The 288,358-nt window shown below is 35.4% G+C and overlaps 1 protein-coding gene across 3 annotated transcripts; it reads left to right on the forward strand.

The window, feature by feature from the left end:
• The first annotated feature begins 61,293 nt into the window (after positions 1–61,293).
• UBP5 (ubiquitin-specific protease 5) lies at positions 61,294–207,917 on the forward strand. Of its 3 annotated transcripts, none has more exons than XR_016358102.1 (14): positions 61,294–61,651; positions 73,850–74,104; positions 105,089–105,233; positions 105,831–105,890; positions 105,994–106,089; positions 129,534–129,935; positions 130,136–130,276; positions 130,485–130,655; positions 145,161–145,418; positions 145,547–145,695; positions 205,244–205,864; positions 206,035–206,308; positions 206,671–206,982; positions 207,125–207,917. XR_016358102.1 is itself a non-coding variant. In XM_089807590.1 (13 exons), exons 1-13 carry the CDS (start codon positions 61,503–61,505, stop codon positions 206,851–206,853), a joined length of 2,904 nt encoding a protein of 967 aa, XP_089663716.1. In that variant the 5' UTR covers positions 61,294–61,502; the 3' UTR covers positions 206,854–207,917. The 3 variants fall into 3 exon arrangements, 1 of the variants encoding a protein (XP_089663716.1); XR_016358103.1 differs by having other exon boundaries at positions 207,147–207,917; XM_089807590.1 differs by having other exon boundaries at positions 206,671–207,917.
• Positions 207,918–288,358: the final 80,441 nt, after the last annotated feature.

Below are 288,358 nucleotides of genomic sequence, written 5' to 3' on the forward strand. Positions count from 1 at the left end.
GAGGTAGATGTAACTCTGGAAATTGAAGAGGATGAGCCTGTTGAAGCATCATGGGTTACTAAAGGTAACAAAAGGAAAAAGATAGTCCACATACCTAAAAAGGTGAAACAAGGGACATTGCAAATCCTACCTAGAAGAAACCAATATTTTTTTGATCTAAGGCAGAGCTACACACAAGATAGGGTAAATGGAGCAGAGAACTCTATAACTGGCCTAGAATTGGCAACAATAGGATTAGATGACACGATCATCTAAGCTCAAAAATGTATAGAGGATGATAAATTCATCAAATCCTCTTTGTTTAAAAGCTTCCTATACAAAATAAAATGGAGTAAAATGGTATTGAAAATGAACCAGGAGAATCAGATGAAGAGAAGAAAGAACTAGTTGACAAGCTTTATGCCTATGATCCAAAGAGTGAGATGATGACTACTGAAGAGGCTAGAGATCTAGTACAAAGAAGTGGTATGCATCTAGTGTCTGATCTAGAATAAGCTTTCATTCTTGACCAAATAAGAAGACAAGAGAATGTTATCTCTTATGAAGCATTTGGAGCTGATGGACTTCGGAGGGGATCAAGATTTAACATTGATTCCAAGTCTCTAGCAATATGGGGCATGGCTCTTGCAACTAATAAGCCTAAGTTAATGGATGTTTAGAGCATAGATCAAGGAAATATGATAGTTTAGACCATGTAGGGTTCCTTAGATACGGAGATCTCCAAGGCAATGAAACACTTCTAATTCATGAATGAAGCCAAAGCGAAGGAAATAGAGACATGACTTGCTAGATCATTCCATGACTATATAGATGTTAGGAAACTTAATGAGAGAGAGCTCAGGAAGAGCCATTTCTATAAACATAGAATAGATGAATTGGAATTAAAAGCTCAAGGGTTAGAAGTATAAGTTGCATCTTTGAAAGAGCAACTAACTAATGCAAAGCAAAATAGGGTACAAGGCATCCAAGAACAACAAGTAGGGGTCACAGTAGAAATGTGCACTCAAACTACAAAGGTGGAGGTAGAGGAAACAAAGCCAAGAAGGATGAGCATTGATGCTCCATTTCTATAGCAAGGTGTTGAGATTTGGACAATTGTCCTAAAAAATATGATAGGCCATAGAGTAGAAACTTCAAAAACACATTTCTCAACATATTCATGCTATCTATATTTCTTCACAAGGTGTTGAGCATTTTTGTAATGAATAACTTGCATGGATATCACCCATTTTTAATCTATGGTGGATATACTCTTGATTTTTGAAAAGGTTGATCATGTTAATGGAAAAGAATCTAGATTTACTAGATAAGATTGTCACAGTAAAGGAAGGCCTGGAGATAGTGAAAGAATTAATAGGTTTCTTTATTGGTAAGTTGTGGAAAATACAAGGAAAAATAAAAATCATGTCACAAGGGATTGAGCATTGCATCCCACCAATTTTGGATGTTGATGGAAAATTGAAATACTAGCAGGAGTGGTTAGATTCTTTTGATTCAATGCTAACTCAAGCAAGCACAACATCAGTTTTTGAAGATGATAATGACATCCCTTTTAATAGTTTGATTAATTCATTATTCAAAATTGAAATAAACTTGAATAAATTTTCATTATAATCAAGGGCCATAACAGATGCTAGGTGGACTAAAGTAGCAAAAGACTTAGATGAAGTTGAAGCAACTAAATAGCCCACAAAAAGGGAGATATATGTCTAAGAGGCAGTTGGAGAGCTCAAGGCTCTACTGGTAGGAAGTAGCTAATTTTTTACACGATTAATGGTAGTAGAAGACAAAACAAATTAATTTAAAGACTCTTGCAATAAGTGTCACCTACCGATTTCACAACTACTTTCCTATTTTTGTTTGAATGTAGAGAATGTTTTAACTGTAACCTTTCAGACATATCTAGCCACTCATTTTTTTGGTAAGATTTTGAAGTGTGTCCTCCCATCTAAAGCTTGATGCAATCCTTCTCTATAAAAGGATTTCCAAGATGTGAAGTAATGCTTCCAATTTTATTATTGTGATACTATTTGGTTGGTTCGATTTTATTGGAAGGTTTTCCAGAGCTATGTTTCTACCATTCCTCTGTATTTTTCTCTATTATGAACAACATTGTAATTTCTTTTAAGCATTTAGATGATATAGTCATCTATTGTGTATTTTCTAATTTTTTTCATACATTTGATGTATTGGTTTCAAAGAAATGAATACAAAGCTTTGTTGAAAGTTTCAATCTAAACTTTGTCTCCTCATTATGGGTTTGTAATTTTCTGTGATATATGTATGAGGTGTTAGAAATAGATAATACTGAGAGGGTAGGGTGGATCAGTACTCTATAAACTTTTGCCCACAACTAAATAGTGTTAATTACTTTATAATTTACATATGAAAGTAAACCAATAATGTTGAACACTAAACATAACCATAAACATAGAGAACTGATAACACCATAATTTGTTAGCTAGGGAAACCTTGGTAGAGGGAAAACCCTGGGGGCGATGATATCCACTAAATGATTCAATAAAAAATAGGATCTAGTTAAGGATATTGACCCTATTAGGAGTCTCTATAGTACATATAGTGTCTTCAGTCCTTAATAGAGGACTAGACCTTGTTAGAAGCCTCAACCCTATTAGGAGTTGCTTCTATTGAAAATAATTGTGTAATGTGTATTGTCTTTGATGTTACACAAAATGTCATATTATTGCCAGTCAGTGTATGTCGAGCTCACGTAGGCAATGAAGACAATTTCCTATGTCTATCGAGCATTCAAGAGTTTGCTTAGTTCAAAACACAATGTCTACCGAGCTTAGTTGGTCATCAAAGGAAAGTTTGCAAAAGTTGAGTGTTGCTCACTCAATTAATGAAGAAAATGTTGGACGGACCCAGTGTTAATCAAGCTCACTTGGTTACCAAAGGAACTTTATGAATATGCAATGTTAACTAAGTTCACTTGGTTAACATAGGAAAACAATTTCTAAGTTAGTATCTACCGAGTAGGTTCGGCTAACAAAGAATTTTCTTGTTTTGGGATATTGAGTTAAATTTATTTAATTTGTTGGTTCAAGCCAACTAGGAAGATGAATATTAAGTATTCTAAGTTGTATTCAAGCTGACTTGACAATGTGTAAGATATAAATATAAGACTAAGTTGAGGATTGAATGTGTGCAAGTGAATAGAAGATTTGATGATTCTTAGAGGAAGTGAATTAGAAGGATAAGTAAAATATCCTCGATGAGCTACAAAGATGCATTTGATTAGAAAGGATCAAGTATATAAGCCAGAATTGAGATTTGCAATCAGCAATTCAGTTGCATCAAAAACTAGGTCATCTCATTGTTACTTTCTAACCATTGTAGAAATAATCTAAATCTCTTAACCAAGTTGGCTTAATAGTTATTTGTAAATCCTCTAACAAGGTGGCATTTCTAGATTGAAGTGTCTAAAGACCTCTAACAAGGCCACTCCTAATAGGGTGATTAAATCCTCTAACAGGGTCACACCTAAAAAAAAAATTGTAATCTTTAATAGGGTTGGCTCCTAACAAGGCTCACTTTAGAAGAGTGAAAATTAGTAACTAGTTGCAATTGGTGGTTTTTCCCAAAATGGGTTTCCATGTTAAATCTTGATGTCACTTGTGTTATGCTATTTCTATTATGTGTACACAACTAATTTAATCTTAAGGCTAATTATATAATCCATCTTCTGATTTTCATTTTTTGATTTATTGATGTTATTTCAGTTACTATTGAGTTATAGTATTTGCTAGAGTAAACTGAGTGCATGTGTGTTTGCCGAGTTACAATAGAATATAGCTTAATCAGAGTTTTGATTTGTTTTGAAATCTAAGGGATCATGAATTTATTTTTATAGTGATTGATTCACCCCTCCCCTCTTAGTTACTCCTCTTATATTTCCAACAATTGGTATCAGAGCCTTTGGTGCTTGCAAAAAAGGTTTCAAGGACCTAAGCTAAAGATCAAGATGTCTTACAAAAGGCAGATTCCAAATTTGAACAAAGATAACTTCAAGGTATGGCAAGAACTCATGATGATACACTTGGAAACCATTGGAGAAACAAGGATAAAGAATCTAGATGCCAAATACAAAGCTCCTACTAGAACTATGAACCTAGAAGAAATTGCAAAGAAGAAGAGTCATAATATCATGATGATTTATATTGCTCCATCTCTCAACTATGCCAAATTTGATGAGGTCAAAGATTGTGGAACTTCTTATGGAATATGGATCAAGATAAAATCCATCTATGGAGGAGATGACAATGTAAGGAGAGCCAAAGCTGAAAGTCTAAGAGAACAGTTTGATTAGATGAAAATGAGAGAGGATGAAAACATTGCAAAATATGTTGATAGAATCAAAGCCAGTGCTAGTGCTATTAAAGCCTCTGGAGGAACAATTGATTATGTAACAGTGGTAAGAAAGGTACTCAGAACCCTCCTTCCTATCTATGCAATTAGAATATTGACTATTCAAGAGATGAGATGTGATCCAAATTGCACTATAACTTTGGATGCTCTAGTTGGAAGATTGACAATATTTGAACTAGATAACTATGATAATTGTATTCCTAGTTCTAGCAATCTTGAGTATCCATTTGAAGCTAAGGTATCACTCAAGAAGAAAGCTAAAAGCTCTAAAAGAAAACAATCTAAAAGTGAAGAGGAAGACAGTTCTAATGGTGATCTTGAAGCCATTGAAACATTACTTGTAAGAAGGTATCCCAAAGGCAAAGAAAAGTATAAGGTAAGATCCCTCTAATATGTTTCTCTTGTGAAGAAGTTGGACACATTACTACAAGGTGCCCAAACAAAGAGGACAAAGATGAAAAGAAGCATAGCAAGTTCAAAGGCAAGAAGGATTTCAAAAACTCTAAGACTACAAGCAAAAAGGTAAGAATTCCTATTTTATGGCTAAAGATTCAGATAGTAGTGTTAGATGATGAAATGGTTTATATTTTTGTAAAAGATGAATCTAATGATGAAGGAGATAAAATGGAATTTATTTCTCATGTTAGCAAAAATGATACATGGATTATTGATAGTGGCTACTCACATCATATGACTGGTGATAAAATAAAATTTGAACACATGGAACATTATGATGGTAGTAATGTGAGATTTGGAAATAATGAACCTTGTTGAATAAAGGGAAAAGGTTGTACCTCACTAACCAATGAACTTAGATGTGACAATGCTTATTGGATTGAATGACTAAAGCATAATCTATTGAGTGTTGCATAGTTGAATAACATTGGATTCAAAGTAGAATTCATGAATGGGAAGGCCAAACTATTGGATGGAAAAGGAAATTTGGTTGGGTCTGGCAAACAAACAAAAGGTAACCTATTCTACCTACATCTCAGTGAAAGTTCATGTTTTATTTATCGAGTAGAAGAAACTTGATTATGGCATAAAAGGTTGTGTCATGTGAACTTTGATAATTTTTTCAAGATAAGAAAAAATAGAAGAGTAAGAGGTATTCCTAGTCTGAGGAAACCTGATATTGGTTTATGCAAAAATTGTCAAACTGGTAAGATGGGCAAGAAAAATCTCAAAAGAAAAAACTATAATGAAGAAGAAGTCTTGGAGCTAGTTCATATAGACTTATGTGGACCTATTGGAATAGAGAGTTACAGTGGAGATAAGTATTTTATTCTATTTGTTGATGATTATTCTAGAATGATGATTGTAATGTATCTAAAAGAAAAATTTGAAGTCTTTCAAAAATTTAAGTGGTATCTAGCAAGAGTAGAGAAAGAAATTAGAAGGAAGCAATCAATACTACAATGCATACCTTGAATAGAGTACAGTTGAAGAAAGACTCAAATCAAACTCCTTATGAAATGTGGTATGGCTACAAACCCAATGTATGTTACTTGAAAGTATTTGGTAGTAAATGTTATATCTTGAAGGAATCTAGGAAAGGTAAATTTGATGTCAAAGGTGATGAAGGCATATTCCTAGGATACTCTTGCAGAAGTAAAGCATATAAGTGTTTGAATCTAACTACTCATACAATCGTAGAAAGTGCATATGTGAGAATTGATGAATTTGTAGAAAAGAGTGAAGAGGAAAGTAGCAAAGAACCTGAGGATTATAGAAAGTTTGTTTACTATGAACCTGATACATTGCCAAATCTATTTTTAAGTTAGGAGGTCTCACCTCCCGAGTCCCCAAAATCTCCAAAAGCTACCGAGTTACAACCAGTGCAACCTGAGTCATAGTCTAAAGGACCCAAGTCATAATCAGAATCTACCGAGCTAGTACCTAAACAAATTGAGTTAGATGGACTCAAGTCATAGACAGTGGGACTCGAGCTTGATATAAAAGATCAAGAAGAGGCTAATGGAACATGTTATAAATCCAAAGTACCTATGTTAGCAAGATATGTTAGAAAGCACCATGCACCTAATCAGATCATTGGAGACAAATCAAATGGAACAATGATAAGAAACAAATTGAAAGGTACATGTTTGCTTGTTGAATTTGAACCTAGAAATGTTAAAGATGTTTTGGCTAATGAAAGTTGGATTGAAGCTATGAATGAAGAAATAGAATAGATAGAGAAGAATAAGACTTGGACACTTGTTCCTAGACCCAAGGATAAAAATATAATTAGCACAAAGTGGGTATCAGAAATAAGCTAAATGAAGATGGAAAAGTTTCAAGAAACAAAGCAAGGTTAATTTGTAAAGGTTATTCTAAAGAAGAAGGTATTTATTATGGTGAAACTTTTGCTCCTATTGCAAGATTAGAAGGTGTTAGAACTTTACTAGCATATGCAGCACATAAAGGATTTAAAGTTTATCAAATGGATGTAAATTATGCATTCTTGAATAAAATTCTTGATGAGGAAGTCTACATAGAACAACCTGAAGGTTTTGTAGTTCCTAGCAAAAGAGATATGGTTTTCAAATTACACAAAGCATTGTATGGTCTCAAGAAAGCTCCCATAGCTTACTATGAAAGACTTCATAACTACTTGATAAAGATTGGTTTTCAAAGAACAAATGATAACATTAGTCTGTACATCAAAGAAGGACCAGACAAAAAGATTGTGCTAGTAGAAATATTTGTGGATGACACTTTATTTATAGGAAATGATGAATACAAAACATTTTCAAAAGAGATGAGTAAAGAATTTGAGATGTCCATGTTTGGAGAGATAAAATTCTTTGTTGGATTGCAGATCCAACAAAAGAAAGATGGCATCTACATTACTCAATCCAAATATATCAAGGAGATACTAAAGAATTTTGGAATGGAAGATTCAAAACCTATTTGAACACGTATGTCTATTGGACATAAGCTTTCGAAAAATGATGATTCCAAAGAGGTAGGTCAAACTATTCAAATTTACAAGTGGAAAGTATACTTCTGAGAGGGGGGTGAATCAGAAGTACTAAACTCTAACCAATAAAACTTTTAACTTTAAAACATTGCATGCATAAACATATGAAAATAGCATGTAAAGCAAATGCATGCACATAAACACTTGACACCAAATATGATTACCCAGAAACCCTCAAATGAGAAGGTAAAACTAGGGTGGGGATGACACCCACAACTCTTCACTACTATAGCAATAAAGTTCACCTGTTAAGGTTAAATATTTTGACCATTCTCATGATCTACCCTGTGAAAGGCTTGCCCTGTTAAAAGCTTACAAGGATTGTTGGATCCTATCTTGTCAAAGGATTTTAACACTCTATCAAAAGTGTACCTGGCTAAAGGATTTACAAAACATTCACTTGGAATGTCACCTTGTTAAAGGCTTTATACAATGGTTGTTAAACTAACCTATCTCAATAGGATTTCATTATGCTAATACAATTATTAGAAAGTATAGTAGAATGTTTGACCTGATTACTTGCAATCTGCTATTTCTAATTTCATATCCTTGTTCTATCCAATCTGATCCTCACTGATCTAGTATGAAAATATTGTAACCTTGATAACTTTGTTCTAATAATTGAATCTACAATTCTATCCTTCTTCTAAGTCATTTCACCCCTTTTTTCTCAAAACTTCACTAGCATTATCTCCTAGCATGCATTCTTTCTCTCACACTCTATAAATTATGGGGTTTTGTCTCCTTAAAAAGATTTCATGAGTTAGGGTTAGGTATGAATCTACAATTGAGATTCATCTAAGTTTCCCGCTCAAATCTTTCCATTTTTCTGATTGGTTGCATGTTGATTGCATAGGGAATCCAAATAGATTCATTCTTATCTTTTAATCCTTCGAGATTTATTCATATGTCAGCTCAAAAATGGTTTACATCTTATTTTGTGAAGGCACAAACTCTTATGTTGATTTTGTGTTACTCGGCACTTGCTAATTACTAATGCTTAGCACATACTAAAATCTATCTTGCTCAGCACTTAAACTTTTCTCGGCATCTATTGTTCACTTGGCACATATACTTGCTCGGCACTTTCTGTTTGCTCGACATCTGAATGACTCAGCACTTGTTGATTTCTTGCTTAGCACATATTGCAACTTGGCATCTATATTATACTTGGCATGAACTTAGAAAATTTCTTAAGTGTGTTGACACTCAATTGTCAAAACCAATCTGAGATCAACAATATCCCCCTTTGACATGAGTGTAAAAAACACTTAATTATACATGATGAAACTAATCTCCTTGAGTATAATATACATTCTATTCAGCATATATACAAAACTTCAAAATTGTTTAAAATTTCGTAAAGGACTATATGCCTCAAAATTTTATGTCTCCCCCTGAGTAGATGTGCCTTTTTCTTGTAACCAAAATTCTCTCTTATTAGAGTGATTTGCCTTTGTTGATACTCCTTATCTTTATTCTGAATAATGATACTCTTTATCTAATGCATCCTGTTATGCCCTATTTCCTATTTTTCTCTTCTTCTTTCTTTGCTCTATTTATTTTATCACTCCCCCTTTCATTTTAGCTCCCCCTTTCACATGTTTCCCCTTGCAAATTAAGTGTCCTTCTAGCTTTACAATTTCTCCCCCTTTTCTTGTAATTTCTCCCCCTTTTTGACACTTATTTCAAATTCTCTATACACTAACTAAATATCTGGCTAAGGAAGTCTTGTTCACTTCCATTACAATTCTCAAAGCAGCATTCTAGTTTTGAATTGTAACTTCTGGGGATTTGATTTGTATAGTTGTCTCTGCTGCAAGGTGAACTAAGCCATCTAATGTAGAAAGATTTGGATCTTTCTTTATCATATTTTTTGCATAGGCTAGTTCTTTCTATAGAATCTCCATGTGAGGGGTTAGGGCGGATTGAATATGAACTAATTTGGCTCTTGTATTAGCCACTTCTGCTATCAATATAGCTAGTTCCTTTTGTGTGTGAAGTGTTGTGTTAAAGTGTTTCTCACTTTGAGCTAGATCTTTAGGCAGTTGCATGCTTGATATCTTTAAGTTCCTCTCCAAGCTCATGATTCTCTAGCTAGTTTCCTGTGTGAAAATTGATGGATCACACAATTTTGAGTACAATGAGAAGATATTCTCAAGTATTTTCTTCACCTTTTCAATTTTCTTAGCTAGCTCTACCTGTGAAAGTGCTATCTCACTAGATATTCTTTCATTCACCTTTTCTTGAAACTTCTTTTCTGACCATTCCATCAGTTTTGTATTGGTATCATGGTCTTCACTTTGCACCTAGTCCACTATTTCTGAAAGTTGCTTCATAATGGGCTTTGTTTCATTAGGTGCCTACAAGCTAAATGCATCTAAAAAGATGTCCTTTATTTCAATTAGTGCTTGCCTTTGTTTATACTCATTTATTAGTATCTCTTGCTTCTTCTTGCTTCTAATGCCTCTTGCACTTCATTTATCTGAATAATGTTCATGGTTGCATAGTTATACTTAGGAATGACTATTTCTTCATCTAGTGTAGGGTCTCCATAGTGAAGTACCCTTGTAACCTTTGTAGAGCTCGAGCCTGGTGCTGAAATTTGAAGTGGTATTGCTTTAGTGCTCAGCTTTTGAGGTATTCTTGTAGGAGTCCCAATGGTTGGAAAATTTACCAAAGTTTTAATTGCTTCTTGCTCCTTTTCTTTTGGGGTCTCTTTCTCCTCCTTTGATCTTCCTTGGTCAATTGCTATTATCTGTGGTGGTGCACCTTGTACTTGTGTAGTAGGAACAGAAGTATCCATCTATCGTGTTTGGTCTTTTGCTAGCTCCTTGGTAGTTATAGTGACTTTATCTGTGGTATCAACCTTAGCTGATGTATCTTGTGTAGCTTGCTCTTTAGGTTATCCACTTGTAGCTTTAGGGATGACAGAAGATGTTTCTTGTGTTGTCATCTTATCCCTAGTCAAGTCAGCTACTACTTTTTGCAACTCATCTACATTGACCAAAACTAGATTACTACATAATTGGGCTTGTAGAGTTGATTAGTCAAGGATATTTTTTACATCCTCTGCAGTCAATGGGTTTATGTTCTAACCAGAGTTGTCAGGGACATCCTTCACTTTTATTATTTCCATAGGTGTAGAAGTGTCATGTGGAGGACTTGGAGGTGGCAATTATGTGTCTTGCACACTTTGTTCTGTTTGTTGCTCTTTAGTAGTCGCCATATCATCCTTTTGAGTTTCCTTCTCCATTGTATCATCTACCTTTTATTTTTTACCTTCACCTACCTTTTCATTGTCATCCTCTTCTCCATTGTTTCTCCCCTCAAAGGGATCTTCTTCTCCTTCTTCAACAATTGTTAGGCCATAAATTAATTTTCACATTTGAATGGACTTCTTCACAACATCTTCAATCTTATTCTAAAGAATACTAAAGGCTCTATATTTGGGTGCAAATTTGCTCCCATGCTTCTTATTGGCCTTGTTTATTTTCCCTTTTGTAAGGTCAAGCATTGATTGAGCCAATGTTGACTCTCTTATTTCTTTTTCCATGTTGAGGCAATAATGCCATTTATTTTTAATAATAGAATACAAATCTTTGGGCATTGAATTGTTAAATTCAAGTGGGGTGGTCTTGAACTTGGCCATCATGGTATAAACTAATTCTTCAACCATGTTATGCTCATTCCTACTTACCTTACTAAAATCAATGCTCTTTAAGCTAGTTAAGTCTACATTATCTCTAATATTATCACATATATTTTCTAAATCAGACTTGGTGGTGTGACTTACCACTCTAAATTGGCTTGTGTCTTCTAACTCTATTCTCTCTTCATATGAGTCAAGTTGAGCAACATATTTTCTTCTCAGCTTCTTCTTGGCTAGACCTTGCTACTTAGTAGAGTTCTTTTCTTGCTCCTTAACCTTCTTTGTTCTAACTCTTGTACTTTCCCTTATAGTATGCTTAGCTGGGCTTGGCTTGGTAGTATTTTTGCCCTTGGGCTGAGCTATAGGTTGTTTCTGAGCTTTTCTTTTCTTTGGCTCTAGCTTGGTAGGTGCTTCCTTAGCTTTCTCTTCCTCCTCGACACCTTCTTCCTCTTCAGCATCTTCACCCATACCTTTTGTCAAGGCAAGTGGCTCTTGGCCCTATTCTTCTTCTTCACCTTCTTCTTTTGCTTTTATTGTCCCTTCACCAAATTTGGCCTTAAGTTTTTTGACCAATTTTTCCTTTTTCTTTATGGTTGAAGTAGTTTTCAACTCCATTTCTACCTTGGACTTCACAACATCATAAGTGCCAAAAGGTTTTGCATTTTTATCAATGTCTTCTACAAGCAATGTTGTGATTGCTATTGAGGCCTCATCTATGTTTATCTCATACCCAAGTTGTCTTAGCCATCTCACCCTTGAAACTGCTACTTGGATATAAGTGTAATCAATGTCAACTAAGAAAAAAATGTCATTAATATGTTGATCCACTAGAGAAACTAGTATTTTGAGCCTCTGCTTCATAAACTTTTTGAAGTCTTCAAAATAGCTTGTCATTAAGGTTTCAAAATTGACTCCCATCTGCTCTATGTACTCATTCACTTGTACTGCCATACACCTATTGGTCTTCCAACTTACCTTACCAAAAGAGGGAAATTCATTCTGAACATAGAAAATTATGCATATCAAAATTGATCCAAACTTACACTGAATACTCTTGGATCTCCTTACTGCTCCCAAATTCTCCATAATCTATTGCAGTTGCAGTTTTGCTAGATCATATGTGTGATCCTTCTTGACAAGTTTGTATCCCACATCAACTACAATGCAAGGTACAATGTTCAACCAACTTGACTGGCAGAATTTATGAGATATAACCCTAACAGTAAATTCTACAAGTGGATCTCTGATTGTGTCAATAGTCATGCCTCTTTTATTCCACTTTGCCCCAATATTCTTCTCTATGGCTTCTTTTGAATCACTCCTCAAGGTATTTGGCCATTCTAGGTTGGTTATCCTATTACCCTATGTATGATTCTTTTTTATAGTTTAATAGGTCCATCTTCCAACCATAAGCATCCATCATGAATTCTACTTAGCACAATTCTTATCCACTCCATTTTGAAAAATGCAAGAAAATCTAGGGCATGAGTTAAGCCCTTTCAACAATCTAAAATTCTTCCTTTAATACCCCATTCTCACAAATGTTATCATAGGCTTGTTGAATCTCCATGTCACCAATTGCTCCAACTTTACAATTATAACACTTTTTGACATCTTGCACCATTACGACTTTAGGTGGAATTATGGATAATGCACTAGCAAGGTCATTTTTGTAAGCCACTTTAGGAATTGGCCTAAAATTTGGTTGTTTAACTTCATTACTAACCAATTGAACCTCAAATGGTTCCTTTTCCTTGAGATCCCTAGAGCTAGATGCCATTTCTGAAAACTAGGGTTTCAAGATGTAAAAATTGTGTAACTGCATAGCTCAGCACTTGAGTAAATACCTTGAATCAATGTTATCACTCTAAATCACTATAGGAATTTGCTTGAATTATTTGTCCTTTCTTAAAATCACTTCTATGCTCTTCTTGCTCTTGCTCTATGTTCTCAATGTTGAAAAATGATCAAAAACTTGAACTTATACCCTTCATTACATAGCCTTTAATGCTTAGTACATATCCAACTGTCCACTCAGCTCCTTATGCAATTTTTGTTTCACTCAGCTTCCATTGATTTTCCAACACTTAGAATCCACTGAAGTTTCCCTTACTCAGCTTTAATAAGAATTTAATTTTACTCAGCAACCACTACTAACTCAGCTCCAATTGACTTTGGTAGACAACTCAGCATATACTAGGATTTTACTCAGCATCTTAAGGAAACTTTCCTTACTCAACAACAATGTGAAAACTTTGAAGATTTAACCTTGCATCTGTATTCATGTTGATCTATTCTTTTCAATACTTTCTTATTCTAGGAACTAATGTATGATAAAGCATTTGAATATTAGTCCCACATACCTTCTTTTGCTTAGTTTGATGAAGTATGACCACTTGACCCTTTAGGTGAAGTGATCCCTCCATTTGATGTGTTGCATCCATCTTTCTTTTTCCATGTTTTATTCATCTCTCCTCTAATGTGCTCAACATCCACCTTGCCTTTTCCCTTGTTTGACTCTAAGTTAGGTGCCTTTGATCTTGTTGGGTAGTGCTTACTGATATGACTAGTCTTCAAACAACTAAAGCATGTAGTTTGGCTTAACCATTTGATGTAGCTTCCACTAAAATGTGTTCTTATGCAATTTTCAAAGATGTGTTCATACTCTTGATAGTGGTGATAGCTATGTCTAGTATTGTAGTCCCAATTGTAGGAATTGTCATGGCTTCTTCCTTTGTTTGATGACCATGTGGGCTTGGATCTGAATTCAAAGGCTTTATGTCCATAATTCTGACAATTGTAGTAGCATCCTTCAAATCTTGGTGCATGCATGGTCTTGGTTCTACATTCATGCGCCTGATGACCTTGTTTGTTGCACTTGTAACAATGTGTCATATTCTTTAGCTTGGTATTCTGACTACCATTTTTGTTCCTATAAATATTAGTTGTATGTCCTTTCTTACCACAAAAATGACAAGTAGGTTTAGAATTCTTACCTTTATCATTCCTTTGTTCAACATTCTTGGATGACTCTCCTTCTTTAGTGCTTATGTAACCCAAACCTGATGTGTCTTTACTAGATCTAGGGGATTTTAGTAGTTGCTCAAAGTACTTGATGGCTTCATTTGGCTTGTTGAAGCTTTCAAAAAATTCCTTCTCTCTTTTTAGGTAATTTTATAGTTTCTCATTTTGTAACTTCAATGCAGTTATCTCAATGTCCTTAACATTCAACTCATGATGGGCATTCATCATTTGGCTTAGGGTATCCAACTACATGTTTGAGATCCTAGACAACTCTATTGATTTTTCTTCTAATCTATTTGACAATATTCTTTTGTCTTTTTCAATCATGGCCTTATCCTTAATGGCTTTCTTCTTTTGTTTAGTCACTTCACATAGCAATATTGCTTGTGATTCTTGCTCCAACTTGAGAATTTTGATCTCTTCAATATGTGCTCTATTCTTGTCCATGAGATCTATAATTACTACATCAAATCACATGAGTTACCATCTATAAATAACTTTGTGGTGTCAATCTCCTTGTATTGGGTGTCATTCTCAACTATGGCAATCTCTTTCCTTCTCATTAGCGAACTCCTCAATGCATTTCTAGCTTCATCCAATTGTTGCAATAAGAGGTGTATCTCAATCTCCTAATTCTCAATGGTCTTTCCCAACATGTAGACTTCCATCTCAAGATCTTTTCTCCAAGTTGTAATGGTTCTCCTGATGAGAACTTAGCTCTAATACCAATTGTTGGGATTTACAAGTGGGGAGTATACTGATGAGTGGGGGGGCTAAATCAAAAGTACTAAACTCTAACTAATAAAACTTTTAACTTTAAAATATTGCATGCATAAACATATGAAAATAGCATGTAAAGAAAATGCATCCACATAAAAACTTGACACCAGATATGATTAGCGAGAAACCCTCCTATGAGAAGGTAAAACTAGGGTGGGGATGACACCCATATCTCTTCACTATTGCAGTAATAAAGTTCACTGTTAAGGTTATAGATTTTGACCATTCTCATGATCTACCCTGTGAAAGGCCTACCCTGTTAAAAGCTTACAAGGATTGTTAGATCCTACCCTATTAAATGATTTCAACACTCTATCAAAAGTGTACCTAGCTAAAAGATTTACAAAACATTCACTTGGAATGTCACCCTATTAAAGGCTTTATACAATGGCTATTAAATCAACCTATCTCCATAGGATTTCATTCTACCAATACAATTATTAGAAAGTATAGTAGAATGTTTGACCTAATTACTTGCAATTTGTTATTGCTGATTTCAAATTATTTTATCCAATCTTATCCTCATTAATCTGGTATGAAAATATTGTAACCTTGATAACTTTGTTCTGATAACTGATTATGCAATTCTATCCTTCTTCTAAGTCATTTCACCCCTTTTTTTCAAAACTTCACTAGCATTGTCTCCTTGCATGCATTCTTTCTCTCACACTCTGTAAATTATGGGGTTTCATCTCCTTAAAAAGATTTTGTGAGGTAGGGTTAGGTATGAATCTACAATTGAGATTCATCTAAGGTTCCCACTCAAATATTTTCATTTTTTTGATTGGTTGCATGTTGATTGCATAGGGAATCCAAATAGATTTGTTCTTATCTTTTAATCCTTCGAGATTTATCCATATGTTGGCTCAAAAATAGCTTACATCTTAGTTTGTGAAGGCACAAACTCTTATGTTGATTCTATGTTACTCAGCACTTGTTGATTAGTAATGCTCGACACATACTAAAATTTGTCTTGCTCGGCACTTGAACTTTGCTTGGCATCTATTGTTCACTTGACACGTATACTTGTTGAGCACTGTCTATTTTCTCGGCATCTGAATGACTCGGCACTTGTTGAATTTCTTGCTCGGCACATATTGCAACTTGGCATCTATATTGTACTTGGCATGAACTTAGAAAATTTCTTAAGTGTGTTGACACTCAATTGTCAAAACCAATCTGAGATCAACACAAACCACATAAAAATCAATGATTAGAAAATTGTAGTATGTAGTGCACACAAGGCCTGATATTGCATTAGCAGTTGGTATGGTGGAAAGATTCTCAACAAATCCCAAAGAAAACCACATGATAGAAATCAAGAGAATCATGAGATGTCTAAAAGGTACTAAATACTATGGATTATGGTACAAAAAAGGAGGCAATTTAGATTTGAATGAATTCATAGATGTTGATTGGGAAAGTAGTGTTGATGACAGAAAAAGCACAAGTGGTGGAGCATTCTTTCTTGGTAAAATACTAGTATCTTGGACAAGAAAGAAGTAGAATTGTATTTCTCAATCCAGAGCAAAGATAGAGTATGTGGTAGTAGTAGTTAATTGTTCTAATGTTGTCTGGTCCAAGCAACTATTGGCGGCTATGAAGATAGAGATCAAGGATCTAGTGGTTATCTTTTGTGATAACACCAGTGTAATTAATATATCCAAGAATCCTATGATGCATACCAAAACTAAGAATATTGCTATTAAATATCATTTTTTGAGAGAATTGGTAAAAGATAAAGAGGTAATATTGGAATATGTGAATACAAAAGATAAAATTGTAGATATATTCACTAAGTCATTACCCAAGGATGCATTTTTGTATCTAAGAGGTTAATTAGGGGTCATTCCCCTATTTGAAGCTCACTAAATGAAGTTTAGTGATGCATCAACTAGAGCATGTTGAAGATCAATCAATTGATGCAGTATTAAGAAGGGCACATTGCAAATGAATTAGTACATGAGGTACATTGATATTCATTGAATATTGTCTTTGAAATGAGATGTCAAAGAGGGAGAAGTTTGTTGTCATATCTCATATAAATTTTTTAGAGATGTCAAAAAGGAGAACTCGGTCTAATATCAAAGAAGGAAATTTTCTATCAAAAGAAGATGTTGAAGATAGAGTTTTTCTGATAGAGAGAGAAACTGAAGGTAGAGGGAGTTCACAATGATAGAGGGAGTTCTCATGGATGAGAATTAGAATGAAACTAAGGATATGTTCCTTACTTTATTCTTGTTCTAAAAATTTCATTGTGTTATGACATGTTGTGTTGTCATCAATGCCAAAGAGGAGATTGTTGAAAATAAATTATGTATTATGTATTATCTTTGATGTTATGCAAAATATCATATCATTGCCAATCAGTGTATGTCGAGCTCACTCAAGCAATGAAGATAGTTTCATATGTCTGCTGAGCATTCCAAAGTTCACCTAGTTCAAAAGACGGTGTCTACCAAGTTCACTCAGATGTCAAAGGAAAGTTTGCAGAAGTTGAGTGTTAACCAAGCTCACTCGGTTAATGAAGAAAATTTTGGATAGAACCAATGTTAACCAAGTTCACTTGGTCACCAAAGGAACTTTGTGAATATGTATTGTTAACCAAGTTCACTTGGTTAGCATAGAAAAATATTTCTAAGTTAGTGGCTATCGAGCAAGGTCAGCTAACAAAGGATTTTCTTTTTTTCACATATTGAGTTCAATTGATTTAGTTTGTTGGTTCTAGTCAACTGGGAAGATTAATATTAAGTATTCTAAGTTGTATTCAAGATGACTTAACAATGTGTAAGATATAAATATAAGGTCAAGTTGAGGATTGAATGTGTGTAAGTGAATAGACAATTCGATGATGCTTAGAAGAAGTGAATTAGAAGGATAAGCAGATTATCCTTGTTGAGTTGCAAAGATGCATTCAATCAAGAAGGATCAAGCATACAAGCCATAATTGAGATCTATAATCAGCAATTCAGTTGCATCAAAAATCAATTCATCTCATTGTTACTTTCTAACCATTGTAGCAGTGATCTAAATCTCTTAACTGAGTTGGCTTAACAACTATTTGTAAATCCTCTAACAAGGTGGCATTTCTAGATTGAAGTGTCTAAAGATATCTAACAAGGCCACTCCAAATAGGGTAATTAAATCCTCTAATAAGGTCATAGCTAACAATGTGTTTTTTAATCTTTAATAGGATTGGCTCCTAATAGGGCTCACTTCAAAAGAGTAAAAATCAATAACTAGTTGCAATTGGTGGTTTTTCCCAAATTGGGTTTTCACGTTAAATCTTTGTGTCACTTCTATTCATGCTATTTCTTTTATGGGTATACAACTAAGTTAATCTTAAGGATAATCACAGAAACCATCTTATGATTTGCATTTGCTAAGTTACTATTGTTATTTCAGTTATTGTCGAGTTGCAGTATTTGCTAGAGTAAACTAAGTGCATGTGTGTTTGCCAAGTTATAGCATAATATAGTTTAATCAGAGTTTTGATTTGTTTTGACATCTAAGGGATTAGAGATTTATTTTTATAGTAACTGATTCACCCCTCCCCTTTCAATTACTCCTCTTATATTTCCAACATCTTCAACCTTGTTAGGAGTTGGTAGATAAATTACAATGTATGCAAGAAGAGCCCACTGCCCTAACATGCAATTATACAATTCTGTTCCTTCACAAAATAGATATATATATATATATATATATAATATTGGCTTGCTACTATAACTCACACTTGCTTTGATCTAACATCATATTTTGCATCACATAAGTCTCGCAGGTAGTTCTCACAATATTTTGCGTATTGCATCTAATCATGCAACTTCCACAATATTTGTGCATCACATTCATTCACTACGCAACTCACTTCCACTAATCTGCATAACATAAGATCTTTACTTATATCTTGTGTGTTCACAAATTATTGCTTAGTTGGCTTCCATGTCTTCACACACTTGACATACAATAAAATAATATCCACATAGTCAGCTTAACATGAATTAGTAATTATTTTGAAACCAAAATAATTCCTAAAGCTATACAGCTTTTTTTTCTAATATGCTTTGTTCTCCACTGTTAAACACCAGCACAGTTAAAATTATTCTAACTTGCAACGTACTAACCATACACACATACACTCTGGTACATGTTATCATGATAATGTCACAAACCTTTCCTCAACTATGCATAAGCTAATTCTTTGTGCATCATCCATACTATAAAGATATGTTCATTGTACTACTGCAAACTGTCTAATACTTAGACAATTATCTGTCTATGAATGCATAAATGAAATGCTAAGTATATCTTGCCATAAATCACAACGATCGAGACATCTAACTGACCATATTGCGAATAATCTCCCCCTTTGGTATTAATGGAAACATTTGGGAAAATTGGTTAAGTCCCAAAATGATATCATACAAAATAGAAACAAATAAAATAATTATACAAAAGTTGCCTTTAAAACATAACAATTTTATTCATGTCTTGATGGATCATTACATTCCTTATCACTCCTTTACATTGTTACATATATAATCTCCCCCTTATATATACATTCACATCTATACAATTTTTCTCTACATAATAATACAATACTCCCCCTTTGACATCAATGGCAAAGGTGTCAAAATTTATATCACAAAACTTGTTTCCTATTGTTGATCAGCTTGTTGTTCTGAATATGCAATCTGCAAAATCAATCTTCAATCTATCAAAGTCCTTCTTCTATTTTCCTTTGACTATATCTAATACACTGATGAGTGCGTAAAGTGCATAGGATGTCACTTCAACTATGCTCAAATCAGTATAGGTGAATTTGTCATAGGAATTCTTTACTAAAAGACATTCCTCCAATTGCCTCTACAAAATTACAACCTTGGATGCCATATATTCTCTAAGAATAGAGAATCTTCTTATTACCTTCTCCTTGTCACATTCAATACTTCTGACAGCATTGTGAATCTTTTCAATCTCATTCTCAAAATCTTTAATTCTGATCTTTGGTTACAACAATCTTGTAGTGAGTGACTGAAGCTCACTCATATGGCCTTTGATCTTTGCATCAAAACTAGATAAGTAAGTGTAAGACATTATGCACTATCCATACAACTTCTTACCTTTAGCAATACACTGTCGCAATTCCTTGATGCTTCCATCAAGTGCCTTCAAATTATTGTGCAAATTAGTGCACACTATGTTGGATAGGGTTGCATCATGATTTTTTTCTACTTGTGATGTTGCTACTTCAGCTAAAGTTGTTAATTCCCGATCAAAGGTCTTCACCAACTCTTTTTCCTTCGCTTGCAAGTTTGGATTTGCTACAGTTTTGGAAATTATCTTCTACATGCACTCCAAGACTTCAACAAGGGTCTTCTCCAAAGACTTTACAGATTATTTTTCCTCAAATAATTTTCACAAAGTGCCCATTAGTTCTTTCTAATCTTCATCATCAGATGGAATAGGTACTAGTTTTCTAGTTGCTAATACTACTAAAGATACAGTAGTCTTTTTCATCTATTCCTCTACACTATTATTGTCCTTAGCCTCTTTCTTCTTCTTCTCTTCTTCTTCTATCATTTTCTTTTCCTCTTCTTCTTTCTGCTTCTTCTCCTATTCTTCTTCCTTCTTCTTTTTCTCTTCCTCTTCATCATCAGAAATATTATAGAAAGTGATATTGCCAATAATATTTGCCCCATACACTACAAATGAATTCTCTTTTGTACCCATAGTTATGTGTGTACTATCCACTTACATGGATTCAATACCCATAACAATGTGAGGTGGAGATAGTGCTTGGTGTGTCCCTTTTGTCTCTTCCTCTTCACTAGAAGGTGTATCTTCCTATACATATACTAGACTATTAGCCTTTTCTTGTGCACTCTCCTTAGGTACTGAGGACAAATATTTCACTATAGCCTACTCTATTTCTTGCCTTACCTCCTCATAATTGCCTCCCATTAGAAGAATTTCTCTTCTTTTGTTCCTAAACAAGGGCTCAATACCCTTCAAAATTTTGTCAAATTCCTCTTTTGATCCAACATCACATAACTTATTTATGGATGTGATCCTCGTATTCAAATATTCTTCTACTACTCTTCTCTTCCTATTAATAAACCTATTGTATAGGTCTTCAAGAATCTATTTTGAATGCTATCAAATCTCTTATTCCTCATAATCATATTTCTTATTGTAGAATTTTCTAATTGCCTCTTATCCATACTACTATGCATGCTATAAAATTTATTCAACTAAACAAAATTGTCATCATTTATAATTTGCATGTTTAGATTATCTACCTTTAGTTTCCATGCCTTCTTACATGTGGTTGTCTTGGCTTCCTACACATCTATATCAATAGGTTTATCTTCATCATCATCATCTCAACTTTTAGAACTGCTCACTTGAATGGTTTTCCTCCTTTTGCCAGGCCCATTGTTGATTTGCTTTACTATTTTCTTTGCTTGAGGTGTAGGTTCTTGCTTAATCTTCCCTAGCCTCCCTAACTTCCCCTATGCAATAGGTGCTTCCTCCTCTAACTGCCTTCTTTCTTGCTTATGGCTTACTCTTACAAGTTGCACTTGTGAAACTATTGCATATGTTGCAATGGGAGCTTACACACATGGTTTTGCCACTGTTACTCCTTCTGAAGGTCCTACTATTGCAATAGGTGTTGCTGGTAATGATTCAGACTGCCCACTGGCCTTCATCTCCAATGTAATTCCCTTTAGCTCATTGAATTCTTGTCTTGACATTCCAAATTCGTTGAGTATGGAATCTATCTCTTTCTCTACTTTCTTCTTGCTCTCCTTGTTGTGGAGCTTAGACTCTACAATCCTTAACCTTTCATCATATGTCCCCCATCTAAGACATTTTGTGTCATGCTCAGACTTAAGTATGGTTTGTGCATACCCATCAATTAGTTCTACACTCATCTAATAGCCCATAGGCTCAATGAATTTCACTATAGGTATCATTGCTTCCATGCATGATTTATCAGTTTCCACCATGAAGCATAAATTATCCTTATACTTCTCTACCATAGAGGGAGGTATCATATTCCTCAATTTCATCTCAGACTAAAAATTCATCATCATCATGTTAATATCAATTTCTTTGACATTCTTAGGTTTAGATTTGTAGCTTTGAGTTACAATTTCTATTATGCACTCACTGCTATCCAAATTAATTACTCTAGAAAACTTCTTTGTAACATAAAAGAACAAATGAGTCAATAGGGACTCAAATCTAAATATTGTGCTCTCGGTTTTCTTTAGCTTTGCAATATTGTCCAATAGTTGCACTCTGACAATGTCACACAAATTTACTTTTCTCCTTTCAACGGCCATCACATATGTTGTATGAAGGAATCTAGCTAGTACAGACTTTACCCTTGATCCATGGTTCAACTTGTACCCTAAGATTCTAGTTAACAATTTGACTCCTTTATCATAAATAGGATCAACCCTCATATTCCTTCCGTCAAACTTGGTTTTTTAGGTTTGTCTCCACTATTTTCCTGACACGTTTCTCATTAATAAGATTACAACCTTCATTCCTAAATCTTGTAACCTTGTGAATTAGTTCATTGCCAATGACAATTTGCACATCACCTAACCAAAACATATCATCATGTACTCTACTCAATATAATTCAAGTCCACTCATGATTTTCAAGTTCTATGTAAAACTTAGACTTCACCAAATTCAAATCTTCAAGGTGCGCATACTCAAACTTTAGGGATAAGTCATTATTACGCATGACTCCTATGTCCTTGTGAATTTCCTCATCACCTATACTCTTAGTTTTTCAATGCATATAAGTTCTTATATCTTCTACATGTAACACATTTTCTCAAACTTACAAAAATGTGCCTATAGGATCATCTAATAAAGAAACAAATGGGTATTTCTTGAACTCATACCTTAGTTTGTTGCTAACATCATATACTCTTTGACTAACCATTCCTAAATAACTATAAATACTCTAAGAAATTGGATTTAATACTCTATAAAATACCTCAAATTCATGATTTTAGGGCTTCCACAATTTCATCTTCACAAACTTGCTTCGCACTATAATTTCTATCAAATAGCTCTTCAATTCACTTAAGACATTTTGCATGAAAAAATGATACATCAAATCTTGTTTGTGATCCTTAAATCATTTCAAATCGCATTGTGCAATAAATGTGTATCTACCACAAACTCATAATATTGTCTCTATTTACCAGTAACCTTGATCTTACAATTCCCACTTACTATGATCACATCAAGACTTGCACACTAAACCATAGCTTTCTCTCTATGTCTTCTACCTTCTGTTAATTGCACAATCTCTAACTCACTCTCTAACATCAGTTCTAACCAATAATGCTTTGTTGCTTCTATAATGGATTAATTCAAACAAGTTGAGCCACAAACAATTTAAGACTTTAGCTTTCCATCACATGCATCAAAGAATTGTTCTTCCAATACTACATGTGAACTCTCTAGATTACAAGCCTTCATAAATGCTTCTTTGAATTCCTCAACATGTTCCTCAACTGCTTCTTTTTTACTCTTGTTTCCTTCATTTTTGTTCCTTCTATCATTCCTAATGTTGTTCCTTCTATAATTAGCATTCCCATTAAATTTCCCTTTGTCCATTCTCTAGAATCTTGTTGTGTGTCCAAAGTTATTGCATAACTGACATACAAGTGCATTTCTCCTCTAATTGTTCCCATTCCAAATTTTAGGTGCTCTATAGTTCCTTGCAATATGTCCAGGATTGTTACATTTGTAACAAACAAACTACTTTTTCTCACCATTAGGTTTCTCTCCATCATTAGATGTGCTCTATGATATACTTCCTCCATTACCTGTAGGGTTAGTATTCCTTAACATTCTACTATTCTTATTATCATCAAAAAACTTAGGCTTCTTACATTCTACTACCTTATGTCCATGACCATGATAGTTATAACAATAGAAATTAGTAATGGGTTTAAAATACTTACCTATATAATCTCTCTTCATATGTCCAACTTCTTTACATATATAACATCTACCTTTGAATTCATGTCTTACCTCTTTGGATGAATCATCTTGCTTAGGTTCTTCAACTTGCTCTGTTGTTTTAAGTTCATCAATTTCTCTATCAATTCAGTTTTCTCAACTTCATTAGACCACTTGAATTTTTCTTTAGAGATTTCTGCTACAGAGACTGATTCTTTTCTAATTTAATCTTTCTTTACTAACTTCTCTCCAAGAAGATATCCAAGGCTTTCCTTTTCATAAGAAGGTCTTTGATGAAATATTTGTTCATCCATTTTCTCAAAACTTGTGTAAATTTTCTCTAACTATTGTCTTACTTGTTTTTTTTTCTCCTTTCACAATGATGTATTATTTTTCCAATTCCACATGCTCTATCTTAATAGAATCTAATTTAGATTTCACTTGACTCAACTAGGATCTAAGCTCTACATTCTCATATTTTAGATCAAGTTCACTCTTATTATCACTAGTTTGAAGAATGAACTTCAATTCAACAATTTTCAACACATGTTTCAAGTTCTCATTTTCTTTCTTGAGATTTTTTGTATCATCATTGTCACTGGTCTACACAAATGGTTCCTTGCCATATTTTAGATCATCAATTTCATCTTTCAATTTTCCAATGTAAACTTTTGCATCTTTGTATCTATTTTTCAATTTATCTCTCTCTTCAGTAAGAGGATCAATCTGTTCAAGAGCTTCTTCAAGATTCTTCTTCACTTGTTTCATATTCACTAGGATCTTACTTAAAGTTTTTAAGCCTCTTCAAATTAGATGTGCTCTAATACCAATTGTTAGAAATAGATAATACTAAGAGTGGGGTGGTGAATTAGTATTCTACAAACTTTTTCCCACAACCGAATATTGTTAATTAGTTTATGACAAGCATATGAAAGTAAACCAATAATGTTGAATTGTAAATATAACTATACACACAAAGAACTCATAACCAAATTATTTTTTAAACTAGGGAAACCCTGGCCAAGGGAAATCCTAGGTGGTGATGATACCCACTAGTTAATTCACTAAACAATAGGATTCATTTAAGGATATTGACCTTGTTAGGAGCCTATGAAATACATATAGTGTCTTGAGTCCTTGTTACAGGACTAGGCCTTGTTAGAATCCTCAACCCTATTAGGATTTTCTTCAACCCTATTAGGAGTTGGTATATCAATTATAATGTGTGCAAGAAGAGCCCACTACACTAACATGTAATTATACAATTCAGTTCCTTCACAAAATAGATATACATACAATACTGGCTTGTTGTTATAACTTGCACTTCCTCTAATCTAACATTAGATTTCATGTCACATAAGTCTCGTAGATGGTTCTCAAAATAGTTCACATGTCACATCTAATCATGAAACTTTCACAATATTTGTGCATCGCATTCATTCACTACACAACTCACTTCCACTAATCTATGCAACATAAGGTCTTTAGTTATATCTTGTGCATTCATATTAGTTGGCTTCCATGTCTTCATATGCTTGACATAAAATAAAATAATATCTACATAGTCAGCTTAACATTACTTAGTAATTATTTTGAAACCAAAATAGTTTCTAAAGTCATACAGCTCTATTTTCTGTTATGCTCTATTTTGTGTCGTTAAACACTAGCACAGTTAAACTTACTGTAACTTGTGGCATACTAACCATACACACCTATGCACTATTACACATCATCATGACAATGTCACAAACCTTTCCTCAACTATGTATAAGCTAATTCTTTGTACATCATCTATACTATTAAGATATGTTCACTGTATTGTTGCAAATTGTCTAATACTTAGACAATTATCTGTCTCTGAATGCATAAATCAAATGTAGAATATATGTTTTCATAAATGACAACCATCAAGAAATCTAACCAACCATATTTCCAACACAAGGTGCATATTGTCCAGTTGTATGTTGGCTTTGAAGTTGTATGCCATTGTGTTTTTTTTTTGTTGGGTCAAGGACTTGAGTAAATTGCTTGATATGCATTGACAGAATTGCAGGGATCATGGGATGATTTGATAAGTATGAGTTTCATTTTGAAGATAGATGTTTGTTTGCAAGGTGAATGGATAGATCCAATATCTAGGTATATGAGTATATCTTGGGTATCCTTTTGTATGTTCTAACTTATTTAATGCCCAATTGATAAGAGACTGATCATCTTGGAGATTACATGTTTATTATTGTTGCATATATGGGTTATAATGATTCAAATCTTTAGTCAATCATTCTTTTCCTTTTTATTTTGAAGAGTTGAAAGGATTTACCCTCACTTAACTTATCAAGTTCATAGGTCATGTTATTAGCTAGCTCATGTCTATGTTGTTTGCATGAGTAATAGAAGAATTGGGGTTTCAATCTGCTTTAGCTAGATTCAAATATATGTTTTAGGAACTAGTGCCATATGAAAGAATTTGAGGTTCACTCACCTAGGTTTTGTAGAGACTAAAATAGAAGGAGTATAGCCTTATAATTGGCCCTGGTATCTAAATGGGTATGTTGAATATGAGAATTAGTTTCCCCTAGATTTATTATGTTTGCATCATTGGGTTTTTGAAACTTGGCATTTTAAAATACCAACAAAATGGTGACTCTATTGGGAAAGTATTGAATCTATATGATAGACAAACCTTGAGAATTTGAAAAAAGATTCAATACAATAGAAAGAAGTGCATGAAATAAGTAGCAGCAATGAGTCTATGATGTGATTTATAGTTTCTTACTCAAAAAATCTTGCATCCCAGTGGTTACCTTATTCAGGACAGCAATAGTTTTGAAAGTTGAATGTAAATTGCATTGTTACTACTGGATTCATTATCAATCAGTTCAGCTAGTTAATTTTTCAAAGTGTTGTTGTAAAATTTTAGAGTCAAGAACGAACAAAAGTGTTTGTTCTCTTTTTCAAGTTTATAAATCTCCAAAAGTGGTTTGATGATTTGCATGTTTTTCCTACAAATGAAAAGTTTGGTTTAGATTTTTCAAGTGTAAATTTATGTAATATTTCTCACAAGTGTGAGTGGCGACTCTATATCTCTATAGCAGTTTTCCTAGTTGATTTCATATTAAAAAAATTTGAAGGACTTTTAGCTTGTACAGGTAGATCTGAAGCTTTTGATAGTGGTTCTTGGAAAAGAAGATATCATTTCTTGATTGATATTTTAAGTGTTGTATGTATTTTTTGTTTTAAGAATTTGAATGTTAAAAAGTGATTCACAACATTGATTGATTTGTCCTCTTCAAGGAGGTGGCAGCTCTACATGTTTTTGATAAATGGTGTGAAGAAGTTTAGGTTTACACTCATGCCAGATTAGCAGATTGAAGTTCAACATCAACACTTAAGGTATTTTTATTTTCATGTGTTCTCTTTTCATGAAAGTCAAGTTTTAGAAATCAGTACATCTATTTAGTGATTATCAGCACTTGGAGAAAGAGGAAGAAGTTTTTGTTTCAAGATGGAATCAGATCTTCGATCTAAAGTTAGTTTACCAATTTATGAAAGTGTGTTTGAAGATATTGCAAAGATAAAAAAAAAGAACTCTACAATCAGATTGTCAGATTCCTATGAAATACGGTAGGAAGTATTCAAAGTCTAAGAGATGATTAAGTTTATATAAGTTCAAACTAGCATTCATGGAGTTGCATATTTCTTTAAGACCTAAGGAATCTTTATGGCCTATCATTTTTGTAGATGTGTTTATGCCTGATTCAGTCAATTGGCTAGCACAATTGAGATTACAAAATATTTTGAATGTTGAAGATCTTTTCAAGAAATTTGAGATTGATTTATGTAGCAATGAATTATGTATTGGATCCCTCAATAATAGAAGTGAATGTGCTGAAGATAATAGTGAATGTAGTAAATTTGTAGATAATGATAATTTGTCTTATGATCATGAAGAGATGCATTCTAGATCTAGTGAATAAGATGATTGTAGTTAGCATGAAGAAGATGGATACATAACTAAAAATGAATCATGTGACAGTGTGTATGGGAGTGAAGAAATGTATAATAGTAGTAGAGGTAATTCTTATTATGATGAAAATGAGTGTAGTGAGGCTAATGTTTCTATTGTTGTAAGTTTTTCATGTCATCTAGATAATAATCATAGCCAAGAGGAGAAGATTTGTGAGGAATGTTTTTTGAACCCCAATGAAATTTCATCTTTGTTAGCTTGTGATTTTGAAAGGTATGTAAGTATTTCTAAGGATGCTCATATTTTCCCTTATGATGTTTCTTCATTTAATGAAGTCACTTCCCTAAAGTTTGATGTGGAAAGACATATAGAATCATAACCATTTTTGTCAAGATTTGGAGGTGTATATGATAGTACCTCAAATTTTTGTGCACAGAATGACTTGTTAGATGTGGGGATGTTATTGAAGGGAAATTTGGTGTTATTTTAGATTCATTTCATACTGATGATGCTACATTTGGTTTTGATTATTCATATGATGATGAAAGCAATGTTGATATACCTTATAATGGATATGACATATCTAAGGTTTCTATCGAAGTTTTGATAATAAATGATACAAATTAGTTCAATATGAGTGAACACTTTTAGAGTAGTTTTTCAAACTTGGTAACTAATCCAAGGTTTCAATGTGAAGAGGTTTTAGCACATGATAAATATGATTGGATGAGTAATGAGACTGCAAGTGAGTAGGGATCATATTTCACATAATCTTCACATCTAGGTACATAAGGTGAGTTGCAAATTTATGATGAATATGACCCTTTAAATGAAGAAGAGTATGAATACTTTATGTTTCTAGTCGATAGCATGCATGATTCTTTTGATAATGGTGACTCTCAGTTTGATTTTGGAATTCAAGGGTATGTTGATATGAATTTTCATAGTGAGAAAGATGAAGAGAGTGTTTCAAGTTCTTATATGCACTATGAAAGTGATTTTGTTTTATCTAATTTTCTAATGAAGAATTTTGATGTGTTTCGTGAAACAATTGAGAATGACACTTATAGCTTATCTTAGGGAGATGATGTTGGAAATAGTCAAGACTGGCTAGGTTACTGAGAGGGGAGGATTAAATTAGTAACCTCAAAAACTTTAAATTTATTCAACACTTAACCATATAAATTATTCGCCAGTCATTCATCTAATCTACTGCATGCATGAGAAGAGATAAACATTCATAACACATGAACACAGTATTTTGCTGACCCAAAACCTTCCAAATAGAAATTAAAATTGGGGTGGGGATGATACCCACAAAACTTCACTACTATAGTATAAAGTTGGCCTGTTAGGGCTTACATTGACCACTTCTGATGATCTACCCTATTAAGAGCAATTTGGACTTCTAGGTTCACCTTGTTAGAGGTTTTACAAACATACAATGAAGTATGCACTATGTTAAGAGATTTATACAAAGACTATTAAGTCTACATTGTTAAAGGATTTAGAAAACTAATTCACCTATTAGGATGAAACAGTAGATCTGACTTCCAGCCTAATTGTTGAATAGATCTTGAAGTACAGATCACCTCGTGTGACTGATATGTCTTTGCTACTCCTTAATGACCTTGCTAAAAACTTTGCTCTGCTACTGATTTGCATTCACTCTTCTCAAAACATTGCATGTCCATTCCTTAACATACTCATGATGATATTGCAAATGATTCCATACATTACATATATACCATTTCAATAATTAAAATTGAAAGGTCGGCTAAAACACAAGTAAACAAAATATTACTGAGTTAGCCAAACAATAGAAAACTTGAGCTCTTCAAGCTAACTCGGTGACCTTTTGATACTCAGTGTCCATTGCATTACTTGGCATTGTCATGCACTTGGTTGAAGTAGAAGCTCAATCCATACTAATCACACAATGTAACTTGGAACTCGATAACCATTGGAGACTCAGTAGATATAGTGTCACTCAATAGATACTGAATCCTTTGTTTACCTTGTTGTCACTCGGTAAACACTACATATCCATCACTCAGTAGAAACTAACTTCACATCACACAAGCTAATAACTCAGTAGACACTATGAAGCTCGATGACCAATGCCTAGTCGGTGAACACTGTAAGTTCGGAAAATATTGCTGAACTGCACATTCACTTGGTAGCTTAAGGAATGCTTAGTGTGAATTGCTTAACTATTGAACTTACAAGGTAATAATTGAATGCTTAGTATAAACTATAGACTGAGTGATGAGCTTGGTAAGCATTTATAGTCAAATAAGTGTTGTCACTAATGACAAATACAACATAATGCTAACAATCTCCCCCTTTGGCATTAGTGACAAAAACACTTATGAGCCAAAACTTATGTACACTAATATTTTGATTTTTTATTTTTCAAAATTGATCTTTGTAAAGCTGTTCTATATACGTATCTTACATATCAGTCTATTTTCTCCCTTGATTTCTCGACAAGTCTCTTACTATCTTTTTACTCCCCCTGTTCTTATTATCTCATACTCCCCCTTTTTGACAATAATGCCAAAGAGATATGCAAAATATTCAAATAGAAAAATAAAAATGTGAGAGAAATTTAGAGTGTACCTTGAGAATAAGAGCCAATGTTTTATCCCAATTATCTTGAAAAATTTTGCCGATGGAGAGGGCCACTTGAACTTCTACAGAAAGTTCAATCATATGATCTGCTATTGAAAAATTGCTATCTTGGACCAATGTTTTTGAATATGCAATGTGTTTCTACATTGGGTCCATAACTGGAAGGATCATATTTTGGATATCAATCAGTGTAGACCTGATCCTAGCTTCCTCTCTAAGTAACTATGTCTACATTTCTAACAAAAATTTCACCTTCATGTGATGTGATGAGCTTGAACTAGGGTCAAGTTGTAACCTTTGAGCACTAGCCTTCATGTCCACATCAATCTTATTTAATTTCTCCTTTCTCTCCTTGGTATACTTGGTAACATCACAAAGCTTGCCAAAAAGTGATGTTACATTTGTGAAGGATTGTTCAAGGTTGCTCAAAATTGTGGATAACTCTACCTGATTTATTGCAATGTGCTGAGCAATGTGCTCAAGCACCTTATTATTAAATTTCTTCTCTACCTTCTTAATGAGCTTCTCTTGGCCAAAAGTGTCCTCATTGAACTTATTCACAACCTCTTCTAATTGTAACAAAATGTGTTGAGATGAGTCAACATCAACACCTATGGCCTCAATGATTATGTTTTTAGCGTTCTCAAGTATTGTAAATTCTCTGTCTCTCTCATCTCTAAGTTGTTTCTACCTTGCTTTTTGCTCTAAAAGTTGACTAACCAATATCATTTCATTAGCTATGGAAGTATCCAGATATATCTTAGGAATAACAATTTATTTTTCCAAGTCTATATCTTCATCAATTGCTTTCCCAGTAAGCAGAAGTTTTAAAGGAGTCTTTGGTTTTACTTCTATGCTTACTCCCTTGGACTTAGAAATGGAAACAATAGTAGAAGTAGCTGGACTAGTAGAAAAAACTTGAATTGGTCCAACTAAAGGAAAACTGAGAGAAGTACTAGCTATATCCAAAACCGATGTGCTTCCCAAAAATGAAGTACCAATAGGTAATGCACAAACTGGAACATTTACAACTGAAGAGCTAACTGGAACAAAAATTGGTGCAGTTAAAGCTGTAGTTGAAAAAATTGTAAAGAAAATTGGCAAACTTACTGAACAAGCTATAGTAGAAGTTGACACAATTGGAGAACTGGCAGCTATGCATACTACTGAAGTAGATTGCTCAGGAGCTAATGAAGAGGATTGCAGCTCAGTAGATGAAGTGTTAGAGACTTCTATTGTAGATACCTGGAGTTGTGAGGTAGCAGGTGCAGATGATATTTTTGATGTGGTTGCAATCATTCCTACTGAAGCTAACTCCAATCCTAATGATTTTGTTGGCTTATGTGGAGAGTGAGGAAGGGAAGCAATGACTTCTGCTGCAATTTTCATTGGATCATCTTCTTCATTTTCTTCCTTGTCTTCCTCTTCAGCTTCTTCCTCTTTCTCTTCATCATCAGCCCTTAATGCCTAATAGTCTTATGGAGTGTTATCCTCTTCATCATCATCACTGTCACCATCATCATCTTTGATCTCTACTAATCATCACTAGGCTTATGCAGATGAAAGATGGTCTTCCACATGTTTGTTCAATCTCTTACAACATGCACAATATCTTTGATTAAAATCAAACATGTGTGGAATCTAATCATCATTTTACCTTCATTGTTTTTCATGGCTGCCTTCACTTCTGCATCTGTAAGATTAGGCAATAATTTCCTCAAAGATTGTTCATAAATATCTTTGGCTATCTATGCAGTTGACTCCCACTTTCACTGCAATCTTACCAATAATTCCTTTGAAATTTGTGGAGCAATCTAGTCTGGGGAATACTTCCACTTTCCTATTTTGGTGAGTACCAATTCCTCAATTTGCATCTTCTCAGCATCAATCCTTGTTTCAAACTTTAAAGCCTTGAAGTTTGTGATGCCAACTTCTTCTTCCATCTATTTCAACCTTTACTGGAAGGTAAGTGGGGGCTTGCTAGGCATAGCTTAACCTTTACCTTTGCCTTTTGATCTCTTAGGGAAAATAGTTGTGGAGGCCTTTGGAGGTTTAGTAATGATTACCATCCCTTTCTTCTTGGATGGCTCTGCCTCCTTCTCTAATTCTTGCTCTTCTCCTTCTTCTTCTTCTTCTTCTTCTTCTTCATCCTCTCCCTTTCCCTCGATAAGCATTAGAGGGCTAGTGGTAGTTTTCATTTTTGCTATTTTCCTTTTGCCTTTGTTAATAGCTTGAGGTAGCTTGATTTCCAGTTCAATTATAGCTTTTGCCTCATCATATGTGCCAAAAATTGGTTTCTTAGGGTCTACAGGCTCATTTACCAATGCTTCAATAATGTCCCTAGTTTCATCAATATTGACCTCATAAGGGAGAGGTTTTGCCCATACAACTCAAGGCATGACTGTCTGAATGTATACTCTATCACAATCAACCATGAAACACACATCATCTTTATAATCCTCAACAAGCTTAGGAGGAATCCTGAACTTGTTATTCATCCTTTCCTTGAAATCTTCAAAATAATTGTCCATAATACTGTCAAAATTTACACCCATTTATGTAGTAAACTCATTTATCTGATATAAAATGGGAACATCCTTTCTCCACACAACATAACCTTTATATGGAAAGAATTTTTACACATAAAAGAAAAGATAGGTCAACAAAGAACCAAATTTACAAGGGTTGTTCTTTGATGTTCGGATGTTGTCCATATTCTTGTTTAATTGCTTCAGTAGTAACTCTGACAAGTTAAATTCCATGCTTTTCTTCACAACTTTAAATGTTAAGTCCATTGCCTCACATGGAACATTGTTTAAATGACTAGAGCTATAACTCTTGTGGGAAATTACATGAATACCAAATCTTAACTCCACATCAAAAACAATGCTAATTTTCAAACCTCTACCGTCCCACTTGGCTAGGGTTTTCTTCTGGAGTTCATCCCGACCTAGGGTTTTGGTAGATTTTGCTTTGCTCAACATGGGAAGGCCAGTAATCTTGTGAATCATCTTCTTGGTTATTAACAAAGGCTTCTCTAACCATAATTGACCATTGTGCACATGACTAAGAATATACTTAATCCGTTTTATCTGAAAACTCCTTGGCAGGTGTATGATATGGGTCAACCCTTTTGTTTCAAGATGCTTATGTTTGGGTTTCAATGAGCCATCAACACACATTTCCTCTAAAGCACTATCCATTTCTAGGGTTCCTATCTCCTTAATAGAACACTTAAAATGAGGCAAATGTCATTACTTAGGAGTACCTTTGGTGGAATTTGAGATTGCACACCATTAGGGTCAAGTGCCTCCACAACTGCTAGAACTAGCTTGAAATTTGGCACTTTCCACTCCACACCCTTAACTAACATTTTTGAAACTCTTTTCGCTTTGCTGCTACTTGTATACTTAGATGCCATTGCTACTCGATAAGTGAAAGAAATTTTCAAACAAATTCTTCGCTAGGAATTCACTCAAAATTGCTTGGAATTATTTATGTGCACTTGAAAATCTCTTAGCTTTGTGAATACTGAAGACACAGTGAAAATATGGAGTCAAATTCTACCCTTTTGATGAAAATTTGCCATTAATGCTAGGTACCATACTGACGTAGTGTGTGACAAACTATCATCCACTCACTAGCTCGGCAGAAACTTGTGACTCGACGATCAAACAAAACTTTACTTCTCCCGACCTAGCTTAGTTGAGTCTGTGACTAACCTTGCTCGGTATAAACTAATCTCATGTGATCCTTTTGTATCTAAAATACTAATTTGGATCTTCTACTTTCTTCCATTTAGAACTGCTTGAGATATAGCTTGAAGATATAGTTCTAGTTGCTCCTTCGAAGAATCTAATTGGAAATGGTAGAGTCACCCACTTCTTGAGTGACATTGCCATCATTTGAATTGTTCAACTCGGTAGATTTAGGAATCCACGGTTGTCTCATTTGCTTCCTGATGTTATCAACTTTAGCTTTCTTCTCATCTTCAACTCTTCTGATATTCATGCATTTTTTAGCTATATGACCAATTTCAGTGCATGTATAGCATCTTACTGTTGAATCTATCTTTCTCAAGTGATGCCTTGTGTAGTCTATGCCAATGTGTCCATATTCTCCACAATAGTGACATCTACACCAAATATTGTAATCCAAACCAAATATTGCTTTGACAATTTGTTCAACTAGATTGACTGGTTTGGATCTGCATTCAGATGCCTTGTGACCTTGTTTCTTGCATTTGTGACATTTGCCTTCAAATTTTGGTTTTTCCTTACATTCATTAGCTTTATGACCATGTTTACTGCAATTGTAGCATTTTTCATTGAATTTTACTTTTCCATTGCTCCAACATTTGTTTGATGTATGACCTAACTTACCATAGTGACTGCAAGTAGGTCTTTGATTCCTTTGGGCACCTTGTTTGAAAGATTCACCTTCTTCTTTATAACCAAGTCCTACTTTACCTTTTTGCCTATGAAGATTTTGCTCACTTTGTTGAGTCAATTGATACATGTATGCTTGGGATTTCATCATCCTTTAATTGAGTTGCTTTTCAGAGATTAGATCAGCTTTCAATTTTTCATTAATCTGTCTTTCAGTGATTAGATCATTCCTTAAGCTTTCATTTTCAGATCTCAAATTCATGATTTCCTCATTTGCATTGGAGAGTTGATTGATAAGACTTTCTTGCTGAAGGGATTGGTTTTGATTTGCATTGTTCCTTGCATCCAAGTCTTTACTTGCCTTATTCCTTTGTTCCAAAGATCTCACACATTCTTATTGACTAAACTTCTTGTTCTCTTTTCAATTTTCTTACCTCTTCTTGCAAAGAGCCATTCTTTGCTAGGAGTTTTTTGATTGCCTCATTAGCATCATCTGAACTGCTTGATGGGAAAAAGTCTTCAATCTTTTCTTCAACATACTAATGGTCATTTATTTGTCTTGCAAGTTCCTTCCTTCTTTTCAAGGATTGGGAAAGATGCTCTTTTACTTCCTTGAGTTGAGTTATGGCCATTTCCAGATCTAGCTTCTCATTCTCAATAGCTTTGTCAAGTTTGAATATCTCCATTGTCCTTGATCTTTGCTCAAGTTGTCAAACTTTATCTTGAGAATCACAAAGCTTTGATAGCAATTGTTGGAAATAGTCAAGACTAGCTAGGTTACTAAGAGGGGAGGGGTGAATTAGTAACCTCAAAAATTTTAAATTTATTTAGCACTTAACCATATAAATCATTCACCATTCATTCATCTAATCTACTACATGCATGAGAAGAGATAAACATTCATAACACATGTGTAGACAACTAAAAATCCTTTAGAAAATAAAGTATTTTTATTTTCTGAAAAAGTCCCTGATGACATCATCATTAATTAATTAATTAATTATTTTATTTATTTATTTATTTTTATGCCATTAAATTCCTTTATCTTAATTAAAAATATTTAATTAAGGAATCCCTCCCAAAAATGTTTAAATCTTATTTAAACATTATTTCCTTCAAAATAAATAAATTTTTTTTTTTTTGCCCAAAACTTGGCCAGTTTCCTTAAGACCACTAACCTCTTCCAAAATCTTCTAATCCTTCTTTAATTTTGATTAAAGGCTAATCCCATCATTTCCTACCCCTAATCCCAACTCAAAATATTTAATTAAGATTAAATATTAATCCTCATGTTTATTAAAAATATTTTAATAAATATCTCCTCAACCCAAACCCTTGAAATAAATAAAACTTTATTTATTTCCTAAAAACCTTATTTATCCTCATCCTAGGAAGTTCTAGACTCTTTTAAAAAGTCTTCATCCTCATCCAAAGCCTAGACTCTTCTAGAAGATGTCAATCCTTATCTTTGACCCTAATCCTAATCTCCCCCCTAACCTTGTCACATTCCTTAAACATGGGTTAAGACTTGCTAACCCAAGCCAAAGCCAACAAATATCTCCTCCTTCACCCACCCTCATTAAATGTCATCCACTTGCCCATCTCTAACAAGCCTAATCTAATCTTAACCCAAGCCTAATCCAAGCCTTAATCATTTGCACATTCCTAAGTCAAGCTTAAGACTTTCTTAATCCAACCCAAGTCAAAATATCTCAACTCTCTCACAAATATCCCAACCATAAAATTTTATGAAGCCCATAAAGCCATAAATGACTCTTACAAGCTCATTCATTGCTCTTACAAAGCCATTATGAGGGTCTTTATGAGCTTTGAGCCTCCTTTGTTGACCCCTCAACCCCTCTTGCTCTAACCAATGACCTTGTGACATGTGTCACTCTCTGATTGGTTGTAAGAAAGCACAATCCATGTGCTCTCCTCTCATTCAATCTAAACCTTCCATAAGCTTTCTCCCATCCTTGCATCCTAGCCCTTGATCCATCAAGCCCTTTGCCTATTTAAGGAATCCCCTCCCAAGCCATTTTAACACAATCAACCATAGTAATAAAGTAATGCCATTTTGATCATGAAGTAAAGCCATAATGCCATTTTTGAGAAGCCATTTTACATCAAATCCATTCACCCAAGTCAAAATCCATCAAGAACACCATTGAAGCCTTTGGAGAATCGAGCATACATCTTATCTAATTAGACAAAGCTACTCAACAAGAGAGCTTCTCATTGAGAGAGCCCATTAATGGCTCATATTCTCAATTGAGAGCTCATCTTAGTCTATCTTGAAGTTACGTTTATTTAGTTTTGTGAATACTTTTGATTTGATATTTAGTGTTCTTTGCATTACTAATCCTCGTATACAACATGAACACAATATTTTGGTGACCTAGAAACCTTTCGAATAAAAAGTAAAACTGGGGTGGGGATGATACCCACAAAACTTCACTACTATAGTATAAAGTTGGCTTGTCAGGGCTTATATTGACCACTTTTGATGATCTACCCCGTTAAGAGCAATTTAGACTTCTAGGTCCACCTTGTTAGAGGTTTTACTAACATACAATGAAGTATGCACTCTGTTAAGAGATTTATACAAGGACTGTTAAGTCTACCATGTTAAAGGATTTAGAAAATTGATTCACTCATTAGAATGAAATAGTAGATATGACTTACAACCTAATTGTTGAATAGATCTTGAAGTACAAATCACCTCTTGTGACTGATATGTCTTTGTTGCTCCTTAATGACCTTGTTGAATACGTTGCTCTGTTGTTGATTCGCATTCACTCTTCTCAAAACATTACATAACCATTCCTTAACATACTCGTGATGATATTGCAAATGATAGAATACATTACATATATACCATTTCAATAAATACAATTGAAAGGTTGGCTAAAACACAAGTAAACAAAATATTACTGAGTTGGCCAAATAGTAGAAAAATCGAGCTCTTCAAGCTGACTCGATGACCTTCTGATACTCTGTGTCCACTGCATTACTGGCATCGCCATGCACTCAGTAGAAGTAGAAGCTCAGTCTATAATAATCACACAATGTAGCTTAGAACTCGGTAACCATTGGAGACTCAATAGATATAGTGTCACTCGGTAGATACTAAATCCTTTGTTTACCTTGTTGTCACTTGGTAAACACTACATATCCATCACTCGGTAGAAACTAAATTCACATCACACAAGCTAATAACTCGATAGACACTATGAAGCTCAGTGACCACTGCCTGTTCGGTGAACACTGTAAGTTCGATAAATACTATTGAACTGCACATTTACTTGGTAGCTTCAGGAATGTTCGGTGTGAACTACTTAATTGTTGAACTTACAAGGTAACCATTGAATGCTCGGTATAAGTTGTAGACTAAGTGATGAACTCAGTAAGAATTCAGAATCGAATAAGTGTTGTCACTAATGACAAATACAACATAATGCCAACAGATGCAAATAAAAATCATGTGTTTAATAGAGGTAAGAAGTTTTGAGAAGTTTTGGTGGTCTGGCGCCATCATCTTGTATAGTTAGAGTAGATTTCTTATTTTCAATAAAGTTGCTCGAGAGAAGTGTTGTATGTGATCTACTTAACCCAAAAATTCTAAATTCTTGCATGGATATAGGTTATCCATAATCCCCAAATAAAGCCACTAATAGCCCTTATTTTCACTATACCAAAATTTTGAAATTTGATTGTGAAAATATTTTGAAATATGTTGTATTGTTAGGGTTTTTTCTTTATTTATATCAATTTACCAGAAAACAACCCTAACCTAATCATTTTTCCCTAACCTAGTTCAATTTTTTTCCCTAGTATAGGATATTTTAATGTCTTAAGGATATTACCCTTTACCTTTCTATTTAATTTTCCTCAATTCGTGATTAAGTGTGGCTTTTACTTTAGGTTTTTTGTTTAAGTAGGAGATCACATGTGATTTTCATTCTTTCCATCAAGTGATACGATCTTATGATTGGGGTTTTAAATTTCTAGTCATAAGCTTAATTTATCCCTCTCCCAATGTTATGAAGCGAAGGCTAGCAAAGGATCATAAAGGTGAATTGTGGGTCTCCCGATGTTACAATAGGCAATGTAATCATAACATCGTGAAGGTTTGTTGTGAAGGTTCTAATCTTACGATCATCCCATATCATGTCATTGTAAGTGTCTTATGATAAAAGGTGAGTGTTATGATGTTATGATAAATTGAAAAGCATATGAGCATAAAGGCTTATAAGGAGACTTTTGAAGCTATGAAAGTAAGGATGTTGTAAGATCGTAAGAAAGGAAATGTTGAAGTGAAGTGATAAGATGTTACTATAAACTAGTAATCGTGAGATCTTAAAGGATAAAAAGGAGACTCTTGACCATACAAAGTAAGGAGGATCATGAGATCATAAGAACATTAGATGTCAAGGTTTTGAAGGGTTGAAATCTTACGATAAATGGAAGATCATGTAAGCATAAGTATTCCTAGAGAGACTTTTTGAAGCTATGAAAGTAAGGGTATTGTAAGATCATAAGAAAGAAAATTTGTTAGAATAGGGTCAAAATGGCATATTTTATTGGTTATAAATGCAATTTATAATGAAGGACCATCATTTTCTTTATGCCATCAAATATTGAGGGATCAATGGTTGTCACTTTTTTGCATTCTAGAGTTGTGTGGTGTTTAACCAAAGCAGGAAAGTGATGTGATAATACATGGATAAAGTGAGGCCAGGCACATGAGCATAAAGAATTTGAGACTTGTCAGATTTTGAGTCTTCCAAAGATACGACAAGCAATAGATCATGAGATCGTAGGAGCAAATGGTGAAGGTTTCCAAAGCCAAGAAATATAGGTGAGTGTATGGTCATAAGGGGTAACATAAAGTGAATCCAAGGGTCTCTAAAATTATGACAAAGGGGAGATAACAAGGAAACATATGGTCGAGATTCAGAGACAAAAATTAAAGGAAAGGTTATGAAGTTATGAGAAAAGCTAGTTGACTGTGATCAAGAGATCGTAAGGAAAGAAAAGACAAAGCCTGCTACTACGCAAAGTTGTGGTTGTATGGTCATAAGACTTAAAGAAAGATAAATATTAGGGTTTCCAATGCTATAGTGAAGAAAGGCTACAACTAGCCATGTGATTGGTAGGTAAAAGTAGTAGTTAAGAGATAATTTCCAAAGTTATGAAGAGGCTCAGTCAACCATGATCGAGAGATCGTAAAGCAAGAGAAGGTGAGATTCAATTTACGTAAGGCTATGATCGTAACATTGTATGGGCTAAGATACATGTTGGTGATACTGTGAAAGGGTTTGTAAACTATTTAATGTAAGATCATAGCTAAGGAGAAGACATTGTAGATGATGTGTCGATCTTAAGATAAAGTGTTAATCATAAGATTGTAAGAGACTCAAAAGAAACCCTCGATCATGTGATAAGGAAGTAATCATAAGATCATAAAGGCCAAATTCCTTTCTTGAGATGATATGAAGGGTTTGAATTTTATAGTAAGTCATAAGATCATAAGATCCCTAAAATAAAACATGAAAGCATTTTTTGCCCATTTCTAAGCTAGAAAAGCGACAAAGGATTTTCAACCAATAAAATTTCAAGAAAGTATAGAGTGCAAAGTTAGATAGTTATGTTGACACTCCATTGAGGTGACCAAAAACATTGAGTTTAAAGCATGTGCATGCAAGAATTCAATGCATAGCATTGTTTGATGAAGTACACATAGCATAAAAACATTCTCTAGGTCAGTAAAAGGTTACAGTTTGTAGAAAGAAAAGATTTCTAGCAGTTGTAGAGTTTTTAGTGCAAAGGATTAACATAGTTTTTGGTGTTAATTGCAAATTTATAGGATTTAACTTATAGCCAAGATGTCTAATAAATAAGTTGAGGAGGTTCAAGCCATAGAAATGGAAATTACAGAGACTTCTACTTTCAAAGGAGGGAAAACTACTAGGCAAAGAAAACCAAATAGGTTTGCTGACAAATGGATCAAGTTGTTTCCAAAATTCTCAAATGTCATCTCTATAAATGACCATGATTTTTTAGACCCTTATGCATTTTGTAGGGATGTTATTTTCCTTGGTGTTAATGGTTATGAGTTGTTTAGGTATTTCTATCACAATAGAATGGATAAAATCCTTGTCTGCAATCAATGGAGGAAGAATCTAGCAAAGCTCATCTTTCCAGGAGTATTTGTGGACATTGATTTGGTAAAATCCCCTATTAGGTCATATAATCTAGCTACCAAATAATTCCATAAACATAATAGCACCATTATATGTACATTGGACTGTGCTTCTTTCATAGAAGCTTTTAGACTAGATGGTGCAATGAGTGAACCAGGAGACTTGATTGAGTGTCAAAGGAAGTTTGCAAGAAATACTAAGGATTACATTGGGAAACATATGTTGCAACACATCCCCATGGACCTCAAGAAGGTGAGAGATTTTCCAAATAAAGTGGACAAGAAGATGCCCCTAGACAAGTTCAAAAATTATTTTGTGAAGGCAGTGTATGGTGTCCACAAAGTGGTTGGAAAAGATAACTCTAATATGGTGTATGGGGTAAATTACATTGTGGCCAGAGATGTATAGGACTCATATCATGGTGGGGAATATGATTATGTATATTATATTCTGGAGAATATGAAAGAAAACATTGGGCTGGCATAGACTGGAGAGATGGGGAATTTCAAATTCCACCACTATTTGTTGCTGATAAATTTGATTTTATGCAATAATGTGGGATATATTAGCCCATATTTCATTCATCACACCTCTAATGCTAATGGAGAGCTTCCAATTCAACTATGGACATGGGTATGGGATAGTTCTTATCACTACTATGATTCTGTTTCAATTTTTAATAATTTTAGCTCTATAATCATGAAAATGCTAGACCCTAGTTTCTTTAGGGCTCTAAAAATATTGAAAATTTTGTTAAGACTAGCCCTTCTACATGAGAATAAGAGGTTAGACCATAATTGGGGAGACATTTTCTTGTTCCCAACATTTTCCCTCATGAGAGTCTATGGTTTCCCTCAACCTCCCCATATATTGCCCAAATATATCCCTCCTAGACTAGCCATCATCGAATTCATATGGCAATTGATGATGGTAAATAAAGAATACTTAGGGTCTAAAGTACATAAAGGCACATTTTTGTGTAGATGCTTCAGAATAGGATTTTTTTTTAATTGGAAAAGAATCCTTGGATCAAATCCATTCTTTCCTCCATCATTTTAATTTGTCAACTACTTCCTATAGAATCTTTGACCTAGATAATTGGATAAAGAACACCTTGAAAGAAATTGTGAATTATGCGTTGCCAAGTACAAGAGAATTACCACATGAGGACCTGATTCCTAACATTGCAGCCAAAGGGGAAGATGTTGAAAAGTTGGCAAAGTTTGTTGATATTTTAATGGTAGAAAGGGAGCTAAAAATGGTAGACCCAAATTTCAAGGGTTCTTATATGGATATCCCTTATCCATAGAGAATAAGGAAAATGGTAAATTATCATGTTGAGATCATGGAAAAAATGCCTAAAGAGAAAATTGGAGAAGAGGAAAGGGTAATTCTTGATAGCCCAGAGTCATATGTAACTCTAGAAATTGAAGAGGATGAGCCTACCAAAGCATCATGGGTTACTAAAGGTAACAAAAGGAAAAAGATAGTCCACATACCTGAAAAGGTGAAACAAAGTACATTGTAGATCTTGCCTAGAAGAAACCAATTTTTTTTTTATCTTCTAATTGGGATAACACATAACAAACCCTCCAAACCATAATCACCTAGCTTTGGACTGATGCATTGCTCATATGATTTCCTACATTAGGTTGACTCCAAAAAATGATGAGAAGAAAGATCATCCTATAGGAAGTCTAGACTCAAACTCAAGACCTTGAGACCTGACTTGAATCAAGACCCTAAGGCAACACATAGCCATAGGGATTTGAGGTCAAAGGTAAGGAGAACTTAGTGTGCAAATTGAAGAACATATTATATGGCTTGAAGCAAGCACCTTAGCAATGGTATCTAAAATTCAATAGTTTTATGCATGAGCATGGATATAGTAGGTGTCATTCAAATCATTGCATTTACTTTAAGAGGTTGGATGATGACAGCTACATTATTTTATGTTTATATTTTGATGATATGCTTGTACCTAGGTCTGACATGGATCACATTAAGGGGTTAAGAGAATAGTTAGCATTTTCATTTGCTATGAAGAATTTGGGGGCATCAAAACAAATCCTTGTTATGAAGATTTGTAGAGATAGGAAGAACTTGAAATTGACCTTATCTCAAGTTGATTATATTGCGAAGGTGTTGCAATGTTTCTTTGTGGAGAATGCTAAAGCTATCAGCACACCTTTACTTGGTCACTTGAAGTTGACTAAGAAGATACATCCAAAGACAAAAGAAGAGGAGGATAAGATGCCCAAGGTACCTTATGCTTCAACTTTAAGAGGCTTGATGTATACTATGGTATGTACACGGCCAAATATTGCACATGTAATGAGAGTCATTAGCGAGTATATGAGTCATTCAGGAATTGAGCATTAGAATGCAATAAAATGGATTCTCGAATAGTTGGGATGAACATCAAGTAAGTGTCTATATTTTGGGGGCTCTAGTACTAATTTATAGGGATATGTTGACTTAGATTTTGGTAGGGGATATTAATACTAGGAGGAGTACTACAGGTTATGTATTTACTCTTGGTGGGGCAATAGTGAGCTAAGTTTCTCATTTGCAGAAGGTTAATGCTTTATCCACTATAGAGGTAGAGTATATTATTGCTACAAAGGCATCCAAGGAGATGATATAGTTCTTCCTAGAGGAATTAGGACACCCATAGAGGGATAATAATTTGTTTATAGATAGCTAGAGTGCCATTCATCTTGTGAAGAATTCAACTCTACATTCAAAGACAAAACACATACAGTTGTGGTACCATTTCATTCGATCAGTTTTGGATGATGGAAAGCTAAAGCTAGACAAGATACATACAGATGGAAATCTAGCGGATATGTTTACAAAGGTAGTGACAAGAGAGAAGTTGAACTCCTATTTAGCTTCGGTCGGTCTTCTAGAATGAACAGAATAAAAGAACAATAGAGTCCTAGGTGGTTTGATCTATTGGGAGCCCCATGTGGTAGCAGTATTGCTACAAGACCAGTCTCCAAGTGGGAGATTGTTGTCTAGTGTGGAGCTTGATCAGTCCCCAAGTGGGAGATTGCTAGTTTGTGGTGACTAATCAAGGAAGTACTATATATACTTCACAATTTTTTTGGGCCCTATTTTATTAGGATTTTGGGCTGATATTTAATAATTAATTATAACCCTAAAGTGGTAAAAATACTAGTATAAAAGAGCTTAGGGTTAGGGATATTCATAAGTTGTGATGTAAAAATTGATGCTTGTGATGATATTGAGTTATAAGGGAATACAAATTGTAATTAGGTTGTAATCATTGGATCATAATAACATTGAACTTGATATTTGGTGGACGTAGCCTAGGGTTTGGGTGAGCCACATTAAATCTTGGTGTCTTTTGTTCTCTTCTGTGCGATTTATTATTTTTTGATATTGTTTATATTTGCAAGTGATTGTTATTTATGTCTAAGGTTAATCCTAACACTTGTATAGTCTTATTGGTTACTTATGATATGATAGAACTAATTATTTTTTGTCTCCATTTTATTGTCCCAAGAAGACTCTTCTATGTAACTCTCCTGTGTCTTTTCCTCCATTGTGTCATAATTCTACCTCGTTTAGGGAATGATGATATTTTCATACTTGATATAATATTACATGTCATCATATGATCTTACTAACCCTAATGTTAGTATATCCCTTCATGCTCTCTCTTTTGTTATATGATCATTTCCCTTGATATGTTTCTCTTCTTGGGGGCATGTCATAGTAGATGCATGTACACTTCTGGTAAAGCTATTTCTCTTATTAAGGTGTTTGCAATTGCTTTAATGTGGGGGCATACACTTTGCTCATCCTTTGTCCATAGAATACAAATATGGATTTTGTGTGTGACTCAGAGTAATGTAGTCTTTAGTTCTTGGTATGATTCCTAAGGTATACCAAAATCTATGCATTTTTATTTCATGTTTATCTATCTCTCACTTTTTCCTTCTAGTTTCCAATAACTATTGATAGTTCTTGGGGGCTTGGTCTCTTTTTTTTGGATCTCTCTCTAAATTTTTTAATCCCTTCTTTTGACTACTAATAGCCTAGCAAGCCCGGTCTTGTTTTGATCCTTTAAGGACACACACATCCTTATGCTTGTGTTACCTTTTGATTCTTCTTTTTGGGACATGGATTTACCTTGAAGTTGAGTCCCTCAATGGATTGACTAGCATGCCACACACACTTGCTAGACAATTTGGCTCACCTTTGATGGGTTGACTAGTATGCCACACACACTTGCTAGAATATTCAATGATACCCCCTTTTCTTTTGCAGAGACTTTTCCCCCTTCTTTTTCTTGTGTGGTTCACAATAAGGCACACAAACCTTATTGGACAAGAAACTACACCCCTTTATGTAGCACATATTTATCTTATTATGATCCTAGATGTGAAAAAGACTCAAATCAGTTGGGGGCTTGATGATTTCTTTTCCTCCTAAGTCACGATAAGATTTTCTTTTTCGCTCTTGATCTACTTTACTATGAGTTTGAGGAAACTCATACTCCCGCTAAATTGGGGGCTAAATGTACCATCTTAAAATGGAAGAACTTTCCTTTAAAGACCTTTTAGCTTCCTCTTCAATATAATTCCTTCTTTGGACCATGGATATGCATATGTTTGATCTTTCTTTCTCTCCTCTTCTTCCTCTTTCCATCTTATTCCTCCTAATATCTACCCTCTCTTTCTGTGGCTTCCCAAACCTAATCTCCAAGACTAGGTCAACTTAGGTTAACCTAGTCCCCGAAGGTTTTGGGGCTTAGGGCCCGAAATGCCTCAAGGTTTTAATTTGTTTGATTTCTCTCTCCCATCTACTTGTATTGTTTTCCTACCTAAAAAATCATCTATAAGAAGACTTGGAGGCTTCATTTCTATATCTCATTCATTCATGCACTCAATTAGTCCAAGCTCTTACTCTCAAGTGAATATTTTTGTCTTTTTGCACTCAAGGAGTTCAAGTATGAAATATTTTCAAGCATTTAAGCAAGGAAATTTCAATCTAGCATTGAAGGATCCTTTGTGAGCATTTCTTCTTGAAGATCTAGCTTATTGTTGGTCATCAATGGAGGATATCCGCATTTAAGCATTCATCATCTTCTTTATTGATGCAATTCTATATACATGGCACCATGATGGAATTATGGTAGATTTGTTGCAAAGTGTGGAGATAGCCTACATTCCTACTTCAAGACCTATTACACATTTACATACAAAATCCTTACAAATAAGAGTTTTATGCAAGGTGAATCCTAACATTAATCTTGTCTTATTGTCATTTACATTTACATTTATATTTCTCAATTATAGTTAATTTCTTAACCTAGGGCTTGACTAAGGCAAGCCCTAATCAAACCCCAACCCTAAAACCCTTCTTTTATGTGTTGATTTGTAGGATATCAGTGAAAGATTTGCAAATCTAGAACCTACTTTTTGGGAGCTTTCTTGGAAAGTCAATTTTAGTTTGTTGGACTATGTCAACCTAGTTATAGGATGTCTTCCTAAGTCAACTTACTCCTTCAGTCTCCATGTTCAGGGAGATTTATTAATTGTGTTTCTTTTTTCATTTTATTTCAAGATTTGTTGACATATACTAAAAATTAGTTCAGATCTACAAGTTTTGGAGCTAAAATACATCTTCCTTTATGCATTTCAAGGTGAGTTTTTCATATTTTAGTTCCTTTCATATCATTACCCTAGATCTATATCTTAATTGGGCTAATTATATTCACATAGCTTCTAAATTTACATTATTTAAGCAATTAGTTCAATTTCATATTCACATTATCCTATTAAGTGCCAAAGAGTATATTTCCTTTTATCGTATTCCTCTTTATAATTTGAATTTAGTATTAGTAATCTTCTTCCTTTGGGTCCTAGCTAATATAATTTGGATCAAAAGTGGAATCATATTTGGAAATTCCCCACTTTCCCTCACATTCATATGCGAATGGCTTAGTGGACCCAGAAATAGGGAGACCTACAGTCCTATTAAAGTGTCTCCCTTTTGCCCCTAAATAATAGCTATAGAATCTTACACATATTTCACTCTCCATTATTCCTAGCTTCTAATATAGCTAGTACTACATAAGGACTAAATTTTTCTCAAGCTAAAACTTTTTGCAATAATTCTTGGACTTGTCTATTCAATTGCTCCTTCTCTACTAGTGTCAATTGGTGTGGTGCTTTGTTAGGAAAATCTAGCTCCTAATATCAAACCCATGTAATGATTGATACTTGTCACTGGAGGCAATCCATCAAGTATATTGTTAGAAATTATATCCTAAAATTATATTTCTAGTAGTCTTTCCTCCTCAGCTCTTTCATAGCTCTTCCTAGGAACCAATGAAAAATGCATATTATCCTTTTCCAACTATTTGATGAACTATTTTCCTTTAATCAAACAAACCCTAAGATTAGGACAATGTTCACTCTTGGAATATTCTACCAAAGGCAACAAGACTTGTCTTTTCTCGTCAGCCATAACAATATATTGATTCGGTCTTCCATCATGTAAAGCTTGTCTATCATATTGCTAGGGTCTAAAAAATAAGATGTGACTATAATCCATTGGCATAACATCAAAAAGGACTTTGATAATATGATACAATCTTAAACTCACAAGACATTATTCATGTACTAATAATGTATGTTCATCCTTGATCTAGGCAATCTAATAAGGCTTATAATGCTTCATCCTTGGTGACTACAATTTGGTACCTAACTCCTTTGATGCCAAATGGTTTGAGCTTCCATAGTAAATTATTAGCTTGCAATGTTTATCATCAACTTATATCTAGTCTTGAATAAACTATTCCTCACTAAAAGATTTTCACCAACCTTTTCATTCAAAAAAAGTTCCCCTAATCATTGGGTTTTCTCCATCTTCTAGTATGTTCATGGAATCAAGTGAGTCTTCCTATACTAGTGCATTTTGACTACCACTACCCACTTTCTTACCTAAATTTACATTTTGACTACTGTTACCCAGTTTCTTACCTAAATTTGTGCACTCAAATGCTCTATGACCTTGTTCTCCATATTTATAACAAGTACCCTTAAACCAATTTCTATCTTCTCTCATGATTTTTTTCTTTTGAAAATTTCCACAATTCCCTCTTAAATAACCTCCTTTGTCTTTGTACAAACCTCCTCTTTCTACTCAAATTTACCCTTGTCTTAATGAGTCTTTTCTCAATCAGAATAAAATCTACCACCTTTACTATAAGATCTGCTTCATCCTCAAGAAAATTTATCGCCTCTTCCTATCTGCCTTTGTCCATGCCTCTTGTTTAACTTTTCATTTGCCTTTAATGCAACTTCATATGATTCTTCAATGCTTTCCATCTTGAACAAGCTGATTTCATCATGTATGGATGTTCTTAATCCATTAAAATACCTAGTAACTATTCCAAATTCATCATTGACATGTCCAGGTTTGATTACTAGTTGGTAAAACTGCTTGATGTTGTCCTTTACATTCATGTTTTTCTATTTCAAATCGAAGCTTCTTCAACAAGCTAACTTGATAATCACCCAACAAGAATTTACCCTTCAACTTATTAATCATCTTAATCCAACTCTTAATCTTTTATTTTCCTCTTATTTGTCTACTAGTATGTAAATGTTCCCACTGTAAAGATGTGTTTCCTTTTATTTTTGTACTGTCAATCTTTGCCTTATTATCTACCAATGTACCTTCACACTCAAAGTATTTATCCATCTTAGATATCCAATCTAAAAATTCATATCAATCAACCTCATTATCATATTTAGGAGGATTGAAATGAGGTTTTTCATTCACTGTTCTTAAAGCTCTCAAGAATCTTTCTTCACCTTGTCCAAGATCATGAACTTGTTCATCAACTTCATGGACTTCATCTTCATCTTCACTAATGTCATCAATAGATCTTCCTCTTCATTAGGTTGTCTCAACAACTTCAAGTCTAGTGATAATTTGTATCAACATTTCTGTAACAATAAGATTTGCATCTCTCCTCCCTCAAAACTTCTTTATAACCATGTGCAAATTATAGGTTAGAACACAAGTTTTCACCACAACTAAATCAACTAGGGTTCTCATGTCATATTTCAATCCACTACCCTACAAAAAATTCAAACTATAGTTTACAACATGATCCAATCCATAAGGAAAACAACCTTGCTATGATACCACTTGATGCAACTCAAGGATGGAAAATTCCTAATGGAGATGTCCAAACCTTGCAACAAATAATAATACAACAAAAAGAAACAAGAATACAATTAAATAACAACAATATATTATTTGTTTATAACTCAATTACATCAAATTAGCTTTAAACATGCCAGTATACAAGGCCTTCCTAATTGTGACCAATACACGAGAAAAGAGTCCAATCTCCTATTGATGTCTAAATGATACCCTTTCAACCTCTCTATCCCTCAATCATGATACTTCTCTCACAACATCAAAATTACATTTAAAGGCATCATGATTCACATAACAAATCAAGAATCACATTACCCCATATTAGGAAAATGTGTTATAATAAATAAAACATGCCCCTAAAAGAAATATTAGTGGTTGATCCACTAAGCACATAGGGACGTGTGACTCAAGATAAGAGTCCATACATGATCCATGAATCTCCACTGCAAACCACAATCATCAGAAACAAACAAAAAAAATTGCATAATGCAATTCCATTCCTTACTCAAGTATCAATGAAGAGTGTGCTACCAATAGAAAGAAAATGTTAAATCATCAAGTAAGAGTCCAAATGATATGAAATAATAGGGAAATGATCCGTGATATATCCTAAAAAAATGTATCAATTATGCATGTTGAAATGCACAAATGATGAACTGCTCACACTATCTTCGCAAATTAAAAAATAAAACTAATTTGGTTGATGCGAGACCTCGAAGAACAAAAAGGCTAAAAGAAGGACCTTTTATGACTCCAATTCGATTGCTTTATGCAACACTATATATAAGATTATTGCGAAGGTGATGAAATATCAACTTAAAATTGTTCTAAATTCTTTTATTGCTTCACAACAGAGTAAATTTTCTCCTAATAGATCAATTTATGAGGGGGCTATTGTGGTTCATGAGATCATTCACTTAGTAAGGGAAACAAAGAGTGAGAGCATGGTGAGAAAATTAGATGTTAAAAAAGTGTACGACAATGTGAATCAACATTTCTTGTTGAAGGTTCTTGAAAGCTTTAGGTTTTGTGTCGATTGGATAAAGTGGATTGAAAAATCACCAAGGCTCTAAATTTTAGTGAATGAGAGCACTTAGGTTTTTTTTGAGACAAACAAAAGTATAAAACAAGGGGATCTGATCTCTCCCTTCTCGTTTATCACAATGTGGAAGAGCTAGGTAGGTTGATCTCAAGCAAGAGTATGGAAGGTAAATGGAAAGGAATTAGAGTGGTTGTGCATTGAATCAATGTCCCACTTATAATTTATTGATGATACTTATTTAATGGGGGAAGCCTTAATTTAGGAAGTTGGGACTAGTAATGCAATAATTGATAGATACACTACTACTTTAGGACAAAGTGTGAATTGACATAAATTTGAGGTTTTATTTTTCAATGCGAATGTTAAAAAACAAAGACATATTTGTAGGATTTTAGGAATGAGATTAAAGAAATTATTAGGAAAATATCTCACCATCCCTTTGTTTGAGGGGGCTTATAGATCAAAGATATAGAAAGATTTATTAACAATTGTGTTAAAAAGATAGAAGGGTGGAAGAGTAAATGGTTGACTTCATAGGAAGGATGATCATCTTGTAATCTATCATTTCTACCATTTTCATTTATTCTATGAGTTTTCTTAAGATCTGTAATAAGATAATTAGATTTGTGGTGTAAAGGATGCAATTTTTTATAGAATGGTGCTAATGAGGACAAGATTCCTTTACTGACATGAGATAAAATATACAAATCAAAGGTATGTGGGGGTGTTGATTTGAGAAATTGGCATATCTTAAATATGGCCTTGAGAGCCAAATTAGTTTGGAATATATAAAAAACCCATATATGTTATGGCTCATAATCCTTAAAGCAAAATATCTTGATTTTGAAGACCGAGACAACATCCTAATAATTAGAAAGCCACCAATAGGTTTTTCTATGTGGAATTTCACCATTGAGTGTCAAAAGATAATCATCAATCAGTTGACTTGGCAAGTTCATAATGGGAAGAAGGCGTCCTTTTGGATTGACTAATGGAATGGTTGTCCAATTATTAAAGACATGGAATAGTTTCATAATTTGAAGTATTTGTTTTTGGATACATGGACATGTAAAATTTATGATTACATGGAGTTGAAACAAACAAAGTTAAGTTAGCAATGACAATGAGGAGTGTTGAACACATGGGACTTTTGGATCACCAGGTAGCTTTAGTTCATGACCTTTTTCAAAGTAAGAATATTTTAGTAAAAACCAAGGAGGATAGTCTAATTTGATGTATTGCTAGAAGTGGAGAGTATTTGGAAAAGTTGGGAATCAAATTGTGAATAGTCCAAATGACCTATTGGGTTGGCCAATAAAACTATGTTGGGGTGGGGGGGAGTGCCTTCCTAGTGTTGGATACTTTTTTTGGCTAGTCATTCACAAGAGAATTTTAATAGGAAAACAAATGAAAATGTGTGGTTTCATAGGCCCTACTAAGTATGTGTTATGTCAGGGTGCAAAAGAGGATGTTAATCATTTGTTGCAATAGTGTGCCTTTTCTAAAGAATGTTGGGAGATGTTGAGATCCAAGTTGGGATGGTCAGGGCCAATGTAAAATATGTTAGAATATATAGTCCACTGATATAATTGAGAGCAGGGGGATGAATCAGTTATATAATTATCATCACAAACATTAACCTTAAATAAACTTAAACATGTGAGTAATATAAACTAAAACCACAATAGGATACTCATGCACAATTAACACCATATATGATAACTAGGGAAACCTTTGATCAGAGGGAAAACCTTGATGGGGATGGTACCCCCAAGATGATGTACTAATATAAATATTCCTTGTTAGAGGATAGACTTGTTAGGAGTCTGTTACAACATTCAGTACATATGAGTCCCTGTTAGGGGACTTTGAATCCCTATTAGGAGATTCCAACCTTGTTAAGAGTTATGGAAGACAGTTGGACCCACTACCCAAATAGCTTCAAGGTTAAGATCAAAGAACCCACTGTCCAAACAATCTCTGTATTATTCCTTGCAGAATAATAGAATTGAAATGTACTTCCTTCCTCCATCTTTGTCCTATCAACCAAACTTCTGCTTCTTCAGATCTTGTAACCAGATCTCATACTATGCATCCAATGATCCCTTGGATCGCTTACACACATTTAGTAAGCATTATGCTCCTTCTCGAGTTGTGCATCAATACTTCACATTCCACTTGATCCTCTAAATCCAAGTCTCTTTCCAAACAAGGAAAGCAACTTTCCTTTATATCATATCTTCAAAATAATTCCTTGAGTCGGCCTTGAGGCTTTCCCAATTAATTAAAACAAGATAATTTATTAATTCTCAACACTATCAACTCACAATCTATACAACAATCACACGTGTAAAACCACATCTTGCACACATGCTGGCATCATCACACAATTGTTCTCTATCACTATTATTAGCACATCACCTTCATTACATCTTGGCTAAAAGATATGATATAAACATCAAAAACTACCAAACAAATGCTCTGTTTCTACACAACTTCTAGTAAAACAAGTGTAACTTCCATACAACATTGAATCAGACTTAGTCCTTTAAACCACATCATTAGGACAACCTCAAGAACATGCCCTCCACTGCACATCATCTAAAACTTCCTTGGCTTCTGCAAATACTAAGATTACTGACTACTATTCTTCCAATCTTAATAGAATCACTGTTGTTTTGACATCAATGGCAAATACAATCATGAATGTAACATATTAATACTCTTCAATGCTTAGGATACTCCCCCAATGTAGTATCATCAACATTTATGCTAACAATATCCCCCTTTGACATTGATGGCAACATAGATGAAAAACATCTAAGTTCCAAGAATACCAAATTGTACTTTTTTGCTATCATCTTCTCAAATCCTCTTCATCAATCTGAAATCTTCTGGAACATTGTATTGTTCTTTTTCTTCTTTTAAGATCAAAAAGAGTTGTCCACAGTAAACAACTTCCAATACTCTTTGGCTGCATCTGCACACTTGCACTTCCTTTTGCGCAATTATATTTCTGACTGTGCACTTATAATCTTTCTAAATCTCCCTAAAGAAATAACTCTCCCCCATTGCCATCTCAAAAGGTGTTTTTGTTCTCATTGCTTAAGTACTTTCTCTCAATATGTTTTCCATGTACATTCTCTCCCCCGTTAACATCAATGTCAAAGATGTCAATCATAATACTAATTGTTACATAATAATTATTAATCAGCTACTCAAATCATCAACCAGCTCGAGTGTCCAGAGACACTATTCAATACCAATTACCATGACCAAGAGTCCTTCATGACTCAATACATATCATATACTCCCCCATTCATGAAGCATTAACATTCAATCCAATCTAACCATACTACTTTGTGCCACTAGACTAATGCACTTCTTGCATCAACTACTTTGAAGTAGGTAGGGGCATAACCTCTAGCATACCTCTTAGGAACTCAAAAGTATATTTAGGCAACAACTTCATAAAGATATCTACAATCCAATCTATAGTGCTTACATACTCCGAACTTATTTCTTTCTCTGTTGCCTTTTCTCTCAAAACATGATACTTTATGGATATGTGCTTAGTCTTAGAATGCAATATCATATTCTTAGACATACTTACTGTACTTGTGTTATCATAGTAAATGATAATAGGTTTTGTGAACTCAATACCAATATCTTTCAACATTTCTTTCATCCACATAACTTGATTATAGTTATTTGTTGTTGCAACATACTATACTCTGGCTCAGTTGTACTCTAAGATATGCAGTCTTGTTTCTTGCTCAACCAAGAAACCAATCTTCCTCCAAGAAAGAATGCTCCACCACTGGTGCTCTTTCTATCATCTATAATGTCTATCCAATCTTCATCAATATATGTGCACAAGGTGAAATCACTTGATCTATCATACCAAATCCCATAATTGGATGTACCTTTCAAATATATGAATATCCTCTTTACCATTGCATAATGATACGCTTTTGGATCAGATTGGAATATTGCCACAACTCCAACTACATTTTCTATATCCGATTTGGTGTGAGTCAGATATTGTAATCCCCCAATCATAGATCTGTATATCTTCTGCTCAACTGTAGGTGTCTCATCTTTACTAGATAACTTGCAACCAATTATCATGGGTGTACCAACAAGTTTGCAATTCTCCAAACCAAATATTTTCATCAAATCTTTCAAATACTTAGTTTGTGAAATTAATATCCCATCTTTGTTTTATGCAATCTACAATCCTAGGAAAAACTTCATTTCTCCTATCATGCTCACTTTAAATTCATATTTCATCTCTTTAGCAAACTTGTCACTTTCTTCATCATTTCCTCCAAATATTATTATGTCATCCACAAATATTACAATGATAAATAGGCCATCATCAATTTTCCTCAAATACAAATTACCATATGTTGTACCTTTGATAAATCCAAGCTTTGATAAATACCTATCCAACCTTGCATACCAGGTTCTAGGTGCTTGCTTTAGACCATACAATGCTTTCTTTAGTTTGCATAAAAAATATTTGTCTTCTATCAGAGGGAATCCATTAGGTTGCTCAATGTAGACTTCTTCTTCAAGTTCTCCATTCAAAAAAGTAGACTTGACGTCCATCTGATAAACCTTGAAATTCTTGGTTGTTGCATAAGCCAAGAACATCCTTACTGCTTCCATTCTTGCCACGAATGCATAGGTTTCTTCATAGTCTATGCCTTCTTGCTGTGAGTAACCTTTGCAAACAAGTCTAGCCTTGTCTCTCAAAACCTCTCCTTGCTCATTCATCTTATTTTTGAATACATATTTGGTTCCTATCACAATCTTGTCTTTAGGTCTAGGAACTAATTCTCATGTCTCATTCTTCTCAATCTAATCTAGTTCTTCTTTTCATAGTTTGTATCCAGTGATCATCCTTGCATGCTTCATCTATGCTCTTAGGTTCCACTTGATAAATTAGACACAATTCCTCATTAACTTTGTTCCTTATCATTAGACCTTTATCCTTGCTTCCAATTATCTACTCTCGAGGGTGATTCTTTGTCATGTTTCTGCTAGAAGTAGGAGTTGACATCTCAACTCTTATCTCTTCTCTAGGTTCAAATCTTTGTTCTTTTGTATGCTCAATAGATAAATCATTATTAGTCTCAAAAAGAACTTTAGCATTTTGTCTAACAATTCCAAAATTATCCTCTTCTTCATTAGAATTATAATCTACCATCTTCTCTTTAGTACCAAACTTTTTATCAATCCTTACATTTGCACACTCAACTATTGTCTTAGTTCTATAGTTGAAACATCTATATGCTTTGTTTTTCAACGAGTAACCAAGAAACATACCTTAATCACTTCTAGGATCAAACTTGCCAATATCATCATCTTTCTCTATGTAGCACTTACTTCCAAAAATTATGAAATACCTCACTCATGATGAGTGACCAAACAATGACTCATAAGGTGTCTTGCTCATACCTTTTTTGATCTATACTTTGTTCAGAACATATACTGTAGTGTTAACTACTTCTCTCCAAAATGTCTTTGAGACATCATTCTCAAATAACATCGCTCTTGTTGCTTTTGCTATTGACTTGTTCTTTCTTTTAGCAATCCCATTCTGTTTAGGTGTTCTAGGTGAAGATAATTGTCTTTTGATTCCATTCTCTTCATAGAACATGTTGAACTCTCTAAAGGCGAACTCTCCTCCTCTATATAATCTTAACATTAGATTCATTTTCAACTCTATTCTTGAATATCTTGAATTTCTCAAAGGCTTCATACTTCTCTTTAAGAAATCCTACCCACATCATCCTAGTGAAATCATCAACAAAAATCATAAAGTACCTTTCACCACAAAATCCTCTGGTTCTTACAAGACCACTTAGATCTATGTGAATGATCTCCAATTTCTCTGTAGTAGAGAACTTCTTACTGGGACAAGACACTTTCCTCTGCTTAGTCAAAATACATTCCTTGCAGACAACATTAGTGGGCTTAATAATCTTAGGCAAATCTCTCACTGCAAATATACTACTAACTTCCACAATATTATCAAAGTTTATATAACATAACCTTCTATGCCATAACCAACTGTTATCAACCTTTGCAACCAAACATATTATTTCAATATGATTCAACTAAAATACATTACCTCTGGATCTAGTTCCAATACCAATTAGCTTACCATCTGTGTCTTTGATAATGTAAGTATTCTTTGTGAACTGCAACATATATCCCTTGTCTACCAATTGTCCAACACTTAACAAATTATGTTTCAAACCATCAACAAAGTAAACATCATCAATGTTAGTTTTACTATCAAGATTAATAGATCCAAACCTTGTAATATGACAGGCTGCATTGTTACCAACGCTAACAATACCTTCATCATGATTTTTGAACTTAACAAATTTGTTCATATCGCTAGTCATGTGATGTGAACATCCACTATCAACTATCCAATCTAATTTCTTCTCATCTTGGGTAATTAGAGCTCTCTCTTCTCTAATTTCACTATCAAGGTTATCTTCCTTAATAGCCTTAAATCCTAATTCATCATCAATTTCACTTTGATCTTTTTCATTAGATTCTTCATCCTCATTAGCATATAAACAATTTCTATCCTTATCTCTTTTAGGCTTGAATTTTCCTCTAAACTTTTTCTCTCTTTTAGGACATTTAGATGCAAAATGATCATATTCATCACAAGTCCAACGCTTAAAGATTTTCTTGCCATCAATCTTCTTATCTTCTTTAGATCTGCTATTGCTAGCAAAGTTTCCTCTTGCACTTGTGTTTCTTGATAGATTCGCTTGAATGTGCATACTACTAAAAGTTGTCTCAACTTTCACTTATTCTCCAGACTGTCTCATTTTTGCTTCTATAGATTCTAATCTTCCAAGCAAAGTTTCCTTAGTGAAATATTTGGTGTAGGGCATTACTAGTTGATTCATCTGACCTATTTTCTTGAATGGTGGTGATAGACTTTTCAAGGTATTCCATATAACCTCATCATCATATTTAGTTCCACCAAGAAATCAAATACCTACAACAATTTTTGATATTCTTCCAACATAATTTCTGATGGATTCATCTTCCATTGGCTTAGCATCTTGAAATGCACAAATCCAACTTTGTAATTTCATTCTTTTATGCTTTCCAAATTTCATGAGAAGTTTGAAATGTCTTTATTTGATTGTATTCATTTTGTGGAAGAGATGATAGTAGGGCTTCTTTGGCTCTCATGTTACACATGACCTGATCTCTTTCTCCCTCATTGCATTCCTCTAGCTTAGATTCTTCAACAATTGCCTTCTTAGCTTTCGTTAAAAACCAATATCCTGGACCCATGCATAATAGATGAGTCTTCATCTTTTCCTTCCAACTATCATAGTTGACCCCATTGAATCTCAGACTATCTTTCTTGAACATATTTTTCATTGATCTCCCAAATTTGTTAAGCCTTATCTTTAAGGACTTGACACTTTGATACCAATTGTTAGAATATATAGTCCAATGATATAACTAGGAGGGGGTGAATTAGTTATATAATTATCATCGCAAACATTAACCTTAAATACACTTAACCATGTGAGTAATATAAATTGAAACCACAACAAGATACTCATTCACAATTAACACTAGATATGTTAACTAGGGAAACCCTTGATCAGAGGGAAAACCCTGATGGGGATGGTACCCATAAGATGATGTACTAATATAAATATTTCTTGTTAGAGGATACACCCTATTAGGAGTATGTTACAATATTCAGTACATATGAGTCCCTATTAGGGGACTTTGAATCCCTGTTAGGAGATTCCAACCCTGTTAAGAGTTGTGCCAACTCTGTTAGGAGTTGTGGAAGACAACTAGACCCACTGCCCAAACAACTTCAAGGTTAAGATCAAAGAACTCACCATCTAAATGATCTTTATATTATTCCTTATAGAATAATAGAACTAAAAAGTACTTTCTCCCTCCATATCTGTCCTGTCAACTAGACTTCTACTTCTTCAAATCTTGTAACCAGATCTCATATTGCACATCAAATGATCCCTTGGATCACTTACATGCATTTATTAAGCATTATCCTCCTTCTTGAGCTATGCACTAATACTTCACATTCCACTTGATCCTCTAAATCCAAGTCTCTTTCCAAATAAGGAAAACAACTTTCCTTTATACCATATCTTCATAATAATTCCTTGAGTTGGCCTCGAGGCTTTCCCAATTAATTAAAATAAGATAATTAATTAATTCACAACATTGTCGGCTCATAGTCTATACAAAACTTCACACTTGTGAAACCACATCTCATACACATGCTGGCATCATCACACGACTTTTCTTTATCACTATGATCCATGCATCACCTTTATTGCATCTTGGCTAAAAGATATAATGTAAACATTAGAAACTGCTGCACTGCTTTGAGTAAAACAAGTGTAACTTCTGTGCAACATCGAATTAGACTTGGTCCTTTAAACCACATCATCAGGACAATCAAGAACATGTCCTCCACTACACATCATCTAAAACTTCCTCAAATTTTGTGCATACTAAGATTACTGACTGCTATTCTTCCAGTCTTAACAAAATCACTACTATGTTGACATCAATGACAAATATAATCATGAATGCAACATATCAATACTCTTCAATGCTTAGGATACTCCCCTAATGTAGTATCATCAACATTCACACTAACAATATACAATTAAGGAGACTTTTGTAAGTTGATCTATTGATCAAATAAGATTAATGTTATCAAAATTTTGGCAAACGAACCTTTCAATTGTGATTTGTGAGCAATAGAAGGAAGGTAATAAAATGATTTACAAAATAAGATGGAGCCTTTAGAAAGAGTCAAGGTAAGAATTAATAATTCAATTGAGGAGGTACTAGCACTACAACAGATTTATATCCAAGTGCTTGCTATACTAAAAATAGTAAAACGTCCAAACAAAATGGTTGGGGATCAAGGTTAGATTTGGATATAATGAGAATTTAAATGCAATCCAAGGAAAAGGGAGGGATAAGGTTAAATGAAAGCTACTAGAGTTTGGTTGGATATAACTTGAACTTCACGGGGTTGTGAAAGGCAATCCTAGGCCCTTGTGAGAAGAGATTATTGTGTGTGATTGGTCAGGAAATACATTGACCTTTGCAACACTAAAATTGGAATAAGGAACAAATAATATGGTAGATGCAATTAAAAATAATCTTGAAAGTATTCTCAAATTATGGTGCAAGCTATTCAGAAAGATAATACACAAGCTTGACATTTACAAATTGCTATAAATGTTATAAGGGAGATGCTAACTTTTTTTGAGGAGTTCAAAATTAGCCATGTGAGGAGGACAAGTAATACGAAGGTTGCTACGTTATCAAAATGGGCTCTTACATTTGATATAGAGATGAAATAAGAATAAAGGACTTATGTTTATTGCATTTAGATTCTTATTAAGATGTTTAAACCTTATGTTTTTTTTGACATGGGTGTCTTGTTGCTTGAATGATTCCTTCCCTTGATCATATCTTGAAATGATTTAGAAATGGTAAGTGGTGTCATCATATATTACAAATTAAAGGATCTTTGGAAGGGATTTATGTTTATGTTAAGCTTTCAAGCCTGACATCAAGTGTGTGAAATGACAAGTAGTGTAATCAATATAATCTACAAAGATTGGGTGGGATTCACTTTTCTATATGAGCCTAATGTGGGTATTATTTAAAAATATGGAAAGATGAGCCATGTGTGGTTCTAAATAGACAAGAGAAGTGCGAACGATGCCATTATGGCTTGGTGAAGATAATAAAGTGTGTGTGGTTTCAAGTTGTAGAGAAGATTTATTGAGTGAGAAATGGAAGTGACTTTCTTGGTGGACACTAAAAAGTAACAAAAAGGTTTTAAAGACCCTGTATGAAGGGAAAGGTTGATGGGGCTACTTAAAGTCAAAGATGAAGTTGTTGTGGAAGTTGTGTTTGATGTTAGTAGGAAGCAATTCATGGAAAGGAAGCAAAAAATGGAGGGTCTATTTGGACATGATCTCCATGATTATAGCATGGGGGCTTGAGATCAATGTGACAACTATGATGATAAAATGGGTGGTGACTCCATTATGGAGTGAGCAATTCTAGGGATAAGACCATATATGTTTGAATTCTTTGAAGACAAGGATGAAGGCTAGGTTTTCAATTTAGTGTTGCTTATCAGATGATGGGAGAAAGTAGATAAAGGTGCTTATAGGGTCAAAATTGCCATTGCTTAGGGCAAACTAAAGCAATTGATAAATGATCATGATGCACCTGTTGTGACATGACAAATTTTCTAGGGAGGGCAAAGGTTGATGTTTGGACTCTTTTTTGGGGAGCATTTTTTGACTGATGATATGGGCTTATAATGATGGCAAGAGCTATGCACATGTAGTGAAACCTTGAGTTTTGATGCACCTAAGGATAGTTTGGAAGTGTAGTGAGGAAGTCGAGGAAGGGTTGAATACAAATACATGCTACGATCATTCAAGATGAATAAAATAGTCTTCATAATTTTGTGTTATGCTGCAATGTGAGTTTGTGAAGCCATAAAAGAGCTTTGTAAGAACTTTGGTCCTAGTCTTTTAGTTGATTACTATAGGTGGATGATAATGTCTATGTCTCCTTAGGTAGTAAATAATATATTAATGGTAGACTTATCCTAATCTATAGTTTCAGATGGTTCCCTTTGTTTAATATTTATTTAAATATTACAAATAAAATTCTCATAGTGAGCCATAAAAAAACAATTGTTAAATAATCATAAAATAAAACAACTCTTGATTAAGGACTCGCTATGAATGGGAATAAAAAGCAATATACGCGAGCATAAAGTTAGTACTCCTCAATATAGAAGGTTTTACTATAGAATGATTTTTCCTTTCTTCAAATATTGAGATACGACAAGTTAAAAACATTAACTTTGAAAAATCTCCCAAAAAGAAACGTATTACTATTTTATTTAATGAATATAAATTTATCGTTATTATACTTTCTTACGGAACAGAGTATTGCCAGAGTTAGATTCAACGAAATGGAGATCGCTCAATTTTTTTACAGAAATCAGACTAATGGCTACTGACTGGATTCAATAACAGAAACATTATTCTTTATATTCAGAACCCATTTGATTTGGTCAACAACTGTACCCAAAAATCTGATCGTTAGGGTTTGAAATTACAGGATTCATCCTGTATGTATGACAATTCCTCGTTTAAATTACCACAGGATGGAGACCATGAGCTCCGTATTGACCCCTGAGGAAGAAAAAGGAGTGATCAGAGACATTGTAGAAACTGCAGAAGCTCATGTAAGGGAGGGAGACACATACTATCTTTTAAATTTCAGGTATTTTTGAAAACTTCCACGACATCTTTTTAATCGATAAAAGAAAAAGAAAAACTGGGACTGAAAAGGCAGTATTAGCATATGTGAGATTCAAGAATTTCATACTGGAATTTGAGAGTACAGTTTTTTGAGGATTCAATTTTCTCTCTCGGAATGAATTTCTTTGTTAACTTTTATTTGTTTTTGCTTGGTAAACGTTTGGGGAGGTCATAGGCTGGATTTGGAGTTTGTTTGGGGTAGATATTTAATGATTTGTATATGCGGACCATATTTTTATAATTTGTAAAGATGAGCCACTCAAGAAAGCATGACATTATTGTTAGACTACAAGGGGCATTCCCGCTGGAGTGACAAGTCGTGTAACTAGAAGTAAATGCTGTCTTTGGCGATTAGAGTAATTTTACTTTCTCTGCGTTGATTGCTGAAATTGGCTTATCAATTTTGACCTTTTTCCTTTTGGCAACAGTGTCTGTACGTTTGACAGCCTTTTCAGCTACCCATTTTGTCATTCAGCTTCGTCTGGTGCATGCTTTGGAAAATTTTAATGTTGTAAACCACACTTTAGTACTTGAAACTATTAAAAAGCATAGAGCAGCGAAGAGTTGAACTTAGAACCTCTTAGCTGCATCTCGAGTTATTGAGTTTTGCTTAGTATCCTCTTTTGGACCTTCTTTTTGCTCTCTCATGTTATTTCTATTGGTTATTCTTCTAGATCCATTTCCCCATTTTGGTGTTTCTTTCTCTCTATCACTGACTTCCTGGCCCTTAAACACTGGCATTTTTTTTTGTGTATGGAAATTTCCAACAGAAATTGGCCTTTGACATTTCAGAAAGTCAATGAATCGATAAGGCATACAACAAATATCAAAGCAGCTTTCCAGAAAGACAAAACCTGATTGATTTGAAAGCTACATTCATTCTGATCACAGTCTACATAAGAAACCGACAATGACTGGTGAGTAAAGTTGTTGATCTTCTCAAGTTTATCTTTGGTTTAAGTGGACTGCCAAGACTATGATTGCTCTTACACCTGGTCATATGCTTAGGAGGTATACTGGCAAGATGGGATCTAAAATCACCTCAAACTTTTTCTCACGTGTTCTTGTTTACCTTGTTTATCTTAGCTGAGGTCACGGCTTGCTTTTATTGAGATGCAGGTTAATCTAGCACCATATTCGGATTGCATTTGAACTTTTCCCATTTTGTTATGCCACAATCTTGGCCCATTCTAGCTGAAGTCATAGGCCTTTCATTGTAGTTAGTGGGACTTGATAATTGGTCGCATTTATAGCAGTGTCAGCCATTGCCATTTGCATGCAATCATATTCTAATTTTTACCTGCTGGAAAGGCAGGCAAGCTAGCCAACCCTTCCTCCTTCCTTACGGATTGCACTAGGCGTGGGGGCTAGACATGTGACAATGGGTTGATTTTGTTAAGGGAGTGATCCACACGTCCTTGGCACTTGTGGCTACTTTATTTTCTGGTTTATTTGTGGATATACCATTAAGAATTCATCACATTTAACGTATAATAAGATCCTTATCATTTATGCCCTAACGTATTTTTTCAGGTGTTGGAAAAATGCACAAGGCCCCAAGGGCATTGGAACTTATGTTTCATACTGGAATTGGTGGCTTAAACTTGTCAATTTTGGTTACAAAATACTTGCCAGCACTCTTTAGATCAGTCTCTTCTCAAAACTATTGAATGGATGCATTACTTCGGGAGCTTCTGAATAATGTCTCAAAACATGCAGGGTTTTGATAGGTTTCATTGGTAATTGAATAGTCAGGTTTACAGTTTATATTACGAAGTAATTTGTAAAATACTTGCTTGATATTAACAGAGACCAGATGGTTAATATATACAAAAGAATGAGACGATGTTTCCTTAGGAAATGATCGTAAAGAATAGAAACATTCTATTCTGGAGAGAGCAAAAAACGAAAGCAAAGTAAAGCTTATTAGATATTTACAATAGATAACCATTAACTAATAATAGACGACTTATCTATTATTGTAATACCCTCCCTTAATGGTTAATCTACCTAACACACCAAGCTGTCCTCTGAATTTGACAAACTTATCAGGACCAAGAGGCTTGTTGAGAATGTCTTCAGTCTGATCTATGGTAGGAACATACTGCAAATCGATAGTCCCGTCTTCAACCAGCTGTCATATGTAATGATAGTGAACATCCACATGCTTGGTTCGTTCATGGAAGACTGGTGTTGGTACCCAGCATTTAAAATTTTTAATTTATGGTTTCGAACCTCTTTGAACCAAGGTTCAAAATAGTTCGAAGTGGTTCAAAGGAGTTTGTCTTGCAGGATCAGCATGGAAGTCTAGTGATTTGAAGGTCAAAGGTTCAGATTCCCTACATACAAATTCAAGTGTCATTTTAAGGTTCAACAGTGTTGTGGTTCGAACTCAGCATTTCAAAATGCAGATTTAATGGTCCAGACTTCAAATTCAGGACAACGTATGCCCATGCTCATGATCATATTAGTAATGCCAATTATGCTACTCGCGATAGGAATGTCAACCCATTAATGGTGCAATCGGGGATGATGCTTTTAGTTGGAGCAGAACTCATCAAAAGAGTGGCTTTTCTTCAAGAAACTTTCTCTTTCATGATTTGATGAGAAAGCCCCCCTAGCATGTGAAATAATAAATTAGGTGAATAGCATGTAGTGATCAGTTTTTGAATTCATAAGCACATCCATATTAGTGATGCTTGAAATGTCATAGAGGAATCGAATCAATGAAATGGGACTGTTCATTAACTAAAGTCCTTGAGAATACAATAAAGATCTAGAGGTAGCAGAGAGTTCATAAGAGGAGGTAGTTTGATAGAGATGCAAGTGCACATCTTGATCATGGGGTTATTGAGGCTGTCAATAAAACTCGGGCTACAAGTTCTATGAATGACATTTTCAATGAATCATATTACACACCATAATAGATATGGTACAGATTCATAAGAAGATTGATGAATGTGCACGGGCTTAGTGGAACCATTTTATTATAAATCAAAAGTAACTCCCCATCATTAGTTCCTCTCAATCATGATATGGCTCGAACATGGTCAGCAACACAAATAATTCATGACTCCACGTGGTCTTGAAATATTGCAAATAATTTGAGATAAATGAAGGTGCGTAAGAGAAATAAAGATGAAGATAGAGGACACCGAACATATTGCTCAAATGGGGAAATTGTGTGCCTCGGCTATGGCACTTAGTGTTGAAATTGGCTCAATTCGAGACTGATTGCAACCATAGCAGTTGCAAAAGAACGATGCATTCACATAGACGTGTGAATTTTAAAAAAATCGTTTAAACGTACAGTTGCCGTAAGCTATGTAAAGATTTGACTTCCAATTGAGGCTACCGCGCTTGCTAATAGTCATGCAATCTCTTATCCTCTACAAAAGAATGCAAAAGACCAACCTTTGAGGTGCTGAGAAGATACCGCCATCAACATTGATATTAGGAGAGGGTAGCTTCTAGTAAAATGTTTGAGATGCGAAGAACAAGATTCAGTTATACAGATTATTTTCTGATTGGCCTATGCAGGTTTCAAACTTGCGACCTAAATTATAATAAGAAAAATATTGAGTAGTATTTTTCTTGGAGGAATCTACTATATAAGTATTGTGTGTTTTCTTTGTTCACACCAACATATTTTCTCCATATTCTAAAATTTGGGTAAAGAGTTGTTATGGTTTTTGGGAAAACAAATGGCTATAAGTGCTGCTGCATTCCGTCATTCTTTCTATCTCCGACTTCATACCAATTATTGGAGGAAAATCAGTCTCAACCAATGGCCACAATTTGTGAGATTACTTCATATGATCATTTTATGAAGGAAAAGTAAAATATGGTCGATCATGGGAGGATACATGGTTATGTGCATATTGTTTGGCATGATCCCATTGCAGGCTTGAGAGAGTCATTAAATGCTCATTCCTGATACCAAGGCAGGTGACATGCAATATAAAGGCAATGGAAGCATGAAGGTGTGTCTAGTAGAGTTGACTTCTAAAGTCGAACATCAGAGAATTTGCCTGTTTATTAAGTAAAACAGAGAAGCCCGATCTCTATGTAGCAGTGGCAATGAATACCTGATTTGAGGGAATGGATCAAGGAAGTCTCAAACACATTTAGAAATTAATAAGACATAGAAAGCCAAGCCCACCCGCAGCGGGGAGTGTACAGAACCCGAGTTCAGAATGTGTCAACTCGGATTCAAATATCCAGTAATCAACAAAGTCACGACACCTTCCCATCACCTACGGTTTTATCATCAAGGAACCCAAAGATGATATATAATATAAGGCCGATTACTTGATTGCATGCCACATAGAAGCAAACTCTCAACCTCGAGTCTATGGAAAAAACTGAGAATTTACATGCTTTGTGTATTAAATACCAGTGACCGTATCGGCAAAAAGGAGCCTCGAATTCCATAAGAGGAGAAAAACGATGCTTAATGAAGAGTCAATTATCAATTTTCACCAAAGGAGATTCAAGGATCTCACCACAAAGTTGGTGAAAGGCACAATTGCGGAGATCATCATGAAACATCACCAAATTCATGAATGTCAACCCCAACCAAAACCATATCCAACACACTTCCACGTGGCGGGATTAAAACATCTAGCACATTGGCCTAAGTCGGTTAATCACTGAATCATGATTCCCACTCTGTCTTGGCCCCATATTGTGATTAATCTTGACTAGTATGCTGTGGGTCTACATAATTGGGGATATGCTTAATATGCTCAGAAAGATTCATTGCTCAAGAGGTGAATTGGATACTTTGTCAAGAAAATCAATCGGTGAAGTGGGGCTATTGGTAAAGATTGACATGTCACCTATTCAAAAGGGCATGAACTTAAACCCAATAGATATCTTTAACATTGTGAAACCCGATAGAGTGATGAAAGTGGATAGCTGTGAGAGGCAAATAAAGAATTAGTTATGTAACTGAAATGTTACGAGAAACAGGTGTTAAATAAACCAAAAACAAGACAAGCAGGGGGTTCTACTTTTTTTCTTTCCTGATTATAGACTTTGTGCTACAGCAGGAAGGGAGAGTTTTTCTAGATTTTTTAGTTCTTCTGAGGGAGAGAAAGCAGACTTTAGGGCTGTAGGAAAGTAGACCTTGTGTTTTTCTAAACTGTGTTAGGGAAAGGAAGAATTTTTGATTTCTATGTAATGTAAGGGAACAAATTTCTATTTTCTTCTAGATAGTGATTTAGATGCATATGTGTAATTAGGTCTGTGTTATCTTTTACACTTTAGAGAAGGGAGATTGGAAGATAGTTGCACATCAAAACTTCAAGTTTGGGGCAATATCTTTCCATTGATCGTGATCTTTGCTTAGCTCTCAATTTTCTCTAAAATGCATTTTAATGTCATTACTTTCTGATTATGTTATCATTTCAAGAGATCTTTAAAAGCTTTGATTCTTCACTTTCTCAAGGGGATGGAAGATTCATTCTTTGATTTCGTTCTCTTTTTATGCAGCATCCGGGCAAATGAACTTTGTGTCATTTGCTGTTCTTTTCTTTTCAGTTACTTAGTTTACACATCTATTTTGTGTTTTCGGGTAGATCTTTGTAAACCTTTTGTGCTTTCAGGTTAAAAGCATTCATATTAGTAGTGTAGTTGATTCATTGTATATCCTACACAGGGAGCTGTACCTGATAAAATTCGGAGGAAGGTTATCAATCCAATGATATCCTATCCAACTGTTAGTACTCATTTAGTCTTCTTATCTGAGAATTTAGAGTTAATTTGTACGTATTTTCTTGGAAGACAATCTGTTCACTAACAACTGGATTCCGTGCTAACTTGATAACACCTTCGTTATCAACAAACAGAGTAGTCGGTCTTGCGGGTGACATTGGTATGTCCCCAAGCATCCGATGAAGCCAAACAACTTCACATCCTGCCTTAACAGTCCCTTTGTATTCAGTCTCGGTAGAACAGAGAGAAACTGCCTGCTGCTTCTTGCTGGTCCATGTGACTGCATCGGATCCCAAATTGAACACATATCCAAATGTTGACTTTTTATCATCAACAGAGCCTGACCAATCTGAATCTGTGAACCCATTGAGTTTAGGATTAGAACTTCGAGAGTACAAAAGTCCATAATCTAAAGTGCCCTTCACATAACGAAGCACACACTTTGTTGCCATCCAATGATCAGCCTTAGGAGCTCTGATAAAGCATGAAATATAGCTGACTGCGAAGTTGATATCGGGCCTAGTAGTAGAGAGATAGATGAGGCTGCTTACTAGTTGCTTGTATGTAGTATCATCAATGGAAGGAGGATCAAACTTTGCTGATAAATTGAGACCTTTCTCCATAGGTGTAGATGCAAGTTTGCAATCCTACATATGAAATTTGTCTAACAGGGCCTTGGCATATTTGGACTGATAGATGAATATACTAGAAGACTGTTACCAAACTTCAACACCTAGGCAATAATGCATGAGCCCAAGGTCAGTCATATCAAAAGACTGGCATAAATTCTGTTTGATTCCCTGAATCAAAGATGTCGAATTGCCAGTGATGATCAGATCATCCACATAGATAACCAGAAGGATGATGTCACTGTCAGTAGTCTTGATGTACAGATTTGAGTTTGAAGAACTCCTCTTGAATCCTTGATCATTGAGGTACTTATCAATCTTTATGTACCATGCCCGAGGGGCCTGCTCCAAACCATAGAGAGCTTTTACCAATTTGAGAACCGGATGGTCTTTACCAGCAACCTTGAAACCAGGAGGTTGCGTCATGTAGACCTCTTTATGGAGATCACCATTCAGGAAAGCACTCTTGACGTCCATCTGATGGACCTTCTAGCCAAAGTGTGCTGCCATGGCTAGGACTAATCTGATGGTGCTCATCTTTGCAGTAGGAGCAAAGGTCTCCTCATAATCAATGCCCTGATGCTGAGAAAAGCCCTTCGCTACTAAACAAGCTTCGTACTTATCCAAAGTACCATCTAATTTGTATTTGATTTTGTAGACCCATTTGTAGCCAATGGGTTTCTTCCCCGGTGGAAGATTAGAAAGGACCTAGATGTTATTCTTCAGTAGGCTTTAGCGTTCAAATGTCATGGCCTGTTCCCACTCTGGAATTCCTTTAGCCTCGGAATATGTTTGAGGTTCAAACATACTGTAAATGTTGGCCATAAGAGCAAAGTTAACAGAATTTGCAGTTTTGCTCTTTTTCCAAGCAGTTCTCCCATTAATGAGCTCATCATCATGAAGATCAGCAAGTGTCTTAGCCCACCACTTAGGCCGGATAGGAGAATGACCAACAATAGTACTAGGAGATGCTTGATCAGCAGGACCCTCATCAGAAGAATCAGGATCAAATTCAAGTGAAGCATCTACAAAGTGAGGTGATCCTGTAGGAGAAGCCGGAGGTGTCTGTATAGGTATCACTGGTATAAGTGGAGCTGCAAGAGCTACTGGAGCCCTCCCAGTAGGTGAACCTAATGGAAGCGGAACTCTCAAATCATGAGCCATCATAGGCTGGTCTGCTGGATCAGGAACAAGAGAAACATGCATGAAAGGTCCTTGTTGCACATCAAAGACTACATCACGAGTGTAGATGAGACGGGATGTCTCAACATCGATCAGGCAATGGGCTTTGTGAAGATTTCTATATCCAGCAAGCATTAGTTTCTGACTCTTGGCATCCAACTTGGTGCATGATGCATCAGGATCCAAACAAAAGCAAGGGAGCCAAAAACCTTTAGGTGACTAATTCGGGGCTTGTGACCTGACCAGATCTCTTTCGAAGTTTTACCTTTGACTGCCACTGTGGGTGACCGGTCAACAGATAAACTGTAGTGTTAACTGCTTTTGCCCAAAATTGCTTTGGAACATTTTTGTGTTCGAGCATGGAACAAGCCATCTCGGTGATTGTCTTGTTCCGACGTTCAACTACACTATTTTGTTGTGGCGTGTGTGGTTGTGGTTAACTGGCGTTTGATGCCATGTGTATCCAAGAAGCTGGAGAAAGCATTAGAACAAAACCCCCCCCCCCCCCCCTTCCATTTCCAGACTGTTTTTCAACTAAAGGTTTAAACTTTTGAAATATAGGAAATGCATTTGATTTCTTTTTAAGGAAATGCACCCACATTTTTCTACTGAAATCATCAACAAACAATAGAAAATACTTGGACCCAAGAATAGGAGTGGCCATAGGACCGCAGATATCGGCATGAACAAGCTGAAGTACTTGAGAAGCTCGCCATGAATCGCTACTGGTGAAAGTTGTGCGATGTTGCTTCCCAGCTTGACGTTCGTCACAAACTCCAAGTTGTTGAGTCTGAATCTTTGGCAATCCAAGAACAAGCTCATCCTGAGCAAGCTGTGAGAGCTAATTCACATTCAAATGCCCATATCGCTGATGCCAAAGTGTGTTGACAGAAGATCGCCGAGCAGCCATAGCTAAGTCCTGAGAATCACCAGAATTAGTAAGTTTGAAAAGACCATGATTCTTAAGACCCACTGCAATAGTAGACTTAGTCGCCTGATCAGTGATGGCGCACTGATGTGAATTGAAGTTGACTGCCAATTGTGGAGTGTCACAACAATTGACTGACTGAGAGTAGATTTAGTTCCATCCCTGGAACGTAGTACACATCAAGGAATATGAGATTCCTCCCAACAGATTGAATCTGAATGTTGTCTTTATTGACAACCGTGTACTCTACTCCGCTACCAAAAATAACAGAGTTTGAATAAAGCTGGTAGTCAGTAAACCAGTCTCTATGGTGAGTGAAATGACGAGAGGCACCTGAATTAGTGTACCAGGCAGATGACTTCACATGATCTATAGGTCTTTTAGCCATGAAGGCATAAAAGGCAGATTCCACCTGCTTAGTGTGCTCTACATTGTTCGCTTATTGCGAACCTGATTGCTTAGACTGTGCAGCTAAGCACTTCCGACATTCAACCTTCACGTGTCCAAACTTGTGCAAGAGTTGAATTGAATGTTCTTCTTTTTGGAACCATTTGGGGCTGGAGTAGAAGACTTCTACTGAGATGGCTGTTGAAACTTGCCCTTATTCTTCTGAAAGGATATCGCAGCAAAGGCTTGCTCGGTGGAGGTGGAATTGGAGTTGCTACCGAACTGTTGTTTCCACCGATCTTGCTGAAGCAGTAGTGTGCAGAGATCAGTGAACTTCAAATCAACACCAAAAGATGTGATGTTGATAGTCTCGATAAAATGCTCATAGGATTTGGGTAAACTTCGAAGACTAATAACCACAATATCCTCTTCCTCCATCTTGCGATTGATGGCAAATAACTGATAACGGATTTCCTGAATTCGATTTAGGTGTGCTTGGAGTGAGGTGCGCTCATCCATGACAATAGAAAACAGTGTGTTTTTTAGAAAGAAGGCTTTGCTTTTGTCAGAAGTCTCATGAAGGCCTTTGAGATGTGTCCAGATCTTGACAGTTGGCTTGCCGGATGGAATTTGAGAAAGCTGATCATCAGCCATGAATAATTTGAGAAGCATCACTACCTCTTGGTTATTCAGATGCCGTGTATCTTGATCAGGACACGGAGAAGTCAGACATTTTGTAACACTCAGAACAAGTTGATCGGTGTTCTGATATTCAAAAATTGCGCATTATGCACTGCTTCCAGGTGCCATAATTGCAACCATTGAATTTGGAGTTATGCTCGAGTAGAATATTTGTGAGAGATGCCATGGCACATTTTTCAATGAAAAATTGTGAAAATCTGTGAAGGCATGTTCATTGAGGCAAAAATATTGAAGACCTAGAAGAATAAGAGAGTGACCTAGAAGAGAGCTCGAAAAACCTAGAACGAATATGCTATCAATTTCTGGATCCACTGGCTTGAAAATTGAGACACAAAAAACGAGGCATCCAGAAAAAACGGATGACAACCTAGTTGAGCTCTTGAAAAACCGATCAAGGATCTGCAATCAAAAATTTTTTTGACCCAAAAAATTAGGGTTTCAAGCAAAAAAACTAGTCAATGGCCATGGAGGTCGAAACTGCAAAAAAATGGAGGTTGGCAGCAAAAAACAGTCCGATTTTGTTTGGAATAGGAGTGTTTTTTATTGAGACAACATTGGCAATGAGTTTGTTGCAAAACAAACTCTTTTTTCTCCCTCAAACACGTTGGCATGACCTTAGGAAAATGTGAAAAGCGCCCAAGTTCGGCACACACTAATCATTAGTTCGGCATTACTAGTTTGCCACTCCTTGTTTACAGGCACGATTTGAAAAAAAATCGCACGAGATTTCTAGAAAATCACAAGAAATCAAGCAGTAGAAAAATGTGTTTTGAAGTTGTGGTTTTTAGGGCAGACCGGTCTTCAATTTTTCCAATATATGATTTGCGATTTTTTAAAAACCTAAGACAAAAACCCTAGTCAAAAATCTCAGTGTTTTGAGATTAGAAAGCAAGGATCATAGAATAATTTCAAAAATTAGCTCTGATAATTTCGGAAAAGAAATTATAATTTTCGAAAAAATTAAGAAATATGCTCCGATACCATATTATAGAGTAATTGGTAAAATACTTACTTGATATTAACAGAGACCAGACGGTCAATATATACAAAAGAATGAGACCATGTTTCCTTAGGAAACAATCGTAAAGAATAGAAACATTCTATTCTAGAGAAAGCAAAAAACAAAAACAAACTAAAGCTTATTAGATATTTACAATAGATAATCATTAACTAATAATAGATGACTTATCTATTATTGTAATAGTTTACTTGCTCCCTTAGAGTGTATGCTATTGTGTGCTTTTTGCAATTGTTATTGTTTGCTGGTTATTGTTATATGGTTTTGGGCTGTTGCCATGAGATAAAGAGGTCGATAAGATCATGTTGAGGACTAAGTTGATAAAACTCAAATAGCCATGACCATGATAAGGCTTAATAGATGTGGAACTAGAGTAAGTGGTTGATGCTTTGATTGTAGCCTTAGAAGCAGAAAATGGATTTGAACCTCGAAATGAAAATTTCAAACCCAAGTAGGGGAGGAGGTGGGTTCAGAGGGTTAATAGAAGGGAAAAGAAGACCCTTAGGACCTATAGAACTTCTTGATAGAAAATGCAAAGCCTCATCCATCTGTGTAAATTGTCACTCTTTTATTTAGCTAACCTATTTGGCAACACATAAATTATCCCATTAACAAGATTCAACTTAATAATTATTTGAAAAATATAGACTAAGAAGAGTTGTGATTTAGAGCTTTTAAATTTGCATTTGATTGTTGTAAAATTTGCTAATTTCAGAATCATAATGTGGAATGGAGATCCTTAAAAAGGCCTTGCACTGTACTGCAAATGTTATTTGTAGAAGACATTAATTTTATAAATTTCATTTTTATAAGCTTTATTTCTTAGAGTTTTCTGAAATACGCAAGTTTTCTTTCAGATTTATTTTTCAACACAATATTTGTCTACCTCTCTATCATAACCTCTCGCTGCAGCGATGTTTTCTTTGTTTGCTTTCTTTAATTCAGTTTGATGTCTTGTTTAATTCCAAGTTTCATTGTTAATTAGATTACCCCTTTATATAAGCTGTATATCATGTTCTCTTCTTGTCAGTGGACATACCATTTTGATTGATTTTGTTTCCTTCTCATGTCATTATTGTTTTCCTTGTATACATGTAAGTGTGTATATCTTTGCTTCATCCTTGAAAATGAAATAAAACTGTATGATATGCTTGTCTTCTCCTTGTATCTGGACATAGGTGGATTTTATTATCTTAACAGATCTGTTTGGTTTAGACGATCCTTCCTCTAATTTTGTTAATTTTTTTCTGTCAGTCCATGAGCGTAAATTGTCTCTTTAGTTCTTCAAAATTTCCATGGTCTTTTGTCATGTTTTTGTTATGCTCTAAGACATTTACTATGCTTTGACTCATTTTTTCGAAACTGCTCTGTTTAAAAGAGCCTTGTACACTCAAATATGATTACATTGTTCAAAATCTAGTTTTATAGTTAATTCATTAGCTTCACAACTTGCATCATCATTCAATTGTCTCATGTAAAATTCTTAACAATTTTATAAATTTCTTAGTAGCGTTGACTGGTAATCTGCTGTTTTTTAAATTTGGAATTTGCCATAATCCGTTGTATTATGTAAAACTTATGTTGTTTTGTCTCCAGATGGTGGAAGGATTGGGTAGATTACGTTGGCCAGGATGTGACCAGTACAAATAAAGACCTCATGCTGCACTGTTCTAAGTCATATGAACAACCTTCTAATGTATCAAAAAGGCCTCCCAGCATTGACAACTTAGATCTAGTTGCGAATGTTAAGAGTGAAGACCCTGATATGGAACCTGAGCTTCATGATGCACTTGTGGAAGGCCGCGATTATGTTTTGTTGCCGCAGAACATGTGGAAACAGTTTCTTAAATGGTGAGTCTGCGATCTTGTTTTTTAGAAATCTTTTTTATCATTTGAACATTATGTGGAATTTTTGATTGCAAGGAAAAGCAGATGTGAAAATGTTGAGTAGTATAACAAACTTGGGTTATAACTGTGGTCTTGTCATAAAGGTAACACACTTACATGTTGATAGTCTTCAATTGTGACAGTGATGGAAAGAACTTTATGGATACTTGAGAACCTAGAGGCCAGATCTACCATTTCATCAATATAGTATAAAGGAGAAATCATCATTCAAGGATCACTTATCAATCATCACCAACCAATAGGTTAAATAAGCTCTCATTCATTCACCACTCATGAATCCATCAAAAGCAATTATCAATTATCAAATCAAGCAAACTATCAATCAAAAAATTATCATAATAAATTATGAATTTATTCAAACAATCAAACATATTCACATCCATTATTTCAACATCAACTATTTAAGCATCAACGACACTAGCATCAAATTATTAAATATCAATAACTAAGACATCAGTCATTCAAAAGCATCTATCCCATTCAAACATTGACTTGTCAATCCATCAAGAAATATCAATTTTAATTCATGAAACAAGTTCATCAAACAATTAATTTGAATTTGAAGAAGTGTCTTGTAAGAGTTGGAGGGACGTAATCCTTTCATGCTCTAGATCAAGGACTTAGAAGAATGAAAGCCCTTTCCTGCTCTGGGGACAGGAGCTGGAAGATATGGGGACCCTTTCAAGCTCTGGGGTAAGGAGTTGGAAAAAACGGGGACCCTTTCATTCTCCGGACAAGTTGATTCCCAAAAGATTCACGATTTGATTGATTTTGAGGATTGCTCTATGATTGGTTGATCTGATGATTATCTTGAATTTTTTTCAAGGTAAAGAAATCAGGAGTATCCCAAAATGGGACATTACAGTCACTATTAGAGCTTTGATCCTGCCAGTCTGCAGGGTAAAAATAAAATATACTTTTATGCTAAGCATTTAATGCGATGAGGTCCAACTACAGAATTATTCATCAATATTCTCTCTTACAAGTTTGACTGCATGCAAGTAAGTCATATCTCTAGCTTCTCTTCACTAAGATCAACCAAGATCATCATTATTCTTTTTGAGTGTGAAACCATTTTTTTCACCCCTTAATAATCCAAATGGCTGTCATGAGATGAAGAACCACATAGTATACCCGTCTATAACTCATATCAAGATCAACATTGTCTCTATAGGCATCAAATATGAGAGCACATAAAGCAAGGAGTCACATTCTTGCATCTTAAATTGAACACTTACATGAACCTCATAGATGATAGGTATTTTTATCATCATAACAAATTAACCCAATAGGTTGCATTTAAGTGCTGAAATGATCATCACCCATTTGCACATCTATCACAAAGTGTGGATTATTGATGCAGCGAGAATCCGAGGGTACCCCTATTGGAGGTAATCTGGATCCCTGCAAATAACTATATGGCGGAAACACAACAACAAAGTAAGATTTGATACCAAATCACAATACTTTATTCATAGATATAACTGTTTACATGCAATATGCCCAGCTTTAAGGCCTTCCGGGTTAGGGCCAAATACAACAACAATTACAAAATAGTTGTGCAAGATCCCTCAAGATCCAACTCACAATCCTAATCCCAGCTAGTCCAGGTCCACACTTTGGTAGAAACCTCTAAGGAAATCTTAACTTGTGCTTGCAAGCCCACCAAGCAATTTCTTAGTTTTCCAAGCCACAGCTACTAGCTCTTCAAAGTTCGCATCCTCTTCTCCAAGACAGATCCATAATGACTAAAGACTCCACAAGACCCCCTACTTATACCCAACTAAGCCACAAGTCAGCCCAGTTCATCACAATAAAATTAAATCCCTTACATTAAATATATGTTGAGCCACAAGTCAGCTACAACACAAATTAAATACCCAAAGTTGGCTCATAGACAACTTGGCACTTTCAGGAATCAAGACTAGACCTAGCGTTAGAGAAAACAAGCCGAGCATCAGCCAAACCACAAGCATTGCTGAGCTCCCAGTGCATGCCGAGTTCCCAGTGCATGCCGAGCAACCAACACATGCTGAGCACTGCAGTAAATGCTGAACAATTTATATTTGCCAACCTCCAACAATGATCAAGCCCTCTTCAATGACCGACTACATCCTTTAACGACTGAGCACCACTGTTTGGTGACCGAGTCCACAACTCCTAGCTAAAATACCCCCAACATGGAGGATTGCTAAAAACCCTAGGATGATCCTGCATTAGACACCCCAAGTTCAAAAAGATGTTCTCAGTAGCTGGAAGAACATCTTTTGGGATTCAGCACACAAATCCCGAACTGGTTCTTCACACACATATCCTCCAAGTCCTCAACTTGTACACTCTTTCCCTTGTTCTTCTTCTACTTCTTCACATCCATCCTAGGTGTGCTATAGGTTTGCTTTCCATGCTGATCTCCAACCTTCTCAGAATCCCTCAACTCAACTCGGCTGCCAATACTTAGGTTCCTCCTACCGATCTCTTCATTCTGTACAGGAATCAGGGAATGCTTCCTGCCATTTTTCTCAACAGTAAACACATTCTTGACACAATCATGCACAACCCTGCAATCATACTGCCAAGGTCTACGGAGCAACACATGACAACTGTTCATTTCCACAATATCACACAACACTTGATCCTTATATTGCCAATCTGGAAATTGACAAGGCATTGCTCCCTCACTTCCAAAGCATGCTCACCTTGCAACCAACCAATCCTATAAGGATAAGGATGTCTCACTCTCTTCAAACCAAGTTTTTGAACTATCTCCTCAGCAACAAGGTTATCAGTACTACCACCATCCACAATCACATTGCAAACTTTACCACTAGACTTACGAGTCCTGAACAAACTAGTCCTCTAACAAGAATCCATTGTCCTCTGACCGATAAGCACTCACCGAGCCAACAAACTCTCTCCTTGCTTAGGTTGATTGTCTTGAACTTCAACCTCATTCACAACAACACTCTTCTGTCACCAGCCTTAGAACATTCATAAAATCTATGACTCACATCTCGACATTCGTAACAAGTACCCTTAAAATCACCTCTATCTGTCCTTCTCTTTTGATCAACAGGTTTTGGTTCATCTTCATCACTCCGTTTAGCCTTTGCCGAGTTATCTTGCTTCTCCTTCCCTCTAGCATTACTTTTCCTCTTCAACTTATCTTCTGCCTTCAGGGCATACTGATAAGCATCCTCAATCGAAGAAATATTCAGCATACCAACCTCATCCTGAATATTGAATCTCAAACCATTAATTTATCGAGCTACCTTTTTCTTTGACAATTCTCTATGCCGAGACTGAATTGTCAACTTGTAGAACTCCTCGATATAATCTTTCATAGTCATATTTTTCAATTTCAGATTCTGCAACCTTTTAAACAACTCAAGTTCATAATCAATAGGAATGAACTTAGCCTTCAATTTAGTCACCATCAACCTCCATCTAGTGATCTTCATTTCACCTTCCTCCTTTCTGTCTTTTTGCAGTTCTTTCCACCAAAGAGCAACGTAAGCTCAAAGTAGTCTTCTAATTCACCAATCCAATCAATCAAGTCTTTAGGAGTCAAAGTACTTGAGAAATTAGAAACCTCTGTCTTATGCTTCAGCCTCAACTGAGATCCAGTTCTAGCAAACTGCCCAACATTAGTTCCAATAGGTCTCTCCACACGATCAATTCTGTCCTTACCATTGGATCTAGCAATTTCAAAGTCTTCAGCAATTTCCTCATAACCATCTTCAGTACCGACGTACCTAGGTACACCACCTAAAACACTCACAATTTTAACAATCATGTCACTCTTCATCAATGCAATCTCAGATCTGAATTTTGCTTTAATCTTCTCTGAGATCCTTTCCTCCACAACATCACTAAGATCATTAATTGCGCTAGGGTCCAATCTTCTTGGAGGCATCTTCCAAGATTATCGCAAAACCCAAAGCAATAAATCCACAAATCTAGAAGATTAATCAACTCTGCTAGATCAACCTTCTCTTCCAGCCTTCACCCAAGTCTTGGTGCAAATTGTCTCAACTTAGACGATCTGTCTACACACTCAGGTACACTTTGCTCTGATACCACTTGATGCATCGAGAATCCGAGGGTACCGCTACTGGAGGTAATTTGGATCCCTGCAAATAACCACATAGTGGAAACACAACAAAAAAGCAAGATCTGATACCAAATCACAATACTTTATCCATAGATATAACTGCTTACATGCAATATGCCCAGTTGTAAGGCCTTCCAAGTTAGGGTCAAATACAACAACAATTACAAAATAGTTCTGCAAGATCCCTTAAGATCCAACTCTCAATCCTAATCCTAGCTAGTCCAGGTCCACACTTTGGTAGAAACCTCTAAGGAAATCTTAACCTGTGCTCGCGAGCCCACCAAGCAATCTCCTAGTTTTCCAAGCCACAGCTACTAGCTCTTCAGAGTTCACATCCTCTTCTCCAAGATGGATCCATAATGACTAAAGACTCTACAAGATCCCCTATTTATGCCCAACTAAGCCCCAAGTCGGCCCAGTTCATTACAATAAAATTAAATTCGTTACATTAAATATATGTTGAGCCACAAGTCAGCTACAACACAAATTAAATACCCAAAGTCGGTTCACAGACAACTTGACACCTACAGGAACCAAGACCAGACTGAGCGTCAGAGAAACCAAGTCGAGCATCAGCGAAACCACAAGCATCGTCGAGCTCCCAGCACATGCCGAGCAACCAAAAGATGCTGAGCACTGCAATGAATGTCGAGTAATCTGTATCTGCCGAGCTCCAACAATGACCGAACCCTCGTCAACGACCAAGCTCCTCGGCCACAACTACACCCTTCAATGACTGAGCACCACTGTTTGGTGACCGAGTGCACAACTCCTAGCCAAAATACCTCCAACATGCAAGATTGCTAAAAACCCTAGGATGCTCCTGCATCAATTATCCTTCTCATTTTCCGTGGACATATATGAGCAACATGGTCAATAGGATCAATACCCATACACAATAATCATGCATATCCTTTGAAAATGCAGACGTTGGAATTTAATTATGGTCTTAAAAGGTGTCAAAGAATCCTATTAAAGGTTATGGTACGGTGTTGCAGTTTTTGAGAGTTTTGAGTTAATGATGTTTGGAACATGTCATCTTGATGTCAAAAGAGAAATTGATTTCAGGTTGATCTCTTTTTGTCCTTCCTCTCCCAGGATGAGAGAAAATATATTTTAAATTATGAACCCTTCAAATTTCCAACTATGACTTATGTTATTAAGAGTTATCAAGACTATTCTAAATGAAAGGCAAAAACCTAGCCTAGTTCAAACTTGCTAAACAATATTAGAGTAGCACAAAGGAAGTTGAATTGTGAGATAGATATTCATGAAAAGAAAAGTTAAAAGTTGCGAAGTCCAAGCCTTTTCATATTAGAAATTTAGGAGTCATCTTGAACCACAGTTCCCAAACTTAGACTCAGCGAGGCCAAGGCCGACTCGACAAAATGAAAAAACCCTTGAAATTTAAAGATATTAATGATTTCAAACTTATTTCGTGCACCCATTATTGAATACAACTTATAACACTATAACATCATCAAATAGAAGCTAGCATACATAAACAAGAGACATAAAATGATAATCCATCACATCCATAAAATGTAAATTGTAGCTAAAGTAAATAGAAAACATAGGATCATATGACATAGATATATAGAATTATAAATGTTGTCAAATCAGAAATGTATGTAAGATCCATAAAACCAATGACATCAAATCATAAATGTATGTAAGATCCATGATTATGAAATAGTAAAATTGTAAACAAAAAACAAGTCTATCTGCTCAAGCTCTATCTCAAGCTTCATCCTCATCCTCATCCTCGATTGCAGCCTTAGCCTCTGAGTATCCTGTCTAGCTACTACAAAGGTGTCTAAGGTAGGTCCTAGAGGCCTCAATAGCCATAGCCCCTACATGTGAGGTGGACTCGTGAACAACATCAACAAGGCGTATGTTTGTGGTTGTGCGTGTGCATGTGCATCTGCCAGAATGTGCTCTATTGTCCTCTGCCATAGACACACTCTCTGCCTCTATATCAAAGTAACGAGAGTCATAATTGGAGTAAAATCGGCAAATGCCAAATCGAATCGCGAATCAGCCATGAATCGACAAATAAAAAAAAAACCCTTGAAATTTAGAGATTTTAACAATTTAAAACTTATTTTATTCACCCTTTATTGAATATAACTTAAATACATTATAACATCATCAAATAGAAGCTAACATACATAAACATGGAACATAAATGATAAACCTATCACCTACGTAACTATGTTACACGTGAAATGTAAATTGTAGCTGAAGTAAATAGAAATCATAGGATCATAATGACATAGAATGTATGTTAGACGAAGATCCATAAGACATCAAATCATAAATGTATGTAAGATGAAGATCCATGAAACGTATGTCTATCGGTATTTGTAAACAAAATGGAAAAACAAGGCTCTAGCTCAAGCCTCATCATCCTCCTCATCGTCATCCTCAAGCTTGGCCGTAGCCTCAGCCTCAGCCTCTGAGTATCCTGTTTGCCTTCTACAAAGGCGTCTAAGGTAGGTCCTAGATGACTGCTGAGCCACAACCCTCGCATGTAAGATGGTCACACGAACAATGTCACTAGAGCTTGTGTCTGTGCGTTCGCATGTGTGTCTACCAGTGCTTGAACGTGCTTTGGCTGCCTCTTCTGCCATGTTTATAGCCTTAGCCTCTCTATCTACTTGGTCAACCCACTCATGGTCTACCTGAGTGAAGACTGGATCCACAACCGTAGTGAGTCACTCTGATTTTGGATCAATCTCCTCCAAAATGATCGAAGAGGAGTTAGCGTTTAAAATTTGTTTGATACTACCTATGTGGCTGATTTTTTCGTGATTCACAAAGGTGATTGTGGTGATTTTTTTGCCTAAATCACATGAATTGGCGATCATGCAATAAAATCGCTGATTTGGTTCACCTATTCAAAGAACATCGGGTACCATGAATCGAATCACCTAATTGGTGATTCAAGTGATTTCATGGCGATTCTCGTTATTATGCTCTATATCTACTCGGTCAACCCGGTCAAGGTCCTCCTTAGTGAAGCCTGGATTGGTAACCTCAGTGAGCTACTCTGACTCTGGATCGATCTCCTCTAGAGTGATTGGAAAGGTGTTAGGGTCCAAAATCTATTTGGTCCTAAGATGGAGGTTGTAATGAACAAAGACAAGATCATTCAACCTTTGCACAAACAACCTATATTGCCTCTTCGAGTGGATATGCTCGAACATGGACCAATTGTGCTTACATCTAGAAGCGCTATCGGTTGACTCAAGATATGAATGGCAATTTTATGAAGATTTGGGGTTGAGGGCCCAAATATTTACCACCATCTATCCGAAATAAGGGAAAAGAAAAACAATTAATCTCATTTACAAATACAACTTTAATGCTAAATAAAAAATAAGAAATTAAAAACATTATATATTATTTTTACCTAGCTGTAATGATGTCCGAGCATTTCTAGAGAAAATGGCCCCTTCTTGATTATTAAATTTTTCTAGCTCAATGGTTGGAGCTGAGGCATTGTCATCACTACTCATCTTCTACATCACTGTATATAGGCTAGTAAGAACCTCCTCATCCGCCTTGAAGTGAGGATGGAAATGAAATGCTATATTCAGGTAATAAGTTGTTGCATGGATGGGCCTGTGAAGATGATTCTGCCATCTCCTATCCATGATCTCCCAAATGGGGCCATACTTCTCATGCAATATTGGGATCTAATGGCCTCCTTGGCTCTATCTATGCCCTCATATATGTAGCCCATAGAGGGCTTCTTCCCATTAACAACTCGTAGGAGATTTATGAGGGGCTTAGTGGCTTGCATATAATTAAAAAAAAATTGAAGTTGCAAAAATATAAAACTAAAAGAACTAAATAATTAAACAAGTAAATACTAAATGTTAAATTGTAATAAATTTACCCCCAATATTTCTTTAGAAGGTGTCCAAAAGCCAACCTCATCAAACATGCAATTTACCACATCTATCCCTCTAGTGGTCGTAGCAAAGGGAGAGGAAGTCCACTCCACCCCAACAAACATGCGCCTTAAATCTTCCCTTGCTTGCAACAAGGATTGCAGTGTGAGAACATTTGAAGCAAACCTCATGATATCGAGACGAGCTAACTCCTTTTGCCTCATGTATTTCCTCATTATGCTAAGGACCAATACATAATTGTAGATTAACTTGCAGATATTCTTGGCCCATTCAAAGCATGATTTGATCCGCTCAAGCTTACCTATATCCGCCAACATGAGGTCAAGGCAATGGGCCGCACAAGGAAACCAAAATATTTTGTGGTGCCTCTCCATCAAAAGTTTACCTGCAATAATTTTAAATTAATTAGAAATTCACACATGTTGAGAATTGTAGAATTAGAAAAGTTCAAATAAATTTATAGATGTGTTTCTATCAAATTTTCAAAACTTTAAAAGTTTACCTGCAACAACATAACTTGCTGCATTATTTGTCACCTCCTGCACCACATTTTCATTCCCCACCTCTACTATGACTTCCTCAATAACCTCACATAAGTATGTGGCGTTTTTAACATGAGAGGAAGTATTAATAGAATTCAGGAACATGGTGGATCTTACAAAATTCAAATAGAGCAAAATAATTAATTATCATGGATCATCATTAATCAACAATTAAAAATTTAAATTATTCAATCATGATTCATAATGCACGTAGGAAAGTAGAATGATCAATCACCTCCATACAAAATAAGAAAATTTGGGAGTGTTCTATTCCTCCTATCTATCCAACCATCAGTCATGATGGTGCAACCCTTTTGGGTCAATGCCTTTCGATGGTACTTTAGCTCAAGCTTCATATCCTCAACCATTTCATCTAAGAGGTAGCCACTCAACTCTCAACATTAGTAGGAGCTTTCAATCCGCACTACAAACAGTTACAGCATCTATCATGCCTTTGCTAATAAGGAGACCTATCACAAATAGATTATGATTAGATGATAAATTACTATGTAATATGAATCTATGATTACACAAGTAGAATTAGTAGAAATTTAACTTTAAACTTACAGAAAACAAATAAAAAGAATTAATTAGATGGCCAATGAATTGAATTTTGCAAAAGTACTAAAACTTGCAAATTTGTTTTTTGGCAGCATCATGAATGTCCTTGTTCCAACCCGTGCTCTCAAGCAAGGGTTGTGCACTAGGAGCAATGCGCATCACAAAATAATTATCCAATCTCGACTTACGCACTCTAGGTCAAAATGTAATAGGGCCATTGTCAGGAGCAAAAGCGCTAGCACTAGAACGAAAGGGAGGCCTAGAAGAACCCTCTGCAACACATCCTAGGAATGCAAGGAAGATGGGAGCCGATAGCACTTAACTCTTCAAGTTGCCTTTTCTTATTTAACTTCTTTTGTTCATATATCTCTAATTGCACATAACAAAACTGTTTTGCCTCGGTAGTTTGTTGAGTGCAAATGGTAACATCATGTTTAGGTATGCCAACAATATGGTATTTGAATCTATAGATGTTACCATAATTTATTTCTTTACAAAAAATACATTTTGTTTGATTTCTTTGTCTTCTAGAAAATTCCTTTGTAAATTTCCAAGCTCGATCCTTTGGAGGCATTGTCAAAAATGAGAGTTAGGGTTGCAGCAATAAGAAAAATCAAGTTATAACTCAAACTAATTAAAAAAAAAATCAGCAAACACCTACATTTTTTTTTGAGAAAATAGTAAATACATGTTTACGAATTTGTTCCAAAAACATTGTAGGGCTTGCAACTTTGCACTTTGCAATTTATTCGAAAACATTCAAGAATGAAAAATTATAACTAAAAAAAATTTAACAAACAATGAAGAATACATTAACATACAAAAAAAATCAACACCAATCTACAAAGTTTAACACTTACCTCTTGCAAATGAGTTGATGAGTGGTTCTTCTGACTCCTTAATGCTCGCAATGCAAACTTATGGCCTCCCCAAATTGATTTGTAATCTCCTCGATGCTCTTCTTTCTTGCTGGTTGGAAACCTATGGCTTCTCTTTTCTCTTCCTTTCTCTCACTTTTCCTTTCTTTTTGTCATACTAAATAATTAGAAGGCCTTTTAGGGAGCATAACTACAAGAAATGTAAAAAAATAAATTATTATTTTTTGTTTTGTTTTTTAAGTGGTTGAATTACTTAGCCACGCGACCGATTTATGCTACCGATTAATGGTGATTTTAGGGGATTGATGGCGAATCACTGAGTTGGGCGATTTATGGCAATTACTTGCCTAGTCGAGTCACCATTACTTGACAACCTTGAATCAAATCGTAAAATTGCTAGAATCATGATGAAGAATGGATCTTTGGCTTGAACACTCCATGATCATCGCTTGAGGACAAGCAAGCTTGGGAAGGGTGGACTTAAAGACCCCGACTTAAGATGGCAATTAAACCTAGGCGATAATAGTGATTTATTCATAGTTACACCGCCTTGGGAGATGGGGGGATGGGGGGATAGAGGGGTCTTGATTTGGGGACGGCAGGGGACGGGGTGGTGGTGGAGGGAGCAGGGATGTATATACTATACATATGGTACTTAAAATGCTAGTTATCAAAAGATGTACTACAATTATACAATATAAGATGCAAAGATTTGAAAAACTTAAACATTGAACATTGCATTGAAGCTTTCAACTAGAACATCATGATTTATGATCAAATGACAAACAAACAATGAACATTGAACATTGCATTGAAGCTTTCAACTAGAACATCATGATTCATGATCAAATGACAAACAAACAATGAACATCAGAAAATAATAAATATTAGTCTATATATCAGTCTTCAAATCAATAGTATGAGTATCTAGATTCTACTATCTAATAGTAATCAATGATCATATGAGTTATGACATAAAGATGATTACAATAAGTATCATGTGCCATGAATCATGATATCAAAATAAGTATATAAATTATATAATGCCGAAAAAAACTACAAGTCTCCAAGAGTCAAAATCAAAATGTCAAATCAATGATCAATGATTAGTCTCATTGCCACTGGAACTATCAGTCTCTCCAAGAGCAAGAGCCGAAAAGGGAACACCAACTAGCCCTGTGGCTGGACCTAAAGCATCCTCCTCCTCATCAATTTGCAATGGCTCCTCAGGCTCTACATCCCATCGTGATGCTGGGCTTTCCTTGTACACATTTGTCTTGCGGTCGTCGATATGCAACACACTGTGTACAACCACTAGCTTTTCTACTCTCTGAGAGGTAAGTCTATTCCTCTTAAGAGAGTGGATAAGGCTATATGTAGACCAATTCCTCTCAGAAGTTGAGGAACTAGAAACTTGAGATGAAAAATAATTGGGCAATGTAAGACTCGGGAATTAGAAGTTGAACAATGATCATTGAACAATGAACAATGAAAAGTTAAAAGTTGAGGAACTAAGTACTTGGGACAACAAACGAATAGCTAGTGTGGTGGTTGTAGATTTCGCTCCATAAGCTGACCACCACAAAATGGGATCCTCTTGTGCCATAGTCTTGATATCCACCTTTGCCGCTTGATTGTAACCCCTAAGAGTAGCAAATTTGGTCCACTCAATGCAAACCTTAGCTGCTGTCTCAAGGTCATACATCCTATTTATGCACTTGAAGAACCCTTCAATCACCTAAAAAAATTTAAAAAGTACAAATTATTAGCAAATAGAACAATCAAGATGCTAGTAATGTAAATGATTCTAATTTATAAAATGATAAGAATCGAAGTCTTAACTTTAAGACAAAGTCATAAAGTGTTATATAATATAAATCACCTCATCATCGTGAAGTGGTATAACTCTACCAGGCCTAGTCATGTATCACCTCAGATTCAATGCATATGCAGCCATGTGTAAGGGTGTGTTAAGTTTGTCCCATCTATGCTGATTGCTGAATAATAGGCCGAATGTGATCATTGTAGAAGGCTAATGTGGGGTTCTTCTCTCGCACAACTGCCCTCATCTGCCCAAGCATAAAATCAATGCACTCATACACCTCTCCAAGTGTAGGCGCATCCCCATCTCCATACTTGATCACCTCGAAGACTGGCCTCATAATAGAGGCAATGTATTTTGCATCGCTCCAAAATACATTGCTCTTAACTATATCCGTCTCCTTATCCCCTGCTCTGACCTGGAACCATCCCACCTATTCCATTCATTCGTCATAACCATTAGTTGCAGTGGCTCCTGCAACTCAAGCATTCTCTCCAAGAGAATGAAATAGGATGCATATTGTGTCTCAATTGGCTTCAGGAACTTCTTCTTGGTGAAGCTCTAAATAGTGCATGTGAGGTGTGGTGGTTGCAGATATGCATCTGCACATCTCTACCATCACTCACTACTCCCTTTATCCAGCTAATCTTCCTCATGTCCTTTAGAGCATTGTTCATAGCATGCACACAACAAGGAGTCCACCAAATATGCCGATACGTGGCCTCAATAAGCCTCCCTACAGCTCTGCACACATGAGCTGCATTTGTCACTACTTGGACCACATTTTGTGGCCCAATCTCCTCAATGGCTTCCCGAAGAATTTGAAATTAAAAATCAGCATCTTTTCGATGCCTTGAACAATCAACCGCTCTAAGAAAGAATGGGTCCTCTATACATGTGACTATGACATTGATGAGTGGATGGTGTCTAATCTCCGTCCACCCATCCATGATAATGCTACACACCAATTCCTCCCAAACAGCCCTCATGGTCTCCATGGACTCACTAATCTTGACATACTCATCATCCAAGATTTTAGTCCTCAATTTGTGCTCACCTGGTGGCACATATGATGGTAATCCCGCCTTAGCTACTTTTTGAAATGCCTCCTTAAAATAAGGAGACCAAACAATGTGAAGTGGAACACCATTGGAAAATAACATTCTCCCAATGCATGCATCTAACTTCTCTCTCGTCTGGGCTGCAAACAATTTTGTTATAGGGTTGTTGTCACTAGATTGTGCCTTGCATCTCCCCTTGCTTGTCTGGGTTGCTGCTCACCTATAGAGCTATGAGTGGAGGAAGGTGTGGAGGCTGCCCCTAGCAATGTAGTAGATGAAGCTCTATATTGCGATCTAGAAGAAGACATGCATCGGTGTTGTTGCCCCTGTATTTGTTGCTCATGCACCTCCTGTATAGTCTGAATTTGTTGCCTACCAACCAAGGTAGTAGGCACTGGAAGGCCCAAGTCCTCTGGAACTCCCCAAAGCTTGTTGAATTTAATTCTGATCTTCAAGTTTTTGGATTCAGTCAAAAACTTACATGGTAAGACACCTTTACCTATCCAAAAGAGGAAGTGTACATTCACTCTAGTGATGTTACAATACCATTCTTCATCACAAATATTGCATCTCCACTTTCTTGTGCCACCTGTTCTTGATCCGCTTGTTATTCTAGGGGCAAATTGTTTTAAAGGAGATTTTGGATCAAACTTACCCATAGCCCACTGTGCCAAAGATGAGGAGGGGCAATCAATAGATGGAGTACCAGATAGTGTAAAATCAGTACCCATGGAAGTGGAACTAGTTTGGGCCCCTTGCTGATTTGGCCCAACCCCAATGCACTCTCATGCTCACCCCTCTCAACGGTGTCATCATCATCCTCAGCCCCAACCTCAGGCTCAGGTTCATATTCTGATTCACTGACACTATCTAAATGAACTTCCATCTCATCATCACTATGAGTATCAATGTAGGAACTCATTTTGACACTGCATTTCACAAAATGAAAAACCAAATATTAATAAAGCTAAATAAAAAAACTGTAAAACTAAAACATCAAGAATCTTAATCTATTATAATATATTTAAATTTATAAATGATATTCATAACTATAACAAAATGAAATAAGTTAAAACCAAAGAACAAAAAATCGGAATAAGCAAGGCTTATTGTTTATTAAATTATTAATATTTAATTTTTTTTTTTAAAATAACTTTTTTTGTTATGTCTTACTGAAATCAACTCATAATAGCCCAAATCCTATAGAACCATTGGAAGTCGTCAGTTTAAACAAACGAAAATAGACAGTTGAAAGAGTTGAAAGATAATAGAAGTCGTTTAAACAAATAAAAATCTTACATTTAACATTCATAAATATGCATTTGAAAATCAGAAAAATAAGTTACAAACCTTACCTTTTGCTTGAAAAACTCCTTCAACAAGATTCAGTAAACCTGGAACCACCCTCATCTTCTTCTTGCTCCTAGGCTTTCCCTTTTCACTTGCAAACACTTTCTTCACTCTTGGACAAACCCTTATCTCAGCTCTTCACTCTTCTTTTGCTTGCTGTTGCAAACAATGAGAAATGCAAATGTGAATTAAAATGAAGAATAATAGTCCACCATACGACTGCCGTTATGGATGTCATCCTCTGTACTTGCTTCAGATTGGTGGATTTGACTGTACTCGGGTACCCCCATTGGTAGCGGTCCTTTTGGTGGTAGGAAGGTGACCTCCCCTGGCATGCCTTTCAAGTGACGTAGACGGATTTCAGCATCCCTTGAGTCTGAGGATTCTCCTCTTCCGAACACTCTTCTTCTTCCTCTTCCTCACTTGAGCTCTCATGCACAACCTATTTGGGTTTCTTCTGCTTTGACTCTTTGGCTCTGGAACCTATTCCAAAAGTGGCCATGTGCATCCAATAGGTCATGGCTGGTTTGTAGGGCTCTGCCTGGTTTGCTGGCACCAATGTGCCCCTGTGCTCAGCTTCCACCTGTGTTCTCACAACTTCTAGGAAAAGAGAAATGGCATGATAAGGCATATAAAATGCCTCGTGCTTCAATTCCATGAACTCCTGCAGTCTTTCCGTGAGGGTCCACGCCTAGTTATACAATCTACAATGCGTCACCACTCTTCGTTAGCTACGAAGGTTTTCTTTAAACCCTTACTATTCTCGTTGCTGATAATGCTCTCCCATTCCTGTGTTGTCAGACCATCCTTGCATATTAACCTCAACCACTTCTTTTCCTCCACTATCATTAGGGTTTTTGTAAGTTCTTGGCCTCGCTACGGAATCCCAAAGACCTTGTTTATCTCTTTAGCGACGTATGCAATTGTCATAGTTTGCCCTTCATAGTGAACCACAGATTTGTGATTTCCCTTATCATAACTAGCCACCATGGTTTGTAATATAGCTTCAAATTCTTTTAAATAAAAAAAGGCATAAATATTACTTTGTCTACCTTGGCTCTACGTAGGGCTTCCTTTAGTCTGTGACTATCTTTTACATCTTCCCACCAAGTGCAACATTTACTTCCTACCACACTTCTGAACGTTATGTTGGCAGCCGTCGTCTTCTCTGCAATCTTCCCCTTGTTCTAGTTACTTAACATTTTCATCACTCCCTTTAGCACTTGCAAGATTGGTTTGTTCTTTGAATCAACAATCTTTCCTTTGCTGGGATTGCCAACACTTATTTTTACCATTTTAAAATCGGGAACTGTTCCTCCGACTTTATTGATGTGTACTCCAACTGCCCCTTATACTACGTGTCGCGCTGCAAGTTGTCCTTGGAATGAAAGGATTTGGCCATATTCTTGTCCCAATGATCTGTAAGGCTGTTCCACTTGGCACCGAAGTGAGCCGTACGCCTCCCACACCAGACTCTTGATCTTGTATCTTTGCGACTTGAATGCCTGCTGCCCCATCCTCCTTACTGCTTTGTCCATCTTCCTCTGTTTTGATTCGAATGTTGGATGTCATCTGTACGTAGGATGCCGTCTATACACAGTGCTTGATGTTGGATGATATTGTCTATACGTAGGTTGTTGTTCGTGTGTTGTTGCCGGCCGTACGGATGATGCAAGTTGTACAGGAGATGCAGATTGTACATGCGATGCAAGACATACACAGTAGGATGTGGTCTGTATAGGTGAGGCAGTTCATACGCTAAATATCTTGTCTCCAGTCATTTGTACGCTACCAATTTCTTCCCTTAGTCTTGCGCGAGTTGTGCCTTGGATGCCGACTTCCCTTGTTGCAATCTCAACACTTTCTCTTTTGCATCCGTAGAATGCTATGTGCAGTGAGCCTTGTTAGACTTATAGCCACAGTTAGCATTAGGTCTTTCTTTGCTCATACTTATTATTTTGATGGGACCTCCTTTTATTTTCATTATCTCCTTTTCTATTCTTCATCTTATTTCATCTCCTTTTCTTTCCAAGGAATAGATAGAGACTAACTCCCCCCTTTTATTATAAGGTTTCAATTTAGACCCATTGACAAGGTCTTTTAAGGGACTGTTATCTAAAGTGGATAAGCATATTGCGCCATTGTTCTTCACTTCTGCCACTTTGTATGGTTCCAACCATTATATTTTGAACTTGCCTGGGTTTATCTCATTCTTGCCATTATATTTGAGGACTAACTGGTCTAGGTTTGAAATTCATTCTTTTCAAATTTCTATCGTGCTAAATTTTCCACCTCCTCTATGCCACTTTCGTTGCTCCATCAAGTTTCATTAAGGCGTCAAGTCTTTCCCTTAAACTATTACCATCTCCCAATCTCTGTTGAACTGCTATCCGTATACTGGGGTACTACGTATCCTATTGGCATTATGGCCTCTTGTCCATACATCAATTGAAAGGGGGTTTTTCTTGTTGTGGCCTTGTAGGTAGTCCTGTACGTCCATACAAATGCCGGGAGTCTTTCCTCCTAATCTCCTTTTTTGACTTGACAAGTCTCATACAAAATTGTTACCAATAATTTATTTTTGGATTCTATTTGACCATTTGCCCTTGCATAGTATGAACTTGAAAAAGAATGAAAAATTTTGTAGTCACTTTTCATTACCTTGATTGTGTGATTTACAAAATGCACCCCTCTATAACTTGTCAACTGGAGTGGGATACAAAATCTAGTTACTATTTGTTATCTAAAAATCTGGCCGTATTGAGAGTTGTGTTATCTGGGAGCACCCATACTTCTTCCTATTTTGTAAGATATTCCATTGACACTACTATGTATCTGCACCTATGGTTATGGCTTACAGGCAAGGGCCCCATGAAGTCTAGCCCCCAAAGTTCAAATAATTCTTGTGGTTGTGATGGGAACAATGGCATGAAATCTCTTTTTAGGGGCTTTTCGGTTCTCTGGCATGTGACACAACTCAAAACCCATTCCTGAGCATCTGCATACAGTGTAGGCCACCAGAGTCCAACCAACAACACTTTTCTAGCTGTCGAATTAGATCCCATGTGGCCTCTTGGAAACCCTTCATGGGATTCTCTCAAGACCCTAGAATTTCTTCCTCCATAACTGATGCAGGAGCATCCAGAGGTATAAGGGCAATCCTGTGTCACCCAAAAAAAAAGGTACTTAGACTTAGTTTCTGTTTCATGCGTTTTCATTTTTGGATACCCATTTGGGTCAAATAAAGGTTCCAACTCTCACAGTTCCACTATCAGTGTGCTAGAAAATCCCGAAAAATAGGAGCATGTAATTGGGCCATCATTTTGGTGAACTAGAAGGTGTGAATTGGCCAAATGAAAGTAATTGTGATTTAGAGCATTCCAGAAAAAGAATCAGGTCAAAAGGCCCCACGGTTTGAAAGTTATTGCAGTTTTTCGGGTTTTGGAGACCTCCTAAGAATGCTTCAAAGTCAGGTTAGGGGCATTAAATGACCTCGAAAAGGGCCGAAAAATCGGGGACTAGCGAAGCGTGTCCATAGGGCTATAGAGCGCTTCGAGAGCTTTTCGAAAATGTAAACGGTTCGTCAATCGGAGCTACGGTTCAAAAGTTATGCCTCCCGGAAGTTCGGTTACCGTTTCTGGATTCTTCTAGATTTGCGTCGACTTCCATCGCAGCTTCCGGAACCTTCTATTTGGTGGATGCCTACTAGCACTTTCTAGAATGTACTCCTAGTCCTTAACCCTCCGGGGTCTATTTGAGGAGATTTCGGGCATTGTAAAAGGCAGTTCAGAGTGGAGTTTGAGAGGAGGTACTGAAAGGAGAAATTATCTCCAGATTTATGCTATTGTAAGCCCTTAGGGCATGTTTTGAAGTTTATTTTCCTATACTGTTGTACTAGCTTATTTTCTCAGTTAATATAATTTTCCCTTTTCTGTTGTGTCCATTTTGTTCTTGGGTTGTGTCCCCATCAATAACATATCTCCTTAATACCTCATCCGGTCCCATCTTATACAACAATCCCTCAATTAACTAGAATGTCTTGCTTTTGAGTGTAATCTTTCTCCTCTTTGCTGCTGGCATCTCCCTTGGAAAGATAGCAGTTGATAGATACTATCCAATCTTGTCATAACACTGGCATAGTACAACAATTTGAAATAGGTGGGCGTAAGGAAAGTCTTTGTTCACTCCACTTCTAGAGATTTCTCTTGACTTGATTCTTGATAAATGATCTGCAATTACATGACTTCTTCCCGGCTTGACTATGATTTTAAAAGTGAATTTGTGCAAAAGGATCAACCACCTACTCACTCTTTCTTGAATCACATGCTTGTTCACTAGATACATAAGTGCTTGGTGATCAACAAAAAATGTAAAAGGAGTAGCGAATAAGTAATCTCTAAACTTTGTTACTACATAGACCATACGTAAAGCTTCCCTTTCAGTGGTGTTGTAGTTTCATTCTACCTTTGATAGCAACCTGCTTGCAAAGTAGATGAGATGGTCTAGTCCTTCTTTCCCAACTTGCACCAGAGTAGCGCCTATTGCATAGTTGGATGTGTACACATGGACGTGGAATTCTTTATTCCAGTCAGGGTATATGAGGATCAGGGCTCCTACTAGTCTCTTCTTTAATTCATGGAAAGCCCTCTCCTATTCTTCTTCCCAACAAAATTGTTCTCCTTTTCTCATTAGCTTTTCTAGGGGTAAAGATACTTCCGCAAATCCTTTTATAAATCTCCTATAGTGCCCTACATGCCCCAAGAAGGATTTGACACCTGTTACATTTGATGGATTCTCCATATCTAGAATGACCTTGATCTTGTCAGGATCTGTCTTCAACCCTTCCTTGCATGTTATATGGCCAAGCAGTCTGCCTCGTGGAACCATCAATCTGCATTTCTTTGGACTCAAGGCCAACCTTGCTCTTCGACATCGATCCATGCATTTGCCAATCATTTTGAGGTGGTGCTCCTTTCCACTATAGACAGACCAATCATCCAAGAAAGCTTTGAAATTTCCTATCGACATACCATTGAAGATATGTAGTGATTCTTTGGAACGTGGTTGGTGCATTGCACAGCCCAAACGACATCTTGCACACACCATCTTCAACAACAAATATAGTGTTTAGCTTATCTTTCTCCACAATACAGATCTAATTATATTCTGAAAATTTGTCCATGAAAGAGTACATTTCATGGGCGGCCACCTCTTCTAAGATGCTATCATTAAAGGGAATAAGGAAAGGATCTTTTGTAGTTACCGCATTCAAACATCTGAAGTTGACACATATCTGAATTTGGTTGCAGTCCTTCAATGAGATGAGTATAGGAGATACCCAGTCACTGGTTTGTACATTGATTATTATCCTACCTTTCAGCTTTTTTGTATTTTTTCCTGGACCTTGGTTGCGTAGTTTTTATTCATTTGGTAGGGTCATTTATGCACTGGTCTTGCTCCTGGTACCAGTGGTATCTGATGGACACACAACTCCGGGGGCTCTCCTTTCAAGTTCCTGTATGTCTAAGCAAAGATGTCCTTTTACTCCAGGAAAATTTTAAAAGATTTCGCCTTCAACATTGGATCCCAGTCGTCCCCTATAAGAATCTCCTTGGGTTGATCCTTTTCACCAAGGTTTATAGTTTGCAATTTGGCCTCCTTGTATTCTACCTCCTCAAATATTTGTGCCGATGTCTTTCTAAGTTTTGCCGTACCCTCTCTAGATTCCTTACAGCCCTCTGGATATCTTTCTTCAAATTCCACTTCTTGGATTTGCAACATATTATATTTTGGCTGGAAAACTTCACAGTTTCTCATTTGCCAGTGAAATAATCCATTAAGGGAGCTCGTTTTATCTTCCGAGCATTCCCCAAGTTTGAGCACCCCTTCCTCATCTGGTTCCACCCCTTCATGGTCATGTCTCTCTGCTTTTGAATCCGATGCCAGGTCCTGACTTACAAACTGGTTCCTTAAATCTGTGGTGTACTTCCTATCGTCTGCCTCCATGAACAGAGTGTTTCATTTCCAATTATGGGTAGCTTTTGCTATAACTAGCCATCCTCTTCCAAGTGGGGCATCATACCCCTTTTTCTCTAGAGTAATAAACACAAAATCCAAGAAGAATTGTTGCGTACCAATTACTACCTTTTATCCCATCAAGGTTCCTATTGGCTTGATTTCATGTTGGTTTGCTCCCACCCATTGAAATGTGGGTGGCCAGAGTGTTAGATAAGACATTTACGCTAGAACGCCCATCAACAATAGTATTCGAGAGTTTATACCCCAATATTTCTATTTCCACCACTGCTGGTGTCCTCCCCATTCCTATAGTGAAAAGGGTGTTTTTCTATTTCCCGCCTTTTGCTTCATCTTTCTTCTCCTTGTTGGAGGGTGTCCCTTTGATGCTTGCCCCTTGTGTTAATGCTACTTGCACCTAAGGTAGTGTTTCCATTAGATCAACAATTTTTACTGGAATAGTGGTCTCTAGTACTTGTTTCATAATATTCAGTACATGCTCGTTAGTAGGAAGTTTATTCGTCCTTGCCTTCCCTTTTGCTGTCATGTTATCTTGAATGTCTTTTCTGGCTTCATGAAATCTTACCTTTTCCGTAGTAGCATGCAAGTAAACAAGTTTCCTGGCTTGCATTCTTGTGATAGCAAGGACTTCACTTTCTGGTTCTTCTATATCCAATATGTTCACCCCTTTTTGCCTGGGGCGATTCGCATCCTTGTGATTGCCTAGTCCACACCATTTACACAACATTCCTCCATTTTGTCCTCGGTTTTGACGGTCTTGAGCAAAATGCCCCCATTCGTTGCACCACCTACATTGGATCATGGGTCTTCCCTTATAATCATATTGGATTGCTCTTCGGGGTGTGTTGTTATTGCTGTTATTATTACTCCCTCTATTATTTCTATAACCTCTAGGTGAGGCTTTTGTATTCCTATTTCATGGAGGAGTGGAGGGTAGTGTGGATTGTTCTCCCCAGGTGAAGAATACCTGTGCATTCCATGTTTCTAGATCATAGGGACAATCTTTGATTGTGTGTCCCAACACCTGAAAAATCTCAGAGAATGCTTTTCGTCGGCATGTCCCTTTTGCATGGCCCTCCTTTTCACAGTTTGTGCACCATAGTTCCCTCCCATCTCTGTTCTCTTCCTTACTTCCTGTTACCTCTTTCATTAATCGCCTCATATCCTTCCTTAGGGCTTGGATGGTCTTGGATTCATCCCCACTTTCTTTTGAGCTTTCACTCCCGCTTTCATGCCTTTTGCCCTAGAAGTTTTGTTTTCAGTTTCTATATCTATTGCACGAGTACATGCATCTACAAAGGTTGATGGTGGAACTATTTTCATCTTTTTCCTTAGGGACAACGTTAACCCTTAAATAAACTACCTTTTTTTCAGTCCATCTGCAGGCTTGTTGTCAAGCTTTCCTATAAGTTCCTTCAACCTCCTACTATACGCTTTGACTGATTCATTCTTCCCTTGCCTTGTATTGAAAATCTCTGTCACTATTTCATCATCGTCCCTAAGGAGTCTGAATTCTTCTTCAAAGGCTGTATGGAGATTATTCCATGTTTTCTTCTTGCCTGCCTGCCTGCCAATCTGTATACCGGTTAATGGCTATACCTCTTAGTGTGGCTAGAAATGCTTTTAGCCATTCATTCACATCATTCTCTCCGTTTGCTTGCCATATGGTTATGCGTGTTTTACAGTGACGTGCGTGGTCCTTTGAGCTGTCCCCTGTGAATTTAGGGAGTTTTTGTTTGCCTATTTCCATTCTTCTACTGTTTTTCTGCCGAGATGCTTCCTCTTGCCGAGAGGCTCCCTTCTGCCAGGACGCTCCCTCCTGACTGGAAACTACTTCCTCCTGGTTGGAAATTCCCTCCCAATGGGATAGACTCTTGGTTGCTAGTCCCAATAGGATGTGCAGTGGTTACAGGATTTCTACACCCTTCCTTCCTTCTTGGTGTCTCAGAGATGGCCGAATTGGCTATTCCTTCAATTGTATGTTCAATAAACCCTTCTTGGATTTGGAACTGGTCCCCTCATCCCCTTAGATTACGACGTCTTTCCTCCTCTTGTTGGAAATGTAACGTTCTTAGGGTGACTTCCTCCTCAGTTTCTTCCTCTGGCACCTGCCTCGGATATTTGTTTGGAATCAGGGGCATGAATTTTTTTAGTGTCTATTTACCTTCCTTGAATTATCCCGCTCCTCCAAATCCCATTCCCGCATCCTCCTTTCAACAAATTGCTGGAGCACTTGTTACCTTCTCCTTTCCCTTTTTGTTTTCACTTTTTCTTCCTCTATAGGTACCAAGTTTCTTGCCAACTAGCGAGGGATCTGTCCAAGTTGATAGTACACTGCTGGTGGTACCGAAAGTTCGTCCTGTACCGTGCTCTCTGGAACCTCTCTCTCTTGGGCTTCCCTTTGCATGTACTGGTGCACAAAAACTTCTTAGGCCGCCACTAGATTGCGTGTCACCTGATCTTCTCTCGTTATTTCCTCCTCTTCTCCATCACTATTTGTTACTTGTATACGTGGTAGGAAGGGTCTTCCCATTTCTCCATCCTGCCGAGTCAACAACCTCCAGGTTTGGACTTAGGCAACAACGCCAAATGTAGAATGGCTATTGGCATAAGTCACACATAGCAATATAACACATTCAATAATACCAATAGAACATTAATTACTCATACTAGAATATTAGAATGGCGAGGAAATATTATTACTTTATTGGTTACCAAGAACACAAGTACATCATCCATAGTTCAAAGTTCTTATATAATGGTTGGTTGGTTGGGAAAACCAACCGATGCATCCCCTCCCTTCCGAACTACCCACCACAACAAAACTTCCTTAATGTTTAACACTATGTTCCCTCGAGTTTCTGGGACGGGGATGGCAGGAGACAGTGAGACGGCAAATTTTTTTTGCCGATTTTTGGGACGGGTGGGGACGACAAAAGTGACATTTTTTTTTATTTTAAATTTTTTTTTTTTGTGTTAAAAAATAGGGGATGAATGCAAGTCCCCTATGAAGTCCTTGTCCCCGAAACACTGGCTTTTTTTTGGGGGGGGGGGCGGATGCGTCCCCGGGGACCATAGGTTTAACACGACATTACTTTATTAATACGACAATCGACTCACTTAGAGCAATCGATGGAATTCTAACATACCAACTTTGGAATAAGAACACAAGCTATGGGTGGTTAGTGGTTCACGACAAAGAGCAAAGAGTAAAAAATAAATTGAACTGTAGGCCAATGGGAGTAGCAAAAATAATAAACTAATTTTGAGAGTGAGTGTAGATATGCAAGAAGGCTCCTGCATGCGTGCTTAGTTACGCAAGAAAATTATGAGGTGGCAAGGTGCTCACAAGGCCATTGGATCAAATATGAGCATAATTAAATTATGATAGGCCATTTAATAATCGCAAGGTCCGATGGAAAAAGGATTATGAAAGGTGGCCGTGCATAAAAATAGTATTAATCTTTAGCCAAGGTGAAGAATAATAATGATTTCACCCTCTAATGTTTTAATATAAGGACATCGGTAATTACCTATACTCATATGTGTATGTGCACATACATGCATTTGTGTAAATAAACATAATTTTTTTATGCATATGTTCAAAATAGGCGTATACATCTTAATTGACTTATGCGTATACATCTTAATAGGCGTATGAGTATATATAGGTATCATGGTGTCATTAAATTAAAACATGCTTTACACGACAAAAGGTTTTCAATTATAAAGGTAACAAATTTGTTAATGTTTAGTGATTCTCCTTTATTATTTAATGTTTAAGATAACTGGTTAGCTCATGGTAGTCCCTTGGTATAACTTTGCTTGCCTAGCTGTTTTCCCTTAGCTATGGTGGTCAAGACTCATACTCGTTGGCTCAATGGTAGGTGGTGCCCATGTGCCCAATTCCTTTCTAGCAGTGTTTCTCCCTCTTGGATGTGCTCCTGCAGGGAAGAAATTCTCCATGATAATATCATATTCCTCAATATAATCACAACTACTATAACAAGTTATTATTCATATCCACCATAATGGCTAACCACCATTTCACTTCCCATTTATTCATGATGATTAACCAACTTTTCGAGATTTCAAGATAACATCAAAATAACATCATAATGATTAACTAACATGCCATCTTCATGTGAAATTATAATGATTAACCATCTTACCAATTCACATGATCATAATCAATTTTACATGTCAACTGACTTTACATGAACCCTTAACAGCTATATGAACATTTTTAAATTGAGCAAAAAATTAGGAGGTAACATACCCCCCCATGTTTCATCATCCTCAATGAACTCTGCCGTCTTAATCATTGCAAGAATATTTGAAAATACAAGAGATATATAGCATCATGATTTCATCTCATTACAATTTGAATCAAATCTAAGCCATGATCAAAATCAAGGTCTATCATTCCTTTATCTCAATGCTTCCAGAAAAATGCTTACATGATATGATAAAATCAAAAGTGAAACACACTCACCTGAGTTTATCTTACCATACCCATGTAAGCTTCAGCATCACTTTGAGTTGATCATGTTTTAGGATATTTTGTTCCATATTCCTGTCATACTCATGTAGAGACTGAAAATAATTTTTTTTAGTACAATCATCATACTGATATCTCATGTAAGAATTTTTAGTGTTCAATAATCAAGAGTAAGATAATCATTCAAAGATTTGTAATTCCTCAACTAACATGCTCTAGGTCATAACTTGATCACATAAATTAAATCACTCATACATACCATCTAGTATATGCTACTTATTAAATGAGTAGATCATCCTTGTGGGCTTGCAGATCACCTGAAATGGTTAGTGGATCCATGTTTCTATTCATGTAACCTAGGCCTTCATGCCCATCTTATCACAATAATATTTCATTAAAATAATCTTTTTAGGATAGAAATATATTTCATCTCAAAGACAATATAAAACAACTCAGTATGTGATATCTCATTACCTTATAAAATCAATACCACGTGTATTATATATTTATAACAATGTGTCAATAGGTAAAATCATGATATACTATGAAAGATCACCATTCATCCAATCAAGATCATAGAGGTTATGATAAATATGGTACCACACTATCTGTACCCCAATCTCCTAAGCTCTTGGATTACATGCCCAAACGCAATTCCTGAGATGGGGGTGTGGCCTAGATGCTTGTATGATCCATCCCCAAAACTTACATTTCCATGGGACTCCACCTATACAAATCCTGGCCATAGGGAGGTTAGCTCCCCTAAAATTAAGTTCTTAATAATGTGCTTTGGTAAAGAAAAGGTTTCATGCTATGTCTCATGTATAATCATCCATGAGTTAGTAATATAAAAAGGTTCATAGAAATGCATTTTCCACAAGTTCCCTCTTTCTATGAAGGTTCACAAAATGCTTCTCATAGCATCGACTCATATCATATATTGTGTTCAATTTTTGTTCATTTCATATAATGCAATTCAAGTCTATGCACCTATGTGTACACTAATTTAGTTTGGTCATTTTATCATGATTGAGACATAGTTCAAATATTCAGATGCAAATAAAATATTGTACGTTCTTCGTAATCTATTCAATCAAGTTCCATGCTGAATTTCATGACCTTTTAAGCTGAAAATTTCTTAGCTGAACCCATCCTTGGGTCATAAATTGATCATGAGCATCTGAAACAAATTTACATAGGGTTCTTGTTAGGTAGGTAGATCATCTGGGCTTGCTTGCCAATCACTTGTAAAGATTTGGGAATCGACTTTCCCCATTTATGTGACCTAGGCTCTCATGCTCATCTTGTCACCATAATGTTTCAAGAAAAGCTCAAGTCAAACAAAAGTTAGATCTATAAATAAGCATTGATAGTTTTAGTTATGCAAGTGTGCCTAGTACTTACTCCATAATGGAGCACAAAATGTGATGTATGACCTTCTCGTCATTTAATCATCATTAGAAAAGATCATCACTTTCAAGATATATAGAATTCTCAAAAGCATGGTTCACAATTTTTCAATTCATGTCAAAAAATGAATAACAAAATATTGACTATAATTTCATATGAACAAGAATGTAATTGCATAAAGTAAAAAGCTGAAAACATGCAACTGAAAGAAATAACTAGTTAAGATCAAGGTTTAGATGAGAACGCATTACGAGAAATAAAAATTGATTTGTATTGTGCAAGTCTAGGCATCTGGACTTGGTGTAATCCTCACTCATTCTTTATTGAGAATGACCCTCCTTACCTGGGATAGGGTACGTGTACACCATACTAGTCTTGCCACCTGAGCATCTTGGTGTTAGAGTGTCGGTTAGTCAGCTGACAAGGCTGTGGACACCTTTCATCAACCTGCCTTCTAATTACTATCATTCTCACCGTAAGTGATCACAAAACAATCTTGCCACTAAACCTACCCTAGCCAAGGATTTCCAATGGACACTATGTGCTTGATCACCCACCGCTCGACTTGCCAATTATGTTAATTTTTTTCTTAGTGCTGATTCATCTTTATGATTTTACAATTTATCCATTTGTCCACTTCATATAGACCACACCATCATCTCAGCCCTTCCTGGCTATTTTGAATGATCTATGTTGTAATTTTACAGCTTATATTATAAAATATAAATTATTCAGTTGTGCAAAGTAAATACTCATTTTGTCTCATTCAACATTACATTTTCAGCTTCCTTGAAACAGTAGTGTTGGGCCCAAGGTTCAGTGTTGAACTCAAAGCTCTGATACCATATGTAACATCCCCTTTTCCTGGCCTTAGCTAACCACTAGCATATCATCCAAATCCATTTTCATATGAAAGAGATAAATGGTAACATGTTCATATGAAAGAGATTAACAGTTACATTCAGTTTTAACAAAAAATCATAACTAACCATTGAAGGAGTATTCAATCAGTACGAGTGGTTAAACATTGAAAATCAATTTAAATAAACAAGATATTCCCATGTCTATGAACATATTGTTATTTAAAATTTAGTTCGATCCATATAACTAATTAATAATCTTGATTACATTTAAGGCATAATCAAATAAAACTAAATTGAGGGTTTTAAGTTTGCAATACCCTAATTTCGAAACCAGAATCCACCTAGGGCAGCATCTGCAAAACCCAGGTTAGTCCACATATACCACTTAGGACACAAAAAGAAATATAACACTATATCATAATGGCCAATACCATTTAGTGAAACAAAACCACTATAACACCCCCTTTTTTCCCATTGCTAATTATGACAATTAAATGTAAATAAAAGATATGTTCATATTTAAATTCACATGAATGAAGGACAATTATAACAACCATCAAGTAAGCCTATTCTTGCATGCAGTTACATTTACCAAAGGATATTTGAATGCAGATCGTATCTCTGTCTCGTGTAAGTCTTGGCATTTGGTGGAGAGGAGAAGCATTGCCAATGGCTTAACCTTCCAATTGTAGACCCTTAAGTATCCCCACACAATCTCAACCGGAAAAGGCCCTCTCTAACCTGCGATTAGGCATTGGACACCATTGTCCAGCCACTGAGCATCCTGGTGTCAGAGTATTAACCCACCACTCATTTAACAACAAGATATATACATTGAACTACCATGAGCTGACTCAGATTAAAACTCTTCTTATTACTTGCTTTCTTGCTATTGATTGTTCTTTTTCTTATCATGCAGGGATATGCCTATGGTTTATTGTATATCAATACATGCCCTTCATCTTGACCCTGCTGGTCTTCTTGGATGAATGTTTGGGGGTGATTGCCTCACATTATAAAGCCAATTCATCCTACCCAATCTTGCTCTATGGCTTCATAAAGGATTTATGATACTTGAGTTTCTTAAGGGTGCTGAAAAATTATATATTTACAGCCAAAGCATTCTGCCCTATGACTTATAGATGAGATTTATAGTTCCTTCTAAATTGATTCATTATCATATGGGTGTTGTACTCATCTTAGAGGTATATTGACAATACCTATATACGAGTTGGCACTCTTGATAGAGTCATCTAAAAATGCACAATCATACTCGATGTGCTTTCATGAAAAGATTCTTTCTATTTGCATAATGGTTCCTCCTTATGCCGATACAGGAGAAAACAAAAGAATAATACACAAACTTTGAATCATTCCAACTCTGGATTAATGAAAAATAAGATGCCTTCTTGGCAAGCCAATCAGATAGTTCTAATGTTTGATTCATAAAAACATAAAGATAATAAGGGTATAAGTCATGACATGAAGTGTAAGCTTGACTTGAACACTATATGTGTAACACTCAACGCTAAGTAAGGCCGACACTCTATGGAAAAATAATTTCAAGGCTTCATCCTGTAGCCGAACACTCTAGTTAAGCCAAATAATCGGCTCACTTAGAGCATTGATGGAATTGTAACACACCAATTTTGGAATAAGAACATAAGCTATGGGCGGTCAGTGGTTCATAACAAAGAGCAGAGAGTAAAAAATAAATTGAACTGCAGGCCGAATGGGAGAAGCAAAAATAATAAACCAATGTTGAGGGCGAGCGTAGATATGCAATAAGGCTCCTGCATGCATGCTCTGTTACGCAAGAAAATTATGAGGTGGCAAGGCGCTCACAAGGCCATTGGTTCAAATATGAGTATAATTAAATTATGATGGACCATTTAAAAATTCACAAGGCTCGATGGAAAAAGGATAATGAAAGGTTGTTGCGTATAAAAATAATATTAATCCTTAGCCAAAGTTAAGAATAATAATGACTTCACCCTCTAATGTATTAATATAAGGACATTGGTACTTACCTATACCCATATGTGTATGTGCATATACATGCATATATGCGTAAATCCCAAACATAAATATTTTATGTATATATTCAAAACAGGCGTATACATCTTAATTGACTTATGCACATACACATATATAGGTATGTTCATGTATGAATATATATAGGTATCATGATATTATTATATTAAAACATGCTTTACACGACTAGAGGTTCTCAATAATAAAGGTAACAAATTTGTTAATGTTTAGTGATTCTCCTTTATTATTTAATATTTAAGATAACTAGTTAGCTCATGGTAGTCCCTTGGTATACCCTTGCTTTCCTTGCCGTTTTCCCTTAGCCATGGTGGTCAAGACTCATACCTGTTGGCTCAATGGTAGGTGGTTCCCTCGTGCCCAATTCCTTTTTGGCAATGCTTCCTACCCTTTGACATGCTCCTATAGGGAAGAAATTCTCCATGATAATATCATATTCCTTGATATAATCACATTACTATAACAAGTTATTATTCATATCCACCATAAGGGCTAACCACCATTTCACTTCTCATGAATTCATAATTAATAACCAACTTTCTGAGATTTCAAGGTAACATTAAAATAACATCATAACGATTAACTAACATGCCATCTTCATGTGAAATTATAATGATTAACCATCTTACCATTTCACATGATCATAAATAACTTTACCTGTCAACTGACTTCACATGAACCCTCAACGACTATATGAACATTTTAAACTTGAGCCAAAAATTGTGATGTAACAGTAAGGAAACTAACTAACCTTTAAGATTTATTAAGTTACATAAATAGTGCATGCCTGCTGAAATTTGTCACACATTCACATGATATTCCAATTCATTTGAACGGGTGCTAGGAAAACATGTTAAAGCAACAATGGATTCACAAAAAAAATGGTAAACATCAACTCTTCTGGTATCCATTTTGCTATAAAAAATGCAGAAAGTAGGGCATGGATGATTATAAGCAGAAAACCCAGTTCTAATAATGAGGATTGAGGACTTGTTGATGAAAAGAAAATATGTAATCTGATGCTATCAGTGGTTGTAATAGTTATTTTGGATTCTTGGCTAGGAGACTTGTTCTCTCTTGAGGATAACTCAATGTTAAGACTACTTTGCTTCGGGCTATGGTTTGTTTTGATAGCACTCACCACACTCGGGTAGGGTGGCAACTGTGACTGCCCTTGAATCAAGAATGTTTATTTGATCAAATATTGCCTGGCTGGCGATGAAATACATCAAACCGTTAAAACTTTTTTTGGTTAAAAAATGTCTACAATGTGTCTGTGAGATTGGACAGAGTTAAATTCATCAACATCATAATTGCATTACTTTCTGACTGACATTTTATAGGCTTATGTTTATAGTTTAGTAGATAATATAAATATTCATTCTTTTCAAATTTCCATTTCACTGAGTTTTTCTAAGTTGTTTTAGATTTGTGTAAAATAATTCAACTACTGAATTTCAATCTATAATTTTAATAGCCACTCCACTGCCATCCCTGAAACCCACTCCCGGGTCCCTGAAACTTGGAGCAAACACTTGTATACTTTTTATTTGCTAATAGATGTTATACAGCCAACCAAGGGCAACCCCAATTAATGTACTAATTGGTTTATCTTTTTCTTACTTACAGTTTTTTCCATTTTCATATAGGGAAGGAATATGCATTTCCGTTTGTTGTATTTATGTTCTTGCACTCTCTTATTATTAATAAAAAGCACATCTTAGCAGTTGTTTTTTGTGTATTTGTTATGGTTCTGTTTTTGTATTGAGTACGATTCTCTGGATTTGTTGGCTGTTCACAAATTAGAGCTTCCATTGCAGGTATGGAGGGGGACCAACTATAGCAAGAAAAGTAATTACATCAGGTTCTTCCCAAGAGGATTTAATAGTAGAGGTTTATCCTTTACGTCTTCGATTGATTGTGATCCCAAAAGGAAACCAAGTAACTGTTAAAATAAGCAAAAAGGTTTTTCCTTTGCTCTTAATTTAAGTTAATTTTTTTTTTCATTGGTGATTTCGGATATTGATTTTTGGCCCTGATAAACTTATTAATCACTTTATGGCAGACCTGATATTATTGATCTGTTAGGACATTTCAATAAATCCATTAATTATAATGTTATTGTTCAAGTTATATCTACTAAGTAAATGCTCTTGGTTGTAAGATAATGCTATCACTAAATATTTTGGCAGCATTTTAGTGAACATTCAAGAATCTTCTTTGAACATGAAATGAAGATGCCACTTAGTCTTAGTATATACTTAGTATCTTTTGAAGTGAAAGGACATTGTAAAATGTTGTTTGGTTGGCAATTTGGATTTTGTAGATAACTTGATTGACAAAATGTTTATTGAATGTGAGCCCAATGATTCTGTCTTTGTGAATTTTAACAAGTTTTCTCTCTTTAAGAAATATGACTGTTGACTGTTTCTGTTTTTCCTTTTGCATATTTATTAATGATATATTGATATGTGACTGTATTGTATGAAACAAAATTTCTTAAAAAGAGTTGGATCTTTGCATCTGCAATTTTCCTCAATCAGCATCCCAAATTTCTTTCAGGATACCATAAGGGAGCTTTGTAGGAGGGCATGTGAGCTCTTCAACCTTGCTCCAGAGCAAGTAAACATTTTTACCGTTATATTTTCTTTTCAGTGTCAAATGAATTATCTATCTCAATATGATTTGTTGGGCTTATATCAACCTATATTTTATCGTAATACAGGTTAGCATTTGGGATTATTTTGGACAGACAAAACATGCTTTAATGAATGATCTGAATAAGACGCTTCAGGATTCTCAACTTCAGATGGACCAGGATGTGAGTTTATATTTTCTAGATCTTTTATTGGACATTTTACTGGACCTATCATGGATAAGATTCTCTCTTGTTTTTTTTTTCTGACGACAGTTCTTCACAGAAAATCATATTTAAAATAAGTCATAAACCAAAAAATCTATCCTGGAAATTCTATTATGAATGATCATGAAATTAATATAACTCTCAAGAAGTCATTAAGTTCTGCATGAGTAATCAATATAGCTAATAAGACAATTATAAGTGTTACATTAAGGCTTAGAAGATTCATAATTCATGAAAGAATGCCACATTAACCCCCATATGGGCTGTATAGTATATTGTTACTAGGTCTGAACCACTACACAATGTCTTGGAATCACACTATCCACCTTTGATAGTTTTGATGGCATTTAGATGACTGACAAGTGAATCTATCCATGTGTAAAATAAAACAATTGGCATAGTTGAATTAACGCAGGAAAATCTCAGGAAAGGCACTGACCAGAAATTTAGGAACATCAAAGAGATTTTGAGTTAAATGTTTTTATTCTTGTGATCTCATCATATTTGTCTTAGAAGATGTTGGTTTAACATCGTTGTAATCAACTGCTTAATTAGAGCTGTCTGATTTAGATGGATCAACAACATGAGGGGACTTTCAGACCTTTAAAATGATGTATCAAGCTTTGCCTATGTTGGAATATGAAGGGCTAGGAATGTTGGATTGGAATGGCAAAGGAAAGCTTTTGTGCCTTAATGATGAAGCAAACTTGGGATTCCTTTTGGCTTTGAAAAGGATTGAGAATTGTTCAGCTTAAAGCTAAAGCAGATTATTGTCTATTGGGTGCATGTTGGGCATTTTAATAGTGCATAAAATATTAGGTTTTGTTGAGCTGGAAGAAGCTTGAGAGTCATTCGATCAAACTTGATCAACAACATTTTGGGGACTCAAGGAATCTTTAAAGTATTAATAATGCTTAAGTTGCCGATTCAGGTGAGGGTTCGGGGATGGGAGTTGAAATTCACAACAACATCATGACAATATTTTTTCCCTTGGGTACAAGCATAGCTATATACTTGTGGGTGTTCAAATTTTTAAATTATAAGAACATGGTAATAAAAATTCATTATTGCCAACAAATAGAATATTTAAATACTTTATATTCATAATTTGAAAAAATGAAAATAGTATGTTCAAAATGCCAATAAACACAACATAGCCAAGAAAAGTTTAAAGAATTAATGTAGTTTCAAACTTATTGAGAATGCAGATACATATCATGTCTTGAATGGGAGGGTTACTAGAAAAACAGTACAGGTAATAGTATTTCACTCTTTTCAGCATTTAAATTGGAAAATTCTTAAAAGTTCGATTGACCTTTTTTTTAAAGGGGGTAAAAACTTATTGAATAACAAAGAGAATACAAGGAAGGCAAGCACAACATAACTTCCGGTACAATTCCAGACAGCAATCAATGATCACCTAATCCTCTCAAATAATCTCTCAGGTCCTCAATAACAAGATCTTCCAACAAACCTGAATGCTCACTGGACAACTGATTCCAATCCCTGACATCCACATTTACATTGTGCTTAGAAGCTCATTTAGCTAAACAATCTGCTACCTTGTTCCTTTCTTAAGGCATATGATAGAAGGTAACACAATCAAGAGATTTCCTCAATTAGGAAATCTTTTTGACCACCCCCACTATTTGCCAGTTCTTATGCTTTGTATCCCCACTATTAAACATGTCAACAACTACTTGAGAATTAGATTCACAGATTACCTTCTGCCAGCACAAGTCACAACACCTCTCTAGAGCATGAAGGATAGACACGGCTTCCATAAAGTTATTAGTATGATAGCCCTTATAAGAAGAAAAGAGGAATTGAATCACCTCAGAAGAGTCTCTACCAACTCCTCCAATACCAGCATGCCCAAGATTACCTCTAGAAGAGCCATCAGTATTAATGTTCAAAAACTTGAGCAGGGGGAGGTTCAACAGCCCTCTCGGAGAATCTTCTTCTTGCCATGATGAACCACACGAGATGAGGAGCTGAAGGACCTACAACCCTCCAAACTCAGCCTTTGAATAATAGGCAAGTCTCGAGGATCCATTCCACTAAATACATCACACTTTGCTTAGGAGGTTTCTTGCGACCTACTAATGATTTGCATCCCCAGCTGATAGCTCTTATCGTAAAAAATTCTTCTGTTCCTTTCTAGCCATATTTTTCATAGAATAAATGTGGGGCCAATGTTCAACCCAGTATGTAGGAAGGAGGCATGAGCAGGGGTTAACCCAACCAGTCCCAAAACTCCAACAAGGTAGAAACATGAAAGCAAGGCTTATTCCAAAGCCCCCACCAACAATTTCAAATTTCTCTTACATATGGGCAGATGAAGAATATGAGAGAGGATGTTTCTTCACTACTTCTACACTAAACACACATGGAAGGGCCTTGTGTTAGGATTAAACCACGAACAAAAATAACAATTACATGCAAATATAACCAATATCAGAAAATAATAGATCACACAGAAAAAACACAAGACACCAAGATTTAACGTGGTTCACCCAATCCTTGGGCTAAGTCCACCAAACAACAAGTCCGATATTATTACAATCTAGTGATTACAACCTGATTACAATCCGTAATCCCTTATAGCTCAATACCACCGCAAGAACCAATTTTCGCATCACTCACAATGAAACAATCCCTAACCCTAAACCCTTTTATGCAATTATTTTTATGCCGCTTTAGGGTTACAATGTGTTGGCCATATGTCGGCCACAACGTCAGCTACGACCCAATTTTTTATTTTTTATTTTAATGAAGTATGTACAGTACTTCCTTGATCAGTCACCATAAACTAACACCCTGGATTCCATGCTTGCACAAATTTTCTTGAGTGAGACATCTCATTTCGATCACCAACCACATAAAAAAATTACATTTAGGCCAATAAAAGTTATCACAAACCCCTTACCACAAAAAATATGTCAACATCCCCCAAGATCTGCCTTACTAGTTCACAATATCCAAATGCAACAAAGTACTTACCTTTCGGGTTGGAACTCCATGCAAGCTTGTTCTTTTCCATCGAAGAATTACAAACCTTGCCTGCAAGGATCCTCACAAGCTCTCGATGTTTCTCCTCATAGCCTTGAGGAGGCCATTCATGTGGTTCTTTCCAATTGAGCACAATCATATGCCCCAAATGTAGTGAGGCTTTATAGTCTTCCACCTTAATCTAGCTAGCCTTGAGAAAATATTACTCAAGGGTCAGAGATGTAGATGCTCAAAAACAAGAGGTGGAAACCCATCCCAGGAACTCGTCTATAATAATGTCTCAGAACCTATATGGCAAATCCAAGATAGTCTTTGTTTGATTAATTTGGCCCCTCTTTTGAGCGTACTTCAAATAATAGATCCTTTGCCTTCCAGGTCATACCAGGGAACTTCCCTATGCCTAAGACCAGGGCCCTCTCCTTGCTTAGTTCTGCATCACTTAACAAGACTCCACTTCCTTGAAAGCAACTTATTAGACCACAAGAATTGCCTAGGCAAGGAGTCAAATTCCTAAATGAAATTAGAAAGAGAAGCTTGAACAAAGCACTAATGTAGAGGGAGAGCCTAAATTGCTAACTTCAAAAGTATCACTCTCTTATGCTCAACCTTTGTTGTGATGTAGAATCTTATCAGACTCAGAGGTTAATTTATCCCTACTTCATTTGGCGCAGTTTCTCCCAAGATTATTCTACAAGGGTTTGGGGGCAATGCCCCTTGCGGCTCAACTAACTCTATTATTGCAAAAGGCATTGGCTGCTATTTTTCTATTGGAAGACTTATTCTAGCCCTAATTTTGTAAGCAACAAAAGCTTGTATGAAATGACTTAGGGTTAGGGATTTCATAATGTCTGATGAGATTGTAGTTTCTTGTGGTGGTCTTGAGTTGTAAGGGATTACAGATTTTAATCACTAGATGATAAGATTATTGGACTCGCTATTGGTGGGTGGACATAGCCTAGGGATTGGGTGAACCACGTTAAAACTGTCTTGTGTGCTTTCCTGTGTGATTTTTTTTTTTTTGATATTAGTTATATTCGTGTGTAATTGTTATTTTTGTCTCTTTAATCGTAACAAGTGGTATCAAAGTCTTGTTTTAGTTATCCTCTACAGGAAGGTCTCATGGTTGAGTGGGAGCGATGGCAGACAAAGGTAAGCTGAAGGTTGAGAAGTTTAATGGGCAAAACTTTCAGTTATGCAAAATGCAAATGGAGGACTATCTTTACCAGAAGGATTTATGGCGACCATTGCAATGAAAATCCAAGAAATCAACCGCTATGACAGACGAGGACTTGGATATTTTGGATCAAAAGACACTTGGAAGTATTCGTTCTACGTGGCGCAATCTGTGGCATTTAATATTAAGAAAGCTAAGATGATGGAAGAGTTTATGCAAACCCTAGCTAACCTGTATGAAAAGCCCTCACTTCAAATAAGGTATTTCTCATGAAGCGTTTATTTAATATAAAGATGGCAGAAGGTGGATCTATTGTAGATCATTTAAATGGGTTTAATATGGTTACCAGTCAATTATCTTCTGTAAATGTTAATTTTGATAAAGAAATCAGGGCTTTGTGATTTTGTTTTCTTTGCCTGAAGTTGGAATGGCTTGGTAATGCCTATGAGTATTTTTGTTTCTGGATCTAATACCCTAAAATTTGATGATGTGATTGGTGTTATTCTGAGTGAGGAAACTTGTAGGAAAAGCTCGAGTGGATCTACATCATACATCAGGAAGTGTTTTGAACACAGAAAGTAGAGGTAGAATGAATGAGAGAGGAAACAATTCTGAAAATTGTAGGAAATCAAGAGGAAAATCAAAGGGAAAGAGGTTTCAATCTAGAGAATCAAGAGATTGTTGGTACTGTGGGAAACCAGGGTATAAGAAAAAAGATTGTTGGACTCGAAAGAACAATGAAGGAGACAAACAATAAGGGAACAAGGAGGCAAATGTGGTAAGTGATAAATCCGAAGAGGATGCTTTGCTTCTTTCCTTAGAAAAAGTTGATGATTCATAGGTTTTAGATTCACGGGCTTCATTTCATGCTACTCCGCTTAGAGGTTACTTTCTTGATTATGTCTATGGGGATTTTGGGCTTGTTTATTTGGGAGATAATGAACCTTGTTAGATTGTGGGAAAGGGGAAAATTAAGATTAAGTTGCAGAATGGGAACCATTGGCTACTACAAGAGGTAAGATATGCTCCAAGATTGAGTATGACTTTAATTTCAGCAGGACAATTGGGTGATGAAGGTTGCACGGTTTCTTTTAATGATAAAAATTGGAAGGTTTAAAAAGATCGTTAGTAGTGGAAAAAGGTGTGAAAGTAGGCACCTTATATCTTTTATAGGTCATATTGTTCCTTATACTTTAATCATTTTAGAGAAAAATGAATGGTCAAGAACAATTGCTGCAGATGAGTAGGAAGAACAAACAGTTGTAGGTTCTAAAACATCACTACGACACAACAGACTTGGGTACATGAGTGAGAAAGGTATGAAATTACTTCATTGAAAGAAATATTTACTAGGTCTGAAATGTGTTAATATGGATTTCTGTAAAAGTTGTGTGTATGGAAAACAAAAAGATTTAGTTTTGTAAAGAGTGGGAATGAAAAGCAAAATGAGCAATTAGAGCTTGTGCATACAGATGTATGGAGACCAACTCCGGTATCTTCCCTTGGTGGATCTCATTATTATGTTATATTCTATTGATGATGCAACAAGAGAAGTACGGGTTTATTTCCTTAGACAAAAATTTGATGTATTTGTAACTTTTAAGAAATGGAAGGCTTGGTTGAAAATAAGGTTGGTAAAAGGCTAAAATGTCTCAAATCTTATAATGGTGGTGACTATTGTTGCAATGAAATTGAAGATTATTGTTCCACTAATGGTATTCATAGGCAGAAAATTGTTGCGAGGACTCTACAAGAAAATGGAGTGGTTTAATGCATGAACAAGACAATAATTGAGCATGCAAGGAGCAATGAGGTTGCATGTCGGGCTGTCCTTAAACATGTGGGCGGAGGCTGTCAATACTACTGTATATTTGATCAATAGAGGTCCCTCTACTCCTTTGGGTTGTGGTATTCCAGAGGAAGCATTGACTGGTAAGAAGGTGAGTTATTCTTTTCTTAGAACCTTCGGTTGTGAAGCATTTGCATAGATAGATTTTGAAAATAGAACCAAGCCGAAAGAGAAGTCAAAGAAATGTGTATTTGTTGGATATGACATTGATGAATTTGGTTACAGGCTTGGCATTTTGAAAATCATAAAATTATAAGTAGGAGTGTCATATTCTATGAGAAAGTGTTGTACAAAGATCTGTTCTAGTAGCATGTGAAGAAAGAAAATGATTATGTAGTGTTGGAAGATACTCAAAAGGATGATGTTTCAACAGTCCCTCATGCTCCGCAACAACCGCAACAACAAATACCACATACCCCAATGAATGTTAGATGGTCAACAAGGCTAAGTAGACCTCTTAAAATATTATCTTCCTCTTTGTATTCTATTTTATTAACAAATGCTAGTGAACCTAAATGTTATGATGAAGCTGTGTAGGTGGATATAAAGCTTCAGTGGGAGTCTATAGTGACAGAAGAAATGGACTCCTTGCTGAAAAATCACATTTGGGATTTATGTTACTTGCAGGTAAAAGGGCATAGCCACAAGGATTTGAGGTCAAAGGTAAGGAGAATTTAATGTGTAGATTGAAAAAAAGTTTATATGGCTTGAAGCAAGTACCTTGGCAATAGTATCTAAAATTTGATAGTTTTATGCATGAGCATGGATACACTAGGTGTAACTCAGATCATTGTGTTTATTTTAAGAGGTTGGATGATGACAACTATGTTATTTTATGTTTATATGTTGATGATATGCTTGTAGCTAGGTCTAATATGGATCACATTAAAGGGTTGAAACAATGGTTAACACATTCATTTTCTATGAAGGATTTGGGGGTAGAAAAACAAATCTTTAGTATGAAAATTTGTAGAGATAGGAAGAACAAAAAATTGATATTATCTCAGGCTAATTATATTAAAAAGGTGTTGCAACATTTCTCTGTGGAGAATGCCAAAGTTGTTAGCACAACTTTGTCTAGTCATTTAAAATTGACTAAGGAGATGGGTCCAAAGACACAAGAAGAGGATGTCCAAGGTACCTTATGCTTTAATTGTAAAAAACCTTAATGTATGCTATGGTATGCACTAGGCCAAATAGTGCACACGCAGTGGGAGTTGTTAGTAGGTATATGAGTCATCTTAGGATTGAGCATTGGAATGCAGTCAAATAGATTCTAAGATATTTGAGAGGAACCTCTAGTAATGTTTACATTTTGGGGACTCTACCATTGATTTGCAAGGATATGTTGACCCAAATTTGGCAGTAGATCTAGATACCAGGCGAAGTACTACAGGATATGTCTTTACTGTTGGTGGGACAACGGTGAGTTGGATTTCTCGATTGTAGAAGGTAAATGCATTATCCATTACAGAGGTAGAGTATGTTGCTGGTACAGAGGCAACTAAGGAGATGATATGGCTTCAATTCTTCATTGAAGAGTTATGGTACCTTTAGATGGACAATTATTTGATTACTGATAGCTAGAGTTCCATTCATCTTGCAAAGGCTTTTGCTCTACATTCAAAGACAAAACACAGATAGTTGTGGTACCATTTCATTCAGTTAGTTTTGGATGATGGACAGTTAAATCTGGAAAAAACACATACAAGTGATAATCCAACAAATATGTTTACAAAGGGATTGACAAGGGAGAAATTGAATTTCTCGTTAGCTTCAATTGGTGTCTTCTAGATTGAATAGAATAAAAGAACAATAGAGTCCAAGGTGGTTTTACATTCCAGTGGGAGCTACAGGTTTAGTGGTGCTATGATAAGTCTCCAAGTGGGAGGTTATTGTTGTGGAATCTAATCAGTCTCCAAGTGAGAGATTGTTGTGATGTGGAGTCTAATCAGCCTTAGAGGTTAATTTCTCCCTACTTCATTTGACGCAGTTTCCCCCTATATTATTCTATGGGGATTTTGGGGCAGCGCCCTTGAAAGCTCAACTGACTTTATTATTGTAAAAGACGTTGACTACTATTTTTCTATTGGACGACTTATTCTAGCTTTAATTTTTTAAGCGACAAAAAGCTTGTATAAAATGGCTCAGGGTTAGGGACTTCATAATTTATGATGAGATTGTAGGTTCTTGCGACGGTATTGAGCTATAAGGGATTACTGATTGTAATCTGGTATTGGGATCACTAGATAATAAGAATATTGGACTCGCTGTTGGTGGACGTAGCCCAGGGATTGGGTAAACCATGTTAAACATTTGTGTCTTGTGTTCTCTTCTTTGTGATTTATTATTTTCTAATATTGGTTATATTTGCGTGTAATTATTATTTTTGTCTCTTTAATCCTAATGACCTCCCTGAGATATTTTGCTGTGATAATCCTGACCTAGTCTTGATATTGAGCTCAACAACACCTCCAATGCAGCCTAGCAGCCGGGGCTTCACCAATTACCCAGGTTTTCCTAAGACCAAGGTGTTAGGATCAAGCAATATTGAGAAGGGGGAGGGACATGAATCAATATCATAGCACTTTTGCACCAATCAATAACTTTAAAACTTAACTATACAAATCCACAAATAACAATATAAGAAAGTAAATCATAAAGCAATAAGGAACTCATAATACCATGATTTCTTTTCGAGGAAACCCCAACCAAGGGAAAATCCCAGTGGGGATGGTACCCACAACTATGTACTAACTTGAAAATACTCTGCTAAGAGTTTTTGACCCTATTAGTAGTCATTACATAAATTTAGTACATTAGCCCTTGTTAGAGGACTTGACCTTCTTAGAGGCTTCAACCCCTCAACCTTGTTAGGAGATGTATTACAATATAGGGCTCCTTGCTTAATGAGGACTCACTCTCCAACTACATAGGGCAACATGACTGTATTGATATCACTATGCCTAATTAGTTTGCAGTGTAGCTTGCATCTGCATTGATCCACCATCAACATTCACATATAACCATCACAACATCATCACATAACATCAATGCTCATCATGTCATCCTCGCATGCGAGAAATCTAACTTTGCTTTATACCTTTTACAAATGTTTTCCCAGTCGGTTTACCAAAACTTAACAAAACGTGTGGCACAATATCCAAGAATAATTATTAAGAATTGCTATCACTGCCAGTTATAACCTTTTTGATCCAAAACCTGTGCCAACCATTATCTAACCATAGGCGAACATATCTGAAGCATATATGATTCTTATACTATCATTATCCAAAATTGTGGCTATTATTGATTAATTTATTGTGTTTGCCAATCAAAACAATCTGATTGTTCACTATTTTCTTGCATAATACTTAGGCATTTTTCATTTGTGAATATAACCAAAACTGGTTGTTGGATTCAGCGATAATACCAACATAGTTGCCATATATGTACCCCGGGGATGCGTCCTCGACCAAAACACCCATGTTTCCAAGACAGGGGGACGGATAGGCGATGTCCCCGAGCCGTCCCCAAAATTTGCAAATCAGGGACTTCTGGGAAAGAAAAGTGGGTTGGCTTGCCGTCCCCGGTATGGAAAGGGGACGTCTAGAAGTCCCCTAGCCATATCGGGGACAACCAACAACCCCCATTTTTTCTGAAGCTTAAAAAAAAATTAAAACAAAAAGCTTTATTTTGTCTGTCCCTACTTGGTCGTCTGGTGGGGCCTGCCTCTCCAAATGCCCTAAAAGGTCAAAAAAAGACTAGATTGTGGTTGTTTTGTCATTTGTTTGGTTTTTCTTGTGAAGTTGGAGTGTGTTGCAGTTGGCTAGGGTTTTCATTTTGCAAGAAGTGATTTTTTTTGGCTTCCAAGAGCTTGAGCAGCATTTTGATTTATTTTTTTATATTTTGTTTTCTATGTTGAACTTGAACATGATGATGAAATTTTATGACAGCCCTCTAGCCTTTGGGCATATTTAGATTTCTAGATTTTTATGATATTGTTCACTGCTAATCTTATATTTAAATATTTTTGTTCACATATCTATATGCATATTGACAATTAAGTACTGAAATCAGTTATTATTTCCTAGATGGCATTCAAATGGTGTATGTTAAGGTTCTATAATGTTTAAATGACATGCTTTGTGCTTAGTTTCATATGAATGACATGTATATTTGCAATTTTCAGTGTATATTTTAAAATTTCTCTATAAATATACCATCCCCGTTTGCCGTCCCCTCCCTTTCCCAAAATTGTCAAAAAAATTTGCTGTCCTGGAAACCCGTCCCGCTGTCCCCTGCTGTCCCCGTCCTGGAAACTCAGGGGAACATAGGTTGCCATCAATGACAACATCTGTGTCTTCACTACTGATCACATGCCAACAATCTCCCCCTTTGGCATTGATGGCAACACAGTGAAAAATGACATCAATGACAACATCTGTGTCTTCACTACTGATCACATGCCAACAATCTCCCCCTTTGGCATTTTTGGCAACACATAGTGAAAAATGTCTAAGTGACAATACCAAACCAAAACCTACTCAAAAGGATTTATTCATACAATACTCCCCCTTTATATCATACTAAGTGATTCCTCATTTTTCACTTCTGCTACTCCCTTTGAAATCAATGGTAAAGGTGGAAATCAAAGTGCTATGTACAAGTCAAAATTCCTCAACCAAAACACACTGTATACCATACAAACCTTAGTACATCAGCAAAATTCACCTTAAGAGCTGCAAAATCTGTATCTCAAGATTTCTTCATGTTCTCTGCTACCTGAATCTCTCCACATAGTGCATAGGCTGCTATCTCAGCTGCTCTCAAATCTGTAGGTCTAAACGATGCATATGGCAGTTTAGAGAACTCCAACAGATCTAGCTGTTTCTGCATTCTCTCTAACTTAGGTGTTTGCAAACTCTGCAAAATGGAGAATCTCTGAATGACTCTGTCCCTTTCTCGCTGCAAAATACTTATCTTATCCATTGCTTTACTTACAGCTTTATACAAATCTGTGACAGTTTGTTTAGACTTCAGAAATAGTTCTGCAATCTTTTATAAATTCTCTTCTTTCTCCTTAAAACATTTATCCATATCATATACTTTGTTTAGCAGATCTTACACAAATAATGTACGTCACTTTTCCTTCCTCTATACATGCCATTATATCCTTTATATGTTCATCAAACAACTTAACATCAATTGTAATTGAAGCACAAACCTTGCTAAACTGTTCTGCAATATAATCTTTCTCTGTTTTTGCCTTGGCTTATTGCTCCAATGAAGAAAGTATGCATCAAAATCATTAAGTACCATATCCAAATTGTCTATATTATCATTACCTTGGAAAGTTAACTGAATAGGCAATGCTTTGTTCAAGCTGTCCAAAGCTCTACTGAGAACTCTTGCTTTCTTTTCTGTTTTCTTCTTGGTATCCCTGTAATACATTCAGCTTTTCTTACTGTCACCCTTGAACTTGCAACGATGCTATCCTTATCAGTAGGATCAACATGGCTAACTGTCTCTTGTGGGGAATGGTGTTATGATGGAGTAATACAATGCCTAACAGGATCAGTTGGGATTATTGAAGGTTTATCTTCATTGATCACCCTCCTGATTCCTCTTCTGTCAAGATGTCTTCTTTCTCTCTCCTTTCCTCCTCTTTTTCTTGTTCCTCTTCTTCATCTTTGGCCTCAAGCATTATGTCTTGTATTACATCATTAGAGATGAAATTTCCCATGACGGATGCAAAATCTAACTTCGCTTTATACCTTTCACAAATATTTTTCCCAGTCAGCTTACCAAGAGGAAATTACAATGCATGGAAAAAATAAGACTAAGAAAATTGAATCAACTATGGACGAATCAACAATGTAGGGAAAAATAAGCCTAAACATTCCTCATGTCTAGTTCCCATACATCAAAGGAAAATCGTTTCTTGAAGAACAAGATATTGTTCGACTATTTCAAGAAGGGAGATATTGTTATGAATTGCACTCAGCGAGCCAAGGACCTCCTTGATGGAAAGTTAATTGAAAATAAGGCATTGGTTGTAGATGATGACGAAGAGCACATTCATGGGGTGGCTTGTGAGGACCCTCCACGTGAAGACTATAGAGGAGTATGTTCTGTAAATCCAATCAATCGGTGGATGGAGGCATAGGAGGTTGGAGAAAATTTAGTGACCTTGTATAAGTATCTAGTGACGGGGTTGTGAATCATTCTAGTGACAAATTGACTTGTTGCAAAATGACTAAAGCAAAGTTCGATTTCTTGGTGGCAGTAGAAACCCTCTCATATCATCTATATGATCAAAGTGGCAATGATCTATAATGTTGGCGGCAAACTTGAAAATGAGGGTTTGGTGTTCAAGCATTTTATGGAAGTATATGGTTATGTTTGTCCCCAATTTCTATTGTTGGTTGTCTATGAATGAATGAGCTTGTCCCCATTCACAAGATATAAGTGATTGGAAATGTTTGTCCCCAGTCACATGAGTTGGTGATTATGATTGGATGTGTGTCCCCAATCATAATTATTATGAGCAGATGTGTGTGTCCCTGTTCATAACCTTGATGTTGATAGATGTGGTTGTTCCTATTCTTGGATGAAGGTATACTAAGCATGAATGAATGAATAGGTATTTTAATAACGTCCACGAGACCAGCCAGCCTATGGGACCTTTTTCATGTTCTTTTTAATGTCAGCCCATTTTTTATGAATCTATTTCGAGAAACTAGCTGTTTTGAGTAGTCTTGTCTCGTCAAAAAGCTGATGTAATTCGCCCTCCTTCAAATCATCCTTGAATTGTTCCCGGATATCTTGGAAGGCAACACACTCAAAGATAACGTGCCATTCCATTTTGACATACTCTTTACTGCAGTAGATGGACTTTCTTTCTTCCCAATCTTCCTTGGGTATTGTCCTCCTACCCGTCTCACACCGTAAATGATGGGATCCTGTTTGTAATTGTGCCACTAGTAGCCTACTTGTAGGTGATCTTTAATCTCATGGCACCATGTGTGTTTGAACTCTTTCACATAGTGGGCCTTTTTCTTCCCCATTTGTTTAGTCCACATGACCGCTTTAAATTTTTCTAGCACGAGTCTTTTTATCGCTTTGTTGGTGTTGGGGCACTCTAGCATGTTAATATCCCACTGATTTAGCCATTTTTCATTTTGCTTCATCCACGTTTTCTTTTTTCGGACTAGCCCCTCTTCAACCACAGACTTGGGCCAGCATTGTGTGTCCATATTTTCCACCTTGTTTAAATAGCTTTAGAGACGAATGACTGCGGAGGCCTCCATTGCGAACATCCTTGCTTCAGCCAGGAGAGTCTTGTATGGTATTGTTGACTTGACTTTAAGGTTAGTAGTGATGAGGTTCTTCTATATTCTTTCTATCTGCTTCCATTTGTGGCTGGATAGGCTGCTCCCACAAACCTCACACCCATATAACACGACCGGGGTAACCAACAACCCAAAAATAATCTTTTTGGTTTTCCAATCCCAAAGTTCAGGGTGTCTACACTTGTTTTGCAGCAAAAAGGAAGCCCTGCAACCCCCTTGTATCATCTTGGTTCTACAACTTTCTCAATTGAGTTTTTTGTTTAAGTCTATGCGAAGTATTTATACTTATTCACAATCTCAAGAGTGTTTTCTTCAAAGTGGAAGTCACCTTGCTGCTGTTTCTTTCTTAAAGAGAAGACCATAACTTTAGTCTTTCTAGTGTTCATCTACATCCCAACTTTATGACAAAAACTCTCCAGAGTTTTCAAGTGTTCTCTTAGTCTTTGGCTGTTTGTGCAAATAAAATCAGACCATCCGCATAAAGAAGCAGCTTCACCACATATTTAGCAAGTTGGACTCCCGCCCCTAAAGTTTTATTTAAACATTCTTTAACTTATCAATATATAAGCCAAAAAGGGTGGGTGAGAGAGGGCAGCCCTGCTTAACCGCAATATCACTGCCAAAACATTCTGACATGCCATCTTTTGTTCTGATTCTAGCTCGAACATGTTCATAGAGTCTATGGATGAGCGCTCTAAGCTCATTTGGAATTTTAAGTTCCTCCATTTGTTTCCAAAGTTTGTCTCTAGGAACAGTTTTGAAAGCTTTTTTGAAATCCACAAAACAACAGAAAGCCGAAGAGTGATGCAATGGTCAATTGTAGAATATTTTGGTCTAAACCCAGCCTGCCCTTTTTCTCTCTTTTCTTCTCTCTCATTCCAGCTACTGATTCTATGCTCTATCAGGCCCCCAAATAATTTGCCAAGGAGTGGATTAACCATAATCATGCAGTAATTAGATGGATTGTTGATTCTCCACTCTTGTGAAGAGGTATGACCACTATTGCTTGTCATGAGTAGATGTGTTTGTCCCTACTCACACCTTACATGGTTTCCAAGTATTGTTTATCCACTATCCCCATTCGGAGAATAATGCAATATGGGGGGTTGTTGGAAATATTGCATTATAGGAGCATATAATAATTATTTGGTAGGCTTCGTAAATAGGTTATATAATGTGGTACAAATTGAATATTTAAAACAACTCAATATAATTGGGAAGGCTGTTTAAGAAGTTCCCTATGCAATAGGTTTATAGGTCCTATAAATACGTATGAGATTTTATTGAAAAAGAGGGAAAAATAACAACATTATCTTGTGTAATATTATTCTGCTTGTCCCTTCATTTCCTGAACTTCGAAATGCTAAAATGGAGACAAAATGAGTGTAGAGAAAAAGAGCAAACAAAATGGTTTGTTAGCAGGTTGAATGGTCTCATAAAGGGCTGTTTTAGAGTTTTTACCCAAAAAAGGAAAAAAAAAAAAAAACCACTCTTAATGTCACTTTTGTGACTTTAATGTGGGGATGCACACCACGTCCTGTGGATGCTCGGGTTTTGCACCCATAGTGCATGGGGTACACCCTGCATGCATCTGGCCACATCGATGCATGTGCATCCACTGCAGAGCACATCCACATTTGGTGCATAAGGGCAAGGTGCCTGTCCTGCAACATAGGTGAGATGTACAATTAAATGTACGAAGAATATAAGAACAATACTATGCTATTGAAATCATTGTGCTCCAAAATTCTGAAAATAGTATCCGAGCTAGACAAATGGGTATGTGCTGGACAAATTTTAGAGAGTTTTGTGCATCTTATTCAAAATAATCAGTCAGTCTAGAGAATGTTTTTGTAGTTCTGTTCGATAAAAAAATTGTAGGGAAGTGGTAGAGCTATTTTGCTCCTTGTGTATCGTAGGCTTCTCTTGCTGTGTTGTTCACCAAGTGATCTGAAACAGCTTCCAATGGTGCTAAGGATTGCCCCTGGAATAAGAAGTATCTAAATGGTTTGTGATTTCTAACCAAAACAGTTATAACATTGATAATCATCTTGTCAATATCAATGTTGCCATTGGGTTGAAGTAGCAGAGGAATTCTGAGGCCTATAAAGAGATTGATGAAATGGCGAAATTTGGTGAATGATAGTGTTGAAGAAGAGTGGAGGATGGGTGGGCAGAGCTTAGTGGTTGGGACAGTGAATGATGTTTTGGGTTGACACCCCTGTTGGCGTTCCTCTTGCTTGTGCTACAATTTATTTATAGCATTTTCTGTAGCTCAACCCATCATTGAACAACATTGTGCTTACTGTAGCTTTCTATATTTTGTACCCCAACTAGGGCAAGCTGCTATACTACATTATAGCTGGTGTAGAATGTAGCATGGTCATCTAGCCATTGCTCCTTTATGTGCAAATGACTGTGTGGGTAGAGTGCAGAAGTTGGGAAAGAGATGCACCAAATTACTGATGCTACTATTACCAAACTACCATTTATGTAGCCCTAGCTTCTATTTTAATTTTGAGCACTTCAGTTCTCAATAATTTGTGTTCCTTTGCTACTCAAATAATGTTTTTGTTTCAAGCCTTGCCTCTTATAAGGAATTCTTGGTTACAAGATCTTCAATATTTCCTACATGCAGATAGCAGTCCATGGCAAAGAGTGGCATTCTTGTTGAATATGACAGTGAAGGAAGGGCAGTTTAATCCGTCAGAGGTTATTTGCTCATGGCTTTTTGAGGGCTGCAGAGTCCATGAACTTAGAGGGATTCCAAGACTTGAAGTGGCAGAGACAAACCGCAAAGTTGGAGGTCTTGACCTTGGTTTCATGAAAAATCTTCTTTTGGTCCACATTACAAATGCTTGGTTTTGTAAATGTAGGGGCAGCTTCTATAATATATATGAATGACGATCTTTATTATCTTCTAGGGCCTAATAAGCACTGAAAAGATGCTACACAGTTTAGAGACACGCTTCCCATGGAACCTATGGAGCCTCTCAACATATTGTTTGCCTTTGTGAATGAGGATGATAATTTTTTGTATTTGTGACAGTGTCAATAAAAATACTGTATTTTGTCAAATCAAATCAAAGTCAAATTGTATTAATTTGTTTAGAACATAGTCCATTTTTATGGGTTGTTTGTTGTTGTGTGAAAATCCAAAAGTGTCAATAATTTATAAACATAAAAATTTGCCTCAGTTGTAACTGGATGCACTATTGCTTGTGCAAAGCTAAGCCCCAAAGCTAAATTTACTAAGCAGCAGACCTGTTGGAGGACAAAGGCACAGGAGGTTGGAGGACAAGCAGCACTTGTTAGTCATTAGTGATGTGACTACAAAATTGATTTAGTGCCAAAAATATTTGGAAAAAAGAGATTGATTCTGAGGGGGCAGTGGACATCTTCTCATTGTCTGTCATTAAAGTTGCTGTAGCCTGTGATCTATATGATTGCTACATACACAACAATGAGGACTCAGTTCTCAAGAATTTATATCTGTTATTGGATGTTTGTTTCCCCAATCATAATTGTTAGTTATTTGCGACTCCATGGGTTTGTCACCATAGACATTGTTGAGTGGTTATGATTGGATGTGTTTGTTCCCAATCATAATTGTTGTGAATAGATGTGTGTGGCATTGTCTTGATGCTGGATAGATTTGTTTGTTCTAATCCTTGGGAAAAAGTCTAGTGAGGTCAGTCCTTTCGAAGAAGCATAGTGAGTTGAGTTCCACTATTTTTTATCATGGGTAGATATGTATGGCCCTACTTGTAAGTTGTGATGAACTGCTGGACATGTTCATCATGTACTAGTAGTCCACCTATTCATGTTCGGAGAATGATGCAAGAAGGGGAGGTGTTAGGAATTGTCAGCTAACTGGATGGTTCCGGCGGTGTTTCTGTAGCCGACAGATTGACTGTTGTCGGTGTTTTGTATTTTTTAGCCCACGGGTAAATAGTTTGTAGTGGACATAATGTTTGTGGCCGACGGACTCCTCCGGAAAGGTTCTGCGGATAGTATTTATATCTCGTCTGGGATCATTGTAAATCATAATCATCTATCATCAATAATCTACGATTACGGATATTATGAAGCATAATGAATGTTTGGCATATGCAAATATAATTCTGCTATTCTGTTCCATTGTCTGTATGCGTTGATTTCTTTACCAGTACGGTAAACATTTGGCGTTGTTGCCCGATGGACCTGGTACGCAGGCAGGCAGATGGAAATTAAATGCGGAATCTGTTGAATAAAAATAATAACACGGTGAAGGATAAAGATGACATTCGCGGAGCTCAAGCTAATTTAATTCTGGCACAATAGGCAGAGCGCCGGAGGAGATTCCAGAAGATTGCCGATGGAAACTGAAACGCGAAGGAATTGCTGGAGGAGACTCGATAGCGGGTGGAGTTGGTGGAAGAAGCACAGGAGGCATTCTTGAAATTGTGTTCGCCGAGGGAAGAGAATTCAGACGAAAGAGCATCGACTCGCACAGCTCGGAGTGCCGAGGGAGCACGAGCGTGGAGTGACCTCTTCGTCCGGGATAGACTTCTGCGAGAACAACTTGAGAAGATTCGTCTTCTTCACCAAGGTTCGCAGCTGTCGACACCTCCGGTATGGGAGTGTAGACCGCCGGTGTGGGAGTTCAGACCGCTGGTGTGGGAGTGTAGACCGCCGGTGTGGGAGTGCAGACCGCTGGTGCGGGAGTGCAGACCTCCGGTGTTGGAGTAAACAGCGCCAGTGTTGCAGGACCCAGTAACGCCTCTCTAACAAATTTAGTTGTGATGGCGGGACCCAAGGAAAAGCTGCTGAAGTTTGAAGGCGATGGTACCGTCGACCCCATCCGACATTGTAAGACATGTGAGACGATCTGGCGGGCAAATGGAATCATAGATGCCAACGAATGGGTCAGGCAATTTCCGACAACCCTACGGGGTGTGGTGATTGATTGGTTTTCGGATACAGATCCACAAAAGCTAAATAGCTGGGATAACATTAAAAAGGAGTTCCTGGCAGAATTTAAACTCTTGCGGGATGATAATGAAATCGTAGCAGAGATTTTCAATACCAAACAGGGGAAGCATGAAACTGTCCGCGTCTATAAACAAAATGGAAAGCAAGCCGACGGATGGATTGTAGAAAAGATGGTTCGTGGACGGCCTACGCTCGAAAGTGCGGAGGAAAATGAAAATTGTGTCACCGTCGTCATTTATGGACGCGTATAACAGAGCACTGGACCTTGAAAGTGAGCAGAAGACAAAGAAGAAGAAAACTAGCTCCTCTGATTTTGATGACGACGAGCCTGCTGGAGATGATAGTGGCGACGACGAAGGCAGCAGCAAGAAGGTTCGTGCCCTACAGAAGGATATGGTTCACATGATGAAGGAGTTTAAAAACATGCAGAAGGAGCCAAAAGGTAGTGAACTGTGGTGCATGGAGTGTAAGACCGATGGTCATACTAAAGGATCGTGTCCAAAGAACCAATTTTGTGACATTTGTCAGATCATGGGCCATTCGACAAAAGAGTGCCCCTTTAACATGAAGACAAGGGGATCTCCGCAGGTGTTTCTTACACAGGAGGCTTCCCCATCGGGCAGTAGCGGAAATACGAATAGTGCAGGTGCCACATCTGAAAGATACAGGAATAATAGCAGAGGGCAAAATAACAATACAAATAATAACAATAATAATGGGAGTCGAAGTCGAACTCAGTATGATGCAAACGGACGGCCGATTGTTCAATGTCGAGCATGTAATTTGTGGGGTCATTTTGCACGGGATTGTACAGCGGCAAACACACCGAAATTATTATGTAGATGGTGCGGACCCGACGATCACGAAGATTCCAAGTGTCCAAAGTCTAGAGTAAACTTGATCACTGTCGGCATAGATGTAGAGGAGGTTCTAGCAATTACACGGAGGCAAGCGGAGGAAAATAGAAAATTGGGGGAAGTGCAGGTGGAAATTGCAAAGGCATCGTCGGCGGGGACATCTCAGTTGAAGGACATCACGACACCTTGGCAAGGAACTTCGTAGAACAAAACATTGTACGACAAATCTTACAAATGGAGATACCGGTCAAGATAAGTGACCTCCTCCTCACAATGCCCCAGTTACGGACGACCATTTTGAATCATACACCGTTTTCAAAAGCAACGGAGGACACAGGAAGGGACAATAGGGAAGTGATGACAACAGACCCAATGCTGCTGGCACTCACCTCCGGACGGCATCTGGCGGTCGTCGAGATGGGGATTTTGGGAAATGTTTTGATAGACACAATTGTCGACGGAGGGTCCGGCGTGAATGTGTTGCCGGAGGATACTTGGAAGAAGTTGGGAAAGCCGACATCGTGGCCACTTGCATTTCAGTTGCTCACGGCAGACCAACATGGAATCAAACCGTTGGGAATCTTGAAAGCGCAATCGGTAACAATTGGTACGCAACCATTTTTATTGCATTTTGTGGTCATTCCATTAAAAAGAAAAGGATATGATGCTATTCTGGGATGGGATTGGTTGGTGCAAGCAAAAGTAAAACATGATTGGAAACGAAATACCCTATCAATGGAGCGCCGAGGCAAAAGATTCACAATTGACCTGCATGCACAAATGGTCGGTGAGGAGGCAGCATCGTCAGATTCAGAAAGTGATGGCGAAAGTGACGACGAAGCAAAGAGGAGAATGGAACCAGACGAAGGAGTATTGAGACTTGACGAATGATCGAATGATGACAACCTGGACTCGGTGAATGGCTTGTTCCACTGGCAGATAGAAGACTACGAACTGTTTCCGAGTTGCAATATGTTAACGGTCGACAAACGTGAAAAAACACAGGAAAATGAATGTCCGGAGGAATGCAGGGAAGCGGAAGAAGGAAAAGCTGCTATGGCTGAAGCTGAGGGGAAGAACATACAGTCTGAACACAGAAAAACGAAAGATCCCACTGTCCGGTACATGGTGAATGGACCGCGCAGAAAGAAAAGGTTACACCGCAGCATAAAATTAGTAGAAGGGCACCAACAGCAAGGAAATAATCCAGTTGCGCGACGATCACAGGCACAGTGGGCGACGAAGGTGGCACAAAACAGACGTAAGGCGTACAACGGTCAGAATGAAATCAAAGTGGAAAAGTTTAAGGCCAGATGGGTTGGACCATATCAGATTCGGAAGGTCGGCGACAATGGAGCGATCAGATTATCAACTTTGGACGGGCAGAAGGTACCTCCGGCAGTCAACGGATCCAAATTCAAAATATATGGTGCCAGGAAGACTTTGTCGTTGTCGCAGAAGGGGACTCCCTCGTCGTTGCTGAATGGCGATGGTCAGAGGCAAAGTTGAGGTGCTTTGTATATTTTTTGAAAATATATATATATATATATATATAAAATTAAAAAAAAAGAAAAAAAAAAAAAGAAAAAGAAAAAATGAAAAAAAAAGAAAAAAGAAGAAGTTAGTAATATAATAGTTCCGCGGGCAGATGCAGGTGTCCGCGGACATGTCCTGCGGCAGAGGTCCGCAGTCTGTTCCACGGGTGGCTCCCGCGGACATGTCCCACGGGTGGCTCCCGCGGACTGTCCCGCGGTAGAGGCCCGCGGACTGTTCCGTGGGTGGCTCTCGTGGACATGTCCCGCGGGTAGTCCTGCGGCAGAGGTTCGTGGATTGTCCCGTGGGTGGCTCCCGCAGACATGTCCTGCGGGTAGCTGTCCGCGAACTGTCCCGCGACAGATGTCTGTGGACTGTCTCGCGGGAGGTCTTCAGTAGCGTGATCTATCTGTCTGTTTTCATTGCCGGAAGAATTGTTGAGCTTCTCATTGCCGGAGGAGTGGTTTCAGTGAAAGATTGTTGAAATTTTGTTTCTCATTTGCGGAGGAGAGATTGTTGAGTTTGTGTAGAAGATGGATGTGCGGGGTTTTCTAAAAAAATAAAAAATGACGATAGAATCAAATTGTTCAGAATGAGTTACAGATGATGCCAAAGGAAAGGGGACGCATCCGTGGTTGCCAGAAAGAGTGCAGAATCGGCAGAAAATGATAGAAATGGTGTGTTCCGTGCATTTCTGTGTGGGTTGCGAAGTGTTAATTTGGTCTTGGCGGGGCGCTGCCCCTCGACCCTGTCGGGGGCGTTGTCCCCTGGACCCCTAGTCGTTGTGGATATCAGTTGTGGGAGTCTGACCAGTTGAGAAGAGTTGAAGTTGCTGTAGGGATGGACTGTCTGTGTACCAGAGGCATTGGGAGTAGGTGTTGGCTGGGAGGCTATCTTGGTGGATGCGTAGAGAGCTCGGGAGGCGCTAATCATCCAGTTGGAGGTAGTGCAGCGACACTTAGCTCAGTGGACCCAGTGTTGGAAGCAGAGAAAGCAGCATGGGTGGCTATCAAGGTCAGCTTGAGGAGATAGTATTGTGTTAGCAGAGGCTCCAGATGTGATGGGATGAATGTGGAAGTGATGTGACAGAAGCAGATTTTTCTTGTTGTAGTCACTCTAATAATGTATTTTGTTTATTAATTTGTTTAAGATATTTTGTAATTGTCGTCCGGAGACGACTTTTCTTTTTGGGGGGGATGGTGTCAGCTGACTGGATGGTTCCGGCGGTGTTTCTGTAGCCGACAGATTGACTGTCGTCGGTGTTTTGTATTTTGTAGCCGACGGGTAAATAGTTTGTAGCAGACATAATGTCGTTGGTGTTTTGTATTTTGTAGCTGACGGGTAAATAGTTTGTAGCAGACATAATGTTTGTGGCTGACGGACTCCTCCGGAAAGGTTCTGTGGATAGTATTTATATCCCGTTTGGGATCATTTTAAATCATAATCATCTATCATCAATAATCTACGATTACAAATATTATGAAGCGTAATGTATGTCTGGCATATGCAAATATAATTCTGCTATTTTGTTCCATTGTCTGTATGCGTTGATTTCTTTACCAGTACGGTAAACAGGAATGTTGCATCATTCTTGTAATTCTAGGCTTGTTAGTACATTAGAATCTAGAGTATAGGAATGAGGTCTTGTGGGTCTCCAACAATGACTAAACAAAATTTCGGCTATATGTGGAGTGATGGGAATTAAATATCTTACTTCTGCTGAAAAAATGGTTGTTGCATTGTTTGTGTCATCTATTTCAGATTTCTGCTTACATTGTACTTTTTCTGATTTGCAGGCAAAAAACTATTTTTGGTGACCTGTTTTGACACCATTTTAATTATCTTGCTTACTGTGAGCCTATCCTGGGTATGTGAGTATAGCACCCCGGTCCTTCACAACCACAGCTTTGGTACCAATGGAATAAACCAAACCAAATCTGGAAATTCTTGAAACAAAATTGCCTGAAAAATTTGCAAACCAAACATTGGAATCAAGTAGAATGATAAAATTGTTACTGGGTAAACCCAGTAGCGAAACAACCAAAGCCCTTGTATGGCCCACCCCAAAACATAAAACTGGAACAATCTGGATTTGTATCAAAAGCTTTCCAGCTAAGTCACATAATTTGCATATTAATCTCATTACATTTTTCTTATTGTTGTTATGGTAAGCTTAATCTCGCATTCTAGGATCTCTCAACAATAAAAAATAAATCTAAATTGATATTTTCTAAAATTCAGGATTCTTGTGCTACAGTAATTCTTTATCCCAAATGAAATATAGTAATTAATGGTATACTGTGACAATGTTGGTATGTACTATCAATATTGGTCATGATCATTGGCAATTAAACTATCATAATGGTGCAGCCTTAAATGTACAAGGCTTAAGATAGTGTTACAGACATTGAAACATTAGTATGGGAGCTCATGTTGGTATCAACTTAGTAGGTTTTAGCGATCCCCCTCAATTCTCGTGTCAACTTAATTTTCTTATGCTTCTGGCACATTTCTTATATTTTTCTTTGAGATTATAATTTCCTTGATATTTGTAAACCTGCATTTCATAGTTATCTTTAATCTTGAACAAACTTTTTGTTGAGGGTTTATTTAAGATTGCTTATCTGATAAGTTACATCTATCACCAGATTCTTTTGGAGGTACAGTGGGATGGATATCGACTTGATGGATGTCAAAGCTCTGTACATGAGAATGGGTCGACAAGAAAAGAAATTACTTTTGTTCCATTAGAACCTTCTAGGTCAGGCATATCAATTGCAGGTGGACCATCCATAAGCAAGGGTGTTTCAAGAAGCTCTAGTCCTGAATTATCCCAATACTCACCATTGAGGGAATTGGATAATGGCCATGGGATTATCAGCAGCAGTGTCAGAGGAGGTTCAGCAGGTTTAACTGGACTGCAAAACCTAGGGAATACTTGTTTCATGAACAGTGCTATTCAGTGTCTAGTTCATACACCTGAACTGGTGAGATACTTTCGGGAAGATTATAGCCAGGAAATAAATTGGCAGAATCCTTTGGGTATGGTTGTAAGTATCTGAAACCAGTTTGGTCTGATCTCAGTGAATTGTTGTTTTTCCTTGTCAGATCACAGACATATTCATTAAAGGAAGGTGGAAAAATAACTGTACTACATAATTTCATTGTTTTGTTTGGCAATGCATTTTTGCTACATATTTACCCCTCCTAATTGGTATCAATTTCTGTTTTCTTCATTATGTACTTGTAGGGTGAACTTGCTATAGCATTTGGGGAGCTTTTACGGAAGCTATGGGCTCCTGGAAGGACCCCAGTTGCACCTCGTCCATTCAAGGGAAAACTTGCTCGTTTTGCACCTCAGTTCAGTGGTTATAATCAACATGATTCACAAGTTAGTATATCTGTGCAAGCTGAAAATTAATTAACAAAGTTTACACTTATGGTTCAGTTATTAAGAAAAATACTGCAAATATGTACATTTAGGATTTTACCTTTTTTGTCTGTATAGGTTAATCTAGTTGGGAACAAAGTACTTACTTTCTATGTATAAGCTAATTCAGTATAGTGGGATTTGTTTGCAATTCACATGTATTCAACAGGAGCTTCTAGCATTTTTATTGGATGGACTCCACGAGGATTTAAATCGTGTGAAACACAAGCCATACATTAAGTCTAGAGATGCAGATGGGCGACCAGATGAGGAAGTAGCAGATGAGTACTGGGCAAACCATATTGCACGCAACGATTCCATAATTGTGGATGTCTGCCAAGTGAGTGCAGATATACTATTTTGTTATATTTTTTGTTTACAAATGGCTATGACTCTGACCAGACTAAAATTAGTGCCACCACCGTTTTTGAGAATGCCAGATATTTGATCCAGCCTTGTGATTTATGATATAATATAATTAAAAATCTGAATGTTTGTGGCCTTTGATCCTCGTTGGTATAGATTAAAAAAAGAATAATTACTCTTTATGCTTCTATCCAGATTTCTTATCCCTTTTGATGTTGCTATCATGGATACATGTATGGTGTTTGGGTTGCTTTGTCTTTGCAAGGAAGCCTAAAAGTGGTGCTTGGCTAACATCCATTCTGGATAATACAATAGCCCGTCATTCCATAAAGACAAATGTTATATGCATTCCTAGACTTGCTGAGAGTGATCTGAGGGTATACACAGATCTGAGAATCATTCACATTATTTGGAGGGTATGCATTTTAGTTTGGTCAAATTCCCACCTGAGCTTTTTTTGAAAGCTAAAAATTAAGATAATTTGGAGGGACATGCAATTGATAATTTAGTTTTCAGCTTGAATGTCAGGTCCCTCTTCCATGATATGTTTTAGGCTTTAGCTTTTTGAAGATATCCTGGAAAAAATTGTGAAACTCAATTCCTTAGCACCATCACCTCGTCTTTCAGGGAATGCATGATCATTTGATTTGCTTCCTCATCTCAATTCTTCTAAACCTGGTCTTAATGTTTGAATTTTCACATCTTTGGAGTGTAGAGAGTCCTCCATTTCCATAGCAACCTTCTCTTGGGCTGCTATTGTTTCTTATCCGAGGATTGGCCTTTTACAGAGGAGAGGTTATCCTCCACATTCCAGATTTTATCCAGCATAACAAAGTACAACAGAAGCCCTAGAATCAGTTAGTGTTGTATAGGTTTCACTTTTGATTCTTTCATATAAAAGAATGTGTTCTATTTTTTACTGTGGGTACATGGGGTATATTCCATTGTTTGAGCAGGGTACAGCCCTTATCTATTGATCCACCTCAGTTATCAGGTATGTCTCAGACATACATGGGGACAATCTGGAGCCATATGATAGGCATAACCAGGCTTTGCCCAGTCTGGGTAACTGTATGTAACCTTGACCTTCATGCCCATCTTATCATAATAACATATCATTCGAATAATCATTTCATGATAGAAATATACTCTATCTCAAAAACAATATAAATAGCTCAATATCTCTTGATATTTCATTACCATATAAGATCAATATCACATGTGTATATAAAATAATGTGCCAAAAAGTTAAAACATGTTATGATATGAAAGATCATCATACCTCCAATCAAAACCATTGAGGTTAGGATAGGCATGGTACCACACTATGCGTATCCCAATCTCCTAGCACTTGGACTTCATGCCCACACACAATTCCTGAGACAGGGTGTGGCCTTGATGTTCGTTTGTTCTGCCCATCAAATTCAGATTGTGGCTTAGACCCTGAGCTGGTCTATCCACAAACTCTTACATTTTCATGGAACTCCACCTTTCATGCAAATTTTTCCTAGCTCAACCCATCCTTGGGTCATAAATTAATTATAAGCATCTAAACAATTTACATAGGATTCTTATCGATTAGATAATCTGGGCGTGTTTGCCAATTGCCTGTAAATGTTTGGCAATTTACCTTTCCCATTCGCGTGACCTAGGCTTTCATGCCCATCTTGTCACCGTAATGTTTCAAGAAAAACTCAAGTCAAATGAAAGTTACATCTATAAATAAGTATTGCTAGTTTTAGTTAAGTGTGCTTACTCCTAGTGGAGCACAAAACAACATTCTTGTCATTTAATCAATATTAGAAACGATTATCATTTTCAAGTTAAAGAATTCTCAAAATCATGGTTCCCAATTTTATTTTCCCTTCAATTCAAGTCCAAAAATGGATAACAAAATAATAACTACCATTTCATATGAACAGGAATGTAATTGCAATAGTATAATGCTGAAAACATGCAATTGAAAAGAAATATCTAGTCACATCAAGGTTTAGATAACACTGCATCAAGATTATAGTAACCGGTTTGTATTGTGCAAGCCTTGACATTTGAACCTAGTTTAATCTTCTCATTCTCAGAATGGCCCTCCTTCTTGGGATAAGGCACATGTACCATTTTGGTCCTACCATCTGAGCATCCTGGTGTAACATAAGCCCTTAAACACCCATTATGGAAAGATGCCACGACGAAAGAGTATAAATTCATTCTGAAGAATGATGTATGGAATATAGTACCTAGACTTGAAGGGAAATCTATTGTCTCCTCTAAGTGGCTATTCAAAATTAAGCATGTTGAAGATGACAGTATAGAAAAACATAAAGCATGTTTTGTTGCAAGAGGTTTTTCACAAAAGGAAGGAATTGACTATAAGGAGACATTCACACCTGTTTCCAGATACACTTCCGTTAGAGCAGTTTTAGCCACTGTTGCAGCTAAGGGCTAGAAGATACACTAGATGGATGTAAAAACTGCCTTCTTGAATGGGACTATTGAAGAGGAAGTCTACTTAGAACAACTTGATGGTTTTGTGATTCATAGTGCAACATCCGATTTATGTAAACTAAAAAAAGCTCTGTACGGACTCAAATAGGCTCCTAGAGCTTAGTATGAGAGAATTAATAGTTATCTTATGGGGTTAGGCTTCTCTAAGAACGATGCATATCCAAATCTCTACTTTAAAATTATTAAAGGTGACATTTTAATATTAATCCTATATGTTGATGAATTGCTGATTACAGGATAAGATCACCTCATTGTTCAATGCAAGATAGATTTGGCTTCAGAATTTGACATGAAGGACTTGGGAATTTTACACTACTTTCTAGGATTGGAACTCTAGCAGAAACGTGATGGTATTCTTTTGAATCAAGGAAAATACACTGTTGATATTCTGAAAAGATTTGGAATGCTAAATAGTAGGCCTACGTCCACAGCCATGGAAACAAACTTGCATAAATTAAAAGAGGCATCGACAGAATTCAGATTTGCAAATCCTACCCTCTACAAACAGTTTATCAGATCATTGATGTACTTGGTTAACCCACGACCTGACATTTGCTATGCAGCGAATGCGTTAAGCTAGTTTAGGTGTGAACCACAAGAGATACATCTTGTTGCTGAACACATATTGGGGTACCTACAGGGTACTATTGGATATGGGCCCAAATTTAAGAATGTTGATTTAGATTTACATGGATACTCAAACTCAAATTGGGCCGGAAGTGTACTAATCAAAAAAGTACATTTGGGTGTTGTTTTAGCTTGGAATCAACCATGATCTCTTGGATAAATAGGAAGTAGTCTTCCATGGCACAAAATTCTACTGAAGCATAATATATTCCAGCTGCCATGGGAGCTAGAGAAGCGATATGGCTTCAGAAGTTGATTGTAGGATTATTTGGGGAACCCCTAAAACCTACTACAATTCATTGTGACAATCAAAGTTGCATCAAGCTCTCTGTGAATCCTATTTTCCATGATCGATCCAAGCATATAGAGATCCCTTATCACTACGTGAGGGATATGGTTGAAAGGAAAGCAATCCAGTTGGAATATTTTTGTACAAATGATCAAACAATGAACAATCTTACCAAGCCTCTCTCTAGAGTTAAAGTGGAGCACTTCAGAAAGAAACTTAGTATGGTTGAAATGTAATTCATTGAGACTAAATCTCAAAATTTGTTCTATTTTAACTTTATATATATATATATATATATATATATATATATATATATATATATATATATATATATATATATATATATATATATATATATATATATATATATATATATATATATATATATATATAAGATGTTTATTGTGTAAACTCTTTTTTCATATTTGTGACTATGGCTTTATGAGCCTCCCCTGTGTATATTATTGAAACGTGACAATCTTTCTGATAATGTACACTTGTATCCAACATTATAAGGTGATGACATTACAATGTTTACTATCATGACGAATATCATGCTAACTTGATATTCGTGGGAATGTCTTGATAGTTAATATCTCTTGGACTAATTGATTGATATCATGCTGACTTGATATTTGTTGCAGATCAATATACTCTTAATGAGATAATCATGGTGGACGTTATGTGACATAATATCCGTGGACATGCCATGACATGTTATGGTATACATCATGTGACTTCGTCATCTTCCCTAGCTAAGAGGGAGTGTTAAGATATGGTAGCATCAGTAAGAATTATTATTCTTGCCATCAACAAAATAATCTTTTCTTTTAACCAAAACTGTCCATATCGTGCAAGTCTGGAATCTGATCAAGTCTCCTGAATAGAGGATTGCTACTTGCTAAATCGATCTAGCACTGATTGTGTTTATGATCTTTGCTTAATCAGGTCGGTGACCATTTGTTGTATATATATATATATATAAGATGTTTAATGTGTAAACTCTTTTTTCATATTTGTGACTATGGCTTTATGGGCCTTCCCTATGTATATTACTGAAACGTGACGATCTTTCTGATAATGTACACTTGTATCCAACGTTATAAGGTGATGACATTACAATGTTTACTATCATGACAAATATCATGCTGACTTGATATTCGTGGGAATGTCTTGATAGTTAATATCTCTTGGACTAATTGATTGATATCATGCTGACTTGATATCTGTTGTAGATCAATATTCTCTTAATGAGATAATCATGGTGGACGTTATGTGACATAATATCCGTGGCTATTGAGAACGATAACTCTCAATTGGTGAGCAATTTTGAGGGTGTGAAATATCACTTGAATTATTGCAAAGTTGAGGAAGTTGCTTCAGACTTTCTACTTGTACTTCAAAGCAAAATTTTATGGCCCTTGGCCAAATTTTGGTGGTATCGATTTGAGGAAATCTATTGCAGATTTTGGAGGCATTTTGGAGCTTTGGAATTTCATCATTGGATCGATTTCATTTATTGCACATTGCTGTTATAGTTACCAGTATTTTTCAGATTTTAATGGAGGACAATTTTGCATATCATATTCAGATTTTTGCTTGTATGGCCTCATTCGGGTATTGTTTCTTTGTGGGTATTTGAGCATTCATCTTGGTAGAGCTTGGCGTATTTTGGAGTAGCTATTAGGTTGCTGGTAAATAATTTTAGTGCTCTGATATACTACAGAAAGGGCACCATTGGCAAAACATTTCGGTTCATAGCTCATCATTGAAGCATCCTATGGTTCTGGGTATTGTTGCATTCAATTGCTATCGCCTCTGCATTTATTTATCTAAAGTTTTGCCAAGCAAGAATAGGGGCGACATTTCAAGTTGCATATATATTGCATTTTAGATTTCATACTAAGGTTGCATTTGTACTCAGAAAATTACATAGTTTGCATATGTTGTAATGCTAAAAGTCTTGGCCATTTCATACTAGCATTGTAGTTGACATAATATGTGCAATAAGGGAGACATAAGTTGCTGGTCTGATATAGTTGTAATTGAATATGTTTTATCATTCATGATCAGCTTATTAGTTTGCATGCCAATTTTTTTGACAAAATGTCAATTGGCTGTAGGTTTTCTTTTTGGCATAAATAATGTTATAATTTTGCATACCAAGTGTTTGTATTAATGCCACTTGGCTGTAAGTGCATTAATGCCATCTTAGGTTGCTTCCAAAGTGTTTGTCATAATTACCAGTTGCTGTAGCTGCATATTGCAAGTAGTTTCAGTCATATATATGCATTTAATATTGTCAAAATAAATTGCACATTCATGTTAGGTCATTGTTTAGTCAATTTTGAGTCTTCTTGCAAGCATTCTCATTGATGCTAATTAAAGAAAAGAGTCATTAAAGCAAACTGAAATGTTATATCAGTCATATGACCCTTGTATGTGAAGTGTTTGACAAAATTTCCAAGGCCAAAAATCAAAAGTTTTCAATTAGATTTGAGCAAGGTCATTACATAACAGTAAATTCTTGTTGATGAATATTCACAACTCTTAACTCTCTAATTTCAAAATTGGAAATCTTCATAAATTTTCTGTTCATCATTTGAGAGGAACTGGAACAAATACTCCTTCCACTCGTTAAAACGCAACTAACTAAATTCCAAGATGGCAGATAACTTAGTCTTTGTGCATCCCAACTTGAGGCTCACAACACACAAAGAAAATACTTACAAAAAAAGGCAGGCAAAACACTGGGATGTTGACCCAGAGTCTGTGGAGCTGGAAGCCCATTTTGTTGCCTACACAAATGTCTGCTTTGAAAGTTTAAATCAATATCCACAAGATCAACTTGTCTGCCTTCAACCGTCACTCTTTCTTTGAAGAAATGTCAACTGTTGCTCTGTTTTTTGGAAGAAATGGAAAACCGTTCTGCTTGTCGTTTCCTGTCTTTGGAAGAAATGTCGTGCGCATGTGCAAACAAAGACTTTAACTTTAATTGTTTATCCTATGCATATTGCTGCGTGTGTGTTTGAAATGAAATATCAAAATGGAACAAGGTATATAAATCAATCAAAAATGTTATTCGGAAGTCAAAGCAGTCAAGTCGTCGCCCAATCATTGGAAATTCGTTCCAGGCTTGCACGGGTAAAAAAACAAAATTGATCAAATTAGCATGAAAGTTGTCCAGGGTCCTGTGTGAAGAATTTTGACTGAATTTCTCAGTCTGATGGAAAATTTGAATCAATTTCAAACCAAACCTGAACTTTTGGCAAATCAAACCCCAACTTCTGCCCTCTCTGAATGTGTAATGTCCCCTTCCGGATTTATTACCATGTGCCTTTTACTCCCTCAATGCTCTTCTAAACACTATGATTCACTCTATTAACACACTTTTGAAAGTCCTTTATTTCTCTTTTACTGTTTTCTTTAGTTCACTTTAATTACTGTTCTTACGTCCTTCATAAATAATATTATATGATTAATGAATCTGAAATTTTCTAAATATAATGATAATATATCATTACCCAAAATAATAATAAATTTATTTATTATCTATTTTATTTAATGGATGCTCCTCACTTCCATTCTCTTGTTTTATTTTATTAGACTTTACCATATATTCTCTTCCTTTTCCATTCTTTCATACTTATTATTTACATACCTATATCCCCTCTAAGTATGTTCCAACTTTAAGGCTGATTTATATTTAATTTAATACTTTCTTTCAAATGATGTCCACCTTTTTCAAACCTGATTTTTGTCTTTTCTTTACTTTATTTTAATTCCCTTACTCTATCTTGTTTCCTGATAAGTCTCTCACCTTTATCCTCATTTGTATGAGTTCCTTCATATAATGATAATAACTACTATGAGTGGAAGCGCTTAAATTATTTTGTTCTTAAATGTTATTGGTAGATTTTCATCTCTTATCCATTATTCGCTTCTTGGCTATATTTTCCCATGTGATTCCTTTCTATGTGAAACAGTTTCATATTTATGTTTTGCATTAAATGTGGGGAAGTTCGATGATATATGAATGAGCTATTATTTTTATATGTATTGGCATTATATTATGTTGCTGGGTTGTGGATATTTATACCATTTCCAGCATACTTGTACCATATATATTTTATCTCTGAATTTCATGTTTGCTCCCTCCTTTCCTGCCGCTTAGTAGGTATCTTTGCTGAGTTGGCTTCTCCGTCTGATGTCTTTGTTCACACTTATTGTTTCAGTGTTTAGTGTATCTTGTTTTTCCTGTTTGAGCCCACGTGGAAATGTCTTTTGTTTTGCCATAAATATTGTGTGACTTGTATTCATGCCTGTCTGTTCTTTTCCTTCATACTCCCTGACTTCATCTCCGTTAACACTCATATCTGCCATCTTTTTAATTATTTTTCTTTTTATTTGATAAGAATTAGCTGTGTCTTATCCACTGTTATTCTTGATGATTCAATCACTGATGATTGTTGTCTTATATCTTAGAAAATGGAGTGACAAGTCACTTCCCCTCATTACATAGTTCATTATTATTGTAATCATGGATAATTTAAATGTTATCAGGCTTTCCCATATGCCTATTATTGTTGCCATTGACTCCCTAAGTAGGATCCTTAATACAGATGTTTTGGCCTTCATGCTATAGTATTATATATATGTATATATATATAAAATCTCAATCCTTCTTAATTGATAGCTCTCTCACTAATGATATTATTAGTGAGATCTGATTATAACTTTATTATTGTAAATGAATATATCAATTAATGATATTATTAGTGAGAGTTGTTTATAACTTTATTATTGTTATAAATGAATATATCAATTATTATATTGTATTTTGATAAATCAATCTAATCTATTTCATTTGAATTATTAGTTTTAAATATTGTTAACTTATATTTATTATAATGTTCTATTATGTTATTATTTATTAAAGCAAATATGATATTATTATATTCATTTGTTACCTTTTGTTGTGTTATATTTAATTTTAGTAATAGATTATATATATTCTTGTTTGTTTGTCTATTAGTTAATTTTTATTATTTATTAGATTCTAATCAAGACAGGGATATTACAGAACGAATGTGGTAATTAGATCTCCTATCAGTCTAACTGTGTTGTCTTTACGTCATGAGAATAAAGTTCTAAATGCATCTGGAACCAAACTTGAAGAATCTATTCTGATACCTGCCTTCATGATCAAAGTCTCTTATAAAATGCACTATGATACCACCAATGAATGCAAATCAAACTTATACTGCAAAAAAATAGAGTTAGGTATAATCAGAACTTAGGAATCTGCGAGTCCCATAAGGTTCCATTTGAGCTCATATTACAACAGTATGACAGCAATTCTAGTAGATGCCATCTGTCCTATCCTTCTGCCAAAACCACCTTGCTGCAATGGTAAGCTATTACATGCCTTATTCAAGGGTTAGAACCTATGTCACAAGGTTTGGCGAATATCAAGCTTGATATTCGGATATTGCTGAATCTGAAACTTGCCGAAAAAATTCGTTCAAATTCGCTGTTCATTCGGCTGCCAAAAACGCACTTCCTTTTAAGAGTCAAATAAATTTAGAAATTGCTAGCAGAGTTTCTAGGGTTTTATCGAGTAGAAATGTCTATAAGATCCAACGCGAATGTGCGAATCAGCATAAGTTCGTCCTGAGTTGAGGCGGCATTTTTCTTAGATCCTCTCTCGGCTCTGTCGTGCTCACCTGTGCCCACTTGGGTCAACGCAAAAACGCTTGTTTGTTCTCTCGGCTCTGTCGTGCCCACCTGTGCCTGCCCAACGTCTGTCTGTGATAAATTTATTTCTTGCGATTTCTATAGTTGTTACTTGTTTCGATTTGTATAGTTGTGTCGTGACTTTGTAATAATTTGGATTTTTATTTGTGTAGTTGTAACTTTGTTGTAATAATATCAATATGGATGCATGCATATTATCTTAGTTTAATTTATTTTCTTATAATATTTGAATATTTAATCAATTCAAATAATTTCTAATAGTAATCTAATATGCATGTGTAAGTTTATATGTTTGAGGTTGTCTTTACATTTTTATTTATAATAGCAAGTATGTAATGAGTAGACATGAGAGGTATGGAAGATCCATTAGAAAATATGGTTTTTAACCAATATAATTTGTATATAATTTTTAACCAATATAATTTGTAGACATATTATTTGTATATAGTTTTTAACCAATATAATTTGTATAAGAAAATTATTTCATTTTATATAGTTTTTGTAATCAATTTAATTTTTTTAATTGTTTGTAATCAAAATTGTAATAGTTAATTCAATATTTGATTTATTTTTTAAATTTGACTTAAAATAGTGATATATTAATTTTCAATTAACATAGTTTGGAAAACTTTTAAAATATTAGAGTTTAGAGTCGATTAGATATATATTAATATGTTTACTTTATTTTGCTTTGTAAGTATATGATTTTTATTATAATTTAATAAATAAATAGATATATTATATTATATTTAATAAATGTATATTTCAATTTTCAAATAATATAATTATTAGTGTAAAAAGTTGAACTTTAACATGTTTAACTTTAAATTAACATTTAAAAATTATTTATTGAATTATTTTGTTTTAAAGTTTGAAATAATAATATATTATTTTGTTTTTAATTCTATAGATTGTAATATGGCTCCCCACAAATCAACTTCGGAGGCGTGGAAACATGTGACTCAAACTAGTCCTAATAAAGTTCAGTGTAACTTGTGTCCAAAAGTTATTACTGGAAGTTTAACAAGGGTCATGGATCACTTGCTTGGTATTACGGCAGGTAAAGGTGGAGGTGTTATTGCATGTCCAGGTGTGACCCAAGAGCTTAGGCGATTTTAGAGAAAGAGCATTTGTCTTCTATTGCACAAAAGATGAAGAAGGCACAAAAGAAACAAAGAATTGAAGACGTCTCTAGATTCACATCAACTATACCGTCATCTTCATGTCTACCTGAGGTTGTAAAGGCAACAAAAGAGAGCGGAACTCTGAATAGCTTTTGGAAACCATGTGAGAAACAAGTAGTTGATGATTTACTAGCTGATTTATTCTATACTAGTGCAATTCCTTTCAATGTAGCTAGAAATCCACTTTATCGTGTTGTATTTCAAAAGGTTGGAGAGTTTGGCAAAGGGTACATACCTCCTTCTTCTGAGGCTTTGAGAACAACTGTCTTAGAGAGGTCAAAAGATAGAGTGACTGATAAATTAGCTGTGGTCAAAGCCTCTTGGAAGGCAACAGGGTGCACTATATTGAGTGATGGATGGTCGGATATCTGTCAAAGACCATTGATTAATGTTTTAGTGGCTTGTCCTAAAGGTGTTGTATTCTTGAAGGTTATTGACACTATGAATCATCAAAAAACTTCTGAATATATATTTCAGATATTAGAGGAAGCAATTCTTGAAGTAGGGGTTGCAAATGTGGTTCAAGTGGTTATTGATAGTGCAGCAAATTGTGTGGGAGCTGGCAAGCTGATTATAGAGAAGTATCTAGAAATTTATTGGAGTCCATGTGGAACTCATTGTTTGAATTTGTTGCTTCATGATTTGGCAAAATTCCCTTGGATACATGAAGTAATTCATAGAGGAAGAGAAGTTGCGAATTTCATACGAAATCATCGTCTCACATTGAGCTTTTATAGGCAACATGCATCTAGAGAGTTGTTGAGGCCTTGTGATACAAGATTTGCTTCATTTTATATCACTTTGAGAAGAGTGGTTGAAGAGAAAGTGGCTTTAAGATCTGTAATTTGTTCCAATGAGTGGGAAAATTCAACTCTCTCAAAAAGTGGCAAGGGGAAGATGATAGAGCAAATTGTTTTAAATAGTAGCTTTTGGGAAAGTGGGGCAGAGGTTTTAAATATATGCGGTCCAATTGTTAACGTGCTCCACATGGTTGATGGTGACACTCCTTGCCTTGGAATGCTTTATGAAAGCATGGACCGTTGCAAGGAAGCTATTCAAAGAGCACTAAATAATGTGGAAGCAGAGTATATAGAGATATGGGAGATTGTTGATTCAAGATGGAAAATGATGCACACTCCTTTACATGCAGCAGCTTGCTACTTGGAGCCTAAATTGTTTCACATTGATAGACAAGGTGATGCTGAAATTATGGCAGGGTTTTATGAAGCTATTAGTAGATTTGAACCAGATCCAACAATTGCATCTCTAATTAGAGAACAATGTTGGAAATACAGAAAAGCGGAAGGGATGTTTAGAATAGCAGCAGCCAAATATGATATGACACGAGATGAGGTACCTGGTTATAGATGGTGGATTAGCTATGGGGTAGAAACTCCTGAACTTCAGCGATTTGCCATTCGAATTTTGACTCGAGGAGCAAGTTCATCAGCTTGTGAGAGAAATTGGAGTTGCTTTGACCATATCCATTCCAAAAAGAGGAACAAGTTGTTGTCTGGAAAGTTGGGAGATCTTGTCTATGTTTGCAGCAATTTAAAATTGCTTATGAACAAATCAACAAATGAGTCATCTTCACAACAACAGACTTTGGAAGACATAGCAGTACCAGATGCAGATGAGCCTGACTTTTTTGAGGAAGAATTGGGTAGTGATACTGATGATGATGCTACACCATCTGAGCCAAGTGCTCTTGATGACTTCAAGTTTACTTGAAGCTATGAAGTCTTGACTTTTGATTGTACCTTCACAACAAAAAAGTATCTTTGCTATTGTGATTTCACATGTTTCTTATGTTTTGTACTTAATAAATGTCTCATCAGGCTTATGAAGTTGTGAGATCTATTTAGCAATTTTTACTATTTTGATAATCGATAAGATTTATTACATACATCTAGAAAATAATTAAAATTGTATAAGGCGAATTTAATTTGAATTTTTCCCCGAATTTTTACTCTGTCCCGAACTTGCCGAACTTCATTTGAATTTTATAGTTGCCGAACTCAAATTCGAATTCGAACCTTGTGACTTAGGTTAGAACCATAAACTGCTGAAAACCAAGAAACAAAAGCTTTTTGGCCATTAAACTAATATCCAGACAGTACTATACCTGGTTTCAAAAGTCATTGAAGATCAGATTAAATCATATTGACCATGATAAAAGCCTAAGCCTACCATCTAATATGAATTAAATGGATACTTAGACAAAGAGTGTTCTATTAAGCTTAAACCTTTTAGCTAATACAAATACCCAATGTTTCACAAACTGTTGATAACAGTGAAGGCTTGACAAGAAAAAACAACCAATACAGAACAAGCATCCCTAAAGGGTTGATATGTATCCCACATAAGTTCTGGGACAAAAATCCAAAGCAGGACACTCCAAGTACTGCTTAATCTGGAGGCTAGGAGCAATCAAACAGAAAAAAGAATGATGAGACGGTACTATACTAAAAGAGGACAAAAATTTAAACCACATATGCAGTTAGCATGCTATGTCAAGAAAATGTCTATGGGGAAAAGATAGTAAATCAAAACCCAATGGATATGCAAACATATACATATAATAATATTCATAAAGTCAAGTATTATAGTATGAGATCCAGTCAAAATCCACTCATGCTATATATATATATATATATATATATATAGTCTTAATATCTGGCTAGGATGTGTGCTGTATGTTGACAAAAGAAGCAGAGTGTGTAGTTTATGCAATAGCGAAATAACTGGCTATACTTAACAGGAGCTATCATAGTTCCAAGAACAACCCATTTACAGTATGTTGTTCTACCCCTTCCGTTTGAAGATAATCTGGTCTTCAACAGACCCAGAATTCTCTTCAGCTGATTCCTCAGTAACCATCTTGCATTTCCCCTTAAAGTTTCTTTTGTGGGGTGCCCCATGATTCCAGCTGGACTAAATTTGTACCAAGGGAATGATGTGGATCCCTGTCCAAATCCATATTGTCAAAGGAAGCCGGGACCTCAAAGCCTTCCTCCTGCATAAAATCCTTCAACCGTACCATATTTGTGCTTGGGACAATTCACAGGGGTTAAAAATTGATATTGTTGTATTATATATATTATATTTTAATTTCAGTATTCAATCATTTGTAGTTTGTAGTTTTATGCTGTAATTGTATTATGTTAATTTAAAAAAAATGAAAACAAATGCAGATACGTGTGAAATCAGGATTTTCTGGGCCAATTTGTAATTGCTACTATTTTTAATTAATGTACCTTATATAGCTCCAGAATTCTCTCAAGAGACATCTATTATTAACTCATTTCTCATTTTGATTAAATTTATCTGTTTCAATTTTCAAAAGCCCTTAAAAGTCTAATGTGCACTATATTTTGGCTTATGTTTTTTTAGGCATCCAATGAATAAATTTTAATGTTTTTCTTACAGATAATCATTTGAAAGATCTTGAGCTGTAAAACATATACCTGGTTTTTAATGCTTCAGATTAAAAGTAAAGCCATCTTTAAATTTTGCAAAAAAAAGAGCATACTCTCCAAATTATTAACTAAGTTTTATTTTTTCAAATTGGTGGACTCCTGAAAATGTATGAATTGGAACTTCTCACATCTCATTTGGATATGATGAATTAAACACTCGTATAAAATGATTGTGTTCAAGTAATGTACATATGCTTTCATTTTTTTTGAGTTAATTTAAAGAAGTTGGCTGCATGTGGATGGTTGTGCTTGTTCCCAATTGGCATACCTGTGGTTGCCATGGTGACAAAGAGAGCTGTCTATATTATTGTAACCAATAATAACATTACATGGAAAAAACCTCTGGTTAACTGTGGCCTGGAGCTGAAGCCATGCTGGTTTGAATTAGATAGATGGATCTTTCTCCAACCTGGTTCAATGGGAAATAGTGGGGGCTTATATAATAGTCCACAACTAACCTGTGAGTTTCTGATAGGCACGAGTTGTGCAACCTAGTGGTTATCTTTTTTTTTTTAACTAAACTTGCTTCCTTTCCCTTGAACCTCTGTTTTTTCATTTGCGCCTCATTTTTTCATCTAAAGCTTTGGTTTCAAAACTTGATTGAGAATTTGGGTTTTAAAAATTGTTTTATGTTCTTGCAGGGCCAATATAAGTCAACCTTGGTTTGCCCAATGTGTAACAAAATCTCTGTAACTTTTGATCCGTTTATGTATCTATCATTGCCACTACCCTCTGCCACAAGTCGGACAATGACAATTACAGTATTTAGCAGTGATGGCAGTGCACTGCCTACACCCTACACAGTTACAGTACCTAAGCAGGGAAAGTGTAAGGATCTTGTACATACATTAAGCACTGCATGCTCTTTACGTAATGAAGAAAGGCTTTTGCTTGCAGAGGTTTGTGGAAGCTGATGTATTACTTATCTCATAGATTCTGTTTCATCAGTTATTGGTTCAATTTCATTCTTAAGATATTTTAAAACTCATTTTAACTAAATAAATCTAAATATTGGTGACATTCACAGATCTATAATCATCGGATATTTCGATATTTGGAGGATTCAGTTGATTTGTTATCTAGTATTAGGGATGATGACCACCTTGCAGCGTACAGACTGCCTAAGTTCTCAGATAAAACAATCTTGCTGCAATTGATGCATCGGCGTAAGGAAGAGTAAGCTCTTTTGGGAGTAGATCCACTGGATTTTGATTCCATGCATGCTTGTTTCTATCCCTTCTGAAAGATGTTTAACTTATATACTGTCTGCGGCTGCCTAACCTGGAACATTCAAATGGTGCTCCCATGCCTTATTTTTTTGTTGTGGATTGGTTTTATTGGTACTAATTGAATATCAGATAGATATAGTAGAATGGGCAGATGAGCAACTGTATATTTCTTTTGCAAATAATAAACATGTTCAGTACAATACGGGATACTGTTTACAGTGAAGTTGTTTCATTGAAAGTGGTTTAGAAGTCCCTAGTGGCCATTTATTGGAATGATATCATTCAGTATAGCAAGGAAAAGGAAAATAGTAGAACCAAAACAATTTTATTTAACTTTTGTTTGTTTTGAAAATGAGATTTGTTTTTCATAATTGATTTATTTATTGAATAATAATGGAAATAGTTTTTCCTTATGGTGCAATGCTGTAGCTACTTGTACATTTAAGACTGAATATGACACAAAAAGGCTCACCAAAGAAAATATCTACAATACTTATATACATATAGAATGTAGGGTTTTCTTTATTTATTATATCAGTAATGTCAATGTGCTTTTCCCCCTTTTCTTAGACTGTAGGAATTGTGTATAGCACACCCTATAAACTGACATGCACCAGTTTAATTTTTTAATGTGACTGGTGACCGGTAACACTGGCACGACATGTCCTCTGGTACCACGTGGGCTGCGGGGAGATTGGACCCTGTGACATTGTGCTTCATAACAATAAGCTCTTGCCATTCGAGCCAGGCTCCAGCCATCAATGGGCTTTTAAATGCATAGGCCTGAACCACATGTGATCATCAATAGATTAGTAGTGAAGATCTTTACGTGTCTCTCTGAATGTACTGAGTCAACTGTTGTATGTAGTTTTAAAGTCCAACTTGCTGACTGTTAAAGTCACAATACCTGACATCTTGTATAATTGTTACTTTAAAACTTATGCTTCATGATAAAGTTTGTGGATTCCACAAAAAAGATCACATTTCTGGCTCCAGATTGGGGGAGGTTTGCATAGCTCAAAAAAGTCTTGGGTAAATGGAGACCATCCCCTTTTCAAATGCTTGAATAAGAAGGGCCAAACAGCTTGGATTGGTGTTTCTCTTCCCAGTGACCTAAAAGCCTATAATCTCTTATTGTTACCCCAAGTTACTAACTCATCATAGAAAGTATGTTTGATTCTTTTCGTTTGACAAGCTTATGTTAATATTGATGGGAGTTCATGTTCTCACTGCATCGTATAAACATGTTATTGTTATATAGCTATAAATCAATCACCCCCCACACTTTCATTGTTTACTAGCATAAGATATTGATTGCTAACTTTTGATGTTATTGATATAAATTTTGGGCCGCTAATATTATTTTGACTCATAAGACTTTTATGTCATGATGTTGAGCTTTATTACCCTGGCTTTCCCCTTAGCATGAAGTCTCTTCCTGTTTTTCAACTATCCCTTCCTACAAAAGTGGTTGCTATGTTTACAAGCAAATGACAATAATAAAAAAACAATATATTGATATCAAGAATTCTTATTGTTACATCTCCATCCATTGAATGCTTGGTTAACCAATTGTGGTGCTCATTGGCAATGCAACAAGATGACTAGGATATGGTTCCTGGACCTTGGTTTGTTAACAATATGTTGAATAAAATATTCAGGGCCTTGAGTATTCCATTGAGTTGGCTGAGATGCTTTTAGTCAATTGCCACAAATTCACCTTGACAATTTTTCACATTGAGAAATCCCTTTAGTCTTCTCCCTGTCCAAAAGTCATCTTACCATCTTGATCAGTCACACTATTTATTACTATCATATTTGTGTTTTTCATCTTCATCATTAGCACTTTTGTTTGTACTTGTTAATATATCTTTGTTTTGCCTTTGAGAATCTCTATTGACTTGATACTGCTGTTGTGGGCTGCAGTTTTAATTTTCCATGTGTGAATTGTTGCCATTAGAGTTTTCTATTATGATGTTCACCTCAGTAAAAATTTACTTGGTTTTTGTTTATGCAGATGAATATGATTATTTTAGAAACCATACTCTTCTTAAGAATCACAGCAGAATCCTAAATTATAAAAACTAGTTTTGGTATGAGAAGATCCAATATATTAGATAAAAGTTCTTACAAAAAACTGCTATTCATGAAACTGTTATCGAGTGTAGTCCTGTGAAGATACAGAAATAAAACAATAACTAGCCAATTCCATCTGGTCTTATTCTAGAATCTAAACTGAAACATTTATAGATCTACAGTATACATGATACGATGAACAATTGGAAAATTTATGTCTGTTTTTTGATGATCCTTGTGTTTTACAGCAAGCAAAAACTGTGATTTCCCAGGTTTCTATGACTTGGACATGTCTTGGGCTATGATTACTCTTTTGTGAATAGTAGCACTGAGGTCATTGATCTCTGACATGAACTTTATGACTACCTGATTCTTTTGTATCTATTATCTGTACCAAAATCGGCATGAATTAAGAAAAAGGAGGTGGAGTGTAATGAATGCTCATGCAGAGCTAGTTGCCAGGGCTGGACAGTGATTATTGAGGAATACCTTTTTCAATCGGCACAATTGATGCCGGTTTTGTGAGCTGCATGTGATACTCATTCCATGTCCAAGTGGTTTTTGAACTATGAAAGAATGTTGACTGTGGTAACGTTTGTGTATACAGCTTGCTGAAGTGGCTGCATAGAGTGGTTGATAGGGTGTCACACTCAGAGGCAGAGAAATCCTTGGGAAATTGATTTCTAAAATAATAAAACCCTACTGCCACAAGTTGTGGTACTAGTGTGGGGTTGCATATGGATGTGGGGTTTGGGTGTGTTAGTATGGCAATTTTGTCCCCTTAGGGTACGATAATTAAATACTATGTTACTGATTTATCCCTTTACTCTTGCTTGTTACTTGTTTATCGCTTTAACCTTGCTGGCTTGCGTACTATCCATTCCCAGCTCGATGCAAACAGGGCGTGGCGGGGTTTCGGGATGTTGCCTGTGGGTTTGATCTAGATGTCTTCAGGAAAATTTTCAAGTTTGCAACAAATTCTGACATTTTTCCTCAACATTATGTCATAGGGGTTGCTGATTTTATGAAATTCTGTGAATTTATAAAAAATAAAAACAAATTGTTGGAATGTACCCACGTCTTGCAAAAAGTTGTTTGGACTCGTATTATAATAATATAAGGAATAAAGGGGGCATGTAATTGGTTGGAAGCTTCATGCCACTTCTCTTTCCACTTGAAGCTAATTTTTTGCTTCACAGTCACAGCCTCATTTGATCAAAGGCTTCAAGCCTTACCTAGAGTGAAATGACATTACTAGATGAATGATGAATGAAAAGTGGAAGGGGTCTGTTGAAGGTGAAAATAATAATTGCCTTACTTTGCTGTTTATTTTTGACAAGTAAATAGCTGCGAAGGGGCAGCACCCATTACATTGATCATAAAATGTTTTACATATGTGACTTGGACGAAAGGGCCAACAAGGATAGATTTGTCTTCAACTAGTGACACCATATACACAAAACTAATGTCCACGAGGGCACCACCAACCCATTCACCCGAGAGAAAAAGGGGTTGACAAACAATCAATATCTGCCAGAAACCTAGTGTATCCGAGCTACCCAACAAGAGAAAAACAATTGTTGGCCACCCCACCATCTTTTGGTGAAGTCTATACAATGAAATATACTACCTCAATCCAAAGTTCCCAAATCTGGACACGATGAGGCGGACCCGACTTGAGACTCGACAAAACTCGCAAAAGTGAAAAAACCCAAGAAATTTAGAGATTTTTAAGGATTTTAAATCCGTTTCATGCACACTTTATAGAACAAATCTTACAGATACAAGAACATAATCAAATGGAAGGTAATTTGAAATTTTGATCACATACGTGAATATACATCGATCGCATAAGTATAAATGCAAACTGTCCCTGAAGAAAATAACAAACTTCAATATGTATAGGGGATGAGAGGAGTCCTTGGAAAATCTAAATATCAAGAAATTCTGGAAAAGTTAGTAAGATCTATGGAAAGAACACAAATGGAAATCTGTTGATTATTGAAATTTGGCTGTCTTAATTTTTTAAGGATCTTCCAAAATCCTGAATCTCTGTTAACTCGTGGAGATCTGAACGCACTCTCAAACATCTTGATAATATTTATATAAATCACAACTTCAAGTTTAGGTCTTTTCTTATATTTAAATTTTATATTTATATTTATGTTTTTTTGAAAATAACTTTAACTTTGTGGACTAAGTCTCGTCATTGAGACTCGATGAGACACCTTGAAACTTGCTACTTAGCAAGTGATCTCTTAGACTCGGTCGACTCTAGGTCCCTAGGACTTGCCTATGCTCACTCAGCCTAGGGCCCATTGAGTTTGGATGAGTCTGTATGCCTTAATCATCCCGCTATAAGGATACACACAAAGAATTCATCCCTTAGACATTTTTAGCCGTCATTCTGGTTGTGTCTTGTCCAGCTTGAACACCCTAGCCCGTAGTTTAAATGTGTGGACACGTAGATTCGATTGACTCTAGGCCCCTGGGACTTGCCTAGAGACTCACTGAGTTTGGGCAAGTCCATGCGAGTCTAGGAATTCTGCCATAATCATCTTGCTATAAGGACACAAACATGGAGAATTCATCCCTTAGAATTATACATTTTTAGCCTTCATTCTGTTAGAGGCTATTGTCCAGCTTGAACACCCAAGTCCGTAGTTCAAGTGTGTGGCCAAATATATGACAGGAGTGCCTCCCTTGACATCGAAGCTGTATCCTTTTTGATGATCTTGTTCGAGGCCGATTCGTTCTCTTCTTATTTGTCAAGCACTTACACTATGCAAGTAGCTCTTGTTTGAGTCAATCAAGCAAACACCCACAATAACTTTCATCCAACTAAACTACTTCAACATGAAAGATATCTACTCCAAGCGAAAGATTGAGGAAACCCTGCAACACTTCAAAGCAATATTAAGTAATTTACCATGATATTATATATATTGTTTGAAATGAATTCTTGGAAGACACAGAAAATAAAATGGGCAAGTACAAGAAATGTAGCATATATATTATTTACCTTCTTAAGTTGAAAAGATTATCATACTTACTATTATTAACTTCAATCTGATATTCTGGTTCTGCAAATTTGTATTAAGGGCATATTAGAGACCTTGAAGAATTCTAAATAAAGACAATTTGTTTATCACTTAAATTGGATAAAATTTAACATGGTTTCAAAGCCTAGTTAAAGAAGATCCTTATCAGATTTATAAAGGAGAAAATGTACATTACCTATAAGCTATTGAATTTCCCAAATATATAAAATGGTGAACGGTGTCAGAAATGAAGATCAACTTGATGGAGCATCAAAATTTGTATCATGGAAATTTAAGATAATGCTTGCATTAAAAGAACATGATTTAGAATCATTTATTGAAAGGGAACCTTCCATTCCTAGGGAAGAAATGAAAAACAACTATGGATGAAAAAGAATAACAGTAATGAAAGTCTTAGTAGCTGTTGTAAAAGATCATAGTTCCAGTTATATCAAAACTAAGTAAGGCATACGACATGTTCACATTTTTAGAAAACATGTATGAGATCAATAATACAAGTAGAGCTCTTGCCCTAAAACAACAGTTACATCATATCAAAATGAACAAAAGTCAAAATGTAACATCATGAGAATTAGAGAATGAAGGGGTCGATTATTGACTATTGGTCATATGATTGACAACAAAGAACTAATGATGCTAGCCCTTAACGGACTCCCTACATCCTGAGAAATGTTCGTACAGGGAATAAGTGCTCGATCTAAACTAAGTTTGATTGTTTGGAAACTGACTGCATCCAAGAAGAGTCTAGACTGATTACCAGAGGGTTTGGTCTGAACTCTCAGAATAATGACATGCAAATCCTAAACACCCATGCGCACAAGAAAGGAAAGAAAAATAATTATAAAAGGAAGAAAGAAAAAATATACAAATAGAAAACAATCATTCAAAAGGAAGAGGGATCTATCTAAGGCACAATGCTTTAGATGTGATAGATTTAGCCTTCTTGCAATGAAATATCCGGACAGACCTAAACCTCAAGCTTCTATTGCTGAAGTAAATAGAGAAAGCTCAGAAAGGGACTGTGAGTGTTTTTGTTAAAATGCTCAAACAGTATTGAAAAATACTGAATATAAATTCACACGTCTGAATCCGAACTAGTGGGCATTTGATCCTTAAGAGGCAGAACATTTATTGATTTCTATGATCTTATCTTTGTGATTGGTCAACTAATACAATATCTCCAAAAGGCATAAGGTGGAATGGTTGTGACTGTTCAAGCATATTTCTCTTAGAAGAGACACGAAGGCAAAGTCTAATATGTTAAACAAACCCGATTGGGTATGATTAATTATAGAACCTTTTGCAAATGCATCCGATAGTTATCGTGCATGATTATATGCTAAACAAATATCACTAACAGCCTCTGACCTGTCATGAGTGATGGACCATTCACTCGATCTATTCTGTAGCACATATGATTGATTTTGATCAGGGATTTGCAGCCTGATCCAAGAGATAGATAAATCCGATCGCTTAGATTTCCATAGTTAGAGTGATATGGATTATATCAGTTTAATGCAAGGATGATCTCACAGAAATTTATGACAAGTTAATTTTAATGTCTATGCATATGTGTGTGTATGCATGTATATCAGTCCACATAGTGAATTGGTATACATAAATGCACACACATGTGCATATAGTTGCCAACGTTAGTATGTCCTTGGATTCTGACCAACACTCATAACTAAGTTTGATTCAGCCCTCTCAAGCCAAGTAACAACTAGTCTGAATACTTGGGTCATAGGCAGTGAGGCATCTTGTCACATAACTAGATTTAGAGAACATCTAGACAGTCTTATAGAAGAATCAAATGAAGAAGTCACAATTGGGGATGATTCAAATTATCTCGTGAAAGGAATAGGTGCTTGCACCATACAATTGAACTTTGACATTTCTCTCCAATTAACAGGCGTTCTATTTGTACCAGGCATCAAATGTAATCTAGTTTCAATCTCATCCCTTGAAGGCAAAGGACATCGAATTACCTTTATGGATGGTAAAATTTTGGCATGGCCTTAAAATTCAAACATTAAGAAAACTCACACTATAGGAGTGCAACATTGATACATAAATCCTCAAACTCAAGTGAGATTTGGCACAAAAGATTAAGGCATCTTTATTATTGTGTCCTACTATCATTAGAAAAGATAGGAACAAGATTATCTAAATTCAAATTAGAGCATGGAGGAACTTGCAAAGGATGCGCCCTGGGGAAGAACATTAAAAGAAAATTTCATAATAGTGAAAGTATGGCTAAAGATGTCCTAGAACTTGTTCACTTAGACTTATGTGGACCTATGACGGTAAATTCTTAGGAGGATTCTTGTACTATATAATCTTGTAGATGATTATTCTAGGAAATCTTGGATATACTTTCTGAAATGTAAAGAATCTAATGAAGTCCTATTGAGATTCAAAGAATTCGAAGTCCTAGTAGAAAACATATCAAGCAAGAAAATTAAAATCGTAAGGTCAGATAATAGTGGGGAATACATATCTGATAACTTTAAAGTCTTTTGTAATAATGCTAGGATCAAGAGGGAGTTTACTGTTCCTCACAACCCTCAACACAATGAAGTAGCTGAAAGGACTAAAACAGAACTATTCTGGAAGTAGCCAAAGCCATGCTACATGACCAGAACCTTAACACTTCTCTTTGGGCTAAGGCTGCGAATACTACTATCTATATTCAAAATAGATGTCCTCACTCTCTCTTGGATAACAAAACTCCCGATGAAGCATTCAGAAAAGTAAAACCTGACATAAGTCATTTGAGGATTTTTGGTTGTCTTGTTTACTTTCATATACCCAAAGAAAAGAGATCAAAATTAGAACCCTTAGAGAATAAGGGAATATTTTTTGGTTACAATGAAACCTCGAAAGACTATAGAATTTACATCCTAGGACAAAAATTATTTGAGTCAAGCAAAGATGTAATCTTTGAAGAAAACATTCCATTTAAAAGATCCAAAGATATTCATGAAATAGACCAAGGTCATGAATCCCCTCAAGATATGGAAGAAGATCCTACTCCCGAGATTCAGAGGGAGACTCATGAACACATAGAAGAAAACATTCAAAGTGAACCCATGGATTCTATTGGCAAGACTAGAAACACTACCATGAGTCGTAAAGGACCTCTTTCAGCAGGGAAAATGACCCAAGAAGCTGAAAATTATGCAGCTTCAAAAGGAGCCTTTAGGGAAAGCAAAAGACTAACAAAGGCACTTGTAAAATACCGAAATATTTCCTTTTAAATTTCCTAGTCAGTTCCAACACTTAATATTCTCCAGTTTGCTATTTAGTTATACCTGGAAAGTATATTTAAATTCATAGAAAATGGTATATTGCAGATGCTAAAGAAATTTGGATTTCTTATTTATCAAATAACCAAGGTTCATACAAATACACAGGGTATGAAGAATAACCAATCCACCTATATGATGGCCCAATCTATTCTGTCTAGTTAGACTGTATTGAAACTTCAATCTCTGCAAGAATTGATTGTTCGACGACTCTATTGAAATGCGGGTATGATCACCACGTAAATAGATATGTTCTTGACTCAACTTAATATTGAATTTGCATTCTCCATGTGGGTCATTCTCGCTATATCTTCACAAGCAACATATGCCTCTCATCACCCTTCTAAATATTGGCCTAGTTGTTCAATACATATTGGGGTTGCGGATATGGGAAACAATAAAGTAAGACGAAATCACCTTTAGGTTCCCACTTTGTTAGATCCATATCAGTGCCCAGTAATCTTCTATGTCTGAAAACCCTTTGTATACTATACCTAGATTGACCTCTCTGTTCCTTAACGCTGCTATAGTAATCATCAATGCCCCGATGTCAACTAGATTGAATTTTGCACTCAAATCGCTGTATCACATTTTCCTTGATAGACTGACTATGCAAATGCCGTTCTCATATATCCAAAAAAAGTTCGGGTATGGTTACCAATTTATCCTTTGAATCCAATGGTGGTAATTCTTCTCATACAGTCACCTGTTTTCCCAATACCTTTTTGTGGCATGAGACGTGGAAAACATTATGGATATGACTACCCTCCGGTAAATTCAATTCATAAGCAGCTGCACCAATTTTGCTGACAATTTGATAAGGCCCATAGAAGCGAGGCCTCAATTTTCAACACCATTGCATTTGAGTGAAGATTATTGGTATGGCTGTGGCCTAAGATACACCAACTCTCTTTCAAAACTGCACTCAGTACATTTCCTATTTGCATAAATTTTTGGTTGATTTTGTGCAACTTGCAAGTTTTTCTTAATTTTTTAGAATATCCTGACATTCTTGAAGCCAATTCTGTGACTTGGGCACATTACTGTGGTTAAAATCAAGATCAATAAAAGATAAAGTGTCATACCCATACAAAGCTTTGAATGGAGCCATACCAATAGACATATGATAGGTCATATTGTAACAATATTCCCCCAAATGTAACCATCGAACGCAAGCTTTTTTTTTGATGTCCAACAACATAATTGTGAAGATATCCCTCCACCCATTTTTTTACAACTTTTGTTTGACCATCTATTTGTGGATGGTAGTTGGTGCTATGATTCAATTTTGTACCTGTTAACCTGAACATTTCTTCCCAGAAGATTCTTAGAAACCTACTGTCTTGATCGCTGATTATATTCTTTGGTAAACCATGTAAGCGAAAAACTTCCTTGAAAAATAGTTCTGTAATCTGGACTCCTGTAAACTCTGTAGTGATAGCAAAGAAATGTGCACATTTTGTTAGTCTATCAACTATTAGAAAAATGTAGTCTTTACCTTGTGCCTGGGGTAATCTAGTAATGAAAGCCATGGAAATACTTTCCCATTTCTATTCTGGAATGGGTAAAGGCTGTATTAATCATGCTGGATATGAGCGCTCAGATTTATTCTACTGACATGTAATGCATTCCTTGACATACTGCAACACATCTTCCTTAAGACTTTTCCATGTGAACCGTTTACGGATTTGCTTGTAAGTTTTAAAATAATTTGGATGTCTTGCCAAGGATAGATCATGAATTGCTTGCATGATTCTCAATATTAATTTAGAGCCAGAAACTAAAAAGATTCTATCTTTGTAGTAAATAATATAATTCACAATCTTGTATCTATCATCCTAAACATTCCCATCCAATAAGTCACAAGCAAATGAATTCTTGGAATATTCCACAAGTAAAAGAGGTTTCCAATCAGCTGTTACTCCTGATACAACATTTATTTCAGGCTTCCTAGATAATGCATCAACAACCACATTGTTCTTACCTTTTACATATTCAATTTCAAAATCATAAGCTTGGATCTTATTGATCCACTTTTGCTGTTTGTTGTTCAAATCTTTCTGTCCCAAGAAATATTTCAAACTATTATGATTAGTTCTAACCACAAATCTACCATCAGCTAAGTATTGTCTAAATTTATCTAGTGTATGCATTGTTGCCGACGGTTCTTTATCATATATTGAATACAACTTTTCAACAATATTGAGTTACTTGCTCTTATAAGCTATAGGATGCTTATTTTGCATTAGAATTGCTCCTGTTCCCTTGCCTGATGCATCACATTCTAATACAGAGGACTGATTAAAATCAGGAAGTCCAAGACTTGGGCAAGAGCTCATTACCTCTTTGAGTTTATCAAATACTTGTTGTGCTTCCTCAGTCCATTTGAATACCCCCCTTTTGGTAAGATCTGTTAGTGGAGCTCCAAGTTGTGAGAATCCTCTAATGAATCTCCTGTAGTAGGTGCATAAGTCAAAGAAACAACTTAAATTTGAAAGATTTGATGGAGGTGGCCAATCTAAAGTGGCTCTTCTCTTCTCTTGATGTACTTGCACACCTTTAGCACTAATCATGTGACCCAAATATAAAATTTCGGTCATACCAAATTCACATTTAGAGGCTTTTGCATAAAGAGGTTGTGATTCCATTATACGCTAAAGCTCATCAATATGTCTCAATTGTTCCTTCCAAGTTTTGCTGTAAATCAATATATCATCAAAGAAAACCAGTAAAAATTTTAGTTGTTTATTAAAAATATGATTTATACAAGACTGAAATGTTGCTGGAGCATTTGTCAATCCAAAAGGCATGACTAAAAATTCATAATGACCATAATGACAATGGAAGACAATTTTATGAATATCCTATTAGGATAATAGATAGCATCTATTATTAGCTAATTGTTATCTATTGTAAATATTAGAATGTTTATAATATTTAGTTAGCCTGTAGTTATCTATTAGTTTTCTATTAGCTAGAATAGAATGTTTCTATTCTTTACAATGGTTTCCTAAGGAAATATCGTTCATTCTTTTGTATATATTGACCTCACGATCTTTGTTAATATCAAGCAAGTTTTTGTTACCAATTATTTTGTAAATGGTATTAGAGCCAGTAATAGGGTTTCTGTTCTAAGAAACTTGATAGTGAAGAAAATTGTGACCATGGTTTAGGGCCATTTGTTTGGTGTGATTTTCTTCTCCAGCACTGCTTTTTTGATCGTTGATCGTATTTTTTGGGTGTGTTCTCTTGTGTATTTTTGCATTTTTATGGATGCATTTTTTCTGCCCTCTTTTCGAGATATTTGGATGCGATTCGTGGCTCCATATCCTTTGGTTCTTGGCTGTTGATTGACGTTTTGTTTTTCTAGAGGTTTTCAAAGATGTTTTTTTTCCCATATGTCTTTTGTAGCCGATTCTCCTTATTTGCGCATGTTACACATTTTTGGTGTCGAATTTGCCATCTCCAACATCTATACATGCATGCCTATCTTTGGAAGAAAAGGATGATTTTTACCAACAATGTGCATTTTTCTGCAAGTTTTTCCTTCCATGGCTGCCGACTAGTATTTTGTTCAAAGACCCTAATTTTTTGGCTCAAACTTTTTTTTTTTGATTATAGATTCTTGGTGGCTTTTACAAAAACTCAACTGGGTTGTTAGATCTTTCTGGGTGCCTCAATTTTGAGCCAACAGATCCAGAATCTGACAACATATTCATTCTGTATTTTTTGAGCTCTCTTTTGAGTACCCCTTCAATTTTTTTGGGTCTTCCATTTTTCCTTGAAGTACGTGTATGTACAAATTTTCACGCAAAAAATGTGCTATGTCCTCTCCGACTAATATTCTGCTCAAGGGAAATCCAAAATTCAATGATTGGAATTATAGCACATGGAAGTAGCAGATATTAGCAATCTTTGAATATCAATACTGATCAGATTGTTTTGGGGTGTTACAAAGCATTTGACTGCAGTTGGTACTGATAAGGATACATGGGATCTAAGTAATCGGTAGGCGGTAATGCTTCTCAAATTATCTATAGTTGATGATCAACTCCCTCAGATTCCATGCTGCAAAACATCTGCCGAGATACGGGAGCATCTCAAGAAACTTTATGAGACTTCAGACAAAAGAAAAGCCTTCTTTCTCAAGAACACTTTGTTTTCTATTATCATGGATGAGCGAAAATCACTCCAATAACACCTAAATAGGATTTAGCAAATCCGTGATCATTTGCTTGCCATTGGATGGAAGATGGAGGAAGAGGACATTGTGGTCATAACCCTCAAAAATTTGCCCAAGTCCTAGGAGCATTTTATTGGCAAGGATAACTTTAGTGGCAAATTTTCGCCAAATGAGGAATTTCACTCATCGGGGAGCTTGAATTTGGTGAAAATTTTTGCATTGTTACATGTCCTCCACACTTTATGAAAATTGAGTCCCATGCTTGGGCCAATCGCCAATAATGAAACATAATTATTTTTATTTTGGTGATGATGTTGCCAATGTTATCTAATCTTTCCACACTATAAATTAAATATTTTCACCTACAATTTTTGAGGCTTGTCTTATTTGATGGTCACATTCACCAATTTGTGGTAAAAGTTTAAGTTAGGCTATATGTAAAGTACATAGTCTTGACAAGTGTCTCTATTCCGAAGACTTTTCAAGGAACTTTTTATCCTTCTAATCTTTGGCTTGATATAGAATTAATTGTGGATAGGTGTCATAAGTTCAGAGACTTTCTCTAAAACTTGTTCTTTAACATTTTAGCTCGAAATAGGATTTATACCATTGATTTAGGATCATCTAACGGTTATTAAAAAGGGTTGTGTTTTGGATGATATACAATTATGATTTTTAGGTATTTGTACTTTTGGTTGTGATTTTATTAAATAATTGAAGATTCGCCAAGGTTTTACAAAATTTTCATACAATGGAAACAAAATCGCTAATAAAATTAAAATTTTTCCTACTTTGAAAAAAAAATCGCCAATAAAAATGAAAGTTTTCCCTCTAAAATAATGTTGTATTTGCCACGATTTTTAACGTTTTTCCAAATGGGGGTTTCTTAAAGTTATCGCTGTTTATCGAGACTCTCAGCATCACTTCTACTGGTGTTGATCTTAAGTTCACAGATCACTACACACTTCTGCTCCAATAAGATCAATGCAAACAACAATTCAATAGTAGCTCCAACTCCACCTCCACAGAACAAGCTTTTGCTGCTAAATCCTTTCAGAAGGATAAAGGCAAGTCTAAGTAGTCTTCTTAGTAGAAGTCCTCTGCTCCAGCTTCAGAAGGCTTTAGGAAAAAGAACATTCAATGCAACTATTGCCACAAGTATGGTCACATGAAGGTTGAATGTCAAAAATCAGGTTCACAACTTAAAGTAAACATTGCAGATCACATTCAACCAACAGAATCTGCCTTTTACGCCTTAATGGCGAAAAGACCTATAGATCATGTGAAGTTGTTTGCCTAGTAGATTGATTCAGGTGCCTCTCATCATTTCACCCACTGTAGAGATTGGTTCACTGAATACCATCCTTATTCAAATTCTGTTATTTTTGGTGGCAGAGAAGAGTACATCGTTGTCGGCAAAGACAACATTCAGATTCAATTTGCTGGGAGACACCTCATTTTCGTCAATGTGTACTACGTTCTAGTGATGGAACTAAATCTACTCTCAGTTACTAAATTGTTGCGACACTCTCCATAGTTGGATGTCACCTTCAGTTTGCATCAGTGTACCATTATTGATAGGGCAGCTTAGTCTATTGTTGCAGTGGGTCTTGAGTATCATTGTCTTTTCAAACTCACTAATTGTAGTGATTCTCAGGACTTAGCTATCACTGCTCGATGGTCTTCTGTTAGAACACTTTGGCATCAATTATATGGCCACTTACTTGTCATTATCTCTCTTAGCTTGCTCGGGAAGAGCTTGTCCTTAGATTTCTAGAGATTCAGACTTAGCAACTTGGAGTTTGTGATGCACGCCAGACTGGGAAGCAACATCGCACACCGTTCACCAGTGGCGATTCATTGTGAGCTTCTCAACTACTTTAGCTTGTTCATGCCGATATCTGCACCCCTATGGCCACTCCTGTTCTTAGGTCCAGGTATTTTTGGTTGTTTGCTGATGATTTCAGTAGAAAAATGTGGGAATATTTTCTTAAAAAGAAATCAGATGCATTTACTGTATTCCAGAAGTTTAAAACTTTAGTTGTAAAAGAGTCTGGGAAATCTGTTATTACTCTTAGGTTAGACAATGGGGGAAACTTTATTCTAATGAATTCTCTACCTTCTTGGATACTCGTGGCATCAAAGGCTAGTTAACCACACCCCACACCCCCACACACCACAACAGAACAATGTAGTTGAACGTTGGAATAGAACAATCATCGAGATGACTCGATCCATGCTCGAACATAGACATGTGCCGAAGAAGTTTTGGGTAGAAGCAGTTAACAGTGAACACTATAGTTTAACTTTTTAACCGGTCACCCATAGTGGCAATCAAAGGTAAGACTTTGGAAGAGGCTTGGTTAGGTCGCAAGCCTAGAATCAGTCACTTGAAGGTTTCTGGCTGTCTTGCTTTTGTTTGGATCCCTGATGTGTCACACACCAAGTTGGATGCTAAGAGTAAGAAACTCATGCTTTTTGTATACAATAGTCTTCACAAAGCCTACCGCTTGATCGACACTGAGACATCTCGTCTCCTGTACAGTTGTGATGTAGTCTTTGATTGAGTAGTGAGGACCATTCATGTTGATTTCTCCTATTCCTGATCTAACAGACCAGCCTATGAAGGCTCATGATTTGGGAGTTAGGCTTCCATTAGGTCCACCTGATGGGAGGGCTCCAACAACTCCTACAGCTCTAGATTGTGATATTTTATTTCAGTTGTTACTTGTTGAATGCCCAAAATTGGAGCACAAATTGGTTGTATAATATAAGACAGTTCGTACGGTTGAAACCGATAGGCATTGTGGTCAACGGTTTGACAGAGAAGGTGATGATGTCCCTATGGCTAGTGGGAAGAGGTTGTACAATGGGGAGACCAATGATGTGGGTGTTTGATTGTACGATCTAAGTGAGTAGAGGGGGAAGCTTTATGATAGAGTTGAGGGATCCGTACGGTGGAGAGATATGTTCGTACATTGAGATGGAAGACAACCGTACGGCGGAGATGTTTAGCTACTGGTTGTACGGTGAGATAATTTGTCCCTTACAGTGGCAAGGGGAGCTGTATGGTGTACTTAGGTAGGTTTTATGGTATGTAGGGTGGAGGAAGGGGGTATGGAGGGGTGAAAAGCCGTACGGTGGTGCTGGAGGGTGTATGGAAGGGTATGAAGGGAGTGAGGGTATGGAAGTTGTGCGATCCAATAGATTACAATCGATTGTTAACCACATGGACTCAATATAATCACCAAACATACACTGATACGCCCGAATGATACAAGATTAGAGATATACTCTAGAAGACAGAGATATTACTAAACAAGATTAATGCTTCGATTCTCCAGATCCGAGCCAAGTACTACAATGACGGAATAGGGTGAAGTTTGAATCCTACCGAAACCGCGAGAGCCAAGTAAGGAAGATCTTTCACAATGGCGAACAACAGAGAGTCCCAACGGAATTCGCAGTACAAAGAATAATAAACCAAATCGCATACCAACTACTACCTACATGTCGTGCTGAAATATCTTTCATAGAAACTTTCCGAGGGTTTACAAAGATAGCCGACGGTCACACCTTCCTATGGAAACAATTAAATAAAAATGGGTCGGAGATATACTAAATCAATTAGTCCATTAATAAAGGTTTAATTAAATATTTATTTTATGATGGGAACATTACAGTCCCTTTGTTCAAAAATTTGCTTGTCCTCAAGCAAATGGAAATCCGATTCTTGAAAACCTTCTGTAATCAACTTCTTCAATTTCGAGTTAGGTACCAAGTAGATCTTATCACTGTGATAAATGATATCATCAATAACTTGGTATCTTTCATCATGTATATAACCATCCATCAACTGACATGCAAAAGTGTTCTTGGAGTACTTGAACATTAGATGGGCCCGCCAATTATTCAAGGAATGGGGGTAAAGTGTTGACTATCATGTTTTTACTTGCAGTGTATGGGTCATATCATGTTTTAAAATGGTCTCCATCTTCTTGTTTGCAACTTCCTTTGATTGTTTATTTGGCATCCTCTTAGCAATACCTTCTTGCCATTTGTCTTGAATGAAAAGTCCATCCTCTTGAAACTTTGGGTGTACTAGTCAAGGGTCTCCATCCATTGGATGCCCAATATGATATTTGTATCAACCAAATCTATGACAAAGAAATCATTTGTCAAGGTATAGTTTTTCATGGAAATTTTTAGCCATGGGATCAAATGAGTGTAGGGTAACAAGGTTCCTCCAGCAACGTTAACTTCAAATCCTCCATGCTCTACTGCATGCAAGCCCTTATTAGTGACCAAAGATGAATTGATGAAATTGAGTGTGGTGCCACTATCAATCATTACTGTGACTCGTTTCCTGTGAAGTGTGCCACGAAACCTGAAGATACTACTTCCAACCATTGAGTGAGGGTAGCAATTGAACCCCCTTTTTGTATTAGGGCATTTGTTCTCTCCTGCTGGTTACTTTCTTCACCAGTCACCATAGGTACTTGTCGTTTATTGTCATCAGGAAACACATCAATGTAATGCATCTCTCCCTTCCCAAGGCAGCAATGAACTAGTCCCCATGGTTCCTTGCATGTGAAACAAAGCTTTTTCCTCTGGAGCTCTTGCTGATTCTTCATCCAATGGAGGTTTTTTCTGAATTGGCTTCTTGTCTTTGTCTTCTTGTGGGGATAGTGTTGGTGTAGCAACGTGAGTTTTATAGGAAGATGTGGCCATGTCATGCACCTTCTTAATAGCCTCGTTGAGTGCGCACGGGTCAAACCCTTTGATCCAATCTCTAAAAGGCTCTTTCAGCCCATCCATAAATAACATGATTCGACGTCTTTTAGAATTGTCAATGACTAATAGTGACAACCTTTGGAACTCAGTGATGTAATTGTCTACTGTACCTGTTTGCTTTGGCTGAGCTAGATCTTTGAAGTTTAGTTTAGGATCCTTCCTATCGAAACGATTAATGAGTCTCTCAGTGAACTTAACATAAGATGTTACTTGGTCGTGGCCGAGAGTAACCAATCCATGGTGCCACCATTCTTGGGCTACTCCTTCTAGATGGAGTGTTGCGAACTTGATTGCTTCCTCTTCGAGCATCAGGTTGAGTTGGAAATAGGTGTCTGCCTTTAGGACCCATTCCTGTGTAGTGATGGCTTTAGATCCATTAGATGGTGATAAGTTTACTTTTCCAATCTTTCTCCCGAGATCATCATTAAAATAACCATGATTCCCCCCACCCGAATATCTCATTCTTAGATCAACATAGTCTCTATAAGATATATCACCTTCCATATTCGTGTTCCTCCAATCTTCCCGAAGTTTTTCATGTATTTTCTAAAAAGTGGGCTCTCTTTCTTTGCATGGCGCTTCCATCCTTGGAAGGAAGATGGGTATTTGTTGTGAGGTTTCCACACCATCGCCCCAAAATTTTTGGGGACCCCCTTTTTTTGAGCGCCTTGGCAATAATTTTTGAAGTTGTTCAAAAATTTCCAGTCTTAGAAAATTTTACTTATTGGACGCCTTTGGGTCAAGAGGGAGGAGGTTAAATTTTTTTTCTTCACCTGATTTTAAGCTTGATTTCCCAGAATGACTAATTTTATCCTTAGGCCGAACAAATTTCAAAGTACAACACTAGGCAAGATAAAATTGTAAATTTTGTACTTAGACAATTTTTTTTTTAAATTAGGATATAATTGTATAAACTTGAGTAATTTTCAAAAAATGAAATTTTTGTTAGTTTGGGTTTTTTCGAAAATTTTGATTTTTTTCGGTGAAAAAAATTTAATTTTGTGATGGTGAAATCAAATTGCAAAATTGATTTTGGATTCTAGAGAAATGATTTATTTCTATTAAAAAATTAAAATTGCATAGCAAAATCGATTTAGATTAAATTGCAAAAATGAGCATTAAATGGATTAAATCTGCCTTGAAGATTTTAAAATATTTAAAGAAATTAGTAATTTAAAATTGAAAAAATCAATATTGGCTTGCCAAATCCGATTTTTAATGATATATTAATTACTAAATCGTTATTAAATAAAAATATTTAGCATCTCCAAGGCTTTATTTATTTTATTTTTGCAATTTTGGTCTAACTGGCAATTTAAAAATGCAAATTTCATTGTGGCAAAATTAATTTTTAGCTTATCATTTAATCTGAGCCAAAATTGTGCATTAATTAATGTTTTTTTTCCCTCCTAGGTGCAAGTCCCAGCTAGAGAAGGCATGTGAATTGGGTATAAGAGGGATCTCCTTCCCCTTACCTCCTCATTCTTTCCATCATCCTCTTCCATGCTTGGGCGAATTTTGAGGAAGGCAGCAATTTTTCTTAAGGCGATTTTTTCTAGATTTTGGCATTCTTGCAAAGGTGGATTTCCATTGTTGGCAATCTGATTTTTTTCCATGAAGGCTGCATATCTGCCCAAGGCAACTTCTTGTGGCAAATCATAATTTCTTGCCCTAAGGAGATTTTTGTGGAGCCAAAATTTGTGGAAGACAAAATTCTGATTTTTTAGAGGGGCTGCGATTTTTCTCCTAGAGATTGGACGATTTTGTTGGTGAAGAAAACAAGTGATAAAGTCTGATTTTTTTGGCACATTCATGGGCAATTTCAAGTGGATAGAATTTTGATTTCTTCAACTAAGGCATCAATATTTGCAAGGGGCTTGAAATTCCTAGGTCTGATCCGAAATTCAAAAGAAGACTTGGCCATTGGTAAAGGTAAATTCAACTCATTTAGAATTGAAAGTGGTCCTTAAGCGGATTTTGCTCTTTTGTTCTTGTCTAGTTTTATTTCCCTTGGTTCTTCTTACATTCATCATCCACCACTTCATCATCCATCTTAGGTTGAAGATTGAAGATTGATAAGGGTAGAATTCATGATAGGACATTTGAAGAGACAGAAATAAGCTAGACCAACCTAGGTTGAAGTTGGGAGATATAAGTGTAGTCCATTTTAAGGTAACGACGAGGTAGAAATAAGTGTTAGTCCCACCCTAGGTTGAAATTTGGAGATTGATAAGTGTAGTGATAGGACTTGGCGAGACAGAAATAAGTACAAAATCTATCAATGGAAAGAAAGTTGGAGATCAATAAGGGTAGTCCATATCACTTAGAACGAAAGGGCAGAAATAAGTGTTTAGGATGGTAGATGTTAGTGCAAGCAAGAACCCTAAGGAAACAAAAACTAAGAAAGACAGAGGATATGATGCCCAAAACAACTTTCTTCTCGAAAATGAGACGAATAACCGATACAAATCTCGGTACAGTAAATATGATATAGTTAAAAGACAAACTAAAGGAAGGACAATCTTCCATGGCAAAGAAGATATACATAAGTGGAATTGTACACGCAACAGCTTTTCCTCCTACCTTGCCTTGTCCAAAATTGGTTATGGAGTGCGCATCCAGGTTTGATTTGATCAGTGAATCCATCATTTTTTATGAAGGGAAGAGGGTGTTAGCCAACATTAGCGGATAGGCGATTGAAGAGGCATTTAACATTCCCTAGTACAAGAGCATGCTAGTGGTGATGATGGATTAGGCAGCCAAATCATTTCAGGATAACCAGGAAGGTTATTTCATGCACCTAAAATAGGATTGGCTACACGAGGGAAAGAAAGGGGTAATCAGATCATCGAGACTCATAGTGGCAGATTTCAAATCAGAATATGGTGATCTCATTGTGCTTCTCAGCCGAATCATGGGCCTAGCTCAAGGTATGTAATTCAAAATTTGGATGTACTTCTTTATTGATGAAATTGAAAAAGGAAAAGAAGATTTGATTGGGCTAGGATCATAAGTGAGAATCTAGAGTTGCAACTTAGAACTGTACAAAACAAAAAGTAATTCTACATGGGATCCTATCTGTTTTACCTAATTGCTAGATTGTATAAAACTCTAGGACTTAAGGCCTTAGGAGAAGTTGGTAATGGGTCGGGGCAATATTTGGTGCATGAATGCTATCCACAGCTTCATTTGCACATCAAGGATTACAAAATGTTTTGTGATGCCTTTGCCATGAAGACAGTAAGGGTATTACAAGGGACACCTGCTAAGAGACTCATCGGAAGCAGAAGCAAAGATAAAGAAATATGGGAGTTGGTCCATTCAATTTCCGCAATTCACCTACATTAGAGTAGCAGGAAGCATAGTTTGTCCCAAGAGGCTTCCAAGATACCCACCCGACAAGGTAGTTTTGATGGAATTGGCTAGGCAACTTGAGCATTATGATAGAACAATGAGAAACGAAGGTAAGACAAGGATTACCTTCTCATTCAGAATTGGCAATGATAGTTGCTCCAATTGGGTCGCCTTTGCAGCTGTGGAGAAGGGATTGGAATGGTATCATCTAGGATGGTACAGAGCAAGGCAAGGATTCAATCCTAATGGTCTTATCAAGGTATCTCACAGAAACGCATTTAAACATGTTTCCACTATAGAAGACTTTTGGGCCAATGCCAAGAATGACTTTCATGCGAGGAAGCTAGCTTTCTCAAGGTTGTCAGTGAACATGATGAGAGATATTAAATGGTGAGGCCTTGATAGTCCTGATCAACTGGAAGATGATGGAAATGTGTTAAGAGAAGATTATAATACAGTAGAAGGAACAGAGTTGAATCCAGTAGATTGGGATCATCATCAGGATTCTTCCTTGGAGGCAGTTACAAGAGCAGTTGATTTGCATACGAGTCATGGTACAATGAAAAGTTAAGGAAGCTGCAAAGTCAAAGGATTCCACTTATGAGAAGATGAAGCCAAAAGGAGGTCCAGCAGAATCATTTAGACAGGGTGAAGTAGCCGGCAATAAGAAACAATTAGAGGCAAGAAGAGAGCTTTGGAGGTTGAGAAAAAAAAAGAACATCCAGAACCTCCAGCGAAGAGACAACATGCAACACTGTCAAAGGAAAGTATAATTGAGGCTAGAGGCCAAGAAGATAACACAAGTGAACAAAGCACCGCGGTAGAAGTGAGCTCTGATTCAGAGTCAAGTGGTTACAGTAATAGTACCGAGTACTCTCCTCTCTCAGAAAACCAACAAGGAGATGACATGGCAGTTACTAGTGGAGAAGAAGATGGAGCGATTGATATTGAGGAAATAAGTCAGGCGCCCGAGGCCGTTAGTGATGCTTTGCTTTGTTAGTCGAACCAAATCCAGATTTGGGGAGATGCACCGCACCACTATGGTTAAGGCAAATGCTTATGCCAAGAGGCGAGGTAGTAACTGCCCGAACAGTGGAAGACATCCAAGGATTAATGAAGAAGGGTGATAGCAAGAACCAGAAACAGATTGCAAAAATGGTGGCAAAGGTAATCAGGAGCGATAATGATGGTCACCGAAAGGTTCAGATTGCTATACCAACAATCAACAAGGCATTCGATGAGATTGTGGCCCAAGAATATGAGATAGTGGAGCATAATTTGGGAAGAAGCACAGATGACATGGAGTGTGAGGAGATCTAGGAGGGTATAGCTTCAACCAGAGAAAGGTTGATGAAGGCAAATGAAAGGATCATAAAGTTGGAAAGGTTGATGAAGGCAAATGAAAGGATTATAAAGTTGGAGGCTGAGAACAAATATTGGAGAGATGGCTAGCCTATCCAACAGTTGCACCGGGCAGCCCTTCCTCAAGATAGCGGGAGTTACCTAGAAGAGATATCGACTCAGCTACATGAAGTTAGGGATTGGATCCATGATACAATCCAAGATGGGCGAAATTTCTTGCCTTTCCTTTATCTTGGCATTCTGGTCATTAGTGACCGTTAGAAACAAATTCAGAGTATTTGAAGAGGAGTGGAAGGATTTCCTTCTAGTCAAGGATTTAGCTATTCCCAGGCTATAGACGTTCATTGGGCTACTAGAGACATATTTGGAAAGGGCCAAGTTGGTTGATGAAAGAGGATTGAGTACGGTTGAGTCTTGGTTTGTTGCCTTGACTACCAGATTGAGAACACTTGAGGATATACAGAATGCAGTTGCACAACACAGCCCAAGCGTCAACGCTTCCATTTCAACCATGATGAGTGACGTTGGGGTGGCACTTGATTTTGAAGACATCAGAGAAGAGGACATCGATGAGACAAGACTTGGATCAAGATTGGATGAGTTAGGAAAGGTTGCTATCAAGAAGAAATGTTTGGGCAACCTTTCCTCCCTCAATGCCTTTATTGGTTTTGCAAAAGAGTATGAGAAGGACCATGAGAAGACACTATAGGCAGCAAGCAGCATGATGAAATCGGCTGAGCTCAAGATAAAGCATACACCTAGCCCTCCCATGGAAGAAGTCAACGAAAGGCTAGCTAGGTTCATTGCCTTAGCTAAAAGAACGAAAGAAAAAGGGAGATTTATATTAGATCATCATTTGATGTAACCCTAAGTGGCAATTTCTCTTCCTTCTAGGGTAGGACAAGCGTCTAATTCTAATTGGCCACCATTTTGGTGTCTTCTCATTGGTTGCTACTTTTCCACTTTTTTCATTGGTCCATTGGCGAGGTGGCATCTTCACATTTGCCGATGGGGTGGCAACCCTAATTAGGGTTTCTAGGATTCAATCTGGATCGTGTACATTTTGGCCTCTATATAAGGCCATTTGCTCTCATTTATAATCGTTGGAAGAAAATTGTTGCAAAGATAATGCCAAAAAATTGCTTTTCTTTCTCATTGTTGTGACTTGCATGGTGATTAAGAGCTTTTAGTATTGTTGCATGGTTTCTACTTCCAAATAGTTAGAGTAAAATTTCTTTTCAAGTTGTTAAAGTGGATTGCATTTCAAGTTGTTAAGTAAAGAGTAAAGTAGATGAATAGTTGCATGGTAGCATTAGTAGATGTTTGATAGGGTTCAATACTAGGCCACTAGCATCCTAGTGGCTTGTTGGGAAGCCTTGTGTGGTAAACTAGTTCACTTTCCTTTGAATAAATGCATTTATAGAGGTGGAGCCATCGGTTAACTTTCATTAGATTTGATCCTCGTCCACTTGCTAACCTTACATTCATAGGAGTAGGAGTAGAATAGCAAGTAGTTTAGGAGTTAGAATTTTGAAGAAGAGAGTTAGAAAGACACAAGTCATAAGAACCATTCGCCCTCCATCACCATCACCCTCTCCATCAACATCATCTAGCATTCACACCGAATCACCATCACCGTCATTCCATCAAAATCCAAGTCATCCTAAAAAAAACAACGTAAGGCCGCCGACGTGATTACCAACAAATCACATCGATATACTGAGTTGGTATCCACAGGTGTAAGGAACATTGGAGTTATTCTCATGTCCTATGAGTATTAACTTTTCAAGGGAGGAATTATGTGTTTGATACTCCGTATTAGATACTCAATTGCTAATATGTTATGTGGTATAAAAACTGACATCAACAGTATCAAGGGTCGAAAGCAAGAGGGTTGAGAGTTTGTCCTTCCCACAATGGAGTTGTCGCTATGCCCGTTTTGTTCTCTTGTTGTCTTTACCTCGGCCAATTTTTGTAGTGTTTCCTGCATAAGCCTTTGGGTTTCGTTGATTTGTATTTGGTTTCTGCTCAACTCTCTTAAAAGATTCATGAGTTCTGTCATAGGATCCTAAGGATCTGCCATTCTACCAACAAGGTTATTTTGCCTTCTCCTTCGGATATAATTTTGCATTCACTTCCACAGGCTAGTAGAATCATTAGCTCTGATACCACTGTAATGTTCCGTTTTAGTCGTTACTTGTTGAATGCGCAAACATGGAGCACAAATCGGTCGTATAGTAATATAAGGTAGTTCGTATGGTTGGAACTTGGAACTGATAGGCAATGTGGTCGACTGTCTAACAGAGAAGGGGATGATGTCCCTGTGGCTAGTGGGAAGAGGCCATACAGTGGGGAGACCAATGATGTGGGTGTTTGACCATACGGTCTGAGTGAGTAGAGAAGCAGACCGTACGACAGAGTTGAGGGATCCGTATGGTGGAGAGAGATATGTCCATAAACTGAGATGGAAGACAACCGTATGGTGGAGATGTTCAGCTATTGGCCGTACAATGAGATGCCAATTTGTCCCGTACGATGGCAAGGGGAGTTCTACAGTGTACTTAGGTAGGCTGTACGGTATACAGGGTGGAGGAAGGGGGTACAGAGGAGTAAAAGGCCATATAGTGGTGCTAGAGGGTGTACGGAAAGGAATGAAGGGAGTGAGGGTATGGAAGCTATGCAATCTAGTAGATTACAATCGATTGTTAACCACAGGGACTCAATATAATCACCAAACATACACTGATACACCCGAATGATACAAGATTAGAGATATACACTAGAAGACAAAGATATTAGTAAACAAGATTAATGCTCCGATTCGCTAGATCCAAGCCAAGTAGTACATCGATGGAATAGGGTGAGGTTTGAATCCCACCGAAACTGTGAGAGCCAAGTAGAGAAGATCTTTCACTTCCGAAATGGTGAGCAATAGAGAATCTCAACAGGAATTCGCAGTACAAAGAATAATAAACCAAATTGCATACCAACTACTACCTGCGTTAAATACTCTTCGGAGAAACTTTCTGAGGGTTTACAAAGATAGTTGACAGTCACACCTTTCTACGGAAACAATTAAATAAAAATGGGTCCGAGATATACTAAATCAATCGGCCCATTAACAAAGGTTTGATTAAATATTTATTTTATGATGGGAACATTACACAATTATACCAATGATCCTTGTACAGACACCTCCAACTTCTCTTGCATTATCACTCAAATTTGTAGATGCTTCACCTGAGTTTGATCTAGATTCCTCAGATGAGGAACTTGATTATAGAGCATCTCCTCACACTAATGTTGGTCATTCTCATCTTCAACCTAAGCAGTAGGCTAAGATGTTGATATTCGAGATGATGAGCTCATTGATGGTAGAATTGCTCGAAAAAAGAGCAAACCTATAGAGTTAGTTAATTTTGCTCCTATGGCCAACATTCATAGTGTGTTTGAACTTGAAACATATGCTGAAGAATAACACTTGGGTCCTTTCTGATCTTCCACTAGGGAAGAAACCCATTGGCTGCAAATGAGTTTACAAAATCAAATACAAATCTATGGTAGTTTGGATAAGTACAAAGCTCGTTTAGTTGCAAACACTTTTCTTAGCGTCAGGGCATTGATTATGAGGAGACCTTTGCTCTTATTGCAAAGATGAGGACAATCAGATTAGTCCTAGCCATGGTAACACATTTTGGCTGGAAGATCCATCAGATGGATGTCAAGAGTGCTTTCCTAAATGGTGACCTACAAGAAGAGGTCTACATGACGCAACCTCCTAGTTTCAAGGTTGTCAGTGAAGAACATTAGGTTCTTAGATTAGTGAAAGCTCTATGGCTTAAAGCAGGCCCCATGGGTATGGTACATGAAAATTAATGAGTACCTCAGTGATCAAGGCTTCCAGAGCAGTTCTTTTGACTCCAATTTGTACATCAAGACTATTGACAGTGACATGATCCTTCTGGTCATTTATGTGGATGATTTGATCATCACTGATAGTTTGACATCAAACAGAGTTTATGCCAATCTTTTGATATGACTAACCTTGGGCTCATGCATTATTGCTTAGTTGTTGAGATTTGGCAACAATCTTCTCGTATATTCATCTTAATCCAAATATGCCAAGGCTCTGTTAGGCAAATTTCGTATGCAAGATTGCAAGCCTGCATCTACACCCATGGAGAAAGGTCCCAAGTTATCAATCAAGTTTGATTCTCCTCCTGTTGATGATACTAGATACAGGCGACTTGTATGCAACCTCATCTACCTCTCTGCTACTAGGCTTGATATCAGCTTCACAATTAGCTACATCTCACGCTTTATGATAGCTCCCAAGACTGATCATTGGATGACAGCAAAGCGTGTGCTTCGTTATGTGAATTGCACTATAGATTATGGACTTTACTCTCGGAATTCTAATCCTAGATTTAGTGGGTTCACAAATTCAGATAAAGTAGGCTCTGTTGACGATAAAAAGGTCAACTTTTGGATGTGTTTAGTTTGGGATTTGGTGCCGTCACATGGACCAGTAAGAAGCAACAGGTAGTTTCTCTCTCCTCTATAGAGGCTGAATATAGAGGGACATTTAAGGTGAGATGTGAAGCTGTTTGGCTTCATCGGATGCTTGGGGATATGTAGAAGTGATTAGCAAGACCAACCACTTTGTTTATAACAAAGGCGTTATCAAACTAGCATGGAATCCAGTCTTCCATGAATGAACCGAGCATGTGGATATTCACTATCACTACATATGATAGCTAGTTGAAGATGAGACAATAGATTTGCAGTATGTTCCTATAGAGGATTAGACTGTAGACATTCTCACCAAGCGTCTTGGTCATGATAAGTTTGTCAAATTAAGAGGACAACTTGGTGTTGTAGATAGATTAACCATTAAGGGAGGGTATTACGATAATAGCTAGCGTGTATTATTATCTAATGGTTTGTTATTTGTAATCTATTGTAAATATTAGAATGTTTGTAATATTGAGTTAGCTTGTAGTTATTTGTTAGTTTTCTATTAGCTAGAATAGAATGTTTCTATTCTCTATGATCATTTCTTATGGAAATATCATTCATTCTTTTGTATATATTGACTTCTTGGTCTTTGTTAATATCAAGCTAGCATTTCTTACCAATTATTTCGTAATATATCCTATTCCCTTAACTTAATTTGATGATACCTTGACCTCAAATCAATTTTAAAAAATTACACAACATCATGTAATTAATCTAACAATTCATCAATTCGGGGAATTGGATACCTATTTTTTATGGTCTTGTTATTGAGGGCACGGTAATCTATACATATGCATAGAGTACCATCTTTTTTTAACCAACACTATGGATGAAGCAAATGAACTCAAACTGGGGCTGATATGTTCCATATCCAACAACTCCTTAATAGCCTTTTCTATTTCATCTCTGAACGCCATAGGATGTTTGTATGGAGTAGTGATAATTGGCTTTGCCCATTCTTCTAGTTCAATAGTATGTTCAAAACGTCTATTTGGAGGTACTCTTGGAGGTATATCATTGAAAACCAAACTATGTGAATCTAAAATCTACAACAAATCATCTTGATAATGTTTAGATTCAAAACCTGTTACCTTGGTGGAAATAAAACATTGCATTGACTAGGCAACATCACATGATGGAAAATAGCCTCCATCTTGTTAGCAGAGACAATCTTGGGTCCACTATTTGACATTCCCCTAAGGATTACCTTTTTTCCATCAACTTTGAAAGAAAACTCCATGCGCTTGAAACCCCGTGAGTATTTTATCCAAAGTCTCCATCCATTGAATTTCCAAAATAACATTACTATTAGTCAAATCAACCACATAAAAATCATCTGTTACTGTATAATTACCAACAGCAATACTTAGTTGTGCAACCTTATGTGTGCTTACTAAATTAGTGCCATTGGCAACTTGAAATTCAAATCCCTCACGTTCCACTCTATCAAACTGCATGTCTTAACTAGTGTAGTATCAATGAAATTATGTGTAGATCCACTATCCAACATAACAACTACCCATTGACCCTGTGATACTTCTCGTACTCTGGAAATATTCTAATGTGGAGTTCCTGTCATGGATGCTATTACAACTTCTCCATGTTTATTTTTTTGGGCCTGTTCTGTGGTGGTCTTCTGGATAGGTTCTGGGTTTGGATCTATATTTTCCCCTTCTTTACTGTTTGATACTACCTCAATATTGTTACAAGATTCAAGAATTGGCAGATTAACGGATTTTTGGATGATTGATTGATTAATAGAGGAACAAATGTGTTCCTTATAAAGAATTACAAGGACATTGTTTCTAAAAGAAACAACGTAGACTAAAGAGGAAATTAGAAACAAAATTGAAGACAGGATAGGAAACATTCCTATCTAGACTAAAGGCAAAAGAGACAGGATAGGAAACATTCCTATCTAGATTGAAGGACGGACTATAGACAAGTAGTTGACCATTATAGAAAGTATAAGATATTATCTTAATAAATATAATGTATTTTCCCATTCCCCAAACATCTATCACCCCGAGCCAAAGCTTCTTTACAATTGAAGCACAATTGTTTTCTCCTAAGTTTATCTCGTTCCTCTTTACTCAACTTATTTTTGGAAAGAGTGTCATTCATGAAAGGCTTTCTATCATTATTTGATTTTGGTGGAGGTCCTTTGTAAAAAGTTTTCCCCTTAGAAGAAGGCTCTAATTCTCTTGCTTTTTTAATGGCAATCTGCAAAGATGGAGGATTTAGAGATTTGACCGATCCTTTAAGTGCACCAGATAGCCCATAAATGAATATAACAATTTTTTGTCTCTTAGTAATCTCAGTTACTAGGACTGCTAACTTCTCAAATCCATAAATGTATTGTTCCATTGTTCTTGTTTGTATAAGTTGAGTTAAATCCTTGAGATGTAGTTCGGGGTCTGTGGAATCAAACTTGTCTATGAGTCTCTCGGTGAAAGTAGCATATGTGCTACTTTGGTTATGACCCAAGGTTATTTGCCCATGGTGCCACCATTTGTGTGCCACCCCTTCTAAATGCAAAGCTCCATATTTGATCGCTTCATCTTCCATCACAGGATTTCATTGAAAGTAAGTGTCAAGTTTATATACCCAAGCTCTGGCAATTGTTTTTCTTGATCTATCAAAATAAGGGATATGCAACTTACCAATTTTTCTCTGTAATTCATTGTTGTAACCCCGTTGTCCTTTAGGCCTATGTTTCATTCTGACATCGAACTATTCTCTAAAAGTCATTGATGTTCTAAATTCATTCCCTGACTGTAACCAATCCTGGTATATTTCTTCTTGTAATTCTATAATAGAAGGCTCTCCTTCAAGCTATGGATTCCTAGGGGTGAAGGTAGGCATGAAAGGCCTTGAGGTTATAGAACCTCCAGACTGGTTATTTACTAAATGATCCTCTTGATCACCATTTCTCCTTGCATGATTCTGATTTTGATTAAGATTGTGGGCCATAAACCGAGTCATTAGATTAGTCAACATTGTTTTGCATATCCTGTTGGCTTCTAAGCAATGCTGCTATAAGATCCCTAATATTATCTACTTCCCCCATTTTATTATTTTGTTCAAAAATTATTTCTTCATCTGGTTCTGTATGACTATCTTTGATATCAACCTGTATGGATGAACTAGATGACTCTACTAGAGTGTTAGAATCCCTGTTTTGTTTGACTCAGGTATCACGGAAATCTATAATAGAAGGCTCTCCTTCAGGTTGTGGATTCCTAGGGGTGAAGGTAGGCATTAAAGGCCTTGAGGTTATAGAACCCCCAGACTGGTTATTTACTAAATGATCCTCCTGACCACCATTTCTCCCTGCATGATTCTGATTTTGATTAAGATTGTGGGCCATAAACCGAGTCATTAGATTAGTCAACATTGTTTTGCATATCCTGTTGGCTCCTAAGCAATGCTGCTATAAGATCCCTAGTATTATCTACTTCCCCCATTTTATTATTTTGTTGAAAAATTATTTCTTTGTTTGGTTCTGTATGACTATCTTCGATATCAACTTGTATGGATGAATTAGATGACTCTAGTAGAGTGTTAGGATCCCTGTTTTGTCTGACTCAAGTATTATGGAAATTATAATGTCCTTTTTGCATATGTTTGGTCTATGCAATTTTCCCCGTAGGATGGCAAAAAGAAAGGCTTTGACACCAATGTAAAATACCAAAATATTTCCTTTTAAATTTTCTAGTCAATTCCATCACTTAATATTCTCCAGTTTTCTATTTAGTTATACCTGGAAAGTATATTTAAATTCACAGAAAATGGTATATCACAAATGCTGATGAAATTTGGATTTCTTATTTATTAAATAACCAAGGTTTGTACAAATACACAAGGTATGAAGAATAACCAATGCACTTGGATGATGGCCCAATCTGTTTCGTCCAGTCAGACTATATTGAAACTTCAATCTCTGTAGGAATTGAGTGTTCAACAACTCTATTGAAATGCAGTTATGATCATGTCAACAAATATATTCCTGACTCAACCTGAGTCAAACTGTATTGAAAATTCAATCTTTGTAGGAATTGAGTGTTCAACAACTCTATTGAAATGCGAGTATTATCATGTAAACAAATATATTCTTGATTCAACCTGACTCAAACTATATTGAAACTTCAACCTCTGTAGGAATTGAGTGTTCAACAACTCTATTGAAATGTGGTAATGATCATGTAAACAAATATATTCCTGACTCAACTTGATATTGAACTTGCGTTCTCCATGTGGGTCATTCTCGCTATATCTTCACAAGCAACGTATGCCTCTCACCACCCTTCTGAGTATTGGCGTAGTCGTTCAATGCATGCCGGGGTTTTGGATATGGGAAACAATGAAGTCAGACAAAATTGCCTTTAGGTTTCCACATTGCTAGATCCAAATCAATGCCTAGAAATCTTCTATGTCTGACAACTTGTTGTATACTATGCTTGATTTGATTGCTGTGTTCCTTAATGCTTCTTTAGCAACCAACAATGCCTCGATGACAACTGGATTGAATTCTACAGTCAAATTGCCGTATATGATATAAAGTCCAATGACACCAATTACGAGTAAGACAAATCCTCTTTTGTGCAACTTTGATTTGTTCCATGGATGCAACCTGGACTCCCACACAGTCGCCATATAAGACAAGAATATATTTTGTTTCCTTTCCTCACAGGTAGTGTATTCTTCCACTAAGCCTCTCGATGAATGTTTCTCCACTAGGTTAGTCTCTTAGGATCTGATGGAAGGGAAGACTTCTTCAGAAAATCACTATCTGTCTCCTTCATTCTCCAAAATGGCTTTTAAAATACAATATTTGGTTGTAATTTTGGTTGCAATTCCCAAAATGTGCCAACTGCCTTATTAATTAAATAATAATTTGTTAATAATTATTATTTTTATTCACTATACACAAACTGTTATTATTTAATATTTATTCATTCTTTATTAATTATAGTATATTAGTTTATACTAATATAATATAATTAATATGATATAATTTATTATATTGTCTTAGAGAGATAGTTTTGGAGGATCATTACGCACTCTAGCTATGTGGCACTTATGAGTGAACTTATCAAATCAGAATTGTCTAATGTCAAGGAAGTGCTTAAAAACCAAGTTTGGAAAGATGCTATGATAGAAGAATTTTAATCAATTCTTAAAAATGATGTCTAAGACATTGTACCTAGACCCAAAGACAAATTGGAAGTCTCATCCAAATGGCCATTCAAAATCAAACATGCTATAGACGAAAATAATGAAAATATAAAGCAAAATTTGTTGCTCGAGGATTCTTTCAAAAAGAAGGAATTGACTATGAAGAAACATTTGCTCCTATAGCTTGATATACCTCAGTCAAGGCTGTGATTGCCGTTGCTGCATCAAAGAAATGGAAAATTCATCAAATGGATGTAAAGACTGCTTTTCTTAATGGTGTAATAGAAGTCTACCTAGAGCAATCCGTAATAATAAGTCTCACTTTTGCAAATTAAAAAAGGCTCTATACGGACTTAAACAAGCTCCTTGAGCATGATACGAAAGAGAGTACAAATACATTTCAGAACTAGGATTTGCCAAAAATGATGCAGATCCAAACCTTTACTTCATGGTAATAAATGGTGACATGTTAATTCTCATTCTTTATGTTGATGATTTACTAATTACAGGAGAAGATTGCTTCATTACCCAGTGCAAACAAGATCTAGCATATGAATTTGACACGAAGGACTTAGGTCATCTACATCATTTTCTTGGTTTAAAAGTATAGCAGCATGTTGACGACATCATTCTAAACCAAGGAAAGTACACTATTGATATTTGGAAAGGTTCAGTATGATGGATTACAAACCTATGTCTACACCTATGGAGACAGATTTACATAAGCTAAAAGAAGCTGCAACCAACTTGGAACTAGCTGACCCTACTCTCTACAGACAGATGATTGGATCTTTGATGTACTTAGTCAATACTAGACCAGATATTTGCTATGCAACAAATGCTCTTAGTCAGTTCATGTGTGAACCAAGAGAATTGCATCGAGTTGCAGTAAAACACATTATGAGATATCTATGTGGTGCAATTGGACATGGTCTAAGATATGATAACAAAGATATAAATCTACATGGATATATTCATTCCGATTGGTCAAGACGTTTAGTTGATCGCAAAAGCAGCTTAGGATGTTGTTTCAGCTTAGTATCAATTATGATTATCTGGTTTAGTAGGAAACAATCCTCTGTTGCACAAAGCTCTATAGAAGCTGAATATATTGCAACATCCATGGGATCTCGATAAACTATATGGCCGAGAAAACTCCTTATAGGATTGTTTGGAAAATCCTTACCTCCCACCATTATTTATTGTAATAATCAATGTTGTTTTAAGCTCTCTGTAAGCCCAGTATCCCATGACAGATCAAAGCATATTGAGATCCCTTACGATTACATTAGAGACATGGTTGAGGAAAATGCCATCCAGTTGAGATGTATTAGCACAAAAGAGAAGCGACAAACATTCTCACCAAGCCACTTTTCACAACTAAGGTAGAATTCTTGAGTGATAAACTTGCCATCGTTGAAATGTAATTTTTATTTGAGATCGAGTCTTAAAACTGTTGTACTAAAATATTCCAAAGATGTTTTATGAGAAAACTCTTTTTATGTCATGCGTATTTTATGACTTGATGGGCCTTGTGAACATCATTAAAAGGTGACAACCTTTTAATGATGAATATACTTGTTCTATATTTGTTATTGTAAGGTGATGACTTTACAATAATGAAATCTTATTTCATGATAGATATCGCGTGACTTGATATCATTGATGGATCATGATAATTAGTATCTCATAAGGTAATACTAACTGAGAAGAGTATATCTTGGAAGATTCTGGATCACTACATGAGTTGCATTACTGAGATATCTCATGGTGGATACTCTATATCTGTGGATTTGTCATGAGGAGATAACTTTATGATAGGCATCAAAGTGCCAGTGCACATATCATAACAGATATTATGAGTATGGTGAACGTCATGAATCATGATATTCATGGACATGCCATTACTCCTGATATTATCATATGATAATATCATTATGGCGGATATCTTGAGAACCAATATCTGTGGACATGCTATAATAGGACGATATCTTTACAACTATCAATAAATTATTGCATTTTTCATCCATAAGAGATTATCCTCCCTAGCTAAGAGGGAGTGTTAATGATATGCAGCATCAGATAAATAAATTTAATGAATTCAATCTTCAAGCATTCATAATTTGTATCCTACTCAAATTACTATAATGATTAAATGATTAATAATCATTTTGATATATTATGTGATTATACTCACATACATATACATATATACTATCAAATGTTTCTTAATCATTTCAGTTTTAGACTGATTATCGATTATGTGAAATTGATCATACATTTGTTATTCATTTTGACTGTACATCTAGTCAAATATGCTTCTTGCATTTTCCACAGCAAAATATATTGGATGCCACAGTGAATACATTCACAGTGATGATGCTTATGTGGATTTCTACACAGTACCATATTAGAATGCCATTGTAACTGTAGTATTATTATGGTAAACTGGATAGTGTATAATGGGCATCGATACCATTGCCGCTAATCATGGTTAGTAATCTATATGTCAAGCGGCATTATTAAATTGAGAGGACATGCCTCATGTAGAGACATGTCCATTCATGATATTCTATGTATTGTTTCAAATGAACTCTTGGAAAACACAGAAAACAAAAAGTGGAAGTACAAGAAAAAGAGCAGATATAATATTTACCTTCTCAAGTTGAAAAGATTATCAAACTTACTATCATTAACTTCAATCTGATATTCTAGTTCTGTAAATTTGTATTAAAGGCATATTAGAGACCTTGAATGATTCAAAATAAAGACAATTTGTTTGTCACTTAAATCTGATAAAATTTAACACAACGCATTGCCACCTCATCAACCTTATGCTGTAGATCTAGTTAAGAACATGTGCTTTGAATCTTGGCTTGTAGAAGGTGTTTGTTAAAACTACAAATATTTGTCTCTTGATTGTTAGAACTCCTTGAAGATGATTAGGATGATCCATGTTCTTAAATTACCTCATCTTTCTGAATTTCTGCATTTTCCAAAAGTTTTCTTCATGGCCATGACTTGAATTTGTATTTGAATTTGTGAGGTTGATGGGAACTTGATTGTTTTGGCATTCTTGATAGTATTTTCTTTGATCACATCTGAAATTTCCTTTGATGATCCTAATGTCAAATCTTGTCCTTCACATATTGAAAACCTCGGGCTTGAACTTGCTTCCATCCTTTGCTTTCCACGCCTCTCCCTTTTAACCTTGCAAAAATGAGAGAGCAAAAGATGCATTAAGTTCATGAAATGAAGTAAAGGTAATCTGAAATTATGAAATTATATTGTATCAACATCAAACAAACAAGGTGGCAAAATGGATTTTCAAGATCAAAATTCTATCTTCAAGTTTGATCTTATTGATTAAACAATCCTAGTTTTGATTTTTTCTTAAAATCTGAAAAATGCATAAGTTTTTCAATGAATGTTATGCTCAGCTTCTGTTTTCTCACCCTCTTTATTCCATATTTTTGAAGGAAATTTGCCCAATTAACCCAGAATCACTGCCTTCTAACTGATTTTAACTCTTAATTTTAATCCCCCAAACCTTATCTCACTCTAGCACTCCATTATGTTAAAACACTGGGTGCAAACGAGTAGAATTTGGGTAAAAACACCTAGGCCCTCTCAAATTCGTCCTCTCTTGGGTAATGCTTTGATTGCCAAGATTGAACATGCTCCCCAAAATGTCTGATTTTTGAATGCAAACTCATCATGCCCTCTACCTTCATAAAGAATGATCTTTAAACCGAAAACAATTATGGATAAAGGGGCGCAAATAGGATGAGTTTGACTTGGATGCCACTCCTACTTGGGTTTTAAACATTAACTTAACCGGTCAACTTCTTCAATGAGATTTTGACTCCAAAACTTCACTCATTCCTTGTAATTCGATCTGAGTCATATGTTCCAAACCTAAATCTAGGGTGAAAATCTTATGTTTTTGGGTATTATTACCTAAGATGGGGTGGATTTTACTCTACTCTGGGTAAAATTACCCAAGATGGGGTGGATTCCGCTCTCCTTTAGGTAAATTTACCCAAGTGGTGGATTCCACCCCTACTTGGATATTCTTATTCATCTCACCAAATAATTCTAAGTGTTAAACCTTCAGATCTACCTTTATTCACATTGTTTTTCTCAAAATTTGGAAGTTTAAAGCCAAGTTATGCATTGAGCTTGATTTAGATGGTAGCAGAATTTTCTTGATGATGGGTATTACCAAAGAACTAAAACACGCAATCAGATCAGAATCGGCAAGGCCTACTCGAATCGTGAATTACCTGCGAATCAGCGAAGTGAGTAAACTCTTGAAATTTAAAGATTTTAACGATTTAAAACTTATTTCATGCACCCTTAATTGAATATAACTTGAACACACTATAACATTATCAAATAGAAGCTAAAGCCTAACATACATAAACAAGGAATAGAAACAATAAATCCAATACATACGTAAAAATAACTGGTGATTTTTTACCAACTTGATGATTTTGGTGATTTTTGACAAAAATCGGTGAGTTAGGTGATTCAGGCGAAATCGCCTCAAAAATCAGTGATCTGGTTTAATGAATCAGCAAAAATCACCCATGATTTCTCAAATTGCTAAATTGCCCAAATTGCCCAAATTGCCCAAATCGCGGCGATTCTCGTTACTATGGTTATTACTATCAAGATTGGGCAGATTCCACCCCTACTTGGGGTAATTTCAGTCAGAATTGAAGTTTTAGTAAGTGTTTAAAACCATTAAATCTGCCCATCCCATGCTATTTCACTCAAATATCAAAGTTCTTTGTCATGCTATGTCTTGAAGGCTTGATTGGAGGGGCATAAATTAGGTGAAGTTGGGAATTATTTCCCAAAGAGGGGTAGAGTCTGACCTAGTTTGGGAAATTTGCTTGCAAGCTCCACAATTCAACACTTTGTCATTTTCAGCTCAACAGGCTAAGTATAAGTTATATTTATTTCCTTTCTTATACTTTAAGTTGTATAAATATTGTCAGGATGTTTGAGATAGGTTTGAGCTTCATAGGAGTTATGATAAAGATTCTAGATGTCAGGGGTTTTCAAAAAAAAATCCTGGATTTAACCAAATTTCAAGATTTAGCATGCCTTTAGTAATCTTACCTCCCACAACCTTTCTCGAGGTTAATTCAAGATTTAGCATGCCTTCAATAATGTTACCTCTTGCAACCTTTCTCAAGCTTTTACGGTTGAGTTAAAGATAGAAGAAGGATTCTCTAAAGGGTTTAACTCACTTCATCCCAAATCCTTTGGTTTCAATTCTATATTCCCGACAAACTTAGCAGAGTAGAATCCACTACAGTATAGACCATACAGGTACACATGACAGGCCACAACAACCTACTTTCGGAGGCCTGAGTTGGATGTGGTGAGTACAAATGAGGCCTAAGTTGAATGTTGATGATGTGGTAGCCCATTTTGTAAAGAGGGATGCTTCACCAAAGGCAGTTAAGTAGAATTTGAACTTTGATAGGTTTTTGACACAAAAGAGAGACATTTTAAAGGTAGGCCTAGACCTGATATGAGACAGAGGCCTAGACAAAATGTTCTGAAGCAAGCAACCAACAAGAAGACTTTGACTCACTTCGATGAAAGTGGGTAGGTTATTTCGAGAGATTGGGTTCAAAACCTTAATATATATCTCTGATTAAGTCCTACATTTGAGGAGAACAATATATGATTTGTTGTACTGCATTTGGATGGTATAGCCCATGACTAGTAGTACTGTGGGTTGGTTTCATTACATCATGATCAGATTACAACCTATTAGGTGTTTATGGATAAATTGGTAGAAAATTTTGATAGGAAGGACCCCGAGTCGTATTTTTATGTGTTATCACAGTTGAGACAGACTAGAGGTCTTGAGACATTCATTGGTGAGTTTTAGTGCTTATTGGTGACAGTGTATGACATTCAGATAGGAGGCACGTGATGCTTTTTATTGAGGCACTAGTTGAGCCTCTTAGAGGTTGGGTTAAGTCACTTGATCCACTTAGCTTGCAGGAAGCTAGGAAGATGACAAGGAATTTGGAAATCGCTACTCCATGAAGCAAGTTTGCTTCTAAACCATCTACTTTATCTTATGACTGCAAGGCAGCCCCGAAGAAGGTTGAGAATTCTGATTCTAAGAGCTGCCCCTTTAGATCAAGAAGCATGTAATGATCTAAGGAGGAAAAGACTTTGTTTTTATTGTAAGGGTCCTTATGATGAAAAACATGATTGCCCTTTGAAGCCTAAGGGTAAAAATAGGATGATGGAGTGGTTTTATGACGAGGAAGAGAATTCTGATTTTATGGAACATCCGGCTGAAAATGAACAAGAGATGCATGAGGGTGCTATTAATAGCGAAGAAGTTATTGATGATTCTAATCTTAATGTAGTGCACCTTCTAGCATGGGAAAGGATCATTCAAATTATGTGGTCTCTTTGTAGGGCAACGAGTTATTGCTTTACTAGATACAGGTGCCACTCACAGTTTTATTGATTCACAGCTGGTTTCTAGGAGGGGCATTCATACTGAGGAGTTGGAGGGCATTAGAGTTAAGATGATCAACGATTACACTCTTTAAGTGTAATAAAGGTGATTTCTGAGCTTCCCATGAAGCTAAATAATTATGTGTTTAAGACAGATTTTTATGTTGTTGACATGGGAGGTACTGATATTGTTTTTGGGATGAGCTGGCTACACACTATAGAGGATATTTATCTCAGCCTTAAGAAGATGGAAATAAGGTTTGTGGATGGTAAGACTTATCCTTAAGGCTATAAGGGACAACAATTTGAATTTGATTCCATTTAGATGTATGCATCGTCTCATTGATCATGATGCAGTTGATTGGGCAGCAAAGTGTACAATGTTATCTATACTTGGTGGGGCAGATAAATCAGCTTATCATCTCGATATTTAGCATCTTAGAAGTAAACACTCTAAAGTGTTTAGTGATTTACCATTTGGTAGGCTAGCTGATAGAGGCATAGAGAACACTATTGAGTTAGAGCGGTTACTAAGTCCATTATGACTACTCCTTATGGAACCATAGTAATACGGAGACGTGCACCACCCCCACCCCCCGCCCCACAACTCAGAGACAGGGATGCATTGGGGACTTGGGGACTTGGTCCCCCTATCCCCAGTGGTACCACCAGATCCCACCACCTCTGTTGAGGATGGGGAGACGTCCTAATGTTGTCTATTTGTTGTTTCAACCATTTATGTTTAATGTTCAATGGTCAATGTTCCAGTTCAATGCAATGTTCGAGTATTTACTCTTTTACATCTTTGTATCTTATATTGCAATACATATTTTCATAACTAACATTTTAAGTACCATATGTATAGTATATACAACCCCCCTTGTTTCCCACTACCATCCCCTCGCTATCCCCAAATTAAGGCCCCTTTCTTCCCCCGTTCCGAAAACTTGTCCACTTGTTCTGCTATCCTCTTGTCCCCCACGATGGTGTAACTATGACCAACACCCTAAGCATTTGAAAAATGAGACAGAGAAGTCTATTTAGGAGCTGCTCGCTGTTGGTCACATTAGGTTGAGTCTCCTTTTGCTTCATCAGTTGTTTTGGCGAAGAAAAAGGATGGTACACTCATGATGTGCATTGATTACCGAATGTTGAATAGGAGGACTATTAAGAACTGATATCCTATCCCATGCATGGATGAGTTACATGAGGTGTACTACTTCTGCAAGATTGATTTGAGGTCTGGTTATCACCAAATCAGAGTTCGAAAGCAGGATGTCGAGAAGATAACATTTAGATGTTACTATGGTCACTTTGAGTTTTTAGTTGTGCCTTTTGGTTTCACTAATGCTCCTACGACATTCCGATCTACCATGAATGGAGTCTTCCATAATCAGTTGAGTAGATTTGTTCTGGTCTTCTTTGATAATATTCTTGTGTACAGTAAGACACGAGATGATCATGTAGCGCATTTGGATATAGTGTTGGATATTTTGGATAGGACTTCCTTGTATGCTAAGGAGTCCAAATGTGCCTTCTGTATGATAGAGTTACTTTATCTTGGGCATATTATTAGTGAAAAGGGAGTTCGCATGGATCTTGATAAGGTTCTTGCTATATTTGATTGGCCTACACCAGAGAATGTGACACAACTAGAGGATTTATTGGTCTATGTGCATTCTATCGCAGATTTGTGGCAGGTTTCTAATGTCATGCAACTTAATTACTAATTTGACCTGTAAGGGTGCTTTTGTGTGGACCTCGCAAGCACAAGACTACTTTGAGAAGTTTAAGTAGATTATGATAGTGCTCAATGCTAGCATTGTTGGATTTTTTGGGGCCTTTTGAGTTACATTGTGATGCTTTAGGTGAAAGCATTAGTGTTGTTCTTTCCAAAGATCACCATCCTATTGCATTTGAGAGCAGGAAGCTTTGGGATCTTGAGAGAGCTCTTAGTGTTTATGACAAGGAGATGTTGGCCATTATGCATGCTTTGGCCAAGTTTAGGTAGTATCTAGTTGGCACAAATTTTTGCATCAAAACTGACCATAATAGCTTGAAACATTTCTTGGACAATGGGATCTCAATGAAAGAGAATAGAAGTGGATCAACAAACTTCACCCTTATAATGGTTTTGATATTTCATATATTAAAGGTACTTAGAATGTAGTTGTTGATTTACTTTCATAGAGACCCCATTTATGTGTTATCATAGAGATATATGAAGATTGGAGACACTTGATCATTGCTCAGTATGCCAAGGATCAATGGGCATCTCGTATTGTTGATGGTATTATATAGTAGATCAGGTATACTCTTGTAAATGGGTTGATCATTTACAAGGGAAGGCTTTTATTAGTCCTAGGATCAAGTGTTAGGCAAGTTGTGGTGCAAGCCTTTCATGATTCCCCATTAGCCAGACATCTTGGGCTCTTTAAGACCTATAGACCGATACAAAAGAGATTGATACGGAAGGGCGTGAAGTCGAATGTACATCAACATGTCAGAGAGTGCTTTGTTTGTCAGCAGAACAAACAAGAGCATACTTATCCATCTGGTTTATTACAATCACTTCCTATCCTTCAGAGGAAGTACGAATGCTTATCTATAGATTTCATTGTGAGCATGTTGAAAGCCCAAGGCAGAGATTGCATATTTGTAGTGGTGGATCGTCTCACCAAATATGGGCATTTCTTTCCTATCACCACTAAATTTTCAATGGCACAGGTAGATGAGTTGTTCTTTTGGGAGGTTTTCAAGTTGCATAGTTTACCACAGAGCATTATTTGTGATTGAGATAGTCAATTCATGAGCCACTTCTTGCAAGAGTTGCTCAGGTTGACAGAGTTGATTCTGAGCACTAGTTACTTGCCTTAGACTGATGGTCAGAATGAGATTGTTAATAAGTGGGTGGAGGGCTATTTGCAAAATTGTGTCAACACATCAACGATTCTGGGTGAAGTGGATATATTTGTGCGAGTATTGCTATAATCCCACTCACCATATGTCTATTCAAATGTCCCCTTTCAGAGCCTTGTACGGATATGATCCTATTGTTGGAGATTGTAGCTATGATATTGATCTTTATCGCCAAGCATTAATACCATTATGGTCACCTTAAGCCAAAAATGACATTTATGATAAATTGTAATTTTAAATATTAAGACGTGTTATACAACATGTGTTGAGGCATGGAAATACAAATAGTCATGTTTTGGGAACTTGAAGAGACCTTTAGTTGTAATGTGAAGAGTCTCTATATGTTATATTAATATATATCACATCAAATGAAAGGCATTGTAAACTTGAACATTTTATTATTAATAAAGTGGTATCTGTTGTGTGGTTGGGTTTTCTCTTCAATTTTAGAAGTGTTTTCCTAGATAACTTCTAGTGTATGTTGTATCTTTTATGTTTTCCTTATTGCTGTTTATCATTGATTTCTGGGTTTAATTCTCAACATGGTATCAGAGTGAGGTTAGAAAACAACATTAAAAGAAATCTCTTTTGTCCATTAGCTAGTGTTTATATCAGATTACTATTTCATTGTCAATGTTTTGTTTTTGGGATCTGATATCTATGATGGTTTTGGATAGTCTTCTCAAATATTCATGCACAAATTCTTCTATCTGGATCTTTATGCAATATCTTCTCATCATTCTCGAGAGTTTGTCAATCTTCCTATGTATTTCTTGAGCTAGGAATGAGCTCGACTTGATGGGCTAATTTGAATTGCAATTTATCGTTTGAAAAGGTTTAAGTAGCTCTCAATCCATATTCCATTCTGTTTCTCCTTCTTGTTTGTGTTGTGCCTTTCATCTATGCGTATGTCCATGATGAAGCCCTGTCTTTCTTTTCCATTCGTTTCTTTCATGCTAAGCTCGATGTGCGTTGACCACCTAGAGTATATCGTGTCTTTGGTATATGACTCGTCAACAGTATTTGTATCACATCAAGCGAAAGGCATTGTACACTTGAACATTCTATTATTAATAAAGTAATATTTGTTGTGTGGTTGGGTTTTCTCTTCAATTTTAGAATTGTTTTCCTAGATAACGTCTAGTGTATATTGTATCTTTTATGTTTTCCTTATTGCTTTGTATCATCGATTTCTGGGTTTAATTCTGAAGACGGTATTAGAGTGAAGTTACATAACAACATTAAAAGAAGTCCCTTTTGTCCATTAGCCCATGTTTATGTCAGATTACTATTTCATTGTTAGTGTTATTTTTTTGAGATTTCATGTCTATGATGGTTCTAGATAGTCTTCTCAAATATTCATGCACAGATTTTTCCATTTGGATCTTTATGCAATATCCTCTCATCATTCCATAGAGTTGGCCAGTCTTCGTATGCATTTTTTGAGCCAGGAATGAGCCTGATTTGATGGGCTAATTTGAATTGCAATTTATCATCTGAAAAGGTTTAAGTTGCTCTCAGTCCATTTTCTGTTTTGTTTCTTCTTCTTGTTCGTGCTGTGCCTTTCATCTATGTGTATGTCCATGATGAAGCCCGGTCTTTCTTTTCCACTTGTTTCTTTCATGTTAAGCTCAATGTGCGTTGATCAGCTGGAGTTTATTTTGTGTCTTTGGTATTAATCAGCAATATTTGTTTCTTTATTTGGCATTCGAGTCATCACTACCAATTGTTCACCCTTTCATTTTCTAAGTTTTGTATGTCCGTTGATTTATGGTGATGTTGGGTCATTACTCTTCTCTGTAAGCTTTTTTTTGTCTCCTTCCTCGAATCTCCTTTCGGGACAATAAAACTTTGGTGTAGCTGCTGTCCTTTAGTAATTAGCATTGTATTTTTTTTAGAATGAGTTGGACAAAAATGTTTTTGAGGACACTTTATTTTTGGGAAATTCGAACTCACATTTGAAGGGCTAGGGTGTGAATTAGACATATCGTGCAAAGAAAGCCCCGATTCTCCTTGTTGATGTTTTCATGTTCTCCAAAGCGACTTGTAGGCATCGATTCTCAGAGTGCCAATGATCCACAACTTTCAATTCAAGCCAGCAGTGCTTATGATCTATGATTGAGTTTAATTAGTCTTTTTTCTCTTTTATTGTTTTCCTAGCAATGAAGGAGAAGGCACGATTATGGAATCTAGAAAAAGAAAAGCCGAGGAACTCTGCATTATGTTTGTCTTGCCATTACTCTGGTACGTTTTGCTGCTGTTGTGATTTCTTGTATGTTCATCTTCAAATGGTGATATGATTTGAAAAACTTGTCTTACTGTCTATGTTATGGCTGCACAGGTCATTCATCGAGTCATTCTCGTATCTCTCCACATTAGACTAGCTGTGATTTAATGACAATATTTAAGATAAGTTATTTCTTTTCCGGGGCTTCATGGATACTCTCTGTATCTTCATATGTTTTCTTAGACATTCTGTTTTATTTGCCATGAAAAGTTGTTTGGAATTTTGAGTAGGCATTAGGGGCGATGAGATGGTCAATAATGACATTTACAATATAAATTATCAAAGAAAGATACTGTTAGAAATAGGAATTACTGGGGGGGGGGGTGGTGGTGAATCAGTAATCTACAAACTTGAGTCGCTAATTGGATATTATTTTTTATATTAAACGATACATAACAAAGTAATAAAGTAATGCTGAATAGTAACAGTATCCATGCACAAAGATAACTCATAACACCATATTTTGTTAACTAGGGAAAACTTGGCCAAGGGAAAACCCCGGTGGGGATGATACCCACTAGATAATATACTGATATAGAAGTTCCTTGTTAGAGGATGGACCCTGTTAGGAACCAATGAGCAAATTCAGTATAGAGAGTCATTGTTAGGAGACTTTGAATCCCTGTTAGGAGATTCCAACCCTATTAGGAGTTGTAGTATAGTAGATGCAAGATAAGCCCACTGTCCAAACATGCACTTCCAATTATAAGAAGAGCTCACCTCCCAAACAAGTAATTAGACTTCTGGAATATAGATTCTGTAACTTCTTCCTTGATTGATCTCTGATCTTCAGCACAATCTCGGATCACAAAATAGCTTTTACAAAACTTCGCATATATCGCTTTTACAGTAAGTTCGCATATCACAATACTTGCACAACTTACTCACCAAAAAAACACTTTATTTCATAAGATGTCTTTTGCATAAATACCACACCTTTACACAAATTGCTACTAGGTCGGCTAAGACCATAATACACTTTTCCAACTTAGAGTAAACATCTACGATGTCAACCCTAATTGGTCAAGTAATTATTTTGTAAACAAAATAATTCATTTAATTTAATTCTGCTGTCCTGTTTCATTGGTAAAACACGAATATCTCTTTTCCGTATAGTCTGTACAGACTTTTGAGGTTATACACATCATCATCAACATGCATACTATCTCCATCTAACTTCGCTAGTCATAATATGATGTCAGTAACAAGGTACAAAGCAATACACTGCTATAGACCAAATTCATACTTAGACAATTTTTTGAGTACCAAAAGCTAATTATCTTTATTTTCGAGCTTTCCTGTAAGCATGTACATTATGTGTTGCCATAAATGACAACAATTACATATCTTCATTAGCCAATTGTCAACAATCTTCCCCTTTGGCATTGATGGCAACAGAATAGGAAAAATTGGCTAAATATTAAAAACTTAAAAAAATAATACAGTAACATTACATCTATTACAACTTGTCCATCTTACATATGCTCCCCCTTACAATATGATTTCATATCTTACAATTTTATCTTCTCTTTACCTGATTTATAAATTTCTTATGCATTTTCTCCCCCTTTGACATCAATGACAAAGGTTAGAATGTCAAAAAATGTCAAAAATTGCTGTAAAAAATGTTGTTCCTCTATCTTAAGCTGATAGCATCTTCATGCAATCATCAAAACTTGCCTTAAGATTGCCCATACCTTTTGTCCATGTATCCTTGGTTGATTCAACAGAGGTGAGAATTGCACATAAGGCATATGATGCAATCTCAACTGCATTAAGGTTAGAGTATAAAAAGTTAGAATAAGTGTCGTTGGCCTTGACACATTCCTCCAACTTTTTCTCAATAATAGATATTTTCAGAGCAATAGACTCTCTGAAATCTGGTACTCTCTTCAAAATTTGTTTCTTCCGAAGTTCTAGTTTCCTGATATCATTATGAATATTGACCACTTGTCCTTCAAAATCATCAATTTTACTAGAAGGATGTTGTAACTGGCTAGATAGAGCCTCTAGCTCACTCATCTTAACTTCAATCTGACTACCAACATCCTTAGTCAACTTGTGAGATAAGGTACACTTAATGTACAGTACCTTGCCATCATGTTGACATTTTTGAAGTTTGTTGATATAAGTATCAAGACTTATCAAATCATTCTTAATATTTTGACAAATAGTGCTAAACAAGTTAGCATCATGTGAGATCTGTGCCTTAGATTCTGCAACATTTAGCAAATTCATGAATTCCTAATCAAATTTTTTTAGCACTGCCTGTGCCCTCTATTTAGGATCTGGCTTTGTATGCTACACTGCTAGAGTACTATGTAATCTGTTAGTAACCTCCACCAAGGTTCTTTGCAGGCTATTCACTGTCCTGTTCTTCTCAATAAGTTTTCACAAAGATGAGATCAAGCCAGTTTGATCATCATCATCAGTTGTTAGGCTAGCAAGCGAAAGCGGAGTAGATAAACTAGAAGGTTTAGTGTCATCTTCCCTTTGCTTCTTTTCAACTGCCTCTTTGACTCTTCTTCTCTCTTCTTTCTCTTTCTCTTCTCTTTCCTTTCTTTCATTTTCTCTCTTTTCTTCCTTTTCTAATCTCTTCTTATCCTCCTCTAACTTTCTCTTCATTTCTTCTTCAACTAATCTTTTCTTTTCTTTCTCAACTTTTCTTTTCATCTCATCTTCAAGCAATTTCTGCTTGGTCTCTTCTATTTTCCTTTTCTCTTCCTCTAATAACCTCTTCTCTTCTTCAATTCGTTTCAGTTGATCTTCAATATCCTCGGTATGAGGTTCATTTTGTTTAGAGCTTTCAAACGGGTTAGTATCATCAATGTTAATGGTAACATTGGTTTGCTCTATCTGCATTGTGTCACCACTTACTGACACTTTCGTGGTTTTGGGTGCTGGTGAAGATGTTGCCTTGGACTCTGTCATCATTTGACTTATGGCTGCCGCAGTTTCACTTCTAATTTTATCTTTCTCACCCACCATAAACAGGAATGGTCTTACCTTGTTCCTCAAGTATGGTGCTAGATTGTTCAACAATCTCTTAACTTCTTCTTCATCATTAGTCTCGCATATTGTTCTTATCATAGACTTCCAAAGTTCTGTGAACTCTTCTCGAGTTGATGCCTTCTTTTCAATGAGTTTGTCATAGACTTTCTGATTTACCATGCCTTCAATATCCTTGAGTTTCAGATTATTGGCTATTATGTATCTCACAATAGATGTAATAACCCCAATAGGTTATAACTTCTTCAAACACCAAAAATTTTTATACTTCAGTTGTTTGACATTTCGTCAAACATTTTGAAAGCAAGCTCTGATACCACTGTAATAACCTTCTTCTAATCTGCTCTCAAAAAAATGCTGATGAAAGCTCAAGAAATTTCATCAAACAATTCACATGCAAGGGACGTATGACTGATATAGTATTTCAGCTAGCTTCAAATGACTTTTTCTTCAATTTGCATCAATGAGAATCTTGTGCTAGAAGACTACAATGGACTACACAATGACCTAACATGAGTGTGCTACTAATTTTGACAATATTCAGTGCATATATATGATCTAAGCTTGAGAAATGAACACCTACAGCCAACTGACATTTTTACAAATAGTTGGTATGCAAACTAACTAGCTGATAAATAATGATATTAAATTGCTTAAATGACACCAGCAACTATTATCTTCTTAATTGTAATGAAAATTACAATGCTCATGAAATATGGCCAAGAGTTTGGCATTTACATGGATTACAAAATGATAATGCTGGTATAATGCACACTTATAGCTGAAAGCTTATAACACCCTAAAAAGCAATACTAACAAAAGAACCTGGTTGTAGATGGCTGTAATAATTTTCTTCAATGCTGCCCCTTCTGCTTTGCTTTTCCAATTTGCTTTTTTGAACTGCTTTTTTCGGATTGCTTTTTCGGCCTACTTTTTTGGTTCCGCTTTTTCGGTCTGCTTTTTCAGTTCCGCTTTTTTGGACTGCTTTTTCGTATCTGCTTTTTTCAAACTGCTACCCTATTGAATCTCAAGACCATGTCTTTCAATGGCATCAAGATTTCTAGCTTGAAGGGATTTCGTCCTTCAAACTATTGAGACATAATCTCCAGAAAATTTCTCAATTTTTTTTTTGATATTTCCAAGCATACTAAAAAAAAGCTCTTCCCTTTCTTTTATAGTGTTCTCACAAGAGCTCAATCCTTCATTTTCTCAATGTGGGATAAAACATCACTCCCTTTATGTAACTTATGTCTCCAATGTGTTATAAAATAAAGGGGACTCTTTTTATTTAAATATTTCCCACAAACTATAGTCTATACATTAATAAAGTTAAATATTTAAATTTAACTTTATAAAATAGCTTTATCAATGCATAACAAATCTTATCAATGATAAACAAGTCTTCTTGCCGATTTTAAACAATTACCATCGACATACTGATGCCACTGGATGTTCGACCATATCCAAGATGACTTACTATAAATAGTAAGGATGCCCAAAGTTGCCTCAAAACCTCTCAAAAAGACCTGCAACTGAAACTATCTAGGCCAAATGGCCTCTAAGCCCCTTTAATGTCCTGGTTAGCCTACAGGACCGTGGGGAAATAGGCTAACGACAACATCATGCTATGAATGCTAAAAAGGGGACATTACAATAGAGATATCAAATTGATCTTTCTCAAAGTTATTATACAAGTCATAAAATTTGTTTAGTTAACAAAGTTTCCTTCATTAGCAATAGTTGAATTTATCTTCTCTATCTTCGGCTTCCAGGGTTGCTGAGTTTTTCCTGCTGATTGCTTAGAAGTAGTTACCTTTTCTATTTGTATAACTTCTTGTTCTTGTTCTTCTTTTTCACTAGACTCAACAATTGTCAACAATGTCTTTTGTCTCTTTCTTGGTCCAGTGGCTTGTTGTTTGACCCTTTTAGTCTTAGTGGTCACAGCTTCCACTAATCTTTCTGATTTCCTCTTCGGTTCACTTGGCTAAACATCTGATACTGTTGCATAAGGAATGCTCTGTTGTGAAGATGTCTCTGCAATAGACATTGACAAAGGTTGCACATTCAATATACCTTGTTTCATAGTCTGCCTGACTGCTTGTGACTCACTCTTAGTCATACTGGCCTCTAATAAGGCTTTCTTCATTATTGCCTCTATTTTCTTGTGAGATGCTTTCTCCAAGAATGCTTGATGAGCTGATTGGGTAATCTCATCATAGGTTCCAAATTTGCACTCAGCTTGGTCCTTCTCAGATTTCAACAATAAATCAATGTATCCAACTACTGTTTCATCACTCAATTCATAACCTAAGGGATCAAGAAATGTTTCCCGAGGTTCTACTGCCTGAATATAAGTAAAATTTGTATCAACCATGACACAAATGTCTTCTTTAAATCTATCTACAATTGCAGGTGCAATTTTGAATCTCTGTCTCATCTTATTCTAAAATGTTTTCATTATCAAGTTCCCACTATCCAATATTTTATCTGTTGGATGTCTTCTACATACTTCTGTGATCTTCTCATCTATCACTGCTCATAATCTATGTGATTGACAAATATGGAAATCTTTTTAGTACATGAAAGAATGAATGATTGATCAGTGATTGAAATCTAAACACACCATTCTTAGTCCTTTTGATTTTCTCTAGGTTCTCAAGAAGTTGCATTCTTGGAATTTCACTGAGGTTAACTTGTTCCTTCTCAACACATATCTTGTAGGCTGCATAGATGAATCTAGCTGACAATTCATCAATCTTAGAACTTGCACATAAGGAGTAAGCAAAGATTCTACTCAGGAATCTTACATCATCTTGTTTAATGGTGCTGAGCACCATGGCCTTTCCATTATAAACTGCTTTGGTATAACTCTCAACTTTCTTCTTAACCAATTTCTCACCTATAGGTACACTGTCTTGTTTACTAAGGCCAGTTACCTCATGAATAAGGTTGGCTGAAATATCAACTACACTATCTTCCATCCATAGTTTTTCATCATGTATTCTACTTAGTATGATTTGTGTCCACTCATTTGTGTCCAATTCTCGATAGAAATGATATTTGAACAGCTCTAGTTCTCTTAAATGTTCAAATCCAGGCTTCAAAGTCATATCGTGATTAAAGACTAATTCCATATCCTTGTTCATATACACACTTCCAATAGATTCAAACTTGCTGTTCAGAGAACTTCCCACATCTTCTAAACAAACTACATTGTTTGGCGTAATGGATAATGCTGAATTAGGGTTTCCTTCTACGGGTTTCACGGAAACAACCTTCAATTTCAGTCTCTCCTCATTCTCAACATTATGAACTACAAACATATCTGTGATTCTAACAAATATGAACTTTTGTCAAATAAATTCTGTGGATATACAATAAAATACCTTTTTCCGAAAATAGGGTTTGCTTCGAAATTGCCTTCTCAAGTCGCTTCTGAGTGCTCTATGCTTCTAAGGTAATCACAATGAAGTGGTAATCAAGTTTGTACTCCATTTTATTCCTTCAACTCAAACTTGCATTAATTGTGTATTCGCAAATACGAAAAAGCTGTCAATTGCATTTAGAAATCAAATATCTGCTCAAAATCTTCTATCCGATCTTCAGATGCTATCCAAAGTTTACCATAGCTTCTTTCCATCATGACAATGCTCCACAAAACTTCGCTCCACGAAATTTTTAGTAAGAACATAGTTTTCATTTTCAGCTACAGAATTGACTTTCTTTGTAATAACAGCAACTCTTAATTCCTTCACAACTAGTTTAGATAAGCTCCAAATTACAAACGAGCTTAGATACAGTCTAAATTTATCTTGATATATCTTTTCCCAACTTCGCTACCTATACTTCGATCTCTGAGTGAAGTTACAAATTTTGGTGCTGTGAACAAGCTTAATTCAACTTAATTAATCAAACTCGATTATTGACTTCGATCTTCCTGTCTCATCATTTTCTAGCTTTTCTTTAGAGATGTCTAATCCTTTTGCAAATGCCTCATTGAGTTCTTCTCAAAGTTCACTGACTACATTTTTTTGTTCCTCATTGTCCTTCTATCATTATCATATTTAGGTTTCCACAATAATGACAGTAAAAATCTGTAACATGATTAAATGACTTATTTTTACAATCTCTTTTCATATCACCTATTTCATTACATGAAAAACACTTACCTTTAAATTCATACTTGATTTCTTTAGGGGATTCCACTTGCTTTGGTTCATCCAAAATCTCAACTTCCTTGTTTTGTCCAACTTCTTTAGGTTTATCAAAAGATTGAGTAGATTCAATCTTATCATCAGATTTATCTTTTTCCTTCAGATCTGATCTAATCTGAGGTTTCCTTGCAGACATGTTAAATAGATAACCAAGACCAGTCTTATCATAAGTAGGTCTCTGTATTGACATTGAATCATCAAGCTTTTCTCTACTAAAATAAAGCTTAAGTTGTTGCTTGCTCTGAGTTAACTCAGCTTTCACAACAGTATTATACTTATGAAGTTCTTCATGATCTTTCAATGTTTCAAATTCAAATGTCTTTTTTGCTAGACTAGCTCTAAGATCTATATTCATAGTCTTCAAATCAGATTCAACTTTGCTAGGATCACTCCTCAAAGTTAACTTCAGATTCATAATCTTCAATTCATGCTTCAAGATCTTGTACTGTCTTCAGCTTTGAATAATCATCATCACTAGTTTCATATTTAGTAGATTTAGGCTTGGATTTGAGATGTTCAATCTTATCCTTCAATTGTCAAATATATACTTTGCAGTCTTCATATCTATCCTTCAGCTTATCTCTTTCTTCAGTAAGGAGATCAATTTGTTCAAATGCCTCTTCAAGATTCTTCATCAACTATTCCATATCTGTAGGGATCATACTCAAGCTATTAAACCTCTTCTGATAACTGTGCTTTGATACCAATTGTTAGAAATAGAAATTATTGAGAGGGGGGGGGGGTGTTGAATCAGTAATCTACAAACTTTAGATGCCAAATGGATATTATTTGTTATATTAAACCATACATAACAAAGTAATAAAGTAATGCTGAACAATAACAATAACCATACACAAAGATAACTCATAACACCATATTTTGTTAACTAGGGAAACCCTGGTCAAGGGAAAACCCCGGTGGGGATGGTATACTGATATATAAGTTCCTTGTTAGAGGATGGACCCTATTAGGAGTCAATGAGCAAATTTAATATAGAGAGTCCTTGTTAGGAGACTTTGAATTCTTGTTAGGAGATTCCAACCCTATTAGGAGTTGTGCCAACTCTGTTAGGAGTTGTAGTATAATAGAGGCAAGATGAGCCCATTGCCCAAACATGCACTTCCAATTACAAGAAGAGCTCATTGCCCAAACAAGTAATTAGACTTTTGGAATATAGATTTTGTAACTTCTTCCTTGACTGATCTCTTATCTTCAGCACAGTCTCGGATCACATAATAGCTTTTACAAAACTTCGCATATATCACTTTTATAGTAAGTTCGTATATCACAATACTTGCACAACTTAATCACCAAAAAAACACTTTAATTCGGAAGATGTCATCTACTTAAATACCATGCCTTAACACAAATTGCTGCTAGGTCGGCTAAGACCATAATATACTTTTCCAACTTAGAGTAAACATCTAGGATGTCGGCCCTAATTGGTCAAGTAATTATTTCCTTTTCTTTAATTCTACTGTCCTGTTTCATTGGTAAAGCACAAATATCTCTTTTCAGTACAGTCCGTATTGACTTTCGAGGTTATACACGTCATCATCAACATGTATACTATCTCCATCTAACTTCGCTAGTCATAATATGACGTCAGTAACAAGTTACATATAAAACAATACACTGCTGTATACCAAATTCATACTTAGACAATTTTTTGAATGCCAAATGTTAAGTATCTCTATATCTGAGGTTTCCTATAAGCATGTACATCATGTGTTGCCATAAATGACAACAATTAGATATCTTCATTAGCCAATTGTCAATAGATACATGCTCCCATTGAGTTCCAGGATGATATCAATATGCAAGCACAAATTGACGTGTTCGCACAAATGCAGAGAGTTAATAGGACTACTATTCAGCGTTATGGGCAGCTGGCTGGTGCAAGTGACAATGCTGTGGTTTTGAATCCCACATTGGCTGTGCTATCATTGATCTAAAAATTTAGCTTGTAATATAAGATGAAAATATTCATTGCTTGCATGTCACTCGCAATTTCCCGCAGCTTGTAAAATAAAATGGTCTGGCTGTTGGAAGATCTGCATGATTTCATGAGGAGATTTGACTATCAAAAGTTTTTTTTACTGCTAGCAAGGAATCATATAAGTTTTCATATTATTCATCTCTTTTTCTCTCTTGGTTGCAGTAAAATGATGCATCAAATTATGAGATGGGGATGTTGCCTTGATGTTAAATATTCAGAGGGAGATGCTCAGCCTTAGAGGAAGGTTGCATTCTCTTGCTTATTGGTGTGATCAAAATAATTCTTGATTAAGAGGGAGTATTTATAAAATCCTTGCCAATTTTATTCATGCTTGGCACTATAAATTTTGAGACTCTTATTGGAAAAGAATTTCAACTCTAAGCTTCTTCATTGTAGAGTTTGAGACTCTTGTTGGAAAATAGTTCCAACTGTGACTCATGAGTTATTGTTCACATGAAATTAATAATAAGTTGTAAGGACAACTTGATAACTCTTTAACTTATGATTTATTCATAATGAACATCGTGTAGAGAGTCCATGATGTCATCATGTGGAGAGATGCCGTGATGGGAGTTGGAAGTTATGTTGACAGAGTCTATGATTGTATGATGTTGAGAGAGTCCGTGATAAAATGCTGGTTGTAAACCTTGCTAATTTGTCAAGTTGAGAGATCCCATGACAACATCACGTTGAGAGAGTTTGTGGTGAAAGGAATTGTGATTTTTGTAGGTTTGTCATGTTGAGAGAATCCATGACAGCACCACATTGAGAGTTTGTGATGAAAACTGGTCGTTTTTCTTGTAGGGTTTTCATGTTGAGTGATTTCATGTATTTTATAGGATCTATGTGATTAGATTTTATCATTGACATTTTCGTTGCAGCCTTGTGTGACTATTCAGCTAAAGATCTCTCTCGCTAAGAACAAGTGTTGGAGATTGTAGCTGCGATAGAGATCTTTATCTTTTGGCATTAATACCATTATGGTCAGCTTCAGTAGAAAAAGGAAGGAATAAAGTGTTGTTTAAGACCCAAGGTGTTAAGTAACAGTGGGAAGAGAGCATACGGGGGGCACATTTATGATAGGAATTAAAAAAGGAAGGAAAAGTTTATTCCCATATGATAAGCAACTGACAAGGAAAAACAATTTGTTAAATAGGCATTTAGAAAAGGCAATAATAAGATATGGCAGTGTAATTCCATTCCTTTCTAGTGGCAAGGAAGAATTCTTAAATACATAATCTTCCAAATACATTCAAAGCAAGGGGTGTTATATATAGCATAGAAAGGAGAACAAAAATCATAAAAGAAGAAATAAAGCACATGTGCGAAAAAGACAGGGGATAAGGAATGTTGAACAAGGACATACATGGATTAAAACAACAATGATGTGGAGACAAGGGAACACGTACAATAGGTACAAGGAGATATCTAAGGGTACTTAAAAGTAGGTAAAATGTTTAAAAGTTTCGTCCCCCATCATTAATATGAGACCAAATGCATTATATATAAATCCGTCAAAAACTTGAAGCACCTGGTGTGTGCACGCACCCAAGTACCCCTGCTGGTCGAAAATGTGCTGCTGCACCTCGGCCGCACTAGTTGAGCACCCGGGTGGTTCGTGGGTGCGCTCAGGGTGCTTGCGGGGTGCTACCAGGGTGAATGGCCCAAATAGTTTAAAAAAAAATATTTTTTTCTTTTCCTTTTTTATTTGTATTTTATGCATGCTTAGAGAGCACTTGGGATAATTCCATTCTCATTATTGACATTTTGTCATTTTTGTTGATTGTACTCACTTTGATATGGCTATGATACATTATTTCATTTCACTGTTTCGTGCTACTCAACTCACTGTCATCATGAGCATCTTTATATTATATCATATATGATATTCATATTTGAACAATGAATTTTGAATCTTGCATCTTGAACTAAGTTAATTTGTTAAATGGTCACTGGTAACGGTTATGAAGTTTCAAGTTTGAACTTATGGTTTGTGAATCACATTTCAATTTTCTCTATTCAACTATATTTGGTATGTTATATAATATATTGAAGTATCATTTCATAATTAGTGTTTTTAGTCATATATATTATATATTATGCAACCACCTTCCCCTCCTTCTCCCCCCCCCGTCCGCACCTCGCCGCCGCACCGCCGTTGTCCCCCCGCCGTCCCCAAATTGAGGCCTTTTTTTCCCACACTCGAAACTCGTCCCGATGTCCCCCCGCACCGCCGCACCCCCCCGCTGGGGTAACACTGATATATATATATATATATATATATATATATATATATATATATATATATATATGTATGTATGTATTAATGTATGAAGTTAAAAAAATAATATTATTTATTGAGAATTTTCATTAATCCAAAAAATGACATTCAAGATTTGATATCATGTTTATTAAATACAAAGAGTTAATTGTATAATCTTCTTTATGGGGAATTAATAGATAAACTCTTATAGTGTTAGTATAGGATGGTGCTCAACTCTATATAAATGGCTAAGTGCCAGTGTAGGGATTGGGATCTTCTTTATATAAATGGATGAGATCTGATTAATGATATCTCATAGTGCCAGTGTGGGAGGTTAGTTTTATCTTTGTATAAATGGCTACCACACAAGTGTGGGAGATTAGTGTAACTGATGCAGAGATAAACTCAATGGAAGCAAAAACAAAAGGAACCAACACCAAAAAGAGATAGATAACAATATTCTTTTAATTGATTCATCAAATGAACAGTATAAACACTTTGCTCTCCTACAGATTTCTTCTCCCTGTAACTTCGTATTCAGAAACTTGACTAAACCTAAATCTAAAAACTCTATTTATACTTGCTAGGACGGTCTACGAAACATTCTAGATTATTACAAAATAGGAAAACTGACCCAAAGAGACCTCTTGCTAAAACAGCTTACAGAATGTTGTAGATCATTACAGAATAGGAAAACCGACCCCACAATGGTTTGGGCACATCTCAAGAAAAGATCTTTATGTGGGTGTTCTTGCACCATACACCTGGGGACAATAGAATCCAAGTCCCTTGCATTGTCCTTCCGCTTTCTTGTCTTCCAATTCCTTGGTATTTGGTGTTTGTACTCTTGCCAAGTACCCAAGTCAACTTTCATATTTTCATAAAACTCTTCCACATAAGAATTCAGGTAGAACTCGTGCAAACTTGCAATAAATGGATTAGAAAAAGCAAATGGGACCTCATAATATATGAATTCATCAATTTGGCTCATTCTAGGAACCTTTGGATCCGTTTTTACAATGTCTTTATGCTGCAATATCTCTATGCTTGGAGACAAATTCATCACTATTTGATCCTTATCTATCCTCTTAGCTTCATCATCAGTCTTCTTCTTTGCTATTATCCTTTTAATAGGCCATATCACTTTCTTTCTTAACTTCAAATGCCATCTCTTGGTTCCATCAAGAACCAACACATCCACCTCTTTTCCATCTTTATGAACCTTTTCATCACAAGGCTCATCAACAATTACCACTTCAACCTCTTTCCTATCTTCAAGAACCTTTTTATCATAAGGTTCATCAACAACTATTTGCTGCAAACTTTTTATATCAGCATCAATTTGTTCATTTTGTCCTTCCAATGGACAAGTCTTCTCTTCATTGGCAACCAAGTTCTCTATTCCATCTTCACAAGCTTTTGTAATCTCAATGGATTGTTTCTCCAAATCACTATTTTCTTTTTCCATATTTTTCTTCAACACTTTTAGTCTCGCTAAATTTTCTTCCCCTTTTTAAAGTTCCCTCATTAGGAATCTTATTTCTCTTCTATCTCTTGATTCATTCTAGCTTCCTCTTCTCTTTTCTTTTTTCTAAAAATCACAATATGAAACTCATGCATTTAAAAGTATCCTCTTATCATGAGATAAATCTCCTCTTGTGACCATTTTCTCCTATCTAGGTTCTTTCCACTCAACCTAGTCTTTTGGCCACTCTACAGGTTCTCTTTCCAACTTGTCACAACAAACACAAACTCACAATTCACCTTTTCCTAGACCTTTTTTTGAGCTCTGATACCAAAAATGATGCAGAGATAAACTCAACGGAAGCAAAAACAAAAGGAACCAGCACTAGAAAGAGATAGATAACAATATTCTTTTAATTGATTCATCAAATGAACAATATAAACACTTTGCTCCTACAGATTTCTTCTCCCTGTAACTTCGTATCCAAAAACTTGACTAAACCTAAACTTAAAAACTCTATTTATACTTGCTAGGACAGTCTACGAAACATTCTAGATTATTACAAAATAGGAAAACCGACCCAAAGAGACCTCTTGCCAAAACGACTTACAAAATGTTCTAGATCTTGCCAAAATGGCTTACAGAATGTTCTAGATCATTATAGAATAGGAAAACTGACTCCACAATGGTTTGGGCACATCCCAAGAAAAGATCTTTGTGGGTGCTCCTGCACCAGTAACCCTTGAATAAATGGCTGGATGAGATTGTAGTGTTGGTATGAGAGATTGGCAAAATCTCCATTTCACTGACACCATGGAGGTTGATATAGTCCCTATAATGTTGGTATGTGAGATTGTTGTAATCTCCATTTGACTGAGATGACTAGGACTAGTATAATCACCACATACCTAAATATTCTGATGATGTGAACATATGCATACGTGATTGGCCTTGGATAGAGGATGGATCGTTAGGAGGAACCTTAAAGGGTGCACTACATAGTAGACATTGGAATAACTAAGGGTTACGAAACCTAATCTAAAGACGTCTTTAAGGTTTGGGGTTAGGATAGAGGGTAGAATAAATAGTTTGACATGTTATTGTTTTATTTTGACATTTCTTTTGAAGGTTTTACTCCTTTCCCGCTAACCCCAATAGTGGGGACATTACAACCTATCTCCATGTTTCTTGTGCTAGAAACACATTCCCAGGATAGCCTAGAGATGACCACACTTTGTGGAGGTGTTTTTTTAGCCTTTCTAGTTCATTCCAAGCTGTTTTTGACTTTTTCTAAAGCTGATTCGAGATGATTATTTTAGCTGTCATTTCAAGATATATATAAGTTTTCAGTGCGGGTTCGGATATGAGAACATGGTATGTGGGTTTGTCAATTTTATTTTTCCATTATAGTTTGTATGGGTCCGTTTGTGTCTGTGTGTCGATATATATATCTGCATTATTCATACAGAAAAAAAGAGAAATATACAAAATTAATACTAAATCCTTATAATATGAGTCTATGGTGCCTGATCATTGGTCAATGCCAAATGTGAAAGGTAATCATAAAAAAATTAAATACTTGAAATGTCAAATCTGCTTTCTGGAAGGTATTTGGCACTCTGCCATCGAATACAATCACCTCGCTTCAAACTGGCAAGATGGAGAGAGCAAATGTGAAAAAAAGTGTTTTTGGAGGCTTCATAATGACCTGTATTAGGATTCAATAATAAAAAAAAAAAAATGTTTTTGGACGAACTTTTGAGCTTGATGCCGTGGGTCCTCGCAGCTCTGCATGGGACCCTGCCCAGACCCAACACTATATATATATGGCATTATTGAATTATGTCATATATGAAACAAACTAAGGTTGTGTCAATGGTTTAAAAACTCATGAAATAATGGAACAATTCAAACTAGTATTTTTCTTCTAAAATATATAAACCAATTATTTTTATTCTGCTTGGCATTAAAATTGTTTTGGCCTTTATAGTAGTTGACTTGTTCAAACATACAGGTGGGCTGAAAAGCTATACCAACCATCAAACCAATCATAGATCAACCTGTTGATTTTATCATAAATCAATTGTGCAAGGTCCTTGAGCTTTGACTGCATCAATATAAACGTATCTATTGCTATTTGGCTGCCTGCAAAGATTTTTCTGGTTCTTTAGCTGTAATAGATGTGTGGTTTATCAGGGACCCCGTGCCTTTTACTTGTGTAAGATGGCACTGCTGGAAATTTGTTAACCAAATTCTGGATGTGGCTGTGGCAATGGAACAAAAAATCCATTGTGTCCATTGACTTCCAAGCCCAAATCTTTCTTATTGTGAATGTTTGACTTGCAACCACCCCTAATGGCCTTTAAAACACCTAGTATCATACCTAATCTCTTCTCCTAGCTTACTGGATACAGAACGAGTCTGACATTGAACAAGCATAAAATAGTTATTCCTTAAGTAATTTTTATAATATCATTACCATATACAGCGTCAATGAAGGAAGCTTTGGTCTCTTTTTGATGGTAGGCAATATGTGTCTGTTAATGATCTCATTCTTGCAAAGTACTAAATAAAATCCAATACAACTATCTTTATTTTTTGGAACTTATGAATGAACAATACGAAGTCCAAAGATCAGCGAGGTTTGTATCATGAAAAAAAAAAAACACAATTTAACATGCATTGACATAGTTTATTTCTACGCCCTGGCCATATGGTTGGAATTAAGTGTCTCATTCTAATTTAAGACAGGAAAAGGTGCTGCATATTCTGGTACTTCATCTGTGCTTCATGCTCAAGTTATTGTTCAATCTTATATGGTGAAAGTTAAGAAATTCAATCCTGTTTAGTTTGTCTTCTCATGAAAACAAGATAGGTGATATTTGTTTATTGATTAGATATATATTTTTTGTCTCATAGCTCCCATGTTAGGTACCTCAAGTTTCAGTCTTTCAACACCGCCTTAACATTTTGTATCATTTGTTTATAATGATTTCAAATCAGGTATTCTTATTCTACCAACTATAATGGCACGTGGAAAGCTTACGGAACACCATTGTTAGCAAGCTTAAGAGATGATATCCGCACTGGAGCTGATATTCGTTTGATTGTTCAAACTTTGCTTGCCCCCATGTTGAGGGGTAAAAGCTTCACGTCATCAGATCATCTTAAGCCAACAGGGGCATTTGGGTGCAAGTTGGAAGGAGATACAAATATGCTAAAGGAAGTTGCTACGGCATTGATTCCAAAACATGAGCCCTTAGATGCTAGCATGAGCAGCTCCTCAAATCATGCTGATCAGATTAAAGATAATGGCCTTTGTAATGTATTGAAGTGCACTTCATCATTTCGGCTGTGGTTGGTAGATGAAAAGAGTGTAACTAAAGAGATTGCTATAGCAGAAGATGAATCAGTTTCAATATCAAGTACATGTAAAATAATTCATGTCTTTGTGGACTGGACAGAGAAAGAATTAGAGAGATATGACACACGTTATCTTGAAATTTTACCTGAAGTATTTAAGCTTGGCTTGGCATCAAAGAAAGCAAGGCAAGATTCTATCTCATTGTATGCATGTTTGGAGGCTTTTTTAAGTGAAGAGCCTCTGGCACCTGAACACATGTGGTTAGTAATTTCTTTCTTGCCCTGAGAATCAATTGCTTTTTAAAAAGAGCTATGTATGAAGAGAATTAACAGATTTCCAGGCTTTTCAGAATTATGCATCTGTTTGTTTAATATCTGTGTGCATGACAGTTTTTTCATGATTGTGTTTTGATCCGGGAGATGGATTTCAGGTATTGCCCTTGCTGTAAGGAACGACGACAAGCTAGCAAAAAGTTAGATTTATGGAGGTTACCTAAAGTTCTAGTTGTTCATTTGAAGAGATTTTCATATAGTCGGTCAATGAAAAACAAATTGGAAACACTTGTAAACTTTCCTATTCATGATCTTGACCTGACAAAGTATGTTGCAAGAAGACATGGACTGCAGAGGCATCTTTACCAGCTGTATGCTGTCAGTAATCATTATGGTAGCATGGGAAGTGGTCATTATACTGCCCACGTTAAGGTAAAACCAGAAGAATCACTTCCTCACGTCCTATGTGTTTTCTGTGTACACTTTTCTTGGAATAATCTCATTTCTCTTTAGAATTGACAAGTTGGAATTTTCTGTTTGAATTTGTACCTGCCAGAGAGTCACATTCATTAAGGAATGTGAATACCCTCCCATGTCAATCTTGGCACTGAAGTTTCACATTACTTAATAAAAGTCTTTTAAAAAGGCCAAAAATAAATTGGCATGAATTGTTCCTTTTGCTTTTGGCTTTTTCAAAAAGTTCATTGGTTGACTGTAGTTTGTGCTTATTGATTTGTATGGTACTCTTAAATTTTACTTTCTAACAAATTATTGTGCTCATTTTCTGTATGCAGCTTCTAGATGAAAACAGGTGGTATAATTTTGATGATAGTCATGTCTCCCCAATTAGTGAGGATGAAATAAGGACACCAGCAGCTTATTTACTTTTTTACAGAAGAATTAAATTTGAAGATGGTTCAATGAGCAATGGAGCCCACTCATATGCAAATCGTGACAATTTTGGGTTCAGAAAATAATTGGGCCAAAGAATACGTTCTGTCAAATTTGTAGACAGCCTTCATTGTTACTGCATTCTGCTTTAGTAGTGGAATGAAGTGCTAGATGGACATATTCTTGCATCTCTTGGCTCAAAATTTATTCATCAGGTATGGAGATGCAATGAAGCCATTCTAAGTCATTACATTCAGCATCTGAACTTGAATAATGTGGAAACCTATTTAAAAAAAGTCTTTCAGCTGGATTAGGAAATGATTTGCATCTCTATTCAATATTTCTATCTGAAAATAGAGAATCACCCTGGCAAGGACAGCATATGGAAGGAGGTTGCTTCTATCAATGCCTAGAATGACTTTCACGTCTTCTCAAAGTCAACTCTTATCTGCATGGATGACGATGAAATTGGTACACACATTTTGGTAGCTGGTTGTTTCTTTATCTTCATGATGTACATTTTAAAAAGAAACAGTTGAGTTTACCTTCCATTCACAATTTTTTGTATGGATGCTTGCTAATGATTCACCATTCATGATATATTTTGTATTCTTTAACCTTTATGTTGAAATGAATGCCTTTTGAGGACTGCCCAACCTTGCAGTATCAGCTCTAAGTGTTCTTCAGATCCTGAATGATTATGGTGGAAGCTGCATCTAAGCTTCATGTCCTAATAACTGGATGCACACTTATTGACAATTGTAACAGTTGCAGATTGCTATGATTCGGTTATTTCTAGCTAATGATTTTTACCCACCGAAATGGTGTACACCAGCTATAATGTGAATAATGGTGGGTGTTGCTGAGAGGCAAGGTTCTAGTTTCTAATTTAAAGATCACTTACAAAATGTGATCTATACTTGTACTATAAATTTAACAGTTATTTCACTTGTAGGGTTCAGTTTGGCTGGATTTGAATTTTTGTACAACCTGAGCTTATCAGTGAAATATTAGATGTTCCAAAAGTGAGCATAATTGAATGGCAGGAATCAGGGTTCATGTTTGATATGGGAAACTGATTTCCCACTCGGTGGTTGTGTAGCTGATGATCTGTATTACTTAGTATTAACAAAGATCTTTTTTTTTTTCACAGTTCATCTATTATTTGCTGGGAGTTAATTTTGCGTTGATAGTATGTTAGAGATTTGCTAGAATATTTATTAGCTCAATTGGCAGTAAGCTTTATTATAGCATAATTCAGCTATTTCAAAAAAAAGAACCTTTTGTGCTACCTGAGGATACTGAAACGTCACAAGGAAGAAAAGCATACAAATAATTTGTTTCAGTGGTTGATGTATCTACATTTCTGAAGTTCAAAGCTTTTTAGCTTCATAATGTGTGCATTACATAAATGTGCAAATTGGCATCAAGCTGCATTGGTCCACATCTTGAAGAAGCTCAACCCAATTTCTATAATTTTAAATATCATTTAAAAAAATTGTGATCTCTACTTGTATGATAAATTTAACAATTATTTACTAGTCTGGCCCACTCTGGTTGGAATTGAACTTTTGTATAACCTCACATTAGCATGGAAATATTAGATTTTCCAACAATGAGCAATATGATTTAAATGATGTATGCAGAACTGATGGTTGGTTTGGGAAACTTTTCTTTGCATGCGGTGATTGTGTAGCTGATGGTCTGTAATAACAAAAGACCTATTTTCACAATTTGACTGTTGGTGGGAAGTTAAATTTTGCTTTGATAGTATGCTATAGATTTGCAAGAATATCTAGTCAACAAGTAAGCTTTGTAATTGCACGATTTAGCTATACAAAAACAGGAATTCTCGCACACCCTGAGACCAAATTTAAAAAGGTACAGGCAACAACCACCCAAACAGCTACAGCAACCACGAAAGTGGCTGTAGATATATGAAACTACAGCTAACGTAAGATGTGTTACAACTGTTGTTACTACTTATCAGCTGCTCCGGTTTCAGCTATTGAATCTTTGTTTACTAATGCTTCTCAGTGACATGTAATTCTTATTATGTTTTTGAAAAGAAAAATGTACAGGAAAGCTAATTTTACAAATCATTTGTTTTGGCTTCTGAGGATCTACATATTTGTCCAAAACAGGAAAGTAACTCAGACATAATATGAATACATTTCAATCTACAGCCTTGATGCATATTGGTTTTTATTTTGGTTATTCATCAATATAACTGGCAGGAATTTAATTCCATATGGTCAATAGGGGTATGCCTGGAGGGGTATGCTGATTCGTGCACAAGTGGATTCTGATTCGGATGCCCCACAGGGCGGCTTTGTGAGTCTCCATGCATCCAGTTATCAATTTGACATTTTTTTGGGGAAAACAACTTGATGCATTTGATAACATGTGCTTTATGACATTTTAAATCAGTTTTTTAGTCCTAGACCCTAGAATGGCCTTAATAGAGGCAATTCATCATTTTTTTCATCTCATTTTGTTAGCAGCTAGGATCTTTTCTCCTTTGTTCTTTATTTTGGCATTTTGAAGATATGGTGATTATTTTCAAAGGTGATCATTTGTGGGGTGTCAAATAGCTTCCACAAAGGAGATCCATGAGTCTTCGAGTCCTTAAATGGACATTTTGATGAACATTTTCAAGTTTGAGAAGAAAATTTTGAAGTCTGTGTTTTCATTTTTTAAAGATACAAAGAAACAAGTTTAGCTATCTATTTTAATAATTTTGTATTTTTTTTGCACTTGTATGGTTGATGTTAACGGTTTTTCCTAATTTAAATTTATTTAATTTCTTATAGTAACAAGAAATTAGATTGTATCATGTAAGAATGACTGTCATCAGTATTCAAAGTTCAGTGGGAGGGCAAGGAGTTGATAAATTCAAAATAGATGTAGAATCTCCTTTATGGAGACATACCACAAGAATAACATAGGTTTCAAGAGGTGGGGCATATCTTTGGAAGTGTAATATTTGTGAGAGTAAAACACCATTTAATAGCTTATATTCTTTATGGGCCTTGCTAGTAAAGGAATGAGAATGTGAAACAACAAAGATGGGGAGGGGATGTTTGTTGTACAAATAACATGATATATAAAACAAGAAGAACAAATTGATAAGTTGGTTAGAAGATTGAAACAATTTTCTTATCAACCTCCATTGGGAAAAATGCAATTGCCCATTGAACCAATTTTATTCTCCAAATATCCATTCTTGCAAATACATGTACCGAAAGAGAAAGAAGTAGAAATGACCATTTGCAAAAGAGGTCCATTGGACACAAAATTTAACATGGAGCAAGGAGAGCTTGTTGATCAAGCCATTGTATTGTTAATGTTTTTGGCCGTTACGACAAAGTTCAATAATAAATAATTGAATATGCAAATGTAAGCCAAGAGTGGCTAAATATTTAATGGCAATATAATAATAATAATATGAAATATATTGTTTTTTTATATGATAATTCAATTAAGTGGGAAAACTTAATTGGCCCCATTTGAAGTGTTGTCTCTTTTGGAAGACACACCTCTTCATCTCATATATATTATGTGTTGGGTGGTGAATTATGAACACCGCAAAACATAATGTGTAAGTAATTATTCACCATTCTCTACCCTAAAATTTGAAAACTTAACATGGTATCAGAGAGGGTTCCTTTGTGGGAAGCTTAACCGCTTGAAGGTAGATCCATTCAGATTCATGGGCAGAAACGAACAATGATGGGCAGATAACTTTGTCATTTGTATGTGTCCATTGATTGGAAGATTCTAGTGATTGGAAGGAAGTAGTGGAGAGTATTACAAAGTTGGTGTTAATCCATATCACATAGAAGTGGCATTCAACAACTTGTTCTGTTTTCGTCGTTATCAAAGATTTTGTCTGCAAAAAAGAGATCAGATATTTGAAACGTCTTTTGGATGTAGATGACGTAATGTTTTTTTGACAAGCATTTGACTGTTCTGTCTATCGATTCGTTATGCTCTGACTACATCAACGCCACTGTTCTAGAATTGAATCTCGTGGATAATCGATGGAATTTGTTTCCATTTATACCTGATGCAAATCACAGAAATTCCCACGAGGCGACTAGTAATTACAATTTGGGTGGGAGTGATGTGGGTAAATTGATTTTATTCGAGAATAAGAGCGGAGTTGTGCTGGAAGGTATGAACAATTATTTGTTAATATCTTATTAAGATTGGGGAACATACTCGAAGTAAGACATAATGAGATTAGTTCATAATTATTATTTTGATTTATTATATTTATGTATATAAGATGGAGAATTATTGAATACATGTAAAATGAAGAATTACCTTATGATGTTATATATAAAAATAAAATACATATATTTGTTGTTAAATTAATAACATTAACATTCTAAGTATTGTATTCCTAATGTAATAAACCTCTTTTGTATTTATTGTATTTCTATACATAAGAGCTATGTCCCTTGATTTTTTCTTGTGAGAATGTTCTTGCAGGAAAAGGAGGATTGATATCAAAGTGCACAGAGGAAGCCGCCAAATGTCAAAAGGAATCATTCCAAGAGCATTCAAACATTTTCAAGTGCCTTTTAAACTTGGTAGAATATTTTCTTGTTTAAGGTTGTATGTTAATAGGGATATTACATTGTATTAATTAATGAGTTAAAGAACTAAAACTAGTTAAGCCATTAATTCTAAGATAAATCTTGATTGACATAAATAGAAAATTCTCATATTTGTAGGCTATGTATTTAGCCAAGACTATATTTAGGCTAGGCTGCATTATTGATTGCATTTGTTATGATTATTGGCTATGTTATAGCAAAGACTAACCTCTTTTATATAGTTGAGTCTATAATTGAGATATTTGGATATTTTGCATGATCATTTCCTTGATATGTGAATATAGCATAAACTATATTGGTTGTATGCATGTGTGGCTAAATTAATCTATGTGATTATATTTTAAATCTTGGTGGATACTGGCAATCCACGGTTTGAGTCTTCTCGACCCAAGGATTGAGTACTTAGTGGACTTGATGTCCGGATACTAGTACTCAAAGCACTTGGTGAATATCATGTATTTGATATTCAGATACCAGTGCAGGTGACATCATAGATTTGATGTCAGATTTAGTACTTGGTGGACTTAATGTCTGAATACTAGTACGAGTGACATCATAGATTTGATGTTGAATTTAGTACTTGGTGGACTTAATGTCCAGATACCAGTACGGGTGACATCATGGATTTGATGTCTAATTTACTACTTGGTGGACTTAATGTTCGGATACTAGTACGAGTGACAGATTTGATGTCAGATTTAGTACTTGGTGGACTTAATATTCGGATACCAGTATAGGTGACATAGATTTGATGTCAGATTTAGTACTTGGTGGACTTAATATCCGAATACCAGTACAGGTGACATCATGGATTTGATGTCAGATTTAGTACTTGGTAGACTTAATATGCAGATACTAGTACGAGTGACATCAAGGAGTTGATGTTAATTGAGTCCTTGTGAATTATGGATCTTGGATCCATTGGTTGAGTACATGGTGACATCATGGACTTGATATCGGGAAGCCATTACTTAGAGCATTTGGTGAATACAATGGACTTGATATTCGACCGATGCTTTTGATATCACAGATTTGATATTAGTTGAGTCAGTCAGACTCAGGAGACTAATACTTAAGAGCATATGATGATGACTTTGAGATATTTTGAGATTTGTATGAGTTTTACATCATGAGATGATGTATGGGATACATAATAGATTTGAGATCTATTGAACTTATGTTTTTGGTATCTCTACCAATTGTGAAGATAGAGAAGTTGAGGTCTTTTATAGATTTGAGACTTATTGGTTGATCTTCTTCTCAAGTCCAAGGAGTGTTAATGTTTGTGGCCTTTACGACAAAGATCAACAATAAATAATTAAATATGCAAATGTAAGCCAAGAGTGGCTACATATTTATGGCAATATAATAATAATAATATGAAATATATTGTTTTGTTATATGATAATTCAATTAAGTGGGAAAGATTAATTGGCCCCATTTGAAGTGTCATGTCTTTTGGAAGACGCACCTCTTCATCCAATATATATTATATGTGTTGGGTGGTGAATTATGAACACACCATAACATAATGTGCAAGTAATTATTCAACCATTCTTTTCCCTAAAAGCTAAAAACTTAACATGCATGTTGTCTCTATGTCAATGGCCTTCCTGTCAACTTGGTAAGATTGTCATATTGGAGTAGATGGTGACAATCATCAATAAAACACCATCTCATTACACAAGTTTTGAGTATAAAAAGGTGTATACTACCCTATGTCAAAAAGAGGACTTTTATAGAGATGTTTTTAGCTAATTAGAAGTTCTTGGAAAACTTTGGGTGTTACTATTGTTTGCGACGGATGGAAAGATACAAACCAACCATTGATTAATGTGATTGCAATGTCACCCAAAGGGGCAAGTTTTTTATGGCAGTTGATTGTGAGGGGTAAGTATAAGATGCACAATTCATTTCCACAATTCTCATTGAGGCCTCCAAATGATTACAGACAACACCAAAAGATGTAGAGATGCAGGTGCTTTGGTTGAGGGCCGTCATATTTTTTGGACAACATGCACCAAACACACCATCAACTTGGTCATGCAACAAGTTGGCACTCCAATAGATTGGGTAAAACAAATATGCTAAAAAGGGGAGCAGATACATGTTTGTGACGAACCATCAAATGTCACAAATGTTCATATATTTCTCCAAATTGGAGTTGTTGAAGGTAAATTGTAATTATTAGATTTTATTTATTTATTTAATTCAAATAAATTTTTATGTCATATTTCAATCATCAAACTGTATATAACTTTTCTTAATATTTATTGATATTGGTATTCAACCATTCTTTTCCCTAAAAGCTAAAAACTTAACATGCATGTTGTCTCTATGTCAATGGCCTTCCTGTCAACTTGGTAAGATTGTCATATTGGAGTAGATGGTGACAATCATCAATAAAAAACCATCTCATTACACAAGTTTTGAGTATAAAAAGGTGTATACTACCCTATGTCAAAAAGAGGACTTTTATAGAGATGTTTTTAGCTAATTAGAAGTTCTTGGAAAACTTTGGGTGTTACTATTGTTTGCGACGGATGGAAAGATACAAACCAACCATTGATTAATGTGATTGCAATGTCACCCAAAGGGGCAAGTTTTTTATGGCAGTTGATTGTGAGGGGTAAGTATAAGATGCACAATTCATTTCCACAATTCTCATTGAGGCCTCCAAATGATTACAGACAACACCAAAAGATGTAGAGATGCAGGTGCTTTGGTTGAGGGCCGTCATATTTTTTGGACAACATGCACCAAACACACCATCAACTTGGTCATGCAACAAGTTGGCACTCCAATAGATTGGGTAAAACAAATATGCTAAAAAGGGGAGCAGATACATGTTTGTGACGAACCATCAAATGTCACAAATGTTCATATATTTCTCCAAATTGGAGTTGTTGAAGGTAAATTGTAATTATTAGATTTTATTTATTTATTTAATTCAAATAAATTTTTATGTCATATTTCAATCATCAAACTGTATATAACTTTTCTTAATATTTATTGATATTGGTATTAACTTGCTTAGGTTATTGAGACCGAATTTGCATCTCATACTATTGTTATGATACAACTTGTCAAGTTGGTAGGGGCATTGAGCCAAATGATTATTTCCAACCAATGGGGTATGTGGAAGACTTCACATTTAGAGAGGGGCTAAAAAGTTATGACATTAGAGTCTTGGATGATAGTAAGCTTGTGTGCATTTTGTATTGGATTTCACCCAACCCATCATGGCTATGCTCCACTATGTTGATACAAATAAACCTTGTTTGGGGAGTGTCTATGACGATATATCACAATGGTAAAAAAGGTAAAGCTTGTCATATAAACATATGAGTATGATCCCATAGAATGTGAAACCTTATGCAGTAAGATAGAAAACACCATTCATCATTGTTGGGAAAACATGACCACCCCATTGCACCTCTTTGCATATGCTCTAGCTTCGAGATACTATAGCAAGGAAATACTTTGCTATGCCAAATAGATTAGCACCATATGTGGATGAAGAAGTTGGTAATGGATGCTACAAAGTTTTACAAAGATTTTTCCAACATGATGAAATGCACAAAAACGTAAGGACAAAATTTAGCTTATTTGCCTTGGGAGAACAACTTAGTCCAATTGCAATAATTGACCAAAATGACATGGGAGCTATCACATGGTGGTACCTCTATGGTCAACTATTTAGACATTTACAACCTCTTGCAATCAAGGTTCTCTCACAAATACGATTTTTTTTGCCACACATGAGAGTTATGACATGGTAGCACCTATATGGTCAACCATTTAAGCATCTACGAACTCTTTCCATCAAGATCCTCTCACAAATAAGTTTTTTTTATTGTTTTTTGTTTACCACTCTTACTTTACAATTTAGTGCTTTACATCCTTTAATTTGCTTTTCATTTTTATGTTTAATTTTGTGAGCAATATCTATGTTGCAAGTTCTATTGCTAAATGGAATCAAAGTACATACTCTGTTATCAATTAAGTGAAGCATATGTTGGACTCAAAAAACACTAAAGACTTTGCTTACATTCATACCAACTTCCATCTTTTTCCACCTAAGGAGGATCATTACAAGGAAGGGGCAACCAAGCTTCCAAATGTAGCCCAAGTGTGCCAACTTGGATGCCATGATCCTTACTACAATCATAGATGACAATGGTGGTGATAATATCATGATACATGGTGCATCTAGTGCAAGTGGCATCGCTTTGAGTTCAAATGATCTTGAACTTGCAATAGTTGGAGATGAAGATTTTTATGAGAATCCTTATGGTTCCGATTAGTGAATCTTGATTGGTGAACATTGAATCATGAACTTGTTGGTAAAAAAATTTGTCACTATAAAAATGGCCCAACGGAGTGTAAGTGACAAATTGTTCACAACAGTTGGATAGGCCCTTGATACACAGCCTTCCTCTGCATTTAGAGGAGCAACTCCCTCGTGTGATATAATTTTGAAGTTTTTCAAATAAAGATGAAATCAAACTTTTAAAGATAAATAGAAATCCATTGATGACGAATGCACCACACGACTCCAAAGCTTTCCTAGACTAATTTAAAACCTACTAATAACAATAATGAAGATCTATGCTTGAGAACTATTACTAGCACAATGCTGATCCAAAGATTCATAAACATCTGCACAATATCGTAAGAATGCTCATTGCCAAGAAAATCAACATTTCTAACAATTTAGATTCAAAAGAAGAGAATTCAAGTAGCATGTTCCTTTATTTTCTTGCACCAAGAGCCTGAGAGGAATTTCTAATTACAAAGACAAAATTTATATACGCTTTCCAAATATCATCCTCTGATCAAAATTTTAGCATAGTGTTCCCTTTTTATAAAGTGTAAACAGTTCTCCCTACAAAGCCAAAAATGACTCCTTATGTAAGCATAAAGGTTAAGAACTACCTCTTCGTGGTTAATAACTACCTCCAAAATACGTAATTTTGGAGAGGTTAATTAACCTCACTAAAAATAACCTATACAAGGAAAACTCTAAAAACATGACTCATGACAAAATTCATCAAAAAGAGCATGAGATATACATGTGATCACTAAGGCTTCTAGTTGTTGGAATTCATCCATCAAAATGTGATAAGTTAATTTTTGAAGGCTTTGTAATATCAAGGATGGCTACCATTGAGTTACATATGAACTCTTTAATAACATGAGTCCATTATGTGTGTCAACCAGTTCTTTGATCATTGCATAGTTAGAGGGCACATATTTTATGCCTTCTATCATCAAAATTACAACTTCAGTACATAGGCCTACTATGGTAATCAAGATCAAGATTGTAATATCTAATGTCACCACCTTAAAATTCTCAAGGAGACAACCAGATATCTTGTGCTTCATCACAATTATAGAGTTGGAGGCACCTCTATTGATACTAAAATTCATATCTATGCTATGCATATTGACTGTGTGTGTGCTCTCCCATATGCTTTTATATTTTGATTACATATCAACCATGACACTTTCTACTGTAATATATGATTGAACTTTTCCTTTGAATTTTCTGCTATGGACATCGAGTCTTCCATCACATGATATTATTGGCATTTCTTCAAACATTTGGCATACTGCTACCACTGTCCCATGCTTGACTCCTTCATTTATGATTCATGTCAGATGTGAGTGTTCAATCCAACTCTTCTAATTAATTGACACACTTCACTTTTCATGACCATGTAGAATAGTGGTCTGAAGGCTTGGGTGATTCCTTATACTTTCTAAGATACCAAATCTCCCATGTTAACTACCTTGAGAAAGCCCAATATGGATGGGCATTCAAACATTGTTTGTCCATTTGGAGTTTACTGCAGACCAACATCATTGTCTTCCCACAACAATATATCTTCGCTTTGCTCACCAATCGACCATTCAATGTGTCCTAATTTCTTTTTCTAGCTTGATTTGCATTGGAGTCAGCTTGTGCTATAAATTTTTATTTCTAAATAATATGTTTAGGGGATGCTCTCAAGTTATTATGATGTTTTATATCTCCGATGTATTCATTGTGTGTGGATTAGATATTGGATTATTCTGTCAAACAATTCACATGCATAGTGTTTCCTTCTACAACATTCAAAGGGAACTTTCCATGAGTAATATACTAAAAAACACTATTGAATGTGTTATGTGGGCTATTAAGAATCTTCACCAAGATTTCAAGTTTCAGCAACTGTCTTAAAGACTTTATCTATCACGGGCTAGAGGTTGGAATTGTGTTTCACAATTATCATTTCACTAATTTTGTCTTTGCAGCGGACCCTTGCTACTTTGACTGATGGTGAATTTGCAATAATCATGGGCCCAATCCCTAGTTGTTCAAATACATAAGAGGTGTTGACTCATAGTGACCATTCTTTTCCTATCATAGCACTGTCTTCAACACATTCAGTCAAACAAGTTACACATGTTTGAGGCTACTACAAACTTCATATTACCCAATGAGATATCTTTGATGCTAGCTTGGGAGACATTCCATCAAATAGATTGTGTGCATCAGCTTCCAATAGCATTCGAATGCTGCAAACTAGAGGATATAGAGGAGTTTATAAAGCAGAACACATGCTTGGATTATGGCATATACCGCTGATTTCCTTTGGACATTGCAGGTTGAGATGATGTCTTGTCTTTGGTTTGCATGAGAAATGAGAGGCTCCAATTTGGGCAAATAGCTCTTTTATTGTAAATATATGAGTTTTCATTATGATCAATCATGAAAACTCACATAAACAATCCTTCACCAAGAAGTTCAAGAGGTTAATAACTATATTCAAAATAGGTGTTTTGGACCCCGAACCTTAACCTTTTTGGATGAGAGGTTAAAGTCAATGGTTTGGAACATGTGTTTTTGAAATTTATCTTAACCTCTTTTTGATGGAGAGGTTAAGATTTCAAATTGAAACACGTATTTTGTGTTAGGATAAACTACGGACAGAAATAAAAACTACATGCAAATATAACCAATAACAGAAAATAATAGAACACACAGAAATGAACACAAGGCACCAAGATTTAACGTGGTTCACCCAATCCCTGGGCTACGTCCACCAAACAGCAAGTCCGATCTTATTACAATCCAGTGATTACAACCTGATTACAATCCATAATCCCTTACAGCTCAATACCGCCGCAAGAACCAATTTCGTATCACCACATATCAAAAATACCCAACCCTAAGCCCTTTTTATACAAGTATTAAACCACTTTAGGGTTATAACATGTCGGCCATATGTCGGCCATAATATGTCGGCTACTTCCAAATTTTTTTTTTTTCGGGGCGATGCCCCGAACCCCACTATTTATGAAGTATGTACAATACTTTCCTGATCAGTCACCACAATCTAACAATCTCCCACTTGGGGACTGATCAGGCTCCATACTAAACAACAATCTCCCACTTGGAGACTGATCCTGTAGCAATACAACTACCGCATGGGGCTCCCACTGGATCAAACCACCCTGGACTCTGCTGTTCTTTTATTCACATTTAGTCTAAAAGACCAACTGAAACTGAAGAGGAGTTCAGCTTCTCCCTTGTGACAACCTTTGTCAACATATCTGCTGGATTTTCATTGGTATGTATCTTCTCCAGCTTTAATTGTCCATCCTCCAAAACTGACCGAATGAAATGGTACCGCAACTGTATGTGTTTGGTCTTAGAATGCAGAGCTGAATTCTTAGCAAGATGAATGGCACTCTGACTATCTGTGAACAAAAAATTATCCTTCTGAGGATGTCCCAATTCTTCCAAGAAGAACTGAAGCCATATCATCTCTTTGGCGGCCTCTGTAGCAGCAACATACTCTGCCTCTGTAGTGGAGAGAGCATTAATCTTCTGTAGCCTAGAAACCCAGCTCACGGCTGCCCCACCAATAGTAAAGACATAACCTGTAGTACTCCGCCTGGTATCAATATCCCCAGCCAAATCTGAGTCAACATAGCCCTGTAAATCAGTAGTAGAGCTCCCAAAGTGTAAACACTTATTGGATGTTCCTCTCAAATATCTGAGAATCCACTTGATAGCATTCCAATGCTCAAAACCTGGATGACTCATATACCTGCTAACGACTCCCACTGCATGTGCAATATCTGGCCTAGTGCATACCATAGCATACATCAAACTTCCTACAGCTGAAGCATAGGGTACCTTGGACATCTTATCCTCCTCTTCCTGTGTCTTGGGACACATCTCCTTAGTCAATTTCAAATGACCAGGTAAAGGTGTGCTGACAGCTTTAGCATTCTCCATAGAGAAACGTTGCAACACCTTCTCAACATAATCAACTTGAGATAGCGTCAATGTTCTGTTCTTCCTATCTCTGCAAATCTTCATACCAAGGATTTGTTTTGCTGCCCCCAAATCCTTCATAGCAAATGCATGTGCTAATTGGCGTTTCAGCCCCTTAATATGATCCATGTTAGACCCAGCTATAAGCATATCATCAACATATAAACATAAAATAATGTAGCTATCATCATCCAACCTCTTAAAATAAACACAGTAATCTGAATGACACCTATTATATCCATGCTCATGCATAAAACTGTCAAATTTCAGATACCATTGCCGAGGTGCTTGCTTCAGGCCATATAAACTTTTCGTCAATTTGCACACTAAGTTCTCCTTACCTTTGACCTCAAAACGCTGTGGCTGAGCCATATATATTTCTTCATCCAAATCACCATGAAGAAAGGCTGTTTTAACATCCATCTGCTCTAAATGCAAATCTTCAGTAGCCACAAGACTTAAAACAGTACGAATAGAAGTCATTTTAACAACAGGAGAAAATATTTCATCAAAATCAATTCCTTTTTTCTGTGCAAATCCTTTTACAAATAACCTGGCCTTAAATCTTTTCTTACCTCCTTCCTCTTCTTTCAACCTGTAAACCCATTTATTCTGTAAAACCTTTTTACCTGCAGGCAACTTGCACAAATCCCATGTCTTATTTTTCAGCAAAGAGTCCATTTCATCTTTCATTGCAAACTCCCACTGAATCTTAGTATCCACCTGCACAGCTTCATCATAACTTTCAGTTTCACCAGCATCAGTAAGTAAAATAGAATACAAAGAGGGAGAAAACCTTTGTGGAGGTCTAATTGGCCTTGTTGACCGTCTAACATTCATTGGTGTATGTGGTATTTGTTGTTGCGGTTGTTGCACATCATGAGGAATGGCTGGAACATCAGCTTTTGGAGTATCATCCCGCACTACATAATCATCTTCTTTCTTCTCATGTTGCTGCAACAGATCTTTGTACAACACTTTTTCATTGAATATGACATCCCGACTTCTTATAATTTTATGATTTTCAAAATTCCAAAGCCTATAACCAAATTCATTAATGCCATATCCAACAAAGACACATTTCTTTGATTTAGCTTCTAGCTTGGTTCTATTTTCAGAGTCTATATGAGCAAAAGCTTCACAACCGAAGGTCTTGAGAAAAGAATAACTCACCTTCTTACCAGTCCATGCTTCCTCTGGAATACCACAGCCCAAAGGAGTAGAGGGACCTCTATTAATCAAATATACTGCAGTATTGACAGCCTCCGCCCACATGTGTAAGGGCAACCCAGCATGCAACCTCATGCTCCTTGCGCGCTTCATTATAGTCCTGTTCATGCGTTCAGCCACTCCATTTTCCTGTGGAGTCCTTGGAACAGTTTTTTGTCTACGAATACCATTAGTGGAGCAATAATCTTCAAATTCATGATTGCAATACTCACCACCATTATCAGATCTGAGACATTTTAATTTCTTACCAGTCTCATTTTCAACCAAGCATTTCCATTTCTTAAAAGTTTGAAATACATCAGATTTCTGTTTAAGGAAATAAACCCATACTTTTCTAGTTGCGTCATCAATAAATGTAACATAATAATGAGAGCCACCAAGGGAAGATACCTGAGCCGGTCCCCATACATCTGTATGTACAAGTTCTAATTTCTCCTTTTTGTTTTCCTTCCCTGTCTTTACAAAACTCACTCTCTTTTGTTTTCCATACACACAACTTTCACAGAAATCCATATTCACACATTTTAGACCTGGTAAAACTTTCCTTGAATGAAGTACTTTCATACCTTTCTCACTCATGTGCCCAAGTCTATTGTGCCACAGCGCTGTATCAGAATCCACAGTAGCTATTTGTTCTCCCTGCTCATCTGCAGTAATTGTTCCTGAATATTCATTTTTCTCTGAAACAATCAAAGTAGAAGGAACAATATGACCTGTACAAAGATATAAGGTGCCTACTTTCACACCTTTTTCTACTACAAGGGAACCTTTTGAAACCTTCCAATTTTTATCATTAAAAGTAACTACACAACCCTCATCACCGAGTTGCCCTACTGAAATTAAATTTCTACTTAGTTTTGGAACATGTCTTACCTCATGTAGTAGCCAATGATTCCCATTCTGAACCTTAATCTTAATTTTTCCCTTTCCAACAATCTGACAGGGTTCATTATCCCCCAAATAAACAAGCCCAAAATCCCCTTGGACATAATCAATGAAATAACCTCTATGAGGTGTAGCATGAAAAGAAGCACCAGAATCTAAAACCCATGAATCATCAACACTCTCTAAAGATAGAAGCAAAGCATCCTTTTCGGATTTGTTACTTACCACATTTTCCTCTTTGTCTCCATCTGATTTATCTCCTTCATTTTTCTTTCGAGTCTAGCAATCTTTCTTTTTGTGCCCTGGTTTCCCACAGTACCAGCAATCATTTGGTCCTCTCGATTGAGACCTCCTCCCCTTTGACTTTCCTCTTGATTTCCCACGATTTCCAGAGTTACTTCCTCTTTCAGTCGTTCTGCCCCTGCTTTGTGCATTTAAAGCACTTCCTGATGTAGATCCACCTGAGGATTTTCTACGAGTTTCCTCACTTAAAATAACACCGATCACATCATCATATTTTAGGGTACTAGATCTAGGAACAGAATTACTCACCGCCATTACCAAGCCATTCCAGCTTTCAGGCAAAGAACACAAAATCAAGAGAGCCCTAATTTCTTCATCAAAATTGATACCCACAGAAGATAATTGACTAGTAATAGTATTAAACTCATTTAAATGATCTGCAACAGATCCACCTTCTGCCATTTTCATATTAAATAAACGCTTCATGAGAAATACCTTATTTGAAGCGGAGGGCTTTTCATACAGTGTCGCTAGGGTTTTCATCAAATCTTCTGTCGTCTTTGCTTTTGTAATATTAAATGCCACCGATGGTGCCAAGCATAACCGAATGCTTCCAAGTGCCTTTCTATCCAAAAGATCCCATTCAGCCTCTGACATAGTTCCCTGATTCTTGGCTTTTCCTTCCAACGGCTTCCACAAATCCTTCTGATATAAATAGTCTTCCATTTGCATCTTCCATAATTGGAAGTTCTGCCCATTAAACCTATCAACCCTCAGCTTACCATCATCTGCCATTGCTCCCACTCAACCGTGAGACTCCCACTTAACCGTGAGACTTTCCTGCAGAGGATAACTGAGAAACAACTAGGCTCTGATACCACTTGTTAGGATAAACCACAGACAGAAATAAAAACTACATGCAAATATAACCAATAACAGAAAATAATAGAACACACAGAAATGAACACAAGGCACCAAGATTTAACGTGGTTCACCCAATCCCTGGGCTACGTCCACCAAACAGCAAGTCCGATCTTATTACAATCCAGTGATTACAACCTGATTACAATCCATAATCCCTTACAACTCAATACCGCCGCAAGAACCAATTTCGTATCACCACATATCAAAAATACCCAACCCTAAGCCCTTTTTATACAAGTATTAAACCGCTTTAGGGTTATAACATGTCGGCCATAATATGTCGGCTACCATGTCGATGTCGGCTACTTCCAAAAAATTTTTTCTATTTATGAAGTATGTACAGTACTTTCCTGATCAGTCACCACAATCTAACATTTTGAACTCCGAACCTTAACCTTTTTAGAGGTTAATGGTTCAAAATACGTGTTTTGATCCCTGAACCTTAACCTTTCTAAAGGTTAGTGGTCAATGATTTGATTGAAAATACATATTTTGGTTCCTTCCTTTAACCTGCGACAACTTTTGACTCAGGAACCGAATTTTGAAATTTCAAAGTGCTGGATGGAACCAGAGACAAAACATGTGCATCAAGATCAGAAAAATGTTAAAAATATAATCAGTAATTGGCCCTTTCAAAGCTTGAAGTTTGATACATTTGAACTTGTCTTGACTCAAAACAAAAGATGGAATTTTTTGCAATTTGGCAGATACAAGAACCATGGCAACATAACTAAAATTTGATTATGTGATTGCATTGATTTTTTGATTTCATTTGGAATCGCAAACATAGACATATATGATATGGCTCACTAAGGTATTAGTCATTTGAATTTGAATATTTGTGAACTATCAATTGAAATTTAATATTTATCTTGATCACTGATGAAGTTTTATACTATCAAATGATTTAATTTTTAAGATATCTTGCATGTGCATGTGTGCTTACACACACCCACACACACAAACTCAAACATTCAAAACCCCCATTTTTTTCCACACATCCATGCATCTAATTCTCACACCTGCACTTGAATTGACAATAACTTAAAAGTACGCAAGTCTTATAAAATATCAACGCAATCACAAATAAAGTGTCCAATTAAGGATCAACCAACCATGTAATGAACAAAACCATTTGATAATTACACAACCAGAAAGGCTAACAATAAAAATATGATATGGTTTTCTAGATTAACAATCAACAATGAATCACAATATATTGTAGGGACTTTCAACATGTTAGGCCTTATCCTCTTGAGTATAAACATGCAATTATAGAATTCAGGGGATATTAGAATACAACCCTAATTATTATTCATCCCCTTTATTGCCTTTATGCTCTACTCTTTTGTTGTTTCTTTTCTCTTCCAAATGATTGTAAACATTGATTAAATATCAATCACAAGCCCTATGAATGATTTTAGGTTGCCATAAGGTGGGAGAAAGCCCAAGGTCTTGATGAAATATGTAGTCACATAAATATGTAGGTAGGATCACCCAGTTTGAATGATTGAAAAGAAAAAAGAATGTTGTCAATACCATAAGTTCTTGTGGATCCAATTTATGATGTGATGTAAAATCCAAAACTCTTATATTTTCAATTTTTTTCAAATTTCATGTCTACACACATTCTATGATACCATTATATCATCTTACTAGGAAACATTGTTTGGCACATGTTTGTTATATATACATTTTGTCAATCAGTTGGCATTTCAAATGTTTTCAGTTTTGCAACAATTTTCTTTGAATAAGTTTTATTAGTAATCAACATAGGAACTTCGTTTAACACCAAATTTATTGCATAACCTAATCTTGGAGAAATTCTTCTATACTCTGCATTTTTATTCCTAGGCCAATATCATGCATTCTATTAGTGAATGGTTTTTTCCTCCCAACAATTTAAGTCTAATTCACAAGGAAAACTAACTGTCACAACAGACGAGTCTTGATAACTGCAATGACTCTCTATGTTCAAAGACACAACTCCCTTCTAAAATGATTTTCTACAATACAACTCTTATTATGAATGAATTATAATTGTCTTTCTTTTAACCAGAAAGAACTTAAGACATAAACATCCCTTTATAGCTATAAAAGCATGCTACAGATTTGAATAAGCACTATCAGGTATATGCCATATGACATACCATTTTAGAATTTTAGAACTAAGATCAAGCTCACTAAACCAAATGAAAAGAGAACAGTAACAAAAAAATTAATGAAATAGCATCTACACAGGCATGAATCTCATATGAATTCCATTAATCGACAAGATAACCACATGATTATTAGATAGATGCCATAGAAACAACCATATGATCGATATTCATTATCATTAACTTCATTGTTTTCATTAACAAAGGAAAATAACTACTTACTAACAAAAAGCTACTATGCCATGTCCATAGAGCCTACCCTTAAGATCTCTTAAATTATTACATATACAGCCACATAGGGCTTTCCAGATTTCATAAAAAAGTATCTCCCATATGGAAGTTCAAACATTTTCAAAATGCAGAGTTTTAAAACATAATTAACTAAAATAAGAGAAAAATGATGTGAGTGACTCCTCGCTTCTCCTTTAAGCTCCAGCTGTATTATTAGTATTGGTACAATATTTCTGGGTGTCAGAACAATTGCCACCACCTTCTTTCCAGACTTTATGCACTATAAGACAACTAACCAACTCCTTTTGCTATAGGACACTTAGCTGTTCTAGTCTAAGCTTCCACATCTTCATGATTTGACCAATATGATCTAGCTTTTTATCTTGAACCTCCAGGTGATCAATATAGAGGATCATCATTGAGTCTGCCTTAGCGATAATGGTTAGATCACGAACTGAAACCTCGCTCGTTTCCTGTAGTAGTTTGATTTTGGAGAAAAAGGTTGTCTCCACTTCTTTAGGGGGCTTTTCATTTCTATCCTCATTTCCCATAATTTTGACATCAATACATTTTATGTCAGCAATCAAGATCTCCTTTGAACACCCAACCTCTTTAAGCAACTTAGAACACTCCTCTAACCCATATTCCATCACTATGTTTCTCCACTCCAAATTGGGATGAGTGATGAACAAGAAATCAACATTGATTTAGGCTCTAGGGACTTCATTTTTGAATTTGTCTATGCCATATTCTTACACTTCAGAAATATTGATGATGTATTCATCACACCTGATCTTCTCAAAGTCCCAAGCATTCATCTTTGACTCCAAGGTTGTTGTCGAGTTATCTTCTCTAGTACTAGTATTGGAGAAATGGGAAAAATAGCAGGTTGCCTGAGTTTCAAAAATGCTCAACCATTCACCATAGGCTTGAGCAATTGAGTGGTCTCTCTTAACCTACTCAATGAAGCTTTTATTCAAGGGAGACTCTACATCGATATACAAAATAACATTGGGCAAGGTTTTTGCATGTGGGCTTTATATCTCATGAATGTATTCAACCATCTTACGCATCAATTGCTTTAATTCTTTCTTATCTCTTTGATCCTTCCATATCCACTAAGAGATCTTGGTATTCACCACACTCCATATTTTCATACTAGTGGCTCTTGAGGTAGGACTAAGGATGGTCTTCTCTGCTACATAGTCTTGAGGTTGCATTTCCTCTATGCTTTTCCCAGTAGCTAGCTTCATAACCTCTATAACCCACTAACCTATTTCATCATCAATGTTCAACATAGTCTCAATCTTTGGCCTTTTGGTACTAGCAGTCTTCCCAAGGCACTTACTCACCATGTCTCCCATAGGGAGAGTCACTGGTACTAGGCTTCTCTTCTTGCACACTGATAACTCAAACTAGCTAGGTACCAGATGGTTGTCCTTGTGAGGAGGTGTCTACAATACAGGTGATGAACTATGTGCCATCACACTCAAAGTAGTGGCACCTTCCATAGTTTTTTGGCACCCTCGTTCCATCTTATCAATGAGGGATTCCTTTGTTTTTCTCACTCTTCTACTACATCGAGTTCTATCATTGTAGACTTGTCTGGAGGAACACTCATGATCTTCACTTGTTCTTGCTTCCTCCCACTATGAGATCTAGTCCACTTGACAGAAGTAGGGAGATGAATTGAACATTGAACACGAGGTTCAAGTTTAGCCGATTTTCACTTTCCTGCATCTGGGGAATTAACAACCTTATTAGAACTGGTAATAACCAAGGGTGAACTTGAACTATTATGAATCCTTTGAACACTATAGGTCATTGATTTTGACTACCTTTTGCACATGAGCCATTACTCTGTTCTATCTAGGACATGTTGGCCTCTTGTTTGTAGGTCATCTTCCTTTGGCTTAGTCTTGTCAATCTTTTGTAAGGGATACGATTCTATCTTCTCAATGTAAGTAGGGTCAATGATTACTTCATCCTTCTCTCCAGTCACCCCTAAGATATCTAAAGGGAGATTGAAATCTTCAATCTATGCTAGAGTTAGCCTAGACCAAATCTTCTTTCTTACTTTGAAGTCATCTTGACAATTAGTCCAAAAATCCTCTAAGTGGGGAATGTGTACCTTGAACCTTTCTTGGCCTTACAATATTTTTCCACTTCTGCTAACTATCTACATACTTCAATTAATACAAAACAATATAGACAATGATAGGGCAACCTCATTGGTTTACCTTCATAGCCTCCACTCCTGAGATAGGTGAATTGGGAAAACTGGGTGAAGTAATTGCCATATATATCAATCAATTGGGTGGCTTCTTCTGTCAACCTTATGTTTTCCTTTCCTTGTAATTCAAACACCAATTTGGCTAAAAATGCGTCTTGAACTATTTTGAATCCATTAAGGTTTCTGTTCTTCTACAAGAGAGGGTAATATTCATAAATAGGCATTCTCAGGTTCCAGTCTGAGTGGGGTAGACCTTTCCATTCTTTACTACAAGCTAGGATGTAGAACAAGTAGGAGGTCATGTAAAAGCCAGAGGTTCCAAAACCTTGGGATGAATCTTCTTATAGCCTAGTCGTTATTATATCAGCCCAGTCAATGTATTTATCTTTCACTAAAATAGTTTGAATGAAGAAATACATCTAGTTTTCCCAGTGGAAGCCATGTGGATTTCCCCTTACCCTATTTAGAAATGTGATGATGTCCTTGATTTCAAGGATCATATGCTCTCTAGTCAATGGTTTTGTAAGACGATAACCTCCTCTTTCAAACTTGAAAAGCCAACTTTTAGCAATGTTGTTAAACTTTGTGATAATTGTAGAGAATTGAGTATAGGAGGAACTGATGGTCCAATCTTCATATACTTCATGTGGGGGAATTCTGAGAGCAACCATGACAACTACTCTGCTTACATATACCAGAAAATCATCGTTAAAGTCATGAATGCATTTTTCAACAACATCGTATCTATCCTTGCATGCTAAAACTAACTTAGGACAGGGGAAAGCTTTTGGGAAAGTAGAGACTTGCAACAAACCACTATCTATGACCTTTTGTGAGATGGAATCGAGTTTTAGGTTTTCAAAGCTAGCCAACAACCTATTCATATCTTCCTTGGCAAGGAAAGTGTCCTCCATATCAGGAAGGATACTACTAATAACCAACTCTCTAACCTTTTCATGTAGTTTTAGGCATAAGGGAGTGGCCATGACATAAATAAAACTAGAGATAAATGATATAGAAGAATACACAACTTCTTAAGAAATGTAGAAGGAAAAGACACTTGCAAAATTAAAGTTTAGGGACTCACCAAGTTGAGCATATGCAGGTTGTAGAACAAAGACTTAAGCTATCACTACATATGCGAGATGAGAGAAAACAATTTTACCCAAGAGGAAATAACAAGGGAATGAAAAAAAGGAAAGCTTCATTTAAAACATAAGATCTGGGCTTAAAGTGTGTTGATGGATGACAAGATAGGAGTTACAATCATTAACAACTTACCCAAGTTCGAAACATGCTGTGGCATACTTCTTCATTATTACTCTTAACTTCTCATAAATGCGAATCCCTTCCATAGATTTAGTAGTATTGCAATGCTACTGAGCTATCCCCTAAGACACATGGCACCGGAGGCATCAAACTTTATGACCAAGTGAACATGAACAATTCAACTATAAAAAAATTCAATTTTCAAGTTAAATAGTCACAATATATTGGAGGTTATGCTTATGACTAGACCAAAAACAAAAAAATAGACTCGTGAAACTTGAACCTTGAACAACATGTTCAAGGTTCACTTTCATAACTTGACCAAGACACCCGATGAACTTATGATCCTTGAACCTTGAACAACATGTTCAATTTTCAAGTTCATAGATTTGTTCAACCGAGAGGCTTAAGAACAAGGAACGCTGAAAGAGTTAAGCTTCACAATGAGACTTCAATAAGAGATCACCTCTTTATATAATCAACTATTACAATGATTATGTATAAAATAAATGTGGACCATACATGGGTAACACATTCAAAATTTACAAACATGAATAGTGATATTAATTAAATCCCAACATTTATATGCAAAATTATTTATCTATTTGATTTGTTTGTTATGATTTACTTGCTTAAAATTAAATTAAAAATGGTTGGCAACTGAAAACTCAAGGAGTCCTAGGAGAATACTAGATAATACTCATGTTCTACTTATTGTTTATCTACAATGGATGACACAAAAAAATTTAAAAGGGCTAATAAAAATTTGCATCCTCTACAAACCCAGTTGACATGTTCTGTAATGAAAGTGTATTGCCAACCAATGAAAATAAGCAACCATTGACACATTTCTAATACAAGATGAATTGCACAAAATTAATCACTTTTACATTAAACAAAAAAAAAGTTTAAATTTACCACCCTATGCAAGTGGCCAAAAGCCTAAAATATATTATATCACATGGAATTGGCTTTTTAGAAAACAAGATGCCATGTACCATCCACATCTCTCATGCTTCATGGACTTTGGTATAGCTTCTTGTTAAGGTCCAATCAAAAGCATATTGGCATCCACATCTTTTATGCCTCATCGACATTGCCATGATGTCTCATCATGGTCCAATTAAGTCCTATGTTGACATACACATCTCCCATGCCTCATTGTATTTTTTATAGCCTCTTTCGATGGTCCAATTAACACATGCATGGACACATTTGTATATAGATACACATTCATATATGTAACAATCTATATGTTTAAAAATGCATGTATAGAGTTGCTTATACATTTTGTTGTCAATGATAAATGGTTTTTTATCATTTCTCCTTGTAGTTTATTCAAATATTTCATCACTTATCTATATGACATTCATGGTTTTATTGAAGTGATTTCTTTCACTTTACACGATGAAATCGTTATATAGATTGTGAAATATACTACTGTGCGCTTTTATTTTGATTCCCTAGTTTATAATTACAACATTTTATGGTATAGGATTATTATCCAATTTTTTATTGGTTCCACCATCACACATCACACACAGTCACTAGGTTTAGGGAAACACCACTTATTAGTTCTCCTTAAATTTTAAAAATAATAATATGGGTTAATATTCCTTCCCCCACTTGTTTTCTCAATTTTGTATAATTGTATAGATGTTGTGTATGGTTCTATTGAATTGTGAAATAATTTCAATGTCTTTTAAGTAATTGTAATTTTATTTGGGTAAATTTTTTTCCCATTACCCTACAAATTACAACAAGATTGTATAAGGTTTTACTATCATACATATATGACTTTACGTTAGCCCCGGTTGATCATGCTAAAGATAAGGGAGATAATGTATGTGAAAGATTTAGATACATTGTTATGTTGTCATTGATGTCAAGCCTAAAAATGTAAGACATTAGGCTAATTTAGTAAATTGCCAAATCATCTGAAGGATTTAGTGTTGGTTGATGAAGAGATTGATAGAAACAATGTTGATTGAATGTAATGGAAGAAAGTGTTGATGAGCATGTGGATTTCAATGGTCACATGATGAGTTAGAGTTTGTCAAGATAATATTGATTTGATTTTTTTACATGATTTGATAAGTGTTGAGACAATACACAATCAATGATTGGAAAGGAAGGAAATAAGTTAATAAAGAAACCACGAGTTGTAGTGAGCTAGTCAACAAGGTTGGTAAATGCCATCATAGTAGTGAATGAGCTATCATAGTAGTCACCAAGAACACATTAAGTGGAGAATGCATAATGTTAACCAAGCAAGCGTAGTATTAATCAAGCTTAGTATTGACCAAGTGAGTATAGTGTTAACCAAGCAAGGGAAGATGAATAATTTCTAGAAGAATCGATTAGAGGTTGAGATTTGATGAAAATATAGATTGATCAAGAAGCTTCTAAGAAAAATGGAAATTTTTTTTGAGAGATATGGATGGAAAAATTCAAAGAAGATATGATGGTGGAGATTCAATGATCAAAAGTGGAGCTCAAAGTTCGAGGATAGACCATGTTGATTGAGTTTTTAGATTCAATGAATCCTAGCTACAATATGATCAGACAGTTGTGATTAAGTCACAAAAAATTGAAGAATCTAGTTAAGTGGCAATGATATATGTATCTAAAGGATGAATGAGATGTTGATCAGAGTCAATTCTAAAGGAAAAGATAGAAGTGGATAACTAAGCAGAACGACATTTCAAGATCAAGAAAGTGAAGTGTGAAGTTGATGTATGTGAGTGGATCATCCAAAGAGGAATAAAATACTACAAAGTATGAGAGAAATGTAGATTTGAAACAAAAAAGGTAGTTGCATTTTTTATCATATCATTTTATTGTCAGTCTTTAACAATTATAGCAAAAAATATCTTAACTGAGTGGACTTAACAATCTTATTTGTAGATCCTTTTTAAGGTGACCTTTTGAATGTTTATAAGTCCTTTAGAGAGGGAAACTCAATTGAGGAGTGGCAAGGTCTAGACAATATTTGGTATAAATTCTCTAATAGGATCATAGTAATAATGTGCTTGTAACCTTAAACAGGGTTGGTTCCTAACTACACCCACTTCAGAAGAGTGAATTTTTTTGGTTATCAGTCCTAGGTGGTTTTTTCCCTTAACATGGTTGTTATCATGAATGGTGATGGTATTCCTTTAGGGGAGTATCCTAAGCATTAGAGAGTTGGTTAGTATGATTGACATGTAGCATTCATGACTGTGTTTGTCATTGATGTCAACATAGTATTGTTTCTGTTAAGCCATGATGCTATTCTTAACAATTCTCATAACGCTTATCATTCCTTCATTTAAAAAAAAATCTTTATACCCCTTAAAGGATTGAAAATTCACAATCTTCTTTCTTTATGTTTATCTCCACTTCACAACTAGGTTTTAAGAACACAAATTAATTGTTGTGATCTAGCACTAAGCTGTTACCTTCAACATTTGCACTAGGTTGGTGCTTCACAATAATTATCTTCAAACTGTGGAAAGAGGTCGCAAATGTGTGCTCAATATTTTCTATCCATTTTGTAGCATCACTACTCCATATCTTAACCACACAGACAATCCTGTGATGTTTCACTCACCATTATATCATCAGATCACAACCTTGTCTTAACATTAGAATATTATACCTACAAAGTCACACTCAACACTTTTTCAACCTGCATCGTGACATCATGGTGGTTAAGAAGCTAAGCCATCTTAGGTTGGAGACGATACACTAACCCTTTTACTTTGTTTATCATAACATCACAACCCTTTCTTCTTATTGCGATCCCTTAGTAGGAATGTTGCGCTTTAATGAATTTTATTGTCATTACCACTTCACAACACAAAACCTTATCCTTTCTTATAACACTACAAACACACACAATTACCAAGATCAATGACCCACATGATTCAACAAGTATTGTTTTAACCATTGATCTTCCAATCTAATCACTCCAATTTCTCCATCTGGCAACATATGTTTTACAATCATCCTTGTGAAGTTACACACAACCCTTTGCCATCACCTAGTGAATTGAAACTTCCCATCTAGACCAATTATAGAGAAGTTGTGATCATAGTTCCTTTATGGACCATTGTAACCTTGCAAACTGTAAATTCACCATAGAAATAATTGCAGAGATGTTGCACTAGAATATCAACCCACATGTTGCTACCTCACAACTACTCAATTCCTTTCACATTTAACCATGGAGAAGTTATAGTTTTATAAAAATGAGATACATCGCAACATCACTACCTTTAAGTCATTTTTTTGAAAACCATTGTGATGTAGCACTTCTAGATTGGGTTACTTGATCATAACTTCACATCCATAAATGTTACTAAATAGAAGAAGCAAGAGATCTTACAACTAACTATTTAATTGTGACTTTGTGACTTAAAACTTACAAGAAAAAATACAACTCACAAAGTCATGTGCTTCTTCACATCATAACATCACAACAATAACTCTTAAACCTTGAAATGAGACTAAGATGCTATAGGCAAAAGGATATCATGACCTCGTGACCCAGAAAACATAAACCCTACATCTTGTGCAAATTTGTGAATCCATAGAGGAAAAGTATTAAGGAAAGGAATGAGATGACAAAACATTTTGAGAATTAATACAAGATGTATAATAGACTTAGGGTTCTATAGTGTCAATGATAAAACAAAACAAACCCTCTACAAAACAAAGTGAGGACTACTCCTGAGATATAACAAAAGTTTTAGCCTATGAAAAATAGTGTTAATAATGGATTTTTGTGGGGATGATGGACAACCTATCTACATGCAAGAAATTGGAATTTCGAGGAGAGGCATACTATAAACTTGATAACATTTGGAGAGCACTAAGAAAAAACCCACACAAAAAGACAAACCAACCAAGATATGTACAAGGAGAAACAAAACAAGAAAAGGGACACACCTATTCACAAAAAAATACAAAATATGTACAAACCTAATCTACTATTAATGGAAAAAAAAAATACGTCTTAGCATAAGCACCTCTTTAAGAACTGTCCATGTACTGTCATTTCAAGAAGATTTCCAGAACGTTCTTTTAGAATATATGAGTCCTCTCCCCAATTTTTATAAATCAAGTAAGAACCCAACCAGATAGGGTCAAATTTACCATGTTTTCCTTTTATCCTCCAACCTTGCATTCCATAACAACACCAAATATTTTGGTTCAAACTTCTTATTCATGATCCTTTTGTCATTCAAGTGTTTTATTTGCAACTATAACTTTGTATTTATGGTTGATGCCTCTTTCCCGGTCTCATCTAATCCAATGAGTGCATCCAACCTTTCCTACATATCATCAGTTGTATCATCATCATATTTTTGGATATACCGATAAATTCCAATCAAATTATTTTGAGGTAATCTTGCATGGATTCCACAAACTAGATCAAAAGGGACTGACCCAATAGCCTTCTTAATTGTCACCATGTCTTCCCATACTGGAAATGGTAACTTAGAATCCCATGCCTTCTTATTTTGATCCAAAATCTTCTTGATGATATTTAGAATGGTCTTGTTACTAGATTCTTTTTTTCCATTCCCTTGAGGGTGGTATGGAGAAGAGGTAGACCTAGTTATACCATACTTGTCACATAAGTGAAGGTATTTATCAAACCTAAAACACATGTGATCATCCATTATAATCCTCTCTGGGTATCCAAATATAGTAATGATATTATTTAAGAGGAATTAATTCACCACTTTGCTAGCTGATCTCCTCATTGGAACGACTTCTTGCCATTTTGTAAAATAGTCAGTAGCTACCAAAATCCAAGAATTACCCCCACTTGACTTGTTTGCAATTTCTCCTATGAAATAAATACCCCATTTTTGAAAGGGTGCTTGTACTTCTACTAGTTTTGGTAGTACATCTCCATAGAATTTCAACTTGACTTCAAAACTATTTAACTTTGGCCACATTTCTTAACTAGTGCATGAGCATCCTTAAACAAAGTAGGCCACCAAAATTTAGCCCTAATCACTTCATGAGCTACAATTTTTTCCATGTAGTGACCACCACACACACCATTATGCATCTCACCCAAAATATTGATAATGACTTCCTAGTCTACACACTTCAAAAGTACACCTTTTGTGCTTCTCCACCAAAGATTACCACTGACAATTACATATTTGATGTCCTAAAGATTCAATGCTTATTTTTCATTATCACCCATTATAGAAGGTGCACACATATATTGCAAGTAGTGAATAACATCATTGTACCACATACAATAATCCATGTCGCATGTGTAAGATGTTAGAAATAGATAATATTGAGAGGGGGGAGGGGGGTGAATCGATATTCTACAAACTTTTTCCCACAACTGAATATTGTTAATTACTTTATAAATTATATATGAAAGTAAACCAACAATTATGGACAATAAATATAACCATACACATATAGAACTCATAACACCATTACTTGTTAACTAGGGAAACCCTAGCCAAGGGAAAACCACGGTGGGGATGATACCCACAAGATGATTTACTAAAAAAAAGGATCTTATTAATTATATTTACTCTATTAGGAGTCTATGAAGTACATATAGTGTGTTGAGTCCTTGTTAGAGGACTAGGAATTTTTAGAAGCCTCAATGCTATTAGGAGTTGTTAGAGCAAATACAATGTATGCAAGAAGAGCTCACTGACCTAACATGCAATTATACAATTTAGTTCTTCAAAAGAATAAATATATATACAATACTTTCTATCTATTATAATTCATACTTGATCTGATCATTCATAAGATGTAGTTCACATATAATCCCATTGACTTCACATAAATCATAAATATCACATAGATCACACATATGTTGCACACTTATCTTCACAAGGTAAGATCTTTATTTATATCTTATACATTAGTAAATCACTGCTTATTCAACCTTCATGTCTTCACATGCTTGACATAATATAAAATAACTTATGGAATAATATCCACATAGTCAGCTCATTATGACTTAGTAATTATTTTGTTACCAAAATAATTACTCAAGTCGTATAGATCAATTCTCTTCTATGCTTTGCAAGGATAACTTTAAGAAACCCCCTTTGGAGAAAAGTGTAAAATCTTGGTGAATCCAAGATTATTTTAGGAGGAAAATATTAATTTCTATTGGCAATTTTTTTTCAAACTTCCAAAAAAAAAAAATTTTTTTGGCATTTTTTTTCTTCATAAGAAAATTTTGTAATGCCCTAGCGGATACTTAATTATTAAAGAATACGGAGGCCAAACCTGTGAATACCTAGAAACCATATTGTATATCATCTAAAACATAGTAACTCATTTTAATAACCATTTGAGGATCATAAATTGGATGGTATAAATCCTATTTCAAGCCTAAATGTTAAAGGATGACAAGTTTTAGAGATTTTTTTTGAAATAATGACACCTATCAATACTCAAATCCATTTTGGGCCAAAGCTTAAAAGGATAAAAACTTTCTTGGAAATTCTCTGGAATAGAGACACATGTCAAGTATATGCACTTATCATATAACCCAAATTAAAGTTTTACCATATATTGGAAAATGTGACCATTGAATAAGACAAGCCTCAAAAATTGTGGGCAAAAATATTTAATTTACTATATGGAAAGATTAGATTCTATTGGCGAACTCATCGTCAAAATAAAAATGAGTGTATATCATTATTGGTGATTGGTTTAAGCATAGGACCCAATTTCCATAAAGCGAAGGCAACATCACTACCCCAAAAGTGCAATTTTTTTTTCCAAATCCATGGTCCCCAATGAGTGAGATTAGCCATTTGGTGAATGTTCACCACTAAAGTAAATGTTGATGCTCTATTCTTCTTTGTCAAATAACAGTACTAGTATGTCAACAATAACTCATGCCATACTATCTATACAAACCTGTGCATTGGTACACATTATCATGATACTATCATAGAGATTTCCCTAACTATGCATAAGCTAACTCTCAATGATTCATCTGTACACATTGCATTTGACTCTGTGCTACTGCAAACTGTCTAATACTTAGACAATTTTCTATCTCTAAATGCATAAATAAAATGATAAATATATGTTTCCATAAATGGAAACTCTCAATACATCTATTTGATTATATTTCCAACAATTCCCCCTTTGGAATTGATTGCAACATTTAGGAAAATTGGCTAAGTCCTAAAATGATGCCATATATAATAAAAATAAATAAAAATAACTAGACAAAATTACCTTCAAAACACAAGTACCTTTACGTTGATACATAAGTACATAAGTGTACTCCCCTTACATATACAATACATATTTTCCTTTACATATTACTTCCCCTTTGACATCAATGGAAAAGGTGTTGAAAACTGAATCCAAAAACTGGGTGGCCTATTGCCAATCAACTTGTTATCCTAGAATTTTTTTTGCATAAACAAGTTTTAACTTGTCCACTTCCTTCTTCCAATTCTCCTTCACTTTATTAGAAATACTAATTAGTGTTCATAGTGCACAAGATGCCACTTCAATTATGCTCAAGTCGATATATGCAAACTTGTCATAGGAAGTCTTTGCTGTAAGACATTCCTCTAGTTTCCTCTGCAAAATACTTGTCTTCGGTGAAAAAATTTCTCTAAGATTAGAGAATCTATTTTATCCCTTCTCCTCTTCATATTCCAATCCTTTTAGTACATTGTGGATCTTCTCCACTTTTATTCCACAATCTTCAATGTTGGTTTCTGGGAGTTGTAATTTTATAATGAGTGTTTCAAGATCACTCAACTTACCCTTAATTCGACTCTCAAAGTCTGTCAGGTATTTGTATGATAGGGCACACTATCCATACAACCTGATTCCTTCATCAATGTGTTTCCTCAGTTCCTTGATGCTTTCATCAAGTGCCTTCAAGTCATTTCTCACATTAGTGCATACTGTATCAAATAGTGATGCATCATGTTTCTCCTATGCTTGTGCTGAAGCTACTTCTGCTAAGTTGTGAAATCTTCATCAAAGATCTTCACCAACTCCTTGGCCTTTAAGTAAAAATATGGAATGGCTACAATTGTGGTAACTATCCTTTGCATTCTATCCAAAACTTTAGTTAGTGTCTTCTCCAAAGACTTTACCATTTTATTCTTTTCAAACAACTTGCTTGGTGAGCTCATCAATTATTTTTGATCATCTTAATCATTTGATGGCATTGATACTGCTATTGCTATTATTGGAGTTACTGTAGGAATACGTGTTACTACTTTTAGTTCTGTGCTCTTCTTCTCTTCCTCATCTTTTTTTTCTCTTCTTCCAATTTCTTTGCTTCTTTCCTTGCATTTGCTTCATCTTTCTTCTTGATTTCCTCATCTTCTTTCTTCTTCTTTTCTTCCTCTACTTTCTTTTACTTTTATTCTTCTTTCTTCTTTTTCTTCTCCTCCTCTTTCCTTTTCTTTTCTTTCTCTATTTTCTTCACCTCTACTTCCCTCTTTGTTTTTTTCTTCTTCTATTCTCTCTTCTTTTCCTCAACTCATTTTTTCTTCTCTTCTTAATCTTCATCATCTAAGATGGTGTAAGCTATAATATTACTGATATTTCCAACAATATTTTCTCCATAACCAAAAAAAGGGTTATCCTTTGCATCTACAATTATGTTTGTACTATCCACTTGCATGGATTTAGTACCCATGACAATGTGCAGTGGTGAGGGTGTTTGCTATGTCTCTTCTACTTCTTCCTCATTACTGAATGGTGTGCTAGCTTCCACATGGACTGGGCTCTCAAGTTTGGACTACACACCCACCATTGGCACTACAGTCATCTATTTGACAATTGCTTCCTCTTTTTCTTTCTTGATATTTTCAAAGTTGCCTCCCATCATAAGATTTTCTCTTCTTTTGTTCCTTAGCAAGGGCTTAATACCCTTCAAAATTGCATCTGAGTTATCCTTGGAGTCAACCTCACATTATTTATTTATCATTGTTACCCTCAAATTTAGATCTTCTTCCAAAACTCTCTTCTTTCTGTTTATTAGCCTATTATAGAGGTCTTCAAGTATCTTATTCTAAATATTATCAAACATCTTATATCTCATAATCATGTTCCTCACAATGGCATTTTCTAATTGCCTTCTATCCATATTATTGTACAGACAATAACACTTATTTAATTGAACAAATTTTTCATCACTAATTATTTACATGTTAAGTTTTTCTACCTTTCATTTCCATGCTTTCTTTCCAACTAACATTCTTCTTTCCTGTGCATTTTCCAATACTAGTCTATCTTCAATCTCATTCTTAGAACTTTCAGATTCAATGACTTGCATCAATTTCCTTCTCTTTCTTGGTCCACTAGTGGTTTGCTTGATCCTTTTCTTGTTAAGGTTCTCTACCTTTCATTTCCATGCTTTCTTTCCAACTAACATTCTGCCTTCCTATGTAGCTTCCAATACTAGTCTATCTTCAACCTCATCCTCAAAACTTTTAGATTCACTGACTTGCATCAATTTCCTTCTCTTTTTTGGTCCATTGGTGGTCTGTTTGATCCATATGAAGATAGTTCTTAGTGTCTATCGAGTGTTCCTATGTTTTCCTAGTTTAGAAGGCAATGTCTACCGAGTTCACTTGAGCATCGAAAGAAATGTTGCAAAAAGCGAGTGTTAACTGAGATCACTTGGGTAAGAAAGGAAATTTGGATGGAAATAGTGTTTAACCAATCTCACTTGGTTTCCAAAGGATTTTCGTAAGTTTGCAGTATTAACTAAGCATTTATTGGTTAACAAAGGAAATTTCTTCAGAGTTAGTTTCTACCGAGCAAGGTCAGCTAACAAAGGATTTCCCTTCTTTTGTATTGAGTTTAATTGATCTATATATTGATTCCAGTTGACTAAGGTGATAAATGTTGATTATTGTAAGTTGTATTTGAGCTGACTTAACAAAGTGGAAGGTATAACTATAAGGTCAAGTTGTGATTTCAAAGTGTGCAAGTAAGCATGAAAGTGCAAGAGAGAGTGTGTGAATTATGATGATATGATTGATCTAATGATGAGCATAGGAAGTGAATTTGAAGGATACACAGAATATCCTTGAGGTGCAGCAAAGCCATATTCAATCAAGAAGGATCAAGTACAAGCCATGAAAGAGATCTAAAATTAACAAATTAGTTGCATTCAAATCAGGTCATCTCATTGTTACTCTCTAACAATTGTAGCAGTGATTTAAATCTCTTCACAGAGTTGGCTTAAGAACTATTTGTAAATCCTCTACAAGGTGGCAATTCCATTAAATTGTTCTCAAGACCTCTAACTAGGCCACTCCTAATAGGGTGATTAAATCCTTTAATAGGGTCACACCTAATAGTGTGTTTTGTAAATTTTAATAGGGTTGGCTCCTAATAGAGCTCACTTTAGAAGAGTGAAAATCAATAATTAGTTGCCATTGGTGGTTGTTCCCAAATTGGGTTTCCATGTTAAGTCCTTGTGTCAAATGTGTTCATGTTATTTTCTTTATGTGTTTGCAACTAAGTTAAAGTAATGGTAATCAAAGATAACATTTAATGCTTATATGTTAATCGTTTATCGAACGAATCCAGTTACTACTAAGTTACAACATTCTTTGTTTACCAAGCTTCACTAGTATTCAGTTATTTTTTTGGATTTTGTATTGACATCAAAAAGGATCTGGGATTTATTTCTGTAGTAATTGATTCACCCCTCCCCTCTCAGTTACTCCTCTTATATTTCCAACAATTGGTATCAAAGCTTTTGGTGCTTGCAGAGAAGGTTTCAAGGACCTAAGATAAAGATCATGATGTCTTACAAAAGATCGATTCCCAAGCTGAACAGAGATAATTTTGCAACATGGCAAGGAATTATGAGATTGCATCTAGCTACCATCAGTGATTTATGTTGCAAGTATCTTGATTTTGAATATAGGACTCCCACTGGAACATTATCAGTTGAAGATATTGCTAAAAAGAAGAATCATAATATGACGATGATTGATATTGCATCTGCATTTAGTTATGCAAAATTTGATGAGGTAAAAGATTGCAAAACTACTTTTGAAATGTGGAACAAACTAAAAGATATGTATGGAGGAGATGACAATGTAAGGAGAGCCAAAGAAGAAATACTTAGAGGACAATTTGATCAAATGAGAATGAGAGAAGATGAAAACATTGAAAAATATGTGGAAAGAATCAAGGCCAGTGTAATTGCAATCAAAGCATCTGGAGGAGACATCAAGGAAGAAATTGTTGTAAGTAAAGTGCTCAGAACGCTTATTCCCATTTATGTAATGTAACGCCCCGCCAAGGGATCCAAAAGAATTAACCTAAAGTTTCACTAAGTTTGCTAAACATTTTTTTTTTTTTAAAGTAAGAAAATATAACATACACATCAAACACATAGTAGCGGAAGCAATAACATGTAATCATCGACAAACATATATTGCAAGTTACATTTCTTAAAGATCCCAAGACGTTGAGTCACATTTAAATTAAATTAAATTCTAAATCTAACAACTATCACATACATATGAAAGAATAATCAGAAGTCCCATGTCCATATTATACATTTGTTCCGAATGCCTCTTGGCAAATTAATTCGGAATGCTCAATCATCCACTGTACAAGTCACAGGGTATGAAAGGCTTAAAAGAATATACATATGTAAAAAATAGAAATACATCAACCTCCATGAATCCATGATGCAAAGTACAGTAAAGATATATACAAAACTATTCACCATACTTGATACGTCCATACATCCATAATGATAAAAAATCTATCATAAAATCTAACCATCCATCATAATAATCCAAGAACATAGTGAAGGTAAATGCCAATCATGAAAACTCCAGCCACGGTGACCACGGAATGGATCTCAATGGTAAGAGTAAAAGCACTACCACCTGACCGTGTGGAACCTAAATGGTCCACTCCCACCGCGCTAAGGAGATAGTCTCAAGTCCCAAATAGGATAACAAAACCTATAATCATAAATACTCTCTAAGTCCAGGAAATCCTATAAGTATGCTAACTCAAGGGTTCCTAAAAAGATCAACATCTAAATCCCAGAGGTACCACAAGACACGTAGGAAACCTAATATGCAAGCGGGAAAGTGTCATCGCAAAAGTCATGTAGAAGTTACTCGAGCAATCTGTTAGGAATCCCGGGTCCCTACTGATCCTGCGGCCACTAGTATCCTCTCGTACTGACGAGGCCTACTATGGAATGCAAGGTCGTAACCAAGCGTTCTCTCTACCCCATCCTAGTCTGTACTAGCACTCAAGGCATGGGAGAGAACACACAATTATCTTGTTAGGTTCATTTTCTCTCATTTAGTGTAAATGTTTTCACTTATTAAAAATGACTTACAATGGGTTTCTCAAGGCAGCCTCTTGGGGCTTTGACCCCCATTGCAATCCACTTCCCGACTCTACACATAGATAACCTACCCTAGGCTCATGAAATCATAAATCAAAGAATCATAATAAAACCACCTCAGTCCTATACAAGCAACTGAAAAACATCATAAAAGATAAGCCACAAAATTGCATCAGTTCTTCATGAGCAACAGATAATATCAATTAGTAATCATATGATCACGACAGTTCTCTATCAGCAACTGAAGGCATCAATGATAAGTCACAAAATCCAATGGTTCTCCAATGAGCAACCAGAAAGTATCCCAATAGTAAATTACAATACTGATCGAAGACTCCAAAATGGTCAAGTCAACACATAACATCATCAAGAACATAACAAACAGTTCAGTCCTTTCAAGCGACCGAAAAGCAATCCATGTATAACTGATCAGGACTCAAAAATGGTTATCAAATATAACTGATCGAGACTCGAAAATGGTTAAGTCAAGTATCTCAAATACGTACATCTCAGCTTCACACAAGGAAACTAGAAAGCAATAAAAAACAGTAAACACAATCATGTCATAGAGCACTTCATCACATTACCATGGTTGGGTTAAGAAAGATCGAGACCAAATCATCATGACATCACATTCACAACCCCGAGCCTCTGGTAACAACCTAAACTGGTCAACGTAAACCAACCCCATAACACTCAAAGCACAAAGACAACATCAAAGTCTCAGAGATTGGATTTGAAAGTATATTATTAAGTTAAGGTAAGGTTTATGTTTCAGTTTAATGTCGAATTTCAAGTAACTAAGTTTTCATATCTACCCCTTACAATTAACCCATTTCTATAATAACTTCCATTAAGTCAATCTTCCAAATCTACTATTTAATCAGATAATATTCATTATTAATTAACTTTAATTAAACTAATTTTAATTAAATTAATCAATAATTACTTGTTCTAATTACTTATTTTAATCTATTTATTAATTGTTAATTTATTAATATTTATTCAAAATTATTAATAAATTAATATTTACAAACTATGTTAAATGTATTAATATTTAATTATTAAATATTAATAAAGATTAAAAAATATTTATTAATTAAAATATATATATATATATATATATATAATTTATTAATTAAAAATTTTAAATAATAAATAAAATTTGTTTTAATAAATAATAAAAATATATATAAAAAAATGAATTAACAAAACCTTTTAAAAACGTTTTAAAGGCCGTCGGCTTAATTAAAGACCCTGCGGTCGTAGGGCCTGCGGCGACAGGTACTCTATACTTGCCATCGCAGTACCTGCGATGCAGGTACTGTCGGCCCGCCGGCAGTGGGGGTGGGTACGGGGTAAATCCCTCCCCCCCACTTAATATATATATATTTTGTTTTATAAATATATATTTTTTAAAACAAAAGAATACCATTTCGTTTATAATAAGATTTTTATTAATAAACCAATTAATTAAGAATATATATATATATAAATTTATAAATAAATAAATAAATAAATATATATATATATAATTTTATTATATATATATATATATTGGTTCCCTTCTTTAAATTGATATAGAAAATATAGTCAACCATTTGAACTTCTAATTTAGAATTTCGGTATTAGATTCAACGCTTCCCATTTAAATCTTATGTATACAGAAGTTTATTGACAAGCATCTGATAAATTCCAAGATCGTAATGTTTTAACATTCATCACAGAGAATTCCAGATTTACAAACCCCAGACACGAAGAAGACAGGAAAGGATAATTGCGTATTTAATCGATAATCAAAAACACAAGACCCTACCTGATCCTGATGCTATTATGCAATCTCCAGGAACTGTAAGAGAATTCGCTCCTCTCAATAACCTTCTTCCAAAAATCTTTCTTTGGTATTAGCCTTCTGAATTTCGCTTCCAAAAGTTGTCTCTCCAAAAATTTCCGTCCAACTTCGTATATCCCAAAAATGAACCCCCAAAGTTGTGATAAGCAATTTCTCCTCAAATCGGGGCACTAATTGTGCATTCACCCGAGAAGACTCTTTGCACAACTCAGTTAACTCCAAATTAATCTTTATTATCTTTTATTTTATTTTGCATTCAACTTTCATGCACATTAAGTTGATTTATTAAATAACTTTATTTAATATTCTACTTGACTTCTATTTTAAATTAATTTATTACTTTAATCTTATGCGCACTTTTAAGAAATTAAAACAACATTATTAATTTCTATAATTTAATCTTTTAATTTATTACTCAAATTTAAACTCCTGCTTAGATCATGCGATCTAAAATCCTTTAATAATTTAATGTCTTTCAACTTTTTAAATTAATTTTAGAAGCTTAATTGATAATATATTTAATTAATTTAATTAACAATAATAATTAGTATTTATTAAAAAATGAACTCCAATTATATTATTATTAAATTAAATAAATATTATCCTATTCTAAATTTATCTTTGAACTTTAATCTCCAAATTTAGTTCTTTTATTTAATTAATTTCTCAATTAATTAAATATTAAAGATATCATAATAATTCTCTATTAAATTAAATCATTAATTAATCTTTTTAATTAGACTTAATTAATAGAAAACACATCAAGGACTCATATAACAACATACAAAAACCCTACATAGAAAAGCATATACTAAATCAAAACAAAAAGGGTTATAATCACAAAATTACATCATTTGATGCATTCGGAGGGTACTTAACTCAGATACTTGTCCTAATTATCAATTAGGACTATTGGCTAAAGGGTTTAGGAATTGGACTTAAGAGTTTATCTCCCCTCTCTTACCATTGAGACAGTGCGATAGGGTACGCTCATCCTGACAATTCAGGAAAGTCGATACTCGGTACCTGCAACTTGCATAAAATTCACGCATGTACAAACACAATATTCTAAGCTAAAAAGACAATGGCAGGAAGTGGTGCATCGTGTCGATCCCGACTAGCAGGTGACTACGACTCCCTTCCTTAACCTCATCAGAAACACCATACATAAATAAAATAAACACGCACACCATACACATGTAGTATGGGGTAAGTATCCATAAGAAACACATGGAATAATAAACCATCTAACTAATCATCATCGATAACTGAAAACATTTGAATAATCATCATACATGCATGAAATATAGAGCACCAAGTAATCTCATCATATAATAAACTGAGTGTAAAACAACATCTGATAATCTCTAGAATAATAATACTAATCATCAAACATAAATTGGCCTAAAAGAGTTTGGCAATGATATCAGAAATGTAACTCGAAAATGTAGACTAGGGGCAGGCACTACATGTAATTAGAATATCTACTATTCAAGAAATGAGATGTGATCCAGCTAATAAGATAGGGTTGGATGCTCTAGTTGGAAGACTAATAGCTTTTGAGTTAGACAATTATGATAACTATGTTCTTGCTTCAAAGAATATTGAATCTATATTTAAATCTAAACTCCTACTCAAAGAAAAGGGTAAAAAGTCAAAATCTAGTCAATCAAAAAGTGAAGAAGATGGATCATTAGAAGAAAGTTCAAACAATGATCTTGAAGTTGTTGATGCCCTACTTGCAAGGAAGTATTCCAAAGAAAGAGGAAAGTACAAAGGTAAAGTTCCTCTGATTTTCTTTTCTTGTGAAGAAATTGGTCACATTGCTACTAGGTGTCCAAATAAGGAAATGAAGGATGAGAAGAAAAGAAAAAAGCATAAAGGCAAGAAGGACTCCAAGAACTGCAAGAACTTCAAGGAAAAAGGTAAGAAATCTCATTTCATAGCTAAAGATTCTGATAACAGTGAAGATGGAATGGTTTATATTGCTGTAAAAGATGAATTTGATGATGAAGGAGATAAGATGGCACTTATCTCTCATGTTGACAAAAATGATATATGGATTATTGACATTGGCTTCTCACATCATATGATTGGTGACAAAACAAAATTTGAGCATATGGAATATTATGATGGAGGTAGTGTAAGATTTGGAAATTATAAACCTTGTAACATAAAAGGAAAAGGATGTATCTTGTTGACTTAAAAAATTGTGCAATAATGCTTATTTGATTGAAGGACTAAAGCATAATCTACTAAGTGTAGCACAACTAAATAACATTGGATTCAAGGTAAAATTCATGAATGGATAGGCCAAACTACAGGATGGGAAAGGAAATTTGGTTGGTTCTGGCAAGCAAACGAAAGTTAATCTATTTTATCTTGATCTCAGTGATTGTTCATGTTTTATTGGTCAAGTAGAAGAAAGCTAGTTATGGCACAAAAGGTTATGTTATGTGAACTTTGATAATCTAGTTAAGATAAGTAAATATAAAAGAGTAAGAGGTATCCCTAGTTTGAAGAAGCCTGACATGGGTCTATAAAAGAATTGTCAAATTGGTAAGATGGGAAAGAAAAGCTTCAAAAGAAAAGACTAATAGTCAGAATAAGTCTTGGAAATTTTTCATACAGATTGATGTGGACCTATTGGAATAGAGAGTTATAGTGAAGAATTTTTTTTCATTCTCTTTGTTGATGACTACTCTAGAATGATGACAATATGTACCAAAAAAAAAAATCAGAAGCCTTTCAAAAATTCAAGTGGTATCTGGCAAGAGTAGAAAAAGAAACCAAAAAGAAGTTGAAATGCCTAAGATTAGATAGAGGTGGTGAATTCATTTCCCATGAATTCAACAATTTCTACATTGAAAGAGGAATCAAAAGATAGGTATCTGCACCTGGTACATCACAGTAGAATGATATAAGAAAAAGAAGAAATAGATCTATAATGGATTGTGCAAGAACCCTAATGCTTGAAAAAAATGTTACTCTCAAATACTCGAAGGAAGCTATCAGCACTAGAGTTCATACTTTAAACATAGTTTAGTTGAAGATAGATTCAAACATGGCACCTTATCAGCTATGGTATGGCTATAAACCTAATGTAAGTTACTTGAAGGTATTTGGCAACAAATGTTACATATTGAAAGAACATACAAAAGGAAAATTTGATATAAAAGGTGATGAAGGCATATTTCTAGGATACTCCTATAGAAGTAAAGCATATAGATGTTTGAATTTATCTACTCACAAAATTATAGAGTGCACATGTCAGAATTGATGAATATGCAGAAAAGAGTGAAGAAGAAATCAACAAGGAACCTAAAGACTATAGAAGATTTGTTTACTATGAACCAGATACTCTTCCTAATCTATCTAAAAGAAAAGATACTTAAACTCCCAAGTCCCTAGAAACTCCAATAGCTACCTAGTTGAAGACAGTGCAACTTGAGATATAAGGACTTGAGTCATAATTAGACGATACCAAGCTAGTTCAAACTAAGCCTAATGGACCTAAGTCACAAATAGAAGGACCTGAGCTTGAAACTAAAATTCAAGAAGAAGATGGTGAAACTCATTCAATGAACAAGGAGCCTATATTAGTAAGATATGTTAGAAGGCATCATGCACCTGATCAGATCATTGGAATTAAATCAGATTGAACAATGACAAGAAACAAATTAAAAGGTACATGTTTACTTCCTGAATATGAACTTAGAAGTGTTAAAGATGCTCTAGAAAATAAAATTTGGATTGAAGCAATGAATGAAGAGATAGAACATATAGAAAAGAACAAAACTTGGACTCTTGTTCCTAGACCCAAGGATAAAAATGTAATTGGTACAAAATGGGTGTTTAGAAATAAGTTGAATGAAGATGGAAAGGTATCAAGAAACAAAGTAAGATTGGTATGCAAAGGTTCCTCTCAAGGAGAAAGTATTGAATATAGTGAGACTTTTGCTCCTATAGCAAGACTTGAAGGTGTTAGAACTTTACTAGCATATGCAACACATAAAGGATTTAGAGTATACTAGATGGATGTTAAATCTACATTCTTGAATGTAATTCTTGATGAGGAAGTTTACATTGAACAACTTGAAGGTTTTGTAGATCCTAGCAAAGGAGACATGGTCTACAAACTATACAAAGCTTTGTATAGTCTCAAGCAAGCTCCTAGATCTTGGTATGAAAGACTCCATAATTACTTGGTGTAGATTGGTTTTCAAAGGACTACTGATAACACTAGTCTATATATCAAGGAAGGACTAGATAAGAAAATTCTATTAGTAGAAATATTTGTTGATGATACTTTATTTATAGGAAATGATGATTTATGCAAAGCATCTTAGAAGAAATGAGAAAAGAATTTGAGATGTCCATGTTTGGTGAAATAAAATTCTTTGTTGGATTGCAAATACAACAGTATAAGAATGGTATCTACATCACTCAATCTAAGTATATCAAGGAGATACTGAAGATATTTGGAATGGAAGACTCAAGACTAGTTGGAACACCTATGTCTACTGGACATAAGCTTTCCAAAAATGATGATTCAAAGAAGTAGATAAGACTACTTACATATCAATGATTGGAAAATTGTAGTATGTAGTTCACACAAGGCCTAATATTGTTCTAGCAGTTGGAATAGTGGCAAGATTCTCAACAAATCCCAAAGAAAATCACATGATGAAAATCAAGAGAATCATGGGTATCTAAAAGGTATTGAAAACTATGGTTTATTGTACAGACTTGGGGGCAATTAGTGCTGATTTTGTAGGAAGTCTTGATGATAGAAAAAAAACCTAGTGGTGGAGCATTCTTTCTTGGTAAAAGACTAGTATCTTGGACAAGCAAGGAGCAAAATTGTACTTCTCAATCCACAACAAAGGTAGAATATGTAGCAGTAGTAGTCAATTGCTCTAACATTGTTTGGTTTAGACAACTATTGGAAGAAATGAAGGTAGAAATCAAAGATCCAATATTCATATATTGTGATAACACAAGTGTAATAAACATATCAAAGCATCCAGTGATGCATTCCAAAATAAAGCATATTGCTATAAAACATCATTTCTTAAGAGAATTGGTACAAGATAAAGAAGTCAAATTGGAATATGTGAATACAAAGGAACAAATTGCATACATACTCACTAAGAAATTACCTAAGGATGCATTTCTATATCTAAGAGGTAAGCTAGGGGTCATTCCCTTATCTAAAATTCACTAAATGAAGTTTAGTGAATGCATCAACCAGAACCTATTGAAGATCAATCAATTGGTGCAAAATTGGCAAGGGCATATTGTAGATGAATCAATACTTAAGGTACATTAGAATTTATTGAGTTATTGTCTTTGGCATGTGTTGTCAAAGATTGAAAATTTTACTATCATATCTCTAAGAAATTTTTGGAACTAGAATAAAGTTAGAAACTAGAGAGGGAGAAGTCTTCTAAAAGATGAAGTATGCTAATAGAGGGAGGATGTTTTGAATGAACTTGGTAACAACCATTGTAGATAGAATTCTATAAAAGGAAGAGCTCGTAATGATAGAGGGAGTTCTCAAATCCAAAATTTCATTGTGCTATGACATGTTGTGTTGCCATCAATGCCAAAGAGGGAGATTGTTGGATACAATTGGTTAATTATGTGTTGTCTTTGATGTTACACAAATGTCATAATCATTATCAGTTAGTATATGCTGAGCTCACTCAGGTAGTAAAGATAGTTCTCAGTGTCTACCGAGTGTTCCTATGTTTGCCTAGTTCAGAAGGTAGTGTCTATCGAGTTCACTCGAGCATCAAAATAAATGTTGTAGAAAGCGAGTGTTAATCGAGCTCACTTAGGTAATGAAGGAAAGTTGGATGGAACTAGTGTTAACTGAGCTCACTTAGTTTCCAAAGGATTTTTGTAAGCTTGCAATGTTAACCAAGCATCTGTTGGTTAACAAAGGAAATCACTTCATAGTTAGTTTCTACCGAGCCAGGTTGGTTAACAAAGGATTTTTCTATTTGTTGTATTGAGTTTACTTGATCTATATATTGATTCCAACCGAAAGTCGATAAATATTGATGATTGTAAGTTGTATTTGAGCTGACTTGAAAAAGTAGAAGGTATAAGTATAAGGTCAAGTTGTGATTTCAAAGTGTGCAAGTAAGTGTGAAAGTGCAAGAGAGTGTGCAAATTATGATGATATGATTACAGATCTATTGATGAGTAGAGGAAATGAATTTGAAGGATAAGCATAATATCCTTGAGGTGTAGAAAAGCCATATTTGATCACGAAGGATCCAGTACAAGCCAAAATAGAGATCTGAAATCAACAAATTAGTTGCGTTCAAATTAGGTCATCTCATTCTTAATCTCTAACCATTGTAGTAGTGATCTAAATCTCTTAACAGAATTGGCTTAATAGCTATTTGTAAATCCTCTAACAAGGTGGCAATTCCATTGAATTGTTCTCAAGACCTCTAATAGGCCACTCCTAATAAGGTGATTAAATCCTTTATTAGGGTCACACATAACAGTGTGTTTTGTAACCTTTAATAGGATTGGCTCCTAACAAGACTCACTTTAGAAGAGTGAAAATCAGTAACTAGTTGCTATTGGTGGTTTTTCCCAAATTGGGTTTCCACAATAAATCCTAGTGTCAAATTTGTTCATGCTATTTTATTTGTGTGTTTGCAACTAAGTTAAAGTAATGGTAACCACATATAGCATTTAATGGTTTATATGTTAATCTTTTACTGAGCTAATCCAATTACTACTGAGTTACAACATTTTGTGTGTTTACTAAGCTTCAACATTATTTAGTTATTTGTTTTCATTTTGTACTGACATCAACAAGGATCTAGGATTTATTTTTGTAGTAACTAATTCACCCCTCCCCTCTCAGTTACTCCTCTTATATTTCCAACACACATTTCATAGCATCAGATGGCATCACACTCTATCCTAACTTTGCAGTTGAAATTCTTTACTTATATCAATTATATTAATAAATTCTTCATTAGTTAGCTCACATACCATCCTTAGAGTTGGATCATCAAGATTTAGTAATTAAAACAATTCCACAAATCGTACAACTCAATTTGCTAACATGCTCTGTTCTGCACTATAAAGTAACTGCATAGGTATTTCCTTCATATCTCAAACTTGGTTGCTCACATAGACATGCAAACTCGTATACATCATTAGAATGATTTCATGAATCTATGGTTAACTACACAAGATAATATTACAAGGGAATATTCCACTATCAATAAATCTCATCATGCTATTGTAACATTGTCCAATACTTAGACAATTTTCTTTCACAATTAAACTGCAAAACATATGTTGCCATAAATGACAACCACATATCTCACCTAATTTGACTGATTGGGCATATTGCCAACAATATTTTCCTTTGACATTGATGGCAACATTTTTGGAAAATTGGCTAAGTCCCAAAAATGTTGTCATACCAATCAAAGTAAATAACCATACATAACACAGTAAAAAACATTATATCCATGTTTTGAAAAGATTACATCGCTTGTAACTTCAATTACAAGGCTTGCTTAAGGAAAAGCTTACTACTATATGTAAAAGTAGAACTATATAGCTTACAATTGTAATTTTCCTTATTTCTCCCCCTTTGACATCAATGACAAAGGTGTCAGCAAAAGGAAAATCCTGTCAAAATTTGAAAGCCTCATCAAAATCTGGAAAAAAAATTACAGAAGTTTGTGTTCAACTATGCAAGATGTTTCTTCCAACTTTCTTTTAGTGCATCTGACACACTTATTAGCGCACATAAAGCATATGCAACTAACTCTACTACATTCAAGTCTGTAGCCACAAACTTGTCATGTGAGGTCTTAGCTACCAAGCATTCCTCCAACTGATTTTGTAACAATGTAATCTATGGGGATAAATGATCCCTTAAAAGAGTAAATCTCTTTAGAGCTTTCTCCTTTTCTACTTGTATATCCTAAATGCCATCATGAAGTGCTTGCATTGTGTGCTCAAAGGTTTCTAATTTTTGATTTTATTTCAAAACATTATCAGTGAGCATCTAAAGCTTAGTTAACTTCTCTTTTATTTTCTCATCAAAATTGTGAAGGTGAAGGTATGCCAAGTTGCACTTAGCATATATCTATTTCCCTTCTTTCATACTCTACCTCAATGCCTTAATGCATACATTTAATGTTTCTATATCATTTCTTATATTTGTACACATAGTATTAAGAAGTTTACCATCATGTTGAGTCTATGTTTGAATTGTAGCAACATTGGTAAGCATTGTAAACTCATTATCAAAGGTTTTGCACACACTTGCTACTCACTGCTGAATGTCTGCAAATTTATCAATAGAGCTTACTGTCTTCTCTAATCTATCCAAAACCAAAGTTAAAGACTTCTCAATTTACTTAACTAATTTCTTCTTTTCAAGGAATTTACTTAAAGAAGATATAAGATTTTGTGCTTCATCTTCATCATCTGACTGTACTACTGAGGTGAGCACTGCTGCTTGTGTAGGTGGTGTAGACGGTTTCACTGTGGTTGTTGTTAAAGCCACACTTGTATTAGCTACCTCAATCAAAGTTTCAAATTTATTTTCAGAAGATACATCTTCTTTCTTTTTCTCCTATTCTTCTTCTTCATCAGAAGAGCTACTATAATCAATAATATTGCCAATAATGGTAAAGCCAAAATATTTGAATAGATCTTTAGTTCTATCCACTATTACCTTGGTGTTATCTACTTGTAGAGATTCACTATCAATGGTAATGTGTGGTGAATCACTTGGAATTGAACTTTCAACTGGTTGCTCAGAACTATGAGGTGGACTGATTGTTGCCATAGTAGGGCTTGCCTTTTTTGATTGTGCACTTTCCTTCGACTCCTTAGGCATAGTAGACATGTATGTGACTATTTCCTTTTGAGTTTCCATATTCACTTCTTCATAATTTCCTCCCATAAAAAAGAATAGATCTCTTCTTATTTCTCAACAATTGTGCTATACCTTTTAGAATTTCCTTTATCTCTTCCTCATTATTTACTATACATATATTTTGCACCATATTCATCCTTATTTGTTTATTCTCCTCAATTTCTCTACTTTTTATGTTTCTTAGTCTATTGTACAAATATTTAGGTATTTGACCTTTTATGCTATCAAATCTTTTATCTTTCAAAATCATATTTCTAACTACAAAATTTTCTAGCTGTCTCCTATCCATATTATTGTACAAATCATAGTACTTATTTAATTTCACAAAGTTGTTGTCATTAATAATTTACATATTGAGATTTTCTACCTTTGGCTTCCATGCTTTTCTTCTTGCTGAAGTCTTTGCTTCCTAAAGTGTTGACTCTACTGGTTTGTCATTAGTTTCTTCTTTAGATCTAGAGGAATTAATTTGCAAGGTTCTTCTCCTCTTACTTGGTCTGCTTTTTGTTTTTTGGACTCTCTTCTCAAGAGGAGTTTTCTCAAACCTTGTGGACATTCTTGGTGCTAATGCTTCCTCTATTTTCTTTGGTTTCCTCAAGGGTTTTTGCTATGCAACTTCTGCATATGGCACTATAGGTGCTTGTGCACTTGTCTATGCAACTGTGATCTCTTCAGTAGGTCCGACCATTGTAATAGGTGTAGGGGTCAATAGTTCAATTTGATCACTAGCCCTCATTTTTGAGGCTATCCCTTTTACCTCTTCAAATTTCTTTCTAGACATCCTTGACTCTTTCAATATGAAATCAATCACTTTGTCTACTTTCTTCTTGATATTTTTCAATTAGATTTTTTTTGACTTATTTCATCTTTTCATCATATGTACCCCATCTAGGACATCCAAAATCAACTTCAGCATGTAAAATTATCTGTGCATAACCTTCAATTAGTTCAACACTCATTTCATAACCCATAGGTTCAATGAACTTTACTCGAGGAACTATTGCCTCCATGCATGTGAAGTCTATTTCTACCATGAAACATAATTCATCTTTGTATTTTTCTATCTACTCATGAGGTATCTTATACCTTTGCTTCATTTTAGTTTGGAATGATTTAATCATTATATCAATATCATTATCCTTGATTGTTTTCAATTTAGATTGATAAGAATGAGTGATAATTTGCATTATGTACTCGCTTCCATCCCAATTTGAAATACCTAGAAACTTCTTTGCTACATAGAAGAATATATGAGTTAGTAGGGATTCAAACCTAAAGACTGTACTCCTAGACTTCTTGATTTTTGATATGTTATCCAACAACTAAGTTCAGATAATATCACATAGATTGATCTTTTCACCCTTTACTGCCATCACATAAGTTGCATGAAGAAATCTAGCAAGGAGTGAATCTATCCTAGATCCATGGTTGAACTTATATCCCAAAATTTTACTGACAAGTCTCACTCCATCATCTTGATGGAGTTGATCTTCATATTTCTGCCATCAAAAATTGTGTTGAGATTTGTTTCAACTAACTTGTGCACATTCTTTATATTCACGAGATTGCATCCTTCATTACTCAAACCTATGACCTTGTGAATTAGGTCATTATCAATGCATATAATTGAATCTCCCAACCATAGAAGGTCATCATGAACTCTGCTCAGATTGATTCTTGTCCATTCATCGTTATCAAAGTTCGTATAGAACATATGCTTAACTAGGTTAAGTTGTTCTAGGTATGCATATTCTAGTTTTAATGACAAATCATTGTTGCACATTATTTCCATTTCCTTATGAATCTCAGTATCTCCTAAGCTTTCTATTTTATAGCGAATGTAACTTCTTATGTCCTCGACATGGAGAACATTTTTTGGTACTTGCAAAAATGCTCCAATGGGGTCATCAAGTAAGGAAACAAATGGGTGTTTCTTGAAGTTATATCTAGGTCTATCATTGATATTAAACACTCCTTATGTTTTCATTATTGAAAATATCCTCAAAGAGTTTGAAAAATACCTTAATTTCATGTTTTAAGGTTTTCAGCGATCACGTGTATGTGCAATCTTCTTCAAGACTTCAAATCTCTCTTCAATCTTGCACTTAAGATTTCACACAAGCAAATGATTTTCATAAACCAATTTGTGTCCATTAAATCTTTTGCAATCTATATTGTACATTAAATTCATATCAACCACTAGTCCAAAATATTGTCTCTGTATAACAAAAAGGTTATTTTTCTTAGAGAACCTTATGTTGATCATATTAAGCAACGTGCACTTCACTGTAGACTCCTCTCAATGTCTAGTATATACTATTAACTACGCAACCTGTGATATTCTTTCTAACATTAGTTATTATTAACTGACACACTATTTTACTGAGAATGCTTAATGTAGGTAGACTGGGTCATAAATAGTAAGTGGCTTTACTGTCTTATCAGGTATATTAGGATGAGCTTCTTTCTGAACTATATGAGAACTTCTAGTTTCTTTTGCCTTTACAAATATTTCCTTTAATTCTTCTCTCAGCTCCTTCATTTCTTCATTTAGACTATCATCATTTCTTCTATTGTTCCTTCTATAGTTCTGATTCCTATTAAGGTTTCTTCTATCCATTCTACAAAACTTTGCTATGTGTCCAAAGTTATTACATAATTGAAATATAGGTACATTCCTTTTTTGGTCATTATTTTGGTTGTTAGGTGCTTTGCAATTCCTTTCTATGTGTCCAAGATTGTTGCACCTGTAACAAACAATTTGTCTTCTTTCTCCACTTTGATTGTTGTGAGATCTTCTTCTGTTGCCTACATAGTTAGTGTTCCTAAACATTTTACTATTTGAATTATCATTATAAAATTTAGGTTTCTTACAATCTACTGCATAATGTCCATATCCATGACATTATGACAATACAAATTTGAAATAGGTTTAAAAGACTTACCTTTACAATCGTCTCTAGTATATTCAAGTTCATTACACTTGGCATGAGATTCCTTTCTTCTATTATCCTCATCTTGATTAGATTCTTTAAATTTCTCAAAGTGAGTAACATTCTCCTTGTCTTTAGATATATCATCTATTTTTCTTATGCTTAGATCCTTTTTGACATCAAGAGTATTAGGTTCTTTTCTCTCAATAGATTTCTTGGTGGATTGTCCAAGGAAGAATCCAAGTCCAATCTTATCATAACTAGGTCTCTATACAAATATTTTTTCTTCAATCTTTTCACTACTGGTATATAATTTCTTAAGTTGTTGTTTGGTTTTCACCAATTCACCTTTCATAATAGTTATGTATTTATCTAATTTTGCATGCTCCAACTTGATAGATTCCATTTCAAATGTTACTTTTCTTAATTGGGATCTTAGATCTACATTTTCAACTTTTATTGCATAGTCATTGTTTCCTCCATTTTTCTTAAGACTTAGCTTGAGTTCAACTATTTTTAACTCATGTTTCAAGATCTCATTTTCTTTCTTTAGATCTTCAATATCATCATCAGCGGTTTGCTCACTGGGTCCTCTTTGCTTCAGGTCATTTATCTTGTCCTTTAGTTCGCCAATGTAAGCTTTTGTATCTTTGTATTTTTCTTTTAGGCCATCTCTTTAATTAGTAAGGAGATCAATTTGTTTAAGAGCTTCTTCAAGATTCTTCTTCAACTATGTCATATCCATAGGGATCTTATTCAAGCTATTAATCCTCTTTTGAATAAGTAAGCTCTAATACCAATTGTTAGAAATAGATGATACTGAGGGGGGGAATCAATATTTTCAACCTTTTTTCCTACATTTAGTTATTATTAATTACTTTAATACATGCATAAGGAAGTAAATGAATAATGTTGAATAGTATAAACAACCATACGCAAGAGAGTTCATAACACTATATTTTGTTTACTAGGGAAACCCTGGCCAAGGGAAAACCCTGATGGGGATAAAACCCATGAGATGATTCACTATATATAAGAATTTGGTTAATGATATTGACCATGTTAGGAGTCTATAAAGAATGTATAGCATCTCAAGTCCTTGTTAGGAGACTAGGCCTTGTTAGAAGCCTCAACCTTGTTAGAAGTTGCTTCAACCCTGTTAGGAGTTGGTGGATCATATGAAAATATGTGCAAGAAGAGCCCACTGCCCTAACATGAAACTATACAATAAGTTATTCAAGAGAGTAGATATACATATAGTACTGGATCATTTTCTATACTTCACAATTCTTTTGATTGTCATTTCTTCATACAGAGAGTGATTGCACATATATCAATGCTCATCATATCTCACATTATCATAACATTACTTTCCAACACATATCATAACATCACACTCTTTCCTAACTTTTTAATTGAAGTTCTTTACTTATATCAATGATATTAATAAATTCTTCCTTATTTGGCTCACATATCATCCTTAGAGTCAGCTCTTCAAGATTTAGTAATCAAAACAGTTCTACTTGCTGACATGCTCTATTCTGCACTATAAAGTAACTACATAGGTATTTCCTTCATAATTTGAAATTGGTTGCTCATATGAACATGCACACTTGTATGCATCATGAAAATGACATCATGCATCTATGGTTAACTGTGCAAGAGAATATTCCACTATCAATAAATCTCATCATGCTGCTGTAACATTGTCTAGTAGTTAGAAAAATTTCTTTCACAATTAAACTGCAAAACATATGTTGTCATAAATGACAACTACATATCTCACCTAATTTGATTAATTGGCCATGTTGCCAATAGGTTGTGCTATTGTTACACCTTCTGAAGGTCCTACAACAACAATAGGAGTTGTTGCTATGACTTCAGACTGCCTACTAGCTTTCATCTCAAGTGCTATCCCTTTCACCTAATTGAAATCATTTCTAGTCATACCTAATTCCTTAAGGATGAAATTAATAGCTTTCTCCACTTTCTTCTTACTCTCTTTGCTATTTAGTTCGAAATGAACTATTCTTATTTTCTCCTTATAGGTTCCTCATCTAGGCATTCTATATCCTTCTTTGATTGGAGTATGATCTACTCATACCCTTCTATACGCTCAAAACTCATCTCATATCCCATGAGTTCAATGAACTTAACCCTTGTTACCACATCTTCCATACAAGTGTTATCTATTTCAATCATGAAGCATATTTCATCCTTATATTTCTCTACCATGGATGGAGGTATTTCATTTTATTTTTGATAGGAAACTCTTCATCATTCTGTTAATGTCAGTATCTCGTATATTCTCTAGCTTAGATCAATAGCATTGAGTCACCAATTTAATTGTGCACTCATTGTTGTCCCAATTTTTCACTGATGGGAACTTCCTTGCAGCACAAGAAAACAAATGAGTCAATAGGGAATCAAATCTAAAGACTATGCTCTTTGTCTTCTTCACTTTTGTAATGCTATCTAACAACTACAATCTGATAATTTCACACAGATTTAATTTTCTTTCAGGTAATGCCATTACATAAGAGGCATGTAGAAATCTAGCTAGTACTGAGTTAATCCTTGAGCCATGGTTAAACTTGTATGCTAATATTTTACTTAACAATTTTACTCTTTTTTCTTGAATTGTATCTATCCTTATGTTCCTTCCATCAAATCTTCTGTTGAAGTTTGTCTCAACCATTTTCCTCACATTCTTCTTGTTTACGAGATTACATCCCTCATTGCTTAAACCTATGACCTTATGAATTAGGCCATTATCAATTTCTATTTCCAGATTACCTAGCTAAAACATATCATCATGTACCCTACTCAAAATGATTTGTGTCCATTTGTGGTTGTCAAACCTCATATAAAACATATACTTCACTATATTCAAGCCATCTAGGTACACATACTCAAACTTCAAGGATAGATCATTATTAGACATAGTCCCCATTTCCTAATTTATATCCTCATAACCTATGTTGGACTAACTGCCAGCCTTCCCCTTTAGGATTCGTGACATGGTTTAATCACCTCCTGTGTGTTCTATAAGTCTAGTGGATTGTTTCAGGCTTTAATAGGTCAATCTTTTGGTTCAACAACAACTCTAGCTTGTAACAAGTGGTATCAGAGCTTGGTCACAGGTTTGAATGCCCTCAGGTAACATTGAGGGGGGAATTGTTGGACTAACTGCTAGCTTTCTCCTTTGGGCTTTGTGACATGGCTTAACTGCCTCTTGTGTCTTTTATAAGTCTAGTGGGTTGTATTGGGCATTAACAGGTTGAGCTTTTGGTGCAATGACAACTCTAGTTTGTAACAACCTATGCTTTAAATATTACAATGAATATATCTTCTTACATCTTCAACATGAAGCACATTTTCTAGAATTTACAAAAATGCAGCCAATGGATCATCCATTAGTGAAATATATAGGTGTTTCTTGACTACTAAATAGTCTAACTAGCCATTAAAATTCAACTATATGCACCAAGAAACTTAGTTTTAGCTCTGTAAAATACCTCAAAATTATGTTTTAGGGCTTCTACAAATTCACGCTTCAAGAATTTCTTTTTGCATTTTACTCTACTATCAAATCATTCTTCAATTCACTTAATATACTTCGCATGAACAAATGGTACACAAAATCTTGTTTATAATCCTTAAATCATTTGAAAATGCACTACACATTATATGTGTATATGGATAAAATTCAAATATTGTCTCTGCTCACCAGTAAACTTGTTTTTTGAATTCTTGCTACTGTAATCATATCTAGACTTGCACACTTGACCAAAGCTTTCTCTCTATGCCAACTACCTCCTATTAAATACACATCTTCCAATTTTCTTTCTAATATAAGTTCTAACCAACTAATGCTCTGCCTCTTCTAAAACTGCTTAATTTAGTTAGGATGAGTCACAAACAATCTGTGACTTCAATGTCTCATTAGGTGCATTCAAATACTGTTCCTTCAAAATTGTATAAGAGCTTTTTGGATCCTTAGCTATCACAAATGCTTCTTTGAATTCATCAATATGTTCCTTGACTACTTCTTTTTGACTATTATTACTACCATTATCATTCCTTCTATCATTTCTATTGGTGTTCCTTCTATAGTCCAAAGTCCTATTTAAGTTTCTTCTATCCATTCTGCAATATCTTGTTATGTGTTTGAAGTTATTACATAACTAACATACATGAGCATTTCTTCTTTGATTTCTTCCATTTTGACTTTTAGTGCTCTACAATTCCTTGCAATTTGTCAAGGATTCTTACACTTGTAACACACAAATAGGTTCTTTTGTCCATTATGTTTCTCTCTATCATTGGATCTACTCTATGATCTCCCTCCTTTATTACCTATAGGGTTAGTGTTCCTAAACATTCTACTATTTTCATTATTACCATCAAAAACTTAGGTTTCTTGCAAACTACTACTTTATGTCCATAACCATGACAATTATAACAATAGAAATTAGCAATAGATTTAAAAGACTTACCTATGCAATCTCTTTCCATATGTCCAATTTCATTGTATATGAAGCATCTACCTTTGAATTCATGTCTTACTTCCTTGGGTCGTTCATCTTGCTTAGGTTTATCAACTTGCTCTATTTTCTTAGGTTTATCATGTTTTGCTAATAGATAAAATAATTCAAATTCCTTTGATACTTCAGTGGATGTGCTTGATTCTACCTTACTCAGATTAGATTCTTTAGGGGATTCAATAACTAGATCTAGTTCTCTTTTGATTTCATTTGTCTTGGTTGATTTCTCTCCAATAAGCTATCCAAGTCTTGTCTTGTCATAAAAAGGGCTTTGGTGAAATATTTGTTCATATATCTTTTCACTATTGGAATAAAGTTTCTCTAACTATTGTTTATCTTGTGTCAAATATCCTTTCACAATGATATTGTACTTTTCTAATTTTGCATGCTCAATCTTGATAGTATCTAGTTTAGATGTATCTTGAATCAATTGGGATCTAAGGTCTGCATTCTTAGTTTTCAGTTTAGGTTCATTCTTGCAACCATTTTTATTAAGACTCAACTTAAGTCCAATAAGTTTTAGTTCATGTTTCAAAATCTCATTTTATTTCTAGAGATTTCCTACTTCATCATTGTCACTAGTCTACACAATTGATTCCTTGCCAAATTTCAGATCATCAATCTTGTCTTTTAATTTACCAATGTAGACTTTGACATCTTCATGTCTATCTTTTAGGTCATCTCTTCCTTCATTAAGAAAGTCAATTTTCTCAAGAGTTTATTCAAAGTTTTTCTTCAACTATTCCATATCTAAAGGGATCTCACTCAAGTTGTTAAACTTCTTCCAAGTAACTACATTTTGATACTAATTGTTAGAAATAGATAATACTGAGAGGGGGAGGTGGGGTGAATTAGTATTCTATAAACTTTTTCCCACAACTGAATATTGTTAATTACTTTATAACTTTCATATGAAAGTAAACCAATAATGCTAAACAATAAATTTAACCATGCACATAGAGAACTCATAACATTTGGTGGGGATGACACCCACAAGATGATTGACTAAACAAAAGCATCAAGTTAAGGATATTGACCCTCTTAGGAGTCTATGAAGTACATATAGTCTCTCGAGTCCTTGTTAGAAGCCTTAATCCCGTTAGGATTTTCTTCAACCCTATTAGGAGTTGGTAGAAGAAATACAATGTATGCAAGAAGTTCCCACTATGCTAACATGCAATTATACAATTCAATTCTTCACAAGAATAGATATACATACAATACTTTCTATCTACTATAATTCATACTTGCTCTGATCCTAGATCAGATGTAGTTCACACACTTGAATAATATAAAATGATTAATGGGATAATATACATACTTTCTCTAATCATAAATTAGATGTAGTTTGCATATCATTTCATCAACATCACATCACTCATAAATATCACATATATCACACATATGTTGCACACTTATCTTTGCAAGGTAAAATCTTTACTTATACCTTGTACATTAGTAAATCTCTACTTAGTCGGCCTTCATGTCTACACATGCTTCAATAATATAAAATGACTAATGGGATAATATCCACATAGTCTACTCATCATGACTTAGTAATAATTTTGTTACCAAAATAATTCCTCAAGTCATACAACTCAATTCTCTACTATGCTCTATTTTTCTCTATCAAATAATCGTATTTGATATTTCAACTAAAACTCATGCCATACTATCCATACACACTTGTACACTAGTACACATTATCATGATACTACCATAGAGCTTTCCCTAATATAATATAAGATAAATCTCAATGAGTCATTCTTATACATCACATCCGACTCTATGCTGCTACAAACTTTCTAACACTTAGACAATTTTCTATCTCTAAATGCATAAATGAAATTGTTGGTGTAAATAGGTATTTACTATTTACACTTTACTTAAGTTTACTTAGGTTAGTGCATTATTTTATTATTTCTCTTTATGAGACACTTAGGATTTTGTGCATCTTCTATAGTTGTCATGTAGACAACATAGAAGTACGCAACTCTAATTATGCACATGGTGTCTACACCACATGAGTTTGCATCATTCACCGAGTTGTCATGTAGACAACATAGTTTTTCACACTCCTAATTTTGCACATGTTGTCTACAACACTGATGTTCATGTTTCACCTTTGTAGGCTTATCCTCACATCATTGCACTTACTTTCGTGCATAATGGAGGATAACCCATATCTGGTGGACATGTGCCTAGTTGTTGGACTTATCATGATGCTGATTCTGAGGCATTCTAGATGCATCTCAGAGGCCTTTATATTGAGGCACTCCTAGTGTACTTGTACATAGAATTGAATAATATATAGTTATTCTGATCATACTCTGGTCTAATTTGTGCTTGTGTTTTGAGTTCCTTGGTCTTGGGTAAATTCTACTCTAAGGAAGATTCTTACAGAAATGCTAAATATATGTTTCCATAAATGTCAACTCTTGATACATATATTTGACAATATTTCCAATGTAAGATATGCAATCACTGTCCATTTGGTTAATTTAATTTGCATGTAGGTCCATCAATTTAGCCAACCCTTGACCTCTTACCAATTTAGTAATTTCGACATCAATATTGAATTCTTGTATTCTATTTATCCACCTACATCACCCACTAGATACTTCTTGTTGCAAAAAAATAACCTTGACTACAACACTAGGGACAAAGGCAATCATTATTGCTCCAATGAGATAGAATTTAAAAGACCTAATTGCTTTCACTAGAGCATATGCTTGTTTCTCATTAATGTCATACTTTAGTTCTATAGCTTGGAGGGATTCGATGAAAAAGGTTATTGGTTTTTCAAACCCTTCCTCATTTTTATGAAGTAATACTACTGCCACTATGTGGAAAGATGTAAAAAACAATATATGCATAGGCTTTCCATAATTAGGTGTTCTTAGTACATGTACATTTTTTGTTTTCTCCTTAATTTCTCAGAAAGCAATAGCTGGTTCTCCATCCCATTTAGTTTCTACCCCTTTCTTGACCATCTTGTATATGGGCCTACTAATCTCTATAGAATTAGTCATAAATCTTCTCAAAAAAATTTCGTACCCAAATAAAGACTGAATTCCTTTCATATTTTTAGGTTTGGGGACATTATCTATAACAATAACCCTTTTATGATCTATTCTCACACTATCTTTGGATACTATATAACCCAAAATCTTTTCCTCAGATACTTTGAATGCAACTTTCATTGGATTGAGAGAAACACCATATTCCAAGGCCTTCAAAAAGATCTTCTCCAAATGTCTACAATGATCATCTGCATTCTTGGAAGGAAGTCAAATCATCCTGATACACTACCATAACTTTGTCTATGAAATCATAAAAAGATACATCCATAGCTCTTTGAAAATTTTCCCCAACATTGATAAGTCTAAAATGCATTCTTACATACACATATGTTCCCCATGGAATAGCAAACACAATCTTGTATTGTTCAACTTCATGCACTAACACTTGATTATAACTAGAGAACCCATCCATCATAAACATCAACTTGAAACTAGTTACTCTTTGAAACATAGCTTCCATGTTTGGCAACCCATAGTTATCCTTTAGGGATGAGATATTCAAAATTTAAGTCTACACATAATCCAATATCCCCATTTTTCTTTCTGATAGATACTATATTTGAGACCTATGTAGAGTATTTTATAGGCTTTATGATACCCCCATCTCTAAGTTTCAACAATTCCTCTTACATGTTAGGGGCTAGAGTGGGACTTATTGGTATTTTCTTTTCCCTAAAAGGTTTAGCATTTTCCTTTAGAGGGATGACATGTTTAAAAATTTCTTCTTTATAAGCCTTTAAATCATCATATGACCAAGCAAAAACATGTATGAATTTCCTTAATAACTCAATTAAAGTTTTTCTTATGGAAGGAAACAACTTCTTACCTATATACACTTTTTTAGGAGATTCATTAATTCCAAGATTCATCTCCTCCAATTTGTCTAGTTTTTTGTCCTTGACATCTGATTGAACTCTATCTTGATTATCAAAAGCACTCTCTATTACAACTAGTCCCTTTGGTACTTTATTTGTCTTGATCTGTAGAACCACATTTCTAAATATTGTATCATTTCCATATGTAGTATCAATAAGGGAATTGCGGTCCATCTCTTGTACATGATACTTGTCCTTACAATTTCAAAATTTCAAAATATCTATATCATCTTCAAATACTTGCCATTTTTCTATATTGTTAGGAATAGATGGGCTAGTTTGCACTTTAATTTTTGAAACTCCTACAAAGGTGATATTATTTGATTTGATTACTATATTGGCCAACAACTTCACCATCTTATTATTAGTTCTATCCATCCAAGTTATTCCAAATGCATCAAAAGATTCAATATCATCCCGAACAACATTGCTATACTATTTCAACCTCTTATTTTTGATGCATAAGATTGTCTGATTTGTGATACAACTAGCTTCAAATCATGTATCACATATAAGTAATTTATACCATGTTCAAAAACCAACCTAAGACATAAAATAAGTGTCTCATATTCTACAATTTTATTTGTGCATGTATAGTTCAGAGTGAAAGAGCACCAAAAAGTGTTCCTTTCAAGTGAAATGAAAACCACTCCAACACTAGCTCCTTCTTTTGAAATAGCACCATCAAAGTACATAGTCTACATATCAACATTTTTCAAACATTTCTTGACTTCTTGCACCATTGGTATAGGTGTCTTTTCTTTGTGTATAAAAATCATTTTAGCTCTGAAAGCATTTATGTCAGTATTTAGAAAACAAGTTGCATCATGATTTAAATTTTCTTCAATCATATGGGTGACCCTAAGCTCTTTGTTTATTATTATAGCTTTATCACCAATGTGAAATGTAGCAAAAGAAAAATCACACTACAAATTGCCACCCATAGCAACACTCCATTTCCTTGAAAATAACATACCATATTTGGGAGGAATGTCTACCACCAATATAATCATTGTAAGATCATTTTTAGGTTATGCAATTAGTTTGTAAGGTAATGTACTAATGGTTCCTATGAATGAAACTTCTCTAGAATCTAAAGCACACAAACTCCCTTTTTTAGTCTCTAATCTCAAACCAAGGGAATCCGTTATTTTAAATGGAATAATAGTATTTGACGCACCATAATCTATCATCCAATTCTTTATAATTTTTCCATTTATGATTACTATTAGGAAGAAAGGATCTACATTCTCAATATATGCTACAAAAAAATTGTCAAGATACATGGGAGAATTTGTGACACGGAATCTTCTTCTTTGGTTTAAGGTGGGATCAAAAGTAATATCCCTTACAACACCTCCTAATCATTCAATGAACTTGTTTTTATGTTCCTTAGTCCTAAAAATTTCAAAAAAATGAACCTTGATTGTAATCTATGATAACATGGACAATATATCTACAAGAGTATAAGGGGAAATCTTAGCAAGAACACCTTTATTTTTTTGTGGCTAGGCATGTAGAAGTTAATGAAAGATTAACCCCAAAACTCCCAAGAATCACCTACATGTAAACACCTATCATAGAAAGAGAGAAGCAAAAGATATGGAGGCTAGAATTCCAAGATTCATATGTTAGTGTTTTGAAATGTCACGATTTCAAATTACCACGATGAGAACATAATACATCTAGGGACAACTACTTCCCATTTGCAAAATATCCTTTTAGACATTGGGCCAACTATAAGGCTAGATCCTTTCTACTTCAAGCTCTATAAAACCTAGGCAGATGGACCTATAGATTCTTCATATGGTACAAATATTCAAAGTGTAGACTAAATCTAAACATAGTAGATTAAACCCTTATATCTTCTATACTTATGCAAAGATAATAGACATGAAATAACTAATGACATGACCTAAGAAATTGATAAGGTAAGTGAGGGCATCCTTTTCAATTCCTTCAACATTAAAGGGAAAATATATTTGGTTAATGATGTTGATTTCAGTAGACCATGATATGAGCAACATAACACTTTGATCCTCTAGCTAATGAGTGTCTTATCTATTAGACAATCCTATAAACCCCTATCACACACTCATGAAATTTATTGAGATATCCCATACATCAAGACTTCCTGATCTATCTATTCACCTTGTGATCCAAACATCTGTATCTTTTTTGAATCTCATAGTCGACCTATCCCTTCATGAGATTTGCAATCATATGATGGTAAGCCAAGCACTTACATGACTCCTTGAGTCATAAGAAAAAAAATTCAACATATACTACCTAGAGAATATTGCAACTGAGTATCATACTCTTTGTTTAAAAAACATGAAAGATCACAAACAACATCAATGGGAGACAAGATATTAGAATGAAGATTAACTTGCTGCAGCATTTTTATTCATTTCTTTGAAACAAATATAGATAAGATGCATGAAATTGAAACATATAAATGCCTAAAAAATTAGAAATATTTGTATTCTTATTTCTTTCTATTCATTACAAGAGAAATGCTAAAGAAAATGGTATCACAATAGTGAAAAATGTCTAAAATTGGAACATATGAAAAACTAGAACCCCGGTCTCACAATACTGAGAAAACTCAATATTGGAACCTCTACAATGGATGGGAAAGAGAGAGACATAGGAAAATAATGAAATCCTAGATCTAATATAGAAGTGACATGTGTCCACTTGAATCTTCATTCCCTGCTGTTGTGAAGCATCTCTCATCTTTCTATAACTGAAATCTGATATGGTTTTCATCATTGTTCTATAAAAAACTTGGAAATATCTCTTCTAAATGATGAAAACCCTTGTTTTCCCAAAGCATCTAAATAAATCTAAAATGCTAATAATCCATACACTTAAATGACTTAGATGTGACAAAATCTACCCCTAATTATATTCATAGTGCCTTTGATGTTCATCTTTTCTACCATTTTATTTGTCATGTCCCACCCCGACCATCATAGCACTATTGACATTTTGTTTCTTTTGGACTTTGATAGTTAGACTCTAGATGACACATTATTACCCACTATGGACATTGATATTTTGATCCTTATACTATTTGATTTCATGTTATGTTATTGGGACATTGATACCTATATCATTAGGCTATATGATGATTCCTTATGATGTTACTAGGACACTAATATTCTAAGTAGTTTTTATGATGTTATTCAGATATGCTTACTTACCTTCTTGATGATCCATATGTCATGATTAAAGCTTATGTTATACTCAAGTGAATGTTTGATTTTTGAATTGTGGTCTCCATATGGTGCTAGATTATCATGTCTTAGCATATTTAGAGTAACATTAAGAATTCATGTATCATTTGAATAAACTAGAATTGTATACTTATATTGTATTTGATGAATTTCTTAAGGTAGATTAATTCCATAATTTTCTGTAAGAATAAATGATCATAATGTTTTACTATCTAGATTAGAGAATTGCTACAAATGTGAAGTGTGTAATGTGATATGAATGGAAATACATATTTCATATTAGTTATGTTATTCATTGATGATAGAATCTATGTGATTTATATTTACATTATCATTTTATCACCTTATTCTTGGACTACTGATATTTGCAATAAGTGTGCAGGAAAGAAGCCCATGGATTTATGGAGAACTTTGCTAGGTGTTTGGAAAAACCAAGGTTAACCCTAAGGAGGGTATAACCTTTTTACCCTTGTATTTTATTTGTAAAACCAATTTGTGTGTATTATTGTGATTCTATAAAAGTAATTTTTTTTTTCTTGATGGCTTGCCAAGTGTGTTGTGTGTATTGTGGTGTCACTTGACACATGTTCTCCTTTGTAGCATGCTTAGTGGGATGGTAGGTGGTTGAGTGAACCAAGGAGTGGTTTGGTAGGATTTCTTTTCCCTAGGTGTATTTATGGGTCCAAGAGGGATTCTTTCCATGCTAGGTTGAATGCACACCTTTTTTGAATTTCTAGGAGGTTTACACCATCCCTAGGGGTAGTTTGAGGTCTTATTTTAAAGCCCATATGATATACCTAGGGGGTAGGGGCATTTTTAAGTATTATAAGCTTCCCTAGGCATTGAAAAGAGCACCCAAAAGTTGTGGATTCCCAAGTTGACCGAATTTGGAAACTTAAGCATCAAAATGAAACATTCTTTAGAGAGAGTTGGTTGGAGAGTTCTTGGGGGGGGGGGGGGGGGGAATTTTTGGATAGATTTGGAAAAAGAATCTAAGTGTGGTAAATTTTGGAAAAGAAAAAAAAACAAGGAGAAGAAGATAGCTTAGGAGGAGGATTGCTGGTAAAAAAGAGAGGGAGCTCAAATTTTCTTGGAAACCAGGTTGGTAACCTTATGTACCCTTGCTATGAAAGTTTGTTGTTAAGTAGATTATTTTTATTGTGTTATGCATGTGAGTTTTCTGTAATGTAGTTGTAATATGGTGTCTTGTAATGTTGTGTTGTGTAAGGTTGAGGGATCATGTTTCAATTTTGGTGTATGTGTGTATTGTGATTTACTTTGTGTTGTGAATTCATATGTTCTTGTTGCAGTTTTCTGTTTTGGGTGTGACAAGGTGAGTCTAATCTCTTGGGAGGGAAAGAGAGCCTTGTGAGGGTAAGGGGTGCATAGGGAATGTGTTGGGTGAGAGTCTCTCCTAGAGTAGGAGAGGGATGCCATATGGGTGTTATGGGACCCATATGCCACCTTGCTGGAGTTATAAGTATTGTAAAGATGCCATGTGAGGGCATGTATGTGGTGTTGGGTTGCCTTGTGAAGGCATGTGTATAAAGTGTATAGCCTAATGAAGGCATAGTTGCAGGTGGAGTCTCCTCAACATTCATTTTCCACCCTTACCCCTTGAGATGGATCTACATGTGATCCTAAGTGGTCTACCTTGGTTGGGAATTTTTGTGGTTTTATTTGTCAACTGTAAAATGTGTGAACAGTTTTGTAATGTGAGCATTGTGTTGTAAATGGTTGTTAATAATGTATGTCCACCTAGTCAAGGTTCTCCCTACTCGGGGGTGGCCTTTAAAAGGCCTAAGGTTGGGAGGAGAGTACCATGGGCTTGTTTGTGTGTGTTGTACTGCAGGTTGTGATCTATGGATTGAAGACTTGAAGAGAAGAAGGATGTTGTATTATTTTCATTTGCAGCAAAAACATACTTCCAAGTGAATTCTTATTGTATTAGGGAGAGTCACCCTTGGGTAACTCCCAATATTGTGTTTTATGACAGCTTGTAAGCTGGAAAATTGTATAAGTGGACTGTACTTGTTGATATGTTGCTACATTCAATGATTTAAGAAATTTATATATCATGCACTATCCTATAGTATATAGAAATGAGTAAAGTTGTTATGTTTTTGTTTCTAAAATGATTCTAAGAGAAAATGTGTGTCTCCATTTGAAATTGATACATTTGGTTATAAAGACATTTTGTTAGAATTTCAAATAATGTTCTGGTTGGAAGGAACTAAAGTGGTTAGTGAAGTTAGTTAAATGTATTGTAGTAATGTACATCAATATTGTAGGTCAAGGAAAATAAATATAAACAAATAAAATAAAATAAAAATGCTTTCATTGAAAAAGAAAAATATATTTATATTTGTTGGTTCCTTTGACTGTAATATTGGTGCACTACACTTGGTATCAGAGCCTGGCTTCCAAAACTAGGACCTAGGCTCATTATGTTTCCAGTTTTAAGTATTTTGTTTGTTGAAAAAGAAAACTTAATATGTTTTTTAGTTTTGAGTATTTTGTTGGTTTGAAAAGGAAATTTAAGTAGTAGATTTGAAACTCTTTTCAACTGTATTCAAATACTAGACATTAAAAATATGAATCTGTGATAACACAAAAAAAACAAAAATATATATATAACCATGAATCCGAACAACTACATGTTATAATACAATAAGAAAGTTGTGAATATATGCATGTTGATACAGACCATGGTATCAAGGGATCAATGCATGGCTGTGCATAGCCCTTGATCTTGCCTTCAAAACCCAGTTTTGAAATGAATAAAGAAAATATGCTATAAACTAAAAAAAAAATGATGCTTTTATTAAATACTTGTAACTCTGTGTGCGTTCAACTTTTATGGATTTTTCTCGCGTGAGACCTGAATAGACCCCTTCTGGAGAAAACCCAGAAAGCGTTTGGAAATATTCAATTTTATTTCTCTAAAAACGCTAACGCAATATGACTGACTCTTAAATGACAGAATTTGTTTTTCTCTTGTGTGCTCATCACTAAGTACAGGCAAGGCCAGGGACAACCCCCTCTCACACAAGAAATTAATAATAAAATGCTCATCTTTATATCCATGAAACACAAAAAAAAAAACCTGCAACAAATTATGGGCATAATAATGCCATAGGATATATCAGAGAACTCATGCATGGCTAAACATGGATCCCTCTACAAATATTGAGCTCTATCCATCTCAAACATATATCCACACAAGGATATGTGTGTGTATATTGAAGATAAACATATACACATCATTTATCCTCCATGGAAGCTTGCTTCCATCTCCAATAGCATTCAAGTACCTGTACAAAACAAAAACAAAAAAATAAAACAAAAAAACAGAAACATACACACAATAACAAGAGGGAAAAACAAAGAAATGCATAAGGGTTTGAAACCCTATGGAAGGAACATGAAAAATAACATAAGAAAGAGGGAAAAATGACTTTTATACTTTGTCATAGCCCTAATTTCGAATTACGGTTAGGGTTGGAAGAGAAAGATAAAGAAATGAATTTCAAATTGATCATAAGTTGACTCTTTGACCCAAATTCAAATGAGATCGCCCTTATTAAAATGTTTTCTATTTCAAAACATGAAGTAAAAGAGGGAAAGTTGGTTAGTGGGGTGGGTGGAAAAGGTGGAATTCAAGAGGTCATGTGTTCAAATCCCACTCCCACCATGCTATCTTCCTCTTTTACACAAATTTAAAATGCACTTATTTTATTTGCCCACATGAGTTTTATTTTTTATTGAAACTACTTAAGAGATAATTATTTAAATAAGTTTGTCATAATGAAGCAACTAAGTGGTAATGTGTTAGTAATCATGAATAAGTGCTATTATAATTTGATTTCCATGAAGTTACCTATTAATGATAATTTAATATAATAATAATAAATAAATTTAAAAAATATTTAAAAATAATAATAATAAAATATTAAAAAAAATAATAATAATAAAATATTTTAAAAAATAATAATAATAATTAAAAATAATGAATAAATAAATAAATATACATATATGCATATGCAATGGAAGATAACATTTTAATATATCTAACCAATGTGGGACGTTGGCTACGCAACTATGGTGGCAGGACACCCACCCTAAGTTGACTTTGGCCATGATTCCTCACAAAAAAAAAAGAAGAAAGAGGAATTATTTTGTCTTAGTTGTTTGAGACTCCAATAATGAACTTTAAAGCTTCTTGACCCTGACTCTTAAACTTTTTTTTTTGTAGGATGCCAGTGGTCACTCGTAACGCCCGCAGGCGTGGACGAGGTGGTAGCCGTGCACGAGATGCACAGGTAGAGCAGGATGCCAGTGTAGAGCATGGTGCTAGTATGGCACAAGAAGCTAGGGTTGGGCCAGAGATAGAGATTGGACAGGGGGAACAACCCCAGAACCCCAACCAGGACATTCTAGATGCTATCCAGAATCTTATTGGTGTAGTACAACAGAGGTTGCCTGCAGCAGTAGCTCACCCTAGTCAGAAAATGTTAGAGGAGCATAGGACTGTTATCAGAGAGAGGACAAGGAGTCCTCCACCTAGTCGTATTGGGAGTCATGCTGAGCTCGAGGGGGAGTCTGTCCACAGACCTGAGTCTCCAATAGGGGTAGAACTTTGACCTGTACCGAGAGCACCCTGGGATATAGGAGACGAGATTAAAGAATTGCTTCATCTTCAGCCACCCCCTTTTCATGGGTCCACAGATGGTTTAGAGGCAGAATCCTTCTTGTTATGTTTGGGGAGATGTTATGGGTTGCATCCTTTTGGGAGCAATGTAAGGGCCCGTTTTGCTATACACCTTTTGCGAGGACCAGCCTCCAAATGGTGGGATGAGGAGAAGGCTATGGGGGATATTGATATGGAAACTCTCACTTGGGATACCTTCCTACAAAGGTTCAGAGAGAGATATTTATCAGAGCATTATAGGCAGTGAAAGATTGATGAGTTCCATGACTTACAGCAAAGGGGATTGACAGTAACACAGTATGAGAATAAGTTTTTACAGCTCCTCCCTTATGTTGACTATATGAGAGATGAGAAGCTCCAGATTAACCATTTCATTAGAGGTCTTAATCCCTTGATTGCAGGATAGGTTCGCATGGCAACACCAGTAGGCTTTAGAGCTACAGTGGAGAGGGCTCTTATTGCAGAGGATATATGCAATAAGGCTCAGGCTACCGTGATAGAGGCTACAAGTATTATTGGTGGTAGAAGTATATCTATATTGTTTGATCCAGGAGCTACTGATTCTATTGCATCACCCTTAGTTGTGGAGCATTGTAGGCTGGTGGCAGTTAAGTAGGATGTTAGTTGGGATGTAGAGTTAACCTTAGGTGCTAAGGTATTGGTTAGATCCATGGTCAGGAATTGTCCTATTCAGATTGGGGATATCACTACTTGTGCAGATCTACGTATCACCACCTTAGGATCATATGATGTAGTCCTTGGTATGGATTGGCTATGTGCTCACCATGCCAAGATGGATTGTAGGAAGAAGGAGGTGGAGTGTAATGATGATCATGGTACACCTATAGTGATTTCAGGCATTCAGAGACCTGTGTCCCTCCGCATGATCTCTGCTATGCAGCTTAAGCGATGTATGAGAAAAGGGTGTCAGTTATATGCTATTACCATTAATGATCTTGACTAAAAACCTTTCAAGTTTTCAAATATAACTCATTTCATTCTTGCAACTTATTAGTTTTACTTCCTGGAAGTTTCATCAATGGGGAGAAGAACGACATCTTCATTGATGATGTCAACTCTATCTTCAAGGAGGTTGCTGATGACCCTCTCAAGGGGATCCTTACTATCTATGATGTTCAAGAGTATCCTTTTCAAGAGACTTCTGCTACTCTATCATTTCCTCCACTATCAACTCCTTCCTCAAAATGGTCATGGATGATGACATGGTTAAAGTGGTTTCTTAGTATGATAATAAATGGGGCTATAGGTACTTTCTCTCTCCCACTCCCAAGTCAGATGGATGGATTCATTAATTGGATTGGATCAATCAATTGATAGAGGAGTTGACCGACCCACAAGCATGGAAGGATGACATGTCTAAAGAGTAAAGGCTTGTCTAGAAGGGTGGGCCAACTTCACCTTGTCTGGAACCTATTCCACTCCTCCTCCTTTGATCTTCATGTGTTGACTACTCCTCAAAGTGATAAAATAAACAAGTACAAAAGGCATGTGATGCATCTTTCATATGCTGTAAAAATAGAACCCCCAATCCTTCTTCATTGTGAAAATGAAACTTAGTCCATAAGCAATCCGGTGCACATTTGAAAAAATAACTTTGATCTAGGTCCTAATTTGTTCTTCTCATGGATGGCTCAGGTCACACCTTGGTTTGTGAATGGTGGGATTAGTTATGTGATGGATAATATATGGTCAACATGTGAATAAAAAAAACTTGTGATACAGGCTTATACTAAACATGTTTCCTTGCCACCTATCCATGACAATAATTCTTTATGATTTCTCATCTCTTTTTATGGAGGGTGATGTGGTTCCATAAGAAGGCATGTGATGCATCTTTCATATGCTGTAAAAATAGAACCCCCAATCCTTCTTCATTGTGAAAATGAAACTTAGTCCATAAGCAATCTGGTGCACATTTGAAAAAAATAACTTTGATCTAGGTCCTAATTTGTTCTTCTCATGGATGGCTCAGGTCACACCTTGGTTTGTGAATGGTGGGATTAGTTGTGTGATGGATAATATATGGTCAACATGTGAATAACAAAAACTTGTGATACAGGCTTATACTAAACATGTTTCCTTGCCACCTATCCATGACAATAATCCTTTATGATTTCTCATCTCTTTTTATGGAGGGTGATGCGGTTCCATATTTACATTTGGTTTACCAAAATCAAAACATTATTGTCATACATTACACTTTACAAAATATTAAAGTGGTCCCTTTGCTTTTATCTTTTACATTTCCAACTTTAAATGATGTGCACCCATATTAAAAATCATAATGATTAAAATCATTATAATCCTTCCATTTAGAAAAATTTTAATCCCCAATATACCTTATCAGTTTGATACCATTTAGTCAGGCCCAAAGCTGGTTTGACTAATTTTTTTTTCATTTTCAAACAACTAAACTGTCTGAAATCAATGATTCATCAATCACCTGACACTAATTGAAATCCATTTGCATCATTGATTGAACTTTTAGAACTCAATTTACCTCCTTCTACAACTTGTCAATTGCATGCCAAGGGGTCCTCTGACTGGCTTTAAAAATTGACTAAAACTAACAACCAAACACTGAAAGCTGACATGTTGATTCTTTGTTCTACAATCTCTCACCTTGCCAAATGTCATCTCATGAAAAATCTGAGAAAAAATGATAATGAACATCAAAATTTCCTTCTCAGAACTGTTTGCAAGAAAACATGTCAAAACACCATAAATTGCATTTGATTTTATCTTCGAAAATAGGTCAAACAGACACTTGGAGGCATGAAAATTGGGACATTGGTTCACTGTCATAAGGAGAGTATGAATCTTTGATTTGTGATCATTAAAAATAATAGGGTGCATTTTGTGAGCATTCAAAGTGGGCTACTCAGAATTGCAGAGATGGGAACACTAGCAAAAAAGTGATTTTTGCAAACAGAATGGACTTGGGAAAGTGTACAAATGGATTCATCAAGACTTGTAAACTAGCATACTTAAAATTTTTTTAGAGTACAATACAATGGTACAATCCACTTGATCTCACCTATCATGGATTCAAATTTATAACATCCCGAGCAGGGGTACTAGTCAATCTGCACTTTATGACACCAGTAAACTTTACAAATTGCGTTTGGAATCATGTTCAAAAATTGATCAAACAGAATTGTTATAAGCTCAGATTAGTAACATAACAAGTATCTGACCTCTAGAATGTAATGTAAAAGGAATTTTATCATTTTAGTCAACTGGGTCAAAGTTATAACAAGTCAAATAGGGCCTCCCAAAATCCTAAACAATTTACATCAGTACAATAACAGTAAACAACCGACTTTGAGGGATTCAAAACCTAGTCAAAACATGTCAAAAAAAATTGAAATCTAAAATATAGGTTCTTTCATAGGCATACTAAACATTTTCAAAGTGGAGATTCATGAAACATAACTAGGTGCAAGATATTCAATTGCAAACTATGCTTCTTGTCACTATTTGACACTTAGGCAAAAATGCAGCTTTGAACATTGCTCAAAATGAAACTTCACAAAATGACTCAGAATGTAAATTTATCTTCATAGAACACATAGGCATACTAAATGCAAGGTGTTAGAAACATTAAACACCTCTTAGGCCTCAAATGCATAGTAGGGTAAAATTGTGTTAAATGCGCTTTAAAGGGCTTAAAAGCTTGGAATGGTACTCAAATCAGGAAGGTGATATTGAGTCCTAATAATAACACTTTTATTTTCTTGTGGCTAGACATGTAGAATTTGATGAAAGATCAAACCTACAACTCCCAAGAATCACCTGCATGTAAACACATGTCATAGAAAGAGAGAAGCAAAAGCTATGGAGGCTAGAATTCCCAGATCCATAGATAAGACATTCTTGATGAGAAAAAAGAGAGATTTCTATTATCAAAAGTGAATTAATAAACTACAAAGAGATCAATCTTTATAAAAGGAGATCAAAACACTAATAGGTAAAAATCCTAGGCTGCATGATAATAATTAATAAAAGTAATAATTATTATATGCCTAAAGTTTAGCTTAAATAAACTAGAGATAATAAGTGACTTAATAATTAAATCAATTTGGTTTAATTAACAAGAAAATACTTTATTACTCTAACACCCCCCCCACCCTCTTAAGATAAACTTAGGGAGGAGCTAAAAACCTAGAGACTACTATTGAAAGGAAATTTGGATCTCGACAAGGCTTGATTAGGTATCTAATCACAACCAAATATCTATAAAATGGAGAAATAGAGAAAACCTAGTGGGAAAAACCCTACTCCAAAAAGAGATAGAAAGATTGTTCTAGAAGATAGGAGCAAAATGATGATCATGAATAACACCATTGAAGCATGAAGCTACTACAAACACTATCAACTTTCTAAACCCTACTCCAAAAAGAGATAGAAAGAATGTTCCAGAAGATAGGAAAAAAAGGATGATCATGAAGAACACCACTGAAGCATGAAGCTACAAACGTTGCCAAATTGTTGTTCTAAAGAGCCTCCATTGTATAGAACATGACTAGGTAGAGAAGACTAAGTCTAAAGCAGTGATCAATTGCATCTTCATGGCCTCAAAAAATAAGAATGCAAGAATGTCTATATCGTAAATAATCCATTTCACCAAAATACATAGGTATCCAACCATTGCAATTGCCTAGTACATAGGATCAAATACTGAACACATAGCCCACACTATCAAACCAAGAAAGTAATAGAACCAACATAACCCCCTATAAAACTGAGAGGTAAGACATAAAAACTAAAACTCAATGCAATATCTCTTGCAAAGGAAGAACTAGAAACATGGAGAAAACAAAAGAAGTACAAACACCTATAATGACATGTGCCATAGACATATCATGAGGCTAATGTCATGAAAGGAACATTCACTTGACAAAGAAAGATGTTGAATATGGCCAACATGAAACCCTCCAAGGCACTTTATAATGTAGCATGAGTATAAAAAAATACAAAGATGTGCAAGACCTCAAAATGCAATAGAGTGACACTTTATCTTGGTGCATTTGAAAAATATTATAAAAGGATGTCAAAAAAGATAAAAAAAAAAGACATAAGGCTGATACAAGAGATAGTACAACCCATGAAAAAACATCTTAAAAATTAAATTGATCTCTAAACCTAAAATAACTAAGATATCCACCAGAGTGCAAAAAAGAAAAAAAGTTAAATGGGATGTGTTTGGAGCAGAATCTGGAAAATAGAATGTCTCAAGATATGTCTCTTAGAGTGAAAAATAAAACCTCTAACTTTGACTCCATAAACTAGAAACCAAACAACATCAAAAGTCCAAATAAACAACACCATCATGATGGGCTCAAAACTAGCTTTCTGATGATATTTCATTTGCAAAAAATGGAGTCCTGATGAGCAAGTTATGACCAAAAAACTATAGGGAGGTCAAAAAAGCACTAGAAAAGAAAAAAATTCATTGTCTCAGGATCCGTGCTAGAATACATAGGGGAGCATGCCCACTAGTACTAGAAATTACCTCAAGATGTATGCTAAATAATTTTATTACCATGCCAAATTACCTCGATTTGTGTGCAAAATCTTAATTTCTACACCCAAAAATCTCGAGATGGGCACAAAAAAATCTCAATTTGCATATCAAAAATCTCAATTTATGCTTCAAAATATCAATGTTTGCAAAAATCCCAATTTGCATGCAAAAAATCTCAATTTTCAAACTGAAAAATCTCAATTTGTGTGTCAAAAACTCTCAATTTTGTGTAGAAAAACTCTTGATTTGTGTGCTCAAATTTAGAAAATCACCACCTTAGGAAAAATGCTAAATCTGGGATCAATATTTTTAGCCTCAAATTCCAACTGGTTCCAAATTGGACAAATTTTATATGAAAATAGGGTATTTGGAGTGCTCTTAGCTCAACAATGATGTCCATTTGGGCTCAAACTACACTGAAAATTAGTGACCCCTAGATTCAATATAAAAATCCTTCGAAAAATGAAACACTCTAAAAGAAAAAGTATAGATCTGAAAGCCAAACCAAACTTGTAATAAATAGAATAGGGGTATGAAGATCTAAATCTCTAATACCATGTAGAAGTTGATGAAAGAGTAACCCCACAATTCCCAAGAGTAACAAGCCTAGCTTACATGATAATAATTATGAAAAGAATTAATTATTATATGCCTAAATTTTATCTTAAGTAAACTAGAGATAATAAGTGACTTAATAATTAAATTAATATGATTTTATTAATAAGAAAATACTTTATTTCTCTAACAAGACAATGGTAGATTTATCTTGTTTGTAAGCCTTTATCTCAAGCTCTTTTTATCTTAGTAGCTTATCTCTTCTTTCAACATTTTGAGCAATTTTATTGGGTTCCCACCTTTTTGTTTTAACTACCCTTACCTTTACAACAAGTAGTCCTTTCCCTTATTTGTATTATACATCTTATGAGTAATATCTTTGATAAAGTTTCTTAAGGATTACCAAAATCATCATTTATTGTCCTATTCCTCAAGTTATAAGTGATCTGAACTTGAAAAATCATTTCTACAGTTATTTTATCAATTTCTTCTTTAGATGGCTTCCTCAAACTAATGTGTGCTACACCCGATGTCATATTACATTGTTTATGATCTATCTCTTCTTCATCATTAGAGAAATTTTTTTGTTGAAACTTCTCATAGTAATCTCTTTGATGATTAACATATAGTTCCACCTCTTGTAAATTTCACTCATCATCATATTCACAATAGGCACTCACTAAATTGCAAGAAAAATAACCATGACTCTCTTCATCAACAACTTCCTTTGGCTCTAATTGTTGGGATACAACAATTGACTAAGAAATTGTACAATATTATGGGGCAAACCATACACTAGAGCACATCTTCTAAAACATTCACTGAAGTTATTTGCAATGGATCTAGTGTAGTATTCTCATTAATACTGTTGGTAGCATTATTAATAGGGTTACCATCCTTCCATTGTGTAGTATATGGAAAATTTTGCATCATGTTTTTCCTATTAGAATTTATTATCAAACTATGGTTTATCACCACTATTTTATTTATTAGCATTTCCCACCATGGGATTTATGTTCTTCAACAAGTTCAACACTTGATTCATCTTATCATCCCTAGGTTTCTTGTTTACTCCAAAATTATCAATCTCCTTCTTATTTCCTAGAGTGTTAAATAGCTTTGGATCATCTTTCCTTCCTAATTTTCTTAAGGCTCTCCTATTGTTCTTGTAAGAATTTGGTATAGCTTTGATACCATGTAAGGATTTTCCTAAGGGAAAAATCACCCAAGATCAAGAAACTCAAGCACAAGCACAAGAATAGAACAACAAGGTATGATCAGAATTACAATATCCAAAATTAATGTATTGTCATTCAATGTTCTATCATCATGTCATACACACTAGGAGTGCCTATATATAAAGGCCTTTGGAATACTTCTAGAATGTCTAGGAGTCAACACACTGATAAGTTTTATAACCAAGAACATGTCCACCAGAAGTGGATTATCCTCCATTAAGCAAATAAGTAAGTGCAACGATGAGAGAATAAGCCTACAAAGGTGTAGTACACAAAATTATGTTGTAGACACCATGTGCTAAATTAGAGTTGCCTACTTCTATGTTGTCAACATGACAACTCATAAAAGTATGCAAACTCCTAAGTGTCTCACCTAAGAAATAATAAAATAATGCATTAACCTAATTAAACATAGGTAAAGTGTAAATAGTAAATACATATTTACACCAACACCCCCCTTAAGTGCAACTTAGGGGAATGCACTTAAGCTCACAAAAACTAGGATGAAATGCATAATGGGTCTCGGCTACTAGGCCATGTTAGGTACTTATGTACAAAATGCAATGCAATCTCTCAAAAAGTGGAGAAAGAGGGAAAACTTCATGGGAAAAACCCTCCCCCAAAAAGAGAGATGAAAAGATAAGATGCATGGATGGATATAGAAGTAGAAGGAGAACAAGACCCCCCAATTATGACATACATCAAGTATATAAAATAGAGAAGTAGAAGGAGAACAAGACCCCATAAGAGGAAAAAGTCCCCCCCATAAAAGAGAAGTAGAAGGAGACAAGGTAGTCCCCTCCCCCCCCAAATGTAGAGTGCCAATTAGTAATAGCTGCTCCAATATAGAAGTTGATCCATGACTGCTAAATAATGTTCCTCCCCTTTGGAAGAAATAATGGTAGAGGTACAAGTGAGATGCTTTTCGTATGTGTAGAAAGAATCTCAATGATCAAAAATGTCTTTGAAACTTGCTCAATTGTTCATGTGTTGATACTGATGGTGGCTCCTTCCAATACTGCTGAGAAGAAGTGTAGATCGAGCAAGGATGTATGTATAACATGGTCCAAAGAACAAAGTATCTCCTTAAATGATAAAGAGACCTTCTACAACTATTGTACATAAGGATCCACAATCACATCAACCTATGAAGATTGATCATGTAGAGAATGGACATGAGGGTTAGAGTGACCCCTCGCAACAACTAGAGAAGGATTGTCTTTAGCATAGAGAAGATATAGGTCATCAATGAGGTCTCCTTAAATCTTCTATGTGTGACTCCATGAACACACCTAAAATATCTGTCAAGAAGTCATCCCCTGATGCTGGAGTTGGAAGGCAAAGATTACCCTACTATGCTAAAGTACATGACACTATCACTATTGAAATGGATGAAGTATTCACCTTAACAAAGACAAGACAAATATCATTGATGATGTCTCCCACATCTTCAATATGAGACTCCATTAACAACTGTGCAATATCTAGAAGGAAGTCATCCTATGAAGTTGAAGTAGGAAGACACAGAGTTTCCTACTGCATTGAATCAAAAGCATCTATGGCTAGAACTAGATTCGTAGTAGCAACAAGAGCATCAGGAGGTGTGATCTCATCTAGAGACGATGTAGCTACAACTGGAGGTAAAAGATCTTTTGGGAATAGAGAAATGTGTGGATCTCCATATAGCTCCCAAAGATAGATCCAAATATCATATGGATTAGTTGACTTTATGTCATCAAGTGAATCCATAACCTCCATATCCATAAATAGAAAGAGTGTATAATAAAAGATGGAACTAGTGTCCTCATTGTATGAAAGTCCTTTCGCATATGGCAATGCATTATGCTGACTAAGATAAGTGAGAACCAATTGACTCCACTACTTATAGTTTTGTGTTGTCAAGGTAATTAAATATTCCTTATCCATGATGTACTAATCAATGAACCCCCAAAATGCAAAAAGAATTAATCAACCCCCCCAATGTATGATTTGGTGCTTTATATGTAGTGCATGTACAATAGGCCACTTATCAAAATGTATAAAGTGGATTGCTAATTGTGTTGGTTACAACTACCTTTTAAGGCTCAAATCTATCACTAAGCACTGTAGCTTAGATGTACAACAATTGCAAAAAGTAATCAAAATAATATAATGCAGAAAAGGCACCAAGTCTGAAAGTGATATTTTTGTCCACACAACCCAATAATCTGATTATAGATCTAGAAAGTAGATGAAAAATTACACACTTTCAAAAAAATAAAACCTAATTTTGAGTCTAGATGAGCTTGTACAGAGCATTTCAAGTTGTAAAATGTAGAATTGGATAGGTATAATTGCCAAAAACTACAATTTTTGACAAATTCATGCACCAAAACTAGAAAAGAATAGCACCACTAGAAAGTTCAGGAAATTCTACCCAAACTTAAAAAAATTGCATCTAATTTGGAGTCTGGATGACTGAGTTGTGGCCTCCCAAAGTTAGATTATCAAATCAAAACTGAATCTGGAGAGGGGTCTAGGCAGAAAACTTTGAGGTTAAATTTGATGGTCAAATGATTGTTGTAGTAGTTCAAAATTGCCTAGAAATGATGGTTAAATGGTCATCAAATTTAATGTCATGAAAAGATAACATCAACAAAAACTCGAGTTCCTTGGTGACGTGGTAGGTGATGTCAAGATGACCTCATCATGTATGACCTGTACAAAAAAACACGTGGCTCCTCATGTGCGCTAATGTGTCAGAGCCTACATGGTAGATGATGGGGAGTACGACAGAGGTTGAGTTGGTAGCTGATGTTGGCAATCATGTGGGTAGGGATTTTGAATGTCATGTGGTGGTGTGCTATCTATGATGTGTGGTGATTCCTATGAAGACTATCGATGAAGCCTATCATGGGATCGAAAAACTATTCGACGAGGAATTGAAAAGTCTGGTGCTCAAAGACTTTAAATCATGGCACCAGACTTTTTTAGGGTTGCCAAAGTTCAAATTCATGCTAAAAACTTTGTTAGTGCTATTGCCTATGCCAGAGGGAGGAAATAGTGATGGCTGGAAAATTGAAGGCAGTGACGAGTATGCCATCAGTGCTCAGTGAACCAAAAAAACTTGTGGGTACTAAAAAAGAATAGTAGTGAGCTAAGAAGATTCTTCATAGGAGCCAAAAATAGTTTTCATCATTGGGAATACCCATTCATTAATCCCACATTGGTAGTGGGAAGACACCTACAGGTGTGTAAAAGAAAGGGCCAATAGTGTTAAACAAAAAAAGGCTGTTGGAGTATGTGAATTGATGGCCGGTTGTGGTTGAGGTTGTCCCAACAAGATTTATGGTTGATGCCGCCTACTAGATATTAGAGAGATGCCCACTAATTTGTAGTAAGGAATATTCTACCTCTGACAGTGAATATTCCTTGCAAGAGTTGGGGTTTCACCACTTGGTTCCTGCAAAAAAATTTCTCTGTAGGCCCAATTGGCCAAAAAAAAATCCAAAAATTTGTAGAAATATTTAGATGGAAATGCAAAGAATAATAAATACTGATCTGAAATAAAATTTGTAGATCTAAAGAATGATAATACCAAAATTGCAAATTGGGCCTTTGGGTGTCGGTTTGCAAATTTTTTTTCCTTAAAATTGATTTTGGTCCATCATAGACAAATTTATAGTCAATTTTAACCAAATCAACATTCTAGATGCAATGGCGAGGTCCGTTCTAGCTCTAAACAATCCCAATGACTGTAATACTTTGGAGTTGGGTCAAGGTCCTCCAAGAGGTGAAGCAAGAATGGTCTCAAACAACCATGTGAAGAAAAATTCCCTCAGCTCTAATACCATGTAAGAATCTGGTATAACTCTGATACCATGTAAGAATTTTCCTTAGGGTAAAATCACTCAAGATCAAGGAACTCAAGCACAAGCATAAGAATAGACCAACAAGATATGATCAAAATAACAATATCCAAAATTGATATATTGTCATTCAATATTCTGTCATGTGCCTATATATAAAGGCCTCTAGAATGCTTCTACTATGTCTAGGAGTCAGCACAGTGATAATTCTTACAACTAAGCAGATGTCCACCAAAAGTGGATTATCCTCCATTAAGAATAGAAGTAAGTGCGATGATTAAAGGATAAGCCTACAAAGGTGTAACATGCAAAATTATGTTGTAGACACCTTGTGCTTAATTAAGAGTGAGAATAACAATGTTGTCTACATGACAACTCAGTTAATTATCCAAACTCCAGTGTTGTAGACACCATGTGCTGAATTAGAGTTGCTTACTTTTGTGTTGTCAACATGAAAACTCATAAAAGTACGCAAAATCCTAAGTGTCTCACCTAAGAAATAATACAATAATGCACAATAATAAATAATGCATTAACCTAAGTAAACTTAAGTAAATTGTAAATAGTAAAAAGTATTTACACCAACAGTTCTCAATATTCACTACAACTCTAAAGACATCCCTAAACATCTCAAGATCCTTATCTCTTAGTATATAAGCCATCTTTCTATCAAATGTATTTAAATATGTTGTTAGACACACACTTTCATCTAACCTCACGACCTAGAAAAGTCTATACATTCCCTTTTGGAACCTAACATTGAAATCAAATGTGGACTCATTTTGGCCTTTTTTGATGTTATTGAACTCATTTAGTACAAAGCCGATATTTATTTTATCTTAATACTTCTCTTTGAAATACTTTTCCAAGTCATGCCATGAACTAATGCTATTATCAGGGAGTCTCCTAAACTAGTCCCTAACATCGTCAGTAAGTGAATGCATAAATAAATTCATGAATATATCCTCATGTTATACTTCACAATCATTTATCATATCAATTAAGTTCCTAAGGTTCTCTTCACCATTAATAACATTATTACTAGAAAATTTTGCGAACTTATCCCTTAGCTCATTCAGAATAGGATTAGGATGACCAGGGATTCCTACAAAGGATATCTTCTTGTACCTTTCCATGTTTATAGGCCTTTTTGAAATTCTACACTACTAACACTAGGTCCATCAATATTTTCTACTAAAATTAGTTTTTACTTGTTTTCCAATGGCTTGTTTACCTATTGTAGTAGAAGAAAAAGATGGACTAGACTAAGAAATTCTAACATTACCCACTAGGGGACAAAAAGCAATGCCAAAAGATATACCTAATGAATATGTAGCTTGTCCATTAATTAAACCAAAGGTAGAATTAAGGAATTGAATATTCTTCTTCATCTTAGTAGCCTGTGCTTCATTTTCAACCTTCTCCAACTCCTTAGAAAGGCTCTCACATTCCTTCCTAGCTCTTTCCAACTCTATGTCAAATTGTGACATAAAAGGGACATCTTTTGGAGTTGTAGTAGGTACATTCATGTGAATACCAATTTCCTTTTGTTTACCTTTATCTAGAATCATAGTTGTGGGTTGAGATGTATTCACTATGTCTTTATCCTTTTCAATGAGCTAACATTGATAGATCTGAGTAATAATTGGTCCCTCCTTGATAGACTCAAAATTGTAAAGATCATTCTCATGCCATACACTTAGATCTCAGATTCTCCAAATCTCTAAATACATCTACATGTAAGGATTTAGGTTTTTCCTCTAATCTTTTGTTTTTTTCTTTCAACAAATATATTCTCCTAAGAAGATTATCCCTTTCCATGAGGATATTCATGGTTTCTATTTCTTTGTCTTTCTCCAAACATTTACATTTGACATCTTCTTCTATAAATTGTCTTATGAGGACCTCTAGCTCAATATATAGATCACTAGTATTAACTATAGTAGCTTCTAATTCCGTAGTCTCACTAAGATCTATGAGATTTCTCTCAATAAAAGGAATATATTTTGGACAAGATCAACCGGGTTGACAGTTTGCTAGTTTTTCATGTCTATCCATACTCTATTATGTCCCCTGTTTGGGTCTATTATTTTTATGATATTTAATTGAATTATAGTATTGATAATAGTCATTTTATTTATCATATGATGATATTATTTAAATTTAGGATCAAAAGACATAAATGTTACCCAAGTTGCCTAGATGCCAAGTATAAAAATGGATTCCCTCAAAGCTTATAGGTATAAGTCTGCATCACAAAAGATTACAAATCACTGACACCTACTCTATTTTGGGACAAATATCAAGTTTCTTGGACTTAAACAAGCCCCTCCCTAGTAACATTATAACTTTTTGATTATTAAATCTTATAATGATAATATCAGGGATAGTCATATTTTGATAATCAAAAGAATAAGTTTTATAATGTTTTGTTCAATTATAAGCAATAATTTATAATGATATTGGAGAATAGACTTAATAGTAGTTGAGATCATAGTAATACTTTAATTATATTACTCAAATAGTATAAATGTGTATAATTATAATAGTAATACTCAATATATTTATAAACTTTCACTATCTTATGATCATGTCCCATTATTACCAATGAAAATCTATATTTGATTATATTTATTTATACTTTCCCCTAATTGGCGAAGTATGATATGGGTATAGTTATGGTTTGATGTCAATCCAAATCAAATGATAATTACTATTTGTAAGACCTATTTCCTCCTAATTGAATGCTTTGTTTTATTTGTGTTTTGACTTTGGTGGGTCCATTTCTTGTTGTCTATGTACTTACCCGACTTAGTTGGGAATACGTTTATGATTTCACTTTGTACCAATGTGATAGGTGGGACTTCTTATAAAGGTCTTGTCTTATTACCTAATTATCAAAAATTTCACGTGGTTTACTATATTTATTCCATAAGAACGATTCATACTTGCTTTGTAAATATCTCTCGGCGATGAGCATGAGATTCTTGTGCGTGTGTGTGTTTAATATCAAACAATGCCATGCATGCAATCAATGTCATACAAGTATGTCTGCTAAGGTTTATATAATTTCCATTGGTTCTTGCAACATTCCCTGATTTTGTTTCTTGTTGTCATGTTATATATATATATATTCTGTTCTTTTGTTTGGTTATATTTTCTTCCTTATAGCTCTATACACCTCAAATCATATTGATTTGTAATTTCTATTTAAAATGTATTTTTTCCAATGCTTATGATATTCCTTCTTTTCCTATTAATATAGGTTTTATGACTTGTGAAAGGGTTGTGAAATTTGTGGTATCTAATTGAGATTTTTAGTAGACTAATAGTGGTGTATCATTAATCACATCCTTCAATTATAGTTTATAATTCATCTAATGTCTTTAGTTTGATATATAACATTTATTTATTGATTTAATTATTAATTAATAAACTAAATCCACATATTGTATATGTGTGTATGTGTGTGCGCATGTGTGTGTGTGTGTTTAATTAACTTCTTAGTTAAATAGGGACATCAATTATAACATAATATTAGACTTCATCATTAGAGGGGGATATTCTAGTCCTACCCTCTCAATATTGATTTTCCTAAAGCAATTCTGATTTTAATTTGATTGTCAAGATCAAAACTAATCCATGGCTCTTGTTCAAGTTCCAAATTCATATTTTGATGATATAATCAAGAGTACAAGATTTATATATTACTAGTGACTTGTGTTTGATAATTAAATCTTATATATGATGATATATTATATATTCCATAATATTGAGTTTCCTCAATTGGTTTCAAACATAATTTGATGAATGGCTTTATGATTAAAGGGTGAATCTATGATGGATCAAAAGATATAGTATGACCGACCTTTATAGTTTCAATATATTTTCCTTGATGATTCATTTAATCAAATATATTGAATAGGTTAGCATATTTATCTCAAGTCCTTTTTGTTTCATACCTTACCTCCTTAAGGGGATGGAAATCTCAATGTTGTAGGGCACTAGATACCTATCTATGAGTAGGCTCCCTCAAGGTATTGGGACTGCATGCTTGTACCCATCTTGGATTATTTCCTTAGGAAGTTTGGAATCATGTTCTTAACTATCTTGGACTCTTTCCCCAAGGCATTCAAAACCATTTCCTCTCCCATCTTGGGATCTTTCCACAAGGCATTGGAACACATGTCCTTACCTATCTTGGAATCTACCTATCTTGAGTGGATTTACTCTACCTCTCCCATATTCAATAAATCACTTGTATGAACTTAGATTCATCATTTGTTTAATCATATTTCCATATAACAATTGTATTCAATAGTTTGATCCTTTTTATTGATATCACTATAATGTCCCCTCTTTGGGTCCATTATTTTTATGATATTTTAATTAAATTATAATATTAATAATAGTCATTTTAGTTATCATATGATGAAATTATTTATATTTAGGATCGAAAGACATAAATGTTATCCAAGTTGCCGAGATGCGAAATATGCAAATGGATTCCCTCAAAGTTTACAGGTCCAAGTCCACATCAAAAAAATTACTGATCATTGATCCCTACTCTATTTTGGGACAAATATCTAATTGCTTGGACTTAAACAAGCCCCTCCCTAGTAACATTATAACTTTCTGATTATTAAATCTAATAATGATAATATTGAGGATAGTCATATTTTGATAATGAAAAGATTAAGTCTTGTAATGTTCCATTCAAT

This window comes from Cupressus sempervirens, chromosome 10 (genome assembly GCF_028749045.1).
Source record: "Cupressus sempervirens isolate cs-2001-9-10 chromosome 10, ASM2874904v1, whole genome shotgun sequence".
NCBI lineage: Eukaryota > Viridiplantae > Streptophyta > Pinopsida > Cupressales > Cupressaceae > Cupressus > Cupressus sempervirens.

Excerpts from the sequence above, each read along its gene's own strand:
- UBP5 (XM_089807590.1), top strand. The coding sequence starts at position 61,503 with ATGACAATTCCTCGTTTAAATTACCACAGGATGGAGACCATGAGCTCC. Across the intron at positions 61,652-73,849 it reads TACTATCTTTTAAATTTCAG|ATGGTGGAAGGATTGGGTAG; the intron begins GTATTTTTGAAA and ends TTTTGTCTCCAG. Across the intron at positions 145,419-145,546 it reads AAAGGCTTTTGCTTGCAGAG|ATCTATAATCATCGGATATT; the intron begins GTTTGTGGAAGC and ends TGACATTCACAG.